A 247,311-nucleotide genomic window follows, 5' to 3' on the forward strand; every position below is an offset into this window, starting at 1 on the left:
AACCTTTAGCAAGTGATTCTGTGTAGGGGAGGAGTTCTTAACCTTTTCTGTGTTATAGACCCCTTTGGCAGTCTGGTGAAGTTATGAAGTATTGTCTAATCATGTCTATATTTTAAACCCTAGACATAGGAGGTGTGATAGCTACTGAGCCAAGGCAATAGGAGCTAAGGAAGCAACCTAGGCTGTTTGTTTCCCATATACGAAAATAGGGAACTGGGGAGCTAGAATAAAAAAAAATCTCATAAACCTTGGTTTATGAGGGGATCATGATCCTAATAGCTATCCTAGAGCCACTCACCTGCCTTTCTACCCCTTATGCCCATATTAGGCAGGTTTTTCTGTAGAAGAAAATCCTTTAGCACGTGATTTTATATAGTGGAGGGGTTTTCTGTGACACCTTTTCTGTGTCATGGACCACTTTGGCAATTTGGTGAAACCTATGGGCTCCTTTTTCTTTTTTAGTTATACATTAAGGTATTTTATTTCATTAGATTTTTGTAAATATTATATTTTTTCCAATTATGGGTAAATATAATTTCCAATGTTCATTTTTATAAGATTTTGAATTTCAAAATGTTCTCCTTCCTTCCCTTTTCCCTTCCCCAAGACAGCAAGCAATCTGATATAGGTTATACATGTGCAATCATGTTAAACATATTTCCACATTATAGACTCTTTTTTCTGTATGTTTTTAAATACATAAAACAAAATACATACAATTCTAAAGGAAGCCAATAATGTTGAAATACAGTTATTGAAATTTTTTTTTTTAATTCATAGACCTGATGCTAAGAACCTCTGGTATAGGGGGAAAGCCCTAATCTAACATGGATAGCAGGGCAGGTAGGTGGCACAGTAGATAGAGTGACAGACCTGGAGTCGGGAAGATTCATCTTCATGAGTTCAATCTGGCCTCAAATACTTACTAGCTGTATAATCCTAAGCAAGTCACTTAAGCATGTTTGCCTCAGTTTCCTCATCTGTAAAATGAGCTAGAGAAGGAAATGGCACACCACTCCAGTATCTTTGTCACAGAGTCGGACTTGACTAAAATAACTCAATAATAAAAAAACAAACATAGATAGTAACAAATTTAAATAAAGTTTAAACTTAACAGGGGTTAAAACAAGGTACCATTGGTAGGAATAAGGCACAAATAGGGATAAAGATAAAAGAAGAAAAGTTAAAGGGAATTGGGGAAAGGAAAGAAACACGAAAGAAGCTTGTCATGGTAAGCAATGAGTATCAGGAATGACCACTTCACAGACCTCTCAATAGGCCAAGTGCCTTGGAGTCAGATCAGTGCATGGATGACAGCAGCAGGTCAGTAGTTAAGGAGTCAAGAGCCAGGCAAGCAGAAGGAAGATTGAAGCAGGTAAATCTTAGGGGTCAGAGCAATAGATGAGTCAGAATCAAATAGGCAGGCAAGAGTCAGAGCATAAATGAATGGTATCAGGATACACCATAGATAAGAAGCCAGGTAAAGAGAAACAAAACTGAGAAAGACACAAATAGGGCAGAGTGGGACAGGCAAAATCCAAGCAAATTGTCAAGAACTCATCTATATAACAACATCAAGACAAGGCAGGGCACTGATTGTTAAGGCAAAAGGCTACCTCACCTCAAGAACTGAAATCCCCAAATATGGTGGACTTGAGGCTTTCCAGTAGAGAGAATTAAGAACACCTAGTTGCAGTGGTAAAAGGATGACTAAAAAGGTGGTTTCTGACATAAATTTCCTGTTCTACACCAGGCTGTGATAATTCTTGTGTCTTTTTATTTATTTTTTCTAAATTCCAATGGAATTTGGACTTAGACAAAACTGGTGACATAGGATCATAGAAGTTGATGCTCAGATTACCAAATCCAACCCCTTTTTTTTAAATTTAATTTTAATTTTTTTTTTTTAGTGAGGCAATTGGGGTTGAGTGACTTGCCCAGGGTCACACAGCTAGTAAGTGTTAAGTGTCTGAGGCCAGATTTGAACTCAGGTACTCCTGACTCCAGGGCCGGTACTCTATCCACTGCACCACCTAGCTGCCCCTCTTTTTTTTTTTTAACTAATGAAGAAAATTAAGTTCACAAGGAGTCGTGACTTACCCATGGTCATATGGCTACTAATTACTGGAAGAGAATCAAACCTCAGTATCTTCAGACTTTGAGTTAGATATTCCTTCCATTAAGCCGCCATGATGCTTTTATGTATTTTGATTTTTATGTTCTGAGGGTTTTTTATGTTTTTTCAAAGACACTTGTTTTAAACCATAAGGGGAAAAAATCTGGTTTTGCTTTTTAATCCTAACTAAAAATTTGACTAAAAAATAACTATGGACTTTGCTAATACAGGATATTCCAAAAGTCTTTAGTTTAAACTTCAGCTGAACATTGCTTTAAGACTTTTGGAACATCTTGAATAGCCATCAAACCTGAATGGTTAATTTTCAGATAAGTTTGAGTGATTGGAACACAAGATTATAAGGGACATCTATATTTAACGGTAACCCTAGTCATATCATTATGAAAACAAATATAACGGCCAAAAGTCTGACATCATGTAGCTGGGACTTTTAAAAAAAATTTTTTTTTTCTAATCTATGGGCTTTGGCCCAAAATGGAAAGCTTGAACCCAAAGAGAATGTTAGAGTCCTCTTTGAACAAGTATGGACAAAGCAGAAATGAGAAATGGCTTGTCAACAGAAAACTTTAACTGTGTGGACAGATTCCTGTGGGAACGAGTTGTTCTCATTGGTGACCCAGTTTTCAAGATCTGGGCTAGAAAATGAATGACTGTATTACCACTTAATTAGAAGCTTCTGAGAGGGCCTAAAGCCCAGTTAGCTGTGTAACACATTTTTAAAAATTGTATTTCTGTTGTGCTTTATAGTTTACAAAGCTCTTTCATAGTCATTATCTTATTTAAACTTTGTCTAGTAAGTGAAGCAGATCTCACCTCTGATAATGTGGCATTAAGCAAGTTACTTAATGTTCCCAAGTCTCAGTTTCCTCACCTGTGTAAGAAGGGAGTTGGACTAGATGATTTCCAAGTCCCTTACAACTCTAAATCTGATTCCACATTGTTATTTCCATCTGACAGATGAGAAAAATGAGGCACTGAAAGGTTGTGACTTGCCAAAGGTTATGCAACTAGGACATAATAATAATATTAATAACAATAACAATAATAAACAACTAGCATTAGTATGGTATTTACTATATACCAGGCACTGTGCTAAGTGCTTTATAATTATCTCATTTGATCCTCACAACAACCCTGGTAGTTAAGTGCTATTATCATAATCCCCATTTTGCAGATGAGGAAATTGAGGCAAAAAAGAGATTAAATGACTTGCCCAGTTTGTAAATATCTAAGAGTAGGTTTGAACTCAGGAAACTGAATCTTCCTGACTCCAATCCTGGCATTCTATTCACTGTGTCACCTAGTTGCAACTAGTAGCAACTCCGCTACTTCACCCCCCCCCCATTAAACATTTTTATTTATATTTTTCTGTTACAATCTCTATCCCTCTTTTCCTCCCTGCCCTCTCCCCTTCCCGAGGCGGCAAACAATACAACATGGGTTATACATATATGATAATGCAAAACATCATCATATTTGTCACTTAATGAAAGAATGTGAAAAATAGCAAGCTTCAATCTGTTCCATCAATATCAGTGGTGTTCTTTTGGAGGTGGATAGTATGTTTCATCAATATTCTTTTGGGATTGTTTTGGATTATTGTATTGTTGAGAATAGTCAAGTCATTCACAGTTCTTCATCGAACAATATTGCTGTCTCTGTGTACAGTGTTCTCTTGGTTCTGCTCACTTCCCAACACATCATTTCATACATGTCTTTCCAAGCTTTTTGGAAGTCATCCTCTTTGTCATTTCTTACTGCACAGTAATATTCCATTACCGTCATATACCAGTTTGTTTATCCATTTCCCAAATGATGGGCATACCTTTGATTTCCAATTTTTAGCCACCAAACTCCCCCACTTTGTAGGGGATAATTGACTGCAGAGAAGTTAAGTGATCTCCCTAAGGCCACCCAGGTAGGGTAATTAGGATTTACAGCCACGGCCTTTGGTTTCAGATTTAGTGTTCTTTTTCTGTGCCACACTAAGCCAATATCACTCACAAATAAGTCAACAAGTATCTGTTAAACACATACTGTGTGCCAAGCATGGTGCTAGGTTCTGAGTATGCAAAGACAAAAATGAAACAATACTCAAAAAACTTACATTTTACAGGAGGAAACAATGTATAAACATTTAAGTACCATTTTTTAAAAAAATGAATACAAGGTAATTTTCAGGGGAGGCATTAGCTGCTATGGTGAATAGGTTATTTATTGTTGTTTGTCTCTCATTCTTGAAGAGGACCAATGACATCACGAGGGTGATGTCTTGACTTGTAGGTGAATTGGATTTAAGTGAGGCAGAGCTGAGCAAAGTCCTCATACAGGAAGTGGTGTGGAAACTGAACTTTGAAAGAAACTAGGAGCTCTCAAAGATGGAAATGAGGAGGGTAGGGCATTCCAGGCTGCCGGGACATCCTATGCAAAGACATGAAAACAGGGCATGAAATATCCTATGTGAGGAACAGTGGGAATACCTGTTTGGATGAACTGAAGCATAAGAAAAGGGAAGTGATGTTTAATAATGAATGAATGAAGCCGTTATTAGGTGCTTACTGTGTACAAAGCACTGCGCTAAAAGCACTGGAGATAGTCTCAGCTCTCAGGGAACCTACATTCTAATAGGGGAAACAACACACATGGAAGGTTTCAGCAGCAAGCCAGATGGAAAAGTCCCATGGTCCTTAGGGTGCATCAGCAAAGCAGATAGGAATGCCCCTTGTGCTGTTTCCATTGACAAAATTGTATCACTTTCTGTGTTGAACCATTTAGCAGTGCCAATGACTTTGATGACAAGAATTTTCTTTTCTGGGTTATCATTAGATGTGGTTGTAGCACCTGCAGGAGCAGAAGCGGCTGCATCTCTAAGGTGTGTGTGGGGGGGTTAGTTAGCAGGACGATAGCTTTAGTCACTGAGCTGGAAGTATTGCTATTCCAAAACCGCCTATGTCCAAGGTCCTGGATTGTCTCTCAGAGCCTGAGGGGGATGGTGGCTGTGGTGGGTGAAAAATGAAATGACTGAGGAAACAAAGGTTTGACCTTCCAAGCATATTGATTTATTGAGCAATGCATGGCAGTGCCCAGAAAACGGGATCAAACCTCCTGGATCCCGAATACAAGGAGAGACAGACATTAACAATTACATTAACAATTAATCAAATAAAGGCAATTCATTAAAAGGAAAATACAATATTAGGTAATCTGATTTCTAATTGGATCAAAGATTAGGGACTTTCCAAAAGGGGGGAGGGAGAACATCAAGTGCAATTGCCTTAATTCAGAAATAGAGGTGTCCCACTCCCCTCAAGTGTCTGTAAACAATGAAAAGAGCATGGAAACAATAACTAATTGACCAGTACAGGGCCAGTTTTCAGATGAGACATGTTTTGTTTGGGACGTACCATTGTGAGAAAACTCTTTGGATCAATCTTTGAATCTGACTGAATTATGGTCAGCATAACCTAGTTCCTTAGTTAAGGGTATCCAAGCAGCAGGTAGAAGTGGTCCAGTTTCCCAGCCATGCAGGGCTAAATCCAAACAATGCAATAACGTTTTCACCCAATTCCTACAATTGAATAAAGTTTTCTCACAAGATAGAAGTTGGATTTGACCCATAATTGAATAGAAAGGGAACTGAGATAGCTCCAGAATTGAGTCACAAAATGGAATTGCTGCGGTTCCCTCAATTCCCCTCAATTTCCGCATGGCCAATGTGGTTCCACTTGCTTGGCACATGTTGCCTCCTGTCTCTCTCTCAGGGTGCCCTGGTGTTTCAGTTAGGTTGGCATGCCTGCCCATTGAGGGGAAGCAGGTTGGCAGTTGGTGGAGATGGCTAAACCCTTCTTTTCTGGCATTGCCTCCATGAATAATGACTGTGAGGGCTAGGCTAGAAGCAGGACTAGTGACCCAGGGAGTGCTGCCACTCTCAGGGTTCCCTATACTTATCTGTCTGTGGCAACTGATCAGCAGTTGTTGCTGGTGATGAGGAAAATGGTTCCCTTCCCTACAATGTTTTCTCTCCTCAGCGATGGATGGAGGGAGTTGGACTGGAAGCAGATATGGTGGTTTGGGTGACACTGCTATTCCAAAGCCTCTTGAGCTCAGGGTCCTGGGCTATCTCTATCAGGGTCTGAAGGGAGATGGTGGTCAAGGTGACGGTAGTGGTTCGCCTTGCCTGGCGCACATGGCCTCTCATCTTTCCTTCGGGGAATAATAGAGCTAGAAATGTAGGTTGGAACCAGGTTGTGAAGGATAAACACAGGCAAAATTGGCCATGAAGCTGGATTTATTTGATATCTTGATCTTACACAGGGCATTTTAAGGAAGGAGTTGTCCTTTACTCCTGATATCAGAAAATCAAAAAGCTACTTAAGAGACCCTGGCTTACCTGTTTCTCTACGACACAAGAAGACTTACTATTTGTCTGTTCTTTCCAGTATTGGCTGGACCTTCACTCATTCCCTTTGGTTCACAGGTTATAGCAAGGAAATTGGAATCCTCTTTCCTCCCCATCTCCACTTCCAATTCCTCTTCCTCCTGCTCCCACCATCACTTAGTAATTTCTCCTTTAAGGTCTATGCTACTTATATCTACAGAACTCCAGGTCACTCCCCTTTCTCCCTCAATGAGTTTGGTACTTGGCTCACAATTTTTCTCTCCTCCTCAACTCCTGCCCTTGTGCTAGGGAACTTCAAGATGCATATTGACTTTCCCTCAAACACTTTAACTACTAAGTTCCCCAACCTACTCACTTCCCATGACCTATTTATTCCTCCACCCTAGCTCAGACACACACAAAGATGGTCCTAACCTTGATCTTACCCATCACCCACAATTACACCACCACCAAGTTTGAAAATTCCAAAATTTCCTTATCTGATTATAATCTGGCTTTCTACTTCTCTCTGCCCTCCCTTACCAAGCCCTATTCTGTCTACACTGTGAATTCTAATCCCTAGACCTTGCAGTTTGTTCCTAGGGAGATCCCTTGCACTAATCACTCTGTCCTATTTCCCCCATCTTGACCCCTTGGTGAACCAGTTCAATGCTATGTTGCTTTTCTCTGGAATCCCTGGCCCCGTTATCATATTGACTGCCCCTGCCAAGCCCCAGCCTTGGATGATTCCCACATCAACACCTTTACTCCTACATGTGTGCTACCAAATGAAAGTGGAGAAAATCATGCAACACACCTATTCTGACTCAGTCCACTACACATTTATGTTATACAACCTCAACTGGGCTCCCAGAGCCGCTAAGCAATCCTTCTACATCTCCCTTTTCAACTCACTATCCCACCCTCCACAGGAGCTCTTCCAAATGATTTCATATTTAACAGAAAAAAATTGAGGCCAGGGAGCACTGTGTTCCCTCTTCTCTTCTCTTCCTCAACTCATATCACTCATATGCTTTCTGTCACCATCTCTTCCTTTATCCCTTTCTCACAAGAAGAGAAGACCTTATTCTTCACCAAAGACCATCCTTTCACCTGCACAAGTCATCCCATATTATCCTGCCTCCAATAAATTGCCCTCCTCTGTCATTCCCCCTCAATTACTTATCTTCTACTTCTCCTTATTAACTGGTTCTTTCCCTGCTGCCTACAAACATTGTCATGTCTCCTTCATCCTCAAAAAACCCTCACTTGATCCCTCTACCTATCATCCCATATCTCTTATGCCCTTTGTAGCCAAACTCCTTGAAAATACCATCTTACAATAGGTGCCTCCACTTTCTCTCCTCTAATTCACTTCTTATTCCCTTAAAATATGGCTTCCAACCTCACCATTTCATCAAAACTGCTGTCTTCAGAGTTACCAATTAATTGCCAAACACAATGTTATTTCCTCAGTCTTCATTCTTCTTGACCTCTTTGCAGCCTTGGACATTGTTTATAATCTCCTTGAAGCGTTTTTCTCTAGGTTTTTGGGACACTGGTTCTTCTCCTATCTAACTGACTGCATTTTCTCAGTCTCCTTTGCTGAATCCTCTTCCAGGTCACACCATCTAACCATAGGTGTCCCAGAGGGATCTTTCCTGGGCCCTCTTCTTTTTTCCCTCTTTACTACTTCATAATTCTCAAATCTACTTATGCTGACATAGCCTCTCTGCTAACCTCTAATCCTGCATCTCCAATTGCCTTTCAAGGACATTTCAGTAGACATCTTAAACTTAACATGCCCCAAACTAAACTTATTATCTTTCTCCCTAAACTCTCCCCCACCCTCCTAACTTCCTTATTACTATTGAAGGTATTACCATCCTCCCAGTCTCTCAGACCCTAAATCTAGGTGTCATCTTCAATTCTTCACCATCTCTCACCTTTCATATCTAATCTGTTACCAAAGCCTGTTGATTTCACCTTTGCAACATCTCTGAAATATGCTCCCTTCTGATACTACCACCAACCTACTGCAAGCCTTCTTCGACTCATGCTCATACTATTGTAATAGCCTGCTGGTGGGTCCACCTGCCTCAAGTCTCTCCCTACTCTAATCTATCCTCAATTCAATCACCAAAATGATTTCCCTAAAGTACAGATCTGACTATGTCACCCCTCCCTACTCAATAGATTCTTGTGCCTCCCTGTGACCTCCAGGATCAAATATAATATCCTTTATTTGATATTTGAAGCCCTTTGTAACCTACCCTCCACCATCTTTCAAAGCTTCTTACACCTTTCTCCCTTCCACCAGTGACACTAGCCTCCTTGCTGTTCCAGGAACAAGACACTCGATCTCTTGGCTCATGGCATCTTCTCTGGCTGTTCCCCATGTCTGGCATGTTCTGTCTCCTCATCTCCACCTCCTGACTTCTCTGACTTTGCTCAAGTTCCATTTAAAATCCTATATTCTACAGGAAGCATTTGCCGATCTCTCTTAATTCTAGTACCTTCCCTCATAGAATTATTTTTAATCTTATTTGTACATGTTTGCTTGTTTCTCCCATCATACTATGAACTTCTTTAGTGCAAGGACTGTCTTTTGCTTCTTTTTGTATCCCCAGCATTTAGCACAAAGCCTTGCATATGGTCGGTGCTTAATAAATGTTATTGACTAACTACTATGTTCTGAGATTTGTCATCTTGCATCTCATAAATAATTTATATTTTCTTTGGTCAGTGTCTCTCAGACCTTTATATCTTGGGGATACACAGATTGTAATGATTACTCTCAATATTTTTTTCTCCTTACTCTGACTCAGGATACCTTCCCTGCTTAGCAGAGTTAACCAAGAACTAGAAGATAGGCAGTGCAGTATAGTGGAAAGAGCAAGGATCTTGGAGTTAAGCTTTTTCTATAAAACTTACTGGTGCTTTGTGGTAGCAAAGAACAGAAATTAAGTCCTCAGGTAGTGTTAAACAAATTATGATATGTGAATAATGAAACATTGTACTAGATGGCATGATCCATGCGGCCAAGTCTGGATTAGTGCAAATAATGAACCCTTGAAGTGGTCATATTATTTGGATTCACACTGTATACTTCCATTGGACTAGAACCAATTGCCATATTTTATGTAATTATAACTCTAAATATTTCATATTCATATTTATAGCAGTTATTTTTTGTGGTGGCTAGGAATTGGAAATCAAAGGAATGCCCATCAATTGGGGAATGGCTAAACAAGCTGTGGTATATGATTGTAATGGAATGTTATTGTGCTATAAGAAAAGACAAGCAGGATGATTTCAGAAAGGTCTAGAAAAACTTACATGAATTGGTATATAGTGAAGTGAGCAGAACCAGGAGAACGATGTACATGGTGACAGCAATATTGTTTGATGAAGAACTGTGAATGACTTAACTACTCTCAGCAATACAATGATCCAAGACAATCCCAAGGACTAATGATGATGCATACCATCCACCTCCAAAGAAAGAACTGAGATTGATTGAACACAGACTGAAGCATATTATTTTTCACTTTATTTCTTTCATTTTTTCTTTTATTCAAGTTTTCTTATGTAAAATGACTGATATGATAATGTTGCTTGCTACCTCAGGGAGGAAGAGAGGGATGGAATTTGGAACTCAAAACTTTAATTTAAAATGTTTATTATATGGGGGGCAGCTAGGTGGCACAGTGGATAAAACACTGGCCCTGGATTCAGGAGGACCTGAGCTCAAATCCAGCCTCAGACACTTGACACTTACTAGCTGTGTGACCCTGGGCAAGTCACTTAACCCTGCATTGCCCCACCAAAAAAAATTAATTTAAAAATTATTTATTATTAAAAATAAAACAAAACAATGGTGCATATTCACATACATATGATCCTTTTTAATGGATTCATTATTTGTACTAATTGAGACCTAACCATTTGAAGCATGCAGAGAATATGGGAAGACTGATGCAAAGTGAAGTAAGCCATGCTAGGAAACATAATGACTACAATGATGTAATTGGAAAGGACAATAAAATCAAACTGAAAATTTTATCATTATGATGATCAGACTTAGTCCTGGCAAAGAAATGAGAAAATGTTCTTTCTTTCATTAGAAGTGTTGAATAACATATCAGACATGGTTTATGCGCTCTATGGTTTTGTTGAATTTTTTAAAAAATCTTTGTTATAAGGAAAGAATCATGGACAGTGGGTGGGGAGGAGTGTAATTGTAAATGAATGTGATATAAAAAATCAAAGGCATAGATAGACTTTAAAACACTCACTGGTGCTTTTCATATGTGAATTTGGGGGGCTGACATCAAACTTGAGATTGGAATTAGTGGTTACTAATTTCCTTATATAACATGGAAATAAACAGTAGCCAGGGAATGAATGGTATGAAAGGGCTTACCAGTACAGTCCATTAGAAATAATGTAATTTCTGTGAAAGCATTTCTAGCAATAGCAACATGAGTGGGTTTCCCTGCTTACTCTCTTTGCTCTTCATGGGGAGAAGGGCAAAATGATTTCCTAGGAATATTTTCGGTAACGAGGCAGCATCCTTCCCAACTCTAGGGCACGGAGTGAAGGACAGAGTTCATCTCACCCAGTCATTGGTCAAGCTTCAACTTCTCAGTATAACAAGGACTCTATCTGTAATTGCTGGCAGCAGAGGCTCTGAAGGCCAACTGTCAGGGATAAAGATACAGAAAAAGACAGAAGAGAACAGATGTATAGTTCTGCAAAGTCCCCATGGCATTTATATATAGGATAACCCAGAAGATGACTCATTGACCTGGATTTCTCTCCCCTACCTCCCTTTAAATTCATTGCAGTCACACCCAGAAAACCCCCAGTTTCATGATATCAGTGGCTAATAGAATCCTGGGAAAGCATCTCCACCTCAATGGCTGTTCTGATGCAAATCTAGATGTAGAGTTACATTTGTTAAGTGTGGTAGCCACTTCCATGTGCTTGTCCATTTTCTCCTTAGAGACATTCAATTTTACTTCTTTTTTATCAGCCCCCCCTTCCTTTTCCTTCCCCTTTTTTCCCCTGTTTCTGCCCTCCCTACTATCAGTGCCCCCTTTTGCCCTTATCCTTTTACTTTCATAAAGGGTAAGCTAAATTTCTTAATTGAGATGAATGTATATGTTATTCCCTCTGTGAACCAAACCTGATGAGAGTAAGGTTGAAACAATGCTCACTCCTCCCTTCTTTCCCTCTATTGTAATAGGTTTTTTGCACCTCTTCTTATGATGTAATTAATTCCATTCCACCTCCCCTTTCCTCTTCTCCCTGTATACTCCTTTTTTTACCCCTTAATATTCTTTATATCATCAGATCAAAGTCAATTTATACCTGTATCCTCTATGTATACTCCTTCTATCTGCACAAATAGAGATGCAGTTCTCAAGAGTTATAAATATGATCTTCCCGTGTAGGGATGTAAACAGTTTAACCTTATTGAATAACTTTTTTTTCCAATTTACCTTTTTATACCTCTCTTGATTCTTGTATTTGAAGATCAAATTTTCTGTTTGGTCCTGGTCTTTTCATCAGGAAATCTTGAAAGTGCCCTATTTCAGGTAGCTAGGTGGCACCGTGGATAGAGCACCAGTCCTGGATTCAGGAGCACCTGAGTTCAAATGCGATCTCAGATACTTAACACTTACTAGCTGTGTGACCCTGGGCAAGTCACTTAACCCCATTTGCCTCACTAAAAAAAAAAGAAAGAAAGTGCCCTATTTCACTGAATGTCCACTTTCCCCCTCAAAGAGAATGATCAGTTTTGCTGGATTCTTGGTTACAATCCAAGCTCCTTTGCCTTCCAGAATATCATATTCAAAGCCTTCCAATCCTTTAATGTTGAAGCTGCCAGGTCCTGTGCAATCCCGACTGTGGCTCCATAATATTTAAATTGTTTCTTTCTGGCTGCTTGCAGTAATTTCTCCTTCACCTGATAATTCTGGAATTTGGCTACAATATTCCTTGGAATTTTCCTTTTGGGGCCTCTTTCAGGAGGTGATTGGCGAATTCTTTCAATGACTATTTTATCCTCAGATTCTACAATATCAGGACAATTCTCCTTGATAATGTCCTGGAATATGGTGTCTAGACTCTTTTTTTTTTAAATCATGGCTTGCAGGTAGTCCAATAATTCTTAAATTATCTCTCCTGGATCTATTTTCCAGGTCAGTTGTTTTTCTGATGAAGTATTTCACATTTTCTTTTATTTTTTCATTCTTTTGGTTCTATTTGACTGATTCTTGATGTCTCACAGAGTCATTAGCTTCCATCTGCCCAATTCTATTTTTTTTAATCATAAAAGTATTTTGTTATTTTCCAGTTACATGTAAAGATAGCTTTCAACATTTGTTTTCATAGGATTTGGGGTTCCAAATTTTTCTCCAACTTCCCTTCCCTCCCTCCTCCCCAAGACAGAAAGCAATCTGAAGTAGGTTATATATGTACAATCACATTAAACATATTTCTGCATTAGTCATGTTGTGAAAGAAGAATCAGAGGGAGCAGCTAGGTGGCGCAGTGGATAAAGCACTGGCCCTGGATTCAGCAGGACCTGAGTTCAAATTCGGCCTCAGACACTTGACACTTAACTAGCTGTGTGACCCCAGGCAAGTCATTTAACCCTTATTGCCCTGTGCAACAACAACAACAAAAAAGAAGAAGAATCAGAACAAAAGGGAAAAACCTCAAAAAACAAAAATAGGAACAATATGGTTTGATCTGCATTCAGAATCCACAGTTCTTCTTTCTGGTTGTGGAAAACACTTCCCATCATGAATTCTTTGGAATTATCTTAGATCAATGTATTGCTGAGAAGAGCTAAGTCTATCACAGTTGATCATCACACAATCTTGCTGTTACTGTACAATGTTCTCCTGGTTCTGCTCACTTTACTCAGCATCAGTCCACTTAAGTCTTTCTAGATTTTTCTGAAATCTGCCTGCTCATCATTTCTTACAGCACAATAGTATTCCATTACATTCATATATCACAACTTGTTCAGCCATTCCCGAATTGATGGGCATTCCCGCAATTTCCAATTCTTTGTCACCACAAAGAGAGCTGCTATAAATCTCTTTGGAATACAGATCTAGTAGTGGTATTCCTGGGTCAAAGGGTATGCACAGTCCCATAGCCCTTTGGGCATAGTTCCAAATTGCTCTCCAGCTGAATTCTAATTTATTTATTTATTTATTTATTTTTAGTGAGGCAATTGGGGTCAAGTGACTTGCCCAGGGTCACACAGCTAGTAAGTGTTAAGTGTCTGAGGCCGGATTTGAACTCAGGTACTCCTGACTCCAGGGCCGGTGCTCTATCTACTGCGCCACCTAGCTGCCCCTGAATTCTAATTTTTAAGGCATTATTTTCCTCAGTAAGTTTTTGCACCTCCTTTTCCACTTGGCCATTTTTTCCCCACTTGGCCAATTGTATTTTTTAAGGAATTGTTTTCCTTGGTCAATTTTTGTGTTTCTTTTTCCAGTGTAACTCTCATTTCTTTTTCCATTTTTTCTTCTACCTCTCTTATTTGATTTTTAAAATCCTTTTTGAGCTCTTTCAAGAAAGCTTTTTGGTCTTGAGACCAATTAATCTTCCCTTTTGAGGCTCACACATAGACATTTTGATAGTATTGTCCTCATCTGAGTTTGTGTTTTGGTCTTCCCAGTTGACATAGCAACTCTCAGTGGTAAGGGCCCTTTTCTGTTTCTTACTCATATTGTAGCCTATTCATATACTTTTATAGTTGAGGTCTACTCTTGGGGCACAGGGGCCACTGTTGCAAGCTTCTTGTGCTGGGGGATAGGGGCCTGATCACTGGCTTTCTGCTCTGAGGCCTCTGTGGCTTGTGGATCCCTCACCACTCTGGGCTTGCTCCCTGTGCTGGGATGGCTTGGCCTAGCTGCACCTGTCCTGTGGCAGTTTGCCCTCTTAGCCAGAGATGACAGGTCTCACAACTGGTCTACTGCACCACCAGCCTGCTGAACCAGAACCAAGGGGCCTTAGATGCTAATCTGTGCTAAGGCTAAGAGCCTCCTGCTGACTTGCCCAGACCCCCTCCATACTGTGCTGAACTGGGCTGTGTTCCCCTTTTGCCCAAGTGAGACTGACTTTTTCTGAAGTCTTCTAAATTGTCTCAAGTTGGAAGATTGTGTCTCTCTATCTTTTGGTGGGTTCTGTAGTTCCAGAATCCATTTAGAGGCTTGATTTAATGTTATTTTTGAGGGAAACTTGGCAGAGCTCAGGTAACTTCCTGGCTTCTCTCCACCATCTTCCAATTTTACTTCTTCAAAGAATTCTGTGATCACCAGACACAACCATACAAAATCAGTAAAAATTTAACATTGAAAATCAATGCAACTAACTATAGATTTAGAGTTGGAAAGGGTCTCAGAGATAACTGAATCCAGTTTCCTCATTTTTTTTTCAGATGACCCAAAGAAATAACAAGATTGACCTCAGGTCACATATTGGCAAATCTGGGACTTGAACCATAGTGTTCCTCCTACAAACCACATATTTTCTCCACTGCATCATATGGCCTTTGTATTTAAATTCATTGATTTCAATATATAAAATATCATTGAAAAATTTCCATCATTTCCTCTTAAGCTTTCATGAGAATTTTAAAATAAATTTTTGATTTTCATTACCCGTGAAGACTTATATGAACTGATACAAAGTGAAGTGAGCAGAACCAGGAAAATGACGTACACAATGATAGCAAAATTGTGATAATAATTAACTCTGAAAGACTTAGCAACTGATCAATACAGTGATCCACAACAATTCCACAGGACTCATGATGAAGAATGCTATCCATTTCCATATACAGAACTGCTAGACTCTAAGTGCAAATTGAAGCATATTTTTTCTCTTTATTTTTCTTGGTTCTTTTTTTCACAACATAGCTAATGTGGAAATGTGTTTTGCATGACTTCATATGTATAATGGATATTGTAATTCTTGCCTTCTTAATGGGTGGGGGAGGAATACAGAGAGGGAGAGAATTTGGAACTGAAAATAAAAATTAAAAATTAAATTAATTCTCATTCATCTTTCCTTATATTATTTTCTTGTCATGGTTTAATAGAAACTAGGAGAAGATAGAAAAAGAGCAAAGAGACCTTCTTTCTGAATGAAACTTTTAACTTCTATCTTGTGAAAAAGATGAGGAAAATTCTTGTGAAGAAATAATTTGTTGTCCTGGACAAACTGGTGTGAATTTTGTTCGTGGAACTGAAAAGTTACTTGACATTTTGTTTGAGGATCACAACTCTGGTTGTGATTGTTCTCACAGCTAAAATATTCTAAGTATTTATCTATTTCTTTGTTGTATAATTGATGTCATTGTTAACAAGGTTTATGTTCAGTAGGTTTAATAATTAATCTTAGGGGAAATTTTAAAAAAATGATAATTAATCTTAGAAAACTAATTTATTATGCATGCATACATGCATATATGAAAGTTTTCCAGTTTATTAAATAAATAACACTTTATGAACTGGTGGAGGCTCTGAACTTGATTGAGAGATATGTTGAAATTAATTAATGAAGAAATATATAAATATACTCTGGATTCTCCTAGTGCTCAGGATGATGAGTTACTATAAATATTTTTGTACTCTTCTATGCATTAAAAATGCTTCAATGCTCTTTTCTTTCTTCTTTGTTTTTTTCTAAACATCCCTCTTACAACTTCTTCTCTCCATAAATTCCCTCATCAAATGCAAAAAATAAAATACAATTCTTGTAACAAGTAAACACAGTCAAGGAAAACAAATTCACATATTTACCACATTCAAATATATATATATTTCATTTTGCACCTTGAGTCAATAAACTCTCTGTCAGCAGGTGGGTAGCATGTTTCATCATCAATGCTCCAGAATCATGGTTGGGCTTTCCATTGATCAGAGTTCTTAAGTCTTTCAAAGTTGTTTTGTTTTACATTGTTGTTGTTACTGCATCAATTGTACTCCCACTTCTGCTCACTTTACTCTGCATCAGTTCATACCAGTCTTCTCAGGTTTCTCTGAAACAGTTACTTTAGATATTTCTCATACATAATAATATTATATTTTTAAGCAACAATTGTTTGGCCATTCCTCAATTGATGGACGCTTCCTTAGTTTCTAGTGTTTTATCACCTCCATGGTATTTTAGGTATGAAAATAATGTGTCAGGTCATCGGTGACATATATTGAGTAACCACTGTGATGCCTATCAATTGAAAAATGGCTGGATAAATTATACTACATGAATGTATTATTATACTGTACGAAATGAAGAAAGTGATGATTTAAGAAAAACCTAGAACCAAGAGAACATTGTACACAGTATCAACATTATGTGATGATCAACTGTGATAGACTTAACTCTTTTTAGCAATACAATGATCCAAGACAATGCTAAAAAAACTTATGGTGGAAAATGCTCTCCACATTCAGAAAAAAAGAACTATGGAGTCTGAATGCAGATTGAAGCATACTATTTTCAGTTTTGCTGTTGTTGTTTTTTTTGTTCTTGTTTATTCTTTCTTGTGTGTTTTTTTCCTTTTGTTTTGATTCTTCTCTTACAACATGACTAATATGGAAACATGTTTAACATGATTGTAATGTATAACCTATGTCAGATTGCTTGCTGGCTTCAGAACAGGGAAGGGGAGGGAGGGTGGGAGAAAAATTTGGAACTCAAAAAAAATAACTTTACATATAATTGGAAAAAATTTGTAATTTAATTTAATTTAAAGAAAAAAAGAAAAGAAAAAACCTAGGGATATCTATATGAGCTCATATAGATTAAAGTGAGTGTAACCAGGAGAAAAATTTATACAGTAACAACATTATAAAGAGAAACAACTGTGAAATACTTAAGAATGCTGATCAATGCAATAAACAATCATGATTCCAAAGAACTGGTGATGAAACATGCTGCCTTCCTCCTGACAGGGAAGTTAATGAACTTAAGGTGCAGAATGAGAGATACATTTTCACACATGACCAGTGTGGGGATTTATCTTGTTAACTATGCATGTATGATATAAGGGTTTTCTTTTTTTCTTTCCATTGGGAGATTTTGCAGGGAGGAATATAACAATAGGATTATTAAATTTTGGTAAAGAAAGGAGGATTGTTAAAGCAGTTCTTAAAAATACATAGAAGAGGAGGGCAACTAGGTGGCGCAGTGTATAAAGCCCTGGCCCTGGATTCAGGAGGACCTGAGTTCAAATCCAATCTCAGACACTTGACACTTACTAGCTGTGTGACCCTGGGCAAGTCACTTAACCCTCATTGCCCCCCTCCCCAAATACAGAGAAGAAAACAGAATGAATGTCAATAAGAAATACAAACACGCAGGATGGCTTTGGAGATAATGGTGAATTTATTATATGCTTAAAAAAAAGCAAGCTCTTCATGTACATTCTCTTTTCTTTTTCTGCTTTGGATATAAAAATACTCATCTTATTTTGGTTAGATTGGTTCAGCATAATTATTTTAAGGAATAAATGTGTGTGGGTGTGTAAAATGAGGGATACAGTATGAATAACATCCTAACCCTTGCCCCCATGCAAATTTGGTTACTTTTTCCTCAAAAGACATTGAGATTGGAGGCAGCTAGGTGGTGCAGTGGGGAAAGCACTGGCCCTGGATTCAGGAGGACCTGAAATCCGGCCAATCCGGCCTCAGGCACTTGACACTTACTAGCTGTGTGACCCTGGGCAAGTCACTGAACCCTCACTGACCCACAAAAAAAGAAAGACATTGAGATTATCCTTAAGATTTGATTGGCTTAAGGGACTAAAAACTCAGGGTGCTGACATCATTTCCTGATTATGTGAGTACAAAGCAGCCACCAAGAGCTCTGGGACTTCTTTCTTTCTTTCTTTCTTTCTTTTTTTGTGAGGCAATGGGGGTTAAGTGACTTGCCTAGAGTCACACAGGTAGTAAGCATCAAGTGTCTGAGGCTGAATTTGAACTCAGGTACTCCTGAATCCAGGGCCAGTGCTTTATCCACTGCACCACCTAGCTGCTCCTCTGGGACTTCTTTTAAACTTGGCTGATGGAAAATGATGAGAGACTCAGGGAAGGAAACCTTGCTCAAGTAAATCAACTTGAAGTGTCCTTAATTTCTCTGTTAAATATCCTTCTAGGGGCAGCTAGATGGAGCAGTGGATAAAGCACCGGCCCTGGATTCAGGATACCTGAGTTTAAATCCGGCCTCAGACACTTGACACTTACTAGCTGTGTGACCCTGGGCAAGTCACTTAACCCTCACTGCCCCGCAAAAAAATTTTTAACTTAAAAAAAATTAGGGTTTAAAATGAATGAATGAATAGATAAATATCCTTCTTCTGCTATGGCTGAGTACATCTCCTTTCAAAACTGTTGAATGATCTACAGATTTCTTATTTTATTAAAAGCAAAGGGATTGGACTACATGACTTTGAGGTCCCTTCCGGTTTCAAAACTATGAAATCTCTATGATTCCTTCCAGCTCTAAATTCAATGACTATGGTTTATGATATATCATTTAGGGAAGGTCATAGGATTTAGAAGTGGCAAGGACCTTAGAGATCATTCTTTTTTTTTTTTTAAAGTGAGGCAATTGGGGTTAAGTGACTTGCCCAGGGTCACACAGCTAGTAAGTGTTAAGTGTCTGAGGCCGGATTTGAACTCAGGTACTCCTGAATCCAGGGCTGGTGCTCTATCCACTGCACCACCTAGCTGCCCCAATTAGAGATCATTCTTAATCCCTCATTTTACAAATGAGGAAACCTGGGCCCAAAGAAATAAAGATCACTTATCCATGTTCACATAGGCACTAAGTGGAAGAGCAAGAGTATAAACCAGTCTTCTGATTCTAAATCCAATGAGCTTTCCTCTATACCAGTAGCCTGGGTTGAAGAAAAAAAAAACACAGTTATGACTCTATCAAAAAGAAACAGAATAAGGCTTCAGCATGTTGGGTCAACAAGGATGCTGGAATTAAACCAACTTCCCCACACTCCCTACTGTTCCTGTCTGCATTGAATCAAAATCCCTGGAAACTCATTTGGTTTACTTGGGACTCATGAATTAAGTAAGTGCAAAGATGAAGGTGTTGCTGACAGAATGAAATGAGAACAAATTTCCCATTTGGAAAACATTAACATGCATGCAAAACCAAATGGAGCAGACATCAGTCTGAGGAGACAACTGACTAATTGAGCTTCCCCAAAACAAAGAAAAATTAAAATAGAATCTTACTATGAATATTCTTTGTTTTGTTTTGGTCTTTTTCTTTAGAGTGAAAAATGTCTAAGCTGCAAAGTTTGGACTGCAAATGGCTTTGGTTATGGCTACGCCAAATCCTGGAAGCCACAGGAAAAATTAGCAACAGACAAAGAAAATGCATTTGGTCACTGGATTTGTAGTGAGGTGACAATGCAGCAAAAAATGACAAACAGGAACTAAAATTGGATTTTATTTGCAATCTTCCCTTCTGGTAAGAGTACAAGTAGGATTATTGGCTATGTTTTAAATCATAAAACTTCCAAATCACTTTCAGAAGAGACATCACATCCCTCTCATTTTACAGAGGAAGAAATCAGACTCGGAGAGGGTAAGGGACTTGTCCAAGGTCACACAAGTTCACAGACAAATTTTAACTCAGGCCATCTGATTCAAAATCCAATGTTTTTTCCACTACATCATGTTGCCTCCAAAATGCACAGAGTATTTTTATTTTAATGGGACTGGATGTTAGAAGATAAATTATGCAACATAATTTTTCTCTTTTAGACATTTTTATCAATGTTTTGTTTTTACATCACCTTCATTTACACATATATGCCTTTCCACCCCGCCATACAGAGGGTCACCTCTCTTTTTTTTTTTTTTTTTTAGTGAGGCAATTGGGGTTAAGTGACTTGCCCAGGGTCACATAGCTAGTAAGTGTTAAGTGTCTGAGGCCAGATTTGAACTCAGGTCCTCCTGACTCCAGGGCCGGTGCTCTATCCATTGTGCCACCTAGCTGCCCTGGGTCACCTCTCTTAACAAAGAATGAAAAAGAAAGGATTAAAAAAGACCATTTCAAGCAAAACTAATTGATTGAGGCTGATATACATGCAATATTTCATACCTGTAATCTAACGAAAGAAGTAAGGTACATATAATTACCTCTTCATTGGGGCCCAGTTTGATCATTATAATTAGCACATAACATACATTAATTTTTGCCTTGATAACCACTAAATATCACTTAAAGTTGTGGAAGTCTGATTAGCTGAACAACAAAATGTAAGCATCTATTACTGAGGTTTCACATCCTGGTGCTGATGCATATAAGTACTGTGGAAGATGTCCTACCAAACAAACCTGTATGGGAACCTATTGCCCAATAAAAATTGGTAGGTTAAAAAAGGGTGGTTGCAAATGGGAAAAACCAAAATGTCTTGTCCTATACAGACTTTAGGACTGACTCATCTGTAGTGAGCAAGTTGTCCCAGAATGTTATATTTCGTAAGTATGCATAGATATGGGAGCGTGTGTTTCTTTGGAAGTGTTGGATTGTAGAACCCATTTATATCATAGAAGCACAGAGCCTCAGAGGAAGGGATCTCTGAAATTATATAAGCTGAACCTAAATAGAAATCTCCTCTATGACACACTCAAGTGGTCATCCAGCCTGCACGTGAAAGCCTCCAATGATGGAGAACTTGATGCCTCCTGATTGAGCAATGATAACGCTTGGTCCCCAGAGTGTTTTATATCATGTATCTTACAGAATTCCAGCAAGAATGGTTTTTCCCTATACTGTATGTTTCAGATAATTGAGATCTAATGAAATTAAATCATTTACAAAATCTTACCAAAGAAGTCAATTCAAGGGGCGGCTAGGTGGCACAGTGGATAGAACACCGGCCCTGGAGTCAGGAGTACCTGAGTTCAAATCCGGCGTCAGACACTTAATACTTACTAGCTGTGTGACCCTGGGCAAGTCAGTTAACCCCAATTGCCTCACTAAAAAAAAAAAAAAAGAAGTCAATTCAATTCAACTTTTATCAACAAAACTTGCTAGACAATGGGGGTATAAAGACCAAGATTCATAAAAAAAAATCTCTACCTTCGAGGAGTTTTCATCTACTGGGGAATAACAGAGGTGAAATTAGAGAATGTGCCTGTCAGTATAGAAGTATTTTTTGAGTACCTACCATGTGCCAGGCTTTTGTTTAGCTCTGAGGAAACAAAGAAAGACCAAAAAAAAAAAAAAAAAAGGTCCCTCCCTGCTCTCAAGGATGTTGTTGCTTGTCCTTCATTTTGAGGAGCATCAGTGACATCAAAGGTGATAGATGTCTTGACTCCAGCATGAATTGGATTTAAGTGAGGCAGTGTTGAACAAAGTCTTCAGCCTCAATCTTTTTTTTTCAGAGTCATTGAAGTTGGCTGGCAAGACAAAAGTCAAGATGACTGGCAATGGCCTGTGATGCAGTGGATGATTTTGGCATCATCAGTGTTTTGATCAGTCTCTAAGCACTCCATAGTGTTTCATCAAGGAAACGTACCGTTTCTTGAGGAAACAAAGCGGGGAACTGTAACGATTGGAATGACGCCACCTGCTGGAGACTTACTGTAGAAGAGTTCTGCCCATGAAACAAAGGTCTTTGAGGGCAAGACCAGGAGTCTTTTCTTTGGCGTCAGGAAGTGACGCGGACTAGTGGGAGGAGGAAGGAAGAGACTGGCACTCAGTCTCGCTCTCTTTCCTCTGGACTCTGGTGGAGAGCGGAGCTAGAAATGTGCTCTCCCTTTAATAGATAGGAATCTAGGCCTTTTCTTCTCTCTTTACCAAACTCTTATTCTCCTTAATAAATGCTTAAAAGTCTAACTCTTGCTAAAGCTTATAATTGATTGGCGACCACTCATTAGATATTTTAGACAGACTAGCTAGAATTTTAGCCCTTAACAATAGCATCTCCTTCAGCTGCCTTCATGGCTGAACTGTTCTCATCTGGGGGGTGTGGGGGGGTAAGTCTTCACATACTTGGGGTAGATATTTCCCTAGCTCACCAATAGATTTGAAGCCTGTTGATTACCCTCAACCTGGTTAAACCTGTCTGCCAAGAGGGTTTTATTTGGGTGTGGCCACTGTACATGCTACAGTTTCTTGGAGCCACAGGTGGGAACTGTGTGAAGGTGGACACCAAAGGTGGATGAACCACTGTGAAAAGGGCTCCACAAGCCTTCACACCAGAGGTGCTAGTCCTTTCTGAACACCTCATACAGGTTACATCAATGAGGTTACATTCTTTTTTTTTTTTTAAATGTATGAGGTATTTTATTTTTTCCATTACATGTAAAGATAGTTCTCAACTTTTGTTTATACATGCTTTACAATTTCAGATTTTTCTCCCTCCCACCCCTCCCTCCCCCCTCCCCTAGACAGCAGGTAATCTGATATAGGTTATATCTATATATCTCTATACATATACATATAGATTTTTATATATACACACACACACATATATATACACATAATAACATTAATCCTATTTCTGCATTAATCCTGTTACAAGAGAAAGAATCAGAGCAGTGATGCAAAACCTCAAAATAGAAAGAAAAAAAAAACCCAACAGCACCCAAAACAAAAGAAATAATATGGTTCAATCAGCATCTATACTCCACAGTTCTTTCTTTCTTTTTTTTTCTTGGATTTGGAGATCCTCTTCCATCATGAGTTCCCTGGAACTCTTCTGTACCATTGCATTGGTGAGAAGAATATAGTCCATCACAGTAGGTCAGCACTCAATGTTGATGATACTGTGTACAATGTTCTTCTGGTTCTGCTCATCTCACTCATCATCAGCTCACGTAAGACCCTCCAGGTTTCTCTGAACTCTTCCTGCTCATCATTTCTTACAGCACAATAGTATTCCATTGTATTCATATACCACAACTTGTCCAGCCATTCCCCAATTGATGGGCTCCCCCTCAACTTCCAATTCCTTGCTACCACGTAAAGAGCAGCTATAAATATTTTTGTACATGTGGGTCCCTTTCCCCCTTCCATGATTTCTTTGGGCAAAAGACCTAAAAGTGGGATTGCTGGGTCAAAGGGTATGCACAGCTTTATTGCCCTTTGGGCATAATTCCAAATTGCTCTCCAGAATGGTTGGATCAGCTCACAGCTCCACCAACAATGCATTAGTGTTCCAATTTTCCCACAGCCTCTCCAACATTTATTATCTTCCTTTTTTGTCATTTTAGCCAATCTGATAGGTGTCAGGTGGTACCAATGAGGTTACATTCTAATGGGAAAGATAACATGCAAACAACTATGTAAATATTATATGTTACAATATAATAATAAATTAAAATATATTTATAAAATAATATATTATATTACATATAATATAAAATATTATTATATAGAAATAATAAAAAGATAATAAAATATATTTATGAAAATAATAAATAAATCTCTGAAGTAAGGCACTAGTTGTGGGAAGGATGTGCTTGGGAGGGGAAGGGAGACCAGAAAAGGCCTCTTGCAGAGAGTATGAGATAAGTTGAGTCTTGCAAAGTTCGGGTAGCATTACAATACAAGAGTGTGCTGGTAAATGTTTAACAATAGGGCTCTCCTGAATTCCCTATTTATGTCTTATTCCTGCCAATGGTACCCTTGGGTACCTGTTTAAACCTCTGTTAAGTTTAAACCTTATTTAAATTTGATGGTATTTATGTTTGGTTTTGTTATTATTGAGTTATTTTAGTCAGGGGTTTTCTTGGCAAAGATACTAGAGTGATTTGCCATTTCCTTCTCTAGGTCATTTTACAGATGAGGAAACTGAGGCAAACCATGGTTAAGTGACTTGTTTAGAGTCACACAGCTAGTAAGTAATTGAGGACAGATTGAACTCATGAAGATGATGAGTCTTCCTGACTCCAGGCCTGGCATTCTATCCACTGTGCCACCTACCTGCCCTGTTATCCATGTTAGATTAGGGCTTTCACCCTTTATCAGAGGTTCTTAGTATGGGGTCTATGATTGATTGATACATTAAAAGAGATTGAAGGGCAGCTAAGTGGCACAGTGGATAAAACACTGGCCCTGGATTCAGGAGGACCTGAGTTCAAATTTGACCTCAGACACTTGACATTTGCTAGCTGCGTGACCCTGGGCAAGTCACTTAACCCTTATTGCCCCACAAAAACAAACAAATAAATAAGTAAACAAGTAAGTAAATAAAAAAAATAAATAAATGAGATTGAAAACATGTGCAATGTACAACTCTTTTGGACTTCATGCCTCTATGAAGGGGTTGGTTGGGGGTTTCCTTTTATATCTTTTCATTTGAGTCCTACTTGATTTGTTATAATTTTGTTAAATTTGCTTTGGATTTTGTGGTGTGCTATGGTTATTTCCATTTTCATTGTTGCACTTATTGTGTATATTGGGCAGTTAGGTACACAGTAGGAAGAGTGCTGGCTCTGGAGTTAGGAGGACCTGAGTTCAAAGTCAACTTCAGATTCCTATTAGCTGTGTGAACCTGGACAAATCATTTCACCCTGTTTGTCTCAGTTTCCTCATCTGTAAAATGAGCTGGAAAAGGAAATGGCAAACCACTCCAGTACCTTTGCCAAGAAAACCCCAAATGGGGGCATAAAGAGTCAGACACAACTAAATGGCAAAACCAAACCAAACCAAACACCCTGTGTATGTTGTTTTCTTGGCTTTGCTTACTTCACTCTTCAACAGTTCATATATGCCTTTCCAAGCTTCCTTGTATTCATCACACATATTTTTTCTGATGGTATGGTAATATTCCATTATATTCATGTACCACAGTTTGTTTAGGCATTTCCCCAACCGATGGGCATCTACTTAGTTTCCAGTTCTTGACTATCACAAATACTGGTGCTATAAATATTTTGGAGTATATGGGGACTTTCTTCTTATCAATGGCTTCCTTGGGGTATAAGTCCAGTAACGGAGTGTCTGATTCAAAGGGTATGAACATTTAAGTCACTTGATTTGCATTACACATACTTTTAAGGTTAATCTGCATTATTAACCTTTTATCTATGCTTTCTTAAGTCTAGACAATCCCCAAAACGATAAATCAAGCCATAATTTATAGTATCTGTAGATTTCTGAAGTGAAAATGCTTTAAATTTAACAATTTCACAACCATTGTATGAGCTGTTTAGAGCTGGTTCCAACATGTCCCCTGGCAAGCAATGTATGTGTTAGTGTGTGTGTGTGTGTGTGTGTGTGTGTGTGTGTGTCTGGGGAGAATCTGACTTCACTGTGATGAGAATTCACTAAGGAATAGGGAAGGTCAGATATAAACGGCATGATCACAAATGCCATTTCTCTAAATCAGAGGTATCATATTGCCACTGGTCACATTCTGGAGTGCTGCCCCAAACCAGATTAAAATATAATTAGAGGGGGGCAGCTAGGTGGCGCAGTGGATAGAGCACCGGCCCTGGAGTCAGGAGTACCTGAGTTCAAATCCTGCCTCAGACACTTAACACACACTTACTAGCTGTGTGACCCTGGGCAAGTCACTTAACCCCAATTGCCTCACTAAAAAAAAAAAATATATATATATATATATATATATATATATATATATATATATATATAAAATTAGAGGGCAGCTAGGTGGTGCAGTAGATAAAATATCAGCCCTGGATTCAGGAGGACCTGAGTTCAAATCTGGCTTCAGACACTTGACACTTACTAGCTGTGTGACCCTGGGCAAGTCACTTAACCCTCATTACCCTGCAAAATATATATATATATATATATATATATATCAATTAGAAAATATTTAACAAAATAAATAAAAATATAATATAACACAGATAATGTTAATATGTGGTTTTCTAAGTCACCATGCAGCCCTCAGGGATCCTTATGTATGGTCTGGTTTCCATTTGAATTTGATACCTCTGCTTTAGACTAAAGTCTGCATGCCCATGGCTAGCAGCATCAGTATAGTCAGCCAAATGGATCACATAATTTCACATCATGCAACACTTCGTGCAGGCTTGAATGCTGACTGGGATCACTGTTTTTTCCATGAAGTGCATCTTGTTAGGTTGACTACCCTCAACTTCAAAAGGCTTGAAAGCCAAGGTATATCCCTCTTCTGGTTAGTGTGACTATGAGGCCAGGGTAAGCTGAGAGCCTTGTAAAGCCACAGACCACTTAGTTTCCTGGCTTGTTACAAATGGCTTGTGCCCTAAGCATTTTGTTCATCATGCCTGTTGCTTACATGCATTTGGAAACTATGAAAGTAGTGACCCAGCAGGTATACTTGACACCAGGAGCACAGTTAGGTTACTGGATCTAATTGTAAAATTACATCATCTCCACCAAAGGTCTCCCAGGCCAACCAAATGCCTCCTCATACTATTGAGAAAACAGTTCTGGCAATTCTATTTGGGTAATAGAATCCCTGTTCAGTTTTGCAATGCAATAATTCTCTCACCTTGGCAGCTCTCAAAGAATAAGGAAGAAGTGCTGCAAGCCTCTAGGTAGGGGAGACCCACCCCAACCTGGTTAGCATGTGACTTCATAAAAAATGGTGCAGATGTTTCTTCTCTCCGTTTTGGGTTTATTTACTCTTCTGATCTTGGGTGAATAAGTAGCTGAACAGATGAGATTACCACCTTGTAAGTTTAGAAAGGTTGGAAGAGTCCTTAGATGACCAGCGGCTGATGTCCATAGCAATCTGCTAGAAGCAGCATTAGAGGAGCCAGCCCAAGGAGCAAACCACGTGACCTAGACCAAGCAGTGGATCAACTTGGAAGGTAAGATGCCAAGTTCAACAAGCAATGAAAAGCTGGAAGGAATCACAGAGGAGAAGGATAGCTTTGAAAATTACAGGTCAAATTTATCATTTCATTAAAAAGAAAAGCAAGCTGTACATAATGGAAACTCATAGTTTAGGTACAATCTTTTATGTTCTATTGTGTATATGGAAGAGTTCATTTTATTTGGTCTTTGATGAAATCAGAATTTTAAAATGTGTGTGTGTGTTTTTTTAAAGAAATTGGTAGGGAGCGGAAAGAGGGTGAGTTAAGAAGGTTGGTAGAGTTTGAGAAGGAATAGTCAGAAGTCAAACAAACTTTAACTATGAAGGGTAGATCATAAAGGAACAATAAAAAGGAGAGAAAGTGTGAGAGATGGTGTAGGGGATCTTGGCTGGGTGAAGAGAGGCATGTAATCATAGCATTTAAATTATAAATAACTATTGTTGATCATATTCTCCCCCTTCCCCTTCCAACTGTTTTTTCTATGTAAAGAAGGTATGGAAGCAAAGAGAGAAAAAAGTTTAAGATGACACAATGGAAAAAAACCCCACAATTAACCACTGTAATTAAAAATGGTAAAGTTTTTGCACAAACAAAATCAATACAGTTAGGATTCAGAGAAATAAAACAGTTAATCAGGTGAAACATATTTGTAGCAGGTTAATCTAATATAAGTCTGATAGCCAAGACAAATAGGGAATTAACATAAGTACATATGAATTAGAGCCATTCTCTAATAGAGAAATAGTCAAAGGATATGCAGTTTTCAATAGAAAAAAATACAAGCTTTCAAAAACTATATGAAAAAAATGCTCCAATTCACTAATAATAAGAGCAAAGCCAATTAAAACAATTCTGAGTTTCTACCTTATACCCACCAGACCGACAAAATGACAAAATAACAAAATAGCAATTCTCGCAACGATCGTGAAGGAACTGACACAGCAGTAAATTATTGCTCAGGCTGTGAATTGATCCAACCATTCTGGAAAATAATTTGAAACTATTCTCAAAACGTTTATAAATTGTGCTGATGACCTGAAACCACAAGCAGAACTATATTCCAAAGGGATCGAAGAGACAAGGGTCTCTAATGTACAAAAATATTCACAGTAGCATTTTTTTTGTTATAACAAAGAACTGGAAACTAAGTGCTTATTATATGGGTAATGGCTGAACAAATTATGGTATATGAATGTAATGGAATATTATTGTACAAAAAGAACAGGTTTAGAGAAATATAGTATTAGAAGTATGACAAATGCAGCACTCTCTTAATTTTTGGCATGAAATTAGACATTTGTAAATCACCAAATATTTAACAAAATGGGGTTTACTTTGCCCTAACACAGCAAGACTATGCAACAAGGCTACCTTGGCACTTAATTCCTCTGGATGAGCCTCTCTGTCTTTATGGATATGCATCTGATTAACAGGTCAGCATAGTATGGTGACTTATATGGCTTCAGGAACTGACCAAGTGTGAGAAGCTTAATTTCAAGTGGCTGGGACTTTGTATGTCCCTAAAATGATCAGGAAACTGGGTCAAAGGAGCAGGGGTCAATCAGATCCCAGGGATAGCTTTTCCTTTTTTTTTTTTTTTTTTTTTTGTAAAGCCTCCCCATGTTGTAGGAAAGATTCTGCATCAGGGTAACACTGGTCCTGTCACACCTGGGAAGACTTGTATGAATGGATGTAGAATGAAGTGAGCAGAACCAAAAGAATCATTTATACAATAGATACAATAATGTAAAAGAAAATAACTTTGAAAGACAGCTCTGATGAGTGTAAAAACCCATAATGATTTCAAAAGGCTAATATTGAAGACTGTCACTAATTAAAAGCAAGGCATATATGTGCTTATATGATGAAACACACACTTTTGGATACATCCAACATGTGAATTTATTTTCTTGATTATACTTATCCATTACAAGGGAGGGCTTCTATTTAGTGGAGGAGAGAGTTACACAGTAGTGACAATGATGAAAAGAAGAAAAGATGGAAGAGAGCCCCTAAACATTAAAAAACAGAAGGAGACAGAAGGAAGCTCCAGATCATCTTTTTAAACTATCATATTAAATGTCATATATACATATCACTTGCTTAAAATATATACACATACATTTCTGTATATTTGTGTATATAAACACATATTAAACATGTAATATATGTATATTACACACACACACACACACATACACAGAGTGATCTCCAGTTGTCCTGATGTATATCTTGCCACTGGACCCATATGGCTCAGGAGGACAGAGTGAGGATGGTGACCTTGCACAGCCCTCCCTCACTTAAATCCAATTCACTGCAAGTTGTGACATCACCTCCGATGTCATGGTCTTCTTGGAGAATGAAGGACAAGCAACAACATATTGGGTATATATCATTATTAATATATATGTGCGTGTGTATATATACTTATTACATTATATATATTATGACTATATAATGTATAATGTTTATAACACATATTTAAAACTGTATAGAAGTTCAGTGTGATATATAAGCCTCTTTCTGTTCTTTATATATTAAAAGATCTGGGGGCAGCTAGATGGCGCAGTGGTTAAAGCACCAGCCCTGGATTCAGGAGTACCTGAGTTCAAAGCTGGCCTCAGACACTTAACACTTACTAGCTGTGTGACCCTGGGCAAGTCACTTAACCCCCATTGCCCCGCAAAAAAAAAAAAAAAAAAAAAAAAAAAGATCTGTTTGTTAAATTCATAATAAAAAAAGAAAAAATTAAAATGTAGAATCCAGTCTCTTTCATTTAATTCTTTTGCCTATTACAATAAAAATATAGTGATTTATTTAGGGATTGAAACTTAAAAGTAGACCATTGTTCTTGGAGAAAGTATTCCCACTTGTCATTTCTCTTTATCTGGCAAGGATTCAGCTTTCTTAGAAAAGGGTGTCATCTATTTATAATGTGCTTTGGTTTTCTTCTGCTCTCACTTAGGGGAGGTAGAAGGGTTAGAAGGAAGATTTTGGTTAATTAAGACAAATAACATTTTTAAAAACAAAATAAAAAATAAGGAATATATGTCATTTAATTATGGTGTTGATGTTGTCATAACTATTGTGAGTGTCATTGTGATAAGAAACATGCCAGATACAGAAGGTTGAAAATTATTAAAAACCAATAAACCAGGGGGCAGCTAGGTGGTGTAGTGGATAGAGCACTGACCCTGGATTCAGGAGGACCTGAATTCAAATCTGGCCTCAGATACTTCACACTTACTAGCTGTGTGACCCTGGGCAAGTCAATGCCCAGCAAAAAAACAAAAACAAAAAGAAACCCCCAAAAGCCCAAATAAACCAACAGAAAGCTGACTATGTAGTTTGTTTTGGGGTGGGGGCAAATCTGAGGATGTTCCTAAGAAAATACACACATTTCTGCCACTACTTCAAGCAGATTCAATTCAATTTGACTCAATATAATAAGCATTTATTTTTTAAAAATAATCAACATTTTTATTTAAAGTTTTGAGTTCCAGATTTTGTCCCTCCTTCTCCTACCCCCTCCCTGAGGTGGTAAGCAATCAGATATAGGTTATACATATGTAAGACACGACCATATTAGTCATTTTGTATAATTAAACTTGAATAAAAGAAAAAAATGAAAGAAAGTGAAAATAGCAATGCTTCAGTCTGTGTTCAATCAATATAATTTCTTTCTCTGGAGGTGGATAGCACACTTCCTCATTAGTCCTTTGGATCTTTGTATTGCTGAAAATATTTGTCATTCACCATTCTTCATCAAACAATATTGCTGTCTCTGTGCACAATGTTCTCCTGGTTCCACCCACTTCACCCAGTTCATACAAGTCTTTCCAGGCCTTTCTGAAGTCATTCTGGTTGTCATTTCTTATAGCACAATAATATTCCATCACAATCATGTACCACAGCTTGTTTAGCCATTCCCCAATTGATGGGCATCCCTTTGATTTCCAATTCTTATCCACCACAAAAAAAGCTGCTATAAATATTTTTTGTACAAATAGGGATTTTTTTTCTTTTGGGGGATATCTTTAGGATATAAACCTAGTATGGTTTTGCTGGATCAAAGGGTATGCAAAGACAATAAGCATTTATCAAGCACTTTACTATATTCTAGGTGCTGTGTTGGGTATGGGGGATACAAAGACAAAAGCAAAGCAGATTCTCCTTAAAGGATAAATATAAAATATCTACACAGATATTGATAGATTAAGGGATTGATTGAGTTAATCAAGTCACTTCATCCAATTGTAAGTGATGAGATGCCCTGGTACCTTAACTAAGTAAAAATAATCAATTAATTTCGATCATAGATTTTGGTTTCAGTCAATCAATAATAACCTTTAGACTAAGTGGGAAAAGTCCTTGGAACCAGAATGAGACCCAGGAATCGTGTTCTGGTTGGCCAAGTCATACTCTAGGATACAAATGTAACATATCAAGCTAGTTGAGAACACATGTTAAAGATAAGTAAATGCAAAGTTATTTCAGAGATGGAGTTGGGAGGAAAGCAACAGCTGGGCGATTAGTAAAGGTGTCACAGTGGATGGAATGCTAGACTTGTAGTCAGAAAGACCTGAGTTCAAATCCAATCTCAGACACTTCTTAGCTATGTGACCCTGGGTAAGTCACTTAGCCTCTTTTTACTTCAGTTTCCTCATCTGTAAAAAGGGGATAATAATAGCACCTATTTCTCAGAGTTGTTGTGAGGATCAAAATGAATTCATATTTGTAAAGCACTTTGTAAACCTGAAAGAGTTATATGAAAACTAGCTATTATTATTATTAGGAAGTAGTACCTCATCAGTGTCTCAGAGGCATACACAGATTTGTAGAAAACATATAGGACAAAATCCCAAACCAATTGGCTACATCTCATCCTATAACTACATCTCCCAGATCAGTAAGGCTGCAGTTTCTGTAGAGATTGAAGGAGGCTTAAAGTGGGATGAGGTGAACTCACATGGCGGATCAGGGCAGGTCATTTGACTTCCCAGGCTCCCTCCTGCATCACTAATTCAGTACTATTTCCTCTACACACACACACACACACACACACACACACACACACACACACACACACACACACACACACAGTGTTAAAAGTGCAGGTTATGCCTCAGGTCTCTGGGCAAATGCCCTGTTCCCTCTGGACTAATCTGACCTTGGTTCGAAGCAGAGGAAATGGAAAAAAGCTTTCTTTCTCAAACTCCATTGCAAGAGAACATTAAAGACCTATTTCCTGGGCTACTCAGAGGATTAGAGGTAAATTTTAAAACTGGGACTTGGTGGATTAGCCATGTGTTTCAGTGAGTGATTTAAAATCATTACTCTTCTCTTTTGCTTTTAAATCTTAAGTATTTGAAATGTACACAGGCTTGGCAGGCTCTGACCAGAGCCAGCTGAGTGCAAAGATAACATGTAAAAAGCCATCTGTTGTCATGCTTAATATTAGTGTTCTAACCTTCTCCAACACATTGAATTACATCAAGCTTAATGGGAAAGGGGAAAATGAAGACAACTGCAGCGCATTGGTTTCAAATGGCTGTTTCTACAGCCTGTGGGGTGTATTAAAGGATCTCAAGAGATAGAAAGACTGAGAGAAGTGAAGAGGGGACACAAATGGAGAGATTTTGTTACTACCTTGTTAAAATTTCTATTTCTTTTAGTTTAACCTGATCATTCAGTTTCTTATACATTCCTCTTTCCTATTTTCCTTTGTGTAACCCATGGCTGAAAGGTCATTTGCATAAGGCTATCCTCATTGGTAGAGATTGATTACCCAATATTCATCCAAGTCTGCCTGAGGGAAGGAGAGGGAAGGGGTATGCATTGAGTGATCATCTCTACCCATGAGGGTAGATTTATGAAAATGGCCTTTCAACCACTGGTTATATATCTGTAGCTTGAAATGTCTGTATCATTTGGTGATTATTATATTTACAATAAAAAATTTTAATTTAAATACAATTTTGTAAACAAAAAACCACTGGATTTAGCATCAGAAAATCCATGTTTGAGTCTTGATTTCATTATTTACAGTCTGCAGAACCACAGGTACACCAAGAAATGGATCAAGTTGATGTTACTGTTACTAAAACTATTTATTGTATATCAAAAGTATAAATGCAACCTGATTTAGGGGAAATCCTTTCCTAAGAAAAAGAAATGGGGCAGGAGGTAGCGCAGTGGATAGAGCAATGGCCCTGGAGTTAGGAGTATTTGAGTTCAAATCCAGCCTCAGATACTTAACGCTTACTAGCTATGTGACCCTGGGCAAGTCATTTAACCCCAATCGCCTCACTATAAATAAATAAATGCTTATTAAAAAAAAAGAAAAGAAAAAGGAACTTCTATATAAATGGTGGTTTGTTGCTTATTATTAGAGTCAGCTAAGTAGCATAGTAGAGTGCCAGGCCTGGAGTCAGGAAGACCTGAATTTGAATCTGCCCAAAGATACTTATTAGCTGTGTGTGAGCAAGTGATTTAGCCTCTGTCTCCCTCAAATGCCTCATCCATAAAAGAACTATACTGTGATCCTCTCAGTTGGCATATTAAGAGTTGATGGTTTTCTTTGAAGCATTGCCAATTGTAGCCTCATAAATCTGTATGTCAAAAGTTCAACAGGTTTGGTTTTTTCCTTATAACTTGTGTAAAACTTTTTACTCCTACCACTCTTAAGATAACAACAGCTTCTCTCAAGGTTTTTCTAAGGACATGTATTAGTATCTATTGTTAAGGGCTAAAATTCTAGCTAAACTGTCTAAAATATCTAATGAGTGGTCGCCAATAAATTATAAGCTTTAGCAAGAGTTAGACTTTTAAGCATTTATTAAGGAGAATAAAAATTTGATTAAGAGAGAGAGAAAGGCCTAGATTCCTATCTATTAAAGGGAGAGCGCATTTCTAGCTCTCTTCTCTGCCGGAGTCCTCAGGAAAGAGTGAGTCAGAGCACCCAGCTCTTCCTTCTTCCTTCTTCCTCCCACTAGCAAACGTCACTTCCTGATGCCAAAGAAAAGACTCCTGGTCTTGCCCTCAAAGACCTTCCCTTCATGGGCAGAACTCTATTCTACAGTAAGTCTTCAGCAGGTGGCATCATTCCAATCGTTACACTATGTTGAGTCGACTGCCTAATCATTCAACTGTAACTGTTCTCTCCAAAGTTATCAATCATCTCAACTGCCAAATCTAATGGGCTTTCCTCAATCCTCATCCTTCCTGACCTCTCTGCAGCCTTTGATACATTAGATTACCCTTCTCTCCTAGATATTCTCTTCTGTCTAGGTTTTTTGTGCTACTGCTCTTTCTCTTGGTTCTCCTCTTAGTCTCCCTTTCACGGTTTTCATCCAGGACACAATCTAGATGTCCCCCAAGGCTCTTTCCTGGGCCTTCTTTTCTCCCTCTATTCAATTTCACTTGGTGATCTCATCAGCTTCCATGGATTCAACTATTATGTGAATGCTGATAAGTCTCAGATTTATTTGTGGAATTCTTTTTTTTTTTTTAAGTGAGGCAATTGGGGTTAAGTGACTTGCCCAAGGTCACACAGCTAGTAAGTGTTAAGTGTCTGAGGCCGGATTTGAACTCAGGTCCTCCTGACTTCAGGGCTAGTGCTCTATCCACTGTGCCACCTAGCTGCCCCTGTGGAATTCTAACCTCTGTCTTAGCCTTCAATATAACATCTTCAAGAGCATATTGAACATTTCAAGTGGATGTCTCATAGGCATCTTACACTGAATGTGTCTAAATGTGAACTTAATCCCTTTCCCCCCAAAACCCTCCCCTCTTCCTAACATCCTAATTCCTGCCAAGGGTAACACCATCCTCCAAGTCACCCAGGAGTAACCTGGGTGTCAACTCTGATCCCCCTATCCAATCAGTTGTCAAGTTCTGTCAATTTTACCTTCATAATATCTCTTGTATATACCCTCTATTGTACTCTGATATTGCCACCACCTGGTGCAGGTTCTCATCACCTCACACCTGTTGCGATAGCCTACTGGTTGGTCTCCTTGCCTCAAATCTCTCCCTACTGCAGTCCATGCTTCACAGAAGTATCAAATTAAATCAATAAACATTTATAAATTATAAATGAGGAGGGCAGACTAAGTGGCAAATTCCAGATGTCCTTATAATGTATTATGAGGGCAGATGAAAGTGTTGGGAGCCTGACAGGCATAGACACAGGGTCAGTAGGGCGCTGGTAAATGTTTAACAACAGGCTCTCTGGGGCAGCTAGGTGGCACAGTGGATAGAACACTGGCCCTGGAGTCAGGAGGACCTGAATTCAAATCCGGCCTCAGACACTTGACACTTACTAGCTGTGTGACCCTGGGCAAGTCACTTAACCCCAATTGCCTCACAAAAAATCCCCCCAAAAACAAGACAACATAGTGTAGTGATTCTAGTGTTGGAATCAGAATCATGAAGAACAGGGTTTGAATCTTCACTGACACATTTTCTGAGTGATATGGTAAAGTCACTTAACATCTCAAAGTCTCAAATTTCTTCATTTGTAGAATGGGAACAAGAATGATTGCATAAGGAGTTCTGTTATAATGAGACACCACTTTATTTATTTATTTATTTTTTTTTTGGTGAGGCAATTGGGGTTAAGTGACTTGCCCAGGGTCACACAGCTAGTAAGTGTTAAGTGTCTGAGGCCAGATTTGAATTCAGGTACTCCTGAATACAGGGCTGGTATCTATCCACTGTGCCACCTAGCTACCCCGAGACACCACTTTATGAAAAACTGAACAATAGACATCACAGAACTATTAAGGGAAAATGGGGTTAGGGGTACAGTCTGTTGCCTTTGTGGCAGAGGGGGAGAGAGATGGCTTGAGAGATCTGGAGCTGCTCTTCACCCAACTTCCCCGGCCACCACCAGTGGGAGTGGTCCTCCCCCAATAAGGGAACTTTCCACAGTCAAATAATCACCTCCTCAGACCACCATCAGTCCTCTATCAAAGTATCTGCCTGTCTTCTGCTTGAGGAGAAAGGTATCTTGGAGAGCCATGCCTCTATACCATGCCTTCTCCCATTGAGAAGAAGTCCAAGGATTTTTCTCTTGGTTTCCTTTCCCTAGCACCTAAATAAACTATTATTTTATTCTAATTAGATTTGTGTGCAAGAGGGTGTAATTCTTTAAAGAGGATTTCCTAAGAACCCTACCCCAAATCCCTCTCGATTTCCCCATAAGTGATATAAAAAAGAAGATAAGAAACTATTAAAAATGGTATTTATACACATTAAATGGTTAAGAAATACATACATACTACAATAGTGGTTGTATCAGTGGCTTGGGGCTGCTATTTGGACTGGGCCTGGGCCTGGGCTGAAGAACAAATTGGGTCAGCTTAAACTCAGCCTCCAAGTGGAAGCCATGGTGGAAGGGGTGGTGGTAACAGAGACCAGACCTTCTCTACTCTCAGCTCTTCCTGCACCAGAAGATATACAATATAAATATGGCACTTTACCTTGACAAAGATCTGAAGTTTACTTGTGGAAATTGACATCAGAAGGGTTGGAGATTGTGAGTGAGTAATTGTCAAGTGTTGCATTTTCTGCATTCTTGCAGAAGCTAACTCAAAATTCAAGTTATGCTCAACAGGTTCCCTAATACATCAATCACACTGGACCAATTTTGCATTCTCAAAGCACACATTGTAGCAGAATGTACCTCCTAGAGTTTCTGTGGGGCTCAGCTGAGATAATGTAAAGCTTTGCAATCTTGAACCAATCAGTAAACTCTGTTAAGGACTTACTATGTACTAGGCAGTGGGGATACAAATACTAAAGTGAAACAGTCCCACCCTCAAAGAACTTATGTCTACTAATAACACTATATACATGTCAGCTATTGTTATGATATTACCGTATTCCTTCAACCTACAAACCTAAATGGTAGACATACCTTTCACAGTTTGTGCTCAAGGCTGCTGTCCCAGAACCAACATCTAGAACTAGCCTGAAGACTGTGAAAGAACCCCTTCGACACTGTGTGGTTATTCTACCCTCAGAGAATTTAACTCCGACAAATTTTTGTTGAATCAAATAGAAATGAGCAATTTGTGTAGCATGACTGGAAACTCCAGACTACCCTATTATTTACAAGTCTGGCAGTGAGGAAAGATGATCCAGGAGAAAATAGGCTAGATAGATACAACTTACCATATTGAGTATGATCCATTTATTCTTGACTTTTAATGATTTTTAAAAAGCATAAAATAGTATTGAATTTTATGAAAAGCTATTGATGTAGTTGTATGAGTAAAAAAAAATTATTCTTGTTATCCATGTGGTCTATTGTATTTGTAGTTTTCCTAATATTGAACCCACTTTAAATACCTGGTATAAATCCAACCTCTTTATAGTGTATAATCTTTTTAATATTTTGCTGTAGGGGCAGCTAGGTGGCGCAGTGGATAGAGCACCCGCCCTGGAGTCAGGAGTACCTGAGTTCAGATCTGGCCTCAGACCTTAACACTTACTAGGTGTGTGACCCTGGGCAAGTCGCTTAACCCCAATTGCCTCACTAAATATATATATATATATATATATATATACATATTTTTTCTGTAGCCTTTTAGATCATATTTCATTCCATTTTTTTGCAGAGATATTCATTAGAGATATTTGTCTATAGTTTTCTTTAACTCCTGCTTTAGGTATTAGGACCATATTTGTCTTAGAGAACTGCTTTGTTAAGATGCCTTCTTTTTCAAGTAATTTATGTAATATTGGAATTAATTATTTTCTGAAAGTTTATTATAATTCATTTGTATATATAAATCTGGTCCCATTTTTTGTTTCTCCTTAGAAAGTTCATTTGTGGCTTGTTCAAATTATTTTTTTTGGGGGGGTGTGAGTTATTTAAATGATCTATTTCTTGTTCTGTTAATCTGGATATTATATAATTTCATAACTATTCATCCATTTCATTTGTCATGAGTTTTGTTTGCATATAATTGGACAAAATAGCTACCTCTAGCTACCTCGTGCAGTGGATAGAGAGTGCCATGCCTGGAGTTAGGAAGACCTGATTTCAAATCTACTAGCTCTGTGACCTTGATGTGGAGGGTGGGTTTAATTGATCAAATTGATCGTGAGGCTTCCCAAAGAATTACAAGACTCAGTGACTCAGTTTCCCAAGTTTTATTGAAATACTGTGTTGATCACAGGGAGAATCACCCAAAGGAGATAGGTGTCTCAAATAGGGGAAAGAAAGATGGTTATATTTGTAGTAAGAAAAAGTATGTTATTTCCTCATTATCTTAATCTCTTCTTTAAGGAGGTTCATGGGAGGTCTTATCTTAATTTGGACTTCCTGGAGTCATAAGACAACCCCTGAGGTGGGTACCTTTTTCCTTGCAGGTGTGTTTTTGGGGTTTACATGTCATAAGGTGAACCCAAGGACAAATTTGGCCTTTTCTGAACATGTCCCTAAAGACATGCTTAAACTTGTCAGACCCAGAGGGTCTCTGTGATTTTTATATCTCTTTATTTTAGATCTGTTTTCTAGGTATCCTCTCATCTAAGAATATTAATGGCTATTAATGGTTAATGGTCCCTAGTTACAGTCTCTGTTGATGATGAGGGTTGATAGGGACAAACCCTCTTGGTTATTGTAAGAACACAAACCTTAGTTTCTCTGCTAATCCTTTTAATAAGAACTCAAGCCTCAATTTATCTGTTAACCCCTTTTAGCTACAATTAATAGGTTATCTGTTAACCCATTTAGTCTCCTCCATCAACCTTGGGCAAGTCACTTAAAATTTTTCTACTTCAGTTTCCTCGACTATAAAATGGAGGTAATAATAGTACCTACCTTATAGTGTTGTAAGTATTGTTATGGGGTTGGGACATATCAAGGAATTTGGGACTATTAAAATTTAAACTGGCCAGTTAAACTAAAGGACATGAGTCTGGGGTAACTTTCCTTGAGAAGCTAAACTAAAGGACAGACACACCTTGAGAAGAAAGATTGATAAGTCCATTGGGCGTAGCTGCTGCCTGGTTGGTACCAGGGGACAGATATAATTCCAGAAATCAGAACAACCATCCCTCGCCAGACATCTCTCAACCCACCCCTAATAAGGGCTCTGGTGATCATCCCATCCACCATCTATAAAAGCTTTTGCCTTTCTTCTGTTTGAGGAGATATATAGAGAATCATGTCTCTGGACCATCTCCCCTCCTCTCTGGGTTCCCCTACTCTAGATGATTTTATTCTAATTGGATTTGTGTGTGGAGGGTATAATTCTTTAAAGAGGAATACTTAAGGACCCCCATACCACCAATTTCCCCTGTGACAGTATGAAATGAGATAATATTTGTAAAGGCTTAGCGTGGTGCTTCATACATAGTAGGCACTTAATAAATACTTGTTCTTTCTCCTACTCCCATCTATATTGTGTATTCTTTTAGTTTTTTATATGAGCACTTTGATTTTTCCACTTTTATTTTATTAGTTTTTTCTCTCATTTAAAAAAATTAGATCCTAATTGTATCTATAAGTTCATTTTTTATTTTATATATAATGTTAATTTTTAGAATTTCTATTTTTGTGTTTAGATGGGTTGGGTTTTTTTGCTTTGATTTATTAGGATTTTTCTGTTGTTGTATGCCCAATTTATTGATCTGTTCTTCTTTTCTGCTAATGAAAATGCTTAGAGTTATAAATTTTCCCCTAAGGATTGATTTTAGGTACCTCTCAAAAATTCTGGTGTATTTTCTCATGGTTGTCATTTTCTTTGGGAAATTATCAATTGTTCCTATGATTTATTCTTTGACTCATCAATTCTTTAGTATTAAATTATTTGGTATCTATTTAAGTTTGAATACTTTTTTCAGATTATTTTTATGAGCTAAATTAAAATGAAGGACTAGAACAAATTATGCTTCAGCTGAACTAAAAAAAATCAGGGGTAGCAATCATGATCTCATATAACACTACAATAACTATAGAAAAGATAAAAAGAAATAAGCAGGGAAATTACATTATGCTGAAAGGCACCAGGGATAATGAATTAATAGCAGTACTTAATATATGTATCTAATAACATGGGATTTGAATACTTAAGGAAAAGTTCATCAAATTGGAAGGGAAAATAAATAGTAAAAGTATCATAATGAGGGACTTTAATGGACTCCTTTTGGACCTTGACAAATTTAACCAAAAGGTAAACAAGAAGGAAGCTAAGGAGCTTAGAGATGACAGATTTCTGGTGGTTTTCAAACAGGCATAGAAAAGAATTTACATACTACAAAGCTGTATATGGCACCTTTATAAAAATCAATCATTTAATGGGGAATAAAAAGTTCATGCAAAAATATAGATGGACAGAAATACTAAATGTATCATTTACTTATCATAATGAAATAAAAATTATATCCAACAAAGGTCCTTAAAGAAAGAATTTAAAGGTGATTGAAAACTAAATAACATAATTACAAAGATTTGGTTGGTAAAGAAGAAAACATAGAAACAATAGAAAATTTAGGGGGCAGATAGGTGGTATGGTGGATAGAGCACTGGCCCTGGAGTCAGGAGGGCCCGAGTTTAAATACAGCTTCAGACACTTATTTACTGTGTAATTCTGGGCAAGTCACTTAATCCCAATTGCCTAAAAAAGGGAAAGAAACACTATTTGTTAAGGGGCAGTTAGGTGGTACAGTGGATATAGCCCTGAAGACAGGAGAACCTGCATCCAAATCTGGTCTCAGACACCTATTAGCTGTGGGACCTGGGCAAGTCAATTCACCCCAATTGCAAAAACAAACAAATAAATAAATAAATAAACTGCATACATTATTTTAAAAATTTTAATCAAAGAAAATTACAATAATGAGACAATGTATCACAACTTTGAGATGTAGCTAAAGCAATTTCCAGGGGGAAATGTATGTCTTTTAATGCTTTCATCAACAAGAAAAAAAAAAGAAATGGACATATAAGTAAAAATTAAAAATGAACAACAAATAAAAATTATAAAATAAATTAATAAAATTGAAATAAAAGACCATTGAATTGAGTTTTGTTTTTTTACTTTTGTGTGTGGGGGCAAGGCAATGGGGGTTAAGTGACTTGTCCAGGGTCACACAGCTAGTAAGTGTCTGAGGCTGGCTTTGAACTCAGGTCCTCCTGAATCCAAGGCTGGTGCCTTATCCACTGCACCACCTCGCTGCCCCAAGACCATTGAATTGAAAAAGAAAACTAGGAGCTATTTTTAAAAATACTAATGAAATAAAGTTATCTAACCTAATTTTAAAAAGAGAGAAATCAAAATTATTCATATAAAAATGAAAAAAGGGAACTTAACAACAATTGAAGAGGAAATAAAAGAAATCACTAGTAACAATTGTGTCTAATTATATGCTAACAAAACTGATAACTTATAGGGAATACAAATACTCACAAAATATAAAATAATCTGATTAACAAAATAAGAAATAAGATATTTAAATAACCCAATATCAGAAAAATAAATTAAATAAGTCATAAATAAATTCCCAAAGGGGGGAATCTCTGGGATCAGATAGATTTAAAAGTGAATTCTACAAAATTTTCAAATAAGAATTAACTTAAATAGTTTCCAATATTCCAGTACAATTAATTCCAGCCTTTTTTTGGACATAAATATCATCTGAATTAAACCTAAACTAAGTAGAGACAAAGTGGGGTGTGGGGGAAGGAAGATTATAAATTATGACCAAGTTGGGCTTATACCAGGAATGCAGTTGTTTCAACATAATGAAGGCTATTAATATATTAAATCATATAAATAACATAAATAACAAAAATCATGTGATTATATAGATGGTGAAAAAGCTTCTGACAAAATGGAAAATTCATTTCTATTAAAAACTCTAGAGATCATAGGAACAAATAGGCTTTTGCTTAATATAGGAAATAGTGCTTATCTAAATCCAGGAGCAAATATTATAGTCTTTTTTTTTTTTTGGTGGGGCAATGAGAGTTAAGTGACTTGTCCATGGTCACACAGCTAGTAAGTGTCAAGTATCTGAGGACAGATTTGAACTCAGGTCCTCTGAATCCAGGGCCAGTGCTTTATCCACTGCACCACCTAGCTGCCCCTCAAATATTATAGTCAAAGGAGTAAATTCAGAGACCTTTCCAAATAATATCATTTTTAAATGATGCCCATTATTCACATTACTATTTCATGCAGTGCTAGAATTGCTACCTATCACAAAAAGACAAGAAAAGAAATTGATGAAATAAGCATAGGCAAAGAAAAAGCAAAAGTATCACTTTTTGCAGAAAATATGATAGTATACTTAGGGAACCCTAAAGAGTCCATTTGAAATTTAATTGAAATAATAACTTCAGGGGGGCAAGTAGATGACTCAGTAGATAAAGCACCGGCCCTGGATTCAGGAGGACCTGAGTTCAAATCTGCCTCAGACACTTCACACTTACTAGCTGTGTGGCCCTGGGCAAGTCACTTAACCCTCATTGCCCTGAAAAAAAAAAACAACAACAATAAATAAATAAATAAATAAATAATTTTAAAAAAGAAATAATAACTTCAGCAAAGTTATAGAATATAAGACAAATCCATATAAATCATTAGCATTCCTATATGTAACCAACAAAACCCAACAAGAAGACTTAGAAAGAAAAATTCTATTCAAAATATCTACAGAAGCTATAAAATTTTATGAAGTGTAACTTCAAAGATTCAGCCAGGGTCTATCTGAATCTAATTATAACAAACTCTTTGCAGAAATAAAAACCAACCTAAATAATTGGAGAAACATTAATTACTCATGAGAATGTCAAGGCAATATAATAAAAATGACAATACTACTGAAATTAATTTGCTTATTCACTGCTATGTCAAACTCCCAAAGAAATATTTTATATATAGAGAAAAGATACTAACAAAATTCATATAGAGAAACAAAAAAGTGGAAAGGATGGGAGTATAATATTACCAAGTCTCAAACAATACTACAAAGCAGTATTTTTTTTTTTTTGCAGGGCAATGAGAGTTAAGTAACTTGCCCAGGGTCACATAGCTAGTAAATGTCAACTGTCTTTTCCCTTTTGTTCTGATTCTTCTCTCACAACATGATTAATGTGGAAATATGTTTAACATGATTGTATTGTATGACCAATATCAGATTGCTTGCTGGCTTCAGGATGGAGGAAGAGAGGGAGGGAGAAAAATTTGAAACCCCAAATCTTACAAAAATGAATGTTGAGGGGCAGCTAGATGGCGCAGTGGATAGAGCACTGGCCCTGGAGTCAGGAGTACCTGAGTTCAAATCTGACCTCAGACACTTAACAATTACTAGCTGTGTGACCCTGGGCAAGTCACTTAACCCCAACTGCCTCACTAAAAAAATAAAAAAAAATTAAAAAAAAGAATGTTGAAAACTATATTTACATGTATTTGGAAAAAATAAAACAACATACTATTTAAAAAACAAAAATAAATTTACCCCTGTCACTGATAGCCTCTATTGCTCATTCTCTTGCAAACCTGGGAGCCCTTTCCCCCCCTTCTCTCTTACACACATCATGTCTATAGCATTATTAAAAAAAAGATCATTTGACTTCCTTTGCACTTGCTTGGGTCCCTTCAACTTTGGGCCCATGAGATCATAAGAATTACTTGGCTCCTTTCAGAGTAGCTTACTACATTAATTTTCTCCTATACTGACCAGCTCATTTAGCCAGTTATTCAATCCATAAACATTTATTAAGTGCCTACTATGTGCTAGGCACTGTTCTAAGTGCTGGGAATATAAACAGAGGCAAAAGACAGTCCCTGCCCTTAAGGAGATTACAATTTAATGAGAGAGACAACATGCAAACAAATATACACAATACTATAAATATATATATATATATATATATATATACATATATATATTCTATAGAAACTCTCAAGTTTACCCTAATAATTACAAAAACATTTAATATCTTATAGATTGGGTGATCCCTCCAGTCATGCATATCTCAACCGCTTTATACTTTATTAGATGGTCTTTATCAATTCTGTACTTGAAATAAAATTCATCACCTGATAACGTCTGGTGATGGGCCCGGCTGACCATAGGTTGATTCTAAGTTGGCAAATACATTGTGGATCAAAAGGACCTGTACCTGAAACTTTCCCAGCCTGGTAGCATCTCCCAGAGTATATTCTATTAACATGGCCTTTTAGAAATCACAATATTTGGGGGCAGCTAGATGGCACAGTGGATAGAGTACCGGCCCTGGAGTCAGGAGCACCTGAGTTCAAATCCGGCCTCAGACACTTAACACTTACTAGCTGTGTGACCCTGGGCAAGTCCCTTAACCCCAACTGCCTCACTAAAAAAAAAAAAGAAAGAAATCCCAATGTTTTCCATCCCCCAACAGAGAATCAGAGTAGGACTTCACAGGGGATGCATAACATTAGTAATAGTAAAAAAATAAATCATTTGGGTATTAAAGCCAGTTCTCAGAGGTCTTAGTCACAAAGATATTTGCCTTGATTTAGGTCTAAAAGTGAATGACCTAATGAGGAAAGTATGTCCTGAACAGCCTAGTTATTGTTAAAATTATAGATACTTGTACTAGCACATCCAAAAGCCCCTCAAGTCATGGCAACAAAGATGACGGCATGGCAACGACAGCTGCTGCTGATGCACACATGAAAAAATAGAGCAGAGAAAAAGGCAATTATCTACTGGAGGCGTCCAGGTCATGAGTGGCTGAGGAGAAAGGGGGTAGAAAGACAAGCAAGGTAAGAGGCTCAGAGAGAAGGTTGCAGGGAGGGCTTTCAAACTGTTGGGATTAGCAGAGTATTCTTCCCCCTGCCTTTCTCTATCACTAAACTGTTTTATTTTCTAAATAAATACTCTGATCCTATTGGGAAGAAGGCAATGTTTGGAGAGGAAATGCCATCATTATCTCATCATTCTCTATACCTGGAGAGAAGCAAAAGAGGTTATTATTAAGGCAGTTAGGTGGCCTAGTGGTTAGAATGCTGGACTTGGAATCAGGAAGATCCGAGGTAAAATTCAGCCTCAAATACTTTTTTTTTTAAAGTGAGGCAATTGGGGGTTAAGTGACTTGCCCAGGGTCACACAGCTAGTAAGTGTTAAATGTCTGAGGTCGAATTTGAACTCAGGTCTCAAATACTTATTAACTGTGTGACTCTGGGAAAGTCACTCAACCTCTTTCAGCCTGAGGTTCCTAATCAGTAAATTGGGGATAATAACATTACCTATCTTCCAGAGTTGTTGTGAGGATCAAGAGATAAAATATGTAAAGTGATTTGCACATTTTACAATGCTATATAAATGAGAGCTATTATTATTATCAAAAGGGAACAGACTGGTTTTAAATGTTTAGTGTGGATGAGGGTAGAGAAATTGGACACATGATTTTATTAGGATAGTGGGCTCACTCTGTGGAAAATCAGTAACTTCCACTGGCGGAGATGAGCCACTCATGGGTAACCTGGGATCATGGGATCGTAGATTTAGAGTTGGAAGGGTCATTTAGTTCTGTGGCACTGTTCACCATTTTGGGAGGGGTGGGGCAATGAGGGTTAAGTGACTTGCCCAGGGTCACACAGCTAGTAAGTGTCTAGTGTCTGAGGCCGGATTTGAACTCAGGTCCTCCTGAATCCAGGGCTGGGGCTTTATCCAGTGTGCCACCTAGCTGCCCCACACTGTTCACCTTTTAAAAATTTTTCCTTCTCCCTTTTCCTTCCTTTCCTCATCAGATTAAAAGACCAATGTTGAAAATCATCTGGCCAGGTCCTTATTCTGCTCCATCAGCCTCTGAACATGAAGTGGGGCCCTGGGGATACGCTGTGATATGGTTAAGCAAGTGCCAGGAACATGTGTAGATAAATAGCTGACATTTACACAGCTCTCTTGTTATCATAATAATAATAGCTTCAGTTCAATCATTTTCAGATATGTCCAACTCTTTGAGACCCCATTTGGGGTTTCTTGGCACAGATAGTGGAATGGTCTGCCATTTCCTACTCCAGCTCATTTTACAGATGAAGAAACTGAGGCAAACAGGGTGAAGTGACTTGCCCAGGGTCACACAATTGAGGAATTGTCTGAGGCCAGATTTGCTCTATCCATTGCACCCCCTAGCTGCCCCATAATAATAGCTAACACTTAGCTATTATTAAAGCATTTTCAGGTTAATAAAGCCCTTGACATGTATGTAGTATCTTATTTGATCATCACAATAACTTTGTGATGGATATGCTATTATTGCACACACTTTACAGTTGAGGAAACAGACTAAGTGACTCGTTCAAGGTCACAGAGCTAGTAAGTATCTAGGGCATCAGTCAAACTCAGGTCTTCCTGATTCCCAGGCCTCTATGCTACACTTTCCACTATACCAAATTGCCTCTTCTGGTAGGCTGCCATCAACGAGTGTTCTCTGCTGGGCGATACTGCATGCCAACAATGCTCCAAGAAGCTCCATTATTATCCACACCCTCCAACCGCTGAAATTAAAGGAGATGGCAACTATATATAGAAAATAACAATCATTGACATTTACAAGGCACTTTAAAGTTTGCAAAGCACTTCAAATGCATTATCTCACTTGATCCTAATGCCAACTCTGTGAGGTAGGTACTACAAGGATTATTTTTGTGCTGCAGATGAAGAAACTAGGGCTAAGTAACATGCCCAGGTGTTGGTGGGATTTTAATCCTTGCCCCCCTCCCCCAGCTCCCAATTCCACATTCTTTAACACTATATGATGCTGCTACTCTGTCTGAAATGTATAGATTAATAGGATTTAGAGCTGGAAGGGACCTTAGTGCTCATCTTATCAACCCTGTCATTTTGCTGCTAAGGAAACTGAGATCCAGTGAATGATGGGACCATAGAGATAGAACTGAAAGGGACTTTCAGGCTCATCTACCTCATTTTACAGAAAAGGAAATTGAAGAGAAAAAAGTTAAGTGACTTGTTCAAGGTCACACAGATTGAAGAGGTATAATTCCAAACTATGTATGTTTTCGGTGTTTAAAAAAAAATCTAACAGGGTTCTTTCTATTATACAAAATTGGCAGGAGCTTCTATTTTTCAGAAGAGATGAAGGGTGGGCCTTATTTCCTCAAGCTATGTCTTAGTGACTAAAATTAACAAGGTACTTGGGCGGGACAAATGTCCTGTCTTACATCTGGTGCAACGGACATTCAGAGCCTGAAGATTCAAACAGTCCTCTTACTACAAACATTCCAGCCCTGGATTCAGGAGGACCTGAGTTCAGATCCGACCTCAGACACTTAACACTTACTAGCTATGTGACCCTGGGCAAGTCACTTAACCCCAATTGCCTCACCAAAAAACAAACAAACAACAACAACAAAAAGCCATTCTAGTTTCCTCACATAAAAGGAATTCCTAAGACATGAAAGCAGCTCAGGAAAATACAGATAAAAGCCAATAGTTACGGGGGTTCTCTGTAATCTCTAGAGATCCCCTGCCCAAGTCCTAAAAACTGCTTTTATATTTTTCTTGGCATAGTTGGGTCCTAGATCAATCTACCTGGGGATGAAGTCAAGCCCACTGCCCAGGTCCACTGCTTCTTTGTTGTCAATTATTTTGTTTGGGAGGGTTGTAGCAGTGTGAGGGGTTAACTCGGGCCTCCTCAATTCCACCAGCATCCTGGACCACATCAACAGGACTCAGCATGATCCTAGCAATCTGTTTTACATTCCATTTCCCTGGTAAAGTCCTGGATGGGGTGTGTTCTGAGTATGTGACTAACTCATTGGTCCTCACCATCAGGACATCACTGTTTCCTAAGCTATTGCTATATGGAAGGTTGAGAGAACTTGCATCTGAATGCCAGGTCACTTCACCAAATGTCACACTATGTACAGAGAAGGCAACATGCACAGGCAAGTGGAATAAAGGCAGGTGACAATTCTTTTCTGTCTTTAACATTCTATTGCTACTTCTGGGCATCCAAAAATACTAAACAGTGAAGGCATATTGTGATGATTCTTTCATAAAGTATTAAAACATTTTGATTTTATCTCCAATAACAATGAACTATCACATGATAATGTTTGGGAGATTTCTTATTTTTCTTCCTAATGATGTCATTGGTTGCCTTAAGCAGAATGTTAGCTTTTGTACTGTAGATTTTTTTTAGCTATTTGAAAATACTAATGGGGACAATCCTCCTCCTCCCAACTATGCAAATATAATTAAAAGTTTGGGTAAACAAAATTATTGAAAGTAAATTCATTAATTTTACAATCCAGTTTCATTCTTCTACGTGGCACATTTTATATGTAGTAAAATATCTTTATTGACTTGGGAAAAAAATAGAATTATTGCATTACTGCAATAGGAGTGATCAAATGCAGCAGAGAGAGAGAGAGAAGAAGAAGAAGGAAGAGGAGGAGGAGGAGGAGGAGGAGGATGAACAAATTATCATGCAGAAAGTTTGGCATGAGCCAAAGTCATATCATCCCAACAGTACATATAAGTGAAAGTAGAAGGATAGCAAATAAATATGAAATGGAACATATTCTCCAGCATTTCTAGAGAAATCTATTATCATTATCTACAATAACTGAACTCTATCACCATTGAAATCTCTTTTGCTATTGACCCAGTAAATTTTTTTTTTCTGGTGCTAAATTTCTTATAAAGTCCTTTAGAATTCTTCTCATGTGAAGTTCCTCATTTTTAATGTATTGCAACCTGTTCATGGGCAGCTAGGTGGCACAGTACATAGAATTCTGGGCCTGGAATTACAAAGACCCAAGTCAAGTGTCTGAAGTTGGATTTGAACTCAGGTCCTCCTGAATCCAGGGCCAGTGCTTTATCCCTTGCACCACCTCTCTGCCCCCCAAAAGGCATTCTTTATTTATTTGGTTTTTCCTGTGTAGGTGATTGTGTCAAACTGTTTTGAGTGATGACTGATCTCATTTAGGAAATGGTCTGGGGTTTGGTGCAATCAGTACAGTATCGTTCACAAACAGGAGCATCTGGAAGACTTGATCATCTGTAGGGAATCCCTCTTCCATATGGCATCTTTCAATGATGAAGGCAAACACTTTGGCCTGACATTCATTGCCTTGTTTTATGCTTCACCAGATAATAATCAGAGGGTAGTTAAACAAATTTATTTCTGTTGTTACTTTTTTCAAGGAATTTTGTGTGATTTTGACATATACATGTCAAAACATCTTGTTGGATGAGCAGTCAAAATAGTATTTTGTTTCACTGAAGCAAATGCTTTTTAATAATCAATATGAGCACAGGGGGATCTTGACTTCTCTATACTTTTTTTTTTAGTGAGGCAATTGGGGTTAAGTGACTTGCCCAGGGTCACACAGCTAGGAAGTGTCAAGTGTTTGAGGCCAGATTTGAACTTAGGTACTCCTGACTCTAGGGTCGGTACTCTATCCACTGCTCCACCTAGCTGCCCCTCTATACTTTTTTAGTCAACTGTGTGACCACCAACATGTCTTCTGCTATAGAATATAATTTGATAGAGCTTTATGTGTTCCCTTATTATGTCTTTATCAAGGATGATCTAATACGTGTGTCAATTAACCTCAAATTTTTGTGGATTTGGGAAAGTAGATAAATTGATCAGTTGCTGTCTGAGGATGAGTAATAATGAAGTCCAAAAATGTTCCCCATATTTTTAGTATTCTTCCCTTTTTTAGATACCTTGACAATTTTTAGATCACTCAAAGTTATGTCATCTACATACTTTGTCTATCCTAGCTGCTCTTCCAATATTTATTTTCTTCAGTACCTTTTCTACATTCCTTCTCTCTTCCTAATTTCCCTGTTTCTGTTGGGTGCATCCTTCCGATTTCCCAGGCTTACAATCCTCAGAGCTATCCTCAATTCTTTCCCCTCCCTTGCCCCTTACAGCCAATCGGTTTCCAAGTTGTGCCAATTCTATGTCACTGATATATCTAATATTTATGTTCTTCTTCCCATATACGTGGTCTGTGCCATGGTGCCTAGATTCTTAAACTGTGGGTCCTGACTTCATATGAGGTTGCACAACTGAATGTGGGGGTCGCAAAAAATTTGGCAACAGGAAAAGGTTATCTGGGGTAGCATAAAAATTTCTCAGGATAAAAGAGGTCAAGAGTGGAAAAAGTTTAAGAAGCCCTGCTCTAGGGGTGGCTAGGTGGTGCAGTATTTAATACACCGGCCCTGAATTCAGGAAGACCTGAGTTCAAATCCAGCTACAGACACTTGACACTCACTAGCTGTGTGACCCTGGGCAAGTCACTTAACCCTCATTGCCCCGAAGAGAAAAAAAGTAAATAAAGCCAAGAGCTAGTTCCCAAGAGATAAGTAGTCAAAACATAAAAAGAAGCCCTGCTCTAGTGCAGGCCTTTAACTTCTTTTTTTTTTTTTAATAGTCCTGTACCCCTTGGTTCCTCTTTCTGCCAAGGAGAATGTATGCTGGAAAGATGAGTTTCTATAGGCCAGAAAACAATTCTTTGGTTTCATATGATCTATGGATAGAAGAGGAACTGTAGGTCTTAAAGAGATAGGGTTTGCCCTTTGGTTCGGAGAGTGAAATCTCATAGACTTTGAGAATTAAGCAAGCACATGGAAATTTGGACTGGGTGCCTCCAGGACAGTACAGGAATTCAGTTTTTAAATTTTGTTTTATGAGGAGAGAGAACAAGGGAAGGAGGGAGAGTCACTGCTACATTAGTTGCTGCCATTATCAGGACTCAGGGTACTAAACCATAGGGATGCCACTTGGGGCTGAGATGAAAGAAATTGTGACCAGTTGAGGCTGGTGACAAGGGTAATGGTGATGCTTTTCTCGCTGTCAAACCCTCCCCACTAACTTCACTTTTTCTCTCTCTTTCTCTCTCTCTCTGTCCCCCTCTCCCTCCCTCTCTTTCTCTCTTCTCTCTTTTCTCTCCTCTCTCTTTCTTCTCTCTCTTCTCTTCTCTTCTCTTCTCTTCTCTTCTCTTCTCTTCTCTTCTCTTCTCTTCTCTTCTCTTCTCTTCTCTTCTCTTCTCTTCTCTTCTCTTCTCTTCTCTTCTCTTCTCTTCTCTCTCCTCCCAGTGAAAGTGTCTGCATTTCTAATTTTATCTCTATACATTATATATTATCTCTATATATTTATATTTTCTCTTTGATTAGTTGAATGTCAACTAGATAAAATTTGATCAACCCTAGCTGCTTCTGATTTGGATGTTTCATTATTTGATAGGTAGTTGCAAAAAGAGACAGTAAGACTCATAAGGCAAAAACAGATCAAGTGACAGAGAGCAAATGCTCTATCTGAATCTATCTGAATCACTGGTATTTTGTCTCAACTGGGGGCTCTTGAGCTAGAAGAGAGCTAATAATATTGATTTTATAAAGAGTGTGTGTGCATGTGTGCACATGTGTGTGCATGTGTATGTGTGTGTGTGCATGAGAGAGAGAGAGAGAGAGAGAGAGAGAGGGAGAGAGAGAGAGAGAGAGAGAGAGAGAGAGAGAGAGAGAGAGAGAGAGAGAGAGAGAGAGAGAGAGAGAGAGAGAAAGCAGAGTATAAACGGAATTCAGGGTTTTCCCTTAGGTGAAAGTGAGCCAATTGCAATTACAGTCTTGGAGGGAGGAAAGGCTGGGCTGCTGCTTTGAATCATGGTGCCTTCCCATTTATTTCACCACTACCCCATATGTAATCAAAGGAACTTCTTTGAAGGGTAAAATAAAAAAAGCATTTAGTGACTAGAGAATAGGTCAAACTCAGTGGGAGAAAAAGAAAGGTGGTTGGAGAGGATTGTCAATGCTTGCATTCCTAAGGCCAGAGAAGAGGGAGGGAGTATCCCCCGGCTTTCTGAAACCCGGTAGGTGAGTTTTTCCACCTTATACTAACAACCCTCACAGACCCTGGCTACAGCCTCATAATGGGTCTCCTTGTTCTGAGTCTTCCCTCAGCTGCTAAGGAGATACAGTATTACTAAAGCATGAGTCCTATTATGTCACTCTCCTGCTTAAGAAGCTCCAGTGGTTCCCTTCAGCTTCTAGGATAAAATACAAATTCCTCTTTTTGGCTTTTCAAAGGCTTTCATGGTTGGACTCCAGGCTTATTTCACATCACTCTCCCTTACGTACACTATGCTCCAGCCAACTTGATGTACTTGAAATATAAAATTCCGACTCTTCTCTTATGTGTGCCTCTCAGAATCTCTACTTTTTTGGGGGGGGGGTGAGGCAACTGGGGTTAAGTGACTTGTCCAGGTTACAAAGCTAGTAAGTGTCAAGTGTCTGAGGTCAAATTTGAACTCAGGTCCTCCTGAATCCAGGGCCGGTGCTCTATCTACTGCGCCACCTAGCTGCCCCTCTAGCTTCTTTCAAAGCTTAACTCAAAGTGTCACTTCTTGGTGGGTTTTTTTTGCAGGGCAATTGGGGTTAAGTGACTTGCCCAAGGTCACACAGCTAGTGTTAAGTGTCTGAGGCCGGATTTGAACTCAGGTACTCCTGACTCCAGGGCCGGTGCTCTATCCACTGCACCACCTAGCTGCCCCCTCAAGTATCACTTCTTACAGGAAACCCATCTTGATTTCTGGTTGTTAGTGCCTTCCCTCTGGAAATTACTGTCTACATATATGTGTTCTTTCTTCCCAATAGACTAAGCTCCTTAAGAGCAACAACTGAAGGACAGTCACCAGGGTTATTTGTTCCTTGGCCGTGTATTTCTCTCCTAATAATTCTTTTTATTTTGCAAAAAAAAAAAGAAAAGAAAAGAGCAAGAACTGTTTTGATTTTGTCTTTGTATACTCAGTCCCTGGCACATAGTAGGTGCTTAATAAATGTTTGTTGAATAAAGGAATATAATATCTGGGAAGATGAGAGTTTAAAGTCTTAATATGATCCCTCTACTTTCTTTGATGATTGTATTAATTATGATCTTTGGTCTAACACAGCAGTGGTTTGACTGTATAAGGTGCCTGATTGGGAAATTACCCCTACATTGGTAGCAAGTCATTGACAATCTGTAAAATATAATCAATTTCATTTTTTGTTTTTATATGGTACTTGCTATGTCAAATATTTCAACTCTTTTCTCAAAGAAATGAACCCATGATTCATAGGTGGTAAGCTTTTGTATATTCTATAAACCTGTCTTTCTTTCATACCCTTGAATATCATATTTTCCACCAGATTTTTCACCAGATCCCTATCCTTTACTCCCTTTACATTGAAGTCACCGAGTACCAAAGTTAAATTTACATATGTTGATTTAATTTGGAGACCTGTTTTAAGTTATTTGAAGAATTTTTCTACTTCATCCTCTGCAGCAATTGTTAGTACATAAACTGTGATTGTCTTCATAGTAGTCTTTTTGTAAATACTTATCAGCAGCATTGCAACAGATGACAAAAGATCCTCTGAAATGGTTTCTTTTTTTCTGTAAGCATAATAAAACCAATTCTTTTCTTTGCCTCTCCAAAGAGAATCTGTAGGTCATCCTTCCCTTTACCTACAACTTCCTTTTGTTTTCTATGTTACAAATCTAACAGTATAACCACTTCCTTGCCCAAGGGGCTCAGGGGCTATGCCCTCTCCACTAAGCAGGCCCTCTCATGTCTAGACCTATTTACGTGTGGGAAGACCACATTCCAACTTTTTGGGAACCTGAAATCCAAGGAAAGGAGTCAGGTTAGAAGGGGACAGATGCTGGGTATATTATAGAATCACAAACTTCAGCAACTGATTGAATATGGACAGTGAGGGAAAATGAGGAGTCAAGGACTTGGATTGCAGACATGGTTGACTGGAAGGACCAAAATAAATAGGAATTTAGGAAGAGGGGTGGGTGTGAGAGAGGGAGAAGATACTGAATTCTGTTCTGTGTATTGAGTTTGTGATTTCTAGAGGACATCCATTTGGAAATGTCCAATAGGTAGTTTGTATTGCAGAATAGAAACTCAGCAGAGAGACTAGTGGTAGGTATGTAGCTCTGGGAGTCATGCATATAGATGGAAATTGGACTTGTGATGGTTTGTCAACACCAAAGAATTTATCACTACATGGTCAGCCTGCTATTTATTGATAAACCTCTCTTGTACTTAGGTTCTCTTGTAGTTAGGCTGGTCTTCAGAAAGAGACAGGGAAGTATTCTTGAAGACTTTTCAACAAGTACAACTTGCTAGAGTTGTTTTCTGTTGGCATATACTTGTAAAATGCTGGAGGTCACCTCTAAAGTGCTCTGAGGCATTAGGGTAGGATTTTGTGCAGGTTATTGTGATTAATAACCATCAATAAATACTAACATCATACATATATTTGTTGTTCTTCAGTCATTTTTAGTCATGTCTGACTCCTTGAGTCCAACTCATTTGGATTTTTTTTTTTGGTCAAAAATACTGGAATGGTTTGCCATTTCCTTCTCCAGCTCCCTTTTACAGATGTAGAAACTGAGGTCAACAGGGTTGAGTGATTTGCCCAGGGTCACACAGTTAATAAGTGTCTGAGATCACATTTGAACTCAGGAAGAAGAGTCTTCCTGACTTGAGGCCTAGTTCTCTATTCACTGTGCCACCTAGCTGCCCATATTATGATTAATAACTATCAAGAAATATTAATAGTCAAATATATATACACATATGTAATAAGGAACAAAATTTTACACAAAGCCCCCAGCATTAAAAAAAGTAAAACCAATTAACAGACCAACCCCAACGCATTTTCTCTGTATCTCTTTCCAAGACTGCTTGTCTCTTCCTTGGTTTTGCCTTCTTACATTTTTAAATAAATACTTGCATTCAATGTGTAAATGGTTCTGATTCTATTGGTTTCCATCTGTATCACTTTGTATCACTCCTTCCATATTTTTCCATCATCTTCGTGTTTATTGTTTTTATGACACCATAATATTTAATTATATCAGTGCATGCTAATTTAACCATTCTTTAATTGCTGAACATAAATGTCACTTCTAGTTACCTGCTATTGTAAATAAAACAGCTATGAATATTTTAAACATAGGTTCCCTTTATCCTTCTACAATATGTTAAGGATAAAATCCTAGCAGTGGAATCACTAGGCCAAAGAGCATAGATGTTGCCTTATGGCCCTTCAAAACGTTTGTTTCACTTCTACGCGGTATTACTACCTCAACCTAATTGAATTGGTCAAAAGAACCAAGCAAGGGGGATTCTTGTGCTCATTGTGGAGGTGGGGGTTGGGGGCAAATGGGTAATACATGCCCCTCAACACAAGAGGGAGCCATGGGGAAGTGCCAAACTTTCTATGGTTCTCAGAGAACCTAAATTCTGTACACTCTCTCTCTCTCTCTCTCTCTCTCTCTCTCTCTCTCTCTCTCTCTCACACACACACACACACACACACTATTACTACATAAAAAATAGTTTTATCAAGCCACACTGTCTAGTCTAGGGAATTACAAACTTTTTTTGGACATCATACCCATGAATATAATTTTTGAGCACATACCTCCTAATATGTATATTTACTTATATTGCTAAATTTTATACATATATGTATATATGTATAGACACACACACACAGGACTCACTGTCCAACCAAAACAAAAAAGAGGGCATATGTGGAAGACTTACTAACCGACTTCGTCCCAGAGCTTCAAAGCAACCCTCCAAAGGACTTGCAGAAGTCAGGAAGTAACCTGGGGAGCAGGGGGTGGGGTATGCAGAGAGGAGGGCAATATTCCCAAAACTACCTTAGCAAAGGTTGCTGGAGGTCTCCAGTTGGGGTTAGGTTACAACTGCTTTGAGGATTGAACTGCCAGAACAGAAGTGGAGAGGATGTGGAGGAATGATGGGGGAAACAATGGATAAAAGATAGGCGTGGCTGTATTGGAAACATGTCTCACGATTGGCTATGGCAGAGAGGGTAGGAGGAAACCCTTTTCCCCAATCTGATTGGCTGATCACATAATCTCTTGGGGTTATGCTCTATTTTTTGGACCCTGCTAGTGTAGAGTCTAGAGCAACGCTTCTTAAACTGTGGGTCGCGACCCCACGAAGGGTCCCGTAACTGAATGTGGGGGTCGTGAAAAATTTGGCAACAGTAAAAGGTTGTGTATATCTATGTTATATACCTATACGCCCTGGGTCGCGTAAAAATTTCTCTGGCGAAAAGGGGTCGCAAGTGGGAAAAAAGTTTCAGAAGCTCTGCTCTGGAGCAGCAAAGCAATTAAATGGGCACTCTCCTGAGTTCATGAGAATATATATTTTATTTTATGTATTTTTTTTAGAACATATATTTTAGAAAGGCACTTTGGATGGACAATAATCTGGTGGCACAATTGAATGGAAAGAAGGTATGGGCTGGGTCACTCATTGGAATTTTAGCAACGCTTTCAATGAATCCAACTTGTTCTCTCATTAAAAAAGTGAGTGTATATGTGTGTGTGTGTGTGTGTGTGTATACACACACATATACACATATGTATGTATGTATATATTTGTTATTGGTGCCTTTTGTTTTTACATCAGAGTTATTTCTGGATATACTTCTCTTCTCCTACTTCCTCCTTCATCACTGAAATCTCTATTGAAAGAAAAACAAACAAAAAATAACCAATACAGTGATGTGCCCTGAATTTATAGTAAATAGAGAGTCAGCCTTGAAGTCAAGAAGACCTAGGTTCAATTAAGCCTTGCCTCTGACAGCTATGTCTGGCTGTTTGACCTTGGGCAGGTTATTTAACTTGACATCTTAAGGTTCTCAGATAACTTACTAAGAATATGAGCTGTAGAAACACTGCAGAATTTACATTGGTAGAGGGAGTTTTCTCAATGGGAACTCCCTAGACGAATATAGTCACTGCAATGACAAATGCAAGTTACAGTCTGTACTCATAGTCCCCTGTATCTCTTCCAAGAGGAAGGAGGTATATTTCTTTATTCTCCAGAACCAAGGTTGGTCATCATTGTTATTTGGTTCCCCTCCTTTTAGTATTCTTTCATTTTCATTATTGCAGTCATAGTGTATCTTTTTCATCTGTTTCTGCTTTACTCCATATCATATCAGAAAACCAATATTGTTTAATGCCAATAATCTGGGGATGCTGCATTTCTGAATCATGGAATACCTTGGAAGAATAAAAGCAATGAAAAGACATCTTGTGGGTGACTAATAGGTTGCTGTGTATTGCCAGTGATAATGTGAATATGAGAAGCTATGTGAAAGTCATACATCAGGGTCACCTGTGAGTGGAAAAGGAGGTGGGCCAGTAATGAGACTGAGGGAATGGCATAATATTGCATCAGCAACCTCAAAATATATGGTGTCCCTAAAGTCTTGGTGCATTTTAAAGCACTTAAACTTTACTAGCTTAAAATTGCACTATGATTTTTGGGACATGCTGGATTAAAAGAACCAGAGAATTGTTTTCAGTGTATTGGGCTGATCCTGAGGATGTAAGGAGGGACATGGAAAAGAACTGAATAGAATGAGATAAGGAAGAGTGGTGATATGCACTGGTGAAGGGGTTGCCCACTAGATTACAAATCCTTGAGGGATTTGTTTATTCTTTTCTTTTTTTTCTTCCTTCCTTTTGGCTTTGTATGCTCAGGACCCAGAACTGTGCCTTGTACATAGAAATGCTTAATAACTTCTTGCCAAAAGGATAATTTAAAAGCAACCCAAATATATGTGATACTTGGAGGTTTACAAAGAGTACATAAAGACAATCTTACTGAATCTTCACAATCATATGAGGTCTGTATCACCACTCTCATTTTATAGATGAGAGAACTAAGCTTAGAAAGGTGAAGTGACTTGTTCATGGAAATAAGGGAGGGAAGACAGGATTCAAACGCAGTCTTTCCTGACACTAGCATTTATGGTAAAGTGGAGGGGGGGGCAGCTAGGTGGCACAGTGGATAAAGCACTGGCCCTGGATTCAGGAGGACCTGAGTTCAAATCTGGTCTCAGGCACTTGACACTTACTAGCTGTGTGAGCCTGGGCAAGTCACTTAACCCTTATTGCTCCACCAAAAAAAAAAAAAAGAAAGAAAGAAAAAAGTGGAGAGCGCTCTGGGTCTAGAGAGAGGAAGACCTGAGTTTCAAATCCAATCCTAGATACATACTAGCTATGTGACCCTGGGAAGATCACTTAAGCTCTGCCTCAGTTTCCTCAATTGAAAAAGAGACAATAATATCAACCATCTTCCAGAGTTGCTGTGAGGATAAGATAATATTTGCAAAACTAATAAGTACAGTGCCTAGAATAAAATAGGTACCTAATAAATACTTGTTCCTTCTCCCCCCCCCCACTGCTTCTCATGAATCAATCCATTGAGATATAGAACTATGAAATCATATTTTATCAGCCAATTTTAGAGGCAACTAGGTGTCACAGTGGATAGAATGATGGGCCTAAAGTCAGGAAGACTGGAGTTCCAATAATCCAGCCTCAGATATTTAACTAGCTGTGCGACAGTGGACCAAATCACTGAACCTCTGTCTCCATTTCTTTATCTATAAAAAGGGGCCTCTACCTCCCAGGGTGGTTGTGAAGATAAAATGAGATATTTGTAAAGTGCCTCTCGGACCACTATTTAAATGCTATTATGCCAATTATACATTTATTTTTATATGAAAAGGAAAGGGCCACAGACTTGTATGATAATTGAGCTTAAAGAGATTTTTAGCTCAGGAATGGGGAAATCTGTAGCTGGGGATATTTTGATAGACATAGTATAGCAGAAAAAAAAATCTGATATACGAGAACTACCTTTTAAAATTGCCCCTTCTTTCCAGAGAAATTTACAATGAAGTCAGTGTTCTACTGCTTCCAGGATTTTCAAATGTATGGAACTTTCTCACTAAAGTCAAAGTAAGTTTCTTTCCACCAATCTAGCAATTAAGGAACTCCTTCCTCATAGAGGACTACAATTTCACCATTTTGTAGCCTCTTATGGGACCAAAACATGTAGGAGGGTAGTTTGCACCGGAGGAAAAGTTGCTTGACTTCACTTGTCCACTTTCAAAATTATGATAGAAACAGAAGTCCTCTCAAAGACCCTGTCCCCCTTCCCTACTCCTCTCCTTTGATCCACCTCCAAAAATGGAAAGTTTCAGGCCCAATGAAGGATTTTTTTTCTGTAAATTCCAGGCTTTATGGAAAGACAGAGAGGGAAGGAATTTTGCAACAGAAATAATTTTGCAGCCTTAAGGTTTGTACTAGAATACAAAAATAACCCAGTGAATGGGTTTGGTACAAAGTCATAATTTACAAGCCTCTTTGAGGGAATTTGAGGAGAGGAGAGAGAAGGACTCTAAGGAGCGAAAAGAAAGTTATTTTAACACAACCAAAGCTAGGTATATTTAGTAATACACCCAGTACACCACTGACTGACCTGACTGCCCCCGCTTAAGGATTTGGCTAAGACCTAAAGTTTGGTGTGTGTGTTTTTTTTAATTAAATGTCTCTTCTTCTCCCTCCACCATTCCTTTATCACTTGTGCTGTGTGCATGTGTGTGACGTTTCAGTGTTTCCAGGGACTTCATTTCTTCTAGGTCACTTGGAGCTCCAAAATAAATCCAAAGTTCCAGAAACCCCGAGAAGCAGCTTCCCAAACTAAGAAGCCAGCTCCAAACTGCAAAGCAACCGAGAACGGAGCTGCACCAGCATGGAAGCTGGAGCAACACTTAACAAGCCATGAAAATACCCCCAGAACAAGCCTTTCCCAGGGAGGCCGCGTCGTTGCAAAGCTGTACCAAGGCGGCTTTCACTTCCTCCTTCTACCCGCGGAACAGCACCGAGCACGTAAGGTCCTGAGAGATACTATTTGGGACAAAGGGACAACCGTAAGGCTGCGGAGAGAAAATACAAATCTCCAGTTGTCCGGGTGTCCCTGATTGTGAAGCTCCGGGGGCTCGGGAGAGGGAGACGAGCGGCTCACTCACATCTGCAGTTTCGCCCGGAACAGGAGCAGCAGTTGCTGCTGCTGCTGCTGCTGCTGCTGCTGCTGCTGCTGCTGCTGCAGGGGGCGGCGGCAGGACGAGAAGCAGCAGGAGTTGTTGGGTTAAAGGGATCCAGACTGAGAGTCTCCCCTTGCACCACTAGGAAGTGACGACTTCGCCTGAGTCCCACAGAAAAGAAACAAAGTTTGTGTTTGTGAATTGTTTCCCTTCCCTCCACTCCTTTAAACCAGACGGGAGATTTTCACCCACCAAGGTGAGTACCCCAGAAGGGGAAGAGCCCCCCCCAGCCAGTCAAGCCCCATTGGGCTTCCTTCCCCCCCCCCCCCATGGAAGGGGATTCTTCTCTTCTTCCTTTTTTTTTTTTTTAATGGCTTTATGCACTCGGTTTCGCGGCAGAGTACGGGAGGGGGAGTGCGTTTTAGGGTTGTTTGCTGCGTTTGCCCGGCCGGACTGGAGTAGTTGGGGAAGGGGAAGGAAAACAATCGGCGGCTGCGCTTTTGCGGGGTGTTCGCTGCCGCTCGGAGAGCTCGTTCGGCCGGGCTCCTCTTCCCCAGCCTCTGCCGCTTCTGCCTGCACCCGCCGTGCACCAAATGACAGGCACAGCTGACTGCCTTGGCCCTGGGCTCCCTCCCCGCCGTCTAGCCGGCCGGCCGGGCTGCGGCCCCAGCCTGGGAGGAGGCTAGCGTGCCCGCCGTCCTCCCGCTTCGGCTAGCTCTCTCACTCCACCCGCTAGGCTAAGAGATCCCTCCCAAACCAGCCACCCGGCCAAGCGTCTGCGCCCTGGGTGATCAGGTTATGGGGGGGTGGCGGGGGGGGGGGGACAGCCAGCACAGAGTTCCGCAGTCCATTTTCCCGAGTTTCACTGAAGACCGAGAGAGAGAGAGAAAGAAAAGTTCGGTGTTTTCCAGAGAGCCCAGACTGTTTTGTTTACCCCTTAACTCCGAGGACGCTCCCCACCCCCACTCCCCTATCTTTCCTGTAAGGACATCTTCCTCTTCTTCGCTTCGTCTTAGGAAGAAAGTTAAAAGGAACTCCTTTTTATCCTCTGCCCCCCCCCTAAATTTACATGGCGCTTAAATGACTAAGATCAATCAAACTTTTCAGTTTGAATAAATACACAATCTGGCCTCCCCAAAACTCCCGTCACTACGAAACCTGAAAATGTTTAAATAAATTCACGATCGCTTCTCCACGACCCCCGCCCCCACCCCCACCTCCCCCGCCGCCCTCTTCCTACGGTTCTTCAGCGGACTGATTGCTAAGGACTATTGCTTTTGCAGTTTATCCAGCACGCCCACATACATATGTGAGTGTTTTATATATAAAACTCACAATTTTTTCCTTCTGATGGATTCTGGCATAGCATCGGTTTGTTGTTGTTGTTGTTGTTGTTGTTGCTTTATGAAGCTCTTGGGGCTGTGGAAGAGTGCTTGGGGATTTTCTTTGGGTGGGGGGGGGGTATCCTTGTAAAGTATCCTTCTAAAAATAACAGCTGAGAAATTTCTGACCCCGGCAAAGGAACCCGAGTGGAGTCCAGCTCCTGGCCCCCGGTGCAGAGGTTCCTTGCACGTAGAGTCAGACGGGGACTGGGAGATTGGGGGCGTGCACGACTGCGTCCCTTCTAGAAGGGAGGTCACTCAATGCAGAAATGTGGGGAGCAGTTGTCTCAAGGGCGAAATGTTGCAGCAGTTTCATGATGGCGGCGTGTAATTACTGTGGGATCTCAGACTCTGGCTTTGTTGGAATGGATGTTGATACACAGGAGCAAGGCTTTGGGGAGGGGGGAAGAGCGGCGGGAGAGAAAATGCAGATTTGCATTGCAAATACAAGAAAGATTCAGCCTCGGTTGTATTGCCAAGTTCCAGTTTGCCCCTTAACTTCCAGCAGGTGATTTATTTACTCGTCTCTCTGGCCCCCAACTTCCCACTCCCTAGACTACGTGCCAAACACCTGAGAAGTGAAGGAAGGAGGAGAGATTGAAGCAAACTACTGCCTTGCCTACCTGTTTAGGACTGGGATTTCTTGCCAAGAAAAAAAAAATGTCAGGGAAATATACCCTTATAAGTTCGCTTTGTAAAACTCGTGAAAAGGGAAGGTCCAAAAAGGATTCCAAAGCTGGCCCATCTTTTCTGTAGGAGGCCTTTCTGGATCCTCCGCCCCACCTCCAAATGCTAGTGACTCCCCATTTAGATTACTTTCGGTCTGCTTATATGTATCTAGTTATTTCTCATCTTATATTATCTTATATTTATCTAGTTATTTCGATAGTTTTCCATGTTAGAATATAGGCTTCTTGAGGGCAAGCTGTTTTTGTTTTGTTTTTAGTCTTACTTTGTATCCTTAGAATTTTAGCACAGTGCTTGGCATATAGTAAGTACTTTAATAATTGCTCGTTGTCTGACTGGCTGTACATTGCTTGACTGGGGACACACAGGGTGTGGCTGTGTTTCTGAGAGCTGGGTTAGAAATCAATGACAGCCAGTTAGACTTTGAGCCCCGGTCTTCCATGGTCAGCTACAAAAACTGATGTTGGGAACTGATTTCTTTATTGTGTTCTGGGCAGAAGGGGGGGAGGGAATGCCCACATGTGTCTAGAAGGAGGAGGAGGAATGTGTCATGAATGTAGCACCTTTTATTCAGAGGCCCTGTCAGAGCTTCATAAGTATTAACTGCCGCCTGTGCCAGGAAGGGACTTGGACCTTGGCATAGCTCACTTCTTTGATAAATTTGAGAATCCCACTAGATAGGAAGTGGGAGGGCCAAAGCTGGAAGTTTTCCTCAATTAAATCTTATACTACAGTATAAACAGTGTGTGTGTGTACATATGTATGTATACACATATAGGGATTTCTAAATATTTATATACATGCATATTACAGATATTCAGTATAACTACAGTTTTTTTTAAAGCAAAACAAAGTGGTGGTGAAGGAGAGGCATGGAAGGCAGAGACATCATTCTTGTGTTATTGTGAAGCTCATTCTCTGGTTACTGGGAGGCAGATGTTAATTGACACTCCTTTGCATGTTGCTTTACAAGTGTTCTTAAGCCTGCATCCCTTAGTTGTGAGGACTGTGACTTTTGTCTCTCAGGAATCCTCCCCACCCACCTCTGGCAACCAGTTCAGGCTTCTGGAGGTGTGTAACAACTGTTAACTGACTTGAAAGAGCTTCCTCTGGTGTGATCATGCTTCTTGTGGGCCTTCTTGTGGTCATACCTGGGAGGTCTTGTAAAACCTGGCTACATTTCTACATAATTTGCAGATAGATTTGGACAGAGAAAAACCCCATCTAGGAACATATATCTCCAGTGAGTGCAAAAATAATCAGTACTTAGTGTAAAACATCAGAAGCTATTTTTAGTGGAAAGAGAGGGCCTGGATCTGGAATCAGAAAGACCTGGGTTCATGTGACCATGGACAAGTGACTTAACTTCTCAGCCTGTTCCTTCCTCTCTAAAATGGGAATAATAATAATACCAGGAGTAGTCGAAAGTCGAAGTCGTCATAGTAGTAGTTTCACCTCCCAGAATTGTTGAGAATCTAGTATCTTTTTTTGGGGGGGGGGTGAGGCAATTGGGGTTAAGTGACTTGCCCAGGGTCACACAGCTAGTAAGTGTCAAGTGTCTGAGGTCAGATTTGAACTCAAGTCCTGTTGAACCCAGGGCCGGTGCTTTATCCACTGTGCCACCTAGCTGCCCTGAGAATCTAGTATCTTAAAAGCCCTGTGTAAATGATAGTTCTTATTTTTATTATCAGAAACAAGCTAGATTATAATTCTAGCCTTTGTCCACAGGATTGCCCTTTCTCGAATGTTCTTCCCTACTCCTTTATACCTTGCCTAAGTTTCAAGGTTTAGTTGAGTAGACAAGCACTATATTTTTCATGCCTAGGCATTGTGCTTAATAGTAGGTGTGAAATACCATGTTGACCCCAAAGGTCATGCATTATACATTTTAAGAGTCTAACCTAAGTAGACCAGATTTTTTTTGGGGGGGGGGTTCTAACTGGGATTTGATTAAGTGTGGCAAACCCCTTCGTATAGTAGAAAGTGGAGTCATTGGCTTTAGTGCCTGGCTCTAATTCTTACCACCTGTGGGATCCATGAGCACATTTTCCCCCCATAGAGTTGGTTGTAAAGATTTACCAGCATGCCACTGGCCTAGACTATTACTTCCTTTTCTGGAGATGGCTAGAAGAAGCTTATAATACTCAGCATTTTGGGAGGAGCTTGCAGGAGAAGATAACTGCCTAAATAATCATCCTGGAGTTTGGGGCCAGGAATGGCACAGAAGGGGAGGTGCTGATTGCCAAGGGCTAGAGGGAGAGAATTGGATCGATTGGTACGTCTGGGAGCCACCCAGCAGCTGGTGAGCAAACTTGAATGGTTCTAGTAATGTTAGCCTAACTCTGGTTGATAGTTCTCCATAATTCATGCTCTCTGCTTTGCCCCCCCCCCTTCTCCATTATACTAGAATCTGCACAGTAGTTGTACTCAGCATTGCTTAATACCGGAAACTTAATCCTTACTTCCTCTCCCAACTTACATAAAATGCTGATTTATTAGCAAGGCTTGCTGCTGAGTTCATGGGCCCAAGAACTACTTCATAGCATTTGCCTATTGGGAACCCATAAAAGCTGTGAATAAAAACTGAATATAGATTTTTTTTTAAAACCACTTACCTGTACTCTGGGATGTGGGAACATGCCACACATAGGGGCTCCTGGAGGTTGATTATGGAGTTTAATAATCTTAGAGATTACTCTAAAATGCTGCCCTCTGAGCCAGATGGAGCAGCCCTCCACCCCACCCCCGGGAGGGTGTAATGAGGAAGCTCCATGATGCCCTCTTGGCCCCACATCTGCATTTCCATCATCAGGTGGCCTCCTGACATACTGACTCCTGAAACCACAATCTTCTGTTTTGACATCACTGTTAGCTTCCTGAAAGAGAAGCTGAAACAGCCCCCCCCATTGATCCTGAATTCCTCCATATAACAGACCTTTGCAAATTTCCTGATACTGTGTGTGTATTGGTACTGGGTCCATCGACCTTCACTTCCTTCTTGAAAAGAACCCTTCCCCCATTTCTCACTGAAAAGCCCTTACTGAAGAAAATTAATGACTGCAACAACTACACAACAAACAAATATATAAAGAAGTAAATGGCCTAGTTTGTACAAGGCTTAAGAGGAAGTATAGAAGAAGTTTTAGAGTTAGAAAAACCTGGGTTCAAGTGCCAGCTGCTGACTGACTGTGTAACCCTAGGCAGGTCATTTAACTTTTCATTGCCCTTAGGCAACTCTGACTAGTTCCCTATCTACACTGGATGGGAGTAGTTTCCTTACTAGGGCTTTCTACGCCTTTCAAATCACAGTTAAAGACCAAAAAAACCGTAACAGATGCACAATGCAATGCACTAGGGAGTACATTAATAAGAAATGATACAGTTCCTACTCTCAAGAAAATCACCATCTGATAAGGAAGATGTCAAAGTAACACAAGTACCACACACAGTAGAATGTGAAACCGATAAGGGCGAAAGAGAGGTTCCGATGATGTATTTATTCCAAGAAAATTTAAGGAGACAGTGATTACTTTCAGCTGTGGATGAATGAGGTGGGGCTTGGGCCCTACTCTGGGCAGAGGCAGCATCTGAGCTGAGAGTCTTGAAAGAAAATATAGGATCACAATTTAGAGCTTTAGGGACACCTTAGAGGCCATTTGATTAAACTTCCTTCTTTCATGGATGAGGAAACTGAAGTCCAAATAGCTTAATTGGTCTGCCAAAGTTCCCACATGTTAGTAGGTGACAGCATTAGGATTTGAACCTCTCGGACTTTATATTCAATATTCTTTCTACTCTACTATAATGCCACTATAAGGAGTTCAACAAGTAGACTAGTAGTTCCTGGGGAATAGGAAAGACCTCATGTAGGAAATAATTCTTGATCTGGTCTTTGAAGGAAACTAGGGAGTGAATTCCAGACAAAGGACAGTCTGTGCAAAGGTGTGGAAATGAACAATGGAATAATAATAATAATAATAATAATAATAATAGCATTTACGTAGCACTTTAAGGTTTGCAAAGTGCTTAACAAATATTATATCATTTTAATTTTCATAAGACCCTTGGGAGATATGGGTTATTATTATTATTATTCCCATTATGCAGATGAAGAAACTGAGACAGATTAAGTGAAGTGATTTGAATTTAGGCCTTCCTGACTCCTGATCCAGCTCTATCCACTGGATCACTTAGCTGCCTGTCATTCGGGAGGAATAGCAACAAAGTCAGTTTAACTGAACCATAGAGTTTGAGAAGAGTACAGTTCTCCCTTCCTCATCATGGTTTTGATATATTGGAGGGTCAGCATAAGATATTAAATGGGAATTTGGGGGAGTTTTGCAGACACTTCAGATGACATACAAAGGTCAGCAGATGATATAGAAAAAGTTTAGAAACTCAGAAATACATAAAATATGTGTATGGTATTCTATGATATCAATAATATTTTTCTCTTTTAATAATTTCATAATGCAGACTTCTCTGGTACAAAGTGGGGGGCAAAATTGTGTTTCTTTTTTTTGCGAGGAGCAAAGCAGGTTAAGTGACTTGCCCAGGGTCACACAGCTAGTAAGTGTCAAGTGTCTGAGGCCGGATTTGAACTCAGGTCCTCCTGAATCCAGGGCCAGTGCTTTATCCACTGTACCACCTAGCTGCCCAACCCCACAGACTATTAAGACATTTGAGAGACTGAATCTAAGGCCTTCCACAAAGTGACCCCTACTTAGCTTTCCATCAATGTCTCCCATTATTCTCCTTGTCAGTGGATGGGACTTTGTGTTGCAGTCAAAATATTTTCCCCATTGTTTTGTTAGAACATCATGCAGCCATGCACATTCTTCCTTTCTACCTCAGTGCTCTATGCTCACAGCCTTCCCCTTGCCTGGACTTCTTCCCGGACTTGTTTACTAGTCCTTCAAGCTCTAACTCAAACTTCTTCCCTGAAGTTTTCCCCAATTACCCTAGCTCATGAAACCCACTCCTCTGAACTCTAGTAGCTAGAGGTATGCTGGAAAAAGTTTAGCAACCAGCTCTCAGGAGAAAAAAAATGTGCACACAACACACTTTTAAATTTAATCTTCATTTAAAATTTTTTCTCCATCACTTTGGTGTTTAGACAGTCGACAGAACAATAAAGCAAGCCTCATTTTGTAGCATTTGCAGATTTCTGAAATGTAAATGCTCACCTTGAAAATATAACAAATGGCTATTAGGAGTCATAAGAGCTGACCCCAGGATACCCCTGCCCAAAGTTGTTGTTCCTTCATTCTGGAAGAGGACCATGACATTGGGGAGGTGTGACTTGCAGTAAATTGGATTTAAGTGAGGCAGGGCTGTGCAAAGTTATCAGCTTTACTCTCTCTTCCAGAGCCATCTGGGTCCAGTGGAAAGATATATATCAGAATGACTGGAGATGGCCGTGGATATTTAAGGCAATTGTGGTTAAGTGATTTGGCCAGGGTCACACAGCTAGTAAGTATCCAGTGTCTGAGGCCAAATTTGAACTCAGGTCCTCCTGACTCTAGGACCATTTCTCTTTCAACTGAGCCACATAGTTGCCCCCTCCTTATAGTACAGAATATAGAATACTAGGCCTAGGAGGCCTAATCTTGGAGGTCATCTAGTCCAATTCCTGGGAAGGAAGAAATTTTTATTAATGGCTTGGACTAAATCATAGATGACATGCTTATAAAATTTACAGATGGCTGTAAACTGGAAGGAATAACTAACACACTGGATGAGTCAGCATCTGAAAAGCTCTTGATAAGAAAGCATTGGACTGAATTAAATAAGATTCATTTCAGTAGGGACAAATGTAAAGTCTTATACAGTTATCCCTTCCATATGGGGGACAGGTTTAGGGACGGGGAGACCTCACAATCTGGAAGATCTCTCTAAAATATTTTGGCCCTCCCTTTGTACCAGAGAAGAAGTCTGAATTTGCCAAGAGTGAGGTTGACCTCGCACAACCCTTCCTCATTTAAATTCAATTCAAGGCAAGTTATGACATCACCCTGATGTCATGTCCTCTTCCAGAACGAAGGACAAACAACAATATTTTTAACATCCCCAGATTCTAGCACAGCCCTTTTCTCATAGAGGCTGGTGGGGCAGAGGGTAGTGTGCTAGGCCTAGAGTCAGGAAAACCTGAGTTCAATTCTGGCCTCAAACACTTAGTTGCATGACCCTTGGCAAATCACTTAACCTCTGTCTGCCTCAAGTTCCCCAATTGTAAAATTGAGATAATAATGGCACCTATCTCCAAGTGTTGTTGTGAGGGTCAAATGAGATGGTATTTGTAAAAAGCTCTTAGCACTGTGTCTGGCACATAATAGGAGGATATAATATAAATGCTTATTCCCTCCCCCCTCAATAAAAGTCTGAGTCTTATGGTGGAGAAAGTGTCAGCAAATATCAGTTATGCTATGTGTCAGGCAAAGGGGGTGTTAGGAAGAGAAGACAAATTCTTCTGTCTTTCTCCTTCCCTCCCCTCCACCCCCCTCCACCCTAAGCCAGAAGCCTCACTTCACTATATAATTATGGTATCTTTGAAAATAAAAAGCATCAGGTCACATTTGAGGAGATCCTCTCCGAGGTAAACACTACCATCAAATCTGCCCCCAGGAATTCAATGGCCACCACCTGGCCCAAATGTTGTCAATTACAGCCTCCATTTGCAAGCTAGATTCCTTTCTGATTGCAAACTTTCCCTGGGTTTACATAAACAGATCTGGAGTTAACACAGTGAATTCTTCTTGAAAAGTTGTGTGTAAACTGAATTTTTGTAACTCAAAGCACATCTTAAATCCACAAAGAGAGTTTACTATTTCTCCACCCAGTGTCCTTTCTCCTTTCATGCTGTCTTAATTATTTTTCTCTTTTTTCCTTTTTTTTTGTTCATGCTGTCTTAATTATAACTAATGAGACTAAGTCATCAAAAACTATTTTTATCTGTTTTGTGAATCCTGATTTTCATGTATCTGGTTAACATAAAGTGAGACACACCTATCTGCTCTTTAAAGATTTTTAAAAACCCTACAGCTTTTGGGGGCAGCTAGGTGGCACAGTGGATAAAGCACTGGCCTTGGATTTAAAAGGACCTGAGTTCAAATCCAGTCTCAGACACTTGACACTTACTAGCTGTGTGACCCTGGGCAAGTCACTTAACCCTCATTGCCCTGCAAAAAAAACCAACAACAAACCAAAACAAAACCTACAGCTTTGCCCCATAATAACATGGGTTATGCATTTTGTTAGAGTTAAAGCACTGACATTTGATTGTATTATTAATTACTTTAGTGTTGTTGATTTCCAAGACTCCTAGCCAATGTCACATAGTTAACAATATTTATTGAGTGATCACTATCTTCAGAACACTGTACTGGGCAATATGTCAGAGACCCAAGACAGAGGTCCTGGACTAAAAGTTCTTTCACTCTGATGAGGGAGCCAGGATAAACATGTGTGAAAAGCACACTTGAACAGTTATAAAATAATATTTAACTACCAATTATTAGAAAACTATTTACTTCAGAGCTGAGCTCTGATCCAACATTCATTCACTCATTTGTTCATTCAATGAATTCAATTCAGTTCACCCAGCTTTTTACATTAAAAAAAAAAAGAATTATTGAGATCTTTTGATTCTTCTTCTTGTTGTTCAGTCATGGCTGACTCTTCATGATCCCATCTGGGGTTTTCGGGGCAGGGATACTGGAGTGGTTTGGCATTTCCTTCTCCCGCTCATTTTACAGATGCAGAAACTGAGACAAACAAAGAGACAAACTGAAACTTGCCCAGGGTCACACATCTAGGAAGTGTCTGAGGTCAGATTTGAACTCAGGAAGATGAGTCTCCATGACTCCAGGCCTGGTACTCTATCCTCTGCATCATCTAGCTGCCCATTTCTTTTGATTATACACTATGTTAATTTCTGGATATGTTCTTCTGAACTCTCTTGATTATCCAGATATCCCTGTAACGAAAAATAAGAAAGAAAAAGAAAAGATGAGGGGGTGCAGGGATAGATACATGGGTATGGAGGTAGTAAGGTGGTGCCTAGGGAAGCAAGTTCCGCAAAACTAACCAACACATTAACTAAGTCTGACAGTATATGTATGCACTGTTCCATACTCATAGCCCTTCACCTCTGCAAAGAAGGAAAAGAGATACCTTTGTTTATCTCTTCCCTGGGACCAAGCTTGGTAGTTATATTTGTATAACCTTCAGTTTTGTTACAGATTCTTTCCTTTTACAGTTCTTTCCATTTATACTTACTCAACAATCAAAAATGCCTACTATGTTTCAGACATTGGGCTATGTGATCAGTGTCCAAAAACAAATACCAGTAACAGTATTTGCTCTTAAAAGTGTTTATGTTCTACACAGTACTTGTGTAACACTGTATTGGGTGCTTGAAGATACAGAGAACTGGGACATGATTTCTCTCTGAAAGGAGCATTCAAATCTATTTGCAAAGACTAGACATGCCTGGAAAGTTATATAACAATACAAGATAAGAGAGTCAGTGAGGTGAATGGAAAGAGTAGGGGCTTCGGAATGAGAGGTCCTTGGTTCAAATCCCACTGCTGTACCTTACTACTTGTACACTCATTAACTACTTACTTTACATTTCTGGGCATATTTCCCCATCCATCAAATGAGAAGACTGCACTAGATGGCATCTAAAGTCCTTTCCAGCTTTATGGTCCAATGTTGCAACAAGGTATGTTGTTTAATGGCATATGATTAGCCCCAGAGTGCTCTGAGGTCACAGTAACAGCATGTGCAACAGTCAATCAATAAGCATTTATTAAGTGCTTACTATATTGTTTCTCTTTTGTTTTTTTACCTAAGGGTTATTTTTTGATTTGCATTTTTTTGGGGAGTGGGACAATGAGGGTTAAGTGACTTGCCTAGTGTCCCACAGCTAGTAAGTGTCAAGTGTCTGAGGCTGGATTTGAACTCTGGTGGTGCTCCATCCACTGTGTCACCTAGCTGCCCCCCCCCCTTTTGTTTTTTGAAGAGGGCCAATGACATAAGAGATGATGTCTTGTCTTGACTTGCTTGTTTATTGGATTTAAATGAGGCAGAGTTGTGCAAAGTCATCAGCTTCATTCTCTCTTCTGGAGTCATTGAAGTCCAGTGGCAAGACAGAAGTCAGGACAACTGGTGATGGCCCAGGATGTGGGGGATGATATTGGAACCTTTGATGCTTGAGCAAGTTAGGAGCACTCCACAGCACCTGCTTCAGCTGCCTTTATGACCATCGGAACGCATTGTTCTCATCCGCCCATTCGCACCAGAGAAATATCTGCTTATCATACTTTGTGCCAGGCATAGGGCTAGGTACAAGGGATACAAATATAATAAATGAAACAATATCTGCTTGAAAGGACCTTATTTTCTAATGGGGAGACAAGGAAATTTATAAGTATATAGAAACACAAGGAAAATAAACAAAAACACACAAAGTTGTTATATACAATATAGTTTGAGAGGGAGCACACTCAGTTGAAGAGTCATGAAAAACTCCAAGTAGAAGGTTCCAGGTATAGGGGAATGGCCTTTGCAAAGGCTAGGAGGTGGGAGATGGAGAGCCATATGTGAGGAACAAAAAGGTGGCCAATTTGGTTGGATCACAGCATCTGGAAGGGAGAATGGAGGATAATGATACTGGAAACAGGTTGTGGCTAGATCATGAAGGGTATTCAAGACTAAACAGAAGAGGTTAGATTTGATAAGGGAGCCACTGTATTTTATTGAGTAGGAGAGTGACTGTCAAATGTTCACTTAGTTATCTCAAGGGTGAAAGGAGAGGGAGGAAAAAAGGCGGGGAAAGAGATTTACAATAATAATTTTATTATATATTTAAAAGGAATTGTGAGTTATATATAATAGATTTGCAGCTTCAATTTTTAAAAAAATTGTATACTATTATAGAAATGCTTGTTTTATTCCCTAAATCAAAAAGAATAAATTTTTTAATAAGAAAATAATTTTGCTAGTAGTAGGATGATGGACTGAAGTGAGGCTTGGGTTAATCTATTATGGCTTCCTGAAAGAGATGAACTTTTAGAAGAAACCCAGTTTCTTTCAGGATTGCATTTAAGATCACTATGCTCATGGTGGTTGGAGGAGAGGGAAGCAGGGAAGTAGAAGGGAGAATCAGGGGGTGGTAGCACCTTCTCTCTTTTTTTAAATAAACATTTTTATTTAAAGTTTTGAGTTCCAAATTGTATCTCTCCTTCCCTCCCTCCTTGAGGCAGTAAGCAATCAGATATAGATTATACAGTACAATTATGTAAAACATTACCATATTAGTCATTTTGTATAAGAAGACATGAATAAAAGAAACAAAAAGAAAGAAAGTGAAAAATAGCATGCTCCAGTCAGTGTTCAATTAATATCAGTTCTTTCATTGGAGGTGGACAGTATGCTTCATCATTAGTCCTTTGGGATTGTCTTGGATCATTGTATTGCTGAGAATAGTTTAGTCATTCACAGTTCTTCATCCAACAATATTGTTGTTACTGTAGCACCTTCTTTTTAAGAAGCAATATCATCTAGTGGAAGGAGTGTTGGTTTTGAAGTCAGAAAACTTGCCTTAAGTTCCTGGCTGTAATACTTCCTACAGATTTCTGACTCAGTTTTTTCATCTCTAAAATGGGAATGATATTTACACTACTTCCATAATAGGGTTACTTGGAAGAAAGCACTTGTAAATTCTAATGTAATATGAGTTATTAAAATTCCTTTTCCAGAGTCTCTGATCTTCTTTTGGGGGAGGTGGAAAGAAAGATACAGGATTCCTGCCCCCCACCCAGTGCACCAAGAAATCCAGTCTAGTATTGTAGACAAAAAATACCAGCTAAATGGGAAAATAGAAATCGTTTAAGAGAATAATGACTTTGGTTCCAGATTATTCTTTATTTCTGAGTTCCCTCCAAATTAGAGAAAGCCAACATTTTATATAGATATATATGTGGAACCATACAGTGTGACTTCCATTTAGCAGTTTTTTCTGTGGACTTGGATAGCATTTTCCTTCATAAGTCTTTTGTAGTTGATTTGAATAATCATATTACTCAAAATAGCTTAGTCATGCACAGTTACTCTTCAAACAATATTGCTATTACTATATATAATGTTCTCTCGGTTCTGCTCATTTCACTGCATTATTTCATGCAAGTCTTTCCATGTTTTTCTAAAATAAACCTGTTCATCATTTTATAGCACAGTAGTATTACAGGTTTCAGTTTATTCTATAATGTTTAGACCTTATTATGAAATACAATAGAGATTATTGGTTTTATATTATATATATAATTTTATTGATGTCTAATTTTATATGTATATATATATATTTATTTATATTTATATCCAGTTCCCCTACCCAGCAAACCATTCCTTCTAACAAAATTTTTTTTTTTAAGAAAAAGAGCAGTTTGGTGGAAACTAACCAACATATCAACTCTTTGATATTATATTCAGTATTCAATACTCGTGATCTGAACCCCTGCAAGGAGGGATGGAAGTAAGGGGCTTTTTCTTGACTTTCTGTAGGATCAACTTTTGTTATTATAGATTTTAGAGATGGAAGAGACCATAGAGGGGTCCAGGTCCTCTCATTTTATACTAAGGATAATTGAGGACCCAAAGAGGTTTAAGCAACACCCAAGGTCACACAGATAGAAAGTGGCAGAGCTGAGATTTTGAACCAAGATCCGCTGAGGACAAATCCAACTCTCTTTCCACTGCACAGTACCCTATTTGAATTGTACTTCGGATATTTTCTAGCTGTGTGTGGACAAATTCATTTATTCACTTTCTCTGAGCTTCAGTGTCCCTGCCTATAAAATGGATAATGATACACATATTATCTAATCTCACAGGATTGTTGTGAAGATCAAATGAGAGACTCTAGGTTAAACCTGTTTTAAGCCTTAGGGTGCTCTGTTGGTGCCAGCTGTTGTCATTCTTATGCTTCTATTTCTCTTCTGGAGAGCAAAAGGGGAGGATTTGGGACATGTATAGAAACTGGTTTAGGGTGATAGATTCAGGTTTTGTTTTCTGGGAAAGCACAGTCCTCCTCTCTTCCTTTAGCCCTCCCTATAAAAGTTCTTTTCACACTTCCAGTGTGTATGATGACAAGAGTGGACATCTCTGAAGCTTTCCAGGATATCAGTTCTAGAGTTCTCCAGGTTTGCAGTGGTTGGGTTGGGATATCCTGTCTGACATCTTTTCTGATAGCTAAGAGTGACTTGTCTGGGGTCTATGCCAAGGTCATAGTGCCTTGGGTCTTTGAGTCAAAAAGTTGCCTTAGCTTGCCATTGAAGTTTCAGTGATGACATCCTGAGCCAAAAAAAAAAAATTAGACTCACCTTCAATAGACTTTATTTTCATTTTATTTTCGATTCCAGATATCTCCTTCCCTTCCCCCCTCCCCCACCCACTTAGAAAGTCAGAAAAACAAAACCCATTACAAATAGGTGTAGCCATGCAGAACAAATTCCCAAATCAGCCTAGTCCCCACACATCCCCCCCCCAAAAAAAGAAAAGAAAGGTAAGGGAGGGAGGGAGGGAAGGAAGGATAAACAAAGGAAGGAAAGGAAAGGAAAGGAAGGAAGGAAGGAAGGAAGGAAGGAAGGAAGGAAGGAAGGAAGGAAGGAAGGAAGGAAGGAAGGAAGGAAGGAAGGGAAAATTTATTTTAATCTACACTCTAAGTCCATTAGCTCTCTATCCAAAAAGCATATTTCATCATGAGTACTTTGGAAGTGTGGTTGGTCACTGTCAGAGATACTAAGTCTTTTGAAGTTGATTATCTTTAGATGATTGCTGTATAAATTATTATCATTTCCGTTTCTGAATATGAAAGTCTTCTCAGTTTTTTCTGATTGTTTTCATTTTAAAAGATTTGTTACCATTAACAAAAATAAATGTTAAAATAAATGAAAAATTTAAAGTTCCATATATATAAATCATAAACTCCAAAGTATTTACAATGTGTTTTTTAAATTGTGTGTATTATTTCTAACAAAATAATGACAAATATCTGTTTTTCTTCTACTCTTCCTACTTCTCTCTTTTTTTTCTTCTGTACATTTTCCCTTTGAAAATTCCTTTATTCTTCAGTGTACTTTATCCCCCCTGAACATCAAGAGAGATAATTTCCTTCTGCTTTCATGCATTTATTTATTTTGCCAGGCAGCCCATTGTACTTTTACTTTTATTTTTAAATGAAAGTTTTGAGTTCCAAATTTTGTCGCTCCTTCCTTCCCTTCCCCCCTCCCTGAGGTGGTGAGCAATCAGATATGGTTATATATGTACAATTATGTAAAACATTAACATATTACTCATTTTGTATAAGAATACTTGGATAAAAGAAAAAAATGAAAGAAAGTGAAAACTAGCATGCTTCAGTCTGTGTTCAATCAAGCTCAGTTCTTTCTTTGGAGGTGAATAGTATGCTTCCTCATTAGTCATTTGGAATTGTCTTGGATCACTGTATTGCTGAGAATATTGTAGTCATTCACAGTTCTTCATTGAACAATATTGCTGTCTCTTTGCACAATGCTCTCCTGGTTCTGCTCATTTCACTACACATCAGTTCATACAAGTCTTTCTAGGCCTTTTCCAGTGTACTTTACAAAGAAAATGCTGTCCAAAATATATTTGAATCATTGAATGGTAATAGCTATTAGTAACCTTAGGGATGATATGGACCAACGCCATATTAGGCTGTAGTCTTTTTTTTTTTTTTTAATCTTTGCATCCCTTCCCTATTTGTGGGGAGGAGTGGTCCTGGACATATGCTTGCATTATTGTAGGAAACTCCTGTTGTAAAAACTCCCTCCAATGATTCTGATTGGTACCTAGTGAGTAAGACACCAAGAGATTAAGTGACTTACCACATGGACACAAAGCTAGTATCCTTTGCTAGGATTTTTTTTTTTTTGGTGAGGCAATTGGGGTTAAGTGACTTGCCTAAGGTCACACAGCTAGTAAGTGTCAAGTGTCTGAGGTCGGATTTGAACTCAGGTACTCCTGAATCCAGGGCTGGTGCTTTATCCACTGTGCCATCTAGCTGCCCCTAGGATTTTTATGTTAAAAAGTCCAGACTCAAAAGGCCCACTGTGTCATAGTGGAGAGTAGGGTACTCCAAGGTTGGCTTACTCTCCACTGTGATACTCTTGCTTTTTATATGTTGTTGTTGAGTCATGTCTGACTCTTTGTGACCCCATTTGGGGTTTTCTTGGCAGAAATACTGGGGTGATTTGCCACTCCCTTCTCTAGCTCATTTGAGAGATTAGGAAACCCAAACAGTGTTAAGTGACTTACCCAGGGTCACACAACTAAACTAGTATCCACTATACCACCTACTTGACTTTTATATAGTAGGCACTTAGAAATAGTTGAATTGAACCCAGCATAATATACAGATGGGGAGACTGAGACCCCAGAAAGTGGTGTGCTTGATGTTCACATAGCTGGTTACTAGCAGAGACAAAATTAGAATGAAGTTGTCCTGGCTATAACCACATCTCATTCTTCTTTGTTCTTTAGCCACAGTGAAGACTGTAGGTCTGTTTCTTGATACGTTTGCTACTCACAGTGGAAGCCAGAGATGAGTTTCTACTGAATCAGATGTGCTTATCTCTCCTGGCTCATCTTTATTCTTTTTGCATGAGGCCTCTTTGAGGCTTTAGGGTTGGGTGCTTTACAACCTTTGGCTAAAGGTTAGCTACTTGGTGCCTGGTTCCCAGGGCAGGACCATCTCTGGTATGTAGATGTCAGTGAGATCTGGGGCAGTGCTCACCTACCTGCTCCTCCACAGCTCTGAGATGCAGTATAAGCAACATAAACAAGTCAATTTGACTTACATGAATTAAGTGCATGGCTTTTTGTTGTTCAATTGTGTCTGACCCTTTGTGACCCCATTTGGGATTTTCTTGGCAAAGCTACTAGAATGGTTTGCCATTTCCTCCTCTAATGGGTCCATTTTGTCAGACAATCAGAAGTTAAGTGACTTGTCCAGGGTCGCCTAGTTAGGAAGTGTCTGAAGCTGGATTTGAACTCAGGTCTTCCTGACTCCAGGCCCAGTGTTCTCTATCCACTGAGCTATCAACTGCCTTCATTTTGGGGTTTTCTTGGAAAATACACTAGAATGGTTTGCCATTTCCTTCTCTAGCTCTTTTTACAGATGAGGAAACTGAGGCATATAGGGTTAAGTGACTTGTCCAGGCTCACACACACAGAGGAAGTGTCTGAGGCCAGATTCGAACTCAGGAAGATGAGTCTTCCATAGCTGCCATAGTGCATGAATAAGCCAGGATTAAACTCAGGCCCAAATCTCTTTAAAACCACTATAAATAGCAGATTACCTATGTAGGTCCTTCTATACATATTTTTTTTCAGTTTTTTTAAAAAAAGTTTAATGTATTTTTTATTTTATTTAAAATTTTTTCCAATTACATGTAAAGATAGTTTTCAACATTCATTTTTGTAAGATTTTGAGTTCTAAATTTTTCTTCCACCCTTCCTTCCCTCTCCTCTCCTGAAGCCAGCAAGCAATCTGATAGAGGTTATACATTACAGTCATGTTAAACATATTTCCACATTAGTCATATTGTAAGAGAAGAATCAGAACAAAAGGAAAAATACAAGAAAGAATAAACACCAACAATAACATAAAAGCAAAAACAAAAGTGAAAATTGTATGTTTCAATCTGCATTCAGACTACATAGTTCTTTTTTTCTGGATGTGGAGAGCATTTTCCATCACGAGTCTTTTGGCACTGTCTTGGGTTATTGTATTGCTGAGAAGAGCTAAGTCTATCACAGTTGATCATTGTACAATGTTGCTGTTACTGTCTACAGTGCTCTCCTGGTCCTGCTCACTTCACTCAGCATCAGTCCACTTAAGTCTTTCCGGGTTTTCCTGAAAGCTGCCTGCTCTTCATTTCTTACAACACAGTAGTATTCCACTACATTCATATACCACAATTTGTTCAGCCATTCCCCAGTTGATGGGCATCCCCTCAATTTCCAATTCTTTGCCACCACAAAAAGAGCAGCTATATTTTTGTACATGTGGGTCCTTTTCCCTTTTTTATGATCTCTTTGGGATATAGATCTAGTACTGGAATAAATCACTTATTCTTTTTGAGCCTCAGTTTCTTCAACTGTCAGATGAGGGGGCTGGCACTGTAATCAAAGAAAAATAGCAAGGAAAAGATAAAAATCAACACTGAAGGGGCTGCAGGGAAATGGGTACATTGTTGGGATTGCAGACTGTTGTAAATATTCTGGACTGTAACCTGGTAATGTGTAATAAGCATCACAAAACTAATCATGCCCTTTTATATAGCTATTCCTTTGCTAAGATTTTATTCTAAAAATATCCTAAAAATGAAAAAAACAATCTTACAAAAAAGTAAGCTTACTTTTAATAGCAAAAATTAGAAATAACTAATATTCAGTGATCAGAGATTAAATCTATTATAATATAATAATGGAATAAAATATGGTGGTACCATAAAAATGTGATGTATTCAAGGAATAGTGAGAAGTGAATCAATTAATCAACAAGCAATTATTAAGCACTTACTATGTGCTAGGGATATAAAGAAAAAATGAAATGGTCCCTATCCTCAGGAGTTCTTATTCTATGGGATAGAAAGAAAGAACATATTTAGAAATAAGTATATAAAATAAATAACAAGGTAATTTGTGGAGGTGGAAAGTAGGGATGGAATGCATTCCAGGAATGGCAGATAGACTGTGAAAAGGCATAGAGATGAAAAAAATGGTATATGAAATGATATTTCAAGATCAGCAGTGCCAGAATACACTTTAGTATTTTCTGTTTTGTTTCCCCCTCCTCTTCTGCAAAGCCTAGAGCATACTCCAGGGCTAGATTGAGCTTACCTGAAAGCTGGAGACGAAACTATTGCTGGTTTATCTGTGTCTTCTTCAGAATAAGACCAGGAAAGTTTTTTTCCTCAACAGAACAGCTGGTTTGGTTGAGTGGCTGACTGATGGATTTTCTGGGCTGGACTAAATGTAATAATACTTCAAAGACTAGCCCAGGGGGCAGCTAGGTAGTGCAACGGATAAAGCATCGGCCCTGGATTCAGGAGGACCTGAGTTCAAATCCAGCCTCAGACACTTGCTAGCTGTGTGACCCTGGGCAAGTCACTTAACCCTCATTGCCCTGCCCCTCCCCCCCAAATGTCTTTTTTCTTTCTAGTTTTTGTGGTGGTGTGGTGGTGGGCTTTTTGTTTGTTTTTTGGGGGGTGGTTGTGAGGCAATGAGAGTTAAGTGACTTGCCCAGGGTCACACAGCTAGTAAGTGTCAAGTGTCTGAGGCCAGATTTGAACTCAGGTCCTCCTGAATCCAGGGCAGGTCCTCTATCCACTGCACCACCTCGCTGCCCCATTTGTTGTTGTTGTTGTTGTTTTAAAGGCAATCAAGGTTAAGTGTAAGTGTCTGAAGCTGGATTTGAACTAGCCCTGATTCCAGGCCTAGTGCTCTAGCCACTGTACCACCTAGCTGCCTCTTTAATTTTACTTTTCAGTTTCAAATTCTCTCCTTTCACCCCTCCTCCACTCATTGAGAAGGCAGAAAATATGATGTCCATTATACACATGAAGTCATGCAAAACATATTAGTGCAGACATTCAAATGGCTGTGCAGGTCAAAATTCTGAACTCAAGTGATCCACCAACCTCAACCTTCCCTGGAGCAAGGATTATAGGCATGTACTACTACCATACCTAGTTTTTCTGTGTATTTTTAAAGTTCTTCATTGACAATCCTTTCTTTTCTTTTTGTTTTTGGTATCGCCGTCACCCTGCCTATAAGAATCCCCCTGCAATTAAAGCCTTCCCTTGAAACAAATATGTATAGTCAAGCAAAACACATGTGCTCACTGACCATGTCCAAAAATGTTTATCTAATTCTGTATGCCTTATCTTTCACCCCTCTGCCAAGAGATGGGAAGAATGAATCATCATGTCATCTGGAGTTGTGGGTGTTTGCCTCCATCAGAGTTCTTAAGTCTTTCAGAGTTGTTTTTTTGTTTGGGGTGTGTGTGTGTGTGTGTGTGTGTGTGTGTGTGTGTGTGTGTGTGTGTGTGTGTGTGTGTGGCAATTGGGGTTAAGTATCTAAGGCTGGATTTGAACTCAGGTCCTCCTGACTCTAGGGCCAGTGCTCTATCCACTATGCCATCTAGCTGCCCCGAGAGTTGTTTTCCTTTACAGCGTTGTAATCAGTATTGGGGGAAAATGCTATTAAAAAACAACAACATTGAAACCATTGTATTGTATTGAAAATCAGTTATCATTTGGTTTTATTGGTTCTGCTTATTTCATTCTGCATCAGTTAATATGGGTCTTCCCAAGTATCTCTGAATCCATCTCTTTCATCATTTCTTACAGCCCAGTAATATTTTATTACATCCATAGACCATAGTTTAATCAACTATTTCCCAGTTGATGGGTACCCATTGTGTTTCCACTTCTTTGTATTACAAAAAGTTCTGCTATAAATAATTTGTACATATGATTTATTTTCTCTCTATGATCTCTTTAGAGTACATGCTTATCTTATGGCTGAGTCAAAAGATGTTCATAGCTTATGAATTTGAGGAGTATAGTTTCAAATTGCATAGCTTTACTTTTCCAAGCCTCCAAAAACCAGTCTAGATGAACTTTCCTTTCTTGGACCTCCTACCACATCCCCATAGCATTTGTGCTTATGTACACAACTTGTTTTCGTTCTTATTCTAAATACTTGTATATATGTCACACACACGCACACAGGTCCTCCTGAATCCATGGCCGGTGCTCTATCCACTGCACCACCTAGCTGCCCCTTGATTTTTTTAAAACTTATTTTTATTTTTAGAATTTCAGTTCCAATTTCTTTCTCCCACCCCCACTGCCCCATTCACTGGAAAGAAAAGAAATACAACACTCATTATACATATGAAGTCATGCAAAACATATTTCTCCATTAGCAATGTAAAAAAAATCAAGGAAATAAGATATACTTTGACCTGCACTCTGAGACTCTTCATTATCTGGAGGTGGATAGTATTTTATATGATGAGTCCTTTGTAGTGGTGATGGATCGCTCTATTTATCAGAATTATCTAGTCTTTCACAGTTGATTATCTTTACTCTAGTAGATTGTTCTCCTGGTTCTACTCACTTCACTTTGCATCAGTTCACATGTCTTCCCAGGTTTTCTGAAATCCTCCCCTTCATTATTTTTACAGCACAATAGCCTTCCATCACAATCATATACCATAACTTATTCAGCCATTCCCCAGTTGATAGGCATCCTCTCAGTTTCTAACTCTCTGTCATCAAAGAAAGAGGTGCTATAAATATTTTTGTATATGTGGGTCAATTTCCTTTAAAAAATTTTTATCTCCTTGGGGCATAAACCTAATAGAGGCATTGCTGGGTCCAAGACTAAGCACAGTTTTATAGTCTTTTGGGTACAGTTTAAATTGTTCTTCAGAATGATTGGACTAGTTTGCAGCCTCACCCAACAGTGCATTATGCCCAAACAAGTAAGTCTTTGGGAGGTGTGATTGAAAATTTCACTATTTTGTTTGTGGCAACTTTGTATTGAGTTTTTCCAAAGTTAGTATTTATATTTCCTCAAATTCTCAAAAATTTAGTACTTATAATCCTTCAAATTAGTAAACTGAGTAACTGGAAATTTCCTTAGTTTCTCATTTCCATTGACCCCTGACTCCACTGTAGCTACACACAGAGATGATCAATCATACCTTTCATCTTGCCCACAAATGTTCTACTTTCATGTTTATGAACTTCATAATTCCTTCATCTGATCATAATTTGTTATTCTACCTTTACATTTGCCTCAAGACCTCTAAACCTATTCTTCATCTTCAGTATGATCTCTAATCCTTTCACTCCGAAATTCTTTTCCAATTTATCATCTCTGCACTGACTATACTCTCTTCCCTTCCCTGTCTCATGGTGAACCAGTTCAAATCTATAGCATTACACTTGAATCCCTTTTCCCTTTATCCTATTGCTGATTATGTCTTACCAAGTCCTAACTTTTTATTATTCCTTCCACCTGCTGCCTTCACTCATCATCACTGGGGCAAGGCAATCCTTTTATACCCCATAATCAATTCACTATTTCAGTCACCACAGTAGCTTTTTCAAACCTTTGTATTCTTCCTCATATCTCTCATGGTCCCTCTTCTCATCTGAGAACCTTGCCTCTTATTTCAACAAAAAACTGAGGGCATTCTCAGAAAACTGCCTCTTCTCTCCTCCTTGTCAATTTATATCACTCAGATGTCTTCTTTCATTTTCTTCTCTTTCATTCTTTTTTCTCTTGAAGGGGTGGCCCTTTTCCTTTCCAAGACTACTTCCTCTATGCAGACCCTTGTGCATCCCCCTTTCTCCCTCAGATTGTCCCCTCTCTATCATTCACACTCTCTGTAATTGTTAACCTCTCCCTATCTACCGGTTCCTGCCCCACTGCCTATAAACATGCCCATGAGTCCCCTGGCCTTAAAACAAAACAAAACAACAACAACAACAACAACAACAAAACCCCCAAACCCTTGAGTAATTTGCCCAGGGTCACACAGCTAGCAAATGTTTGAGGCAAAATTTGAACTCAGGTCCTCCTAACTCCAGGGCCAATGCTCTATCTACTGTGCCACCTAGCTGCCCTGTTTTTTTTTTTTAGTGAGGCAATTGGGGTTAAGTGACTTGCCCAGGGTCACACAGCTAGTAAGTGTTAAGTGTCTGAGGCCGGACCTGAACTCAGGTACTCCTGACTTCAGGGCCAGTGCTCTATCCACTGTGCCACCTAGCTGCCCCCTAGCTGCCCTGTTAACTGCCAAATTTAATAGCACTTTTCCAATCCTCCTCCTCCTCCTCTTCCTCCTCCTCCTCCTCCTCCTCCTTCTTCTTCTTCTTCTTCTTCTTCTTTTTTTTGGTGAGGCAATTGGGGTTAAGTCACTTGCCCAGGGTCACACAGCTAGTAAGTGTCAAATGTCTGAGGCTGGATTTGAATTCAAGTTCTCCTGAATCCAGAGCTTTATCCACTGTGCCACCTAGCTGCCCCAATCCTCATCCTTCTTGATCGCTCTGTAGCCTTTGACTCTATTAATCAACTTCTTCCCCTGAAATGGTTCTTTCTGGGTTTTTGTGACACTACCCTATCCTGGTTCTCCTCCTACTTTTCTTTCTTTCCTTTGCTGGATCTTCATCTAGGTCATTTCGTATAAAGATGAATGTTCCCCTTAGCTCTGTCCTAGATTCTCATCTTTTCTCCTTCAATGCCATGTTGCTTGGTGAATTTGTCAGGTCCCATAGTTTCATTGATCAGTCTCTAGGCTGATGATTTAACCAGCCCTCATTTCTTTCTGACTTCCAGTATTTCAGTTCCAGCTGCCTATTGGACATCTCAAACTGTATTTTCCATAGAAATCTTAAACTCTGACTCAAATATCCAAAACTGAATTTATTTTTTCCCCAAAACTCTCTCTTTTGAACTTCCCTCTTACTATTGAGGGCACTGTCATCCTCCTTATTACCCAGGCTCCCAACCTAGGTGTCATCCTTGTCTCCTTATTCTCTCACCCCTCCTCATATTCAATATGTTGCCAAGTCCTGTCAATTCTACCTTTATTATATATCTCATATATTCCTCCTCTTGCCAACACCTTGGTGCAGGCCCTCATCACTTTACTCCTGGGCTGTTGTAATAGCCTGCTGGTTGCTCTCTCTACCTCAAATCTCTTCCCACACTAATCCATCCTCTACTTAGTTGCCAAAGTGTTTTTTTCTAAAGCACAGGTCTGATCATGCCAACCCCTGTTCCCTTACTCCATAAAACTCTACTGATTCTCTGTTACCTCCAGGATTAAATATAAAATCCTGTCTGACTTTTAAAGCCCTTTACAGCCTGGGCCCTTCCTACCTTTCTACACTCTTTATACTTTATTCTGCTCTATATACACTGGTTTCCTCATTGCTCCTCAAAGAGTACATTCTAACTCTAGGCATTTTCTTTTCTTTTTTTTTTAAATAGTATTTTCTTCCCCCCCCCTCAATTATATGTAAAGAAAAATGTTAATATTTATTCTTACAAAACTTTGAGTTCCAAATTTTTTCTCTCTCCTTCCCCTCCCTCTTCCTAAAATGGTAAGCTATTTTACATAAATTATATATGTGCAATCATGTAGAACATCTTTTCATATTGGTCACAGTTGTGAAAGAAGAAACAGGCCAAAAGGAAAAAAAACCATGAAAAAAATAAAGTGAAAATAGTATGCTTTAATCTGCAATCAGACTCCATCAGTTCTTTCTCTGGGTGTGGATAGCATCTTCCATCATGAGTCCTTTGTAATTGTCTTAGATCATTGTATTGATGAGAAGAGCTAGCAAAGTCATATTTATCATCACAGTGTGTTGTTGTTACTGTGTAAAATGTTCTAGTTCTGCTCATTTCATTTTGCATCAGTTCATATAAGTCTTTCCAGGTTTCTCTGAAATCTGCTTGCACATTGTTCTTACAGCACAATAGTATTCCATTACATTCGTATACCACAGCTTGTTCAACCATTCCCCAACTGATGGGCATCTCCTCAATTTCTAATTTTTTGCCACCACAAAAAAGCAGCTATAAATATTTTTGTACGTGTAGATCCTTTTCCCTTTTTTATGATCCCTTTGGGATACAGACCTAGTAGTGGTATTGCTGGATCAAAGGTTATGTACAGTTTGGTTGCCCTTTGGGCATAATTCCATATTGCTCTCCAGAATGGTTGGATCAGTTCATGACTCTGGCAACTGGGCATTAGTGTCCCAATTTTCCTACATCCTCTCCAACATTTATCACTTTCCTTTTTGGTCATATCAGCCAATCTGATAGGTGTTAGGTGGTACCTCAGAGTGGTTTTAAATTGCATTTTTCTAATCAAAAGTGATTTAGAATTTAGAGCATTTCTTCCTATGACTCTTTATAGCTTTGATTTCTTCATCTGAAAATTGCCTATCCATATCCTTTGACCATTTTTCAATTGGAGGATGGCTTTTATTCTTATAAATTTGACTCTCTTTTTTTATTTATTTTTTTAACCCTAATTGCCCTGACTTGCCCAGGGTCACACAGCTGGCAAGTGTCAAGTGTCTAAGGCTGGATTTGAACTCAGTTCCTCCTGAATCCAGGGCTGGTGCTTTCTCTACTGTGCCACCTAGCTGCCCCCTCTCTTCTCTATATATTTGAGAAATGTAAATAGGCATTTTCAGTGACTGTCCCCTGTGCTTAGAATGCTTTTCCTCCTCATCTCTGCCTCTTGTCTTCCCTAGCTTTATTCAGATCTGTCCAAGTTGTATTTTCTGCAAAAAGTCTTTCCCAAGGAAAGATAGAATTTGGAACTCAAAACTTTAACCAGAAATGTTTATTCAAAAAAAAAAAAAGAAGCCTTTCCCCAGTCTTCACTGGCAGTGCCTTCCTTCTGAGATCACCTCTAATTTATCCTGTATATATATATGTCTTATATGTACAGTAAATCCTCAACATTTACTCGTTTAACCACGGCTATGAGCAAAAGAGGAAAAAATGAGTGGCTCAATGCATGCAAGTTTGTGGAGTGGTTGGTATCCTAGTTAGCACTTAACTGGTTATGTTCACCTTATTCTTGTAAAGAGCTCTCTCTTCATTCATTGCATATTTTCATTGTTCACTTCTAAAACTCAAATTTTGTGTTATAATTATACCCCTAATGCTTAGTGCAGGTCCTTTGGGCTCTAAGCCCAAGCATGCAAAGTCAGTGATGTGGATTAGTGAGAAAATAAAGGTATTAGACAAACTTCATGCCAGAATCCCTGCAGCCACTGTTGGCATGAGTTTGATGTTAACAAATAATTTGTAATATCTGCAAAAAGGAGGAAAGTAGTTGTAAAAAGTGATGGAGCACCGGCCCTGGATTCAGGAGGACCTGAATTCAAATCCAGCCTGAGACACTTGACACTTACTAGCTGAGTGACCCCGGGCAAGTCACTTAACCCTCATTGTGCTGGCCAAAAAAAAAAGTGATGGAGAATTTTCCACAGATGTTTTTTCAACAGTCTCTAGCAAGGTTACCATTTTTTATAGTCTTGGGGACCTAAACTCATAGTTCCCATTTATGTTTTTGATTTTCTAAGAATATTACCCCCAATGTAAGTTGAAGACTGACTATACATAGTTGCTATGTTGTCTCCATTAAGCTCCTTGATAACAAAGACTTTTTTTTGGTCTTTTTTTGTATCCCCAGAGTTTAGAACAGATGATCTGTAGAAGGTACTTAATAAATTCTTATTGACTCAACTTGGTTTTTTGTTTACTTTATGATAGTCTTTATATACATTGGTCTACATCAGTTTATTGAGATCTCATGTTCCATTGAATTCTTCATATTTGTCCCATTATATATTCTGATCCTTTTTCTGCCATGCTCCCACCATTGTTTTGGAAGTGGAAAGATTTGGACCAACCTTCAGGCCATTGTATGTTTTTGTCCATTTTATGCATCACTGTGTCAAAAAAAAAAAAAAGAAAAGTCCACCACCAATGGCCAACTTTCTGCTGATAGGTTGGCCTTTCCAAACTCAGGCATGCTGGTTCTCAGATGTGCTTTTACTCAAAGTTTTTCCAAATAAGAACTTGCCAGAGTTGCCAGTCTCCTCACATAGGTTTTAGAAACCCAGGGTCACTTCCACACCATGATGATCCATACAAATTTTAATTGGAGTCATAGCACATAGTAGATTCTTGGTAAAAGGTTTTATTAAATTGAAGGTTTGTTGAATGGGAGAAGGCAGTGTCATCCCAGGTTCTCTCTGGTGGCCAGGGAGAGAAAGAAAAAGGAAACCAAAGAACCTGTCATGTCTCTGTCTTTCCACACTATATAATCTAGCCAGTCCCAGGTAGACCCTTTATAGCTAACAGATGCCACTTGGAGCTTTTGAGACCAGAAAATGGCTTCTTGAGCTTTAAGGAGTGGTAAGGATTTTTGTGGTCAAGATTTCCTGAAATCAAAGGAATTGTGTGTTTTTCTTTCTAATAGCAATTATATAGGAAGATAAAGTAAAGCTAAGAACCGGTTTGGAAATGTTACCTTTCTCTCCACATTCAGAAAAAGAACTATGGAGTCTGAATGCAGATTGAAGTATACTATTTTCACTTTTGTTGTTGCTTTTTTGTTGTTGTTTATTCTTTCTTGGTTTTTTTCCGCCTTTTTGTTCTGATTCTTCCCTCACAACATGACTAATGTGAAAATATGTTTAAACATGATTATAATGTATAGCCTTTATTGGATTGCTTGCTGGCTTTGGGAGGGGAGAAAGAAGGGATGGTGGGAGAAAAATTTGTAACTCAAAAAAAATCTTTACATGTAATTGGGAAAAAATTTTAAATTAAATTAAATTAAATTAAATTATTTCAAAAAAGGAAATGTTAGCTTTCAGAGCCAGCAAGAATGATTTTTACCATTCCCCTTGAATAGAGTTTTTTCCAATCACTGCTGATGAAGTAGCTTTTCTCCAGCCCTCTTCTGCTTTCCTATCCCTACCTCCCACCTACCCCCCTTATTCCCCACCCCCCACCCCCCTGCAAAAAAAATCAATTGAATTATATCTTGTGTTCTACTCTGACCATGGACAAAGTAACTTGATTTCTATGAGCTTCCATTTTAGCCATTTGTAAAATGAGGTGTGAGGCAGTCATGGCTTAGCTGAGATAGAGAGCAGGTTTCTGAGGAAGAGATCCCAAGGTTTAAGTCTCACATCTAGCACAACTGGTGGTGTGACCCTGGATGATGGATTCATTTAACCTCTCCATCAGCACTATAATTGTAGTACAAGTGACAGTTTGCACTATTGGGGGGAGTTTCATAAGGGCATAGATTTAGAAGAAAAAGAAACTGTGGAGGGCATTTAGTGAAACCTCTGAAGTGCTGAGGTTCAGACAGTTTTGAACTCAGGTCCTTTGATTCCAAACCCAGCTTTTTACCTGCTTTATGTGGACTCCCTTATGTAGGTAAAATTACAGATCTAGTTTTTAAAATGGGGATAATGAGTCATATCCACCTAACAGGCTTATTATGGGGATGAAATAGGATAATATATGTAAAGTGACTTATAGACTTTAAAACACTATAAATATCAACCCTGGTACCACTCTAAGGACTAAACTGGGGCAGCTAGGTGGCACAGTGAATAAGCACTGGACCTGGATTCAGGAAGACTTGAATTCAAACCTCACCTCAGACACCGTGTGACCCTGGACAAGTCACTTAACCCCAATTGCCTTAAACATCCAGGGCCATCTCTCGTTCTGATGTGTATCTTGCCACTGGACCCAGATGGCTCTGGAGGAGAGAGTGAGGTTAGTGACCTTGCATAGTCACTTAAATCCAATTCAGTGCAAGTCATGACATCACCCCAATGTCATGGCCCTCTCCCGGGAATAAAGGACAAACAAATGACGGAAGGACCAGACCTACTGACTTGGCCTGGTCTATTCTGAGCTGCTAGTGACTTCCAGAGTTAATATCATTAAAATATGTTTCAGTTAGTAGCACATAGTAGTTTCAGATAGTACAAAAAAAATGCACAGTATTTCAGTTGTCCTCTTTAGGAATGAAACTTTGTAGAAAGAACATTTTAGCCCCAAAGTAAAGAGCAGCAGACGAAGGCTTTCCCAGTAGGCAGATTAATTTGGATAAGAGAAAGAACATAAGTTGTAGCTCTCCCAGTGATTCCCCAAAGCACATAACTTTTTCTCTCCTAAGATCTCTTTCCTTTATCACAAAATCCTGGCGTTTCATGTCCTGGGTTCTTCCCCTTCTCCATTTTTGTTGTTCAGTCATTTTCAGTCTTGTTTGACTATTCCTGACTCTAACTGGGATTTTCTTGTCAAAGATACTGAAATGGTTTGCCTGTACCTTTTCCAGCTCATTTGACAGATGAGGAAACTTAGGTAAACAGGGTTAAGTGACTTGTCCAGGGTCATACAGCTAGGCCAGATTTGAATTCAGGAAGATGAGTCTTTTTGACTCCAGATCTGGCACTCTATCCACTCTGTACTACCTAGCTGCCTGATATTATTAATAGAATGGAAGTATTGTGGGAGGGGAAAAGGAAGGGAGGAAGGAAAGAAGAAATGGAGGGAGGGAGGGAGGAGAGAAAAGAAGGAAGAAAGAGAGAGGGAGGAAAGAAAGAAGGAAGGAGGGAAGGGAAAGAAAGAAGGCAGAGTTAGTGGAATTTCAGGGGAACGGAATGCACTACAGGAACATTTTTTTCCTGTTTTTTGGTTAATTTGTTTATTTCTAACTTGTTAAATGATCAGGGTCTAACACTTGAAGAAACCAGACTATCTAGGGAGCTTATGTGACTTGCCCAAAGTTAAACAGGTTTGACATCAAGGAGTGGGATTTGAACTCAAATCCTTTGACTCCAAAGTCAGTTCTCTTTCCACCAAACCACACTGAGTTTACAAGGCCGATAAGCACAATGAAATTACATTCTGCCCTTTAAAACTGTAATGCAGGGCGGCTAGGTGGTGCAGTGGATAAGCACCGGCCCTGGATTCAGGAGTACCTGAGTTCAAATCCGGCCTCAGACACTTGACACTTACTAGCTGTGTGACCCTGGGCAAGTCACTTAACCCCCATTGCCCCGCCAAAAAAACAAAACAAAACAAAAAAACTGTAATGCAATATAGTACAATCAAAGCCTGGGACAAAATTATCCTACCAGTTGTGTGTGGGTAGGGCTTCATGAAGGACAACCCTGTCCCCAAGTTGCAATGTGCTACAGTCCCTGTTGCTGTGCTAGCTGAAAGAACAGTGGATTTCTTCTTACTGTAATTGAGATGTGTTATATGATAGGCACAGCAAAGTGGCAGCCTCCAAACTAATCTTAGCAGCCACATGTGGTCATCACTTCATCATTCTGCAGAGCCAGATGTGTACATTCTTAAAAGGCTATGATGTCAGTTTCAGGAGCAAGCATACGGCAGAGAACACCCAGGAGTTTTGGGGTGGTTTTTTTTTTTGGTTGATTAGTCACGTCCAAGGGGCAGCTGGGTGGTGCCTTGGATAGAGCACCGGTCCTGGATTCAGGAGGACCTGAGTTCAAATCTGGCCTCAGACACTTGACACTCACTAGCTGTGTGACCCTGAGCAAGTCACTTAACCCTCATTGCCCCACCCCAAAAAAAAGGGAAAAAAAAAGAAAGATTAGTCATGTCCAACTCTTTATGACCCCCTTTTGGGGTTTTCTTGGCAAAGAGACTGGAATGGTCTGCCATTTCCTTCACCTCATTTTACAGATGAGGAAACTGAGGCCAAGAGGGTTAAGTGACTTGTCCAGGGTCACATATTTAGTAAGTGTCTGAGACCAGATTTGAACTCAGGAAGATGAGTCTTCCTGACTCCAGGCCTGCCAATATATCTATCGCACCGTCTAACTCCCTACTCAAAAGATACCGCACATTTATATACCCTTCCTATACATGAAGTTAAACCTCTATAGTTACAGAAAAGTCAGGTTAACCTAGTCTGAATCCTTCTGCCCCTAGAAAAGGGATTCCCAACCTTTAGTACGTATACCCTCAAAGGGTATGAGAAACTTAGCAAAGGCATATGGGGAATATTTGGTAAATAGCTAATTATTCTATTATTCTCTTTTTACTTCTTAGGTGAATGTCCTTGGTAAACAACTTTATTTCCTTTTCCATTGACAAGGAAGTATGAAAAAGTTTACTAAAAGTTAAACGGTTCGGGGACTGAAGAGGGTTGGGAACCCCTGAACTCCACTGTTCTTGGTAGATAAGCCTCTACCATCTCCTCTCTGTAGCATCAGGCCTTGGATGGCTGGGGCCCTTTAATGTTTCACCTTGGGTGGAGTGAAGAGCCCTAGTGAAGTAGCCTGCTTTTCTTCCAACTCATGTTCAAAGGCTTTGTCATAACAAAGCTTATTTTGAAAGTCTGTTTTCCTTCAAGACTCAGGTCAAATCCTACCTTCTATGAGAGGCTTTGTTTTGTTCCCCTTCTCCCTCTGTCCCTGCCCTCCCCCTACTACCAGCAGCTTCCCAGTGAGATTACCTCTAATTTACATTATATAACACTACGTATTTTGTTTCTCATGGTTATTTGCATACTGTCTCCCCCATTTCAAACGTGAGTTCCCAAAGGGTCTATGCATGAGGCAGTTGGTGGTACAGTGAATAGAGTGCTAAGCCTGAAGTGAAAAATACCTGAGTTTAAAATCCAGCCTCAGAAGCTATTTGCTGTATGATCCTTAACTTTAAAGAAAGTCACTTAGCCTCTGTTTGTCCATTTCCTCATTTATAAACAGGGATAATAAGAACACCTACCTTCCAGGATTATTGTGAAGATCGAATGAAATAATGTATGCAAAACACTTAATATAGTACACAACACAGAATAGGTGATATATAAGTGTTAGCTTTTATGAATTCAAAAGGCCTCATGCATAGTAGGTGGTTTAAAAATGTGTTTTGATTAGACTGACTGTTCTTTGCTATTCTGGGGGATGAAAAGGAATAATATATTCTTCAAGTACAAGCTGAATTCTGTTTGTTTGTTTGTTTGTTTGTTTGTTTTTTAAGTGAGGCAATTGGGGTTAAGTGACTTGCCCAGGGTCACACAGCTAGTAAGTGTTAAGTGTCTGAGGCCGGATTTGAACTCAGGTACTCCTGACTCCAGGGCTGGTGCTCTATCCACTGCCCCACCTAGCTGCCCCACAAGCTGAATTCTGAATGTAATATATAGTCATAGGTCAAATAATATAAAATGAAAGGGTTGGACTAGATGACCTCTAACTTGTGTTTGAATCAAAGCAGAATTAACTTCCCTGAATCCTTTCCACTTTTAAATCTATCCATGATCTATGTCATTCGGATTGTAATTTAGTGATAGTACCATTTTATGATAATGATATTAGCTTATTATGACCAAACAAAATAAAACTAAAAAGCAGACAAATTCTTACTCACTGTAACTGACCAATCTTAGTCTCAGTGAAAAGATAATGAAACACTCTTCCCTACTTCTCTTAGGAGAGAGGGAGGGAACTCTATGTGCAGAATGTGACATATATAGTGTCAAATACCACATCAACTGGTTTTGTATAACTTTTCCTTGTTTTCCAAGGGAGGATTCAGTGGAAATTGGGAAGCCATGTTGCAAAATAACCATGTGTATAAAAATGAAAGGGATACAGTAAAACTTTAAAATAAATAAAGGGAAAATACTTTATAAATCAATTCCATTGTAGCATCATGGAACTGCATTAATTATTTCTTTAAAAAAATTGTTTTACTAATTATTTCTTTTGCTAATAACTGTCAACGAGAACAAAATAGCTAGATGATAATCATTTAAAGTAAGATGCAAAATCTTAAAAAGATCCTTAGCATTTAGCAAGTTAGAAGCAAACAGGCAAAAAATCCCCAATAAATTAACAAGTGATGAACAAGCAAAAATAAATTGCTTCTGTAGCATATCACTTTGTAGGTCTATCTAAATTTCTACTAACTCTTCCTTTCTTCATTTTCTCCCTTCCTGCCCCCCCTCCCTCTTTTTCCTCCCCTCCCTCCCTCCCTCCCATCCCCTTCTTTCTTAATATGGGGTGTTGGATTAGGTGGATTCTGAGGTCTAATACATCTTGAGAACTCTAATCCTGTGTCATCCCCGCTTCTTTCAAGAATTTAGCCAGCAAGGTCCTTGGTCACTTCTCCCTGTCTTGTCTTTGACCTTGTCACAGGCTTAGGACTACAAATTTGATGCTTCAGTTTTTGCTCAGTGGTTTCCTCTTTTCTAATCACCTTCAGCAATTCTATTGTGCTGTCTTTGGAATTCTTCGATGAGAGGGAGGCCCAATACTAGGTTTCCTTATTGCTGTCCCCAGCCAAAAGGAAGCTGTCATAGTGCATGATGTTGAGGGAAGTGTGAAGGCTTCCTCTCCATTTAAGAATTTGCCTGTGATGTGGTCTGCCTGATGGAATAATGATCATTCATTTGTACAGACTGGCAGGTTTAATGTGGGAGGTGAAGGTGCAGGAAATGGAAATGGAAATAGTGATTTCATCTGGAAGGATAGCACAGGACCTAGAGAGCCCCTGGGATTTTCCTTGGAATATACAGGTTAAATCCTGTTATAACAAAATACCATTGCAGCAACCTCTGGAGAAATCTAAGGCTGAGTCAATGACCTGCTTATTTAAAACAACATTCATTATGGCAGATTCCAATGCAAAGAAAGAATGTACATTTTGCTATAATTAAATTAAATGGTTATATGTTGATAATAATGCCCCTTCCTCCCCCACCTCTACCCCAAGGACAATGAGCTCACCACACAAATTGAGGTCTTAATCCCTCCAATGGGAGGCCATCTTCTCATTTTGGCTTATGCCCCCAGCCCAGAGTTCTCCTCTGAAAAAGCTTTCTGAGTAAACCTCAGATATGGCTCATATCTGTTTCCCCAAAAATAGATAAAAGGGGGGCAGCTAGGTGGTACAGTGGATAAAGCACCAGCCTTGAATTCAGTAGGACCTGAGTTCAAATCCAGCCTCAGACATTTGACACTTACTAGCTGTGTGACCCTGGGCAAGTCACTTAACCCTCATTGTCCCACCAAAAAAAATAGATAAAAGAGTTTCCCAGCTTCTGTACAGGCATTCAGTGTATAATATAGATACTTAGTATGAGACAGCTTTTATTTCTCTCCCCTCTCCCCTCTACCTAGAAAATGCATAAAGTAAAATGGGCTCCCAGGAGCCCATGAACAAATATAGAAATATAAAGCACTCACTAGCTCATTAGGCTACCCTCTGGAAGGTAAAGATACTTTGAGAGATTGCTAAATAAATACTTCCCATTCTCCTTGGACCTCTACCATCTGAGCAATTTATGGCAATGGGAAGGTTTACAAGGTCCAGATGTCATGTCATGTCATAGCAGGGCAGTTTGCTGCTGAGAATTCTCTTCCTGTTGAGTAAATCTTCTAGGAGACTCAGTACCTGACTTTTGAGGTCAGAAACACTTTTTCTCTTTGAAACTCTACATGGAAAGTTCTTTCTTAAGCCTAGTCCCTGACTTGTGCCTAAAAAAAATGCTTCAACGACCCACTCATTCTCCCACTTCACCCCCAAAAAGAATGAGAGGGAGAAAGGGAGGGAGGGAAGGAGGGAGGGAGGGAGGGAGGGAGGGAGAGAGGGAGGGAGAGAGGCAGAGAAAGACAGAGACAGAGAGACACAGAGTCAGACAGACAGAGAGGCAGAGAAAGAGAGAGAGACTATTGTAATAAATTGAAAAAGTTAAATAAATTATTATATTTACCATGTCCAAAAACATATATTTTATTCTGCATTTTGAGTTTATCACCTCTCTCACAGGAAGGGGGGTTGTATGATTCTTCATCAATTAATAAAATTAATTAACACCCAATGAAATGGGTGTTAACTCATTACCCCCTCTCCCCCCAAAAATGCCTCTTCTGAATTTTTTTTTTTTTAATCACTGCTGAGAGCATCATCTTTCTAGTCTCCTTGGTTCTCAAGCTTGGTTTCATCCTTCATTCATCAGTCTCATTCACTCCATATCCAATCAGTTGCCAACTCTATCTCGGGACAACTAGGTAGCGCAGTGGATGATAGTGCACTGGCCCTGAAATTGGGAGGATTTAAGTTCAAATTTCACATCAGACACTTACTAGCTGTGTGACCCTGGGCAAGTCACTTAACCCCAATTGCCTTAAACATCTGGGACCATGTCCAGTTGTCCTGATGTATGTCTTGCCACTGGACTCAGATGGCTCCGGAGAAGAAAGTGAGGCTGGTGACTTTGCACAGCCCTGCCTCACTTAAATCAAATTCAGTGCAAGTGGGGCAGCTAGGTGGCACAGTGGATAGAGCACCGGCCCTGGAGTCAGGAGTACCTGGGTTCAAATCCGGCCTCAGACACTTAACACTTACTAGCTGTGTGACCCTGGGCAAGTCACTTAACCCCAATTGCCTCACTAAAAAAAAAAAATTCAGTGCAAGTCATGACATCTGTCTTGGTCCTCTTTGAGGAGGACAACTCTATTTCAACATCTCTTGTGTAGGTCACTCATCATGTAGATCAGATCAACTGCCAAATAATCTCTGTGATATCTCTTGCATAGGGTTCCATCTCTCTACACAAACAGGCCCTCATCACTTGTCTCCTAGACTATTATAACAGCCTCCTTTTTGATATTGCTAGCTCAAGACTCTTACCACTCCTTTTCATCTTCCACATGACAACCAAAGTGATTTTCCTTAAGCATGTTTGACTTCATCATGCCTTTCTCCCACATACACTCCCCCCCACTCCACTCAACAAACTTTAGTGGTTCCTCATTACCTGTAGGATCAAATATAATCTCCTCTTTCAGACATTTGAAGCCCTTCACCACCTGGTCCCTTCTTACATATTACTCCTCCCTAAGTGCTCTTCAATCTAGTTTATACTTATCTCCTTTCTGTTCCTCACACAGCATGCTCCATCTCTTGTACCTCTGCATAGGTTGTTCTCCATGTACAAAATGCTGCCCTTCTTCATCTTAGCTTTTGAAATTCTTTAGAATCCTTCAAAACTCAGCCCAAGGACCACCTTTCTATGTTGCCTACCCCCCCCCCAAGCTGTGCTTGTGCCTTCTCGCTCTTGCTCTCGCTCTTGCTCTCGCTCTCTCTCTCTCTCTCTCTCTCTCTCTCTCTCTCTCTCTCGCTCGCTCTCACTCTCTCTCTCTCTTACTCGCTCGCTCTCGCTCTCTCTTGCTCTCTCTGGCCCTCTCTCTCTCCTCTCCCACTCTACAAAACCTGGTGGAAATCTAATGGGGAAGGGATGGGATGGGGAGAAATCAGCACTTGGAAGAGCTCCGAAGATTCAGGATGTGTCAGAGAATGTGGCAAAAAGTCCCTGATCAAAACATGAGAATGTACTTGAAGATGTCTGTCAGGTAGCTGTGATAAAGTAACAATGATATTAATGACAATACAGGTAATAATAATGCTGTAGTGAAGGGCAGCTAGGTGGTATAATGGATAGAGTGCCAGGCCTGGAGTCAGGAGAACCTGAGTTCAAATCAGAAATCAGATACTTACTAGCTGTGTGACTGTGGGAAAGTCATTTAACCCTGTTTGCCTCAGTTTTCTCATCTGTAAAATGAACTGGAAAGGGAAATGGCAAATCATTCCAGTATCTTTGATAAGAAAACCCCAAATGGGGTCACCCAGAGTCAGACACAAATGAACAATAGTGAAGTCCTACCCCAGAACCTCTTTTCAATGCTGGGGGTAACCAGGGGCTCTTAGATATAATCAAATTCAGTGTATTTTAAATAATTCCAGTTCTGTTGCATTCCCTTTCATTCAACAGTATTCTATGATCTCTAATTTAGGTCATTCAAACTCTTGAACCTTGTATCTTTTAAAATAAAATAATGTATTATTTTGTTTATTTCTGATTGGCTACATTTGGAAACTTTTTTTTAACTGGTAAGAAAATTGCAAGTGAAAAACCACCTCTAGATACATGAAGAGAGTCATCATATTATAGTGGAAAGAGTGTGAACCGTGGGGTCAGGAAGTCCTGGGTTCAAGAGCTGCCTGTCACTAGCTAGTTAGATGATAGTCGAAGTAACTTAACCTCTGTGTGGCCTCAGGCCACTCTCTAAGACTGGGAGTTACAGAGAAGTTGCAGATTTGCATGGGTGGAGGAGATATTTCTTACATGCATGAAAACCACAGCAGGCCTAGACCAAAACAAAACATGTAGGGAAGAAAGTTGCTGACACAGTGAGTTGAAAGCCAAATGCATTTGATACCTTTGGATAATAATACTTAGCATTTTTACAAATTTGGTGTTCAGGATAACATAACATCCTTATTATACGAATGAACAAGGCAACTGTTGATGCGAATGAGACTCACAATCCTTACAGAAGTCTGTTTATATTAACTACTCTTCCCATAACTCCCCATGCAATTAAAGGTTCTCTGCTTAGTATAACTTTCTAAACAACCAGGCCTAAGCTATTTGAATAAGTTGTCAAGCTTGAAAATTAACATTCCATGGCATTTTTGCATCTAGCTTTTGCACATAGCAACAACAAACAGCTGGAGGCATAGATAGATAGATCACTGGGCAACAGCTATTAAAAAAAAATCCATCACCACAGCTTCCATACTTTGGTACCATTTGTGATGAAAAGCTCACACTGGGATCTTCAATTCAATAGACATACAAGGAGCACCTATTATAGGTCGAGTGTTGTGCCCTACTTACAAGGAGTTTGCAGTCTAATAAGAGGGAAGGACTTGTTCATAACTTTAAAGGAATGGGAGATAAAAGGGCAAAGTAGAGGTTAAAGTGCTATGAGAAATGTGAGAAGTGGGAGATCACTTGCACCTGGGGACAGAGCAGTTAGGGAAGGCTTTAAGGAGGAAATAATTATCAGTGTAATAGATTAGTAAACAATACCTAGACAACCGAACACAGAAATATAGTATATGATAAAATCAGAGACACTGACTACTGGAATATGGACTTCTATTTGATGGACTTTGCTGGGAACACCAGGGAGTAGTCTGGTAGAAATTAGGTTTAAGTAAACCTTATGCTATATGCCACACTAAGTTCCAAATGGATACAAGAAATCATATATTAAAATGATTAGAGGGAAAAGGAAGGAGATATCTTTCAAAACTATGGCAAGAGGGGCAGCTAGGAGGTGCAGTGGATAAAGCACCGGACCTGAATTCAGGAGGACCAGAATTCAAATCTGACCTCAGACACTTGACATTTATGAGCTGTGTGACCCTGGACAAATCACTTAACCCTCATTGCCCCACCAAAACTATGGCAAGGGAGAGAATTCTTAAACAAGGGAGATGATTGTAAAAATAGCAAAAACAATTTTTAATTATATAAAATTGAAATGCTGCTGTAGAAGAAACAAAAGTGTAGTTAGAATTAGAAGAGAAACAATTAGTTTTTAAAAAAAAACCCTTCACAGTCTATTGCTGATAAAGACCTAGTATCCAAGTTACATTTTTAAAAATGATACAAATATATAAGAACAATTTCCCATTGTGTAAGTGGTGAAAGGCTATAACAAAGCAGTTCTCAAATAAAGAAATGCAACCTATCAATAACCATATGAAAAAATGCCATGTGTCACTAATAATAAGAGGAAGAATGGAACATGGGTTCCACCTCTTACCCATCAGATTGGCAAAAATAACAAAAGAGGAAAATAGCAGTTGTTGGAGCATTTGGAGGACAGGACAGACACACTAGTCCAAATGTTGCTGGAGCTTTGAATTGGTTCAGCCATCCTGGAAATCAATTTGGAGCTATATACGCCAAAGGTCATTAAACTGTACATCCCTTTGGCCCTGTGATACTACTATTAGGCATGCACTCCAAGAAGTTCAGGGACCTTAGGAAAGGACTTATATGCATAAGAATACTTATAGGAGCCGTCTTTGTTGTGGTAAAGAATTGCAAACTGAATTGGTGTCCATCAATTGGGGAATGGCTGAATGAATTCTAGCTTATGAATATAAAGGAATTTTATTGTTCAATAAGAAAGGAGAATTCAGAGAAATAAGGAAAGACTTGTGTGAACTGATTCATAGTGAAGTGGAAAAAAAAAAAAAGGTCAGTGACCTTGGAGAGAAGCCAGATTAAAGGAGTTGATGCTGAGTGGGTAATGAAGAAGTAGAAGAGGGAGCAGTGAATGTGAAATACTCTTTCTAGGAATTTAGTAATGATAGTGTGAGTAGAGCTAGACAGAACACCAACTCAGAGAAAGAACTGGAGAGAAATAAAGGTTGGCTGACCTGGAGTCATTCCTCAAAGTGGAGGCTCTGGGAAGAACTCATCAATTGGAGAAAGATGCCACAGATATGGAGGTATGATCCAGGCTGAGAATGCTTCGGGTGCTGAGGTTAAGTTCCAGGGTAAGAAAGCAACTGAGGCATCACAATACTAAAGTCTGGAGAGTTAGAAGGAGATCTGGGAGAGGAATGAATGGATATAATGGTGGCCCATCACTGGGGACTTGGTGACCAAGTGATTTTTTTTTTAAACTACAGCAATTCATGACACAGTCTAATTGACTGGGGGTTGGGGGTAGGGTTGTCTGCATCTGTTGGAGGAGTAAACACACTATGATGAAATAGTAGTTCTTTTGAAATGTCAAAGTAATAATGCCTTATGCTTGTAAAGTGGTTTATAGAGCACTTTTATGTATCTTATACCATGGTTTGAAGGAAAATGTGTTTAGGACCTGAGTTCAGATCCTGACTCTCCTATTTAATGTATGTATGATCTTGGGTAAATCACTTGCCCAAGGACCCAGTTTCCTCATTTGTAAAATGAGAAGGTAAGACCGATGACCTTAAAGTCCCTTCTTGTTCTAAATCTGTGATCCCATACTCTTCATGTAAATGTTCCAAAAATTTGACAGGATACAGAACTGGAAGGGACTTTTGAGATTATATAGTTTAATCCCTTCATGTTATAGATGAGGGAACTGAAGCTGAGGGAAATAATTTACCCAAGGTCACACAGCTAGCTACTACTAGTAGAGCCAAGGAAGGAGTCTTAAATATTTAAAATGTTACAAGAACAAATTGCAGGGACTTCCCAGAACAAGATCAGGCTGTCTTTACCCACAAATGTGTATTTGAGCTACCTGACTTCCTATAAAAAGAACATGACATCATAATGGGTAGGTCTAAGTTATTAAGTGATCTAGTGATTCTGGCTGGGAGGAGAGCAATGAAAGAACTGGAAGTTTAGAATGGACATGTGGACTTAAGAGAGGAAATGGACAGGAAACAGATAAGCAGAATTGGGAGAATGACACCCAGATGAGCTGATCTACACGGGAAACAGTAATAGCTAAAAAGCTTTTCCTGGAGGGCAGAGTCCAATTGACACACTGAGTTGGTGATCAGGTGGGTGTTAGCAACTCAGCCTTTATCTCCACTAGGAATCCCACTCAGATGCCTCATTGTGGCATGGAGGTGACCACAAATTCTCAAAGGTGACATCAAAGGAGAACAAACTTTGCCAGGTCCTACCAAAGTAGGAATCTTTTGAGTGTGGGCCTGCTGAAGGCCTGGACATCTGTCATCTGACTACCAACATAGCTAGATTCAGAGAGGATCATCACCAGGTTAGCTGTGGGGTAAATTTTTTGGCCACAGCAACTCTCAAAGACAACAGTGACTGCTATGTGAGATTAAGTGACAGTCACTGTGCAGTGATTACAAAGACAAGAACAAAACAGCTCCTGACCTCTTGGAGCATACATTCTATTGTGTTTAACCATCTGTTAAATCTTAGAGAATTTGTAATCCCCACTAATGAAATCATAGATGTTTAAAATGATGAAAAATTCTAATCCTGCAACTTTTGAGAGGGGGTGGTTAGGTGGGAGGACCTGGGGTCCCATTAGGAAAAGTTTGATAATTTTTTTTTTCAGTCATGTCTGACTCTTTGTGACCCTATTTGGGGTTTGCTTGGCAAATATACTGCGGTGGTTTGCCATCCCCAGCTGAGGAAACTGAGGCAAACAGGGTTAAGTGACTTCCCCAGGATCATACAGCTAATAAGTGTCTGAGGCTGAATTTGAACTCAAGGTCTTCCTGATTCCAAGCCCAGTGCTCTATACACTGCCCCACCTAGCTGTCCATAGGAAAAGATACTACTTCTCAAAAAAGAACTCTGAAATACTGAGCTCAGCCCTGAGGTGGATTACCAAAGAAGACAGCAAATTCAAGTTTTGGTGTTAGTGGAAGAACCTTCAGAGTGCAATGACAGCAGTGACTATGTTGAGGATCTGTTTGATGTTTTAAACCTTTGCCTGGTTAATTGAATAACATGGAACTGCACTCATATACAGTCAACTGTCCCCCCAGTGTACGTAATTTATGCTTTAGAATTCTCTACATTACAGTAAAGTTAGTTGTATATAGTAAGTTTTATGTTAGTATATATAGTAAGGTTAGGTTCTTTTTCTTTTCCTTTTTTTCTTTTTTTTTTGTAAGGTTAGATTCTGATTGTGTTGTACTATAGTAGATACAATGCTGGATCTGGAGGAGGTCTGGATTTGAGTCCCAGCATCGCCGCTTACTATATATGTGACCTTAAGCAAATTCCCTACACTACTCTGAACCTGTTTCCTTCTTTATAAACTGAAGGGGTTAGATTCGATGAATTCAGCTCTAAATCCTATAATCCATATAGGTTATAAGTATGTGTATACACACATATATAATGTCTACATACATATGCACACAAATGCACGTGTGTATGTGTGTGTGCACACAGAGGTTTCCCAGAGAAGGGCATGTTATTCTGAACAAGGTCACATGTGGTACTAGCCTTTTAAACCTTTCTCTTCTGCTGCTTAAGCTATCTATATAGGCATTGAATGCCTTTTTACTGGTTGCCCCCTCTGCCTGGAATTCTCTTCCTGCTTACCTTTACCTTCTAGTTTCCCTGGTTTCCTTCTAGTATTAGCCAAAATCCTGCCCTTAGCAAGAAGCCTTCTATGGTGCCCCTTAATGCTAGTGCCTTCCCTCTGAAACTCATCACAAATGTATTATATATGTGTGTATATGTATAAACACACATACACATGTATGTATATGTATGTAGATATACATAGGCATGTATACACATATACAAATATGTGTGTATACATACACACAGTCTTTTTGTACACTGTTGTTTGCATGTTGTCTCCACAATTAGAATATAAACTCCTTGAGGGCAGGGACTACTTTTTTTGCCCTTTGTTGTATTCCCTTAGCAATACAGAATTTAGCACAGTGCTTGGCATGTAATAGGTACTTAATAAGGGCTTGTTGATTTGACCTGATTTGATTTATAAGAGCTGCTGAAATGCCCATTCCAGAAACAAATGTTCATTTTAGGCTTCATTAACTCTGCAGTGTCAGTCTGCCCCAAACTTGATTTCTGGGACTTTCCCCAAGTCAAGAGCAAAGGGTGGGAAGGAAACTTTCTTTTAACCTCTTGACCTCTTCTTTCTATCCCATTGATGTAGTTGGGAAAAAAACACAGTAGCTTAGGAGTCAACAGCATTCTTGAGATCAAGGCCTGGTTCTGTAAGACCTTGGACAAGTTATTTTTACCACTTTGATGTGCAAGTTCCTCATCTGTAAAATGAAGGGTTGAATTCAGTATTGATAAATTGCTTTCTAGCTTTGACATTCTACATGTAACTTATATTTCAACTGATCCATTAAACCAGGGACCTAGGTTCACCTCGAGGACATTTTCCAATCATTTTTATGTCATGCTCCCACCTATATTATTTCCCTGAAAGCATCAGAATTTGACTAAATTTCCCTAGAAGGTCCCTCAGCTTTTATGCAAGTCCAACAAGATATAAAATATGGGATAGGTTTTATTTAATCCAACAGAAAACACAAAGGACTCATATCTGAGCCTTTTGGTTATTAAGGTAATTCTCTCCTTTGGTCAGCGTCTGCTTCAGACCTCTAGGCATCTGTGTTGTTGACAATTCCACCTGAGGTTGAGGTCATCTGTGCAGAAAGAATTCAGGATTGCTAGGAAGTCAAGCTCTTGGTCATCTCTACCTTTCTTAGGGCCTAAAAAGTCATTCTAGAGTTACAGTGCCACACTAGGAGTCCTTATAGTAAGTTCCATTTTCTCTTAAGACCTATAGAGTTCACAATTCACAGTAACAGTGAAAAGAGAAATCCAGGTAGTACCTTCATGCATACCATGGCTCCCTATTGTGTTGATTCTTTTTCCTTTTCCCCCCTCTTTAATAGAGCATTTTATTTTATTTTTTTCAATTACATGTAAGGATAGTTTTCCACATTCATTTTTGTAAGATTTTGAATTACAAATTTTTTTCTTCCTCTCTCCCTTTCCTCCCCACTCCTGAAGCCAGCAAGCAATCTGATATATAGGTTATATATTACAATCTGGTTAAACATATTTCCACATTTGTCATGTTGTGAGAGAAGAATCAGAACAATAGGGAAAAAAACACAAGAAAGAAGAAACAACAATAACAATACCCACAAAAGTGAAAATAGTATGCTTTGGTCTGCATTCAGACTCCATAGTTCTTTTTCTGGATGTGGAGAGCACAATGTTACTGTTATTGTGTTCAGTGTTCTCCTGGTTCTGCTCACTTCACTCAGTCCACTTAAATCTTTCCAGGTTTTTCTGAAATCTGCCTGCTCATCATTTCTTAACGGCATAATAATATTCCATTACATTCATATACCACAATTTGTTTAGCCATTTCCCAGTTGACGGGCATCCCCTCAATTTCCAATTCTTTGCCACCACAAAAAGAGCAGCTATAAATATTTTTATACAGGTGGGTCCTTTTCCCTTTTTTATGATCTCTTTAGGATAGATTCCTCTTCCCTTTTGAGAGATATATATATATATATATATATATATATATATATATATATATATATATATATATATATATGGTGAAGCCCATGCCTTGGGCCGTTCCCCCAGGTCTGAGTAAGGTGGGACAGCTCCTCTAATCCCTTCTCTTATTATCAGCTACTTCTCTCCTGATGGGACCATACAGATGCCCTGGCTTCCCTATAGGGCCTTCTTTGTATCTTTCTGTCTCCCCATTGATTTGTTGTTGTTTTTTTACCTTAATTGGTCAGTAATTCCATTGCATGTGGTTTCTTGAAGGAATTGTAAAGATATACCAACCTCTCTTTGGAACAAGTCTTTGGGGCTAGCTACTCAACCTCTGTGCAAGTCAGATTTATCTAAAGGCTGGCTCAGGCATATGAACTAGTTTAGGAATGCTAGGAAAATGTAACCACCTTTCCTAGAGTTTGTGATAGAGGATTAGAAAAACTGTTTAGTTTTACATGCACCCTAGACTTTGGGAAAGCAGATCTCTAAGAGTTTATAGGATTCTGTGAGCTAAGATTCTTCAGAGGAAATAAACCAAGGGAGGGATATGAAATCCCAAAGGATGAAATTCTGAAGATACAAAGGGATTAACTGAACACATTATGATATGTGAATGTAATAAAATACTGTTTTTCTGTAAGAAATGAAGAAAGTGCTAGGAAGACTTGTACGAACTGATACAGAGTGAAGTGAGTAGAATCAGAACAGCTTATACTCTAACATCAATAATATGGAAATGAATGATTCTGATGAACCCTGATCAGTGCAAGGATCATCCATGATTCCAGAGCATTGATGATAAAGAACACTGTCCATTTCACAACAGAGAGATGATAGACTAGTATACAGAATCAGAAACACATTTTTCAACATGGCCAATGTGGGAATTAGTTTATCTCGACTATGCTTCTGTGAAAAAGGGTTCTGTATTTCTTGCTCTCTTCTTTTTTTTTAAAGTGGGTACAGAAATATAGGAAAGACAAAAATAATTCTTGATAATTTAAAAAATATCCACAAGGGGAAATAATGTCAATGGGTTAGAAAAATGGGAATTGTCTGAAACTCTAATATAGATAAACATAGACCTCAGAAACCAACATATATCTAGAAACATACATACAGTAGATGGAAGCAAAGATCTTGTCCTATAAAAATTGTGTCTGGGAAGCTAAAGCTCAGAACTGAGGAAAGGAAGTTAAAGACAATAAAATGATTTTTATCATCTTGGAAGAAAAGAGAAGATCAAAGAAAGGGTAGGCTCAGATAGATGGAATGTTGATCACCAACAATAGAGAGAATGAAAAGTGGCTCAATTCTTGTTTTATTTTGATTTTCTCTGCCAAGGAGAATGACTTTTGGACTAGGAATGAGAAAGCAAAAATGACTGACAGAAAGTTGATACCCAAGACAGATAAGGAGATTGTAAAGAGCCACCTCCTTGCCTTTGATGAATTCAAGTCACCTGACCCAGATGAATTACATTCTGCAATACTGAAAGAAGTTGAGGATGAGAGTGCAAAGCCACTGTCAATAATGTTGGAAACCTTCATCAAGAATAGGTTATGCTGGGGCATTGAGGTGGCACAGTGGATAAGAGCACCAGCCCTGGATTCAGGAGTACCTGAGTTCAAATCCAGCCTCAGACACTAGACACTTACTAGCTGTGCGACCCTGGGCAAGTCACTTAACCCTCATTGCACCACCAAAAAAAAAAAAAAAAGAATAGATCATGTCATGCTAATCCACTCTTGGTGGAGTTGTGAAAAGATCCAACTGTTCTGGAGAGCAATTTGGAACTATGCCCAAAGGGCTATAAAACTGTGCATACCCTTTGATCCAGCAATACCACTGTTAGGTTTATATCCTAAAGACATCCCCAAAAAGATAAAAAGGCCTATTTGTTTGTTTTGTTTTTGCAGGGCAATGAGGGTTAAGTGACTCACCCAGGGTAACACAGCTAGTAAGTGTCAAGTGTTTGAGGCTGGATTTGAACTTGGGTCCTCCTGAATCCAGGGGCGGTGCTTTATCCACTTCAACACCTAGCTGCCCCCAAACAGACCTATTTGTACCAAAATATTTATCCCAGCTCTTTTAGTAGTGGCTAAGAATTGGAAATCAAAGGAATGCCCATCAATTGGGGAATGGCTAAACAAGTATATGATAGTGATGGAATATTATTGTGCTACAAAAAAATGATGAGTAGGATGATTTCAAAGGTCTGGAAAGACTTGTATGAAGTGATGCATAGTGAAGTGAGCAGAACCAAGAGAATATTGTACAGGGTGATAGCAATATTGTTTGATGAAGAACCATGAATGACTATTCTCAGCAATACAATTATCTAAGACAATCCCAAAGGACTAATGATGAAACATACTATCCACCTCTAAAGAAAGAGCTGATATTGATTGAACACAGATTGAAGCATGCTATTTTTCACTTTCTTTCATTTTTTCTTTTATTCAAGTTCATTTATACAAAATGACTAATATGTGGTAATGTTTTACATAATTGCATATGTATAACCTATACCTGATTGCTTACTGCCTCAGGGAGGGGAAAGGGGAGGGAGACAAAGAGGGATAAAATTTGAAACTCAAAACTTAAGAAAGAAAAAAGAATAGCTCATGCCAGACTAACCTTATTTCTTTTTTTTGTCAGGGTTACTAAACTGGCAAATCAGGGGAATGTTGTAGGTGTCGTTCACCTAGATTTTAGTATCTCATTCTTTCCTTATAAAAAAAAATGGGGCAATATGGACTACAAAAATAACCTGATTGTGTGAATTTAGGACTTGGTTACATGGCCATACTCTAAGAGTAGTTGTTAATGGCAGTTATTAGAGGCTAGATAGCACAGAAGGTAGAGGTGACTCTAGAGTTAGGAAGACCCAAATTCAAATAATACCTCAGATATTTCTTAGGTGTGTGATCCTGGCAAGTCACTTAGCTTCTGTCTGCCTCAGTTTCCTTATCTGTAAAATGGGAATAATAGCACCTACCTCTCAGAGTCATTGTGGGGATCAAATGAAATATTTGTAAAGCACCTGGCACATAGTAAGTGCTTAATAAATGCTCGTTTCCTTCCTTCTTAACAGATCACTGGGCAACTGCTTTAAAAAACAAAACATCACAACTTTCACATCAATATGGCAAGAAGTCTCCTATGAAGTATTCCAGGGACCTGTGCTTATCCCCATGAAGTTTAATGACTTTAACAAAGGCATAGAATGGATGCTTATCACATTTTCAGGGCACAAAAAACTTGAAGGGATAGCTTCACACACTGGGATAACAGAATTAAGATCCAAAAAGATATTGACAGGGTAGGCTGAATCTAATAAAGATGAACTTCAGTAGGGATATATGTAAAATCTTACACTAGGGTTCAACAAATTAGCTTCACAAAGACAAGATGCAGGAAGCATGGTTAGATTGCACTTTATCTGAAAAAGATAATGGGTTTTTAGTATCTTGGAGTCTCCATATGCATCAGCAGTTTGATGTACCAGCCAAAAAGTGAAGTTGACCCTGGACTGCATTGAGAGATCCTTAGCTTTCAGGAATAAGGGGAAGGAGATATGTTCTGTCTAATCAGGCTGTTATCCTGAGTATTGAGTTCAATTCTGTATATCACTACTGTTTAGGAAATTGGTAAGTCAGAGTTTTCAGAAGAGAGCAACTAGGATGGGTTCATATCATACAAAGATATATTGAAGGCAGTGGGGATATTTAGCCAAGAGAAGACGGCATTTAGGAGGAACTCAGTTGCTGTATTCAAGCATTGGAAGGGCTTTCATGTGAAAATGGATTAGACTTTTTTTGTTTGGCCCAGGAGAACTGTACCAGGAACAATGAGTGGAAATTACAAATAGGCAAATTTAGGATGGGTTGAGGTCAAGAAAAAATTTCTTGACAATTAGAGTTGTCTAAAAGAGGAATGGTCAGCCTTTTGAGAGATGGTAGGTTCCTCCTCCTAGGAGGTTTCTAATTAGAAACTGGGTGACCACTTGCCAGCTGTTATAATGGAGGTTTCTTTCAGGTATGGGTAAGACTTGATGGCTACTAAGGTCCTTTTCAACTCTTAAATTCTGTGACTCTGTAATAACTTGAGTTCGTGCCCAGAACAAAGGCTTCCTTTACTGGAAAAATAAAGAATTTACACCTAGTCTGGGAACTAACAACAGAGGGAGGAAGGACTTACTAGACCTTCCTAGAACATGCCTGAGTACTCTGGCTACATATGAATTCCATGAATTTCTCCTGTTGAAATGCTACTCCTCTTTCAGAGCCCAAATAATGGTACTTCTTCCATGGAGTCTCTTGTTAGTGTTGATTTTCCAATCATCTGAACTACTGCAGTACTTGGTACCACATCTGTAGCATTTGTCACATTCTACTTTACATGATCATTACCATTATATTTCTATTATAGCCTTAATTACAATTTTTTCCAACTTTTTTTTTGGTGGGGAGGCAATTGGAGTTAAGTGACTTGCTCAGGTTCACACAGCTAGTAAGTGTCTAAAGCTCTGTTTGAATTCAGGTCTTCCCAACTTCAGGGCCAGTGCTCTATCCACCTAGCCACCTAAGTCCTACCATTATTACAAACTGGATGCATGACCCTAGGCATATCATTTAACTCCTCAGTTTTTAGGCTGTGCTCTAAAGCTAAATTGCAGAGAAGGTGTTGAATTGGTAACAAGGAGTTTCCTCACCAGGGAATTCCCTGCACCATTGCAATTGTGTATCCGGTCCCTATTTAGAGAAGTGTTCTTTTCCTACCAGCCAGTTTATTTCATTCCTGAACCTCTTGGATTTAATCTCATCTCATCTCATCTCACCACACCCACCCCACCCAAATCCTTAATGTGAATGCCTGGAATGGGAGGCTTTGGAGTTGATTGTAGCTAAAATACAATGGCTGTGCTACACCCGCTAGATTGAGGCTTCTCAGAGGGTCTTTGGCTTCTCACTGCCATATGCACTTTGCCACTTATATCCTCCCTTTTCTGCATGGTCATTGACCCAAGCTTAGTGGTCCACAGAAGAAGACTGTGGGAGGAAGGGAGCCCAGAGCTAGAGAGGCTTCTCTACCATTGCTTGTGGATCTTTGCTCTTTGCAGTGGAAACTCTTCCAACAATATATTTCTGGAGCAGGGTTTCTAGTTAGTTAGGAATATGTCACTTGGGTTGGTTAGCACTGGATACCCAGCATTGCAAACGTCATGTGTATCTTCTAGCAACCAGCATTAAGTCTAGGCTTCTTGGAAACTTGGCCTGAAAAGGTTATGATGCAGGTGCTGTTTTTTGTTTTGTTTTGTTTTGTTTTGATTGCTAAATACAAGTCCTGACAAACTCACAATTCAATCCACAGTTAAGGAAAACAGCCTAAAAGAGGGATTGCCACTGATTTGTATTTACAAATCTTACACTTTAGTAGTTTTCCATTTGTTAAAAGAAAGGAAGGGCGTGTGCTTTGTTTAACTTTACTAAGTGAGTCCCAACATTGTACAAAGTATTTGATCTGAGTTTTGTTACTGTTTAAAGTTGCCTTCATTTATATAGCTGGAATCATTGTCTCTATTGTTCTTTGGGTTTTCTTTTGTTCATTCTGTATCGCTTCATGCAAATTTTTTCTACATTTCTTTGAATTCTTCGTGTTTGTCATCTTGCATGGCATAGTAATATTCACACAATTTGAGAACTGGGAAGGGTCTTCCTTGACCACCTAGTCCAGGCCAATCATCCGAGGCCATCTTCAAGCGAAGATATATATCTTCTATATATATCTTGCCACTGGATCAGATGGCTCTGAAGGAGATAGTGAGGCTGGTGACCTTACACAGCTCTTCCTCACTTAAATTCTATTGATTGCAAGTCATATCACCTTCCGATATCATGGTCCTCTTCAAGAAGGAAGGACAAACAGCAACAAGTCCAGGCCAGAACTCCTACGTGCCCACCCCCCCATGAGAAATTGTCTTCTTCTCTTTGGAGATCTTCATAGAGGGAACCTTCGACCTCCTGAGGCAGCCCATTTATTCCACTTTTAGTCTAGTCTGATCATTAGCAAGTTTTCTTTTTTTTTTCTTTCCTTCCTTTTTTCCTTCCCCTTTCTCTCTTTCCTTCCTTCCTTTCTCTCCCTCTTTCCTTCTTTCCTTCTTTTTCTCTCTTCTTTCCTCTTTCTCTTGTTCTTTCTTTCTTCCTTTTTTCCACCTATATTTGCCTTTTTACAACTCCTACCCATTGCTCTTACTCTAGCCAAAGGCTGGTCTCCCCTCTGTATGACAGACCTTCAAATACTTGAAGATAACAACCATGTCATTTCCAAGTCTTTCCCCCAGATTGACATTTCCAGTGCCTCCAATGGATAACATTCATGTTCTACAATTTGTTTAGCCATTCCCTGATAGTTGTGAATCATTTATTTCCAATATTTTGTTCCTACAGATAGTGCTGTGAAACAGAGAATGTGCCTGTAATCTCTGCTATTAGGGAGGCTGAGGGTGGTGGATCATTAGAGCCCCGGTGGTAGGGCTAAAGCTTATTAGGTGTCTCCACTAAGTCTGGCATCTATATGGTAAGTTCCTGGGAGAGAGAAGCACTAGAGTGCCTAAGAGGAACAAACAGGTCCAAGAAATGGAACAAGACAAAGCTTCCCTGCTCATCTGCATAGGATTGGGCCTATGACTGGCCACTGCATTTTTAGCCTGGTTGAACTAGGGAGACCTAGTCTCCTCCCTCCCCCTTAAAAAAAAAAAAAAGGCTGGATGCCATTAAGAATATTTTTGTCTTGAATTTTTGCTCAAAAAAAAATCTTTGGAAAATTCACCCCCTAGAGATATTGTGGTTCAAAGGGTATGAACAATTCTGTAAGTTTTGTTGTAACTGCTCTTTTTGGAGGAGGCCAAAATAGCAGTTGTACACTAATAACCACTTGGTTTCACTTTTATCTAATTCACTTCTAAACAAATATTGAGTCCTTTCAGCCATGTCCCCACTCTTCATGACCCCATTTGGGGTTTTCTTAGCAAAGATGCTAGAGTGGTTTGCCATTTCCTCCACCCTCTCATTTTCTAGATTAGGGAACTGAGTTAAACAAGGTTAAGTGACTTGCTCAGGGTCACAGGACAGATTTGAACTCTGATCCTCCTGACTCCAAGACTAGTGCTGTATCCACTTTGCCACTTAGCCCAGAAAAGAGAAATAAAGTGACTTGTCCAATGTCATGATAGTAAGGGTGAGAAGTAGTATCTGAATGCAGATTTTCCTGATTTCAAGTCTAGCATTTAATCCGAAGAGAATACCTCTTGATAGTTAAAAAGGATTCATTCATTCATTCACCAAACATTTTATGTGACTGAGCACCTTTGCTGGTACATTTAGCTTCTGAAGTGAAAAATTAGGTGTTGAAGAGTTTTACAACATCATATTGCTCTAGTTTTTTCTTCCTCTGCTTCCCTGTTCTTCAGGAGTAGAAAAAAAGAAGAAAGAAAAAATGTTCTTGAGGTCCATGGGTTAGCTTCCTATGTTCACTCTTTTTTTTGGTTAAGGCAATTGGGGTTAAGTGACTTGCCCAAGGGTCACACAGCTAGTAAGTTGTCAAGTGTTTGAGGCCGGATTTGAACTCAGGTCCTCCTGACTCCAGGGCCGGTGCTTTATCCACTGCACCACCTAGCTGCCCCACATTCACTTTTTTTTTTTTTTGCGCAGGGCAATGGGGGTTAAGTGACTTGCCCAGGGTCACACAGCTAGTAAGTGTCAAGTGTCTGAGGCCAGATTTGAACTCAGGTACTCCTGAATCCAGGGCCGGTGCTTTATCCGTCCCCCACATTCACTTTTATAATAAAAAAAGTTGTTCAGTCATGCCCAACTCTTCATGTCCCCACTTGGAGTTTTCTTGGCAAAGATTTTGGAGTGGTTTGCCATTTCCTTCTCTAGCTCATTTTACATATGAGGAAACTGAGGCAAACAGGGTTAAGTGACCTGTCCAAGGTGACCCAGCTAGCAAGCGTCCGAGACCAGATTTTAACTCAGGAAGATGAATCTTTCTGACTCACTCTATCTGCTATACCACCTAGCTGCCCACCATAAAAACAATAACTAGCATTTATATAGTGCTTAGAGGTTTGCAAAGCACTTAAATATTATCTTCTGATTCTCACAACAACCCTGGGACATGGGTACCATTATTTTACATTTTAAAGATGAGGAAACTAAGGCTAAATTACTTATGGTCACACAGCTAGTAAGTTTCTGAGGCAGGATTTGAACTCATCATCCTGACTCATGGTCCTGTGCTCTACTTTTCATCTACAAGGTTGGTTTAATTGTTATACTCACTTTCATAGAACACTTGGTTTAGAGATGGAAGAGATCATCAACATCATGCAGTTTGATGCCCTCAATTTAGGGAATATAACTGAGGCCCAAAGCAGTTTGTCCAGGTAGTACCAACACTTGAACCTCAGACTCCAAATCTGATACTTTGTTTGACCATAATACCTGCCCTTTCTGCTTCACGGGATCACTTCTTAGAATTGTAATTTTTTTGTGTGTGACTTGCCCAGGGTCACACAGCTAGTGTCAAGCGTCTGAGGCCAGATTTGAACTGAGGTCCTCCTGAATCCAAGGTCAGTGCTCTATCCACCGCGCCACCTAGCTGCCCCTAGAATCATCATTTTTTTTTGAAGTTGTTTTTGTTTTGTTTTGTTTGCAGGGCAATGGGGGTTAAGTGACTTGCCCAGGGTCACATAGCTAGTAAGTGTCAAATGTCTGAGGCCAGATTTGAACTCAGGTACTCCTGAATCCAGGGCCGATGCTTTATCCACTGCACCACCTAGCCGCCCCCTAGAATCATAAAATTTTTAAACCAGGAGGTACTAATGAGGTGTACCAGGAATTTACAGATGAGGAAATTTAGGCCAGATTGATTGTGATGAGTTTTAGGTAAAGTGGGAGTTATTGTTTTGAAGGTCAAATGAGAGAAGGAACACCAGTATATTTATGGGAAAGTGCTGTATAAATTGTAAATCACTTCAAATGTAATATATTATTTATTGTTCGTTTTTTTCAGTAGAGTCTGACTCTTCATAACCCCATTTGGGGTCTTCTTGACAAATATACTAGAGTAGTTTGCCATTTCCTTTTCTAGCTCATTTGACAGATGAGGAAACTGAGGCAAACAAGGTTAAGTGACTTGCCCAGCTAGAAAGTGTCTGAGGTAGAATTGGAGCTCAGCTTAAAAAAAAAATGGGGGCAGCTGGGTGGCACAGTGGATAGAGCACCGGCCCTGGAGTCAGGAGTACCTGAGTTCAAATCCGGCCTCAGACACTTAACACTTACTAGCTATGTGACCCTGGGCAAGTCACTTAACCCCAATTGCCTATCTAAAAAAAAAAAAAAAGAATTGGAGCTCAGGTCTTCCTCACATCGGGCGTGGTGCTCTATCTATTGCACTGCCTAGCTGCCCCCAGTAGATATTTAATAAATGCTTATTGATTTCTTTCCTTTCCTTTTCCAGAAAGGATTTAAAATCCAGATTGTATATTCCACACCTCAAAGTTAACACCCAGTAGAAATAATATCTACTTTCAGATCTAGAGCAGGTGCTACAAAGACTTGGGACTTGCCTTCCCAAGCAGGTAAAGCATTTCCAGGGAAGAGGTTTCAGGTGGAGGTAATCTCTACACACCTGTTTACCTCACCCAAGACATCGGGCTTAGAGAATCCTAGAATGTTAGAGCCCTAAGGAAGCTTACAGATGACAAAACAGATGCAGATTTACCCAAAGTGACAGAAGTGATATTTCTGACTCCGAGGCTACTATGCCACAATGAAAAGCATTCTTTGGATGGAACGGGCTGATCCCTGGTTCATCCTCTGCCTGTGTGGTATCCCCAGGACCACACTCCTGAAATTGCTTTCTCCTTTCCTTCTTGTGAATGCTGCAGGAAACTGGGTGAAGATGAGAGGAGGATTGACATTTCTTTTCCTTAGGATGTAAAGAAGGAGGGGAAAACAGATGAGGGACCACTAGACAAGTTTATTTTACTGTGGCCTCTACCTCTGCCACCCCTAGAAAAATCTTTCTTTACTGCTAATCACACCCTCTTGGGAATAGTCAGAATTGGTTAAAGGGAAGGAAGGACACAAACATTTACTAAGCACCTAAATAATTTGACAAATATTGACCTATTTGATGCTCCCAACAACCCTGGGAGTTGGGAACCATTATTATCTCCATTTTACAGTTGAGGAAACTGAGGTAAAAAGAGGTTAAGTGGCTTGCCTGGGGTCATATAGCTAGTAAGTGTCTGAGGCAGGATTCGAACTCACATTAGGTCTTCCAGACTCCAGGCCCAGTGCTCTATTGTAGATGCCCCCTCAGAGTGTGGCCACTTTGGCTCTCCAAAAGACTATAAGCTTGGAGTCATCACTTCCTTTTCTTTGGAGTTCTTTTCCCAAACTCTGTTAGCTCTACCCAATACCAAAGTAAAGGGGGAGCTTTAGAGTAAGAAGTGCAAGGGACTTTACAGATTGTCTAGTACTGCCCCTCCCCTGCCCCCTCCTCCCTTCAATACATTAGCATGGTTGGGGGCGGGACGAGAAAGGATACATAGCCTCTTTGGGCATGCATGCAGTGGGATTGGAGACAGGGACAGTGTATAAACTGAGGGTGTGGAGGGAGAATCGGGTCTAGTCCCAGTACAGCCAGAACTCTTTTAGGAAGCAAAACCCAGTAACTTCTACATTTTTTTTTTTTAGGCATAGGTCCTTCAAGGTGGGTTCCAAGAAGATTTCTGCTAAAAAGCCTGCCTCCCTTCCCTCTCTTTCCAAGCACTAGGCTCTTATTCTACCAAATCAGAAAGTGGAGGATACTGTGCTATGCTAATGACGTGCAGGGGTTGGGGAGGGGCAAGAACTATGCCTTGCTACCGCATCCAAAAAAAAAAATTGAGGATTTTCTTTAGGGAAGAGATCCTCGTTTCCCTCTTCCCTCCTCTCTGTTCCTGCCACCCTCCTCTCCCCCACCCCCACCCCGCCCCCCACACTTCCCAGGCTGGGACACTTTCCTGGCAGGCTGATGGGTTTCCAAACATTTCGTCAGCATCTCCTCCTGACCTTGGGCTTTGCAGGGAAAGCAATGCATAGGCCAGCCGGATCCTGGCGGACCAAACGGTGGCCGACCCGGAGGAGATTTGAAAGGGGAGCAGATCGAAGTCCTGAGTGGAGCTGAGGTATGCTGGAAATCCCCACTTCGGTGGAGAGGCTGGTGGTTTTTAAAAACGCCTTTCCCAGCCTTATATGGTCACAGGAAGTGGGCGGGGACCGGCCTGCTCCGGGGAGGGCGAGATCATAAGACAGTAGTGCTGATGAAGTGGAAGAGCTGGTTTCAGTTCGCCGTAGTGCATGTGTGTGCGGCTGGAGGGTGTCCCTGGGCTGTGCTGTGGAGGTTTGGGTTGTGCAATCCTTTCTGAGCGCCAGAGCAGAAGTCCTCCTCTGCTGTTGCATGCTCCCCCCGCCCCCCCCCCCGCCTCTTTTTTTTTTTTTTCAAGCTGTGAGCTCAACCGATGAGTCAGAGCCATGCAATCCTGACACTGCATCGCAGGGCTGGGGGTGACACAGAGGGAGAGAGCGAGGGAGAAAACACGGGCTCTGTGAGAACCAGGTACTCAGAGCAGGACTTAGCCCTTCCTTGCACGGCGAACCCGGGGGTGACGACGGGACGACGGGGATTTGCAAGCAAACTTCTCTCTCCCTCCCTCCCAGGACCCGGGGACAGAGGGCCCATCAGTCAGGAAGGAGGGGGTGGGCAGCGAGCGTCGGTTTGTTTTTAAATTTGGGGAGGTGCGTGCAAGCCGCTGGTGGTTCCCCGGGAGATCGAAATCAATCCACTGCAGCAGGAAAGGAAGCCTAGACCGGAGCCTGCCGGCCCGCTCCTGGTCTTCGGGGCAGGCGCGGGGTAAGTGTGACACCTCCCGGGCCCCTGCAGGGTCCCAGAGGCCTGGCCGCCGCCACCGCCGCCGCCGAGCACTGCTAGCCCCAGCCCCTGCGGGTCGGGATCGGCTGCATGCAAGCAGTGGCTGCTACGAGGATGGTGTGGCCGGGGCTGATCCGGCTGCAGACGTGCAGCCGGGGCCTGGAGCTGGTGGGCGTCCAACCTCTGAGTGGTGATGGCTCTGGGAGATTTCGGTGCCCGATAACTTTTGTGGGTCGCGGTGCGTGTGAGTGTGAGTGTGTGTGTGTGTGTGTGTATGTATGTGCGCGCGCGCGTGTGTTTCCCCTCGCCCCCTCCCCCCTCCCTCTGCTGCGTGTGCGTGCAAACGGACTGTTTGTGCAGCTACGCAGCTCAGTCCCTCTTGTCTCCACCAGCCGGGGCGCGGCCACCAGCGGAAAATCCTTCCGACTGGGGGCACTCGGCGCCCGCGGCTTTCGGGCTGCTCCTTTTAGCCTCAGTGGAACGCGATGGCCTGGGCAGCTACACTGGCCCTTTGAGAGGGAGGGAGAGTCGGTGGCTACGGGAGGGAGTGACGCTTGCGAGTTGCAGTGGTTTGGCCTTTGGCGGGCTTGGGACGGGACGGGACGGTTGCTCCGGAGTTGGGAAGGGAGGGTGAATGATGCGAGAAACCCATTTCCTCGCCGGCATTTTACTCCCTGAGTCTCTGGGAGCAGGGCCATACCCTGGTGGGAATGAGGGCAAGCGGATGGAGAGGCAGAGGCTGCAAGGACTCTAGGCAGGCGGGCTTAGAGCCGCCCCCGGCACACGGACTCTGCTGGCGCACCTCAGACCTGTCATCCAGACCCCCCCCCCAACTCCCACGCACCCCTCTCCCCTGCCTCCACGATAAAAGGCTAGGCCAGTCCTATCGGGAGGCTGTCGGCTCTGGGTTTAGTAGCCTAGAGGCCCACGAGGAGCTTAGTTTGGGGATTGTTTTTCTTTCTTTTTTGATATTTGAGGAAGAAGCTGGAACTAAGGTTGCATGCTGCCCAGAATTGCCTTCTGCACCTTCTGGGATCTGCATCTCTAGGATCCTTCTGTGCAGCCAGTTTCTGTAGCCCACCGTGGAGTCTCTCCGCTTCCCCAGTAACCCCAAGTTCTGCCGGCACCAACCCTGCTTTCTGAACATTCTTCCTCTCCTCACCCCACTTGGTGAACAGGATACTATGAGCGTGCAGGATGTAAGGTATAGGGAGACCTGTTGCAGCTTTGGGGGTGGTTTCCAAAAGGCTGGTCTGCTGGAGGCGCCTCAAGATTCCACTAGGCTGCAAGCAATCACAATTATACGTGAGACTCCACTTTAAGCATTGCCTGGTCAAAGGAAAAATTATTTCCCCTTATAACTTTGTGACTTCCTGGTTCTCGTTCTAAATTGGCCTTGCTCAGTGGACTTCAACTGAAGAGGTTGGGGTGACAGCAGTCTGGGATGGAGGCCCCAGTCTGGCAATGAAGATCTACATCTGTCCTAGAAGTTGCTGCAGCTGGGGGGGGAGGAGGGGGCCGGATAGAGGGCTAATCCCAGGGAACAAGGCTTCCACAAAAGTCTCTGTGCCTCGCACAAAAGGGAATGCATTTTGCACAAGAGTAACATTCATGTTCCCGGGTTCCCCTCCTGTGTCTTCATGAGCCCTAGCTGGAAGACTACAGCTGAATCTGTACTGCCTTTGGTTGGTTACTTTGGGTCCTTTCCTATGAGGGGAAATGGACTTATTAGAAATAGGAAAAGAAAGCATTGGAGCCAGGAAGGCCTCTGGGCTGGGTAGGTAGGGGCAATAAGTAGATTAGCCCAAACAAGTCTAATTATTAACCATCTTACCCTGGTAGCCTCCAGAGGTGGTAAAAGGTGGCCCTTCAGAAGTGGTAGTCCAGATGTAGGTCACAATAATAAGAGCTAGTGTTTACATAGCACTTAAAGGTTTGCAATGTACTTTACAAATATTATCCTCATAATAACCCTGGGAGGTAAGAGACTTATCTTGATTTTACAGATGAAGAAACTGAAGTAGATGAGATTAAGTGACTTGTCCAGGGTCACACAGCTATTTGAGACTATATTTAAATTCAGGTCCAGCTCTATCCACCATGCCAATTAATTAGTTTCCTTCATCTCCCATGTGGTCTGATATGGTACTGAATGAGGAGAAAGGAAGGTTTAGATTTCCCCTGCTAAACATCTTAAGATAAAAAGATTGAGCAATTCCAGGTTCATTTTTTGCCTTCTTCCATGAGCAATGAAGAAAAGATAAGTAAAAAATTAAATTACAATGATAGATTGTTAGCCCAATTGAATGTTAACATGTTGGGGCTATGTTACATTTCCTAGTATGATTAGGTTGTAAATAATAATCTTGGCTTTTAGGACCCCAATCTTCCCTCTTTCTTGGAATCAGAGGTTTCCCCCCAAACCCCTGGAGGAGTTGACCACTTGACATTCTCTGAGCTCCACAAGTCTCACAAAGGGCAAATGCAGAATGCTGCCTCCCTCCGACATCTATTGGCCTTGCATACCATAACCCCCTTACTTCCAGAGCTAGGGGAGAGGGGGCTTTCTGAGTTGCTTTACTGGAACACAGTAGGAGGCAATTTAACTTTTAAACACAGGATTTAAAAATAACTCCAGCATTTGGTGCTGTGGGCTGCTTCTTTTAATAAATGGAGGGGAAAAGACAACATGCTTCATGCAGATTAAGGAGAAGCCTCTGGACTCAGGCATGGGTTGCTAGTGAAAGATGCAGCTCATTGGGACTGGCTAGGTAAGTATGCTTTGAGATCTCTTTCAGGCAGGGCACAGAGAAGCTCCCTTGGACCAAGGATCTAGTTCAAGGACTTTCTGTCTTAATTTCCAGGCTACCCCCAAGCTCATTTAGAGAGGCAGATGAATAGGCAGAATTTCTGGCCATGGGGACCTTCAAGGCTTTAGGACAAAAAGCGTTAGCCCTGAGCCAAGCAAGTCCCTAGATAGCTTCTAGATTCTGTGGGGTAGGACTATTAAAGATTCGGGCTTTCCCTTCCCCCTTCTCAGAACCACATAGTCATACAATGTTAAGTTGAAAGAGATCCTAGAGATAATAGTCTAACCATCTCATTTTTTCAGATGAGCAAACTGAGGCCCACAAAAGCTTACAAGTCATACAGTCAGTCAGTGTAGATCTAGTAATAGGACTTGGGTTTTCCCATCTTTAAATGCCTTTTTTTCCCCCCACTCCACCAATGTGACCTCCCCTACAAATGAAATGTGATGATCAGTGCTCCAGAGCAAATGAAAATATACCTATATCCTAGAAGGATCTTCTCACGTTTGAATTTAGTCAAGCCGAACGACTCCGTTTCTGGAACTTGCCCTTTCCCTTCATTCCCTGAAAGACACTCCTTTAAGACTTAGCTGGGGGGGGGGGGGGCAGCTAGGTGGTTCAGTGGGTAAAGCACCGGCCCTGGATTCAGTAGTACCTGAGTTCAAATCTGGCCTCAGACACTTGACACTTATTAGCTGTGTGACTCTGGGCAAGTCACTTAATCCTCATTGCCCCACTAAAAAAAAAACCCCAAAAAGACTTAGCTCAGGAGCAGCCCCTTCCAATGGAGCCTTTCCTGATCTCTCTGCCAGAAAGAATTTATCTCTAATAATATCTCCTTCCTAGGTTCTAGGTTCTTCCTAGGTTCTTAGGTCAGAGCATTTTTCTTTGTATTTTTCCTGTATATTTATCACATTTGACTTTTCATTGGACTTACTTGTGTACTCTTATCTCCTGCATGTTGCTATAAGCTGTTTGTTTAGATAAGTATGATGCTATGGAATGGGTACTGGTTTGGAATTAAGAGGAGAAATCCCACTTTTGATATTTACTATCTATGAGACCATAATCAAGTCACTTATACAATCTGTAGGATGAAATGGTTGGCATATGGTCACTGGTGTTCTTTCCAGTTCTATGATTATATTATTATAAATTCCTTTGAGGGTAGGGTAAGAGTCATTTGTGTTCTGGGCACCTAGCAACTAACACATAATTTACACAGCAGGTACTTAATAAGTGCTTGAATTGTGGTTATATCCCAGGGAAATGGGGATAAACCCAGTTTAGCTTTTTTTCAGAGGTAAACCAATTAACTCCTCAAACTGAGTGGATAGACTTTCAGTTACATGTTATTTAAGGCCATACTGACCTAATCAGACATTTGTCAGCTTGTTGGAAACAACAAGGAAGGACTTATATAGAGGGCAGAAATATGGCCAGTATTTATATAGTGCTTTAAGGTTTGTAAAGTGGTTTATGATCATAACCCTGTGAGGTAGGGGGCTATTATTATCCCATTTTACAAATGAGAAAAATGAAACTGAGAGGTTAAATGACTTGAGTGCCTTACAAGATAGCTTGTGTCTGAGTCAGGATTTGAACTTAGGTCTTCTGCCTCCTAAATCCAGCATTCGAATCAGCTGTACAGCTTTGATGCCTACAGATGCAAGTATCCATGGAAGAATGTGACATTTATGTGAGCAAAAGATCAAAATATGGGGCAGTGAATTAAGATAAAGCTGCTGTGAATAGGGTGATGGGTGGGAGTTGAAAAGTAAAAAGAACTTCTAGAAAGCCAGATACCATTCTGTGCCTTTTCCATATCCAAAGCCCATATCTTATAACTAGAGGTCTCAAGACCCAGGAAAGGGGTGGGGGGGAGGAAGTGGGGGGAAGGTCTGGGAGAAAGAGAGTTGGGAGTGAGGTTCAGGAGTTAGAATATATTCCATTTAAAAATTTGTAGGCTAGATTTTGTGAGCAGGTCATTGATCATGGAATTTCAGAATTCGAGGGAACATCAACTGTTATCTACCTGACAAGAGTCAGCCCACCCTTTGCCTGAAGGCTGGAGGAACCTACCACCTTCCGAGAAAGACCATTTTACCCTAATCTAATCTCTGTCTTAAAATTGCTTCTTTGCAACTCACCCATCTTTCTTTGCCCAGGTCAAATCCCTGCTTTACCCCACCAACCCTTTAAAAGAGCTATTGACTCTCAACCCGTACGATTTGGGGGGGGGGGCGGGGAGCAGGGCAATGAGAGTTAAGTAACTTGCCTAGGGTCACACAGCTAGTAAGTGTCAAGTGTCTGAGGCTGGATTTGAACTCACATCCTCCTGAATCCAGGGCTGGTGCTTTATCCACTGCGACTCCTAGCTGCCCCAACCCCTATGCTTTTTAGGGTTACACATCTCTAGTTCCTTCAACCAAATCTCCTAGGACTTGGAATTAAGGCTGTGATCATCATGTAAAGATTGTTGTTTCCTGAATGTGGTCCAGCACTAGTGGTCCAGTTTCCAGGGAGCGATAAACATTTCTATAGTTTTTACTATGTGCCAGGAACTTCCCTCATTTATTCCTCACAACCACCTTCAAAGGTAGATGTGTTATTATCTCCACTTTACAGATGAGGAAATCAAGGCTAACAGAGGGGAAGTGACATGCCTGGGATCCCAGTAAGTGTTTGAGTTTGGATTTGAACTCTGGGGGCAGCTAGGTGGTGAAGTGGATAAAGCACCGGCCCTGGATTCAGGAGGACCCGAGTTCAAATTTGACCTCGGATACTTGACACTTAATAGCTGTGTGACCCTGGGCAAATCACTTAACCCTCATTGCCTCACACAAAACATTATGCCTTGGATTTGAACTCTGGTCTTCCTGACTCCAGGCCCAACAATCTATCCCTTATACCCTTGACTGTCTAGGGAAGACAAAGGCCTTGCCTACCTCAGAGCTGGATTTGATCCAGCTTGAAGATAGCTGACTCTTGATCGTAGATTTAGGGCTGGAAGGGATTCTTAGATGCCATTGAGTCCAACATCTTCATTTTACAGATGATGAAATTGAGAGCCAAAGAAGCAAGTGACTTGACCAAAATACTTAAGTTTTAAATACCAAAGCCGAGAGTCCAAAACAAATGCTCTTTCCACTATGCCTTACAGTTCCTGCCTTAATGAGCCTACCTCCGGTCTCCTGGTGGGAGCTGTCTGAAGCAACAGCAAAGGGGCCATTGAGCGGGGTGACATTGTTATAAATGTCTCTCTTGGTGATATAGGCAGGGCTGGATTTAGAGACAGACCCAAGCTCCCCAGGGGTATTGGGGCTTCTTGGGAGAGGGTCTCTGAAAACTTGCCCAACACCTTTTGTTTGGGGTACATTAGGACCTTGGTGACAGTGAACTGAATGGGTTGTTGTGTATTAAATTCTAGCCAGTGGGGGTGGGATATGGCAACGAACATCTTGGAATCATAAACTCTTATTAAAATCATCTGCATCTGAGGTGACCGGCAGCTGGAGAAGGTGAACTTCTTGTGTACAGAACTTTCTGTACAGATGAACTTTGAATATTAAAGTCAATACTCAACAAAGAAGTATCATGTGCTAGGTTAAGGGGGATGAAGACAAAAGGGAGACAATGTCTGCCCTCAGAAAGCTTATATTCTGAATGGGGGAAGAAGAGTACATCAAGTAGACAGATAAATATTATTACAATTCCAATGTTATTTACAAGGCAATGCAGAACAATTCCTCAAGGAAAACAGTTTGCTGCTTATGGGGTCAAAAAAGGCTTTTACTATGGGGAGGAATTTAAGTTAGGAATTCTGAAAAGTGGAGGGGAAGTTGTAGAAGGGAATTATCGATTATTCAACACCTACTATGTGCCAGGCACTGTGCTAAGCACTTTACAAATATTTCATTTGATGAGATGAGAGGTAGAAATGAAAAGAGGATGCTTTCCAGACATAGAGGGTCCCACCTGTTCAGGCACAGAGGTAAGAGGAAGGCTGTGTATGGAGAACTGCTACTGGGTCAACTTTGACTGGAACAGGGAGTGAAAGGGGTGGGGGTGGGGGATATGAAATAAAAGGGAAGTAGGAGCCTGATTGTGGTAGACATGAAATATCAAGACTTGGAGAGTTTGTATTTGTCCTAAAAACAATAAGTAGCTCTGACAATTTTTTGAATAGGGGTGTGATTTGGTCAGATCTGAGTTTAAAAAATATCAGTTTGGCATCTGTTAGAGCAGCTAGGTGGCGAAGTGGATGAAGCATCAGCCCTGGAGTCAAGAGGACCTGAGTTCAAATCCAGCCTCCAACCATTAGGAGCTGTGGGACCCCAGGCAAGTCACTTAATCCTAATTGCCTCCCCACCAATTTTTTTTTCTGGGCATCTCTCTGGATTGGAGGGAGCAGAGAAATCTTCCTGACAGTAGCTTTGGCTTTTAGAGCCAGTGACTGTAACACACATTTCCTTACACCCCACCCCTTTTTGCTTCGATACCTTAATAGCAAATGACTTCTAGCAAAGCTCTACTGGGCTCTCCCTCATCTAAAACCTTTGCTATGCAGGGACAACTTTGCATAGTGCTTGGGAGTGGTCCTGGAGGCCACAGACCTAGTTTCAGATTCCACACCTCTGACATTTACTAATTGTTCCTCTATGGGCAGCAAGTGTCTGAGCCTCAGTTTTCTTATTTGTAAAATGGGTATAATACCTTTAATAATACGTGTCATAGTGGAAAGAGAGTTGACCTCAGAATCAGGAAAACCTAACCTTGGTTCAGGCCCCACCTCTGACACAACTTTGTGTCCCTGGACAGGGTAACTAACCTTGGGCAAGTCACAGCTTCTCAGTACTTATCTAAGACTATAAATGGCAGAAAAAGTGTTACTCTGTTTTGTTAGCTGCTCACTGAGAGCCCCCCACACTGAGGAAATCACAGGTCCAGTCCAAAAAAATAAACCCAACAATCACAGAAAGCGTCTGCCTCCTATGGTTGTTGTGAGCCTTAAATAAGCTAATATTTGTAAAGTGCCATTTGGATGTCATTTATCATCATTATTAACCTCTGGGCATGGATGGTAGGACCTGTGTCCTCAAATGCTAGATGTGGCTTCTAGAGGCAGTTCCGCAGATTAAAAGGAGTATTTTTGTCTTCTCTCCGCTAATTATTTCCTATTTATTCTATATATGTTCAGTCATTTCAGTTGTGTCAGATGACTCTTTGTGACCCCATTTGGGATTTTCTTGGCAAAGATACTGGAGTGGTTTGCCATTTCCTTCTCCAACTCATTTTGCAAATGAGGTAACTGAGGCAAACAGGGTCAAGTGATTTGCCCAGGATCACACAGTGTCTGAGGCTGAATCTGAACTCGGGTCTTCCAGACTCCAGGCCCGGCACTCTATCCACTGAGCCACCTGGCTGTCCCTATCCTGTATATAGCTTGTTTGTACATATTTTCCCCCTCCCATTAAATTATAAGCTCCCTGAGCACAGGGGACTGTGTTTTGCCTCTTTTTGAATTCCCAGTAATTAGCACTGTACCTGGCACATAATAAACATTTAATAATAAATGTTTAATGATTGATTGAATGGGTTTTTTTTTAGCACTTTTGTCTTCCTCTGACTTTGTAATATTCCCTGGGCCTAATAGCTGCATCTGTGAACCTGAAATGACCTTTCTACCAACTTCCACCTCATCTAACTCTTGACTCTGCTTGCTTCCAGCTTGGAAAGGAAATTCTATCTTTGCTAGGCTCCTCTTGAAGTACTAGAGCCACTGGGGCTGTCTGAGTGATTATTACTGGGTGATTAAAATTAAATGGGTCATTTCCAACCTCCCTGGATTCTTGCCCCAGGAAAACCCTGTTCCTGCAAATCTTCTGTGTTTGAAAGTAAAGCCCAGTAGGCCTAGAGCTGACCCTTGTCCAACCACTAGGAAATGTAAGCTAGTTGAAGGTAAGAACTGTTTCTCTCTGGCTTTGTATTCCCAGCACCCTTTAAGAGGCTTAATAAATACTCATCAAATAATTGATTTTCTGGAGAAAAAATCATTTGGGTATCTTGGCCTGTTACCAGGTCTCCATTTTTAGCTGGGGTTTGGAGGGCAAGTGGAGGGTCTTCTCTAGCCCAGTACCATAGGGTTAGTACTAGAAAAATGGGGTAGCCTTTTAGTGACATCAGGTTATGTATGCTGGCCCAGATCCCAGAACACACCCAAGCTTTGCGTTCAGCTAGCGAAGTGTCATTTGGGAGGGTCATTCAGGATGTTTAGGTTGATAAACCCTCCAATTCTTCCCTCTTTTGACTCCACCTACGGCCATTGAACTCTGGAGGATGAACTCTGAGCAGGTTTGATGGGGGAGTGAAGGCCGGGGCTGAAGCTTCACAGTGCTTCAAGCTTTCTCTTTTACAAACAAAAAATGAGGGAAGCTACATTACATAAGAAAGTTACCACAGTTTGGAAGCCAGCTGGTTTGGGTTTTTTTCCCCTGGGCTTCTTTCTGCCCATTGGCATGTGATTGGGTGGCTTTGTGTGTGCCCAGCCTTGGCTAGGCTTGTAGGAATGATTTCCAAGGGGGGAGAACAAGAGGGCACAGAAGAGTTTTGCAGTTTCCCAGTAACTGGTTAAAAAACTTCTCCCCAAATATGTCTTGCAGTTAGTCAGTAGGCCCGTCTTCCTGGAACATTGCAGGCAGCTCTGGGCCTGGCTAAGGTGCTCTCTGTCCTGTTCTCCTTTCCCCTTTGGCCTCAGGGACTTTGGTGATCACATTTTTTCCAGGCTGTTTCTCTGTTCCTTTCAGCTTTGGCTGGAGTTTGGGGCCAGAATTGAGGTCGGGGGAGGGGAGTGGCATCCGTCCAGACCTTGGCTCCTAGGGGAAGCACAGGCCCATATTAAGCCAAAATGGGGTTTTCCCTGGATGCTGCTCTTCCCCCTTCCAAGATATGGTGGAAAATAAGATCTCTGGAGAGGAAAATAAACAATTACAATTGGCTTTCCTTCAAGCCAAGTCAACAAACATTTATTAAGTACCTAAAATGTGCCAGGGACTGTGCACTCACATTCTAATGAGGGACACAATATGCAAACCATTAAGTTCATACAAGCTGTATACTAGATAAATTGTAGATAGTCAACTGAGAGAAGGCATTAGCATTAAGGAGAATTGGGAAAGGCTTTTTGTAGCGGGTAGGATTTTAGCTGGGACTTGAAGAGAAAGCTAATGAAGCACTGGTGTGCTAGAGCTGATTGTTAAATAATTTGTCAGTGTGACCATTTACACCCTAGAAAAAGACAAATACTACACATTACGTCTTGATTTATTGTTTTTGTTGGTTGTTCTGACTTGAGAAAGCCATGGGAAAATGGTAATAATGCAGTTAAAACTTAAAAGTGTGTCATGCATACTTTTTTTTTCATAGAGCCTATTGTTAAACATTTACCAGCACCCACCCTGTTATGAAACCATGAGGGAGAGAATTCCAAGGCTGATAGGGATGCCATCTACTTGGGGAAACCTTTCCTGATCCCCTTAGTTTTTTTGTTTTGTTTTGTTTTGGTTTTTTTGGGCGGGGCAATGAGAGTTAAGTTACTTGCCCAGGGTCACACAGCTGGTGTCAAGTGTCTGAGACTGGATGTGAACTCAGGTCCTTCTGAATTCAGGGCCAGTGCTTTATCCACTGCGCCACCTAGCTGCCCTGGATCCCCTTAGTTTTAATTGTCATTGCTCCCTGTCATCAAATGATCTTCCATTTTCTTATTGGTTAAAATGTTATATATCCTCCACCCTTTTTTCCATAGCCTTTAAGTTTTTCTAGGAACACTTGAGGACAATCACCCTGTAACTTTTCTTATTTCTGCATTGTGAGTTCATTTGTATGGGGGGGTCCCAGTGTGGAAACCCCCTCCGCGGATGGCATCAAGTCTCCCACATAGTAGGTACTTACTACAATCTTGTCGAATCTAATTGAATTTCAATCTCCTGCTGTATCCAACTTTGTTCTAAAAACCTGACCTAGTCGTCATCAGCTGCCCCCGTTGAGGGAAAGGGCTCAGCTGCTCCAATCTGGGCTAGAGTGTTTTCAACCTTTTGCAACAAAACTTTGCAATCCTGCTCATGAGTCCACACCCATACCTCACCCCTTGAGGAATCAATTTCCCTGCAGCTCCTGCCAACCTTTTGGGAGTCCTAACCCTCTCTGCTGGTGCAAGGCTTCCAGTTGGGCTCATACTCCCCCCAGGCCCTTAGATCCAATTATATAATGTGATGATGTCAGAGCTGCGGGGACTTTTAAAAAGTCCTGTGGTCCACCCCGCTTCTTTTAGAAATGAGGAAGTCAAGGCTCAGAAAGCGACTCACCCCTAGCCACTTTGGTTAATGAGTGGCAGAACTGGGGCCCTATGGGAATGGAAGAGGCCCCTGAGGGTGAAGCAACTGCCTTGCACCCCCAGTTCCTAAAAGGGTAACTAACATTGGAGTGATTTGGTGGGAAGTCCCCTTCTTCCCATATGACAGGGGCCAAGGGGAATCTGTCTGGAAGCCCTGGCTACTGGGTGTATGGTCATATCATAACTGGGCTTTTAAATTTTTATACGTTTATTTGTGTTTGTTAGTGGTGAGAAAGGAGGCCCCACAACTCAGTGAAAGCAGAAGTACCACTGTTCCATCTTCCACCCCGAGAGCTGCCTTGCAATGCTGGGGACCTCGGAGGGGGAAGGGGAGGAGGGGGGTGGGGAGGGCCTTTTACTCTGTTTCAGGCCTCTCCTTCTGTCCCAGTGGTAATTCCCTGCACAGTTGAAAATAAACGTCCCACTCTGTTGCTAGCAACTGCCTTTCCCTGTTGGCTCCCGACAGAAGAGGTGCCAAAAATAACCAGCTGTGCTCTTATAATTAGCAGGACATTAAGCACTAACACCACCACACTTTGGGGAGAGGGGAGCTCCCAGGGCCTCCTGAGTGGAAACAGGCTCCCAGCAGGCCTCTGTCTCACCCAGTGCCCAGAGCCTGAGAGCTTGTCCTCAAAGCCTCACATCTTAATGCCCGGTGCTTTTTCATCTTTCTTCCAGCAATGATTTCTTTCGTTGAAAAGATGTTTTTTTTTTTTCCTTGCCACTCCTCCCTGAACTCTGCTCTGTAGTCATATGGGCTCTGATCCCCACCCCACTCATCTGGGGACTGGGCAGCTGAGGAAAGTTGGGGAATCACTTTTCCTTTCTGCCTTTTCTTTCCTTCTGCAGAGTTTCCATGGTCTTATTTCTGAAATATTTCTCAGGCTATGAAATCTTTCCTTGGCAGAACTGTGAAATTCATCCATTCCTTTATTCATTCAACAATCATTTGAGGGGGGCAGCTAGGTGGCGCAGTGGATTGAGCACTGGCCCTGGATTCAGGAGTACCTGAGTTCAAATCTGGCCTTAGACACTTGACACTTACTAGCTGTGTAACCATGGGCAAGTCACTTAACCCCCATTGTCCCGCAAAAGAAACAAAAAAAAAAGAAACAAAAAACCCCAATCATTTGAGTTTCTCTCCCTTCTCCACTTGCAACGATAAAAAGGAATAAGACATAGCCTCCCCCCTTAAGGAGTAGGGGGCAATCTGTATGCATGCTGGGTCGCTGTCTGTCTCTGTCTCTGTCTCTGTCTCTCTCTGTCTCTGTCTCTGTCTCTCTCTCCTTTGTTTAATTCCTGGCTCTGCATCTTATTACCTGGGTGGCCTTCCTTGATTTCCTCACTAAATGCAGTCACTGGATGATTTTGTAAGGTCCTCTACAGCTCTAAAAATCTATATTCTGACACAAAACAGTGTTTACTAGTGCATGCAAAATATTATTGGAAATTTAGAGGAGAGAGTTCATTTTTGACTGGGGGAGGTCAGAGATCCCATCATGGAAAAGGACATTTGGGCTGGGCTTTGGAGAATGGGTAGTATTTCAAAAGGCACAGTAGTAGGGAAAGGACATTTGGGGCAGTTTGAACAAAGGTAAAGTTTTCTGGGGACACCCTCCCTGTTTCCCTTTCAGGACTTTTCATTTCCCCCCAGGTCCTTATACTGTCCTCTGGTTGCCCAGGGGCCCCAACACACTGCACTTTGTTTTGGATCAATTTCCCATTTCCTCCCCTTCCCCCCTTCCCCTTTTCCCCGCCTTCCCCCCTTTCCCCTTTCCCCCTTCCCCCTTCCCCCCTTCCTCCTTTCTTCCCTCCTCCCTCCCCTCCCCTTCCCTTCTCCCTCCCCCCACTCTCCTCTCCCTCCCTCCTCTCCCCTCCCCTTCCCTCATCCCCCCTCCCTCCTCTCACTTCCCCCCCTTCCCTTCCTCCTCCCTTTCCCCTTCTTTGGGGGAGGGGGCTCCTTCCCCATCTCAGGTTCAAAAGATACTCAGGAACAATAATGTGTCAGTGATGGATAATAAGATTCATGTGTTACCTTTCCTAAACATCTTTGAAGTGGTAGGGATAATACTTTGCCCCCAAGAATCTTTAACAGTGGAATTACTATAATCCATGGCAGGCCTAAAGTCAGCATCTTTCAAAATCCTATTATTTAATCAATTGCATTAATACAGGATCTGAGGCTAGCACTGCTCTGGTTTGTAGGCCCAAGTTGCTGGTAATTGTTCAGGGCCATAGGGTGCTAGTGAGGTGACTCTACTGAGGAGGGCCATAATCAGTGATCGCTATGATATCATTCATTTGTTGGGGGCTGTGGAGAAAGGAACAAGCATTTATTAAGCACCTACTGTGTGTAGGCTCTGTTCAAAGCCCTTTACATATATTATTTCATTTGATCCTCACCTCTGCTAGAGAGTTTGGACCATGGCAGAGCATGCAACTCTGGTCCTAAAATGTCCTTCTCCTTTGTGTTGGGAGAAGCTCTAGAGCCCTGGGGCCCAGCTGTCTGGCCTGGCTGATGCTGGGGGAGCCTTATTAGCATGTATTCCAGGTTTGGATTATTTGTGAAGACCCGTTGCCAAAGGCCTCTGGGTGTATTTCAGGAACATTAAAGAATAAATCAACATTGCAGAAAGGCGTCCCTGCAGCCCTGTCTCAGAAATGAAAGAAACTCAAAGAATTTTTGTTCACTTGTGCAGAGAGTGGCTCCAGCTCTGTTCTTCACCCTCTCACCTGGTAGATAGGGATGAACCCCCAAAGTGGGCAATCTTCAGTAGCCACACTGTAGCCCCTCACCTAGAAGGCTTTCCTTGGGAGTGAGGGCAAATGAAGCTCTCTACATACATGGCCAGCTGGGGCCAGTTCCCTGGTCTGCACTATTTTAGGGAAGTAGGTTACTGCTGCTGTTCTAGCCCCTCACCTAAAAACAGGTCACCCTTTAGGCCACAGGGCAAAGGGTAATGAGTTTAAAGTCCTGCCACCTTCCTTCCCATATTTCCTGCTCCTCCCCCAGGACTTTTTCTCCAGGTGTGTCAGTCTGCCATCGAATCTCTCTAAGGCTGATGGATAGAGCAGTGAGCTGAACATTCTGGGACTGGGGCTGGGGTCGCACTGGGGTTGCTCTAGCGCCCATTCTCACCCTGGTACAACAGACCTTTCCTGCCAACCTTCTAAGTTGTCTTTGGCTGGAAAATTATTTCACCCCATCTTTTTGTGGGTTCTGCTGCTCCAGGAATTGTCTTATGGCATTATTTGAAGGTATTTGGAGGGGTCTTGGGAAGAGCTCAGGCAAGTCACTGCCTTTCCTCCTCCATCTTGGCTTCTCGAACTGAACATTCTGGACCTATAGTTTGGCTTCCAGTTCTACTAGTTGTTATTAGGTAGCTAGACTCCAACTTCTGTGACTCAGTTTCCTCAGCTGCACAAATAGGCTCATGGTAGAATTCTTTGAACTCTTTGGAAGAAAGGTATCCTAGAGAGCCTGAATATAGTTGTTTTAATCAATCAGCAGGCATTTATTAAGCATTTACAATGTGACAGACTCTGTTCTAAGCTCTGAGGATGGAAAGAAAGGCAAAAACAGCAAAGTTCCATGGGATGGATTTGGGGAGGCATGGGATGGGATGGGGTGGAGGGGTCTGTGAACTTGGATGAGAAAAAAAATTGACATTTTCCCTTGTAATTCCACATACTTTAATTTTGCACATTAAAAAATTCTGAGAAGGGATGTGAGTTTCACCAGACTGTCAAAGGGGGCTCGTGACATACAAAAAAGCTGATCCATGTTCATTCCAGTGGAAGAGACAATATGTAAATAATTAGGTATATGTAAGATACATAATGGGTAGATACAAGGTAACATTAGAGGGTAAGGAACTAGCAGCTTTCAAGTTTGGGAAAGACCTCTTGAAAGTAGAATCTGAGCTGAATTTTGGAGAAAGCCAGGGAAACTTAAGAGAGAGAGAGAGGTGAAGAGAGAACATTGTAAGCATGCAGGACAGCCCTTGAGCTGGGAAATTAAATGGTCGTCAGGATCTGGATAGGATTTACTACTGACTCAAAGATTAGAGAGTATCCTACTGAATCCTAGTTTTGCACGAAGGGGAAGTGGAACTGAATGGCAGGGATTAAAGGAAAGTATACTGAGAGTCACTTTGGATATATCACTTGTTCTTCTTAGGGCCTCTGTCTCCTCATGTGTAAAATTAGTTGTTCAGTTGTGTCCGACCTTTTATAATTCTATTTGGGGTTTCTTGGAAAAGATACTGGTGCCATTTGCTTCTTCATCTTATTTTCCAAATGAGGAAACTGAGGCAATTAGGGTTAAGTGACTTGCCTAGGGTCACATGGCTAGAAAGTGTCTGAGGCCAGATTTGAACTCAGGAAGATGAGCACTCTATCCACTCACTGCACCACCTAGCTGCCCCACATTGAGGTGGATGGATAGTTATCACCAAGGTCCTTACCAAGCTTCATGATGCTGTTATCCTAAGCAGCATCAAGATTTTTTTCTGTATGTGAGAGACTCAGAAAGATGCTCTGCTCAGCAAGAGGGGAAAGTCATATGCTTGTTCTAAATAAAACGGATTCTTAACCCTTTTTGTGTCATAAGCCTTTTTGCCAGTCTAGTGAAGCCTATGGACCCTTTCTCAGAAAAAAAAAATGATTTGAAATTGATAAAATAAAATATACAGGATTACAAAGGAAATCAATTAAATTGAAATAGTTGTTGAAATGTGTTTTTTTTAATGCAAAGCATCCTACCAAAACTAAGTTTGATATTGTTTCAACTCACCTCCAGACAGAGGTGCTTAAACTTTTTAGTATCATGGCCTTCTTTGGGAGTCTGTTGAAGTCAATCCATCCTTTCACAGAATAATATTTTTAAATGCATAAAATAAAATACATAGGATGCCTAGCTAGCATTTATAGGATTACAAAAGAAACTAATTATATTGAAATAAAATTATCCAAAAAAAATTGAAGTTCTTAGATCTTGGGTTAAGAACCTCTTCTTTTTTTTTAATTAATTTTTTAAATAAAAAATCTACCTTCCCTTTCATGCTCCACCCCACTCTGCAATTGAGATAGAAAAACAAAATCCTTGTTATAAACATGTATAGTCAAGCAAATTAATTTCTCCTAGTGTCCATGTCTAAAAATAATATGTCTCATTTGGTACTCTGAGTTCATGTTCTCTCTACTAGGAGGTAGGCAGCATATTTAAGCACAAGTCCTCTGAAACTGTGATTGCTCATTCCATTGATCAAAATTCCCAGGTCTTCCTAAATTTGTCTTTACAATATTGTCACTATATAAACCTTTCTTCCAATTCTGGTCACCTGACTGCCTATGTTCATACAAGTCTTCTCAGGCTTCTTTGAAACCATACCCTTTATCGTCTCTTATAGTACCATAGTTATTCCATCATATTTATATACCATGATTTATTCAGCCATTCCCCCAGTCGATGGGCATCCCCGCCTCAGTTTCCAGTTTTTTGCTATTACAAAAAGAGCTGGTTTAAATATTTTTGTGCATCCTTAGAATTTGTTTTGCTTCAGAATACTCTTCCCTTAGCCTAATATTTTGACCATGTTTTAATATTTCTTGTTGTCTTGTGGAGTCATTAACTGTTATTTGGTCCTTCTAATTTCCAGGAGTTTGTTGCTCTGGGTAAAGTTTTGTACCTCTTACGCCAAACTGTTAAATTCCCTTTCCAGTTCTTTCTTCCATAGCTCTCATTTCTTTTCCAACTTTTTCCTCTTGCACTCTTATTTCATTCATTTAAAAATATTGTTTAGGAGCAGCTAGGTGGCGCAGTGGATAGAGCAGCGGTCCTGGATTCAGGAGGACCTGAGTTCAATTCTGGCCTCAGACACTTGACACTTACTAGCTGTGTGACCCTGGGCAAGTCGCTTAACCCCAATTCACACACACACACACACACACACACACACACACACACACACACACATTGTTTAACCCTATTTAAAAACTTGCTTGATATCTTTCAAGTTCTACTTGAATTTGTGCCCAAGCTATATTTTTCTTTGAGGCTTTGCCTGCCAAAACATCTATTTTAGAGTCATTCTCTTCTTTTGGGATTGTGTCCTAAGCATATCAGTGACTATGATAGCTTTTCATGGTGTGATCCTTTTTTTCATTTGTTCATTTTTCCATTCTACTGCCTGACTTTGGACTTTATATTAAAGCCATACTCTGCATGGTTCTGTAGGGAATGCCTGGGTTGCACTGCTTTCTTGAACTATTGATAGTTGAGTTAGTCCAAGATCTCAGAGTTAACTTGAGCTGGGGAACCAGGAAAGCTTTCTGTGCTCCTAAAAGTGTTTGATCCCAGGGCAAAGTATAATTTCTACCCCCTTGGTCTGAGTTCTTTTAAGTTCCTGACATGAGTTTGGATCTGAGCAATACACCTGCAGGCTTTCCCCGATTGAATTTCCATAGACTGCTATTGGAGTCAGCCACTGTCAGCCAGCTCTGCAAACTCTCATTTTAGTCTAGGGCTTCCCTCCTGATTATTCCTTGTTCATTCCAGGGGTGAGCTGCTTATTTCTTGGAACTTACTCCTTGCTTGGTATACAATCTAGGGCCAGGTCCCCTTCTTTTTAGATACTCTGGGTTTAACATTAAAGATGGCAAATCTAGGACAGCTAGGTAGTACAGTGGATAGAGCACTGGCCCTGGATTCAGGAGGACCTGAGTTCAAATCCAGCCTCAGACACTTAACAATTAATAGCTGTGTGACCCTGGGCAAGTCACTTCACCCCAGTTGCCTCACAAAAAAAAAAATGACAAATCTTTTCTTTTGCCCTTTTGCTGGATTTGGAACCCTTTTTTTTTTTTTTTTTGCTTTGGTGCACAGGCTTTCCTGAACTGGGTGGACTTCTGTTTCCCATTGTCCATAGACCTCTCTGTTTCCCTATGCTGACTGGGGCTGCGAAAATGATTCACTATTTTTCTTCTTGAATTTCCTGATCAGGACTTAGTCTGGGGCATTTTTTAAAGATCCGTTTAGATGTGTTAGAGGTGTGTGGGTGTGGGTGAGTTACACGGTACTTCCTGTTCTGCCATCTTGGCTCTGCCTTAAGAACCTTTTCTAAAAGAAAGCAATTAGTAAAAGAATGAAAGAGATAGGGGTGGCTGGGGGGGTTGGAGAAGGGGGGGGAGAATGTAAGCTTTTTGAGGACAGAGACTGTTTCCATTCTGCTTTTGTTCCTCCATTTACACCTTGCACATAGTAGGCATTCAAGGAATGTTTGCTGAATTATGTCATTTGCTTGTTTGGTAGAAGGTGTATGAGCCATTTACCTTGAAGAACTAGGTCAACTAAATGACCTATAACCACTCATAGCCCTTTGACTTCAGAGCTATGTATGTGGCTATCCACCTTCTCTTCCTTACTTGCCACACCATAGTGAGGTAGACAGTAGGATCACACCCATTTCCCAGGTAGAGGCAAGCAGGGCTCCAGAGCAGGAAGTCCTGAGCAGACAAGGGATGCCCACAATCATGGAGTGAGTGGGTAGTAGAGCTGGTGCTGCTACTTGGAACTCTAGTGCTAAGTGACACCTCACCCTGACCTTCCCATGTTATCTTGCTCCATCTTTCTTAAGTATAGCACAGGGATAAACTCTAACTGGATTGGCTTTTAAGAAAGTGGGTAAGTACATCCTGGTGTTGCTGTGAATGACGTTTGGAGGGGAGAAGTCTAAACCTGTTTCATGTGTTACCTAAGTCCAGATAAATTGAATGACTGTTGAGTATCTGGTCAGCCTGGTATAGTGCAGGCAGGGGTGTGTGGGAGCCTGCACATACTTGCTTGTGGGAGCATTTCCACCTAAGAAATCAGTAAATATTTGTTACAAACCAGGGTTTGATTTATTGATTCTCTAGACTTAAGAAAGTGTTAATAATGCTGATTAAATTTAAAAGTGTGTGTTTTGGGTCCTTTTTTTTTCTAGATTGCTGGTTAAGTATTTTTTACCAGCATACCCCTGAGTGCCAGGTATACAGGACAGGATTTTCACATTAGCTCAGCCACTCACTAACCTGTGACACTTTATCTCTCTAGGCCTCTATTTCCTCTCATCTGTAAAGCAAGGACTTTGGATGAGATGACCTCGAAGGTCTCTTTTAGTACTAAAGTTTTATGTCCTTTGTTTTAATGTCCCTTCAATCTCTATGATTCAGTGACCCAGGAAGTCTGGTCTTCCTCTCAGTCCCACTCTTGATTTGCGCTAGGCTTTTGTGAAGCTTATTCTCTGTCTGTGGTTGGATTTCCCCCATCTTTAAAGGGAGTGTGTTAGTATCTGTTCCTTTACTTACCTAACAAGGATGTCACAAGAATAAGAATGCCTGAAAAGTACTTTGAGATTCTTGGAGGATCACTTAGCTTCTCTTAGCTTCAGTTTCCTCATCTGTGAAATGGGGATAATAACAGCACTCACCACCCAGGTTGGTTGTAAGGATCAAATGAGTTTTTTGTAAAGTGCTTTAAAAACCTGGAAGTGCTATTATAAGTGAGGGTTATTATTTTTTTTCACAAGTTAAAAATGTTTTAGATGGTTATTATTATTGAGAGAGTTAGGTTTCCCAGTGGTTAGAGTGCTGGACTGACAGAGAGACAGGAGGACCTGTGGGTATGACCCTCAGCAAGTCACCTAACCTCTTAGCCTCAGTTTCCTCATCTGTAAAGTGGAGCTAATAATGGCAACCCTTCCAGAGTTGTTGTGAGGATCAAATGAGATAACATACATAAAGTGTTTTACAAATATTAGAGTACCATATAAATGTTAGTTATTGCGCTAGCTGTTATTGGAGAAAGTATCTCATAGAATAATAGGATCCTATCATTTAGTCCATCCCCCTATTTTAGAGAGGAAGGAACTGAAGCCAAGAAAGGTTAAATGTTTTGCTCAAGACAGTAAATGGAAGAGATGGGATTTGAACCCAAATCCTTTGACTCCAAAGCCCAAGCTTTCCCCCACTATACTATACTATCCTTTTTCCACCTTGAATTTATATGATGTTTTATTCTTTTGCATTTTTGCATTCTTTTTTTTTTTTTAGTGAGGCAATTGGGGTTAAGTGACTTGTCCAGGGTCACACAGCTAGTGAGTGTCAAGTGTCTGAGGCCGGATTTGAACCCAGGTACTCCTGACTCCAGGGCCAGTATTCTATCCACTGCACCATCTAGCTGCCCCACATTTTTGCATTCTTTAAGCATTTTCACTTAAATCATCTCATTTTGAAGTAGGTATTCTGATCTTTATTAGTTTCCTTTTCTTGAAAAGTTCTAAGAATATGTGTTGGTTCAGGATGGTTGAAGATCTATTTTGCTTTGATTCAGGGGAATGAATTCTGAAGTTTTTTTTTCTTATCCCCAGGAAGACCTGAGTTCAAACCCAGCCTCAGATGCTTGTTAGTTCCATGACCCTGGGCAAGTCAACTAATTTCTATCTGCCTCAGTTTCCTCATCTGTAAAAACGGGGATGGTAATAATACCCACCTTCCCTCACAGAGTTGTTTTGAGGATCAAATAATTTAATGTTTGTAAAGCATTTAACATAGGACCTGGCAGTTAAGCACTTAATAAATCATTCCCTCCTCTATGATGACCCACAAAGCCATGCAGGCTTAAGAAGGAGGAGGTTGAGAACTAGCTACCATCCTAATAGCATTGGATATTGGGTATGAGGCAGGAAGAAGTCTCTTCTCAATTTCTGAGACAACTTCATGAATGACTCTTTCCTTTGGTACTACTGTCTCTGACAGGCTTTTATGCTAGAATTTACCAGACCAAATGGTCCACAGATCTGAATCTCTATGGCATGTCTTGCATTCTTGACCTTGGGAGGGATGGGCATACTGCATTCCTGGAGCTAAAGAATTGATTTCCAGTGAGGGTAGACCGAGAGAGAGATGGGTAAAATGGATTGGTTATTACTGGTTCCTTTGGAATCTTCACTTTATGGGTTGCCCCAAGGTTGTGTGAGGAAGGATGGGCTTCTAGGACTCAGGATTTAAACCACTTGCCTGGGGGGGCAGCTAGGTGGCACAGTGGATAAAGCACCAGCCCTGGATTAAGGAGGACCTGAGTTCAAATCTAGCCTCAGACACTTGACACTTACTAGCTGTGTTACCCTGGGAAAGTCACTTAGTCCTCATTTCCCCACCAAAACAAACAAACAAAAATTGCCTCAGTGGTGCCCAGTCCTGTTGGATTTGCCTTCTTGATTTCAGTACCTCTTTCCCCCTCCTTCCTTCCCTCTGTCCCTCTCTTATCCAAGCTTGGCACAAATGGTTCCTCATGGCCTGGAATTAAATTTTTTCTCACTTCTACCTCTTAAAATCCCTACCTGCCTTCAAACTATAGTAAAGTGTAACAGAAGAGTTTTCCTGCTTCCCTCCCCCTGCCACTTACTACCACTCTCTTCCTCTTGAAATTGCTGTGTATGGACATGCTTTTTATGTCGTTCAGTCGTTTTTTAGCCATATCTGGCTCTTCATGACCCCATTTGGGTTTTTTTTTTGGCAAAGATACCAGAGTGGTTTGCCATTTCCTTCTCCATTCTATTTTCTTAGGTGTGTGTGCATTGTTTTAAGCAGAATGTAAGCTCCCTGAGGGAAGGAATTGCTTTTACTTCTTTATCCCAAGGGCCTGGCACACTTGTACATACTTGTGGCTTAATGAATATTTCTTGAATTGAATTAAAGTAGTAGTAGTAGCAGCAGCAGCAGCAGTAGCAGCAGCAGCAGCAGCAACAGTAGCAGCAGCAGCAGTAGCAGCAGCAGCAGCAGCAGCAGCAGTAGCAGTAGTAGTAGTAGTAGCAGCAGCAGTAGCAGTAGTAGTAGCAGCAGCAGTAGCAGTAGTAGTAGCAGTAGTAGTGATAGGTAGTATTCCTATAGCACTTGAAAGTTTTGCAAAGTGCTTAGCAAATATTACTTCATTTGATCCTTACAACAACTCAGTGAGGTGGGTGCTAGCTATTATCCCCATTTTTCAGATGAGGCAACCAAGGCAGGAAGGGGCTAAATGACTTGTCCAGATTCATGGAGCTACTGTTCTGAGGCAGGATGTGAGTCTTGGGTCTGCTGTTTTTTCAGCCCTACCTCATTCTCTGGCCATATTTTCCCTAACCCCATTCAGCCCTCAACTCTATTCCATTGGTAGGCATAGTGAAAAAGTCTCTGGATTTGGAGTTAGGAGACCTGAATATTCTAGCTGTGGATTTGCCACTAACAAAACCAACTGTGTGACCTGGGGCAGATCTTTTCCCTGTAAAATGAGGGGGTTAGACTTGCTATTTAAGCTCCTTTCTAGCTCGGATATTTCATAGTGTTAATGCTATTTCTTTTGCCTAACTCCAAGCTTGGACCAGCTTGGACTCTGTTTGCAGTATGGTGGGAAAGATTGAGGCCATACTTCTCCCTACCTTCTCTCCTGTTTCCTGAGTGAGATACTGTTTACTATTGCTGAAGCCAGGGCTTCAGCAACAGTAACAGCAGGCTTTTCCTAGGTTGCTACAGTTGCAGTGTTATGGTTCTCCTCGCCCCCCCCCCAGAGCACCTCTGCACCAACACCCACTACATGCTTTGCTGGCTTCCTGGGGCCTTCCTTCACAACTTCCCTCTGTCTGGAAGGAAAACTTGTGCCTCTGCCAGCTAGGGGGTTGGCTTATTTCTCCTGGGGTTTTAGCCTTGTGAGTTAACACCCACATGGGAAAGCAGCAACACAACCCCCCATGATAGTTAGCTTACTGGAGAAGGGGAGAGACCAACTGAGGAGGAACAGAGGGAAAGAATGTGATTGTGTTCCCTTTATCCAGGAAGGGAGCATCTGCTCTGAACTGGGGAGCAAAAATGGTTTTTTAAAACTTTTAATTTTATTTCAGTTTATGTCTCGCCTTAAGGGTAGGAGCTGTGATTTCTTTCTATCTCCCGGTGTTGGACACATCGTACGTGCTTGGTAAATGCTGAATGAATGAATGACCTTTCTCCTGCCACCCCTTAGATTAAGGTCCAATGATTTGAGGAGTGCGATATCTTGACTTGCAAGTGAATTGGATTTCAGTGAGACAGGGCTATGAAAAGTCATCAGCCTTCCTCTCTTCTAGAGTCATTCAAGTCCAGTGGTAATACAGATCAGGATGACTAGCAACTGGCCCTATGCAGTGGGAGACCTTGGCTTTTTTAAGCTGAGGTTTACCCTAGGTCTCAGTTGGTCTGAGGTAACACCCATTCAGTGATTAAAGTCTAGGTAAGAATTGAGGCAAAAGATGGCCTAGTTTGCTTTCTCAGAAGAATCAGTCTGGGAGGGGGAGGGGACAACCCTCAAGAATGAAAGACTGCCTCACTGGGGACTCAGCTGGCCAGTTCCAGTTGGGTAAGGCTACTATCCTCTTTTCCTTCCTTCCTTCCTTCCTTCCCTCCCAATTAAAGTTAAATGACTTGCTCAGGCAGCTTCTTCTCCCTTACAAAGTTGAAAGTTCCAGCCTTTATTATTCATCCTATGTGTCCAGCACTGTGCTTGCTATTTTGGAAGATAATTATTCAAAAGTGCCTGCTCTGTTCCAGCTGCTGAGGATAAAGACAAGTAAAACAGTCTCAGCCCTCAAATAGTTTACACTTTAGATCTGAGGTTCTTAACTTTTGGGGGGCCCATGAACCCCTTTGGGAATCTGGTGAAACTTAAAGATGCCAAATCAGAGTAGTGTTTTTAAATACATAAAACAAAATACATGGGATTACAGAGAAAACCAATTACATTGATATATGCTATATGATATATCAAAATATTTTTAAAACCAAGTTCCTGGACAGGTGTAAGAACTTCTGCCTTAGGAGGCAGCATAAAATATCCCTGGGTGAGGGAAGCTGACTTTCTAACTGTGGAGATGGAATCATGATTGTACATTCAGGAAAGAGAGCATTTACTGAGAGCTATATTAGTCAGGGCCCAGCATGGTACCTGGTATATAGTAGGCACTTAATAAATACTTGTTGATTGATTGGCTAAAAAGGCTTCAATGGAGAATCAGGGACTTGAGCCAGGCTAAGAAGGGAGGGGCATCTTAGGCCAGGGGAAACAACGTGAGCAAAGGCATGCAAGGGATAGTGAGTAACTTGCTTGACTAGAGTGGAGGTTGCACGTAGGGGAGTAGTAGAAGATAAGGTTGACTAGGCAGGCTGAGGCCAGGTGATGGGAGGGCCTTGAAAGCCTCATATATTTGTATTTCCCCACTGTGGGCATCCTATAAGTGCTGTTGGCTAAATGACTGTACTCCACAAGTTTCAGGGTCAAATTCCCAGAGTGCTTTTACCCTGTAGCTCACAGATTATCCCATACTTTTCCAGAAGGGGAGGAAGAAACAGAAGCAGGCAGCTCTGGAGCATGAATTGGCCTCATCTCCTGTGACATCACGCAGGAGGTCTCCAATACCCCAAGAGCCCCCTCCTTTACAGCAAAGCTTCTTCTTTTTTGGGGGGGGAGGGGCTGGCAATGAGGGTTAAGTGACTTGCCCAAGGTCACACAGCTAGTAAGTGTCAAGTGTCTGAGGCCGGATTTGAACTCAGGTCCTCCTGAATCCAGGACCACCTATCCACTGTACCTCCTATCTGCCCCCATACAGCAAACTTCTTAAATTCCGGGTCATGACCCCATATGGGATATGGGAGTCTTGAAAAATTTGGCAACAGTAAAAGGTTCTGTATACCTCTTTTATATACCTATATACCCGGGGTTGAATAAAAATTTCTCTGTTGAAAAGGGGAGATAAGTGAGAAAAGTTTAAGAAGCCCAGAAAATCAAAAGCCTGGTGGGCAGATATAGCATGGATATTTTCCTGGTCCACTGGGCAGAGGGAATCTCACCTTGGCTACTAACACGATGTTTCCACAGGTTATTTCCCACTCCTACCAAACAATTGGCTCTTTAAATTAATGTTTATTGATGCCTTTTCTTTTTTTAATCAGTCATTTCTAAAAATTTATCCTACACACCCACACAGTGACTTCCCCTTGTAGCAAAGAAAAATAGTTAAGGGTTTGGGGTCTTGGGTTTTTGTTTTTTTACTGGGATCCTCCAATTACTTATATGTGTATGTGTTTGTATGCCCCTGGAAGAATATAAAAGCTCCTTAAGGGCAGGAACTGACTCATTTTTTTGCACGTATATCTTTGGTGCCTAATACATGCTTGGTATTAAATACCTATAGTATATACTGTGTGTGTGTGTATTTATGTACCATGAACATATAAATGGGCAGCTAGGTGGTGCCGTGGATAGAGCCACTGGGCTTGGAATCAGGAAGACTCATCTTCATGAGTTCAAATGTGGCCTCAGACACTTGCTAGCTGGGTGACCCTGGGCAAGTCACTTAACTCTGTTGGCCTCAGTTTCCTCATCTGGAAAATGAGCTGGAGAAGGAAATGGCAAACCACTCCAGTATCTTTGCCAAGAAGACCTGAAATGGGGTCTGGAAGAGTCAGACAGGACTGAAAAATGACCAACACAAACAAAACAAAAACCAGGCCTGTTGATTGAATGACTGATATCAAATTCAATGCTCTGCACCACAATGCATGTTCACAACCTTATAAGTTTAATATGCAATATTAGCATTTTCTCTATCACTATCTTAACCCTAGACGATCAACAAAACAACAAATCAGGTGCTGATTGGTAGCATTTACTAACTTGCCTGAAATCGTAATTGGCCCTCTTTGAAGCTCTACTGGGCTCTGGCACAGTCATGTGAGTTTGCACCCATTATTCCCCACCTTCCCAAGGAGAGATGGGCAGTACATTTTGAATAAGGGTTTCCTGGGGTGACTGAAGACCTCCTTGGAATTTGTGAGAGCTTGGTTCATTCTTTTAAGTTCACACCTCCCATATACTTGGGCACTGTCTGAAAAGGCCCACCCCAGGTTGGAGGGAAAGCTAAGCTAGGAAACTTCATTAGGGCAGAATGTATTCCTATTGTGTCAGGAGGGGAAGCAGGAGGCAACTAAATTGTCAGTGGCAATCCTTGAAGCCCAGAAATGTGGGATCCTCCCCCCCACTACTTATTGTTCTCTCTGTGGTCCGTTTTTCCATCTATAAAATAGGAATAATTATCCCCGTTTCCCATCTACTTCTGGGGTGTGTTGGCATGAGGATAAAAGTTGAAGTTTGAATAGAAAGATTTGAATGTCTTTCAACAGAGATGCAATAGTAGACTTTTAAAATTGGAGAGTTTATCCTCTTACTTCTCCTTCCTGTCCTACCAACCCTGATCTGTGTTCCAGGGGAGATATTTTTCTAATCAAAGTACAAACCATACCCAAATGTGACACTGGCATTGACAGAATTTGCCAACGTTTTTTAGTTGGCCAGATCACTGCCTAAATTTTCACTTCAGTCAGCCTGCCTAAACAAAGGCTCAGTAGGTCTTCTGAAAGCTAGTTAGGGAAATCCTGGTAAGACAGTCAGTACGAAGATTTGGGATGAGACTTTGTGAGCTCAGGGGTCCCCCACCTGTCCCTTGGGGAAGTAGGACTTATGGAAGTTACCAATGTCTATCAATCGTGTCACTGTGTTTCCTTTTTTCCTTGTTATATTGGAAACTGCTTGACAAAGATTTTCTGTTCGTCTAAGGGAATTTGGGCTCCCTTGGTCTTTTGTGGGAGACTCTTGTCAGTGATGGAACAGGAAATGGAGAGAGTTGAGTTCATTACTGACTAGGCATCGTCCACAATGAAGATGTATGTAGGCCCTTGGACAGTCAGACTGGCCCATTCTGAGGATTCCCAGCCAGTCAGTGTGCCATCCAGCTACCATTTGGTCTATAACGGTACCACATAAGATCTTGCCCTGTCCTTATCCCTCCTGCACTAAGATAGGGTGGTAAATTTGGGGGCTTAAATGTGTGGCCAGTTCAAAGGGCTGCCTGAGTTCTTCAAGACCTCAGCCTTTGTGTACAGTAAGCTCCCAAATCAGACCCTCCTTCCTTGCTAGGGAATAGGACAGACACTCTATGCAGTTATGTTCATCGTTAATTGTTTTTCCCCCAGTTATACTTTATTTTAAAATTTTATTTTTAAAATTCTAAACCTGACAGGCACCAAATAAAATTAGCATTTCCATATACAGAGTTGGAAAGAAAAAGAATTTATATTTTTTTCTTTTCTTTTTTTTTAGTTCAGCCCTGTTGTTGGCCCCTCTCTCCACCCTACCCCAACCCCTCAACCCCCCCAGTCCCGCCATTGGAAAAAAAGGAAAAAGAAAAAAAAAACCTTTGTAATAAGAATACATAGTTAAGCACAACAAATTCTTACATTGGCCATTGGCTGTGATTGAAAAGGTATGTCTTATTTTGTACCTTTAGTCCATCACCTCTCAAATGTCCCCTGGAATCATTGTTGGTCATTGCAAAGATCACAATTCTTAGTCCTTCAAAAATGTTTTCTTTACAGTGTTATTGTTAGCCAAGCAAGGTGCCAGGGTGGTTACCAAGAGTCAGGAAGACCTTAGTTCAAATTCAGCCCCAGAAACTTAATTGCTGAGTGATCTTGTACAAGTTACTTAACCTATGTTTACCTCAGTTTCCTCAACTGTAAAATGGGGATAATAATAGGATCTACCTCCACCCCAGGGTTGTTGGGAAGATCAAGTGAGTTAACATTTGTAAATTTACAAATATTAAAGCACTCAGCACAGTGTCTCTCATATAGTAAGTGATGTAGAAAGGGATAGCTTTTGTCATTATCATCATTGTAGAAATTGTTCTCTGAGTTCTGCTTACCTTATTCTGTTTCAGTTCATAAAAGTCTTACCAGATTTCTCTAAAATCATTCTTTGATCCTTTCTTATTGTTGTATAATAATATTCTATTGCATTAATTAACCTTGTTTAGCCATTCCCAATTGGTGGGCACTCCTTAGTTTCTAATTCTTTGCTACATTGAAAAGTGCTACTATAAATATTCTTGTTCATATAGGTCCTTTTCTTCTTTAATTTCCTTTGGATATAGGTCTATTAGTGTTGCCTCTGGGTCAAAGGATATGCGCAATTCACTTGACTTTTGCAATAGCATTTCAAATTGCCTCTACAAACTGTGTATAAGTTTGCCTTCTCCCCTCTAACATTTGTCATTTTCTTTTCCTGTAACTTTTGCCGATTTGTTGGGTGTAAGACGGAACCTCAAGAGTTTTTTTTCTGCAATTATCTAATAATAAGTGAATAACTGGTGGAACTTTTTTTTTAAAACAAAGTCTACTGATGGTTTGTATTTCTTTCTTTGAGAACTGCTTGTTCATAGCACTTGACCATTTATCCTGGTGAGTAGCTCTTGTTCTGATATATTTGAAGCAGTTCCTTATATATCTTGTATATCAGACCTTTTATCAGAAAAAAAAATTGTTGGAAAGATTTCCTTCCCAGCTATTTTCCATTTATTCTTATCTACATTGGTTTTGTTTTGTGAAACCATTTTAATTTCACTTAATTCAAGTTGTCCATTTTTACCTTCTAGGATCCTTTCTATCACCTGTTTGGTCATGATTTTTTACTCTAATTCTAAAAGGTATTTTTCTTCCTTGCTCTTTTAATCTGTCTATAAGGTGACCTTTTACATGTAAGTCATGTTATCCATTTGGAACTTGTGTTGGTATGTGGTATGAGATATTGGTCTATACCTAATTTCTGCCATACTACTTTCCAGTTTTCCCAACAGTTTTAGTTGAATAGTAAATCCCAATAACTGGAATGTTTGGGTTTATCAAATACCAGATAGGCTACAATGTTTAATGCTTTGTTATATTGTGTACCTTATCTGTTTCACTGATTGATTTTCCTCTTTTTAAAACAATGTTAAATAGATTGAATGATGACTACTTTGTGGTATAGCTCAACAACTACTATTGATTATGTTTCTTCCTTGAATCTACCCTGGAAGAGCTGAGGAGACAGTGGAGAAAGGAAAGATGGAATAACGCCATTCTATTCCATTCATTACACACACACACTCATACATACATACTTCCGTACTGGAGATACAAAGGTAAAAAAAATTAGTTTCTGCCCTCAAGAAGTTTAGATTGTGTTTGGTATGATACAGTATACTCACAGATTAGCAAATGCAAAATATAAACAAAGTAATTTCAAGAGGGAGAGTATGCTAACAATTGCTAGGTATCAGGAAAATGTATCCAGCAAACATTGAAGCTACTTTCCTGACCCCCACTTATAGTGGCAGGTTGGCCCTGTTGCTTCTGATCCCCTCAGAGCCGTAGGGTATTTCTGAAGGGTTAAGGGTCAGTTTTCTAATACTATATCATGGCCTCCCCACTGGTGTACTTCCTGCCATCATTATTAGTTGGTATCAAGTAGTCAGCCAGATTGAATTAGAATTTTAGAAAGGGGTATTTACTAAAGAGATACACTTGGTTTTTTTAACCCACAAAACTAGTTGATATAACATACCTTCCCTGAAGCCTGTGTCACACTTTCTATTCTGTATATGTAGAGACCATGGGAAGGTACATTCAAACTTAAAGCATGGCTGTTCAGACCTGTATCTTTCTTCATGCATGAGTAGGTAACCAATATACTTAGAGTCTCATGGGCATTCAGAAGTTTATTTTGGGAGATCATGGGGCTATAGGCTAAAGACATAATCTGCAAAGTGTACGTGTCCAAACCAGTGCTGTGAGACTGCATTTTATTCCCAGTGAGTGTTTGTGAGGAATAGGGTGAAAGGAACTAGTTTTAGTCCTATAAATTCTGCACACAGGATAGCCAAAGAATGTATACAGAAAGTCTTTCAGCCTAGTGCTTTATTTAGCTCTCAGTCCCAGGAACCTGGTAGCAGTGTTAGGTCCATTTTCCCCTGTTTTGCTAAAGGGTTGTGGCACAGTTAGGAGTTTGAGTCCTTTTCCCTTAATCTCAGGCTGTGGGAGGATGTTGTTTTCAGGATGTTGCTGGCTTTTGAACAGTAACCCACTGGCCATCATCCTGGCATTCCAGGTGGGCCCATGTCATATATTGGGGTGATATCTGACAAAACTCCAGACAAATATGGCATTGGATGCCTCAGCCCTTTTCTTACCGACCCTTCTTAGTTGTATGCTCGAAAAATTGGTGGGGCAGTGTAGGAAAGGAGGAGCTCCGTTCATACACCCATAGGCAGAAGAAGCTGGAGTATCCTGGGTAATAATGCCTTTAGCCTACACTCGAATGAAATATCCTTACACTTAGACATTGAAAGCAGGTGTTTGGGTGGCATGCTTTAGAAGAAGAGAGGCCAGGAGCAACAACGAATTGCTAGAGAACACAAAATCTGCCTGCCATCCTGAGCGAAGGGAGCTGCAAATTTGGCCTCCCCTTCCAAAATAGGTCAAGCTGCCAAGGCCTTGGCTAATGGGGCTAGAGCAGAGTATGGATTGAGTGTAGGGAATTGGGGAGAAGTGAGTCATTCTGGGCCTGGAGTTACATTGTTATTGTTTCTCCCCTAGAAATAGAGATTTACAGAGTCCTCAGTATGTGCCAGGTGCTGGGCTCAGATTGGAAGACCCGAATATTAGCAGTCTATGTAAAGAATGAGCCCACAGCTGTGGCTGGCTGTTTTGAAAGCAAAGGAACTGTGTACCATGTGGTGGAAAAGCCTACAGGACTCACAATCACAGTCACCTGGCTTCAGATCCCTGCTCTGGAATATGCTGTAGTAGGAGAGTAGTAAGTGACTGTCTGGGAGGGGGGGAACATAGGGGGTGGGACTGGGGGATTAGAGCATGAGAATTGTCTCTGGGCCAGCCCTTCCACTCTTCCATCTGCTTTGGTGGAAGGGGGATCAGACAGGGGGCCCGGGGCTCTCCGGTTAGAATTAGTTATGTGACTGTGAAGCTCTGCAAAATGGGGGGTATAAAATACTGCTTCCCTCTGTACCTTGCTGGGCTCTTGTGAGGGGTAAATGAAATAACCATAGGATTTGAAGGTTTCATCTCCCTGCTTTGGGATGTGCTATGTAAGGATAGTAGGTGATTATTGGGGTGGGGTGTGGTTTTGGGGGGAGGATTGTGTCCTCATTGGCCCATTCCCCCAATTACACTGATCTGCCTAATATCCATCTGCATGGGAGCTTGGTACCAGGCTGAGCATGTTGAGCATGCTCTAAGGGTGGACCCTCATTGACCAGTCTGCCCTCACCCCTCCCCATGACATATGTAAAGTGCTTTCCAAGCCTGACTTCTAGATATGTGTGAGTTTTTGTTTCTAAGCTTCAAATTTCTCATCTGTCAAATAGATTGGGGCAGATCTGATCTGATTGCTCTCCTTACTCAGTAAGCTCTGGTGGGTTGCCCATTACTTCCAGGATCAAATAGAAACTTCTCTTTTGCATTTAAAACCCTTCACAGTTTGTCCCCAAACATTAATTTCCTCCATGTACTATGTAGCCCAGACAAACTGGCCACCTTTTGTCTTCCTCACAGAGCACTCCTCACCAGAGCCTTTGTAGTGGTCATCCTGGATGCCTCTAGCTTTCAGAATCATCCCTAGTTGTCTTTAGGGATCCAATCAAGTTCCACCCTCATTTTCTAAACTGTTCATTGCTTTTCCTTCCTCCCTGCTCCTTGAAAAAAATCACCTTGTATCTGTTTTGTATATATCTATCTGCTGACATGTCTCTCCCAGCTAGACCGTAAATGTCTTAAGAGTAAGGATTGTTTTCATTTTTATTTTTGTATTGGGCACTTAGCCCAATTCCTGACACATAACTGAAGCCTACTAAATGCTTGTTGATTGATTAATTGGAGTGGAAGCAAATTGTGACAGAACAGAATATTGAATTTGATGCCTAAAGACCTGAGCTCAAATCTCATTTCTGCCCCTTATGCTACCTAGAGCAAATAAATAGTAATCAAATCACACTTTCCCTCTTCAAGACCTGTTTCCTTATCTATATAATGAGGGGATTGAACTAGATGAAACTAAGATGTCTTCCAGCTTCAAAGTCTGTGATCAATCACGTGATTTGTAAAATGGGGTTAACAATACTTGTACCAAGATGATTTCATCATCTTGGAAGGAGAGTTTTTGTTGTGGTGGTGGTTGTTTTGATAAACCTTAAAACACTATAAACATGAGCTACTGTTATTAATCATTCCTTGAGCTGGGGGTGGGGGCTGTGGCAGTGTTACTAAATGCTAGGGGGCCTCAAAGTATGGACTGGTGGCTGGGTGGACTTACTTTGTTAAAGGTCAAACTTTAGATGCATCTGGTCAGGTAGTGGGGTCTGGAACATGCTGTAGGGGGATGGTAGGTAATGGTTGGTGGGAGGGTGGCAGTTGGGGATAGAGCTTTCGAATTGACTCTGGGTCAGCCTTTCCTCTCTCGATCTGGAATGATACTGCTTTGGTGGAAGGGAGGGCGTGGCAGCTGGCCAATGGCTTAATGATCTTGGATGGTCTCAGTGAGGTTCCTACTAAGAGAGTTTAAGAGACAGGAAAATAGGGAAGTGTGTGGAGCTGGCTTCTTTAGACACTTGGGTACATCTGTAGAAATCTGAATTTTCACCCCTGTGAGCATTACATGAGACTGCAGGGCCCTTCTTACTTAATCTCTCTCTCTTTCCCTTCTCCCTCCCAGCACACTCTGTGGCTTTCTTTTTGTTCTCAAAGTGAGTTTCCCTAAATCTCTCTTGCATGAAGAGAAAGTGCTCCAGGCCACATACAATCCTCTAGAAACCTCTGTATCTGCTTGAGGTCCTGGCTCCTCCTAGGGCCTGAAGAACAGCCCTAAGTCAGAGTTGGTGGGGAAAAAAGAAGGGAAGAGAGAGCTGGAAAGAGGAGTTGATAGGCCAGGACCAAAAAAAAAAAGGGAAAAGAAGAAAAAGAATTGGTTAGGTTGTATTATTATCAGGGAGGCCCACATAAGCTGTGGGTTTCCTTTAAGGAAGATCAGACAGCAGCTGTCCCTGAAATTTCGAGGCCCAGAGGCATTCTTGTCAGCTCTTGATTCCTCATTAAGCCCTTTTCCTTCTAAAGGAGACAAGAATATCCTAGTGGGGCTTCCTTAGTCTTTAGAGAGAATTTAAGAGCGTTTGGAGAGGAAGAACCAGCCTCCACTATTTCTCCCTCTCCCCAATCTGAGGAAGGATAACAAACCATGGGTTGGATTGGGGAGGGGAAGGGAGATGAGGGTCTGGCTAGCCAACTTCTACCCTATGATGCATCAGTGGGGGTTGGGGAGCAGGACTTGAGGAAGTGACTCAAAGCCCACCAAAGCTACAGCAGAGTGTTTGACTTGATGAATAAGAAAGCTGAGCTCTGTCTGAGATGTGGACTTGACATCAAGCCTCATGGCCTGTCCCTCTAGAACTTCTCAAAAGCCAAAGGATTGAAATACATGTGGCTTCTGCAGAAATTTTGAGCAAATACTGGAGAGACTTGGGCCCCTGGAGAGGGTGAAGAAGTGGAGTTGGAGAGAGGAGTTGGACCAAGGAAATGGACCGAGTAGCTTTGCAGCCTATAGCCACTTCTCTTCTCCACCTTCTCTGCCTATAGGCCAGAGACTCAGCAGGGCCCCACAGCTGTTCTTTGGGGAGGGTGGGAAGGACCTGCCTGCCCAGGGCACTCGGCATCTGCCGCTATTACTGATCTGGAGAAATCTGTGCTAGGGAAACCCTTCCCCAGCAGAAGCTACATCAGACAACAGGTGGTCAAGGAGGGGAGGTTGAAAAGGAGATGGGGGAGTATGGGGAGAGGCTGAGGAGAGACATGGTGTCTCAGCTGTTGAGCAAGCCAGCCCCAAGCTTCCTGCTGACTACAGGGCTCCCTCCCAGAGAGGCTCCCAGTTTATACTCCACACCCATCCCTGGAGACAAAGGGCATTCCTGGCTTGGAAAGAACAACCGTCTTTGCCCCCACCCCCACCCCTCCCTGATAATAGAAGGCTCCTGGGGCCTGTCCTATACCAATGCATCTTGGCCTTGCTCTTTATGAGATGACAGCAATGATTTTGTAACAGGAAGCATTGCAAGAAGAGGCAGAGACCCATGCAGATTTCCTGGGATAGTAGGCTACCAGGCAGGCTTTCTGGAAGGAAGAGCAGTAGACAAAAAGGTCTTAGGTTCCTCAGGACAGGCAACAAATAGTGAGTGAAGACTCATTTCTGCCTCATTCATTAGGTACCTAGGTGACGTTGTGCTGGGCTTGTAGTCAAGGAGACCTGTCTCATTTACTTGCTAGCTGTGTCACCTTGGGCAAGTCTCTTAGCTAACCACTCCTCAAACTCGGTTTCCTCCTCTGTAAAATGGAGATGATAATAGCACTTCCTTCCTTCCTTCCTTCCTTCCTTCCTTCCTTCCTTCCTTCCTTCCTTCCTTCCTTCCTTCCTTCCTTCCTTCCTTCCTTTCTCTCTTTCTCCCTCCCTTCCCCCTCCTTCCTTCATAATCAAGATTAAAAGATTTGCCCAGGGGGCAGCTAGGTGGCAGTGGATAAAATACTGATCCTGGTTTCAGGAGGACCTGAGTTCAAATTCAGACTCAGACATTTGACACTTGACACTTATTAGCTGTGTGACCCTGGGCAAATAACAACCCTCATTGCCACCCCACCCCACCCCACACACACACAAAAAAAGGTTTGCTCAGGATCACATAGCTAGTGATTGTCTGAGGCCAAATTTGAACTTGGGTATTCCTAACTCCAGGGCCAGTGCCCCACACCTATTATTTCTTCCAAATCATGAAATAACTATTTCTTCCTGGGCCCCCAAACAGATGAACATTTTCTTTTTGGAGGGTGGCCTGACTTAAGCAAGCCCTAGACTTAGCACTCCCTTGGCATTTATTAAGTCTTCCTGCAATCTCAATCTCTCTCTCAATCTCTCTCTCTCTCTCTCTCTCTCTCTCTCTCTCTTTACTGTGAGCCAAGCCTGTGGCTATACTGTCTTGAAGTTCTAGGTAATTTCCTAAGGGAAATCTTAGGGAGTTGAGCTTGTATGTAGAAGACAAGAGTCAGAGTCAGGTCCATGGTACCCAGGAGGACCTTCCCTAAAGGCCTAAAGGTCTGGCTCTCTCTGGATTTTAAATCGGAAGGAGCTTCCAGGATTATTCAGTTTCTTCATTTAATGGATGAAGAAACCAAAGACCTGGGGCAGTTAAGGTGGCTCAGTGGATAAAGCACCAGCCCTAGATTCAGGAGGACCTGAGTTCAAATATGGCCTCAGATACTTGACACTTACTAGCTGTGTGACCCTGGCCAAGTCACTTAACCCTTATTGCCCCACAAAACAAAAAGAAACCAAAGACCAGAGAAGTTTACCTCTAGTAGTATGGGTGCTCAGGTCCTCAAGATCTGCAGTCTAAAGTTGTAACCTTTCTCCCACTCGGCCACCTCCAAAATGAGAGGATGTAAAAGAGAAATTTCAGCTGCAGCAGTTTGAACTATAGCATAGGCATCAGTCATGCCAAGTCTCAAAAGGACCAGAAGGCTCATTTGTATTCGAGCTGCTTATGTTGCCCCCCCCAACCCCCAATGCTATGTGGCTCCAGTCACAGAATAGGGCTGCTGTCTGCCCACCTCTCACACACCAAGTATCTCTGGCATCTCTTTAGTCACCAGGCCCCATTACTGTGGTTTTTATGGGGGTTGTCAGGAAGGTCTGTGGTCACAGTGGAGGGGGGGGCAGGCAGGGAGAGTAGGGGGACAGCAGGGGAGGCTTAGAGTTTCTTTGCAGTCACATGGACCTCTAATCCTCAGCAGCTCTGCCTTGCCCTCCCCCATTCTTCCCCTGTGAGAGACAGGAGGCAAACTGCCTGAGCCAGCCTGGTGCTGTTGGCTGAAGGCAGAGATTGGTCAGGTTATGGTCAGGTTTTGCCAGGTTGGAAAGGATGCTCCCACCGATGGCAAACAATGGGCAAGAAGTTTCAGGGCGCTTCTGTGGGTGTTTGTTTTCCTGAGTGGGCTTTGGTTGCCTCATTCTCTACAGTGATGCTGTGGCTGGTTGCAAAAGTGTTTAAAATGCAAGAGAGGTTTTTGTTCAGAAAGTTAATTCTGTGTCAATTTCTCCTCGATCTCTTTTCTTCTTGTCCCTTTACCTATTCAGTGCCTCTCGGGTCTGTATTTCTCCACATCTGCCCCCTATTCTTCATCTTTTCTGATCTGAAAGGGTTTTCCCTCCAAATGAGCCAGAACTTTGAGAAGCACTAAGTGTCTGCCGTGACTGAGGCCTAGGGAAGTGTGTGTGTGTGTGTGTGTGTGTGTGTGTAGGGGGGGTGCTACTAAGGGAGGAAACCCAGAGAATCTGATGGGTCACGTGGTTGGCGGGAGAGCTGAGGAAGGAAATAGAGAAGGAGGAAGTCACTACCCAGTGGTGATATAGGGTGAAAGTGAAAGATGATAGGAAGAGGGAGCTGGAGGATTGAGTCACCGTGGGCCATGGAATAAGAGGGAGTAAGGAAATAAGTGGTCAGATGAGTGTTAAGTACTTAGGTTGGTCTCTTGGCATGTTAAGTCCTCCCTGCAAAGCTTTCCTTTTGGGAGTGGGGAGGCTGGGACAGCCAGGCACATGAGACATGGCTGGGGCCTGTCCCCCTTGGACAGTGTGAGAGCAAAGATTTTTCAGGCCTGATGCTTCTAGTACCTGATCCACCTACAGGAACTCTCCTTAAAGTGCTATGTGAGGGGGTAGCTAGGTGGTGCAGTGGATAAAGCACCAGCCCTGGGTTCAGGGGGACCTGAGTTCAAATTTAGCCTCAGACACTTGACACTAGCTATGTGACCCTGGGCAAGTCACTTAATCCTCATTACTCCCCCCCACCCCCACCCCCACAAAAAAAAAGTGCTGTGAGTGTGAGTTGCTGTTATGTTTATGTTTCCTTCTTGGGTTTTTATCACATTTCTGTGGTATCCTCCACCTCCCAGCAGAAATAACTTCCCTTCTTCACAGACATGCTTTTTCTTCTGGACTCTTCCCTCTTTCTCATGATTTCCCACACTCCATGGGAGGACACTGAGGCTTTAGCTGCCCCAAGTCTCTCCCCACTTCAGTCCATCATCCACTCCCCTAGTAAGTTGATTGTCCTAAAGCCTAGATAGACCTGACCAGGTGTCTACTCTCCTTCCCTTCAAACAATCTCATTGCTTCCCTCACCAAATATAAAATCCTCTTTTTGCCTTTTAAAGCCCTTTCCTACTGGAAAACCTTACTCCTTTTCGCCTTTCTGGTTTCATTAGATCTTCCCCCACGGCCCTGAACACTTCCAGTCTTCATGAATTTACACTGACTACTGTCCCCCCTGGCTGCAGAATGTTCCTGCTTCCTTCAGGTCTCAGCCAGAATCCAATCTTCTACAAGTGGCCTTTTTCAGTCTTCCCTTTAGGTATGTGCTTCCCTTTAGGTATGTACTCTCCTTACCAGCCAGACTGGCCTGCTTCTTGTCCTTCTGCCTCTGTGCCTTTGTATAGGCTATTACCCTTGGCTGAAATGTATCTGTTCCTCATGTCCATGTCTTGGAATTCCCAACTTTGTTCAAGGCTCTCAATTCAAGTACCTCCTCCAAGACGAGGCTAGTGGGCACTTTAATTAAGCTTTGTTGAGTGAATGAATCCTTTTTCAAATTGTTCCTTCTTCTTCCACCCCCTCCTATCCTGGAGGCTTTAGCTGCTGGTGTCTTTTGGGGGATGGAAGGAGGCTGAGACTTTGAGTTTTAAGCAGGGTCTCTCCAAATTTTTCTGTTTGAAGTACCTCCCCCCCCTTCTATAGGAGACCTTTCACAGACCCCTTCACTGCTCCTGTCTTCCCTCTCAGATGACATTCCATGCACTCTATATTTTGTGTGTCCTTGCTATTTATAGTTTTTCTCACACGTTAGATAGACTGTGAGCTTCTTGAGGGCAGGGACTGTTTTTGCCCTTTTTTGTACCTCTAGTGTTTAGCACAGTCCCTGGACCAGTAGTAAATGCTCTATGAATGCTTGCAGACCACCTTTGCAGTTAAGTGGCCTTAAAAACTGGGTGACCAATTCGACTTCCTCTTGAGTCATTCATCTTCTCTTCTGGCTCCTACCCTCTTGCATACCCTGTATTGTAGATCTGCCTCTGTGCCCAGAGACTGGGAGGTCCTGCACACTTACCAGGCCCTTCTCAGAATTTCTCCTGGGGGCCACTTCTGCTGCCAATGGCTGGGTCAGGAATGTGCCTAGAAGCCCAGAGTCCTGCTCAGCTGGCGTGGTGGTGCCTTTGGCAGCTGTTTTCCCTTCCTTGTGGAAATACTCCCCCTCCCAAGCTTTAGCCAGACCCTGGCATGGCACGAACTTGCTCTCTCCTTCCTTCCTCCCTCCCTCTCCCTTTCTTTCCCTCCCTCCCTCCCCCCCTCTCTCTTTTTCTCTCTCTCCCCCCTCTCGCTCTTCTCTCTTTTTTTCTCTCTCTTAGAGAGAAGAGAAGGGTTTAAGGGATTGTCACATCCTTCTGAATTCTAGGACAGACTGAAATCGAACAAAAAGATGCTGGTGGGGGAGCAGCTAGGTGGTGCAGTGAATAAAGCACAGGCCCTGGATTCAGGAGGACATGAGTTCAAATCTGGCCTCAGACACTTGACACTTACTAGCTGTGTGACCCTGGGCAAGTCATTTAACCCTCATTGCCCCACACCAAAAAAAAAAAAAATGCTGGTGGGTAGTCTAAAGTCCCAGATAGATTTCCTTGGGAGCCATAGAAGTGCCAAAATGAGCACATATTTGTTACATGACTACTGAGTGCAAAAAGTTAAGATGATAAATTCAGACAAGTCATAGCTCCTCCTCTCCTGGAGCTTATAGTCTTGTAGGGAAATGAGATGCCCACAGAAATGAATTAATAATAGTAATAATTACAATAAGTAGCATTTATAGAGCCCCTTAAGGTTTGCAAAGCACTTTACAAATATTATCTAATTCTACCCTCAAAACAATGTTTTTGAGATAAATACTTTTAAACCTCATTTTACAGATGAGGAAACCGAGGCAGACAGCAGCTTAAGTATTCTTAACCTCTGTGCTCAGGGGCTCACAGCTAGTAAGTGATTGGATTTGAGCATGTTTAGGAGGCTATTCACTATGCCCCCTACCTGTTAGTTATGTAGGGGCAGCTAGGTGGCACAAGGGAGTCAGGAGTATCTAAGTTCAAGAGCAGCCTCAGACACTAGCTGTGTGACCCTGAGCAAGTCACTTAACCCCAGTTACCTGCCCCCAGAAAGTAATACACACAAAATTATGTGATAAGTGCCTTAGAATTGTTTTTAGTCATCCACCTTTTTGTGACCCCATCTGGAGTTTTGTTGGCAAAGATACTGGAGTGGTTTGCCATTTCCTTCTACAGCTTATTTGACAGATGAGGAAACTGAGGCAAACAGTTTAAGTGACTTGCCCAGAGTCATGCACCTAGTAAGTGCCTGAGCCCAGATTTGAACTCTGGAAGATGAGTCTTCCTGACTCCAAGCCCCACACTCTTTCCATTGTGCCACCCAGCCGCTCCATTAGAACTACATCGTGCTACGTAAGGCATGAAGTAGAAGGTGGTTGTTTACTGGGTGGATCAAGGAAGATTTCATGGAAGAGGTGACCTTTAAGTTTGGCTTTTAAAGGATGAGTAGAAAGATCATAGATTTCGAGGTGGGAAGGAATCTTAGAGATCACCTGGTCTTGTCATCGTCATCTTTTATGGGCAAGGAGGCAAAAGTGCAGAGAGATTAGGTTACTTGCCCAACATCACACAGCTGGGAAATGCCAGAGCCCAAACGGAAATCCAGGCTCTCCAAAAGCCAGTGTTCACCGCATCAAAACTGTTTTGAGGAAAGCCTTGAAAGGAAGCTTCATAAGTGAATGGAGATACCATGAGATAAGGCTGGAAAGGTAGAATTATAGGTTAATAGATTGAGAACAAGAGGGAACATTGGGGGCCATCGAGCCAACGTCATCTTTTATTGTTTAAATACTAAAAGAATAAAGATTTTTATGAAGTATTTTTCTGGCTTTAATCTATCTCTCCAGGAAGATTAGATTGGACACCCCCCCTCCCCCGGGCAATGAGGATTAAGTGACTTGCCCAGGATCACACAGCTAGTAAGTGTCAAGTGTCTGAGGCCAGATTTGGTTCTCCTGAATCCAGGGCCATTGCTTTATCCACTTCGCCACCTAGCTGCCCACCTATGAAGCATTGTTAAGCCGCATTCAGTAGCTTTCAAATACACCACACCTCGATCCATCTTGAGTCAATCAAACCCAACAGTGGTTCCTTCTTGCACAATCCATGAAACTCCCATCATTTTAAGATGAAGAAACTGAACTCTACCTGCCTGTGGCTCCAACAGCCAGTATATATGAAGTGGGATTTGAATCCTGGCCTTCCTAAATCCCAAGTATAAAATCCTATCCACTATGCTATACCACCTAGGCTGTCAAGCGCTACGAAAGTGAGATCGAGGACCTTCCTTAGCTCCCCAGACTCAGATCTTGACTTTGTCAGTCTCTGGGACAGTGAATTCCAAACCTATCTTAGACTCTGTTGTGTCTTGGATGCAGAAAGGCTTTGTTCCCATAGCTTCCTAGGAAATAGCAGCAGCAGGTGTAGATTCAACTGTCTCTGCTCCCCCAGTTCCCTCTTCCCTCACCGCTTGTGTGTACACACACACACACACACACACACACACACACTCTCTCTCTCTCTCTCTCTCTCTCTCTCTCTCTCTCTCTCTCTCTCTCTGCCTCTGCTGCAGATGTCAGTGTCAGGAATGTGTCAGGAGGCTTTGATGGCTGCATAGTCGGACCGGGAAAGGACCAGATCTGTTAGGGGGACTGCCAAATGGATAGGCGGTAGATGGACAGTGCTGAAGGGAGTTCAGGGGTGGTAGTATAAGGGAGTCAGAGGCTAGGTGCACAGAGAGGAGATTTACACAGCCATACAGAGACATAGTGGCTGAATGAGTTTCTCCCTGCCCCCTAGTTCCTATTCATTGTTTTCCTTACTTGCTGACACGTCTCCTTCTTCTCTTGTAGGCACTGAAAACTCTGGCACCATGAATTGGGGGAGGATAAAAGAGGTCATGTACGGGGTTTGAGAGACCCTTTAGAAGAACCAGAAGGAACCTTGAGTGACTGACCAAGTTCTTCCGAGGCTTCTTTCCTTCTCCTGTTCCCCCCTCCTCTTTTCTTCCTTTGGCAACTGGAAATTGGGATTCAGCAACCACTGGGGGGGGTGGAGCCCACGCTCCAAGGGGCTTTTCCCTGGGGGATGGGCAGCTGGTGAGTGGGTATCTCTTCTCCCTGGCATAGCAAACCACACGATGAACCTCCAGGCCCAACCCAAGGCCCAGAACAAAAGGAAACGGGTTCCGTTTTTCAGCGACCCAGAAACAGCAACAAAGGAGCAGCAACAGCTGAAGGAGGGGCAGTATTATGGTCATGGTGGACCAGTTAGCAGCGTCCCTACCTCCCAGCCCTCTGAGCTACCCCCTCACAGTACCCTATCGCTACTGAACTCAGTAGTTTACAGACCGGAGCGGGGGAACCCTCCCATGCTCTCTCAACAGGTGGCAGCTGTCAAGTGGTCAAATTCAGTAATGGGCCGGGTGCCCGAGCGGGGTGGGGATGCGAGCTGGCAGCAGCAGTCCCAGCCCTCTCCCCACCAGTTGTGGAACCATGCACTCACTATGTATGGTGGCCAAAAAGGGGCCCCTCACCCCACAGTTGGGGTCTCGGGTTTCTATAGCCACCCCGAGACCTTGAAACGAAGCCAGGAGAAAGGACTCCTGCCGCTGGATCCCTACAATGATGCCATACAACAGATGATGTCCCAAAAGGCACAGCTGGAGCTGGGAAGGGCCCAAGCCCCTGTGAACTCCTTCCATACACCCAAGAAGCCCCCAGGCCAATTGCCCCTGCAGCCTTTCCAGTTGGCATTTGGGAACCACCAAGTGAACCGCCATGTTTTTCGACAGCCCCCACCTGGCACCAACCCAGCTGCCTTTCCCCCACAACAGAAACAGCAGGCCCTCCCCCAAATGCAGCTTTTTGAGAATTTCTATCCCCAACAGCAGCCTCCACCTCCACCCCACTCCCAGCAGCCCCAGGACTTCAGCCTTCAGTCAGCTGGCCCCATGGGTCAGGCTCACCTTGGACCCCATCACAGTATGGTGCCCTGTCCCTTTCCCCCCAATCCCGAGATGAACCCGGAGCTCCTGAAGGCCCTCATGCAGGACCAGCCTACACAACCTGTGCTACCTCAGGCCCAGATCTCCTTCCCACGGCGCTCCCGACGGCTTTCCAAGGAAGGGATTCTACCGCCCTCATCCACAACTGCCCTGGATGGTCCTGTTCCCCAGCCCCGAGAAGAGATATCTAGCAACCTGTTCTTACATCACTGGTCACAGCAGCAGCAGCACCTGCCCCAGGGTAACCTGGGGCAGCCCCATCCTGAGACCCTGGGTCACGAGAAGGGCAGCCACCTCATGCCCCAGTCAGAGCAAGGTGGGGTAGCTCTTGGTGGTCAGCAACACCTGCCTGAAGGGGAGAGACTGGCCCAGAATGGCCGGGAGCGGGAGGCCCCTGAAGGCAGTGAAGCCTGGGGAACCAATGACTTTGGAGTGGTTCGAGGAGGGGTGATTCAGAGCACGAGACGGCGGCGGCGGGCTTCCCAGGAGGCCAATTTGCTGACGTTGGCTCAGAAAGCTGTGGAACTGGCCTCCCTCCAGGTGAGAACTGAGATGCTTCACAAGGGTCTGGGAGGAATTGAAAGACTTAGTTGGATTCTAGAGGAAACATAGAAGCTAGGCCAGGGACAGACTGTGTCAGGTATAAAGGGGCTGAAGATTGAGGCAACCGAGCAAGAAGCATTCATTAAGCACCTGCTGTTTACTAGACACTGTGCTGAGGTATAAAAACAATGATAGGCTCTGCCCTTAACAAATGTATATTATCAGCATGTATGTCATGTATACCCAAAATAGATGCAGGATAATTTGTGGGTAAGGGGACTAGCCACTTGGGGGATTTAGAAAAGCTTCACAGTGTACATATTTTCCCATATGGGTACTCTTGATTTTTTTTTAAATTTTATTTATATATATTTTTTTTGGTGAGGCAATTGGGGTTAAGTGACTTGCCCAGGGTCACACAGCTAGTAAGTGTCAAGTGTCTGAAGTCAGATTTGAACTCAGGTCCTCCTGATTCCAGGGCCAGTGTTCTATCCACTGCGCCACCTAGCTGCCCTGGTACTCTTGATTTTTAAAAAAAAGTTTTATTTTATTTGTGATATATAATATGTACAAAGACACATATATGACATAAGGTAAATTTTCTACATTATTACATTTAGATATAACTAGATATGTTCTAATACATATAACTTAGTATTTTAATTCCTTAAATAACAAATACATATCAATTTATATAAATATTTTATATGACAAATTTGTTTAAATATAATTACTACATAAATAAGACCTAAATAACTCATAAATGCATAACATATATATGTGTGTATATAAACATATACATATACCTCCTGTACCCTTCCCAGCATACCCCTCCCCCACCTTTCCAGATTAAACGTTTTTATTTGTATTTTTCTATTCCAATCTCTATCCCTCCCCCATCCCTGAGGTGGTGAATAATCCGACATGGGTTATACATCTATGATCATGAAAAACATACTCTTGACAAACAGAGGCATTTTCCCCTTTGAGGAATCTCTCTGATAAGAAAGGGAAGCTGCATGTCCTGATACTTTGGGGACAGCTAGGTGGCACAGTGGACAAAGCACCAGCCCCGGATTCAGGAGGACCTGAGTTCAAATCTAGCCTCAGATACTTGACATGTACTAGCTGTGTGACCTTGGGCAAGTCACTTAACCTTCATTGCCCTGCCCCAAAAACCCAAACAAAAAGATTTTTAAAAAAACAAAAAAGGGAATCTAGGGGCAGCTAGGTGGTGCAGTGGATAAAGCACCAGCACTCGAGTCAGAAGGACCTGAGTTCAAATCCAGCCTCGGACAGTTACTAGCTCTGGGACCCTGGGCAAATCATTTAACCCCAATTGCCTCTTTAAAAAATAATAATAGGGGGCGGCTAGGTGGCGCAGTGGATAAAGCACTGGTCCTGGATTCAGGAGTACCTGAGTTCAAATCTGGCCTCAGACACTTGACACTTACTAGCCGTGTGACCCTGGGCAAGTCACTTAACCCCCATTGCCTCGCAAAAAAAAATAATAATAATAATAAAAGATAAGAAAGGGAAACTGTTTCAACTAGTGACCGGAGATAGAGAATACAACAGAAAGTTTTGCCAGTGTCCTAGGCCTAGACCCAAGCACCGTCAACATGCTTTTATTGAAGACAACTCTGTGCTAGCTCTGCATGAGAGAGACAGAGGATAGAACATACCCTTTCCCTCAGAGAAAGTCTTGCTGGAGAGACAAGATAGACATGTGAAAATATTAGAGAGTGGAGGTGTTCATTTGGGTGAACAGATGGGAGGTAGTGGTGGAGTTCAAAGAAGGGAGAAGGTAGTGTGTAGACAAGAGAAGGCCTCATAAAGGAGGTGAGACTTAGTTTCGAATGTAAACTTTAAACAGAGTTGCTTTCTTAATTAGGAAGGCAGAGATGAGAGAGAGAGAGAGAGAGAGAGAGAAGGTGGCCTTAAAAAATACTATAAAAGACCTAAAAATAGATAAATTTGAACCTGAAGAAGAGAGGAAAATTTAATTTAAGCTAAAGAATAGGAGTAAGAAAGATTAATTTATGTACCTGGAGGAGACCGTGAGGATATGACTGTCCTGAATGCAGCTAGTGTGCCTATTGGGAAATAATGGGAGATAATAACAAGTCATATTTATTTTTATTGTTATTAATATTAAAAATAATTTTATAACTGCTACAACTAATAATATTCATGCCTAGAGAGCCACCCTCAAAGCCAGGAAGGCTTCCTGGCTAAGGGAAGTTATAACACTAGGGTTTACAAAACACTTCACAAACTTTTAAAACTAGACTTTTAAGTCCTTCCCATGACACATGCTGTTTGCGTGCCCCTTGGTAACTCTCAGTGCTGTGGATTATTCTCCAAAGACTATAACTTGCCAGGAAGCTACATGACCCAGTAGATAACACCAGCCCTGGAGTCCGGAGAATGTTGAGTTCCAATCTACCCTCAGACACTAGCTGTGTGACCCTGGACAAGTGACTTAACTCAGGTTGCCTCAAAAGAGAGAGAGAGAGAGAGAGAGAGAGAGAGAGAGAGAGAGAGAGAGAAAGAGAGAGAGAGAGAGAGAGAGAACGAACAGAGACAAAGACTGAGACTATGACTGGAACTTGCAGAGAAGGTGCCAGCTTGCATTGTTTCCTTTCTTGAGAATTCCCCACATGAGTGAAATCGCCTATCCAGTTTCCATTCCTGTCTACAACAACAACAACAATAAAGGCTCACGTTTATTTTGGTACTTTAAGGTTTGGTTGTTGATTTTTATTGCTTTAATTTTAAAATACTTTATTCATAACAACCTTGCAAGTGTTTCCCCCCCCCCTCTGTGTGTGTGTGTGTGTCTATGTATAGATCATATACATCTTGGTTTTTTGGTTTTTTGTTTGTTTTTGCGGGGCAATGGGGGTTAAGTGACTTGCCCAGGGTCACACAGCTGGCAAGTGTCAAAGTGTCTGAGGCTGGATTTGAACTTAGGTACTCCTGAATCTAGGGCCGGTGCTTTATCTACTGCACCACCTAGCCGCCCCCAATCATATACATCTTAAAGTACTAAGCTTGTTTTACAGATGAGGAAACCTAGAGATTAAATAACTTGCCCAAAGTCCAGCTGGTCATAAGTATTAGAGCTAGGACTCAATCCCAAGTCACAGAATCAATGTTAGAACTAATTAGAAGAAACCTTAGAGATCATCTAGTCTGATGGTTCTCAAACTTTTTCTTTTTCTTTTTTTTTTTGGGTGAGGCAATTGGGGTTAAGTGACTTGCCCAGGGTCACACAGATAGTAAGTGTCAAGTGTCTGAGGTCAGATTTGAGCTCAGGTCCCCCTGGCTCCAGGGCTTGGTGCTCTATCCACTGTGCCACCTAGCTGTCCCTCAAACTTTTTTTTAAAGCTTATTGCACAGTACTTGTTGTGAAGAATCAGATCAGGTTAGCAAGTTAAGTCAACAAGCATTTAAGTGCCTACTATATGCCTGTGCTAAGCACTGGCAAGACAAAGAAAGGCAAAAGGTAGGTCTTGCTCTCAAGGAGATGGTCTAATGGGGTAGACGACATGCCAACAACAAGGTACAAACAAGCTATATACAAGATAAATTGGGACAGTCCACAGAGGGAGGGGTGCACTAGCATCAAGGGGGATGAAAGCCTTCTTGCAGAAAGTGGGATATTAGCTGAGACTTGAAGAAGGCCAAGAAGAGATGAGGGAGAGAGAGAGCTGGGAGTTCTGAGCAAGTAAAAGTTTCCTTCAAAAAGAACAGTTTTGGGCAGCTAGATAGCACAGTAGATAAAGCACTGGCCTTGGATTCAGGAGGACCTGAGTTCAAATCCAGCCTCAGACACTTGACCCTTACTAGCTGTGTGACCCTGGGCAAATCACTTAACCCTCATTGCCCTGCCCCACCCCCAAAAAAAAGTGACTCAAAAAGAACAGTTTTATTAACTTTCTTGGGAGTTGAAGGTATGATATGTTTTGAGGTTGGTGTATACTTGTATAGATGAGTTCTTATTTACTTTGTAAACATTCTACTTATCATACAAGGTGTGCTAGGTAAGTCACATATTCAAAATAATTATTTATAAATTTTCTTTTATCTGCAGTGACATAGCATGTAAAGTTTTATAGTGTGCATACCCTTTGAGAATTACTGTTCTAGTCCAACCCCCTGATTTTACCAAAGAGAAAACAGGCTTTCTCTAAATTCTAGAGGGTCGAGGAACTCTTGACCCTTTCCAAAATGCTGTACTGCAGCTAGGTGATGAAGTGGATAGAGAGCTGGACCTGGAATCAGGGAAACCTGAGTTCAAATCTCTCATTAGGAACTTATTAACTTCATGACTGGAGCAGCTAAGTGGCTGAGTGGATACAGTGCTTGCCTGGAGTCAGGAAGACTGTACTTCCTGAGTTTAAATCTGGCCTCAGACACTTCCTAGCTGTGTGACCCTGGGCAAGTCACTTCACCCTGTTTGCCTCAGTTTCCTCATCTGTGAAATGAACTGGAGAAGGAAATGGCAAACCACTCTAGTACCGTTGCTAAGAAAACCCCAAATGGGGTCATGAAGAGTTGGGCATGACTAACAAACCATGACTCTGGGCAAGTCATTTAATCACTGCCTCAGTTTCCTTCTGTGTAAAATGGGGGTGATCATAGCTTATACTGTTTATAACGAGATAATATTTGGAAAGAAATTTGTAAACCTTAAATCGTGATAGAGAAATGCTGGCTATCATCGTCGTCATCATCCTAACTCCAGGTAAGATTGCATATACACAGAATGGGCCAGACCCTGATCTTAATAAGTCTAGGCATCAAAGGGGCGACTATATTAAATGACGTGTTTAATGATGCATTAGAGGGGCAGCTAGATGGCGCAGTGGATAGAGCACTGGCCCTGGATTCAGGAGGACCTGAGTTCAAATCCGACCTCAGACACTTAACACTTACTAGCTGTGTGACCCTGGGCAAGTCACTTAACCCCCATTGCCTCACTAAAAACAAAAACAAAAACAAAACAAAAATGATGCATTAGAAAGGTGATGTGGCAGCTAGAGTGAGTAAAAGAACCAGAAAATGAAGGAATTGTGTCTCAGTCTTCAGTTCCACAGCTCTTTTCTCCCTTCCCCTTTCCAGGATGCTGAAGGCCTAGAGGAGAGGCGGAAGACAGTGGTAGCATCTGCAGCCAAGAGTGTGGTGGAGTTTGCTGGGCCCTCAACCCCCTCCAAACGTGCACGAGAAGACAGTGGGATGGTCCCTCTTATCATCCCTGTGTCAGTCCCTGTGTGCAGGGTAGATCTGCCAGAGGTGACACAGCTGGGATATTCAGATGAGGAAGGGAAAGTCCCTTTGGCTTCAGCACCGGATCGGAGCCCCACAGAACACAAACCTTCAGTCATTGTCACCCGAAGGAGATCCAACCGGAATCCCATGACTGATGTGCCAGCCCAGGTAGGAACAACATTTTGAAAACAAGATACTACTTCCCTCCCCTTTAATTCTCCTTCTCCCACCTTCCACCCCATTTCATATATATTGCTATCCTGAGCTTTCAGATAGGTAGGTTAAAGGGGCAGCTAGGTGGCGCAGTGGATAGAGCACTGGCCCTGGATTCAGGAGGACCTGAGTTCAAATCCGGCTTCAGACACTTGACACTTACTAGCTGTGTGACCCTGGGCAAGTCACTTAACCTCAATTGCCCCGCAAATAAATAAATAACACACAAAAAAAACCAAACTTAAGGACAGATAGATGGGTTAAGATTTCTGGGAAAAAATGAATACTGATGGCCATTTATTGGGAGAGAATACCATATGCCAGTTGAAAACAGAACCCAAGACTTGTCCTTTACTCCCAACCATCTAGACTCAATCTCACCCCCTGGTGACTAGTCCTAGAATAATCTGTTAAATAGTGTAATAAATAAATGAATAAATAACAAACAAACAAATAAATAGTGTTCCGAAATCTGTAGGGAAGGAAGGGCATGTTTCTACATCTTAAATTGAGAATTTTGGAACTAAAGAGGCTCTCAGTCCATCTAGTCCAAATTCCCTAATTTTACCAAGAGACCCAGAGGTACAGTGACTTGCCCAGGGTCATACAGTAGAAATTGAATTTGGATCACAACCCTCTACCCAGGATTATTTCTCTTATGCTATGCTGCCCCCTAGTGTTCTTATTACAAAAGTGGTAATGGTCCTTGAACTTATCTCAAAATCTTCACATTGAAAGACCCTGCTTTTGTGGGTATTATTATTATTATTATTACTACATTCAAATTTACATTTAGGAAGGCTGAAATGGGAGGCTGTTATTGTCCCCATTTTCTTTTTCTTTTCTTTTCTTTTTTTTTTTTATGAGGCAATTGGGTTTAAGTGACTTGCCCAGGGTCACACAACTAGTAATTGTTAAGTGTCTGAGGCCAGATTTTAACTCAGGTCCTCCTGAATCCAGGGCTGGTGCTCTATCCACTGTACCACCTAGCTGCCCCAGTTGTCCCCATTTTACAGGAATTGTTATGCATAAAACATTGCTCAGAGGCAGGTCATCACTGAGGTTAGACCAGCCTGGCAGAGAGGAAAAACCAATCTTAAGAACAACTGCTGATTAATTGCTGACTCATTTGGGTTGAGAATCTCTTTTGAATTTTTTTCCTGCATGGACAATGATAAAGTAGTAGACCCAGGAGGAAACTGTAAAGGTGGGGGGGAGTATTAAATAGTTTCTCTCTTTTAGTTCTTTTGGTTGGGAATGGTAGAGAAGGAAGAAATAGGTTTAAGCTTTCTTCTAGAGGGAAGAATCTTACTAAGAATTATAAATCAAAGGATTTCTAGATCATGGTACTAGACTAGATGCTTTCTCTAGATCCCATTAGTTCTCTAGAACAAACAAAAAAAAACCCCTAGGAATTACATGTGAATCCATGGGACAAAAAAAAAAGAAAAAGAAAAGAGAGAGAGAATCCCTCCTAAAGTAAAAATCTTCATGAATTAATACCAAATAATAGTCATCCTTAAATTGTTCACAGAGAATCTACCATCTTTTCCCCCTGTTTCCATGCTGCTCTACACAAATTGTTCCATGGGCTTGTTCCTTGAGCCCATATTGGGAACTCATACTGCTCCAGAGATTATCAGCACACTCTATTCCTATCTGCTTCCCCACCTACCTCATAACACTATATGTTAGGCATTCCCTCCAGATCACCAGACCCACCCTGCCTGAAACCTGCAAAAAAAAGTAACATACTCATTCAATCCAGCCAGAGAAGGAAATGAAGACAGACAATGAACTGGGGGGAGGAAGGTTTTGGGGATGGGGGAGGTGTCACTGTTCATGATTCTAAAGGGCTTGAAAGAAAGGAGATTAAAACTCAGTTGGGCCAATTCTATACATCTTTCCAACTTCTCAAGGCTACTCAGGCCAGTAAATCCTAACCCTCCCAATTTGGGAGAAAAGTGAAGGCTGCCTTCTAACATAGGCTAGGGTCTTTATACCAGCAAAGGTGAGGAGTCAGAAAGTGAGTGATGGGATGATATAAAAAAAAAAAAAAAAGACTGAAACACAAAAAATTTCCAGAGGAAGGAAACTCAATTAAAATCCAGAGCACAAACAGATAAATCAATAGAAAGGATCTCAAAACTAGAAGGAAGAATAAGTACTAAATCCTCAAAGAGATTACAAAGTTCTCTTAACAAATATTACAAGAGAACCAATGCATGATGAAACATAGAATACTGTAGACTCCCAAGAGAGAATGGATTAACAAGAAGAAATTTCAGGATGTTTTGAAAGAAAACTGAAATCCACATGAAAAGAAATTAGAATTTATTATATCAGAATTATAACTATCAGTATAGAAATAAAGTTTCCAATTACCAGTCTGGGGGGAAAAGAAACCTGAATTCAGAATGGAGAGTTTCTCTAAAGAAAAGAAAAAGGAGAGAAAATATTCAGAATTCAAAATTACTAAAGTGGAAAAAAAGCTGGCAAAAGAGGAGTAAAAGACAACATTATTAAAAGAACACATAATACCTCTACATGTCAAAGTGATTGACCTTGAAGACAGGATAGACAGAAACAACATAAAGCTCATATGTTTCTCAGAAGAATATGACTAAAAACCCTAAACACCACAGTACAGGAAATAATACAAGAACGTTACCCAGAATTTCTTAACGCAGAAAGCAAAGTACCAATAAAAAAAAAATCCACATATTTCCTCCAGAAAGGAAAAAAAAAGCTTATGCTTTAATTAGGTTAAATTTAACAATTCCAGTAACAAATAGCAAATTATACAAGAGGCTAAGAAAAAGACCTTCAAATGAAAATGAAAAGAATAATACAAGATTATGTTGAACTTACTAGAAACTGTAGAAGGAAATGGAAATATATATTCTGTAAACTTGAAAGCCAACTAAAAAATATGGACATTAAATAAAGGAGGCATTTGAGGAATTCCTTTAAAAAAAGCCAACAACACCCAAAACTAGTCTTGAGCAAAATATTTGACTTGACAAATGTCTCAAACAACAGAAACACAAGGAAGTTAAATAAATACAATTACTAGGAAATAATACATTAGGAAATATGGAGTAATCACCCCACACTTGAAGTTTGGTTTTTGTTTTTTTTTTTGCGGGGCAATGGGGGTTAAATGACTTGCCCAGGGTCACACAGCTAGTAAGTGTCAAGTGTCTGAAGCTGGATTTGAACTCAGGTACTCCTGAATCCAGGGCCAGTGCTCCATCCACTGCGCCACCCAGCTACCCCTGAAGATTATTTTTTTTAATTTTTTTTTAATCAGTGAAAGTCTTCCTCTGTCTTCTCACCCCCCCCCCAATTTTAAAAACAAAATATCTCTTATGAATATGTATAGTCAAGCAAAACATTTCAAAATTTATCATGTCCAGAAAAGGGGAGGGGGGGGGTGTGTGTGTGTGTTGTATGTTCTGCACTCTGGGGCTATCTTGGGGTATATAACAAGTTTCCTTATAAGTTTTCTGAAATCATGATTGGCCCTTACACTCATCAGGTTTCCTAAGTCTTTTAAAGGTGTTAGTCCTTACAATATTATTTGTCATTGTACAAACTATTCTCCTGTATCATATATGCATTCCCAGCTTTGTCTGAAACACTACTTCTCCATCATTTCCTACAGCACAATAATATTCTATCACATTTATATACCAAACTTGTTTATCCATTTTCCAGTTGATAGATACTTCCTCAAATACCCATTCCTTGCCACCTCAAAAAAGAGCTATAAATATTTGTAATCATAGTTAGTTTGAGTTTGTTTTGCTTAGGACTAATCCTACGGGGGTTATTTTTTAAAAAGAGGCTGGCCTACACAATAAGAATATCCCCTGGAAAAAAAGAGATGATAAATAAAATAAAAAAAAAAAAAGAAAACCAAGGTGATAAAGATGTAACATTCTATTTACCTCTTTAACTTCTTTATTATTTATTTTGTGGTTAGATTTATCTAATTCTGGGAGGGGAAGGTTCAGATCCCCCACTAATATAGTTTTGCTGTCTATTTCTTCTTGTAACTTGTTTAACTTCTCCTCTAAGAATTTGGATGCTATACCACTTGGCACATACATACATTAGTAGTGATATTACTTCATTATCTATAAAGATGTAAATAGAAATTAAAGAAATAGAAGAATTGAAGCTGGAGAAATAGAATCCCACATTTTCTCTCCCCCGAATCAAAGTATTTTATAGAACCAAATTGCAGAGTAGATAGAGAGGATAAATGGAAGACAGAGAGAATGGGTACTGCTCCCTCATCAGGTTCATGGATGAATAGCAAAGGGATAGTGACTTCTATAAACTCTCAGGAAAAAGAAAGATTGCAGGAGGGGACGGTTACAGAAAGTAGGGATTTGGGAGGGGGGGCGTCCAGTGAAGAGCAGTCCTTTGGAGGAAGAGGTGTATGCTTATAATAGAAGACAGGGATTTTCTGATGTGTTTAATCTGGGAGGAGTTGATACATTGAGAAGCCACTTTTTCTTAGAGTTGTGCTTCTATAGGCATAAAAAGGGATATATGAGCTTCCTAGAGGCAGATGGTACCCCAAAGGATGTAAGTGACCTAGAGATGGACAGCCACTGAGAAGGAAAATGATCTTAGAGAGGATAGAGAGTAGAACTGAACTGCACAATTTGGTACAAATAATATTTCTACAAGGTACTGCTTCTATCCAATATTACTTTCCTCATGAATTGATAACTCTAAGACTAAAATATAATTTCAAAAGGGGATGAGTTAGCAAGATGTATAATGGCAGTAACATAGAAATTATTTATAAAATAGCATTCAAATGCATTACTTCAAAAACTTTACCCCATACAAGAAAAGTAAAATAGAACAGAGACCACAAATCAGAGAATGAAATTTTTAAGTAGACTTAGAGGAGAATAAGAGAACAAAGGGGGAAAAAAATCTCAGAAACATTTAATCTGATAAACATAAGTAGTTTGTGGGAAGGAGGTGATAATTCAAACTTAACTGAGAGAGGGGGGAAAAGGAGAAGAAATGGATAAATCAGTAATTTAAATAAAAACCCCAAATTAGGGATAGGATTAGCAAATGAGAGCAAAAGATAGTATAAAAGGAGCATGAGAATATGTGGGGAATAGGACTATATCAAAGTAGTTTTAGAAAAATTGACCATGGAACAAGCTACTTTCTTAAAAGAGAAAGGGGGTTTAGAAATATTTAAATTCCCCAATACTAAATACAAACTTACATTATATAACTGTAAATATAAATGGATTAAATAGATCCAATGAAACAAAAGAGATCAGTAGAATGAATAAGAAAACAAAACCCTAGAATGTGATGTTTACAAGAAATACATCTAAGAAGTAAAGCCATATTTAGAATGAAAATGAGAGGCTGGAACAAAATTTACTATGCATAAAGTGAATCCAAAAAAGCAGGAGGTACAATCGTGCTTTCAGACAAAGCAAAAAAAAATTTCACAAAATCAATTGAGATAAATAAAGAAATTACATTATGCTTAAAGGAACCACAGACAGTGAACCAACATCAATATTAAACATGTAGCAAATTGAATAGCACATAAATTCATAAAAGAAAAAGTAATTGTCTTACAAAAAGATGTGCAATATTAAGATATCTTAATGTTTCTTTCTAAGAGCTGGACAAATCTAACAGAAAAATATAGAACTGAAAAAATGATTGGAAAAATTGTGGTACCACTGAATTGGACTGCTAAAGAATGTACATACGTACATGCATGCATGCATATGTACATACATGCATGCATACATTCATGCATACATACATATTTTTTGTTGTTCCAAACGACACCTTTACAAAACTTGACCATGGTATGATGTTAAGAACAAAAAAGGAAACTGTGAAAATTTGAGGAGAAATAAATTGGAAAACTGAAAGGGCACTGAACTGATCAACAAAACTAAAGACTAGATGAACCAATGTTATTAAAAGAAGAGGGGATAGAGGGGCAGCTAGGTGGCACAGTGGATAGAGCACCGGCCCTGGATTCAGGAGGACCTGAGTTCAAATCCAGTCTCAGACCCTTAACACTTACTAGCTCTGTGACCCTGGGCAAGTCACTTAACCCCAATTGCCTCACCAAAAAAAAAAAAAAAGAAGAAGGGATAAATAAACCAAAATCCCCAAAGCAAGGAAGCCAAGGTGAAACACAACAAATAGAGAAGAAATAAAAAGAATGATCCGAACCTACTATACACAGTTTTATGTATATATATATATATATGTATATATATATATATATATAAACACATTTGAGAACTCAAAAGAAATAGAGGGTTATTCATAGAAATTCAAAGAGAGATCTTTAATTACAGAAAAAAGAATTTAAATTAGGTGTAAAAGAACTAGTAAAGAAAAAAAACCCCACAAACCCTGGTTCAGATAGATTTATAGGAGAATTCTGTCAAACTTTTGAATACCTATACTACTCAAGTTATTCTCAACATACATGGAAAGAACAATAAGAAAACAACAGAAATTAAATGTTATAAAATGATAATAATAGAACTTGGCCCCAAAGAATCTATATGAGAGGACATCTTCCCCTATTTGTAGGGATGGTGGACCATAGACATGGAACACTATATGTAGCAGACTTTTGTGATGTTAGTTTTTCTAAACCTTTTCTTCCTCTTTTTCCCCCCTTTATTATAATGAAGGGCTCTCTGGCAAAGGGGTTAGAGGAGGGAAATAATGAGATGTGCTAATGATGAATGCAAAATATATAAGTAAAAAATAAATTTTAACAAAAAAGAATCCAAAATCAAGAACATGATTGTATGCTTTTCTTTAAATAGGGTGACTCTCTTTTATTTGCCTTCTTTCCGCAGGTTGAAGATGTGGATGCCAAGGGGGATGGTGAGGGCTTGGTCCGAAAACCAAAACAAAGGCCTCGACCTGAACCCTTGATCATCCCCACCAAGGCAGGCACTTTCATTGCCCCTCCTGTGTACTCCAACATTACTCCCTACCAGAGTCACCTACGCTCTCCCGTTCGAGTGGCTGACCACTCATCTGACAGAAACTTTGAACTTCCCCCCTACACGCCCCCACCTATACTCAGCCCTGTTCGTGAAGGCTCTGGCCTCTACTTCAATGCCATCATGTCAACCACTGGCCTCGTCGCCCCTCCCCCTATTACACCAAAGAGTGCTCACCGTACCCTACTCCGATCCAGTGAGTGTTCTGTTATTGGCTGATATGGGTAGGAGGGAGGTAAAATGGAGAAATCCCATCTTTTAGGGCTTCTGTGAATTAGGCTAGATCTCTGGGATGAAAAGGGAGCAACTTCCTGACCAACTCTTTAGAATATGGGTAGAGTATTAGCCTTCTTTTAAAAGAATCGCTCACCATCTTCTTCAGTCATATTTGAGTCTGTGCTGGGTTTTGTTTTGGTTTTTTTTGGTTTTGTTTTGTTTTTGTGGGTTAAGTGACTTGCCCAGGGTCACACAGCTAGTAAGTGTCAAGTGTCTGAGGTCATGTTTGAACTCAGGTCCTCCTGAATCCAGGGCCAGTGCTTTATCCACTGTACCACCTAGCTGCTCCCATGGGTTTTGGTTTTTTAATTGTTTTTTCCAAAGCACATTTATTTCCAAATATTTCCTCCCCTCCCCCCAAAAATCAGCCCAACCCATCAACCAAGTGTGACAGGATATGTAATATCCTTTATCTCTAGTGGCTAATGACAAGCCCAGATGAACCCTGGAGTTCTGAGTTAGGCTGGCCCTTGGAACCCAGTGAAAAAAGTTGACATGGAGGGATTGGGTTGATGACATTAGCTCCACTTACAGTTACACTGCTCTCTGGCTCCCTCTGGTGGTTGCCTAGGACAACAGGGTTGTCATAGTTTTTTTTCCTCTATCCCACACTGCCTTTCTCACCTCCTCATTCTCCCCACCTTGGCAGAATTGCAGAATATACCCCATGTCCTTCTTTCTGTCCTGAGCGTGAGATAGTTCAAGAAGAAACCAACTTCTGAAGTTAGACTGAAGGCAGAGAAGAGATCAACTAATCAGCAAATATTCATCATTTTTCAGTTGTATCCAACCCTTCATGACCCCATTTGGGGTTTTCTTGGCAAAAATACTGGAGTGGTTTGCCATTTCCTTCTCCAGTGGATCCATTTTGGCAGGCAGTAACATGCCATGTCCTGCCCAGGGTCACACAGCTAGGAAGTGTCCGAGGCTGGATTTGAACTCAGGTCTTCCTGACTCTAGGTTCCACTGAACTGCCTAGCTGCTTCTTATTAAATATTTATCAAATAGCTATTATTTATGTGCAAGGCACTGTGTCAGTTGCTACAAGAACTACAAAGAAGTAGAAACAAAAATCTCTGCTCTCAAGTTGGAGAAATAAGGAATGTGCAATATGAAAAGATAACTAATAAGCATTCTGTGATCAGAGCTGAGTGATACTGATAATAATTGCTCTGGCAATTCAGAGGAAGAAGAGATTTCTGTAACCTAGGTTGTCTGAAGATTTCGGGGAGAAAGTAAGAGACTTGAACCTGGCTTTGATTTTGTACTTCAGTTATGCCCCCCTCGACATGACAAAGTCCATGGGGTTTTCTTGCCAAAGATACTGGAGTGGTTTGCCATTCCCTTCTCCAGTATGTCCCCATTTTCTACCTGAGGAACTGAGGCAAATAGGGGTTAAGTGACTTGCCCAGGGTCACACAGCTAATAGGTGTCTGGCGCTGCATTTGAATTCAGATCTTCCTAACTCGAAGCTGCATTTGAATTCAGATCTTCATAACTTCAGGCTCAGTGCTCTATCCACTGTGCCACCTAGCTGCTGAATTTGTTGGGGGTTAGGAATTTATTAGACCGAGAAGACCCAGAAAAGAGCAGTTTGTTTCAAATGGAAAGAAGAGTATGATCCAAAGCACCAAGGAGAGAGTAGTGGAGGTAATTGTGGGAAAGAGGAGGATAAGCTGGCTGAATTTTAGGGAGGGGACTGGGAGTGGGGGAAGAGAGGCTGGAAAGATAAAAGGGAGCCATGTAATGGGTCTTGAACGCTTAGTTGAAGAGTTTGAATTTTACCCCAGAAGTATTGGAGTATGATGTGGAAGTTTGTGTTTTTTGAATCGAGGAAGAGGCAGGATGTAAGTAATGTGTGCAGAAGATGGTTAAATCACTAGCTGGAGCAAAGAATGGCCTTGGAGAGCAGGAAGACATGAGTTCAGTTCCCACACTTACTGGCTTGGTCTAGTCTACAATTCTCCTGAGACTAACTTCCTGGGGGTTTGCTAATTTCCACTAATGGAGGTAGTTCTCCACCCTGATGATATCTTCCAGTCTTAGATCTCCACCCACTCTGGGTCCCACCCCTATATTGTGTCAGATGGATTGGATCTGAGAGAGCCATTTAGGAGACTTTTACTATTCCACCTATTCCTTTCTCTTAGGAGGTTTAGACTTATTTGGTGGCCAGTGCTCTCAGATTTGCTAAGCAGTTTGTTGTTGATGTTTGGTAGTGTCCTACTCTTTTCTTGGCAAATATACTGGAGTGGTTTGCCATTTCCTTCTCCAGTGGACTAAGGCAAAGATAGGTTAAGTGACTTGCCCACAGTCACACAGCTAGCAAATGTCTGAGACTGGATTTGAGCCCAGGTCTTCCAGTGAGCCACCTAGCTGTCTTGCAAAGCACTTTTTTTTTTTTTTTGCAAAGCACTTTTTTACTAATGCAATAACTCATTTCAACCTCACAACAACCCCGTAAGGTAGGTGCTATTATTATGTCCAGGATACTAACTCCTTAGTGAGGGTAAGCCTAGTTCAGTGGCTTACCCAAGGTCAGACCTACAGGATTTGAATTTGGGTCTTCTCGAGCACTTAAACTTGGAGTCCAGCCTTCTTTGCTATTGAGAATCTTTTCTGCAGAGCCACTGTGCTACCTGGCTGCCTCAGCAGAAAGGAAGGGTGCGGATTCCAAGCTTAAGGAAGAAATAGTAGTGTTAATAATAGCTGACATTTAGTTGTCACTTTGCAAACACTATTTCACTTGATGTCGTTTCCTGCCAATAATGCAGCAAGGCAGAGCCTAAAATCCTTAGTCCAGGAAGCCCTGAGGTTTTCTGCAACATTGTAGGTTGGAGGTTGCTTTAGGGTGACTGTGATTCAGCCTCTGCTTGGCATCCTGGGTATGCAGTGGTCTTGGGGTAGAATGCATCAAGCAAGAGTACAATGCTGGGAAGGAACTTCCTTAGAAGCAAGTTTTCTGCAGGAAGCCGGAGGAATAGAGTCTCTCTCTCACACACACACACACACACACTCTCCCCATGTTTTGGACTATTTCATAAATGTGTTATTTGTCTCTCAGACAGTGCTGAGGTCACTCCACCTGTTCTTTCTGTGATGGGGGAAGTTACACCCGTCAGCATCGAGCCGTAAGTGTTTGAAAGAATACCACCTTTACCCCCTGGTTACCCCACTCCTTTATACAAAAATGGATTCTTTTGCCTTTCTTCTCAAGTGTATGAAGGAAAAGGAAGTGAAAATGGTGGTGATTTTGTCTAGGAACCCTAAATGTATTAGAGTTCTATCATTTGCCTACTCTTGGGGTGGAGAGCTCCCCTCTATTGTGCTCCAGAGAAAAGCAGGGGGACTGACTGGTAGGTCCCAACAGAGAACAGAAAGGGGGGGGGGTTGGTAGTGCATGAGTGGACCTTGGTCTTCATTAAGGAGCCCCCATTTGCCTGTTCTAGAGTTGCTCATTTCAAACCCACCCCGTCTCTGACCATAGTGCAAAGTTCAGAGTGAGGGTCTAGGGCCAATTTCCACTTATCAGTCAATCAGTAAACATTTATTTAAGTGACTACTCTGTGCCCACGCCGTGTGCCGAGCTTATTTTTGATATATTGATGTCAATCTCTAAAACCTCATTTAAAGTTTCTTCCCCCTTCTTTATCTCCTACCAACATCCATATTTTTTTCTTTGCCTAAAAGGTACAGGCCACCACTGGCAACAGAAGACAAGTTTTCCCCTAGAGACCATTTGACCCATAGGTAGGGGCCCACTGAACTCCCCGCCTCAAATGGAGCCTTGATTGTGGTTGGATCTCTAGCCCAGTGTTGCGGGCTCTATTGAACTTTCAGTCACTTTCTTCCTCTGCCCCTGGGGTCAGGACCTCATGTCATTATCTTGATGGGTAGGACCAGGGCTCAGTCTGAGAAGAGCTACCATTTGCATTGAGAGAGATCAGATACCATATCACTTATCCTTTCTTCTACCACAGTCGAATCAATGTGGGGACTAGGTTCCAAGCGGAAATTCCCCCAATCCGGGACAGGGCTCTGGCAGCTGTAGATGAGCATAAAGCGGACCTGGTCTGGCAGCCTTGGGGAGACCTGGATGCTAGCAGGGAGACTCAAGGGCAAGGTGAGGAGGACTACAGGGATCAAGGGAAGGGTCTAGTTTTCTGAATTGTGGCCTAAAAACCCTCCTGAGTTTCTGAATCTGTTTTTTTTTAAATTTCCATCTTCCTTGGGGTTTTCTCTACGGGAATCTTTCCGGAACCAGTGGAAGACCTTCTGACTGCTGCCTGCTCTAGTATCTTTCCTGGGGCTGGAACCAACCAGGAGTTAGCCTTGCATTGCCTGCATGAAGCCAAGGGTGACATCTTGGTGAGATGGGGTCCAGGACGAGGGGCATCATGGATTATGTGAAAGGGGTGGAGGGTTACTGTTGTCAGAGGGGAGTTAGGTATCTGAGTGGGGAAGGACCAGTCAGAGGGTAAGGTAGATGTGGGCTACTTCTCTTGACTCTGCTCATCCTGGAGCAGCACTGCACAGCAGAGGAAGGCTTAGGAGCTGGTGAGACTGGGCTATACTAGCTGACTGCCTTTTTTGAGTGCCTGGTGTGTGCAGTGGGCTATACTGTGTATCTTAGAAGGCTTGGGTAGAGGTGAGAGAAGAGGAAACTGTGTATGCCCCCAAATGGTAGCAAGCTGGGAGTGTTTTCCTGACTCTGGAAAGGATGATTTTGTTAGCAAGGGTCCTGGAAGAATTATCAGTCCCTTCCAACCACTCTTATAGTGCCCTGAGCACACTAACCCTTGGCATGTGGTCTTATGGATGAGAGTATGGTAGAGAGAGCCTCCAATTAGGAATCAAGTGGCTTGGGATCATAGGATTGTGCATTTAGTAGTTGAAAAGTACTTCAGGGGTCATGTAGCCTATCTATTCCTCTCATTTTACCCTTGAGGATACTGAGACCCATCCAAGCGAAATGAATTCCTTGAGGTCTGATACATTGTGAGTAGAAGAGCAAGAATTTGAACCCAGGGCTTCTGACCTCAAGTCCATTGCTCCTTCCACTAGAACTTACTTGAGTTCTGGTCCTGTGTTTGCTCCTTGTATTACTCTGAGCAGGCCACTTTATCTCAGTGGACCTTAGTTTCCAAATAAGGCTAGACTAGATGCTAAGGTCCCCTTGTGCTTGACATTCAATTTAGGCAATCATCCACTGTGCAGAGGGGAATCCTTTTGTCCTTGGAAACAGTAAAAGACAACCACCACAAAAGTGCTTGTCTCAGGGCTGCTGGGCCTTGTCCTGGGTACTTGGAACACTCTGCCCAGTACTAGAGTCCTCTGTAGCCCCTGGTTGGGACCATGACCTTCCTCTCTCCTCCCTCAGGCAACGCTGACCAAACTGTTGCTCAAGAAGCCACTTCGACCTCCCGATCACCCACTGGCAAATTACCACTATACAGGTAAGGAGGGGAAGGGACCAGGCCCACCTCCTCACCAGTTAACAGCATCTGTGGAGCCCCTGCTGTGTTTGACAGTGCATTCTGTCCTAAATACCAGAGGGAGAGGGAGAACAGAGAGAGGCTCTTACTAAGTAAACATGAATTATTATCGACAACAACAGAAGAAGTACCATAGACTGACATAGCTGTAAGGAAGTTGGATGCATGACTGAGAGGTTGCTGGAGATGATCGAAGGGTTGCGGATGGGTGGGATGAGTCATGGAAGGTTTTGTGTTTTGAAGGTCAGGAAGGACAAAGATAGCATGGTTCCTTTGCAAGCTACCCTCAGCAAGGTTATGATCCCTTTCATCCCTTTCTTGGCACCATGGAGAGCCCTGGGGAATAGCCTGGACCCGGAAGGAGTCTAATGTGGAAGGCATCATGGGAGAATATATGAGACGTGGTCCTTACCCTCATGAAACTTACACATTCATCCTCAGCAGGGAAGATCTGTAGGACTGTCCCTGCTGTTTCCCTCAACCTGGGAAAGGGGGAGATCATCAGGAAGGGGTTGGGAGGAAGTGACGAGTCTGGAATGATAGAATATCTGGTCCTTTGGTGTAGACTTGGACCTTCACACTGATGGGGCATCCTTTAGAAAGGAATAAAAGTTTCTCTACCCAGTTTACCATGTTCCCCTTTTAATGTCCCTCCCAAGGAATTTCATTTGAACTGAAGCTGTTTTTCATTCTCTTCTCATTCCTCTCTTCCTGTCTCACCACAGGGTCTGACCAGTGGAAAGTAGCTGAAAAAAAACTATTCAATAAGGGCATTGCCATCTACAAGAAGGACTTCTTCCTGGTGCAGAAGTTGGTGAGTTGAAGGGCATTTTCCCTGTAGGAAGAAATGAAATTTAATTCAAAGCAACCTAGTAAGTTCAAGACGTTAACTTCTGGGGATAAACAGACAAAATGAGAAACAATCCCTGTCCTAAAGGAGCTTATAGTCTACCATGAGGTTCAAACTTTAAACAAGTCATTCAATTCAGTCTCATTTAAGGAGGGAGAGAGAACACACAAATACCATGGTTGAGGTTGGAGATCAGGAGAGACTTGCCTATAGGAGGTGACATCTGAACTGAGCCATAAAGGATTCTAAGAGGCAGAGGTGATAAGGGAAGTGCCTTCCAGGAACCAGTGACAGCCTATGTAGAGCACCAATCCTGGAGTCAGGACCTGAGTTCAAATACAACCTCGGACGCTTATTAACTGTGTATCCTGAGCTTAACCCCTATTGCCTCAGAAAGAAAGAAAGGCATGGGGGCATCTAGGTGGCACAGTAGATAAAGCACCAGCCCTAGATTCAGAAGGACCCGAGTTCAAATCAGGCTTCAGACACCTGACACATACTAGCTCTGTGACCCTGGACAAGTCACTTAACCCTCATTGCCCTGCAAAAAAAAAAGAAAGGAAGGGAGGAAGGGGCTGATATAGAATGCTGAGGTCCAGGGAGCAGCTATAGGGGTGGGCCAGTTTCATTGCAAAGAAGACAATGTGTGAAGGAGAATCATGTGAATAAAATCTGTCAAGAAATGCCAGAAGCAGACGATATAAAGGGGAAGTGGGATAGGGAGGGAACTAGCCAGAGCTGCTTCAATCTTGGTTTCTACCAAATGAGAAGAAGCCTTTGCAGCTGCTCAAAGAGCAGCCAGGTGAGAGCATCCCCCCAGCTTTCATTCTGAAGAATGAGGCATCCTCACTCGCCCCTTACTTCTTCCACTTCTGCCTCCTATTCCCTTGAGGAAATGTTACACTCTTTTGTCTAGACCTCTGCCTCAGACCAGGGAGGATGCCCTTGACAACGTCTTCAGACCCTTTGGACTCAAGGCCAGTAATAGCTGGGGAAGTGAAGGAAAGCAGTGGGCAGAAGTGAGTCATTGCCACATTGGCCAGAGTGCTTGCTTTGGAAGGTGGCGATTAGCAGCGTTAGATAGTGAGATCAGCCCCCTAGATGGAGCAGGAACAGGCGAATATGTAACTTCAGACCCAGCAAGTAGCCTGAGAATTGGAAGCAGGGGAGCACTTCTGCTCCCTGACCCCACATGTTCTGCTTCCATCAGTCCCGTGAGCTTTGGCTGCTGGAGGTGTCAGTTCAGCAACTGGATATCCCAGGCACTGTGCTAGGCACTGGGGAATATAAAAACAAAGATGAAATAATCTCTGTTCTCAAAGAGTTTGTGTATGCATAAGTGTGTGTGACAAGATGTCTATACAGATAGGTAAGCACAAATTCCATGCAAAAATACTTTGAGGGGGCAGCTAGGTGGCACAATAGATAAAGCACCAACCCTGGATTCAGGAGGATCTGAGTTTAAATCTGGCCTCAGACATTTGACACTTACTAGCTGTGTGACCTTGGGCAAGTCACTTAACCCTCATTGACCCACCCCCCGCCCAAAAAAAAAACCCCACCAAAACAATACTTTGAAACACCCATGGACCTGTGGTCTCATCAATGTGGATGTGCCCTCCAGTCACACATACTGCAGCTTATCTGCACCTCCCCATCCTCTAGGATTTTTCTGTGTCCTTCGTAAGAGACACTGGGGAAGCTGGGGGACTTTCTTCTTTTTCTCTTGTCATCTGAAGGAAAATGCCAGTGGAACACACAGGCTTACCTTAAGTTATACCTCATTCTGATCAAGTACAACCCATAATCATAATAATACAAAGTTATTTTAGTGAGAGGGCGAAAGCATTAACAGTTGGGGGAGAGAGGGTTGGGAAAAGCTTCACATGGGAGGTAGCACCTGGGCTAAATGGGAAAACTCACAGTGAGTTTTCCCCCATCAAACCCCTCTAGAGACAGATTTATTTCTTGGGTTGAATATACCTCAGGGTCCTAAGCCTTATCTTGGACAATTATTAATTAATCATTAATTAAATGTATTAGATGGGGAATGGGGTATGAGCTTGGATGGCTCAGTGCAGTGTTGGGAGGGGAACGTGGCATGCCAGGCTTCTGGGTAATGGTTCTAAAGCCTGAAGAGTGGGGGCAGCTAGGTGGTACAGTGGATAAAGCACTGGCCCTGAATTTAGGAGAACCTGAGTTCAAATCCAGCCTCAGACACTTGGCACTTGCTAGCTGTGTGACCCTGGGCAAGTCACTTAACCTTCATTGCCCTGCCCCCCCCAAAAAAAGAGTTGCTGGTGCAAGCTGAAAGATGTTACTCTCTAAAGCTTGAAGAGGCCACCAGCAAATTCAAAGATTTGCTTCAAGTTAAACTTTTCTTATGAAAAAAATCAATTTGCAATTGTCAGTCAAATACTGTACCCTTATGAGAATGGAAAAATATTGATTGTGGCTTTATGCTTAGTAGAGAGAGATCTAAGGTCTGTGAAATTCTGCAATAATTAGATTTGAGCCTAGGTCTTTCTGTCTCCAAGAGCAGGACCTCCCACCCCATAACTGCATAACTACAGATAGAAATTAGTATCTGTACCTCTAACTAGAGATATAAATATGTAGAGATGTGTGACTTAATTTCCTGCTATACTGATGGGTTTAAAGAATAGATAGAAAATATGCAAAGGGTCCCACAAATCTTAGAGCAGTATTTAAGATATGAAAGCTTCTGGGACATGGTTGGGGGTGGGGGGCTGAGAATGTCCAGAGGCCCTTTGTTTGGACTCCAATAATTCCAAATTCCTTAGTTTGGGATTTAAGATCCTCCACAATTTGCCACACCCCCCATCTTCCTTTCCAATGTTATTTCATACTACACTCCTTCATGACTTCTGCATGCCATTCAAGGTGGAATACTAGTTGTTGGCTGAGAGTATTACTCTGTCTTCTACCTTCATGCATTTGTACAAGCCACCCCCATGTCCAGAATGCACTCACTCGTCATTTTCTCTCAGAATTTTTCCTTCAAGATTCAACTCATATGTCATTCCCTTTGTGACACCTTTCCTGATTCCCCCCACCCCCTGCCCTGCCCAACTTCCCAAGTGTTAACTGCTCTTTATGTTCTAAATTTTCCTTGTACTAATGGATCAGATTCTGTGTTTGGAGACAGGAAGAACTGGGTTCAAATTCTGCCTTTGGCACTTGCAAGCTGTATAACCTTGGGTGAGACACTTAACCTTTCTACTCCAAAGGCTATTCCTTAGGATTTGTATACTAGGTCACAAACTGGTCTCGGTCTGTGATGGCGAGGAAATTCTCAAACTGAAGAAATTCTCCTTGCTGAGAAAACCACTGCTCTTTTATATCTGTTCACTTCTATTCATTAGATCGATAGAATATAAGCTCCTTGAGGTCAGGAACTGCTCCATTTTTGTCATTGTATCCTCAATGCCTAACATAGGGCCCTCTGTGTAGAAGGCACTTAATAAATGTTTATTGAATTAATTAACCCATCAGACTCTCCCGTTTGGAGACAAGGGGAGGGAGTGCTAGAGGAGCAGGGAGGGAAAAGGAGCTGGACAAATGAAGCTAAATGGGCCAAGGGACTCTGACTGCCATTTTGATTCCAAACCAGATTCAGACCAAAACAGTGGCGCAGTGTGTGGAATTCTACTACACCTACAAGAAGCAGGTGAAGATTGGGCGAAACGGGACCCTGACCTTCGGGGATGTTGATACCACCGATGAGAAACAGGGTCAGGAGGAAGTGGAAGTGGACATTAAGGTGATTACCACTCCTGTCTGAGTCGCTAAGATCCTTAGGATTTGGTTCCTTGGGGCCCTCGGGTTGTGTTGAGAGGAAGCAGGAAGGAAGAGGACAGTCCCTGAGGAGTTAGCTTTAGCCAGTTGTATGAAACAAGGGTTTTGGACCCTTCTCCCTGCAAAGCAGATTGGTGATAGAGAAAGGAAGAGATAGAGAGGGAGGATTTATTAGGCATCTGCTATTTGTAGGGCTGTAGGAAGCTAGGTAGTAGATAGTGCTGGGTGGCAGGAAGATTCATCTTCATGAGTTCAAATCCAGCCTCAGATATTTACTAGCTGTATGACCCTGGGCAAGTCGATTGACTTTGTTTACCTCAGTTTCCTCATTTATAAAATGAGTTGGAGAAGAAAATGGCAAACCAGTCCAGTATCTTTGCCAAGGAAACCCCAGATGGGGTCATGAAGATTTGGATACGACTAAACAATAGCACCACATTTGCCAGGCTCTGTTAAATGTTTTTTTGTTATATTATTAATGCATTATTAATAATGATAATATATTCATTTGATCCTCACAACAACCCTGGCAGACAGGTACTACTAATATTCCCATTTTATAGTTGAAGAAACTGAGGAAGACAAGTCTTCACCTTGACTTGCCCTCAGGGTCACAGGTCAAGAAGTGTCTGAGGAGGGATTTGAACTCAAGTCTTCCTGACTCTAAACCCAGTGTTCTATCCACTGCACCACCTAGCTGCCTAGTAGTAATAATTGTAGGAACAGTAGAAGCAATAGAAGTGTCTCATGTTTGTGGATCACCTTGGGAAAATTTTCAGAGGTCCATTATCCCATCATAACATCATGACAACTTGTTAGGCAGGGAGAAGCAATGTTATACCCATTCTGCTGATGGGAAAATTGAGGTGGGGGTCAAGGCTGGAAGAGACTGAGAAAGGGACATCGCTTAACCCCAGAGGGAATAGAGGTGTGGCTGTCTCCTTCCAACAAGTACTGGAGGGGATGAGCTGTGTCTTCAGGTGTTTGAAGGATGGCCATGTGGAAGAGTTTAGGCCAAGTCTGGTTGGCTCTAGCACTCAGAAGTAGGAGTAGTGGGTACAAATTGCAGAGAGACAGATTTATGGTTGACATAAGGAAAAACTTCCTAACAGAGCCATCCCCCCAGTTAAAGGAACCATCTTGGGAGGTACTGAAATCCCTTATCTCTTAAGGGCTTCAAGCAGAGGCTGGATGAGTACTTGGTAAAGGTGTTGTGGGGGGATTTTTGTTCAGGTATAAATGACTTTCTGAGGTCCCTTCTGACTGAACTTCTCCAAATCTGGGTAATTGGGGTGAGGTGACTTAACTAAAGATCCTGTAGTTAATTAATAGCAGGATGGGGACTGGAGTGTAAGTCCCTAAATTCCTAGGCTAGAACTCTTTCTCCAAGGCCATGCTACCCACTGTGAGGTTTCTTTTTTTCTTTTGTGATTCTAGCCTCCTGGGATATGTAGCCTATAGGGAAGGACTGGATCCAGATGACCATGGGTTTTTCTTGCTTTGGGCTCCCAGCCTCAAATATTCATGTGACTCAATCTCCCTTCTCTGTCCTATACTAGCTCTAAAAGAGGATTGGTGTCTGTTTCTAAAAGAGTCCCCCTAGAGACAAAGCAGAAGAGGACAAGCTGATCAGGGCAGAACTGACCATTGTTGACGGCTGAGACCCGACTCACACTTCTCTTTTTCTGATTTTAAGAGTTCCCAGAGGTTGACGAGGGTCCAGCCTCCCAAAAGGGAGGCCCCAAGTGAAGAGTGTGCAGTGCCCAAGAAGGAGGCCAAGAAGGAGGTCGGGGAAGAGGAAGGGAAGCAGGAAGAGCAAGAAGAGGTGCGGGAGAGGAGCCGGAGGGCAGCAGCTGTCAAAGCGGCCCAGACAATACAAGCCAATGAGGCGGTGAGTGTGTCTTCCCCTTGCTGGTGCCAGCTGAGAGCACAGAGCACCCCTCGGGTCCCACACTTGTCATGTAGAGAGGTCTTTGATACAAAATTAGTGACTATTTGCCCCTTCTCACCTCCCTGAAGTGTTGCAAGTTTGAATTGGTTCACACAACTAGGGTCCAGGTACAAGGTTGGCTGGTATGGTAGAGGATGAGTGGAAAGGAGAGGTTTGCCTTCGGGTGGGCACAAAGACAGCTGAAGAAATACTTTGAGAGATAGTGACAAGATCTGGTCCAGGTGACAGGGATTTGGGCAGAAGGGATGCAGTTCTGGGGAGTTCTGGCCTTTGGACCAGGAAAGGGAAACTTGTTGGGGATGGGACTCAACTGGGGAGTGTTTTGTTTGGAGGGGTAGTATTTAAGAGGGGGGCCTCAAGCAGTGCCTCCTTAAGAAGGGGGCTGTTACAAGGAAAGGCTTTTATTTTGGGAGGAGTGATAACAATGCAAAAAGAAAAAGAAAGGGGCAGCTAGGTGGTGAAGGGGATAAAGCACTGGCCCTGAATTCAGGAGGACCTGAGTTCAAATCCATCCTCAGACACTTGACACTTATTGGCTGTGTGACCCTGGACAAGTCACTTAACCCTCATTGCCCCGAAGGGAAGGAAAGGAAAAAGGAAAGGAAAGGAAAGGATCAATGAAATATTTTGAAAAACACAGAAGAGAAAGCAAAATGAAGTTTATAAGGAGATGCAGACATGATACTACCATGTTAAATTTTATTTGTTGTTCTTTTTTTAAAAAAAACAAGATGTGGGGCAGCTAGGTGGTGCAGTGGAAAGAGCACCGGACCTGGAGTCAGGAGTACCTGGGTTCAAATCCGGCCTCAGACACTTAACACTTACTAGCTGTGTGACCCTGGGCAAGTCACTTAACCCCAATTGCCTCACTAAAAAAAACAACAAACCAAGATGTACATGATGAATTCATGATTTCATATTGTAATTCTTTTTTCTGCCACTCTACATGTCTAGATATGTTTATATTTGTTTAGGACTGCCAAGTTCATAATTTTGGAAATTATTTCAAAAAAGAATAAGAGAAGGAGTTACTGTAGTTCAGGCATATAAACTGAATTTAGCAAGAAATAGAAACTCCACACAGTCAATTGCAACCTTCTAGCTCACCCTAGGAAAGCAGGTACTTATGAAGTCTCCATAGTATTCTTTGCTGTGTTTCTTGCTGCCAGGGGCAAAACTAGGCAAAGTTAGGACCAAGGTGCTCTTCTCCCACAGTAACACTCCAAACTGATGCAATTGCCTCATCTTCATCCATCTAGATCAATGATGTCCTCATCCTCAGGAGCCATGAGTCCAGTGCTCCTGGGATGGCCAGCAGCCGAGTCACGGAGAAGCCTAAGGAAAGTTCTGGGAAATCTCGAAGAGCTGGAGCCCTCACAGAGAAGAGGACCACAGAGACCTTAAGTAAAACTCAGAACCAGGACAGCACGTTCCCTTGTAAAAAATGTGGCAGGTATGAAGACAGACAGGTCCAACCGATTGGCAGTGGGGTGGGTGGCTGGTTATGAGAACTGGGGATAGAGCAGAGCTCTGGGTTCTTGGTGGGACGGTGGACAAGATGAAGGACCAGTGGTGTGATGGGCAGAGTATTGGGCTCTTGGTGGGATAGTAGCAACTGTAGCTGATGTCACTGTACCACCTGCTGGCCTGAGACTGGAGGAGGCATGAGGGTTATGGTAGCATTTGGTCACATAGTGTGACCAGTCTGGTGGACAGGCACTGAGGCATCATAATAGATAGCATGCTGGACTTGATGTCAGGAAGGGCTGGGTCACCTGATCTCTCTGACGTTCAGTTTCCTCATCTGCAAAATAGGGATAATATCAGTAATACTTGCCTCACCTCAAATGAGCTACCATATCTAAAGCACCTGCACTAAATAAACTCCAGCTCTTAGGTTATTTCCCAGACTGGCTCAGTATCCCCTCCACCACGTCTCTTGTGATGTTTATATACTGATTTCCTCCACACTACCCCCGTGCACATGCAGGAGTATATTTTGAAAACAAATGGGGAAATTTCTTAAAAGACGTGGAGGCCTGGGCTTTTGGGTCTGGGATCTACCATACCACACTGATTAGCTCAGCAAGATTCCATTAAAACATTTTTGGAACTTATTGCATCATTGGGGTATAATTTATTTATGATGAAAGGTGCTGTCCATTTCTAGAGAAAGAACTGGTAGAGGAGGAATGCCAATCAAAGATACTTATTTCTTTCTTTCTTTTTCTTTTTTTTTTTTTGTGGCTGTTTTCATTCACAGCATGACTTACATGGAAATGTGTTTTGCATGACTTCACACATATAACCTATGTCAAATTGCATGCCTTCTTAATGAGAGAAGGAAGGGAAGGGAGGCAGGGAGAGAATTTCGAACTCCAAATTTGAAAAAAGAATATTTAGATTTTTTTACATGTAATGGGGGGGTGAAATAAAATATTAAATTAAAATTTTACCCCATAGAGAAGCAATGTAATATGGTATGTGGGTGCAGGACTGAGTGATAATCTGTAAAGATAATAACACATAAGGTTTAACGTCACTATTGAGGGTCGTGAATGGGGGATTAATTTACCCATCCTGCCTCCCATCTTCCTGCCTGTAATGCTCTGAAGGTTCTATAGAAAGACACCAACTCTTTAAGTGGTTACTATATGATAAGGAAGGACCTTGTAAGCATTGGGGATGCAAATAGGAAAGTGAGCTACTTCTTGCCTTTTATGGAGTTTACATTCTAATGGGGGTGGGGACAATGGGAGAAGGGAGGTGTTTTGGATTTGGCAAGACCTAAGAATGGTGAAAACAGCCCTAGGGGAGTCTAACTGACTTTCTTTCTTTTTTGGGAGGGGGCGATGAGGGTTAACTGACTTGCCCAGGGTCACACAGCTAGTGAGTGTCAAGTGTCTGAGGTTAAATTTGAATTCAGGTCTTCCTGAATCCAGGACCAGTGCTTTATCTTCCTGTACCACCTATCTGCCCCTATTTTTTTTTTCCTTTTCAGGGCAGTGAGGGTTAAGTAAGTGTCAAGTGTCTGAGGTCAGATTTGAACTCAGGTCCTCCTGAATCCAGACTGGTGCTTTATCCACTGTGCCACCTAGCTGCCTCTCTCCCGGCTCCCCCCCCCCCAACCCTTTCCAAAAGCATTTGATTATGGTTCCCAAAGCAAGAGGCAGAAAGGTGATGGTTGCATTAGCTGTAGGGCAAGGTGATGTGAATAGAAGGCTGGATTGTATGTGAAGCTTGGTCTGAGGACAGCTGTGTCTGAGCTATATGGGTGCTCTTACTCACCTATCAGATGCACAGCTCCATACTAGTCTTGGGTGGGAGTTTCAAAATTGAGTGGATTAAGCACCTTCTACCTCAGGGCCTTTGTAGGTTAAGTAGCTTGAATAGTAACCTGAGTCAGGTTAGGTGACCTGAAGGTGACCTGGAGCCTTGCTTTTGGGTGAAGTAAACAATTAAAATGCAGCTGCAACCAACCACCTGACTTCTGGTTATCCCTGTTCCTGCCTGAAGGGGAGGGTCTTGCTCTACTCAGCATTTGAGGGGTGTGATTAATTTTTTTATGCATCAGTCTTATTTTTGTAATTCAATTTTATTTTCATTTCCAAAATTTCTCCCTCCCCTATCCATTAGGGAGAGGAGGAGAAAAAATTTTATAATGATATATATATATATAGTCATGCAAAACAAATTCCCACATTAGCTATGTCCAAACAAAAGAAAGTGAAGAAAAATAAGCTTTCATCTGCACTGTGACACAGCTTTCTATCTAGAGGTGGATAGCAAACTTTCTCATGAGCCCTTTGGAATTGTGGTTTGTCCTTGTGTTGATCAGAGTTACTACTTAAGTTGTATTGTTACAATGTTGCTGCTGTCGTGAAAATTATTCTCCATGTTCTGCTCACTTCACTTTGCATCAGTTCATACAAGTCTTCCCATGCTTTTCTGAAACTGTCCCTTTTGTTGTTTCACAGCAGTATAATAAATAGTATTCCATCACATTCAGTCATTCCCCAATTGATAAGCATTTGGTGTGTCATTTAAAAGACTTAGGCAGAGTTTTCAGATGAAAAAATTAAAGCCATCTACAGCCATATGAAAAATTGTTCTCAATCACTATTGATTAGAGAAATTAAAATTAAAACTACTCTGAGGTACCACCTCACACCTGTCCAACTGGCTAATATGACAAAAAAGGAAAATGATAAATGTTGGAGAAGATGTGGGAAAATTGGAACACTAATGCACAGTTAGTGGAGCTGTGAACTGATACAGCCATTCTGGAGAGCAATCTGGAACCATGCCCAAAAGGCTATAAAACTGTTCATACCCTTTGATGCAGCAATACCACTACTAGGTCTATATCCCAAAGAGATCATAAAAAAGGGAAAAGAACCCACATGTATAAAAATATTTATAGCTGCTCTGTTTGTGATGGCAAAGAATTGGAAATTGAGGGAATGCCCATCAATTGGGGAATGGTTAAATAAGTTGTGATATATGAATGTAATGGAATACTTTTGTGCTATAAGAAATGACAAGCAGATGGATTTCAGAAAAACCTGGAAAGATGTACATAAATTGATGCTGAGTGAAATGAGCAGAACCAAGAGAACATTATATACAGCATCAACAACATTGTGTGATGATCGACTGTGATAGGCTTAACTCTTCTCAGCAGTACAATGAACAGAGACAATGCCAAAAGATTTAGGGTGGAAAATGCTCTCCACATGCAGAAAAAGAACTATAGAGTCTGAATGCAGATTGAAGCATACTGTTTCCTCTTTTTGTTGTTGTTTCTTGTGTTTTTTTCCTTTTGTTCTGATTCTTCTCTTATAACATGACTAATGTGGAAATATGTTTAACATGATTGTAATGTACAAGCTACATCAGATTGCTTGCTGGCTTCAGAATGAGGGAGAGCAAGGAGGATGGGAAAAAATTTGGAATTCAAAAAATATCTTTACATGTAATTGGAAAAAAAATTTTTTTAAATCAAATTAAATTTTAAAAAAAGATTTAGCCAGGACATGAGGTAGCTAGTACATGAGTACATAGGACCATAGAGAAAGACCTAGGAGGGACATGGACATTAGAAGCTATTTTGTCTGGTTCTTGTAACGATTGGAATGACACCACTGTTAAAAAAACTTTTTACCACATTCTCTCATTTTATAGAGAAGGAAACTAAGGTCACAGTGTGACTACCCAAGTGATAAATATCAGTGGTGGGATTCGAACCCATGTTCTCTGGCTCTTTACATTGCCCTTTGCACTTAGTGACTTTTTTTTTTGTGGGGCAATGGGGTTAAATGACTTGCCCAGGGTCACACAGCTGGTAAGTATGCCACCTAGCCGCCCCGACACTTAGTGACTTTTAAGCTGAAGGAGTCACGATGATAGCAGGCAAGCCCCCTTTGAGTGCCCAGTTCTCTGGAGTTATGAAAGGAGTCTGGTTGTGACCCAGTTTTCTCCCTCTGTCTTTCTGTTCAGGGTATTCTTCAAGGTCAAGAGCCGCAGTGCCCACATGAAGAGCCACGCAGAGCAGGAGAAGAAGGCAGCAGCGCTAAAGCAGAAGGAGAAGGAAGCTGCAGCTGCAGCAGCCGCAGCCGCTGCTGCCGCCACTCGCCTCCAGGCCCGACGGGAAAACAGTGGTGGTGGTGGTGGTGGTGGTGGTGGTGGTGGTGGCGGTGGTGGTGGCGGTGGTGGCAGCAGTAGCAGTGGGAGCTCAGATGAAGATGGCGAGGTGTAGTGAGCAGAGGTGATGGATGGACTCAGCCGGGAAAGCAGTGAGGCTGGTTCTCCCCCACTCTCCCTGTGCTGGATGATTGCCCTCTCTGCACCATCACCTGCCTTGTGCCTGCAGCTGCCTGGCTCAGTGGACACTCAGTGGGGAGTCAGAAGGGAATCATGAAGACTTAAAAACAAAAATAACAAAAGACAAGCTTTTATTTAATTTATAAAGGCCCCAGGAACAGTGTTACCTGGGGCAGGACCCAGTTCTCCTTCTATTGAGTCTGTCAGACCTTGTCCCTGTGCTTTTTCAGAATGGTAGGACTCCTCTTCTCGTGCTTCTGGAGACTTCCGACCTGGAGTCATTGATCTCCTCACCCCACCAAGCCATGAGGCTATTGGTTGCTGCTGCTACTTCTGCTGCTTTTTGGACACCAAACTCTTACTGCACAATTTCCCTCCCTTTTCTTGGCCTTCCATTCCTTCCCTGAATCACTTGGAAGATATTTTAGGGGATGGAAAGCTTAGCTCGTTTGCAAGATTTCATCCTATCCTCCTGGACACAGCCTACTGAGCACCACCAGAAATTGAGTAACCCCGCCAACAAGATGCTCTCAAGTTTCTCTCCTCCCTGGCTCAGGTGGGTGAGACAGGGTGGCCCCTTCCAGGAGAGGAACATTTAATCTTCTCCTTGAACCTGCCACCTGGAACTAGCCTGGTCAAGCTCCCAGCCAGGAAAATAAGGAGCAGGCAAGCACATTGATGCCCAAACCAAAGCTTCTCTGTTTATCCATTCCCAGCATCCCTTCTCTCCCTGAAGGGAGGCCACGGGGTGTGTATTGTGCTCCTGGGCAGATGGGAAAAGACTGAAAGGAAGAAGTGGCAGGGATCCAGATTTCTTTTTTTTCCCCACTACCCTTTTCAGGGTCTTAACTTTCCTGTTTCCTGGCAACTCTGCCTAGAGCTGAGATGAATTTCTCAAACCTTTGGAGATCCAAACCAGAATCAGTGGCACTGGTCTCTGCTAATAGACCTTCCTGGGGAAAGGGAGTTTAGTGAGAGGGCTATCTGTGCTGGAGGGGAAGGTGGCTGGGGTTTTTGCTAAATTGGACTCAGCCTTATTTGTCAACCCCTTGCCGGATGCCTTCTGTTCCCTAGCTACTGTGAAATAGCTAAAAGTCACTGGGGACCTTCTCTTTGTGATTAAACTTGTTAATCCTAGGGGGATGCCTGAGCTGTGAGAGCCTTCAGCTTTCCTGGTGGTGGCTCTAAGGTCTGAACCAATACGCCCCCATCTGCTTGAATTGCCAAAACACAGCCCTCTGGTTTCATGCTTTGACTGTCTTCCTCTTTGTAAGGAAGGCACAGACCCAGCTTCTCCCCACCCCCCACCCTGGTTTTCTTCAGATTTCAGGATCCTTTCCTGTCAGAGTGGTCACTGAATTAGATGGAGAAGAGTTGTGATTTGGGAGTTATTTATTTTTCATATTTAATTTTTCACATCCTCTCAGGGAGCCGGGGCCTCTTGCTTTCCAAAGGCCCAATTTGTTTCTCCAAAAGTAAGATAGCTGCCTGCCCTTGGAGGGAAATTATCATATACCTGGGGTGTAGGACCTTCTCTATCAGAGTCACTGTGGGAACTGGCCCCTGACAGTGGAAGAAATGAGGTTTCTCCAAACCCACTAAAAGCAGAGAGCCCAAGTCAGGAAGTGCTTCGGTGTTTTGGAAAGGGAGGTGTTGTTTTTTTAAAAAAGAAATCGAAAACAGTGCTGCTTGCTATTTTCTTCCCTCCACTTTCAGATAGGTTAAGAGCAATGGTGTTGGAAAGCCCATTCAACTCTGAGATGAATTTGGGTTTTGTTCAAGTAGGCCAAGGATTCTATTTACTGGCTTATTGGAATTAATAGAACGAAAGCTTAGAACAAGGAAAAGGTTTTAAGAATAGCTTGTGGGGATTCAGAGGAGCCTGTCTGATTCTAGGGATGGATTATTTTCTGGTCGCATACCTAAACTTTAACTTTGTAAATGAGGTCCAAAGGAAGTAGCATTCTCAGTGAGGGAGTCTAGGTAACCAGGCCCGTCAGGCTAGTGATTTGGGGGAGGGGATTGCTTGTAAACTATGCACTATCAGGTATTCTTCAGTATCATTTAGACTTTAATATGGATCTTCAGGGCCCCCACAGAGGGAGTAACCAAATCCTTCTGCCTAGCCTCCTAGAGAATGATGGAAATTTCTCAACTCCTTGCCTGCTGATCTGTTTTCCTCCATGAGATTGTGCAAATTCAGTGTCCTAAGATTGTATAAAATCTTGTACACGATCCAGAAGCAGGAAGTTAAGCTCAATATGAGTGCCTTCTCAGCTCAGCCCTGAAGTGCTACTTACGTGTCCCAAGATTTTTCTATTTAAAAATTCCTTTGTTTCAGTCCTTGTTTAGACACACAACAGCTGCTCTTGTAACAGAAACCTTCAGCCAGATGAGACCCTTCCATTCACTCAGAAAGTGGTAGAACCACTCTCTTGGAATTCTTTGAATAATAAAGTAACTCTCTTGAGCCCCCTCTTCCCACCCCCCTCATTTAGCAGGGACACCTTCCCAGATAGGCAAGGAAGACAAGACAGTGTCTCTGTTAATTTGGGGAGAGAAAAGTCATCTATGGTAAAATGTGAAAAACATGTATCTTTCAAGAATTAAAGGCAATCATGGCTAATAAAATGACTATAAAACAGAATCCAGAAACAAAACTAAACATATCCTTCAATGGTGCTGTTCTCTATCTGTGATAGGTTCAATCACATTTTTCTTTTATTTGCTTAACCTAATCAGAAAGTCTTTTGCTTTGGGAAGTTGCATGATTGATGTCTCCAGCTTTAAAGATTTCTGCCTCCTCCCAACTCCATATCATTCTACATCCATTGTTAACACCTACCATCACCACTCACCCAAGGGCATGAAACTGATCTCAGAATCTAGAGAGGGATGGGGTTGAAGGCCTTTTGTTAACTGTCAGTGCCATACAACCTGGGATGTGATTTTGGTAACAGTGTGGATACATCCTGGACTGCCTGCTGATATTTCCTTGGACTGATTTTTGTCCTTTGAAAGAAAAGGGCTGGGGGCAGCTAGGTGGCACCGTGGATAAAGCACTGGCCCTGGATTCAGGAGGACCTGTTCAAATCTGGCCTCAGACACTTGACACTTACTAGCTGAGTGACCCTGGGCAAGTCACTTAACCCTCATTGCCCTGCAAAAAAAAAAAAAGAAAAAAGAAAAGGGGTTCCCTACCTTTGATCTGGACTTTGAATTTGGTCTTGTAATTATACATGAGAGAAGTGTAGTGCCATTATTTTTTTTTTTTTACTGCCTTTAATCTCCATTCATGATTAAATCCATTCCCTCCTCTTCTGCCATACACATACCTCCCACTGTACCCAATGGAGTTTAATCGGTGGTACTGGAGTTTTCTATGCTGCTTGGGTCAAAAGGGATTGTCCGCATTCACCTGCCTCTGGGAAAACTGCTTCTCATTCTCATGCCATATGCTAGGATGAAGGGAGAATACGATGCATATTCAAGCCTCAGCTGTTTCAGTGTTCTCTCTGGGGCATGCTTCTGGGATGGTTTTACCAGACTGGAAAGCCTGACTCTTTAGGTTTACAGAGAATATGCGTGTTTCTAGAAAACATTTCTATATTTAAGACCAGATATTCTCCCTTCCTGTCGTGTTGTGTTAATACTGCTAACAACAGTTTGCAGCTGTTTCAACCATTACTTGTTTAAATCTGTCAGTTGGAGGTCTTTTGGGAGGGGATAGAGCACAGGAACAGTCAGTCTGTAATTATTGTATAAATGCTTTAATAGCATATAAATAAGTATATTACTTTTATTTTGAAAAATGATCAGACACTGCCTTTTGTGTGTTTGCTGCCTGTGGCAACCTTTTTAAAGACTGTTACATATTAAAATAGTGTACATATATATTATATTATATATTATTTACCTCTTTTGCTGTACAGTTGTGATAGACCAGACTGAAGATTTTATTTTTTGTGTGCTTTTTATAAAAAAAAATTAATACACTAAAGAAAATCTTGCTGATGTGATTGTAATGTACCCATGTAACTTATTTACTTTTGAATGTCTTTCCGTATCTTTAAACCTTTTATTAAATAAGGTTTTAAAAATTCACAGTGGAAAGTTATGTTTTCATGGGAATTTTCACTCTCTGGGCTTGATCACCGGCTCTGTCATGGAGCGGGGATGGATGAGGGAACATCTAGGCCATTCATCTTACAGATGAGGAAATTCAGGATGAGAGAGCTAAGTACCAGTAAGCAAGTCAAAACTAGTAAGTCAAAAACTAGTTGACAAACTAGTGAAGTCCTTCCTGGTCTCTCACGACTCCAAGTCTAGTACTCTACAACACCATGCTGAAAAAGTCAAATCCTAGAGTTTCCCTGAACCATGCATTCCATGGAAGCTTGGAGTCAGCCAGCACCCTATGGGGGATGAACTATGTGTAGAACTTCCCTTCATGATCCCATAACAAAGAGATGCATGTGCACACAAAGTCAGGAGTGGGAGACATATTGGAAGTAGTTTAATAGGTGGGTCAAGCAGTAAAGATACTGAAAGACAGATGGGCCCATTTGATTTGCAGATTGGATTCCATAAATATGGTGTTATGTATATGCAGAAGAGGAAATAAGAATAGGTGATTAGTTCTGGTTTTTGGTAAATCTGTACTCTCATGTCAAGTGAGGATGGATTCAAAGGAATGAGTGAAAAAATTATGTTGTTTCAAAGCTTCCCAAAGGTCAAATGTTGGTAAATTAATACGACTGAAATTGTTAGGTTTTCTTAATCTTGTGGTCATGTGAAAAAAGATACATATACTTTTTTTTTTATAAAATAACACCATTTATTACTATTTTAAAACAAGTTCCACAAAAAATAACATTTAGAAACCAAATAGGTCTAAATAATTTAAGAGACAATATGTTTAGCCATAAAGTCATGCTACAAAACTTCTATGTATAAAAGATAATTACCAAAGTAGATGTTAAAATATCCTCCTAATTAGAGCCAGTTCTAGAAGCTAAGGATTTTAGAATGACCCTTCCTAACTCAACAGAGGCAAGGGATGAGCTGCTGGGATCATTCCCTTCAGCTTCTACCTATCACTCTTTTGATGGAATTCATCCCTTTGGGCAATAGCACCCCGTCTGCCAAACAAGCAAAGAACTCCCACCCGCCTCCATACTTTGCCACAACTCTGTTTAGCCAACATCTAAATCAATAAAATATATGTATACAGTATGTGTGAGGGAACAATAACTCACAAAGCTTCTGTTCAAGATTCTACATGGTTTCAGCATTGTACATGGACTGTAGTGTGTCACATCACAGATTCGTCACCACAGATGCAGCAGAAATGGAAGATTGCACCAAATAACTAAGGAAATCCTTACTATGGTTGGTGTTCTTAGGAAACTACTAAAAATATATGCTTAGGCCAGGTTCACAAGCTTATGTGAGCTCTAATTCAAAGATACTGTTGTGCAGGCTAGATCAACACCCATCCATCCTTTGGAAGTACTTCCTATCAACATCCAGTGCATCATTTTAAAGTGCAAATTTCCCCCCAAATAGTAACTTCCCTCCCTGCTTAAATTTGCCATCACAAAATTTGGTTGGCTGGCTTCCTCTGACCTCCTCCACCTAGGAAATGAACTAGAATCCAGTTATCACTTTCTCACAACAGTCAAGTAAACAGCATTGGGCAATAACTTAGGTCAGATAAAGGTAGGACTCAGTTTGCTTTAGTTTATTTCTTTAGTAGTCACTAGTTCATGAAAAGGCACCAGTGAATTTGTAGATTAGAACCTCATATAAGTTAGAAAAGATTTTTGCTATTACCCTTAATTTTTTATTGTAACTATCATTACAACTTTACAAGAAGAAAATCCTGGGAACTACTATAGCTGGGGTTAGAAAATGGGTTCAATTGAGATGTCTCAGAAGCACCAATTCTGCTTGAGTGAAGTTTTGTTTTAGACTTTAATGCTCTACAGATTAATGAAAAAAAACCCAAATAATAAAAGTTTGTGTTAAATGAACAGGAACTCTAGCAAAGAATAATAGTAATTTAACAATGCGCCTTTACAAATTTTGGTTTTCAATTGTATCTAACTCTTTGTGATCCCATTTGGGATTTTCTTGTCAAAGGTACTGGAGTGGTTTGCCATTTCCTCCTCCAGCTCATTTTACAGATGAGGAAACTCAGGCAATCAGGGTTAAGTGACTTGCCCAGGGTCACACAGCTAGGAAGTGTCTGAAGCCAGATTTGAACTCAGGAAGATGAGTCTTCCTGATTCCAGGCCCAGCACAGTGACACTGTGCGGATATAAAATGTCCTTAGTCATACAATAGGCTGTTTGCCTTCTCTATTAGTGACAGTGCTGTGGATAGTTTCAATCTTTTAGTGACTGGTTGAATCCTACCTTTTTCTATGCAGCCCCTCTCTATTTAGTCTTTCCAGGTGGATGGTTAAGGTAAACTCCAGAGTTAAATTAGCCTTAAAAACTATTTACACATCACAGGAATTAATACTGAGAACAAATCCTTGAAAGGGACTTGAATACCCTTAAAACCTCCCATCTCATCCCTTATTCTATTTTATACTGGCAATGAACTCCCTGTCAAATCAAAAGCTCTTTTTCCATATGAGAATAGCAACAGTATCTAAGCTCTGCTCAAACCTTGATCCTCCATCCTAGGCTGAAAGGGGGAAGACTAATTCCCCTGATCTCAGTTCTTGGCATGTAACTGCAAAGAAAGTGAATAAATACCAACTTACATAGTAATTTTACAAACTTTTCTAAAAGCCATACCTAAGGAACAGTGCTAAGACCAAGGTCTCTTCATATAATGAGCCACATCTTCAGATCACTCCCAAACTAGATCTGAAGTATCTCAGAGGTTTGCAGTAAGGGATACCCTTTGTAAAATGTAAAGCACTTTCAAAACAGTGAGTTATTAAGGAAAGATACGGATGTCTACATTATCCAACTCTCAGGTACAATTCCCACGTTTTATACAATAATTTGTAAAAGTTTTATTACTGACATAAAACTCTGAATCTTGTGCAAAAGTTAACTATAAATCACCCTGAAAGAACATGGATTCAGTTTTTTAAATGTACTCAAGACATTAGACTTTCTACAAATTGATTAAGAGAGAAGTGTGAACATTTCCCATCAGAGAAAGGGCACCATTGTTACTTAAAACAAGAGGAGGTAAAAATCAATGACTATCTTGGGAAAGCTGGGTCAAAGTAAAAATGGTAAAACATGCTAGGTGAGACACTTATAGGAGAAGATGAGAGAGAAAATGAAAATAAAACTGCCAAAAGATAAGAAAGGCATAATAGGGTAACATTCATATGCCTTTTCTGACTACCATCATACACACAATCACCTTTTTAAACACCACATGAAGACTGGCAGCAGATAACTAGAGAGCTGTGTCAAAATGTAGAGAGTCACAACTATATCAATATTGGATACCACAGAAGAGTTGAATTCTTTGGATAACTAAAATAGAAGCTTTTCTGAACAATTAAAAGATCTGACCAATTGTACAAATTTACCATTAGAGGGAAAAATAGATTCAGGAAAACTAATTTAGCCACTTGAAACATATGTATAAAACATATATTATATTTAATATACAAATATATATATATATTTGTATATATATATATATATATATGACTAATCTAGAAGCATAGAGACAACACATTCAAACTAGGCCAAACATTTTTCCTAGAAGCAATATGCTTAAGGCCTAAAGTGTCAGTTAAATTTAGGGTCCTATGAAATAGATGAAGATCCTGAACTACTTCTGGGTCCCTATACTTCCTTCCCTAATGGCTAAGACTCTAAATTCAGTCCCATAAAAAGAACTGTGCTAGGCACCACAGTAGGCACTCAAATATATTGAATGGACATGAATGTGAATATCAGGTGAAATCACCATTAATCACCACCTTCTATTTCACTGAACACTACATGTGATTCCAAGGTTACAAGAGGAAAGAAAAAAGTCCCTTCTAATTTAAAAAGGTCAAAACCAAGGGTAGAAAAAACAGGCATCAAAAACGACCCCTAAGCCATGTGACAAGCAGACTCAATTGGGCCAACCCTGCTGTAAATCACTCGTTCACTTTGACAGTGACTGTTGGCGTAAGAGAACATAGAGAACACAGAGAACACATCCACCAACCTAAAGATTTTCGATTCAACCAGAACAACAGAATGAATTACCAACTACAACAAAAGTACAATGAAGGTTTTTTGAATTATGATCCAATTGAATATCCACAGGCTTTAGATTCTTAAGATTGGGCAGGGTTTCCTAAATTAACTATATAGAATTTTTTCTCACATAGAGAATGGCTAAAAAGTTTAAAATGTTGCACCAATTTTTTTCTTTCTTTCATCACTAAACACTGATTGTCAATGCAGTAACACCTTTCTAAGTAAGTTTGTATACTCAAGGAAATCAAATGTTTGCTGTCTTGGTTGGAACTCAATACTTCTGAAGCCAGGGGCTATGTCTCTAAATCACTTCTTTAAATCATTGACTTATGTTTTTCTCCTTTAACTATGCATTTATCAGTGATACCTCACTTTGGGAATATCTTTAACAATGTGACAGAGGGTTCCTGACCTCCTTCTGGCTCTCTATGAGTGAATCAGCCATTTCTCTCTGCAAAACTCCACTTAGGCACCCACTTATACCATCTTACGTTCCCCAGAAAAAGAAGGAACATAGGCTTTTTTGTTATACAATATTCCCAAATTGTGTGTCTTCTCGTTATTTCGTGATTGCAGAGTTTAAGTACATTGAAATGCTGCATGAAGTTATTCTAAAAGATGTTGCCATTTGCTTGTACACACTTATCAAAATATTCACTTTCTTTTCTCTCCCTCCCATATGCACTTACATAACCCACCCTATCAGCCGTCTGAATTGGTGCTTCTCAAACAAAAGCAAACCTAGAAAGAGAAATGTTCATGTATCAGGAAGTTGCTAGATTCAGTTCATCAAGAACTTGATATCTAGGTACAAGACTTAGGTGAATATGGAGCGATGCTGCCTAGTTTGGGCTGGGCAAAACTAAAATATCTAGTCACTTCTTGACAGTTTTTAATATACCCTTAACCATGTGCCTAAGGCCAGATTGACGTGTACAAAATAACCAGATGACGGCACTGCAGTCATCTTCACAACTGATACCGATTCAGCTGCAGTGATTAGACAGAAGATCAAGATAACTGCAGTCGCTGAACTGCCCAGGCCATAATCTGACTCAGTGGCCACAAGGAAAGATGACCTAAATTCCAGTTGAACATGCACTCGTTTTTTTAAAAATCCCAACAAACACAATACAGAATATGAAATAGCCTCCTTGGATTTGAATCTTTCTCTCTAGTTCACAGTTGTTTCAACTGAACTTTGGTCTGCTGGTTCTGAGTCTTGCTGGTGACAGAAGATCATTTCATGCTGTATGTTCTCTTTTTGAACCAAATGGATGGCATTTGTGTGACTATGAAAAACAAGGAGGTAACTAGACAGGAAGGAAGATGGTAAAGGTCCAAAGGTCTAAAACTTTTCTCTTGAAGCAATGAATATTAAAAAAAAAAAAAGACTAAGTGGTATTTAAACAAACAACAAAGAACTAAAACATATTCCTTTGTTATTATAAATAATTAAAATACTTAGGTCGAAGGGACATGAAAAACGTGCCTCTATTCTAACTAGAAAAAAATTACTATTTTATAAATATCATATTAGCTTGGGATATGCAGTCGTGACTAAGGAATGACTACTGCTATCAGCAATTTCTTTAGTTACAAAATAGGAGGCCTGGGTCCTTATATGTAAAGTTGTTGTCACCACTGTTTTGTTAACTCACTCTTTAGATGGGATAAGAAAGGGAGAACGATGACAAGGAATCTGTAAAATGTTTCAAAAATATTTTTGCCCTCAATATACTTTAAAAAACAAACAATACAAAGCATCATCTATTATTCTTACTTAAATATCATAAGTTAAAACAAAGTGGAAATGTAGGATTAGCCTTCTTCTTCTTCTTCCTCTTTAATTACCGGGATTCCTAAAAATGAAAGAGAGAATTACTTCTGAAGATTCTTAATATATTCTTTTTTTTTTTTTTCAGTTTACTCGCAGCACTTTTATTTTTCCTTACACAATGACGTGTTGGGCATTACAATTCTCAACTCTTAGGATGACTTACAAATTTTGGTATTCTACTGTCATGTGAGAACATTAAGGCAACGTACAAAAATCTTACATAAATTAACTAGATGCACAAATTTACAGGTTGTAAATGCAAACTTTTTTTGCAACTCAAGGTTGAGTAACTTAGCCCCATGACATTGGGGGAAAACAGTGGGTTAAGAAAAAAAAAACAAAACAAAACCTGGTTCCTAAGGCTTGGATTCAATATGTATTTAATATATTCTTAATATTCTAAATGACAGAAGCTTCCTGTTGACCTAAAAGCTGTGTATCCATTACTTTCTAAATTATGCCCAAATGTTTCAAATGGGCTCATGGGTACTGAAGGAAAAAGTACTTGGCAAAAAGTCCCTATTGTCTACAAGGAATTGTTTAACTTTCTTACCCTTTCATTCAAGGTCTTCTATAATCTAGAAATACCAATCAGACTTCCTCGGCTAATCACCAACTACACACTTTCTGAAACCCTATAATACAATTACTGTATAGACTGGTCTTCAAATGTAGATGAATAGTGGTATGGTGGAGGGAGAGCTGGACTGAGAATTAAAAGACCCGGGTTCGAATGCTAACTCTGCCCTTTCTTTGGACAGGTAACTTAACTTCTCTGGGCCCCAGTTTCCTCATCTGTAAAATGAAGGAGTTGGGCCAGATAACCTCTACGACCCCCTGCAGCTCTAAATCTATGATTCTAGGGCTTGAACTTTCCCATTCCTGTGCTTTGGACCTTGTCACTCTGTACAGCTGGAATCTCATCTCATTCTGCAAGCCTACTACTACCACTTATTTTGTAAGACTGAATTCTCTAACCAATTCAATCTATGTCTCTGCTGATTTCCATGGAAGTCCCATATATAGAACACTATATACTACCCTATATTCTGTCTTGTTTGTTGCTTGTGTGGCATCGTTATCTGCTTAAAACTTTAAAAAACTGGAGAAAACACTGTTTGGGGTAGCCCTAGAAATCCTAAGTAAAACTCTACCCTCATGAAAAACAGACCTAAACTCCTTTTTTTTTTTTTTTTGGGTGGGGCAATGAGGGTTAGGTGACTTATCCAGGGTCACACAGCTAGCAAGTGTCAAGTGTCTGAAGCTGGATTTGAATTCAGATCCTCCTGAATCCAGGGCCGGTGTTTTATCCACTGTACCACCTAGCTGCCCCCACACACTTAAAAAGACCTAATTTCCTTGAATCTTTAAGAATATGGATAGCAAAAGTATACTCTAAACATGCTGAGGAAACCATGTGCAGGTCAAACCTCCTCAGTTCACCCTGGTTCAAACCTGGTTCAAAAATAAGCCAGCCTCGGGGCAGCTAGGTGGCGCAGTGGATAGAGCACCAGCCCTGGATTCAGGAAGACCTGAGTTCAAATCCGACCTCAGACACTTAACACTTACTAGCTGTGTGACCCTGGGCAAGTCACTTAACCCCAATTGCCCTGCAAAACAAAACAAAACAAAACAAAACAAAAGCCAGCCTCTGAGGTTCAAGGGGATGTGCTATTTTCCTTGTCTGGTTCTTCTCTTTATAATATCGCATCACTAGATCAACCCTTATACCCAGAAAACACCAGCAAGCTGCTAACCCAAACAACTCACCATCTAGCTTCTTCAGCCGGGGTACTCGTCTGGTTGCTTCATCTATCCAGTTGCCCTCAGAGGAATATTTCTCTTCCAGGGGATTACCCACAAACACCAGCTCTTCTAGGCATCCTAATTCAGCCAGCTTTACAAACTCCCCTACAATTACAAAGAAATAACTTAAAATCAAATGTATTAATAGTACAATTGCTGGGGTTTAATTGCAGGCTGATCCTCAATACCACAGAACACACTAGCAACTGTAACTTTGTGCTGCTTCTGTTTACTTCAGCAACAGGCTGACATCTAGAGTAGCTATGCCACCTAAGATGACTCCTCTAAGCAATGCAAGATGAATGGAAGAAAAACTCCTTTCTTTCAGCCAAAAAGAAGGGGTAATATCATTTACAGCCGAGTTCAAAGGAACCAAACTTCTTGTCTCAAAACGGAAATTGGAGGAGCAGGTGATGATGACAAGTCACCATGATATATCATATCCGTGGCACGAAGTGATTCTGCAATTACTCTCACGCTGTCGTCACATTCCAGGTTTGAAACTGCTTGCAGTGCAGGCCACGTTTGTCAAGTGAAGGAACAAAGGATGGACAGAATGTGGTTGAAGACCAGATAAGCAAGACCTTGAATTCCACAATAAACACTGGCCCTGTACAGCACTGCACTAGAAACTGGGGAGCACAAAGGACATAGCTCAGTTGAACAAGGCTCTTGCCCTTGAAGAAGCTGACAATCTAAAAAGGGGATTATGAAGAAAACTTTAAAATACAAGGTGGCATAAGATGCATGACCCCAAAAGGGTTTGAAGTATGACCTAAGTTTAGAGAAGGGAGACTCAGAAAAAGAATTACATTTAAATTCATTTCCCTGTGGCCTTTAGGTAAATCGGAAACTTTTTGTTCACTATTAGTAAAGCTATTTTGAGTCCTATGGTTGGAAAAAAGATAACTAAACAGCTCAAAAGGACAAACTGCTTGCAATTCAGCAGCTCTTTCTGTCTGGGAGTAAGCCCACTGTTTAGAAAGTAATTCTCCTTTTACATATCCTTTGTCCTCCTACTGGGTTAATTTCTGTAAGCAAGAAGGCAGAATCAAAGACTTGGCTTACCCCAGTCTTTCACTAGGTTATTAGACATATAGAGGATCTTCAGTCGCTTCATAACGTGGATCCCTTTCAGCTTCTCAATGAAATTATATGATATCCACAGCTCCTCTAAAGTGTCCCCAACTGCCTCCTGAAAAAATGACATTGGATTTAAATATTCCAGATTTATAAGCATTGGGGGCACTGCCACGCTGGCATGGCTTCTGAGAAGGCCAGGTTACCTCCATACCACGAAGGGGCATCAGAGCAGGTCTTTGTAGAGGACATCCTTTATAAAATACTTGGGAAGCTTGAAAATCATCAGTTATATTAGGTTGTTGTTTTTTTTTTGGTGTGAGGCAATTGGGGTTAAGTGACTTGCCCAGGGTCACACAGCTAGTAAGTGTTATGTGTCTGAGGCCAGATTTGAACTCAGGTACTCCTGAATTCAGGGCCAGTGCTCTATCCACTGCACCACCTAGCTGCCCCTATATTAGGTTGTTTTAAATATTCTCTTCCTTGTTTGCACCATTTATTCATGGCTAGTCCTAAAGGTAAACTGCAATTCAGTCACTCACCTGAAGTATCAAGGTCTAAATTAGAATAAAAATTAGTAAAATTTCACTTTATTAGGAAACCACCATACTTGTATTGAAAAAGATTCAAAACTTGGGGCAGCTAGGTGGTGCAGTGGATAAAGCACCGGCCCTGAATTCAGGAGGACCTGAGTTCAAATCCAGCCTAAGACACTTGACACTTACTAGCTGTGTGACCCTGGGCAAGTCACTTAACCCCCATTGCCTCACCAAAAAAAAAAAAAAAAATCTGATCACTTTCACTCCAGTAAGACAGAAGTTTCCTACCCATTTTCTCAGTTGTCGTGGGTTAGAAACGGTTTTACCCCATTCTTTTGTTGGCTCTGCTGCTCTAGAATTTGTTTTGAGGTGTTATTTTAAAGTTGTTGGAGGAAAATTTGGGAGAGCTCAGGCAAGTCTCTGCCTTTACTCTGCCATCTTGGCTCTACCCCTTGTAGTAGAATAATTGACTTTTAAAAGAATTTCTATCATATCTTTGCTCTTGATTATCTGAGACTCAGAGCATTCAATAACTATGACAACTAACATTTTACAGGATCAAGAGAAGAAATGGCCATAAAACCCAGGGACAATGTGGTGTGGTAGAAATTGCACTATTTTTGGAGGCAGAGGCAGCCCTGGGTTCATTTCTGGCTCTGTTATTTATTACCTCTGTGACCTTGGCTGAGAGACAGAGTTGCCTCAAGCAGAGGTGTCAAACACATGTCCTTCCATACTCCTGAAGGACTGAACCACATTATAATGTAATTGGGTTGCAATGGTACAGAAGAGTTCCAGGGAGCTCATGATAGAAGAGGATCTCCAAATCCAAGAAAAAAAAAGAACTGTGGAGTATAGATGCTGAATGAACCATACTATTTCTTTTGTTTTTGGTGCTGTTGTTTTTTCTATTTTGAGGTTTTTCATGATTGCTCTGATTTTTCTATTATAACATGACTAATGCAGAAATAGGATTAATGTTATTATGTGTGTGTATATATGTATATGTATATGTATGTGTATATATATATATATATATATATATATATATATATATATATATATATATATATATAGCCTATATCAGATTGCCTGCTGTCTAGGGGAGGGGGGAGGGAGGGAGAAAAATCTGAAATTGGAAAGCTTGTATAAACAAAAGTTGAGAACTATCTTTACATGTAACGGGGAAAAAATAAAATACTTTATTAATTAAAAAAATAATGTAATTGGGAAACATTAACAAAATAAATAAGAATAAAATAGGACATAGATAATGTGAAGCTCTGGTTTCCCAAGTCAATATGCTGCCTGCCATATAGGTTAGTGGCCCCGTTTCTATTTGTGTTCGACAACCCTGATACAGGAGAGAGAGAACCAGGCTGGGGATTGGGAAGATAGGGATTTAAGCCCTGTTTCTGTGCATAGCCACAGTGTGCCCCTGGCAAGTCACCTCTCTCGGCGGTCCAGACAACTCTCTACAACTCTCTACAGCTATAAATAACAGCTAACAGTTCTAGAGTACTTTAATAATGCAAAGTATCTTATATATAGTGTCTCACTGGGTCCTCACAACCACCCGGTGAGGTAGATACTATTATCCCCGTTTTACAGATGAAGAAAGTGAAGTTGAGAGAGGTTAAGTGATTCGTCCAGGGTGAGAAAGCTAAAAAGGATCTGAGGCAAGAGCTGGACTTAGTCAGTGCTCTATTCACTACCACTTCTCTGCCTCTACAAACTGCAAAACAATTGTTGATCTGCATTAGTAAGACAACCTTTCTTGCCAGGAGTTCCCTAAACCCAGTGAAACCACAGGCCCATGCTGCCTCCCCCCCCCCCACTCTGGTGCCCACTTAAAATTACCTAGAGGAAGTCACAGCTTTTCAGGGCCTCAGTTTCCTCATCTAAAAACAAGGAGTTGGACTACCTGGATCCCATTCTAGCCCTGTGGCTGAATAACTATTTGTTTCATGCCATGCAGTGGCTTCAGATATTACCCCGAAGAATCTTCATTCCTATTCTGTGATGGTAACTGCTTCCATAAGAGTAATGCAGCAAGTTTAGGGCTGCCTGGCCCGGCTCTCTAAGGTCAGTCTTAGGAGGCTGTACCTTCCAGGTTAACTTTGACTGGGCTTCTGTGAGGCAAAAGTTGAGTTTTTAAAAGAGCCTTCAGGAAGATCATGAAGTCTAACGGCAAATCCTTTTTTTATTTCTTGGCTTTACAATATCAAACCCTAAGTTTCTTATTATTCCTAGGAGAGAGGAGAAAACAGTCCTGGCATTATCTTTCCAGGAACTACACCTGGTTTTGCAATAAGGCTATCTCACTTCAACTACTTTGCAACTCTGTTTGAGCTGAATTGATTCTTCCAAATGTTTGCTGATCATTCAAAACATTCAGTTAATACTAAATAGCTAATGGCTCTTACTCTTATTTGTGGTAGATTGAGTGTTGGGCCTGGAGTCAGGAAGACCTGAGTTAAAATATGACCTGAGACACTTACTTCCTATGGAACCATGGGCAAGTTACTTAACAGAGGTTTGCCTCAGTGTTCTCATCTGTAAAATGGGGATAATAATAGCACCTTCCTTACAAGGGTTGTTGTGAGGATCAAATGAGCTATTTGTAAAACATACTTAGCAAAGTACCTGGCACATAGTAGACATTATATAAATGTGAGCTATTAGAGCAACAGGCTTAGAGTGCTGGCCCTAGGGTCAGGAGGACCTGAGTTCAAATTCGACCTCAGATACTAACTAGCTGTGTGACCCTGTTTGCCTCAGTTTCCTCATCGGTAAAATGAGCTAGAGAAGGAAATGACAAACCATTCCAGTATCTTTGCTAAGAAAACCCTACATGGAGTCATGAAGAATCAGACAGGACTAACAATAAACAACAAAAAACCCAAATATGAGTTATTACTATTATTATGATTACATTCCTAGCAAATGAATAAAAAAGTTGATTGCACAGAATGCTCTCCAAGTTTCTTCTTTAGAGAGATGGACAAAGAATTTTTAAAAAGAATCAGTCCCAAACACCAATAACAGCCCTAATGTCACATGCTTAAAAAGAATGATATGAAAGGTAACCTACCAATCCATTTAAGTTCTTTATGTTATTTCTTCCCAATGACAAGATCCTCAAGTTTTCTACAACAGAGAGAAAATGGTTTTATGTTTATTTAACTCAAAAAGCATTGCATAATTACATCCTTACAGCGCCTGGCACATAAGAGGCGTTTAATTAATGCTTATTGATGAAAAAAAGAAAACACTAAGTACAAGGTAATACAAAGATTAAAAAAAACTCTCTACTCTCAAAGAGCTAACCTTGATGGGGTAGGAAGAGGGAAGGAAGGCAATGAAACATCTGTCTATATAAGTAAAGGTACCATCATTTGAGAAAGGAAGAGCACTAATACCTGGGGGTAGGGATGCTGGTCAGGAAAGCCTTGGTTAGGAAGGCCATGGCACTCCTGAGGTGAGCCTTGAAGGAAATTAGGAATCCTGAGAAGTTGAGATAAGGAAAGAATGCATCCCATGCACGCAAGACAGCCTGTGCAAAGGTATGGTGAAGGCAGGAGAGATGCCCAATTCAGCAAGTCAGCTAGTTTTTCTGGATTTACACTAAATAAGGGGAATAGATTCAACCTGTAAAATGGACTATTCTATTTATAATATACAATTATTCTAAAGGCAATAACAATTAAAATTTATATAGATAGCACTCCACAGTCTTCAAAATTCATATTTATATAGCATTTATAGATATAATATTGTTTGACAGTACAAATATATTCAGCACTTATACGATATTCAGAAAGATTCTTATATTATGAACAAAGGAATCAGTCTAGGTCTTGGGATCTAAGTGATTATAGAGAAGAAAGACAAATTTCTCAGTCTGGACCTCTATGAGAAGCTTAGAATTAAGGGGGCAATGGGGAAGGAAAGAAAAGGAGAATGTCAGAAGTACAGTTACCAAAAAAAAAAGAATACCAAATAACAAATCAATAAAAGTATCATGGCTTCTGTGACAAAATACTAGCCAAAGACATTGGCAACCCAGGTAGAAACAATTCAACTTCAATCAGTCAATCATTAATATTTATTGAGTGCCAGCTGTATGCCAGCACTTTTGGCTTGCCTGGAGCCAAATGGGATCCTTGCCAAATAATTACCCAGAGCAGGTTTTCTGTCTCATCCCAGATGTGATCTGGAATTCATGGGGTTCCTAACTCTTTGAAGGAGAATGAAGTTTGCACTTAAATGATTCAGAAGTGAGTGGTAGGGATAGATATTGGTGTTCCTGAGACCATAGCAAGACTAATAATCCACAGTCATAACTGGGGTTTTGTTCTAGAGTACAGGTAGGTAACTAATTTGGGGAGCACTGTTGCCACCAACAGTCCCCCTCAAGCCATGCAGGAATCCTAGCCTGCTTCAGGTCATTACTCTGCAGGGTCCCATAACCATGTTACTTCTCTTTTGGAGCCCACCTACCCCTACCATTGCCCCACTCAGTTGCCTCCTCCTCTGGGATCAGGAGTTGTGGACTGCACAGTGAAGGGACAGCCTAGATTCTCTGGTAGGTTACCTGTTTCTCCCCCAGAATGAATGCTGTCGATCCTCCTAGTCCACCCTGGAATGCAGACTGATATCAGGGCTTGGTGCCCACATGCCAAAAGGAGAACTCAAGGCCTTCCTATGCACTACTATTTGAGCCCACTATGCTCCCTCCTGTGGCATCCTGGGGTCTGCTTTCATGAGGGCTCATCCTGCCATGGGGCCTTATGTTCCAAAGTCTCTTACCTTTTCATCTGAAGCTCCCATGTTAATAATTCCCCTTATAGCTATGGTTTGAAGCGTCAGCTTTTTATATGCATTTAGAAATTCAAAATGGTTACTCAAACCTACAATTTCATTTGTCTCAGGTGCTAGGCATCACTAGGTATGGTTCTCTCCATTAGCCCTTCTTCTCTAGAACTTATTTCCCAACTCCAGAGGTTAGTTCTCTCCATTTGGGAGGCTCAAGGCACCTGTTTTCAGTTAAACAAGAGTGCCAAAAAAACAAGTTCGAGGGATTTTGTTGTAATAGAAAGAACCCTGAACTAGGAGAAGGGAACTTGCATTTTAGTCCCAAACTTTGCCCCTAGCTAGCTGTGTGACATTGGACAAATCACTTTCCCACTCTAGGCCTTACCTTCCTCAACTGTAAAATTAAAGGGCTGGGCCAGGTAACCTCTAAAGTCCCTGAGGGGGACCTCTATTAATCTATGAATTTAAGAACTAATGAAGCTGATTGGCCTAGCAGGAAATAACACTGATAGCTCTACCACATAAAATAAATGTCAAAATTGTAATCTTACACCATGACACTGACTTTGAACTGCTTCCTGATAAGGATGTTCAATTATTGGTTGTAGAAAGCAGAAGGCATGCTGTCACTAAATCTAAGAAGCATATTCTAAGCCTTTCATAGTACGAAGACATACACAATAAAAAAGAAAAGAATTAACTTTGTTTTTTAAAAAAAATCCATGCTTTCAATCTTTGTAATGATGTTGAAAAAGGATTATAAGCAAATCACTGAATATCCCCTCTCCTCAGGAGTAAGTATCATTACTTTGGATTAAAGTTTATATCATTTTCCATATTCTTATTATCACAATTTAGTTTAAATATACTTGTTCCGTGGAACCTTATAATCAGTCCTCAATGCTGTTATACTCCGATTAGAAGAATCAGTGAATTATTCTCTGCAAAAAGATTTGACTTTTAAAGTCCTATATAAATATAAGGTATTATAAAAATATAAATTAAATCATTATAAGAATCAAAGATTCCTATAATCCTATTGAAGCTTATTCTCCATAAAGATAGATGTGCTTTTTAAAAAAAATAAAATTAGTTTAAATTAATATTAATATATACTTATTAAGGATATGAAAACTTTGATAAATTATATTTGAAAAAACATATGAGAAAATAGTGATGCCAGGCTAAAAATATCTTTTGGTATTTACTGTTAAGGAATAAAACATTTTATGGTTAATTGTATTAACACCAAAGAACTATTAAGTGTTTTAATATAAGCCATTGAAAATTTTCATAATACTTTTATGATGCCATGTAAAGTTTCTGCTCCTAGAGACAATGAACTAATTTTTCACAGCAGTTTCCAATGAAACCAAATCACTGCATCTTTGGGTTCCACTGTTTTGGTGGGGAAAACTATAAGTTGCAGACAAGTTTCATTCTTTAGAATTCAGTATTACAAAGGATTTTTTGTATAGATGATCATGTGAATTCCCCTGGTTTAGAACATAGTGTTAATGGGGCCAAGGCTGCAAGCTCAATTCCACAAGGGGCTAGTGTACAGACAGCCCCAACAAATTGCCTCACAAATGTATAGGAGTTGAAAAAGTGCATGTAGATGATCACTCATCAAAAACTATTCCAAGAAAATGCCTCAAAAAACCTCTTTAATTAAAAATAAACAAAAAAATGCATTTATTGAGAGGAACAGACTAGATGATTTCGAAGGCCCCTTTCAGCTTTACACATTATGATCTTTTTTTTTTTGGCGGGGCAATGGGGGTTAAGTGACTTGCCCAAGGTCACACAGCTAGTAAGTGCCAAGTGTCTGAGGCTGGATTTGAACTCAGGTCCTCCTGAATCCAGGGCTGGTGCTTTATCCATTGTGCCACCTAGCTGCCCCCACATTATGATCTTAAGATAAATAATACACTGTCTTTTGTACCAAATCTAATCAACTTTACAACTAATCATTATGCCTATTTTCACAAGATTATAGACTCAGAGCTTGGAAGGAACCTCAGAGGCTATCTAGTCCAAATTTCTGATTTTATAGGTGAGGAAACTGAGGGTCAGAAGTTAAGTGATTTGGGGCAGCTAGGTGGCGCAGTGGCTAGAGCACTGGCCCTGGAGTCAGGAGTACCTGAGTTCAAATCCGGCCTCAGACACTTAACACTTACTAGCTGTGTGACCCTGGGCAAGTCACTTAACCCCAACTGCCTCACTAAAAAAAAAAAAGAAGTGCATAGAAATGAAATGTCTCAAATAATGAGTCTGCAAAAAACAAGAGCAGATCCCACCATTTCAATTATATGCTCTAATTACTCCCTCAAAATCAAGTAAACATTAAATTATATCTGAATTTCTCAGATCTACCTTTGTTCCAATACTACCTAGTTCAACTGAATGTAGGAAACATACAAAAATCTCTGGATTTCTGACATGTCATATTTAAGAATGTTAAAGTAAATTTATCTCTTCAGTTCTTTTATGATATTGAGATCTGAGGTATGTGGGCTTTTCTTTTATATGACAATTATTTATAGATAACCATCTTCAAATTGTCATCAAACTTTGGAAAGCTTATTTCAAGCAGCTTGAAAACTCAAATAACTGGTAGATTACTTACTTAAACCATTCAGATTGGCAATTTTTTCAATGCAGTTTGTAGACAGCGAAAGCTTCCTTAGAGAGAATAAAAACTTAAATTAATTGGAAAATCAAAAATGCCATAGCAAAGATTCCTCAACACTCATTAGAACAAGAATGTTATGTTTTTTTATTTTCTTGGCTATATCTTAAATCAAAGTCTCACATCGAAATTCCTTAATGACTTCAAAATGAGAATAATAATTATACTGGATCACACTGTTGTTGTTGTTGTTTAGTCATTCAGTCATATCCGTCTCTAAGGGACCCCACAGTCACTGTCTGTGGGATTTTCTTGGCAAAGATACTAGAGTTGTTTGCTATTTCCCTTTCTAGTGTGTCCCCATTTTAAAGACGAGGAATTGAGGCAAAAAGGGTTAAGTGATTTGTCTAGGGTCATACAGCTAGTAAGTGTCTGAGGTCATATCTGAACTCAGATCTTTCTGCCTCCAGGCCTGGTGTTCTATCCACTGCACCATCTACCTGCCCTCACATCTATAAGTACTACTTTAAGGTTCAGAAAGACTGAGTTGAAGGATAATTCTTGACTTATTTTGCTGCCTTAAAGTAATTTTTAAATGGTTTTATGTGTGTGTATAAATATGTATATATGTATGTGGATATATATATATAAATAAAACATTCTTGGTAATTTCATATGTTTTCTAGTTTCCTAAAGAAGTCCCAGTCAATTGGAGAAGTAGATAGCTCAATGTGCTGTGAATATGGTGGGTAACTAATTCTCTTAAGGCCTAGGAAGGGACAGCCTACTCAAAAGTATCTGTCAGCACATGAATGAAGTCCTGTAGATAACTGACAACTCCTTTCCAAGCCCATTTCCAAGGTCTCTGATCCTGGGTTAAAAGGTCCTAAAGATTTGGCTCCTCTGAGGAGACACATATTATACCATTAAGGAAGAGAACATCTGAGAGCCATAATTAACAACATTGAAGAGGACTGCTTCACAGCACAGGGTTCTCCATATATATCATCATAACAACAACAATCCACATGAAGTAGTGCTTTATGGTTACAAACGAAAACACTACAGTTACCTTACTGGATCTTCACAACTTCCCCATCTGTAAGCTGAGGGGCTCTACTACATGATTTCTAGTTGAAAGGCAATATAGTATAGTGGAAAGGGTCCTGAAATAGAAGTCAGATCTGTGCTCTACTCTCATTTTGGCTCCTCTACTCACTTCCCTCAGCACCTGGGGCCACCTTATCCTGGAACATCCCTCCATCCCTTGCAGCCTTTCCACCCCAGGCCATCCCTCCACCATGCCAAACCCCTTTTCCCCTTGATGAGTTGCTCCCAGGAACCTCTAGTTCAGTGTGGGGCCCAGGTGGCCAACCTTTATTCCTCACCTGACTGCTTCTGACTTTCTAAACCTTGACGCCATGTTTCCTCTGAAGGCACCTCCTCCTCAACCCCCTTTAATGTGTTATCTTCCCCAAGGGGAGCTTTCTGCCTGTGTCTGTAGCCCTGGCTCTCAACAAAAGGGTGCGCCCACAGAAGGTTCTTCATAAATGCCAGTTGCCCATTGGCCTGGCTGGTGTGAGCATGTTCAGGGCACATTCCATCTCTCTGCCTAGTATCCTCAAATGACAACCCTTGCACCACCTGCCTCATCGGGCTATGGTAAAGGGAAGCTGTTGTAAAACTCAAAGTCCTCAGAACTGGAACTCGGACCTCATGGATCTTAGGCCAATATTCTTACCGTGCTACTCAGCTGCCTAGATGAAGAACATTCATGTTTCAGAGAAGCAGAGATCTGGCATGGAAGGGACGAGTTAAACCTCCACATTTTACAAATGATGAAGCTAAGGCCCAGAAATGTTAGGTGGCTTGCTCTGGGTCACACAGTTATCAAGTGTCTGAGGGGGAATTCAAACCTTCGTCTTCTTGACTTGAAGTATAGCACTAGATGGTGCTGCCTCCACCTTGTCATATGCTTGCTCTCTGTCAGTGAGGTTAGCTGCAGGAGGTCCCAAAAATCTCAGTAAAATTCAAAGATATTAAAACTTAACACTGCACTATGACTCTTGGAATACCTTGAATCTAGGATGGCGCCAGTGCATAAAATGGGTCCAGATGGGCCACCTTGCTTTTGGCCACTGAAATCCCTCATAAATCAGCTCTTTCTCACTTCTTAGGATTTACAGTAGAAACCAGCTATCTTTCCTGGTACATAATCTAATAAAAACCTCCTCTCTGTGCAGACTCAAAAAAATGCTTAAAGAACTTCAGAAATAAAATATATGGTTAGTGTAGCACAAGTCTTTAGCCCTACTATACAAATGAGCGCTCTGAGCCCTAGGAGATGTCACTTGCCCAAAGTCCCACAGCCAGTACAGGAGCCAGAGCTAGAACCCGGGTCTTTGACTGTTAAGTCTAATGTTCCTTGTCCTACACCACACAAACTTGCTGATTCACAGTATTTAAGAAAGAGATAAGAGATTAGAGCTGGATGGAACTCTAGAATTGATTTAGCCCAATGACCTCATGTTACTGTTAAGAACAATTAAATATGAATGTGGATCAGAACTGGTTAAGACAACATGGTTAGAAGGCCATCTCTGGAGTCCAGGAGACATAGCTTCAAAATGATAATCTCTGTAAAATTATAAATCCCAGAACAGGGACTGAACTGCATTGGGAGAGGGATTTACCTTAACGGGAACTCTATCAATGAAATCATAGGTCTAGTAATCCCCCCCAAACTGGGCAGAAATGATTCTTTACATTTAATTTTCTAGAATTAGGTTAGTCTTCCTTCAACCCCAAAGCAATTCTCATTATACTAATCTTATCCAAAATGCTGGTCTAATGTGAAAGTCAGGAAGAGTATTATATAATAAGATAGTATGCAATGTTGATCTCCAATCTCTATGTGAAAGTCATTGTAGGAGGCAGCTAGGTGGCACAGTGGATAAAGCACCAGCCCTGGATTCAGGAGGACCTGAATTCAAATCCAGCCTCAGACACTTGACACTTACTAGCTGTGTGACCCTGGGCAAGTCACTTAACCCTCATTACCCCCACAAAAATAAATAAATAAAAAGAAAGTCATTATAGGTTAAAATGCTGGGTAAGTATGTGTCAATTACAAGACAAAGGAATCAAAATGTTGCTAAAATTGGCACGCAGTATTTTATTTCATTCTAATTTATTTTACTGTAGAGTCAAAGAACAGCTATGAGATGGAGCTTTTAGTAGGTTAAGTATAATACAGATTCTGGCTCATAACTTTGCCTGGGAAGGCAGTTCTTTGGTCTCTCCATGTTCAGAAACAATGAAGAAAGCACACCTTTGGATGTCACTATTAATGAACCTAGAAACTTCTAAATTAGTGATAGATTAAGTTATGTGGGGAAACATACATAAGGCACAGAGAAAAACAAACATCTTTCTTAAAGTGTTATTTTTTAAAAAGATGGAAAAGGAAATGGACAATTCTAGAAGAATTGGTAAAACAAAATAATTGCTTTTCTTTACAGAACTTACTCGCAATTAGCAAGCATGGACAAGGATGCATCCATCTTCTCTACAGGGGGGATCTGGGCATAAAGTTTTACCTCTTTGGCTTCTGCTGGCTTTTGACCTGATTTTTCTTCCTGTGAGGAAAAAAGGTAGGAGGAAGAATATTGTTCTGACTGGAATGTTTAACCAAAATAAGGTAATAATTTCTAAGAATCCTTCCATCTTTACTCAAAAGAATTAAAAAAGCCCCATACCAATTATTATGCTCTCCTAATTAATGTTTTCATTAAATAACTACTGACCTTATGCACTGCTGTAACAGATTGAAACAGAATTCATTGGTACACCAGTATCCAATGGAGAAGGAAGAATAAAAGAAGCTGTTTCATGTCTGGGATAGTCAATGCTTCTAAATGCCATCTATTTTTAAACACTTTCCTAGGAGGGTGTTCTGGTACTCCAACAAGCTTCCCTTACATGCAGGATTCCAGACTTCTAACATCAGCTGTTTTCTTTGGCATCTCTTCTTCCTTTTTTCTACCCTCAGTTCAATCTAAAGTAGGAATCAAAAAAATAAAAGCTGTAGGAGCTTCATCTCTACCACTGAGCTGGAGCAGCAGCTTGAGAAGCTGGATTTGGAGTTAGAAGTCATAGGGTACAATCCCACCCAATACCTACTGCGCAATTTTGGGCAAGTCATTTAAACCTCTTTGGTGCTCACTTTACTGTAATAGGGGATTGGACTAGATGCCCTTGAAGGCCTCCTTCAGCTCTACGTCTATGATCCTATTTTCTTCTTCTCATGCACGCCCAGACACACTAAGCACTTTATTTTTTGTTTTACTACACATTGCTCTGTTTAACCCTCAATACCTCTGTGAATTAAATTCTAGGTTGAGTCTGAGAGTCTTCGATTTTTCTTCTTTCTCATTAGGTTTCCTGACCAGTCACAGGGCAAAATGTGGTCAGCCCTGTTTGGGTAAGGGAGAGGCCCCCTCACTAGGCTTCCTTAATAGACAAGTCATACTCCCTAGGGTTTCTGTGTTGGACAAACCAACTCCCATAACCTGGCAGGTCAGGGCAGTTGAGGCCTGTGCCAATACAAATCATGAACCTTAAGTTTACTGATTTAGTTGCCTGCCTTCATCAGAAGACAACCAGCACTACTATCCTGCCATCAGGAACATATATACAAGGCTTCTTGTTAGTGCTGCTCTCGTAGGCATTTCCCTGGTTCTAGTCTGGGAGCAGGCAGCTAATTCTCTTACACAACTTCAATTCACTCTGCAGTCACAAATTTTTCTATGTTCAGCAAAGACCCAGAAAATCCAATTCCTTTCTCTGATGACACCTTCTTAGCTAACTTCTTCCAATAATGTCCTTTCTCTTTAGATCCTAAATTCCAATTAGAAGGAACGTTGAAGACACTGCCTGTGCCTCTATAGCCTTTTATTTCATCTCTAGGCCTGCATTATTCCTAGAGGTTTTTTTCCAGATTTCTTCTGATGGTATCATTCATCTGCATGTGAATTAACTGGAAGGGCATAACTCTGGGTTTAAGTCCCAGCAGGTTATCAAGTATGACAGGGATTGATATCCCAGGAAGATAGCATCCTTCTCAATTAGCCACAGGGGTCAATCATATTCACTTTCCACACCCCTTGACATAAAGGTGAAAAATAATCCCTCTTTCTGGGGACCAGTAATAGGTGTCCTTGAACTTTCTGGCAACTTTGGGTTTCCTTATTTTGTGGGGCATGGAGTACAATTCCTCAGAAAATCCAGATCTAACCACTATGGGTTACATCATTATAACTATCAAATGGCTCAGTTTCAATTGTTCAGAGTCGTTTACAACATAACAATTTATATTTTATATTTTTCGTATTTTTTGTTTTGTTTTTAAATTTTTTTATTCTGAGCACAAAAAAGGCCATTTCTCTAAATAAAGTAGAACACAAAGAAAGGATGATCTATGAAGCCACGAACCATATAAGTATATGCTGCTTGTCTGAGCTTCCTTCTGAACTGCCTTCTCTTCTGTGATTTTTTTGTGTGTGTGTGAGGCAATTGGGGTTAAGTGACTTGCCCAGAGTCACACAGCTAATAAATGTTAAGTGTCTGAGGCCACATTTGAACTCAGGTCCTCCTGAATCCAGGACCAGTGCTCTATTCACTGCACCACCTAGCTGCCCCTCTTCTGTGAATTTTTTTTTTGTTGTTGTTTTTGTTTTTGTGAGGCAATTAGGGTTAAGTGACTTGCCCAGGGTCACACAGCTAGTAAGTGTTAAGTATCTGAGGCTGGATTTGAACTCAGGTCCTCCTGAATCCAGGACCGGTGCTCTATCCACTGTGCCACCTAGCTACCCCTCTTCTGTGAATTTTTAAAACTATATGAATGGACTTCTTTTCTTCTTTATTTTTTCTTGGCAGTGCCATTGCCAACTTCCTCACCCCTATGAGCCTTCTCCCCATCAAAAACAGAGGAAAAAACCCTTGTAACAAATAAGCAGAGTCAAGCAAAATAAATCTAAACTGTAGCCAAAATCTATGTCTCTCTCCACACTTTCAGTCCATTAGCACTCTGTCAAGAAGGGTGAAATATGCTTCATAGGTCCTCTGAAAATGTGGATAGATGCTGCATTGATGAGTGTTTAAGTCTTTCAAAGGTGTTTTTCTTTACGATATTGTTGTGATTGTACAAATTGTTCTCCTTGTTTCACTTACTCTACTCTGCATGAGTTCATTCTTCCCAGGATGCTCTAAAATTGTCTCCTTCATCATTTCTTATGATCCAATATTTCATGACACTCATAGTTCACAATTTGTTCAGCCCAACTGATTGATTCATCCCCAACTGATTGGTACTCCCTAGTTTCTGGAGCTTTTGTTTTTCTTTCTTCTTAATTCCTCTTTCAAGATCATGAAGCTTATTTTACTTTCGACTATTTCCTCCCAGGCATTATCTTCTCTTTTACCACTCTTTCCATCCTTACTCACTTCCCTGTGGATTTTAGTGTATTTTTTACATCTAACTATATTTGTCTAAGAGCATGTGAAGTCCTCCTCTGTCTAGTTCATTCAAGAGTGAAATTTATCTACTACTTGTGGCTCTTCCCATCCCTCCCTGTGTGTCTATATAAACTTTTTCACACATACCTTCATTACAAGAAATATCTAGTTCTAACCTCTTTTTCCACCCTTCTAACCTAGTGTATTCCTTTTACCCTCCCTTCTCTTTCACCTCTTAAAACACATGGGGAAGAACCAACCCACCCTCAGGTCTTCTGTTTTTCTTAATTCTCTTAGTATATTTTGAAGATATTACAGTTCAGAATGGGGTATTCATTTTTTCTCTCCCTAATACACACCCCCTTCCAATTATTCAAATATTAATTTACCTTTCTAGGTTTCTCATGAGTCTTGTGTTTGCATTCCAAAGTGCCTACTCAGCTCTGGTCTTTTTACTAGGAGGTCTTTGAAAGGCTTGTATTTCATTAAAAGTCCATTTTTCTCTCTTTAGGATTTCCCTTTAGGACTGCCCTTTCTTTGCTAGGTAATTCTTGGTTATAAATGCACAATTTTTGCCTTTTGGAATATGTTTTTTCAAGATCTTCTCTCTTTTAAGAAAGAACCTGGGGGAAGCTAGGCGGCACAGTGAATAAAGCACCGGCCCTGGCTTTAGGAGGACCTGAGTTCAGATCCAGCCTCAGACACTTGACACTTACTAGCTGTGTGACCCTGGGCAAGTCATTTAGCCCTCATTGCCCTAAAAGAAAGAAAGAAAGAAAGAAAAAACCTGTTGGGTCTTGTGTGATTCTCTTTTCTTTGTCATGGAAGCAATAGATTTTGGCTATGACATTCCTGGAACTTTTCCTTTTGGGATTTTTCTCAGGAGGCAGTTGATGGAGTCTTTCAAAACTTTCATTTTATCCTCAGATTCTAATATATATGGACAGTTTTCATTTAAGATCTATTAAAATACAGTGTCTAATGATAGAGAAGATCACAGGATAAAATGGACAATTTTGATTATATAAAAAGTTTTTATACACATACATCTAATGTAAAAAAATTAGAAGGGAAATAACTAGGGAAAAATCTTTGCAGCAACTTTCTCTGATAAAAGTCTATTATTCAAGATATATAAGGAAAAGATTCATATTTATAAGACTAAGTCATTCCTCAATAGATAAATGGTCAAATGACATGAATCAGCAGTTTCCAAAGGAATACCAAGAGTAATGTGAAAATGTTCTTTCTAAGTCAAAATAATTAGAGAAATGCAAATTAAAGCAACTTTAAGCTTCCACCTCACACCTGTGGACTAGCAAAAATGACAAGAGAAGAAAATGACAAATGTCAGATGGGTTGTGGGAAAACAGGTAAAGTACTAGAGTACTGTTGGTAGAGCTGTGAATCTAGAAAGCATTTTGGAACAAAACACCAACAAGTTACTAAAATGTAAAAACCTTTTGATCCAGTTATACCACTACTAGTTCTATATGTCAAAAGGAAAAAATGGATTTTCCATAAGGACTATGTGAATTCCTAGAAGAAATGAAGCAAGAGATAAAAATGAAATAAATGCTCTGGAGAAAAGAACTGAAAGGTAAATAAGTAGTTTAAAAGAAAAGTGGCAAACCCCACCCAACAAATGAAATTCCTAAAGACTGTAGTCTTTAATAGATCAAAAAGAAATCAGTGACTCTTTGAGGCAGCAAGAAATACTTAACAAAATCAAAAGATTGAAAAAATAGTAGATATAACATATTTTTTCCTTTGAGTCCCTGTGTAAGGTTGATGTCAAGTATCTCTCTCCATTTAGGTTGGATTTTAAGTTATTTTAGAACTTATTATAATTCTTTATAGTAGCATATATCTCCTTGAGTGTACTCTTTTTTCAGGCTTTAGTTCCTGTGCTTTTTCAGAGGGATGTTTGGGCCTACCTGCTCTTAACCTGAATTTTTTCCATTACCTTTTCTTCCTGGGCTTAGGCACATCACTGCCAATCTTGCTAGAGACAATGAAGCCCATGGACCAGGGGTGTCCCAGTCTGAGCACTGCTGAAACTGGAGGTACCCCACATTGCTCACTACTACTCATGGCCACTGTACCTTTCTAACCACCATAGGACTTTCTCAGGAGAGCCTTCCACTCTAACCTCCTCCAAATACTGAGCCACATGTCTCTGGTTGGCCTCAGTATGCTGGGAGGCTACTGACTTGTTTGTCAGTATAGGCACTGGCTTTTCTGGTAAGTCCCCTTTCCTATGGCGACCTGTTGGTTTGTGGCTGATGTTTGTACAATTCTGAGTCAAAAGAATCTCTTGCTGGATTTCTTGATTATTATTTAACCTGATGCTATTTTTAAGTTTTTGTGGGAGGAGGAGTATGGGAGCTGGGTTTCCTACTCCTGTTCAGTCATCTTGGCCACAAATCCAATTTAAATCACAAAGCATTCAAAGTGCCTTCCTTTATCAAAACCTCAGGAAGTAGATGCTGGAAATATTATAACTCATATACTGGTATTATAACAAATCAGAACCTTATAATGCAGAATTTTCCCTGAGTAACAACTAAACAGAACTGAATAAAAAGTAATTAAATAAATTAGTAAAACTAATGAAGAGTTGTAGAAAGTAAACAAAAATTGAAACATTTTGTTATTTAATCCAGTGTAATCTGTTTTCCCCAGAACCTACAGTTCTGGAAAAACACTGAATACAAGAAGAGTTGGAGTGAAGATAGAATTGATAAGAATTGACAACTGAATGGATAAAATGGTGAAGGAGAGGGAAGTCAAGAGTGAAGAATGAGCCCAAAATTATGAACCTGAGTGATTGGAAGGACAGTGCTACTCTTATCAGAAACAGGGAAGCTAGGAAGAGGTGTAGTTTATGCATAAAAATAATGGATTCTGTTTATAACATGTTGAGTGTGAGATACTGATAGGTCATCTGAGTGGATATATATGTCCAGCAGGCAGTTGGTAATGTGGGACTGGAGCCTGGTAAACAGATGAAGTCATCCGGACTTCAGATCTAGAAGCAGATCTAGAAGATCTAAGCAGATCTAGAAGTTGCCTATATAGAGATGACAAATGAACCTATGAGAGTTAATAAATTCATTAAGAGAGCCTATAGTGGGGCAGCTAGGTGGCACAGTGGATAAAGCACCAGACCTGGATTCAAGAGGACCTGAGTTCAAATCCAGCCTAAGACACTTGACACTTACCAGCTGTGTGACCCTGGGCAAGTCACTTAACCCTCACTGCCCCACAAAAAAAAAAAAAAGAGCCTATAGTGAGAAATGATGGCCTAGGAAAGAGCCGTAGGGTACACCAATACACTGGGGTTGGAAAATGGATGATGATCCAGAAAAAAAAAGCTAAGAATCAAGTAATGTCAAAAAAAAAAAAAAAAGGAAAAAGATAGGTCACAGTAATCATCAGTATGAAAAGTTGCAGAGTGGTCAGGAAGGAAAAAGACCAAGAAAAGTTCAGTGGATTTGACAAATAGCTCACTGGTAGACTTGGTGAGAGTAATTTCAGTTGAGACAAAGGATTTTAAACCAGATATCAGGAGTTGAGATATGAATGGGGGTGGTAGTAAAAAGATAGAGACTATGAGTGGAGATGGCTTTTTCTAGAAGTTCATAGATTACTGAATGGATGCTTATGGAATGAAGATTATTAATCAGATATAATTGGGAAGGCCAAATTATTATATTCCAAATTTCTAGTGGTGAAAAAGTATGCTTTATATAATTTTTAAAAGAGCTCATATACTTACCCATCTGGCTAGGGCTTCTTTAATTGTTGTTGCTTTTGCCTAAAAAATAAAAATAAATTTTTTTTAAAGTAAGGTGCCTTTATTGGTATCCACTGTGTCTTAGCTAATTTGTGATACAGTTTTAAAAATCAGCCTTTTCGGGCAGCTAGGTATCGCAGTGAATAAAGCACCGGCCCTGGATTCAGGAGGACCTGAGTTCAAATCTAGCCTCAGACACTTGACATTAGCTGTGTGACCCTGGGCAAGTCACTTAACCCTCATTGCCTCACCAAAAAAAAAAATCAGCCTTTTATACCATTAAAATATTAACTTTTTAAAGTATTATGCATTGATGGTGAGGTATTTACATTTTCTAAAGAGAAATCAGAGGTGCTTAATGTAAGGAAAAATGGTTGTGATTAAAAAAAAAAGGTTGTGATTTTGGGGCCATTATCATACACATAAATTCTCCTCTCATCTAGTTTCCAAAGAAAAATAAGCTGTTGAATACCATATATTTAAGAAATATATTTTATGTATGGCAGGGCAGGTACAGATTTACACTAGCCTGGTTTTTATTGAAATTTGTTTTAAGAACAAACCCCCCAAATGAAAGTTCAACTATTTAGTTTACTTAGCCTTTTTAAAAAAAATGGCAGATATCCACTGATTTTAAAAATGAAATGTTTTGAAATAGTTGTTGTTCAGTTGTTTCAATCATGTCTGACTCTATGATCTTATTTGGGGTTTTCTTGGCAAAGATACTGGAGTGGTTTGACATTTCCTTTTCCAGCTCATTTTTACAGATGAGGAATTGAGGCAGACAGGGTTAACTGACTTGCTCAAGGTCACACAGCTAGTAAGTGTCAAGTGTCTGAGGCTGGATTTGAACTCAGGTTTTCCTGAATCCAGGGCTGGTGCTTTATCTGCACTGCGCCACCTAGCTGCCTCCATAGCAGCTAATTTTATATAATAATATTATAGCACAGAATCTGAGTTAGAAGGGTCCAAAGAAGTCATCTAATGCAACACATCTGAACAGAAACCCCCTCTATGATATATCCAACAAGTGATTATCAACTTCATACATGAAGACTTACAACCTACTTTTTATTTATTTAAAAAAATTTTTTTAAATTAATAAAGTATTTTATTTTTTTCCCGTTACATGTAAAGATAGTTCTCAACTTTTGTTTATACAGGCTTTCCAATTTCAGATTTTTCTCTCTCCCTCCCCTCCCTCCCTCCCCCCTCCCCTAGACAGCAGGTAATCTGATATAAGTTATATATGTATATATATATATATATATACACACACACACACACACACACACACACATAATAACATTAATCCTATTTCTGCATTAGTCATGTTATAAGAGAAAAGTCAGAGCAATGATGAAAAACCTCAAAATAGAAAAAACAACAGCACCCAAAACAAAAGAAATAGTATTACAACCTACTTTTTAGACAGCTCTAATTGTTAGAATTTTTGTTTTTGATTTCCCCTAGCTGAAATCTGTCTCTCAGCAACTTTTACTCCTTCTTCCTAGTCCAGCCCTCTTGGACTCAGCAGAATAAACCTAATCCATTTTCTACCTGACAGTCACTAAAATATTTGAAGACAGCCATCACGTGCTCCCTAAGCCTACCTTTTCTCCCTAGGCTAAATATCTCCAAGTTCCTCATCATCCTTGTGGCCTCTTCAGGATATAGCTTATCAAATGTCCTTCCAAAAATGTGGTACCCAGAACTAAACACAATACTTCAGTTGTTGTTAGAGCACAGCAGGGTACAAGGGACTATCATCTTCCCTGGTCCAAACACTATTCCTCTCTTAAAGCAGCCTAAGAGTGAACTAGTTTTCATACTGTTGACTAATCCTGAGGGTGCAGTACACTTAGATTTTCAGACCTTTTCTACACAAATTGTGCTAGGCATACCTCCCTTACCCTCTACTTGTAAAGTTGGTCTTTGAACCCAAGTACATGGCTTTACATTATTCCCATTACATTCCATCTTATTAGATTCAAACCAGTGTTCTAGTTTAGTCTTATTGGCTCCTTGGCTCCTATCTTTCCCTGGTTAGCTAATCCTCCTAGTGTTGTGTTATATGCACAAAAGTTAAGTAGCTCTGCTTCCATATAAGTCACTAATAAAAATATTAAAAAGGGCCAAGGGTAAATGCTGCCTAAGCTGAAAACCTACCTCTAGGTGGTGATCTTTATTCATTGTAAGCACTTAATAAAAAGTCTGTTGAACTGAAATGACCCATTAATAATACTTTGGGGGGGGGCCCAAATTTTTCTGTTATTACATTGGTGTAAGAAATGCCTCCACTTGGGGCACATCAGTAACTCATCCATAGCTTACTATCTTAGAGAGTTTCTTTGGTCACAGAAGGGTTAAGTGATATGCCTGCTAGAATGTAAAAATAGGCAAGTCTTGAACCCAGGTCAGTCTGACTCTCCAGCCAAAAGCCTACATCCTGTCTCTTAATTAATTAGAATAATAACTGACATATATCAAAATACTTTGTGCTACATAAAATGGATTTATATAGCATGCCATTTGGATCTCATAACAGCCTTGTGAAGGAGACACCAAAGGTGTTGTTTTTCTAATTTTACAGATGAGGAAGCTGAGGCTAAGGCTCAGAAAAGGTTAAATGACTTGTCCATGGTCATAAAAGTAACATGTCAGGAGCAGGATTTACTAATTCCAGGTCTAGCATACTGTTTACCACACCCTGTACCCTCTTATATTATTAATCATTAATGACCATTCTTCGGTCTGGTCAACCATTTTTGAATTTGCCCTGGGCACTTCAAGGTTATATGCCTTGCCCGCTGTGGCAGGCACTGCTCTTCTTGGGCATTCATTAGATTGGCTTGGGTAAAGTCCTTCCTCTGACACATATGGGTTGTCACCACAATGTCTTCAGTTCCTAAGAGGTCACCATAGAAATGCCCAAGAAGTAAGCTAAATAAAACTAAATTGCATCAGAATAATGAAGTGAAAAGCCTTCCTAGAACAGACTTCAACTCAATTCAATTAAGTATTTATTAACTGCCTAATTTGCACTTAGTTTAGCTTATAGTTTGGTAGGGAAATAGGGCACAAAGCTAAGAAACCATCATATACCACGAGCTCCTTAGAGGGGTACAAAACAAGGCACCATTTATTTTGTATTTATTCTGTATATACTGTATACACTATATATGTACATACTGTCTCTTCTGACGGAATGTAAACTCCTTGTGGACAGGGCCCATTTCTTTGTCTTTGTATCCCAAGGGCCTAAGCAAAGTATCTGGCACAATGGTATGGGAGTCATCTGTAAAATGAGGAAAAGGGACTAGATGGTATCTAGAGTTACTTTCAACTCCAATATCCCATGATGCTTGGTGGGAGTGAGGTGGAGTAGGAAGTTGGAAAGATAGGGGAATTTTAAATTAACTTGAAGCTCTTACTGATTTAGGTTTGATATAGAAGTACCATAAATCATGTCACTATTACTAAGATATATACTTTAAGGGGCAGCTAGGTGGCACCAGCCCTGGATTCAGGAGGACCTGAGTTCAAATCCAGCATCACATACAACACTTACTAGTTGTGTGACCCTGGGCAAGTCACTTAACCCTCATTGTGTACAAATGTTAAGTAATCTTCACATCTGTACTTAAAAGTACATGCAAGTTTTGCCTTCCAAGTTAAAACTCTTTGTAGTAATAATATACTTAACTCTTTGTAGTAATACACTTAAAAATAAAATTTTATTTAAATAAATTTACCTTAATATTGATGTTTATAATTTTTGAATAAAGCTCCTATAATTTTCTTATTTTTGACATATAAGATTACTTCATCAAACAATTCATAATTTTGCAGTGCACCCTCCCAGTACACATTAGTTGCTCAACCAATATTTGCCGAATGAATGTTAAACTTATGTTTTGGGGTTTTCTTGGGAAAGCTACTGGAGTGGTTTGCCATTTCCTTCTCCAGCTTATTTTACAGATGAGGATACTGAGGCAAACAGGATGAAGTGACTTGCCCAAGGATCATACAACTAACAATTGTCTCAGAAGTTGAATTTAAACTCAGGACCAGCTGACTCCGGTACTCTATCCACTGGGACACTTAGCTGCCTGGGTGTGCTGAAGTCAGTTTCAACTTGTTAGAAAGAGTCAAATATTAAATTTTCCATGGCAGAGGTGTGTTAGATCCAGATTAAATTGCTCTCAGAGCAGATTGTTAAATTTTTAGCACCAGTATTTATACCTTGGAAATCAGCAAACTACAAATCAGGACTTGATTTATTGGTTTTTTTTGTGGGACAATAAGAGTTAAGTAACTTGCCCAGAGTCACACAGCTAGTGTCAAGTGTCTGAAGCTTAATTTGAACTCAGGCCCTCCTGAATCCAGGCCACCTAGCTGCCCCACCCTCCTTGATTTATTGTTTTGTTGACTGTCTAGATATTAAAGTGATGAAGAAAATGTTAATGCAGATTTTTTTTAGGGGAGGGGAAGCTGGTTGTTAAACATTTAACCAGCACACCTGAAACTCCTTCTACCAATGTAGGTTAACATTTATTTCCTCCGAAACTCACAGCCTTAAAGAGCTGGCTGGAGGTAATGAAAGTTTCAATGATTTGCCCAGGGTCACACAAGGCTCTTGAAGGCTTCCGGACCCATCTAGTTCTCTATCCACAAAGCCAAGGTGCTTCTCAACTATTCATTTTCTAGTTTTACCGGTTGCAAAACCAGTAGCCAGTCGTCTTCCTCAGTTCTGCTTCCTGGACACACGCCTTGCAACCTCCAGGGGTTTCAGACTACCTAACACTTCACTGGATTCTCTTCTCAGTCAACAGAGAAGTAGTTATGAAGTCACTGATTCCCCTCTGAGTCTAATAGTTCAAAAGGGATACTTGAACCTGTTAATTAACTTCCATGACTCACACCGAGGAACTATTTAAGGCTAGATTTGTTTTTCTGGCTAAAATTGACAACTAAATTCCAGAACCTTTTTAGTTCTTAGCTCTGCCCACATAAATGCAGGAGGGATAGGGAGGAGAAAGGATCATTTACGGAAAGAAGAGCAGTCATCACTCTTCTTGCTGTGGGCTACCTTCCTATTCCTACCCACCCCACCCTTCACCCTCCTGGGCATAATTGCTATCTATTCGAGCACTGGAACTTTAAGAAGAGACCAACTAACCAGACCTACTCTTCGTAAACAACTGTCCCGAAGGATACTCACTTACTGACCTAAATGTTCTCTCTGGCCAGAAGAGTTTGGAAAGAAGACTCCCAACCAATCAATAGAGTTGGCAAGGCTGTAATTAAACAGGAGACTGGCTCACGGGAGTCCTGCATTTACCTTTAGACAGTCACTGCCCTGTTACTAGGCAAATCAGGGCTTCGCAAAGCGACTGAGAGAGATGCGGGAGGCTAACTCACCTACCGGAGAGTGGGATTGGCAGCACTACCGCCCACGGCTGAACCTCACCGTTAATTAAAGATAACAAGTGTACATCCATGGTTGCGCCAATCACAGCTGGAGCCTCCCCATCTCTCTGGGGAAGAGAATTCCTCCAGTGCAAGAGGCTCCCTCCCCCTTCTTCTACCCTACCTCTCCTTCACCCATCCCCCTTCCATCCCCCTTCTCCTGTGGCTCCCATTGCCCCCAGCCCAAGCCGCAGCCATCTGCCCCAGGCCCCTCTCTCCTCAACAGACCCCATCCCCCTTCATCCTAGACTCCCTCCTCCGAGTAAGTGTTCTCTACGCTTCTCACCACTCCTTCTCCGCCCCCGCCCCCCCGTAACCCCCATCCTAAGGTTAGCCTCCCCAAACCCTGGAGGTTACTCACCATTCCGCTCCGTTGCTACTGTCACTGCGGCGGTTGCTAGGGCCCAGCTTGGGCCTGGGCGCATGCGCACTGCCAGAAGGTACACACAGGCGCGCGCACGTGCAGCTGCACCACCTTCCCTCCCGGGCGCGCGCGTGCGGCGAGAGGCATTGTGGGATGACTAAAGGGGTCGGCTGAATCCTTCCGCTCCAGCCCGCAGGGAGGACCCGGGGGATGGGGTGGGGAGGCGGGTCTCTATGGTTCTGGAGGACCAGCGGGCTAGGGCAGCGAATGGTTTCTGGGCAAAGCTGGGGAGAAAGCTGCCTAATTTCTCTCCGGTTGTTTCTGCCCTGGCCTGCTTCAAGGGAGTGAGCAGATGAAGAATGAGGCTGCTGCTCCTTGCTTATGATGCTTCGGGCTCCTCTTAAGCAATTGAAAATTCATGTAGCCAAGTTCATCCAAAAGACCCCCCCCAAAAAAAAAAGTGTCAATAAAAAATATCGCAGTCTCAGAGTCTGTGCGTGGGGGCCAGGTGGGGGTAGGGGTAGGGATGGGGGGCTGGTGGATGGGCAGAGTACACAATATCCACACAGTATTTACAAAATATATACATTATGCATCAGACATTCGCTTTTTGTCGCTTTGTCTTTGTGGCTCCAGTGCCCGGGGTTCTTAACAAATGATAATTGGCTGAATGTGAAAAGAAGCTCACCTCATACTGGGCTGGGGCCTGGTGGCGGCAATACTACACGGCACACAAAGGCAAATTATCAGGTAATTTAAAGATAAAACAGTAACCGGGGAAGGGCTTTTAAACTGGAGCCCGGAATGATTTCAGACTCTACAAACTTGGATGAGGGGGAAATGACATCTTTATGTTCACTGATCTTTGGCTTCCTTGTAATTCTGGTCGTTTTATGCATTTAAAAACATCATTCTGAAAAGGGGTCTGCAGCTGTACAAGAGGCTAGCAGGAGCCCTGAAGTAGAGATTGGGAAAAGGCTGCTTCTTGTAATGGTAGCACCTGAGTTGAGCCTTCCAAGAGGCAGAGGTGAGGAAGGACCACCTTTGAGGCATGGTGGGGGACACTGTTCGAAGGCAGGATGGCTAGAGTAGTAGGTCTGTTTGACTGGAATAAAAGAATAAGGAGTGATAGAAAGGTAGGCTGGAGCCAGACTCTGAAGGACTTTATTATTATTTTTTTTTTGGTGAGGCAATTGGGGTTAAGTGACTTGCCCAGGGTCACATAGCTAGTTAAGTGTTAAGTGTCTGAGGCTGGCTTTGAACTCAGGTCCTCCTGAATCCAGGGCCAGTGCTCTATCCACTGCACCACCTAGCTGCCCCTCTCTGAAGGACTTTAAATGCTAAATAAACGGAGGAATTTGGAATTCTATTAGAGTCAAGAGGCACGCACTGAAGCTTCTTGAGCAAAGGAGAGGTATGGTCATCACTGCTTGAGATTAATTTGGAGGCTGTTGTGACGGATGGATTGGAAAAAAAGGAACATTGGGAGAAGAGGAAAGGAATAGAATAAATATTTATATAGAACCTAACGTGTTGGGCACTGTTCCAGGCCGTGGTTATAAATAGCATCCTATTTGGTCCTCCTAACACTTGTCAGGTTGGTGCTATTATATTCTGCCTATTTTGCAGTTGAAGAAACAGAGGCAGGCAGAGGTTAGGTGACTTGTCCAGGGTCACACAGATAGGAAGTGTCCGAAGCTGGATTTTTTTTGGGGGGGGGTGAGGCAACTGGGGTTAAGTGACTTGCCTAGGGTCACACAGCTAATTAAGTGTCGGAGGCCGGATTTGAACTCAGGTCTTCCTGAATCCAGGGCCGGTGCTCTATCCACTGTACCACCTAACTGCCCCCTGAGGCTGGATTTGAACTCAGGTCTTGCTGACTGAGTCCAGGGCTCTATCTACCCTGCCACTAGCTCCCTCACTTTGTCACTGACTGCCCTTTGAAAGCAAGGAAGACCAATTTTGAGGCTATTTCAGTAGACTAGGTGAGAAGTGATGAAGTCCTCAACAAAGGGTGGTGGCAATGTGAGTGGAACAAAGGGGAACGGATGAGACAGCAAGATTTTGTGGAGGCCGAATGAATAAGACAGTAACAGACCAGATAGCAGAAATAGAGTTAAAAATGACACCAAGGGGGCAGCTAGGTGGCGCAGTGGATAGAGTCCTGGAGTCCTTACACAGTCAGTAAGTATTTGAGGCAATGTTCAAACCCAGTTTTTCCTAACTTAAGTCCCATACTCTAACCATTGTTCCACCTAGCTGCCTATTATAGGAAGTTTTTCCTTTTAGGTTAAGCTGAAACCTTCCTACAAAGCCAAAGAGAACTAATCTACTGCTTTCACACCTTTCACACAATAATTCTTCAACTAACTGAAAACAGCTGTTGTCATTCCTAAGCCTTCCCTTCTTCGGGTTAAATATTGCCAGTTCCATCATAATGTGTGTAGTGCAAATTTTCTTTTATCTGCATGGCATAACAGAGATTCAAGAGGCTTGCATTAGAATCCCAGCTATAGCACTTACTATTATAGTTGGCTCACTTTAGCTCTCTGCCTTATTTTCCTTATCTGTAAAATGGAGATAATACTTGTACTACCTACCATTTAGAGTTGTGAAGAAAGTGCTTTGTAAGCAGGGATGTGCTGGTAAATATTTAAAACCAGGTTCAGATGGGGCAGCTAGATGGTGAAGTGGATAGAGAGCACAGGCCCTGGAGTCAGGAGTACCTGAGTTCAAATCCGGCCTCAGACGCTTAACACTTACTAGCTGTGTGACCCTGGGCAAGTCACTTAACCCCAATTGCCTCACTAAAAAACAAAACAAAACAAAACCAGGTTCAGGGGGTGGAAAGGAATGGATGCAGAATACACTTTTAAGTTTAATCAGCATTAACATTTTCCCCATTGCTTTCTTAAGTCTAGATAATGAACAAAATAATAAATCAAGCTCTGATTTGTAATGTTCACCAGTTTCTGAGGTGTAAATGCTCATGCTGAAAATTTAACAATCAGCTCTCTAGAGCTGGCTCCAGCAAACTTCTGTTTGTAAGCTACAAAGCACTATATGAAATATGATGTTATTATTCAGACGATTTTGTGCAGCCAAGAACTGTTAGAATTCTTTCACAGTTTTATGTTTCTGTTTATATCAGGAGTCTAATTCTCAGGCAAATCTGCTAAACCTTGCAAAATGTTAGTGTAATTGAATAATACCTTAAACTGCATTGTGGCAAGATCATTGGAATGGGAATAAAGAAACCTGGGTTCTAGTTCCAGTTCATCCATAAGCAGTTGGTGTGAGCCTGGGCAAGTCATTTCAGTTCTGAGACTGTTTTCTTATGTGTAAAAGGAAGGGAGCTGGGTTAGATAATTCTCTAAGATTCTTTGTGCTCTGACTTTCTATGATTCTAGGTATTCATTCACTCACAAATAAATGTTATCTTCAGGCTCAGAAACCAACACTATCTTATTTTTCTTTTCTTTTCTTTTCTTTTCAGGGCAGTTGGGGTTAAGTGACTTGCCCAGGGTCACACAGCTAGTGTCAAGTGTCTGAGGCCGGATTTGAACTCAGGTCCTCCTGACTCCAGGGCCAGTGCTCTATCCACTGCGCTACCTAGCTGCCCCTATCTTATTTTTAAGATCTAATTTCACTGTTATCTATTCTTTCCTCACTTGGCACCACAAAGGCTTGTGGTTGAAAGTAATAAATTGTGAGTGACCACAAATAAACCGTATAAACTGCATTTATTCTTCAAAAATTTGTCCTTGAAAATTAATTTAACAACATTCTGTATACACATTTTTGATCAACATTTTTTATTTCAAAATTTAAGAACATTTATGAAAAAAGGTATGCTGTGTTCTTTAAACCTTTAATATAAATAAACAAATTATTCCACAGCATGAAGCTGGGTATCCTTGTGTACAATGTTTTTAAACACCATAACAAATGAGATCTAAAGTCAAATAGATCTATTTCTACCTAAATAAACAATCTTTAAAAAAAAAAAAAGAAAATCGGTAAATAGAGTGTGCCAAAGATTTACAATGCTAAGACAGTCAAAATCATTTAAAAGGATCCCATAAATTTGGAGGTGGGGTGGGGAATCTATCCACAGGACAAACTTTGAAAAGAATGTACAAAGTAGTATCCTATGACTGAAAACGGACACAAACAGTAAGAAAATGGTAAATATAAATAAAGAGTACTTCTGTTGTTTTTTTTTTTAAATAAATGCATAGTTTGGATGAGAGGAGAAAGAGAGGTATTTATCAGTTCTCTGACGTACTTGAATTAAAATACACATCAAAGCCCAACTGAAAAACCTGGCTGTGTGACTGATGCCCTTTTCAGGATACTTAAACAGTCAAATTCATTCAAATTAAATTAGGAAGAACAGTACATAAGACTTCAAATGGCAACCTCAGATCATGGCTCGTAGTTTTTTAAAGGCACATTTTCCTTTACTGTTGTTTTAGAAATGAGATTTCAAAAAAGCCGACTTGCCACTTTTCCATTTCTTACATGAATAGTCCCAAGAAAGGGCAGCACAGACTCAATCTGCTGAGGTTTCTTTCTCTAATGTCAAAGGTTTCAAAGTGTGGCTTTACTTTAGAAATCGTTAATGTTATAAAAAAGCATTATAACAATGATTCATCCAGCGATTCTAAGGGGGTGGTTCTGAACCCAAAGGGCTACTAGTCAAATAATATATAAAAACTCAGTCGCAAGTCCTCCCATCCTCTCCCCACAATGAACTATGTGCCTACATCAGGGAAGAGGGCCTAAATGAAAACAAAAATAAAACTATCCTCCAACCCCAAAGCACACACTCTCAAAAAAATCATAGGATCAAACCCCATTAGATAGTGATTTAAGAGAGAGAGAATCCCTCCTTCACCAATAAGTTTTATTTTAGATTTCTGCCATAGAAGAGGAAAGATTCTGACTCCCCATTAGAAAAGTCCAATTTCTGCACTGCAACTGTTTATTTTGGAGGACAATCTGAATTCAATAAACTTTTGAAACTTCAAGTATGTATAAATAAAAGAAATAGGGGAAGAAAAGATGATACAAACACTGAGACCCAGTCTCAGCATTTGACAGTTGTTTGCTGGAGAGAGACATATTTTCTAAGGATTTTTCCAAGGTGAAATCTTTGCTGACCCTTAAAAAGGTGGCTTCCACAAACCCCAAGGTCAGTGCAGTTGATCTTACGGTTTCACGTTGATCTTTACATCACCAAGTAAAGTTCCTTATCAAAAATCCAATGGCATATATAATAAGATCACATTCAAGGATATACCCTGGTCAAAAAAATGTTTACAAATATTTCTGCAGTGGATACAGAAGACTATTTTTCTATGAGTAAAAAAAGAGCATGGAAAAATAGAAGGTAGACAAATTGATTTGTAATGCCAAAAGGGGCCATAATGAAAATTATTTTTGTTCTTTCATTTAGTAATCATCTCCCCCTTTATAGCTGAAGCCTCTACCTTCTCCTGGATAAGTTAAACCAAAATCCTTTTTAAAAGATAGATTAAGAATGATAGGTTCTGGTAAACACAAAATTGAAATACTTCTGACCCTTAAATCAGTTTCTTTGAACTGCTACCAAAAAAATACTATTTCCTTAGTAATTTTAGAGTCCCCTCAAAACATGTGGATGGATACGAGATCCCAATTTTCATTTTACAAAGCTATACAGATTTAGGCTTTTAACTTCCTTTGAAATCAATCGGTTGTACTGTTTGGGGATTTACTCCAACCCAATCCTATGGTTTTATAGCCTTCATTCTAGATGCATCTTCAGAAACTCTAAGATCTTCTTCCAAGATTCCTCCTGAGCAATGGCATGGGCTCTACACTGACCCCCACCCAGAACAGGGACTCCCAGCCACCGGTCCAAGGCAACTGGAAAAAATGGGCTATTGGGTGGATCAATTCGATGACCTGCATTAGGGTAACTCAGAAGAGTGTAATTTTTTTTCCCATGCTCCTCTAAGCGCTTGATTGCCAAGTCAGCATACAAAGAGCTATTCCATTGTTTGTCATCCTCTCCAACAACAAAAAGGAAGTGAGAGTTAGCTTTTTCTATGGGAATGAGGCTATCTCCATAAGCAGGATCCAAGGGGTCTACAAGGGCTTCTTTAACATCATACACTCCTGAAGAACTGACAGTGATTTTATCCAAATCAAAGGGGAGCCCTGGAAGGATCACTTGGCCACACTGAAGAGCAGTGCCTGTGTTGGATATGCAACCATTGATACTGACCACAGCAGCCACATTTGGGAGGAAGGTAGCCATTGAGAAAGCCAGTTCTGCTCCTTTGCCTGATCCAATTACTCCAATTTTGGGACCTTTAACCTTTAAAGAAAAAGAGAGATGGAGAAAAAAAGGCACATCTGTTAACGGGTTACAAAGGCTGCTATGGTTTGAGCTGTAATGGCTTGGTAAAGCCACTGATTTATTATTCACACAGCACATATTTTACCCACTGCTGATGTTCTCATTATTTCTCTTCTTGTGATGAATGCAATTCCGTCATGTCACTCACCTTTGGGTGATTCTGCACAAATTTAGATGCCTGAGCAAAGTAATCAAGATTTAAGTCTTTCATGATGGGAGGTAGATCTTCAAAGGCAAAATATGGCAAAGCTAGGGTAGCAAAGCCTCGACAAGCAAGAAGGCTAGCCCGAAATTCATGTAGTCCCCCTTCATCACCAAACATGTCAATCACACCAGGAAATGGACCATCCCCTACAAAAGCAAGGATAGGATGTAAGATGACAGTGCGGCTCCTGATCCCACATAAAACAATCTAGACCACTTAAAGGCCAATCTTTACTAAATATGATACTTAGGTGCACCTTCAAGCTCTATTTGTTTGCTTTTAATCTACATTTAATTTTGACTTCCATTGACAAGTGCAGGTAGTATGCAAATGTGAATATAAACATAAGATAAAATGAAACAAAAAACTACCCAAGATTATAAATGATTGTAATTGTCTATAACTTCCATTATTTACCCATCCAAAAAGATGTCTGTTTACTATAACACAATACATCATCCTTATTTTCTTTGTCCTTTTTTGCTCTTTGCTGTAAGAATTTGTTGCAGTTTTGTCTCTTTAAGCATGTTTATTATATTATTATTCTTTTGTTTTATCTAAATTAAATATTATATATTTATAAAATATATTATTCTTTTGGTTCATTCTTCTCTAGGCTGAATTGACTTTCGGTACTTTCTCTACCAAGCCACAGAAACCTTTTTCTTAACTGTGGAAGCTCACTCCTTCTGTGAATTTCACTTATTGAAGTCCTTTCCATCCCTGTGGCTTCCCCCTCTGACTGGCTGGTTCCTCCCAGAACCTTCACTTTGAGGAAGATGCCCAGGCAAGCCAAGTCTTCAGTCCTCTCCAGGCTATACTTCTCTCTCTGGACTTTCTCTACTATGCTCCTGCACCAGGACCTTCCTTCATCTCCTTCATCTTCATCTTTTCTTCTACCATTCTCCAACCTTTCAGCTTGTTTTATATGTTGCCTTTCCCTATTAGAATGTAAATTCCTCGAGGGCAGGGACTATCTTTCTTTTATCGCATGTGTTTGTATGTATGGTCCCAGCTATTAGCACTGTACCTGGCACATAGTAAGCACTTAATAAATGTTTGCTGATGAGTTGATTCTGCTTTCTTCACTCTATATAATTTTATATAGGTATTGCCATTTTTTGAATTCTTCATATTCATAATCTTTTTTTTTTGAGGAGGAAGGAGGGGAGGATTACATCTATCATTTCATTAGTGTACACCAGAGGTGTCAAACACATAGGCCATAGACTACATATGGCCCACAATACTCCCAAGTGCAGTCCAAATCAGGTTAAAATGTAGTTTCTATCTGATTTTATATATAAACATGTGTGGTTTTCTAAATCAATAAGTAGACTGCTGTAATCCTTGTGGACAGTTTAGTGTTCCCATTTCTTTTTTTTTTTTTTATTTTGTTGAGGCAATTGGGGTTAAGTGACTTGCCCAGGGTCACACAGCTAATAAGTGTCAAGTGTCTGAGGCTGCATTTGAACTCAGGTCCTCCTGAATCCAAGGGCCGGTACTCTATCCACTGCACCACCTAGCTGCCCCAGTGTTCCCATTTCTATTTGAGTTTGACACCATTGGTATATACTGGGAACTCCCAATGGAAACTCTTTTAATGTAAATCTGTGATTTCTAGTCTTCGAGAGCTATCCTGAGAAGTACTGACAGGTTAAATGATTTGTCTGGGGTCGGTATGGATTGGAAGGAGGCTATGACCCCAGGTCATTTCTGATGAAGCAATCTGTCATATTCACATACTATAATTTTTTCAGCCTGATCTAATGTAAAATGTTTTTGAATTAATAGCCAATCCTTTATTGATGAATACTTGATATATTTCCATTTTTTGATGTCACAAATAGTTCTGTCAAGAACATTTTTGTAAATTCATCTCTCCTTGGGGCATATTCTTTGCATCAGGATCACTGACCCAAAGGATATACATACTCTTAACTATTCATGTTTCATTCCATATTGCTTTCCTGATCTCCAAAGTGGACCAATCGGACCAATTCACAACCCCAGCAGCAGGGTAATATTCTGCCTGTTTTACCACAGCCTTAGCAGTTGTCACCTTTTATCTTTGTCAATTTGGGGCTCCAATTGACTCAGAGCTGCTTTAATTTGCATTTCTCTGATTAGAGATTTTATTTTTATTTGGGGTTGAGGGTTAAGTGACTTGTCCTGGGTCACACAGCTAGTAAGTGTCAAATGTCTGAGGCTGGATTTGAACTCAGGTCCTCCTGAATCCAGGGCCAGTGCATTATCCACTGTGCCACCTAGCTGCCCCATGATTAGAGATTTTGAATATTTTTTCATGTGACTGCTGATAGTTTACAATTCTTTGGAGAACTGTCTGTTCCTTTGACAACTTATCAACTAGAAGACAGCTCATGCTGATAAGTGTCAATTCTTTATACATTTTGGATGTCATATTTGTTTTAAATCATTTGATGGATTCATTTCCCCCTATTTGTTTCATCCTCTCTTACTCTAGATTCACTGGTTTATTTTATACAAACTTTTTTATTTTTATGCAATCAAATACAAATATTTCCTCTAACAATTTTCTATCACAATTTAAGAACATATCCTTTTTCCAGCACTAAGTTTTAATCATCTCTTGTATTCTAGCTCTTTACGATGTCTAAAAACTATATATAGTCTATTTGTGTGTATATGTTGTGATTTGGTCTGTTCCTCCTTGTAAACAAATTGCCATCTAAATGTTTCCTAATAATTTTTGTTGAATAGTGAATGTTTCCTCCAGTGGTTTATGATTTAAGTTTACTGAACACTTTGCCATCTAAATCTGGCTCTAGCTCATTACTCTCTAACCTATTCACTGGTCTGTTTTTTCTGTTTTTCAAAAATTGAGTACCAGATAGTTTAGATAATTACCAATTTGTAGTGTAATTTTAAATCTAAGGTACAAGGTCTCCCTTCTTCCCTTTTCTTTTAATTAATGTCTTCTGATATTCTGGACCTTTTGCTCTTTCATATGGATTGTTATTTTGTCTAATTCTATATTCAGTGGGTATTTTAATGGAAATAACAATATGCTTATAAATTAATTTGCAAAAGTAGCATAACATGCATAGTATCTTAGTATAAACATAATAAATAGCTCTTTGATTTTAGTTATTTTATTTCTATAAAAATTGGTTTGTAGTTGACTTTATGTAAGTTCCACTTTTAAAAACTCAATTAAAATCAACAAGCATGTATTAATTGACTACTATGTGCAAAACACAGTACTAGCTGCCAGGGTACAAAGACAAAAATGAAAACCAATCCCTGCCTTCAAAGCTTATACTCTTTTAGGTAAGAAGTCCCGGATATTCAACACATTTTGTAATTATTTTAAATGGCATTTCTCTATCACTTTTTCCCTTTTATTTTTTCATTTGTGATATTTTGCTATAGGTATCTGAGTTAGATTTGTTGATTATCTTAGGTTTTCTTAATAAGCAATCATATTGGCATGGTGATTAAAGAGCTGGTCTTGGAATCAGGAAGACCTGGGTTCAAGTCCTGCCTTCAACACATAATGGTTGTATGGCCCTGGGACTGGACAAGTCACTTAGCTTCTCAGTGTTCTAGGCAGCACTCTAAGACTGTAGGTTGCAGAGAAGATGTCAACTGGCACTGATAGAAGTTCCTTCATCTGGGAATTCCACAAGTCTCACATCCCTGTTCCTCTTGTGTTGTCAATGAATAAGAAGAATTATCTAAGGTTTCTCCATTGCATGTAATTCTGGCTCCTGGGTTCAAATAAAGGCTTCTACTGTCATAATGAGAACTTCCATTCCTAGTCATTTTAGTTTTGCCAAAAGTTCTTTCCATTTCTATTCATAAGAGAGAAGTTTAAATTTTTAGTTAATATGACTTTTCATGCTGGTTCCCAATATTAAACCATATCACATTAAATAATTTTAAAAATATACTATTGTGTTTTATTTACCATTATAGTTTTCCATTCAGTATTCATTAATAATATTGGTCTATAGGGGCAGCTAGGTAGCACAGTGGATAGAGCACCGGCCCTGGATTCAGGAGGACCTGAGTTCAAATCCAGCCTCAGACACTTGACACTTACTAGCTGTGTGACTCTGGGCAACTCACTCAACCCCAACTGCCTCACCAAAAATCAATCAATCAATCAATAAAATTGGTCTATAGTTTCCTTTATATGTTATTGAATGGTTTGAAGATCCACATGGTTTGAAGATCAAAACTGCATTTTAATCTTAAAAAAATTTGGTAGAATGCCACCTTTTTCTATTTTTGAAAACAATTTATATAGTATCAAAATAATTTCATCTTTGATAGAATTCATTTAGGAATCCATCTGGTCCTGGATGTATGGGTGTTATAATTCATTAACAGTTTTCCCTAATGGCATTTTATTGGATTGATCAATTTGCATATTTTATATTTTTGTGAATATCATCCATTTCTTTTACATTCTCGGTTTTCTTGCCACATGACTGCATGTACCATACTCTTTGTTTTTCTTTCGCAATTTTTCATTATTTAATTGGGATTTTTTTGTCCTCATTTGAAAACATTTCAGTAATTTGATTTTCCTCTCTCCTATTTGGTTAATTTAGTTAATGGTTTGACAATTTTATTAGACTTTTAAAAATTCATTTATTTCAATTTAGTTGTGTTTGCTTTCAAGTATGTTTATTTCTTTTTGTCTGTGATATCTTCTTTTAAGTTTATTTTAATTGCATTAATTTGTGGATTTTCTTATTTTTAAAAATTGAAAACATCTCATTAATCTTCTCTTTTGTCAATATAAGCATATAAATTTACCTCTAAGAATTACTTTTGCTGCAACCCATAAATTTTGGTATGTTGCATTATTATCTTATGAAGAAGGAAGATGGATTATTTTGTGCAGGATTGCCTCATAAAGGAGAGAGAAGCAGTGGAAGATAAAACCATTCTAAAGAAAACTTGGCAAGATATCCAAAAGAGCAAAATCATCCCAAGCGTATTTAAGGAGAAAATCAGAAAAAGGACTAAAAACAGAAGAAATATGGTCAAAATTTACAAAAATTATTATAACAAATTAAGGATTGAATTTTAAATCATATGCTTGGAGAGAGTAGAAATTGCACAAGAGAACAAAAATGAGAAAAAAATCCAAATTAAATGAAATATAGAGAGAACAGATCCATGCTGTAAATCAGTGGTGTCAAACTCAGAAACAAGGGCCACTAAATTGTACATAAGGATGCCTGTTGGACACATACTGACTTAGAAAACCATATGTTAATATTCTCTTTGATCTACTGTATTTTTATTTGTTTTGTTGAATATTTCCCAATGATATTTTTACTTAGGCAGAACTTGGGAGTGTTGGAGGCCATATTTGACATGTGCTGTAGAAGATATGATTGGAGGGTATTGAGGTACCGATTTGGAAGATAACAGATGTGGTAAAAACATAGGCCTTTTCTGATACCAAAAAGGTGACCAAGAAACATCAATAACTACCAATCTATATATCCACTCCTCTATCCATATAAAATTCGTATGAAAGTCATCTATATATGCAGTTGGGGCATCTTGATGAGGGCACTAGTAGGCATTTTGCAAATGCATCATTTTATCATCTCAGTGATTCTCACAACAACCCTGGGAGGCATGTGCTATTATGATCTCCATTTTACAGTTGAAGAAACTGAGGCAAACAGAGGTTAAGTGACTTGCCTAAGGTTATACTGATAATGAGTATTGGGGACTGAATTTGACACCTAGCTGTCTCTCAGAAGACTCAAGAAATCCCAACACCTGGATAACAGGTCTGGAACCCTTCTTTGTTACCAACTTAAACATTTAGTGTGCCATGATTTCTCACAGCAAAGAATGCTGTGCTTGTAAGCAGAAAAAAAGTTTGAGAATCAGATCTTTTACAAGATCAATCCTTTCCTTTTACAGATGTGGCAAGAGGCCCAGAGAGGTCTGGTGATTAGCAGGTAGTAACGAACAAAGTAGGATTTGAACTTAGGTCCTCAAAACTTCAAATGCATTTTGAAAAAGAAGGTTTAATTATTTTCTAAACTCTTAAGTTTAATGTTATGTAAATGTCACATGCAGGAAAGGTAGTGATGCCTGCAATGCATGACAGACCTGGTTTTAGAATCCCAGAGGCAGAATCCTGACTTTGACATTCACTACTTCTGTGACCTGGAATAAATCACTTAATGCCAATTTCCTCATCCGTAAAATGAAGGAATTCAACTAGATGACCTCTGAGACTAACAGGAGAGCTAGCCTCTCTTGCTTCCAAATTCTTCTTTCTGGTGCAAACCAGAATACATACATACGGCTAATCCTTTCACAGCCCTTCAGCCCCCTCATTCTGAAATCCCATGTTATTTAATAATTTAATCAGAGACCTAGAGGCAGGCTCCCAAGGGACCACCTCCTCCTCCCTGCTTTGATTTCAGATGAGGATAAATAGGCTAGAACAGCAGACCAGCTTTTTGCACTCACTTCCTATGTATAAAAATCCTTCATGCCAAAATGCAAGCTTTCTTCCCTTAGCCTTTTAGAATTTCTAAATTCCTTCAGGTTCAGTTCAGGTACCATGTCCCCCTGGAAGTCCTTCCCGATTCTCCTAATTCTTACTCTCTTCTCCTCCTTAAATAACTGTAAACCGTGGTGTAGTGGATAGAGGACCGGACCTGGAATCAGTACTCCCTGAGTTCAAATCTGACCTCAGACACCTCCATTTCTCAATGTGTAAAATAGGGGTAAGAATAGCACCTATTTCCTAGGTAAGGGAATAGAGAAAACACCTAGGATATAGGTGCTATTATTTAGCCTAATTTTGTGAGCATCACCTTGAAGTCCTCCCTGATTACTGACCTCCCTGGCTTCCTTTAAGTCCCAATCAAATCCCACCTTCTACCCAAAGCCTTCCCCAGCCCCTCTTAATTCTAGTGTTTTCCCCCTGTTAACTGTTTCCTATTTATCTTGTATATAGAACACTTTGTATATATTTATGTGCATATTGTCTCTTCTTCCCTCCCCTCCCCCCTTGGATCTTAAGCTCCTTGAAGGCAGGAACTATCTTCTGCCTCTTTTTGTATTCCTAGCACTTAGCATAGTGCCTGGGCACATAGTAGGTTCTTAATAAATGTTTCCTGATTGGTTTCCCTCTTGTATTTATTTCCTATTTATTTCCCCATATATTGCTTGCTTTGTATATATTTGTATGTTGTCTCTCCTATTAGATCATAAGCTCCTTGAGGACAGGGGCTGTTTTTTGCCTCTTTCAATATCCCCAGGACTTAGCACAGTGCCTGGCCCCATAGCAGGTGCATTATGCTTACTGATTACCTTCTCTTTTAATTATTTCCTATTTATATTGTATATAGCTTTCTTTGTATATATTTGCATGGTCTCCCTCGTTAGAATGTAAGCTCCTCGAAGGCAGGGGCCGTCTTTTGCCACTTCCCACAGAGCTTAGCAGTGTCTGGCATACGGTAGGCACTTAATAAATGCTTACCAATTGATTTTTCTCCTTAAAGTTATTTCCAATTTATCCTTATATGGCCTGGCACATAGAAGGCACTTAATATTGATTAATGCATTAATATCCGTAATGTGTGCTTTGGAAACTTTAGAAGGCAAAACACCTCGAGGCCAGAGAGGTCTTGCTTGCCCCAATTTCCCTAGACCCGTTTATTGAATTGACTGTGTCCAGGTGGGGTTTTCTAGAAAGGCCTGCTGTACGATTTCCTAAAAGTAATTATATGAATTATGCCAATCGTACTGTGGCTTAATGTCGGAAGGGCTGGGGGGCCCGGCAGAAGCGGTGGGTAAAGAAGCGACCAAGGAGGGGCAGCTAGGTGGCACAGTGGATAGAGCACCGGCCCTGGAGTCAGGAGTACCTGAGTTCAAATCCGGCCTCAGACACTTAACACTTACTAGCTGTGTGACCCTGGGCAAGTCACTTAACTCCAATTGCCTCACTAAAAAAAAAGAAGAAGCAGCGACCAAGGTCTCACGCACCTGGCGGCAGGAAGAAGGACCCTCGGACCGTGCCCTCGCGGACCCGCATGGCCCGGATCTCGGGGGTGGCGTACCAGCGCTCCACCTTGGCCGAGGCCAGCACCTGGCCCAGCAGCAGGCCGGTCTGGTTGTGAGCCCGATGGACGGTCACCTCGAGCTTGAGGGGCTTCTTGAGCACGCTCCGCTGCACCATGCGGATGTAGGGGTTTTCCATGCCGGCCGGGGACAGGCTCCACAACAACCCCATGGGCTCGACGCCCGTGTAGTCGCCCCCCTGGGAGTGGTCCTTGGTCAGGTCCACCGCCCCGATGCTGTCGGCCTCGTAGTGGGCGCACGAATGGAAGAGGCGGCCGTAGTAGCTGACGGCCAGCGCCCGCACGGTCACGGGCTCGCCGGGGCTCAAGCCCTGCACCTGGATGTGCAGCGGCTCGTCCGCCAGGCCCACCGGGGGCGTCACGGACAGCGTCACGCCCTTCGGGGCGCCGCCGGGGGATGCCGACAGGGTCCGGAGGGGCTGCCGGCTGAAGCCCGACAAACCTCGGAACGCGGCCCCGGCCGACCGCCACATGCTGCTGCCGGCTGGCAACGGGAGCCTGGCACTCTCACAGCCCCGGCACACTCGGAGGCACGCCGCCGCCGCCGAGGAGGGCGCCCGGGGAAGGAGGATCAGGGCCGGGCACCGCGGCCGAGCTCTAGCGCGCCCCACTTGCTGGGGCGGGGATAAGGTACTGCAGCCCCGCCCGCCGGCCGGCCTCGTCTCTGCGTCCGCGCGTGCGCCCCTCCCTCGATCTGGCAGGCGGAGCAGGTTCAGCCTCGAGCTAGGGGCTGGGGCGGGGGGAGAAGAGCAACTTAGCGGGCGAAGAAAGAAAGGGATGCTCCTAGCTTCGGAGAAGGGACCCGGGAAAGCATCTCTCCTAACCCCTTTCGTTTAACATGGGTAGAAACTTGAAGCCCAGGGAGGCAGTGACATACTCAAGGTCATAGAGGTCAGTAACGACAGGAGCCGCTTTTGTGGGGCTTTCATTTTCATAAAAAATGTTCGGTGATGAAATTCTGGTGAAAACTCTGAAAACGAACTACAGATTACCCCAATAGGATTTCAGGCATATTTCAAATTATAAACTGAGACATCTAAATTTCTGTATTCTCCCACCTGTTGGGTATTAACTGTGGATTGGGACTTTTAAATATAATTGAGTACTCCATGTCCTTAGGGAGTTACGGCCTTGAAATAAGCTTTGGCTAGATCTAGTAGGAATGATACACACTCTGTTTCAACAAATGGCTACATTCATTCAGTATCTTCCCCACAAAAGCTATCAATTGAACCTCCCCCCTCTCCATCACCCACCGTCACCTCCCACCCCAATAGTAAATCTCTTGAGGCCAGATTTGGATTCAGGAAGAGGAGTCTTCCTCACTCCAAGTCCTGCACTGCCCCATCTAGCTGCCCTTGCTCGGCACATAGTAGGCACTTAATACATGTTAATGAATTATTATTTTCCCATTAGATTATAAACTCCCTGAGATTTGGGACTGTCTTTTGCCTCTTTGTATGTCCAGCCTCCTTCCACATAATTGATTGTTGGTTCCCCTATTAGATTGTAAGCTCCTTGAGGGCAAGGACTGCCCTTTGCCTCTTTTTTGTATCCCCAGCACTTAGCACAGTGCCTACCACATAGTAGGAGCTTAATAAATATTGATTGATTGATTGTTGAAGACTAGGGATGAAAAGCAAGAAGAGGTGCAGATTGCATAGGATGCCTTCTTTGAGGGAGACAGAAATTCAGTTGTTGCCTCCCTTCCACTCCCTTGGGAATAAAAGGAACCTGTGATTTAGGGATGTAAAAATGCTTTTTGGGTTTAAGCGGGGCCTTTGGTCAAGTTCTGGGGTGTCCATAAGGTGACACTGTTTCCCAATTCTGGTTATATCAAACCCAGGAGGTCACATGGAGGTGGCTTCCTGATTCTCTCAAAGAGCTAATTCTGTTATGCTCTCCAAACGTCATAATTAATAATTAATTTCACCCTCAGCTCAAGAAATGCTGCCTGGGGTCAAGTCTCAAAGGTTTTTCACTGAAAGTTATCCTAAAACAAAGTACTTTTTACTGCTGACACCACTGTCTTGTTGTGTTCAGAGGGCAACTGAGTAGAAGGTGAACCTAAGGTCATACATATCTCCCAGAGAATCAGAGAAATTTCTTGCGCTGCAACCTTCCATCCCTCAAGCAGCTGAGCACTTTGTTCAGCAACCAACAGGTTTTTGAATATTAAATATTACAATTTGTACAAATGTTGACTCTTTCCTCAATGCCCAGTGCCCTGTTATTTAGATTGATGACAAGCAGTGGCTCTAAAAAGACATCACATAAAGGATATTTTCTATTGTAGATATCAATGCCAATTTAAAAATACAAAAAGGTAGCCTAAAAGGGAAGTATGATTTTATCAAATGTAAAACTCGGGGCAGCTAGATGGCGCTGTGGATAGAGCACCGGCCTTGGAGTCAGGAGTACCTGAGTTCAAATCTGACCTCAGACACTTAACACTTACTGGCTGTGTGACCCTGGGCAAGTCACTTAACCCCAATTACCTCACCAAAAAAAAAGTAAAACTCATTTTTTTCAATGATATTAGTGTTTTCTTTGTTATTAATGACATTTTGGTTAAAAAAGAGGGAAGAATAGAAGGAAACAAAGGAGCTGGTAAAAGTGAAGCCAAGAAGAATCTCTGAAACAGAACAGTGGTCTTCAAACTTTCAATTGCTCACCCCTATCATATCCATATATTGTTGTGGCTGCTTTTTGTCCTTAGTTGTTTTTTTGTTTGTTTGTTTGTTTTTTTGGCGGGGCAGTGGGGGTTAAGTGACTTGCCCAGGGTCACACAGCTAGTAAGTGTCAAGTGTCTGAGGCCGGATTTGAACTCAGGGACTCCTGAATCCAGGGCTGGTGCTTTTATCCACTGTGCCACCTAGCCGCCCCCTGTCCTTAGTTTTTGAAGAGGACCAATGACATTGTGGGATGATGTCTTGACTCGTGAATTGAATTTAAGTGAGGCAGAGTTGCCCAAAGTCATCAGGCTTACTCTCTATTCCAGAGTCATCAAAGTCCAGTGGCAAGACAAGAGTCAAGAAGACTGACAGTGGCCCTGGGGTTCGGTGGGTGATGACCTTGTTTTCTTCAATGTCTGACCAAGCTCTAAACTCTTCACAGTACTCTCTTCAGTAGCCTTCATGGCCCTTGGAACAAATTGTTCTCATCTGCCCATTCCACTGGGGGAAGTCTTCACATGCCTCAGGTAGACACCCCACTAACTCACCCACAGGTGTGAAGTCTGTCAGTTACCCTCAACCTGATTTAGCTTGTCTGCTGAGACAGTTTTACTGGGTTATGGCCACTGAACATGCTACAGTTTCTTGGAGTCATAAGTGAGAGTTGAGTACCGGGTGGACACCAAAGATGGATGAGCATCCCTGGAAAGGGCTGGGCAAGCCCTCACACCAGTGCGGCTAGTCATTCTTGAGTACCCAGTATACCCCCTATATACAGCCACACATATATACCTGTTTTCTTATTTGTTCATTATAACACAGATACTACTAAACCAACATCTTTCATTGCTGGAAAATGATTGTTCATTCCTCTTGCCAGAATGGAGGCAAAGTTGTCAAGAGTTTGTAAAACCACCAAAAAAAAATGTAGAGATTTAAAAAGGATGAGATAAAGATGAAATAATACTTGATTTTTTAGTTGATAAAAAGCACCATTGTAGGTTCCTGAAAAGGGGCGTGGCAGCCAGAACTTGCCATTTAGCAGTTATGAGGGGGATAGATTGGAATGGAAGGGGCAGCTAGGTGGCGCAGTGGATAGAGCACCAGCCCTGGATTCAGGAGGACCTAAGTTCAAATCTGGCCTCAGACACTTGACACTTACTAGCTGTGTGACCCTGGGCAAGTCACTTAACACCAATTGCCTCACCAAAACCCCCCCCAAAAAAACCCCAACAGTGGGACAGGGTTCTTAGTCACCAAGATTATGGGGTCTATACCTGGAAGGGAACAGAAGAGTTTGGGACTTTGCACAGCCCTTGTAGAGGGCAGAGTGGGGAAAGTGTTAGGTGATAATAGGTAAAGAGAAGGTAGAGTTGAGTTGGAGACAAACCTTCCTATCTAACAGAGAGAGGGATTTTAGCCGTCTCCTAGCCCTCTAATTGGTTGTCTCTTGGCATTATGCTGTGGCCCACTGGTTGTGGGGAGAAGGGTTACCTTGAAGACCACTGAAATCAGAGTTAGGTAGAGAAGGGAAGAAGGGAAACAAGGGAAAATAGAGCACAGATGAAAATGTTAAGAAAGCAGTTACAAAAAAGGAGGGGGAGGAAGGGGGAATGTGGAGTCTGGGCCAAGGCTGGGTATGTCACAGACACTAAGACATAGCAGCTTCAGAATTTTAATGATCCAAAAGATTGTGATCTTTGACATGAGTCAATAGATGGATAAATCACTTTCAGATTCTTGAAAGTTCTCATCTAGTTCTACTTTTTTTTTTTTTTGGTAAGGCAATTGGGGTTAAGTGACTTGCCCAGGGTCACACAGCTAGTAAGTGTTAAGTGTCTGAGGCTGGATTTGAACTCAGGTACTCCTGAATCCAGGGCCGGTGCTTTATCTACTGTGCCACCTAGCTGCCCTTAGTTCTACTCTTAACAAGAAAAGCACTCATTATTAAATGTGAGCATTATAGTGAACAGGTTGGATTTTTTTTCCTAATCTTGGAATAATTCCTTCATTGATTACAATTAAATCAATTAATAATCAGCAAACACCTTTTTTTGTTCAGAGTCCTATGCTAGGTGCTACATTTAAGAGACATAGGGTCTAGAACTAGCATAGGATGTCAAGCTGATCTTAAGGATTGGAAAGGTTTTAAATTTTGGGGGGGAGCAGGGCCAATGAGGATTAAGTGACTTGTACAGGGTCACACAGCTAGTGAGTGTCAAGTGTCTGAGGCTGGATTTGAACTCAGGTCCTCCTGAATCCAGGGCCATTGCTCTATTCACTGTACCACCTAGCTGCTCCTGAAAGGTTTTAATTTACTTCTAGTTACAGATTCTGAGCTGGAAAGGAGTTTATTTGCCATCAAGTTGAATTCCTCTCATTTTATTAATGAAGAAATTGCAGCCCGGAAAAATTAAGTGACCTGCCCAAAATCCTTAAGGTACTTAGGGACAGCAAATTCAAGCCTTTCATTTTAATGATGAAGAAACTGAGGCCAAGATGGGTTAAGTGGGTTGCCAAAGGCATAATTATAATAAATGGTAGACCCCCAGGTCACGTGACCAACAAGACCAGAACACTCTCAAAAACTCTCCAAAAGAGGTAGGACAATTTAACTGTCTCCACAGGTAAAAACACCAATAAGTCTAATAGACCAAGGCTTCTTAAACTCAAACTTCTACTTGAGATCCCTTTTCACCAGAGAATTTTTTACAAGATCCCAGGGTAAATAGGTATATAAAATAGGTATATGTAATCTTTTATTTTTGCCAAATTTTTCATGACGCCTACATTCCATTATGTAACCCCATGTAGGGTCATGACCCACAGTTTAAGAAGTTAGGTAACAGACTAACACCCTTGTGAATGAACTGCAGAGAATACTAATTCCTAATGTGTACACTTAGCACCAGCCTCCATGCATGACTCTAGAACTAATGGAGCAATTTCCCTGCTGTCACAGCCTTCTCCTGTCCTCTTCCTACTAGTCTGTGACAACAAGCAGATTTCAACTCTTCCCACCAACTTGTGGAGAAGGAATTATAAGAAAGTCTGGGGCAGAAGTGGTCATTCAGAGCACTAAAAAATAGAGGGAATTGGAGTGCCAGCATGTGTATGGGAGCTACACAGGGGATGAAGGAAAGGGATCTGGCATCCAGCTGCAGCCAATCATGTTCCCCTAAAAGATGCTTAGAAAAGGG

General features: G+C 40.8%; 3 protein-coding genes across 9 annotated transcripts; 1 reads left to right on the top strand and 2 right to left on the bottom strand.

The window, feature by feature from the left end:
- The first annotated feature begins 60,405 nt into the window (after positions 1-60,405).
- On the top strand, positions 60,406-193,678 carry MIDEAS (mitotic deacetylase associated SANT domain protein). 4 transcript variants are annotated; one of them, XM_043985418.1, is made up of 14 exons: positions 144,864-145,185; positions 146,639-146,858; positions 157,159-158,852; positions 163,986-164,300; positions 171,239-171,584; positions 174,729-174,795; positions 175,645-175,787; positions 175,929-176,032; positions 177,045-177,120; positions 177,885-177,973; positions 181,644-181,793; positions 183,525-183,719; positions 185,039-185,232; positions 189,279-193,678. In XM_043985418.1, exons 3-14 carry the CDS (start codon positions 157,446-157,448, stop codon positions 189,535-189,537), a joined length of 3,345 nt encoding a protein of 1,114 aa, XP_043841353.1. In that variant the 5' UTR covers positions 144,864-145,185; positions 146,639-146,858; positions 157,159-157,445; the 3' UTR covers positions 189,538-193,678. The 4 variants fall into 4 exon arrangements, with proteins under 4 accessions (XP_043841352.1, XP_043841351.1, XP_043841355.1 ...); XM_043985417.1 differs by lacking the exons at positions 144,864-145,185; positions 146,639-146,858 and adding an exon at positions 60,406-60,545; XM_043985416.1 differs by lacking the exons at positions 144,864-145,185; positions 146,639-146,858 and adding an exon at positions 115,531-115,900.
- A 3,368-nt stretch (positions 193,679-197,046) lies between these two features.
- Positions 197,047-226,818, bottom strand: DNAL1 (dynein axonemal light chain 1). 4 transcript variants are annotated; one of them, XM_043985220.1, is made up of 8 exons: positions 226,703-226,818; positions 220,852-220,890; positions 214,083-214,192; positions 210,552-210,607; positions 206,199-206,254; positions 202,554-202,680; positions 201,450-201,590; positions 197,047-199,701 (listed from the first exon to the last, which is right to left on the bottom strand). In XM_043985220.1, the coding sequence occupies exons 1-8, from the start codon at positions 226,703-226,705 to the stop codon at positions 199,661-199,663; spliced, it is 573 nt and encodes a 190-aa protein (XP_043841155.1). In that variant the 5' UTR covers positions 226,706-226,818; the 3' UTR covers positions 197,047-199,660. The 4 variants fall into 4 exon arrangements, with proteins under 4 accessions (XP_043841155.1, XP_043841156.1, XP_043841157.1 ...); XM_043985221.1 differs by lacking the exon at positions 226,703-226,818 and adding an exon at positions 224,062-224,093; XM_043985222.1 differs by lacking the exons at positions 210,552-210,607; positions 226,703-226,818 and adding an exon at positions 224,062-224,111.
- A 3,613-nt stretch (positions 226,819-230,431) lies between these two features.
- On the bottom strand, positions 230,432-242,365 carry LOC122738632 (acyl-coenzyme A thioesterase 1-like). The gene is made up of 4 exons (XM_043980620.1): positions 242,314-242,365; positions 241,342-242,166; positions 233,263-233,465; positions 230,432-233,072 (listed from the first exon to the last, which is right to left on the bottom strand). The coding sequence occupies exons 1-4, from the start codon at positions 242,363-242,365 to the stop codon at positions 232,497-232,499; spliced, it is 1,656 nt and encodes a 551-aa protein (XP_043836555.1). The 3' UTR covers positions 230,432-232,496.
- Positions 242,366-247,311: the final 4,946 nt, after the last annotated feature.

The sequence above is a fragment of the Dromiciops gliroides genome, chromosome 2 (genome assembly GCF_019393635.1).
Source record: "Dromiciops gliroides isolate mDroGli1 chromosome 2, mDroGli1.pri, whole genome shotgun sequence".
NCBI lineage: Eukaryota > Metazoa > Chordata > Mammalia > Microbiotheria > Microbiotheriidae > Dromiciops > Dromiciops gliroides.

Bases quoted from the DNA above. Each gene is read 5' to 3' on its own strand.
- MIDEAS (XM_043985417.1), top strand. From the start codon at position 157,446: ATGAACCTCCAGGCCCAACCCAAGGCCCAGAACAAAAGGAAACGGGTT. The intron at 177,974-181,643 runs GTGAGTTGAAGG...ATTCCAAACCAG, and splicing joins TCTTCCTGGTGCAGAAGTTG to ATTCAGACCAAAACAGTGGC. The intron at 185,233-189,278 runs GTATGAAGACAG...CTTTCTGTTCAG, and splicing joins CCTTGTAAAAAATGTGGCAG to GGTATTCTTCAAGGTCAAGA.
- DNAL1 (XM_043985220.1), bottom strand. The intron at 206,255-210,551 runs GTAAGTAATCTA...TCTCTGTTGTAG, and splicing joins TGCCAATCTGAATGGTTTAA to AAAACTTGAGGATCTTGTCA. The intron at 201,591-202,553 runs GTAAGCCAAGTC...TTGTAATTGTAG, and splicing joins TAACCTAGTGAAAGACTGGG to GGGAGTTTGTAAAGCTGGCT.
- LOC122738632 (XM_043980620.1), bottom strand. From the start codon at position 242,365: ATGAAAGCCCCACAAAAGCGGCTCCTGTCGTTACTGACCTCTATGACC. The intron at 242,167-242,313 runs GTATGTCACTGC...CCCCCGCCCCAG, and splicing joins ACTGACCTCTATGACCTTGA to CCCCTAGCTCGAGGCTGAAC. The intron at 233,466-241,341 runs GTGCGTGAGACC...TTGCTTTTGTAG, and splicing joins GTCCTTCTTCCTGCCGCCAG to GGGATGGTCCATTTCCTGGT.